The 288,358-nt window shown below is 44.1% G+C and overlaps 1 protein-coding gene across 2 annotated transcripts; it reads right to left on the reverse strand.

The window, feature by feature from the left end:
* Positions 1 to 22,953: 22,953 nt before the first annotated feature.
* On the reverse strand, positions 22,954 to 218,869 carry NIPAL2 (NIPA like domain containing 2). Of its 2 annotated transcripts, none has more exons than XM_069731639.1 (11): positions 218,595 to 218,825; positions 151,025 to 151,093; positions 137,070 to 137,241; positions 127,041 to 127,100; positions 92,761 to 92,882; positions 70,764 to 70,860; positions 64,427 to 64,562; positions 61,919 to 62,007; positions 59,181 to 59,244; positions 44,847 to 44,941; positions 22,954 to 23,052 (listed from the first exon to the last, which is right to left on the reverse strand). In XM_069731639.1, the coding sequence occupies exons 1-11, from the start codon at positions 218,691 to 218,693 to the stop codon at positions 23,027 to 23,029; spliced, it is 1,029 nt and encodes a 342-aa protein (XP_069587740.1). In that variant the 5' UTR covers positions 218,694 to 218,825; the 3' UTR covers positions 22,954 to 23,026. The 2 variants fall into 2 exon arrangements, with proteins under 2 accessions (XP_069587740.1, XP_069587738.1); XM_069731637.1 differs by lacking the exon at positions 22,954 to 23,052 and adding an exon at positions 23,412 to 26,517 and having other exon boundaries at positions 218,595 to 218,869.
* Between the last annotated feature and the right edge of the window lie 69,489 nt (positions 218,870 to 288,358).

Raw genomic sequence — 288,358 nt, forward strand, 5'->3', positions numbered from 1 at the left:
AACTATCCCACCACCCTTGTCCGCTGGGCGGATTACTAGATCTTTATTCTCCTGCAATTGTTTTATATATTTAAAGTTATTCTAAATACATCTCATCAGTATCCCATCATGTGTCATAGTATATGAGCCGTGTATCTAATCCAATCATGTGTGATAGTCCGCTGAGCCATGTATGTATTGCCATCATGTTTGATAGTCCACTGAATCATGTATCTAAGATCTTCATTTGTAACACAGTCCACTGAGACGTGTATCTAATCTATTATGTGCAATAGTCCGCTAAACCATGTATCTAATGCTAGAATGTGTGATAGTCTGTTGAGCTGTGTACCTAATCCCATCATGCATGACACAGTCTAATCCTATCATTTATGACAAACTGTGTATCTAATCCTATCATATGCGTATGATGGTGGTGGGTGTGGAGCCACTGCACCACGAGCCAAACTTACCCTGGAGAATAAGTAAGTGACTACCTGGGTTTCGCTGGAGCCTCTGGTGGTGAGGAAAGGCTTGGCCACAGTGAGTAACCAGGTGTCACAGATCCCAGGGAGGATATCTTTATCATCCCCATCGCTCTCACTAATATGTCATGAACTGGGGTTGTTTGGTTGCCCAGTTCTTTTCTGAAGGGGATTTATCTATAGCCCACTTTCCAGGTCCGGTTTGGAACTTGCAGCTCTCTGGCGCCCCCTTACCCTCAGGTCAGACAGGGTACTGCACCTAGGATAATTAGTTGCCAGAAAGGCTGCCTTACTTTGTACTGGCTAATGGGCACACTGCAGCGAGGGTGATATAGCTACTCCCACTCAGGCGGGAACCATAATTATCAATGCCGTCAGTCATTTTCAGGTTTCCCAAATGTGCAGGACAAATCCGATGACACCAGCTCTGATTTCTTAATTAATAACGGGTCTGGAGCCAACCAAAATTAGTAGCGTAATTTCACTTCAGAGGGTGTGACAGTATGTTATAGAGCAAGGAAGCTAGTAATTTTATATATTTTGCTCCAAAAAGGTAGGCAGTGTTTACAAAAATATAAAAAGATATTATAAAAGAAGACAAGTATCGTATGTACAAACAATTACATATAAAAAGGATTAACAGAAGAAAATCGACTTAAGGTTCTTTCATATCATTCAATGGTACGCCATGAGGTGGCAGGGGAGGGGACCTTCCCAAAAGTCGTAGCTGAATCTCCCAGCAAAAGACACCCCCTTGTCTGTGCCTCAGAGTTTTATCCCTTTGTCCAAAACTAAGGGTGTCCCCCTGGATGACCTCATGAGTGGGGTTGAGCAAAACGGGTCGGTCATTTACATAAGTCGCTGACTTTTGGCAAAGTCGGGTTTCATGAAACCCGACCCGATCCCTGTGTGGGGTCAGCCATGCGGTACGCGACTTTCGTGCCAAAGTCGCGTTTCAATGATGCGAAAAGCGCCATTTCTCAGCCAATGAAGGTGGACGCAGAGTGTGGGCAGCGTGATGACATAGGTCTCAGTCCCCACCATCTTAGAGAAGGGCATTGCAGTGATTGGCTTGCTTTCTGCGGCATCACAGGGGCTATAAAGGGGCGTTTCCGCCGACCGCCATCTTACTGCTGCTGATCTGAGCATAGGGAGAGGTTGCTGCCGCTTCGTCAGAAGCAGGGATAGCGTTAGGCAGGGTACATTAATCCCCAAACCGCTTGTGCTGTAGTGATTTCCACTGTCCAACACCACCTTTTGTTTGCAGGGACAGTGGAGGCTACATTTTTTTTCCCTCAGCGTTGTAGCTCATTGGGCTGCCCTAGAAGGCTCCCTGATAGCTGCATTGCTGTTTGTACACCGCTGTGCAAACCAACTGCTTTTTTCAAAGCACAAATTCTGTTGCTCCTTCCTTTCTGCACAGCTATCTTGTTTGTTTGTCCACACTTGACTTTTTTGTGCAGCAGTCCACTCCTTGTTATTGCTGCCTGCCATACTTTGCTGAGATTACTGCAGGGAGATAGTAATTGCAGGACAGTCCTTTTTTTTTTGTTTCGTTATATCTCTTCAAGCCACTTTCTGCCATAGAAAATATACTCTAATACAGTGGCCCAGATTTATTCATTAGTCTCCCTGAAGAAAAAAAAAAAAAGGGTGCAGATTAAAATTGGCAAATCTGTATCAGTGGCAGTCCTGTGTGTGGCATCTGTGTCTCATTTTCTGGCACAGAAAACATACAGTCTAACAGTGGGCCTGATTTCTTGCCAATTCTCCCATAAATAAAAAAATAATAGTGGGAGATTAAGATTGGCATTTCTGCTTCAGTGCCAGTCGTGTGTGCCATCTCTCTCAAATTGTGGGCCACAGAAAGCCTAGTGTCTGTTTTTTTTTTATTTTGGTTTTTAAATTCTCCCTGAAAAAAAAAATAGTGGGAGATTAAGATTGGCATTTCTGCTTCAGTGCCACTCCTGTGTGTGCCACCTGTCTCAAATTTTGTGCCACATTAAACCTAGTGTGTAATACTGGGCCATATTTCTTTTAAATTCTCCCTGAAAAAAAAAATAGTGGGAGATTAAGATTGGCATTTCTGCTTCAGTGCCACTCCTGTGTGTGCCACCTGTCTCAAATTTTGTGCCACATTAAACCTAGTGTATAATACTGGGCCAGATTTCTTTTCAATTCTCCCTGAAAAAAAAAAATTGTGGGAGATTAAGATTGGCAATTCTGCCTCATTGCCAGTGCTGTGTGTGGCATCTGTCTCTAATTTTGTGCCACAGAACATATACTGTATAAGAGTGGGCAACATTTCTTCAATATTCTCCCAGAAAAAATAAAAAGGGGGAGATTTTTATTGGTAGTGTCTGTATCAGCGTCAGTCCTGTTAGTGGCATATCTGTCTGCCACTGAAGCTGTGTACTGTTATACATTGGGCCTGATTTTCCCTGCAGTCTCACCCACCTATAAAGGGATATATAAATCCAACAGAAGTTTGAGTTCACCTTGTAACTGGTTTTACAGTAACAAATACCATTGGTTTGGTTACGTTTTTCAAACAATGAGGAAGTCTGGTGGAAGAGGTCATGGCCGTGGGCGGTCATTGCCAGCTGGTAATGATGGTAGTGGTGGTGGAGCATCAGGTGGTCGTGTGAAAAGCAATATAGCACCTAAGTCTCGAGTTGTTGAGCCAGGTTCGTCGTCTGGCTACACAAGGCCTCGAATGCTCCCTTTTCTGGGAGTAGGAAAACCGCTTTTAAAGCTGGAGCAGCAAGAACAAGTTTTGGCTTTCCTTGCTGACTCAGCCTCTAGCTCTTTCGCCTCCTCTTCTGAAACTGCTAAATGTAAAAGCAGCGCGTCGTTAGTGGATGTTCACGGTCAGGGACAAGTCGCTTCCTTGTCTTCTTCACCAAGAACAACAGAGAAGGATGCGTCAGGCGACACAACGGGTTACTCCATGGAGCTCTTTACACATACCGTTCCTGGGTTAGAAAGTGAAACAGTTAACAGGCCATGCCCATTACAAGTTGAATCAGACATAGAGTGCACAGATGCACAGCCACAGCCAGATTACTATGCTGTTCCTTTGACTCAGACCAGAACATTGCCCTCGCAGTGTACTGATCCAGAATCAGACCCTGATGAGACTATCGTGCCCCGTCACGAACGCGCACACGAGATAGAAGAGGAGGTCATAGATGACCCAGTTGTTGACCCCGATTGGCAGCCATTGGGGGAACAGGGTGCAGGCGGCAGAAGCTCTGAAGCGGAGGAGGAGGAGCCGCAGCAGGCATCAACATCGCAACAGGTTCCATCTGCCAGGCCCGTATCTGGCCAAAAACGCGTGGCAAAACCAAAACCAGTTGTAGGACAGCGTGGACATCCGGTTAAAGAAGCTCAGTCTGCAATGCCTGAAAAGGTATCAGATAGTAGAAAGAGTGCAGTCTGGCATTTTTTTAAACAACATCCAAATGATCAGCGCAAAGTCATCTGTCAAAAATGTTCAACTACCTTAAGCAGAGGTCAGAATCTTAAAAGTCTAAATACAAGTTGCATGCATAGACATTTAACCACCATGCATTTGCAAGCCTGGACTAACTACCAAACGTCCCTTAAGGTTGTAGCACCCTCGACCAATGAAGCTAGTCAGCAACGCTACATCCCTTCCCTCACTGTAAGCAAACCATTTCCCGCACCACCTGCAGTAAATGTGCAGGTTTCGTCGCCAGGCCAAAGCAGTCAGGGAATCACCAGTTTCGTAGTAGGAAACACTGCATGTAGGGCACCAGCAAGAATGCCATCTCCAACCCTCTCTGTCTGCCATGTCCACCGGCACCCCCGCTAGTTCCACGATCTGCAGCTCTCCAGTCCAGCTCACCCTACATGAGACTCTCGTTAGGAAAAGGAAGTACTCATCCTCGCATCCGCGTACACAGGGTTTGAACGCCCACATTGCTAGACTAATCTCATTAGAGATGATGCCCTACCGGTTAGTTGAAAGCGAAGCTTTCAAAGCCCTGATGGACTACGCTGAACCACACTACGAGCTACCCAGTCAAGACTTCTTTTCGAGAAAAGCCATCCCAGCCCTCCACCAGCATGTAAAAGACCGCATCGTCCATGCACTCAGGCAATCTGTGAGTACAAAGGTGCACCTGACAACAGATGCATGGACCAGTAGGCATGGCCAGGGACGTTACGTGTCCATCACGGCACACTGGGTTAATGTGGTGGATGCAGGGTCCACAGGGGACAGCAATATTGGGACAGTTCTGCCTAGCCCACAGTCTAGGAAACAGTTGGCTGTAGGCGTTCGCCCCCCCTCCTCCTCGTCCTCCTGCAGAAGCGAGAGCTCGTCCACAGACCGCAGTCGCACAACCACTCCATCCGCAGCTGCCACTGTTGCACATGAGGTGTCCCATTATGGGACAGCTAGTGGCAAGCGTCAGCAGGCTGTATTGGCAATGAAGTGTTTGGGCGACAACAGACACACCGTGGAAGTTCTGTCCAAGTTCTTGCAGAAAGAAACTCAGTCATGGCTGGGCACTGTACATCTTGAGGCAGGCAAGGTAGTGAGTGATAACAGAAGGAATTTTATGGCTGCCATAGCCCTTTCCCAACTGAAACACATTCCTTGCCTGGCTCACACCTTAAACCTGGTGGTGCAGTGCTTCCTGAAAAGTTATCCGGGGTTTCCCGACCTGCTCCTCAAAGTGCGCAGACTTTGCACGCATATCCGCCGTTCGCCCATACACTCCAGCCGTATGCAGAACCATCAGCGGTCTTTGAACCTTCCCCAGCATTGCCTAATCATCGACGTTGCAACAAGGTGGAACGCCACACTGCACAGAGACTGTGCGAACAGAGGCGTGCTGTTATGTATTTGTGGGTGGATACACATACACGGGCAGGCAGTTGGATGGCAGACATGGAGTTGTCAGGTGTGCAGTGGTCGAAGGTACAAGACCTGTGTGAAGTCCTTCAGTGTTTTGAGGAATGCATATGGCTGGTTAGTGCAGACAACGCCATAATAAGCATGAGCATCCCCCTAATGCGTCTGCTGATGCAAAGTTTGAAGCAACATAAAGGAGCAGGCGTCTGCAGCCGAGGAAGAGGAAAGCCTTGATGACAGTCAGCCATTGTCTGGTCAGAGCAATCTACAGGACGAGGTAGTGGGCGAAGAGGAGGAGGACGAGGAGGATGATGGGGATGAGTATTTTTTGAATGAGAAAGCTTCACCGGGGCCAATAGAAACTGGTGGTGTTGCAAAGCCGGGTTCAGGTTTTTTGAGGGAGACAAGTGACATAGATTTGCCAGAAACTGCCCTCAACCAAGCACAACCGCAGATTTGACAACTGGAACTTTGGCCCACATGGCGGATTATGCCTTACGTATCCTCAAAAGGGACTCACGCATTATTAAAATGATGACCAATGACGATTACTGGTTGGCCTGCCTCCTTGATCCTCGCTACAAAGGCAAATTGCAAAATATCATGCCACATGAGAACCTCGAACAAATATTAGCAACCAAACAAGCAACTCTTGTAGTCCGTTTGATTCAGGCATTCCCAGCACACAGCGCCGATGATGGTTCTCACACGAGCTGCAGGGGGTAACAGGGCAGAGGTGTTAGAGTTGCACAAAACAGAAGTGGTGTTGGACAGAGGGGTTTTCTGACCAGGTTGTGGAGTGATTTCGCAATGACCGCAGACAGGACAGGTACTGCAGCATCAATTCAAAGTGACAGGAGACAACATTTGTCCAGTATGGTTACTAACTATTTTTCATCCCTTATCGATGTTCTCCCTCAACCGTCATTCCCATTTGATTACTGGGCATCCAAAATAGACACCTGGCCTAAATTGGCAGAATATGCATTGCAGGAGCTTGCTTGCCCAGCAGCTAGTGTGCTATCAGAAAGAGTATTCAGTGCTGCTGGTTCAATATTGACCGAAAAAAGGACTCGTCTGGCTACCCAAAATGTTGATGATCTAACCTTCATTAAAATGAACCACTCATGGATTTCGAATTATTTTGCCCCACCTTTCCCGGCTGACACCTAGCTTTCCAATAAAAAGGTCTCGCTTGTGGACTGGTCTTACTGACTGTTCCAATCTCTTAATTCGCAGCAGCTGTTTGTCCAGCATACGACATGTTTACACCTCCCTAAATGGGCTAACTCCACCCATGGGGCCGTGGTCTCGCCACTTGGTGCAAGCACCCGTGAGAGTGCCGTTTGTCTGAAGAGGTGGGTGTGCCCGTTTTTGGTCGACGGCACTGCCACTGGGTCCCTCATAGTACAATAAAGTGTCTCTGGCGGTGGTGGCGCGCAACCAACGTCAGACACACCGTTGTAACATGAGGGGCCCTGGGCCTGTACCACCAGCCACAAGAGAGTTTCCCCCCCCAGCTCAAACACTGTTCTACCACTTGCAAAATTATCTCTCACAGCTCCACCAATGTTTAGTCTATGCGCTGACATCCTTCAATGCCTGGCACTGACAATACCAATTTGTTGACATGTATGATGCTAGTTAAAATAGTCAGGGTCAGTGTCCTATATTGACACCAGTAAATACTTAGCGCCAAATTACTATGTCTGAAACTCAGCAGAGGAGCCTGCCCCTGTACCTAAGTATGCCACCCTTTTGTTTTTTGGTTTTGTTGTTTTGCGAGACAAAGATAAAGATATCTATTTATTTTTTGGGAGTACTAACTGTGTCAGACACTCCTTCCAATCATCCTCTGCTGACCACACCAATGCTGCCTGTGTACCACTGCAAGATAATTCAAACTGCATTGAGCCTAATTTTTTTTATTTTAGGCCTACTAAGTCTGTCTGCGGTCCCTCCTTCCAATTGTCCTCCGCTGACCACACCAATGCTGCCTGTGTACCCCTGCAAGATAATTCAAACTGCTTTGAGCCTATTTTTTTAAATGTTAGGCCTACTAAGTCTGTCTGCGGTCCCTCCTTCCACTTGTCCTCCGCTGAGCACACCAATGCTGACCGTATACCCATGTAACTTTTTTTCATCCTGCAGTGAGCCTACTTTGTGGTGTAAGGCCTACTAGCAGTGTCTGTCTGTGCCGCTTAATACAGCTGTCCTCTAAAAAAAAAAAAAAAAAAAGGCTGATTTTCAGCTTGTCAGAATAATAAAACTGCATTGGGGCCACAAGTTTCGTTGTGGTCTACAAACTGAGTCTTCCGCTCCAAGGTGTTCTCTCTGTTGCCTCTCCCTCGCTTCTATCTTGAAGCTCTTGTTAAGTAGTTGTTGAAACAACACTGCATTAGGCCTACAAGTTGGGTCTGGGTTGTAGAGACTGTGTCTGCCGCTCCAAGGTGTTCTCCTGGTTGCCTTTCCTGAGCTTCAATCTTCAGGCTCTTGTTAAATAGTTTTTTAATCAAACAACTGCAGTGGGGCTACTAGTTTGGTTGGGGCCTACTAACAGTGTCTGCCGCTCCAAGGTGTTCTCCTGGTTGCCTTTCCTGAGCTTCAATCTTCAGGCTCTTGTTAAATAGTTATTTAATTGAACAACTGCAGTGAGGCTACTAGTTTGGTTGGGGCCTACTAACGGTGTATGCCGCTCCGTGCTGTTCTCCAGGTTTCCTGTCCTGAAATTCCATTTTCAGGCTCTCGTTAACTAGTTGTTGAAACAACACTGCATTAGGCCTACAAGTTGGGTCTGGGTTGTAGATACGGTGTCTGCCGCTCCAAGGTGTTCTCCAGGTTGCCTCTCCCTAGCTTCTATCTTGAAGCTCTCGTTAAGTAGTTGTTGAAACAACACTGCATTAGGCCTACAAGTTGGGTCTGGGTTCTAGAGACGGTGTCTGCCGCTCCAAGGTGTTCTCCAGGGTGCCTCTCCCTAGCTTCTATCTTATTATTATTATTTATTGTTATAGCGCCATTTATTCCATGGCGCTTTACATGTGAGGACGGGTATACATAATAATAACAAGTACAATAATCTTAAACAATACAAGTCATAACTGGTACAGGAGGAATGAGGACCCTGCCCGCGAAGGCTCACAATCTACAAGGGATGGGTGAGAATACAGTAGGTGAGGGTAGAGATGGTCGTGCAGCGGTTTGGTCGATCGGTGGTTACTGCAGGTTGTAGGCTTGTCTGAAGAGGTGGGTCTTCAGGTTCTTTTTGAAGGTTTCGATGGTAGGCGAGAGTCTGATGTGTTGTGGTAGAGGGTTCCAGAGTAGGGGTTATACGCGAGAGAAATCTTGTATACGATTGTGGGAAGAGGAAATAAGAGGGGAGTAGAGTAGGAGATCTTGTGAGGATCGGAGGTTGCGGGTAGGTAAATACCGGGAGACGAGGTCACAGATGTATGGAGGAGACAGGTTGTGGATGGCTTTGTACGTCATGGTTAGGGTTTTGTAGTGGAGTCTCTGGGCAATGGGGAGCCAGTGAAGGGATTGACAGAGGGGAGAGGCCGGGGAATAGCGGGGGGACAGGTGGATTAGTCGGGCAGCAGAGTTTAGAATAGCTTGGAGGGGTGTGAGAGTGTTAGAGGGGAGGCCACAGAGCAGGAGGTTGCAGTAGTCAAGGCGAGAGATGATGAGGGCATGGACTAGGGTTTTTGCAGATTCATGGTTGAGGAATGAACGGATTCGTGAAATATTTTTGAGTTGAAGTCGGCAGGAAGTGGAAAGGGCTTGGATATGTGGTTTGAAGGAGAGATCAGCGTCAAGGATTACCCCGAGGCAGCGAGCTTGTGGGACTGGGGAGAGTGGGCAGCCATTTACTGTAATGGATAGGTTCGTTGGGGGGGTCACGTGAGATGAGGGAAAGATGATGAATTTTGTTTTGTCCATGTTAAGTTTCAGAAATCTAGCGGAGAAGAAGGATGAAATAGTGGACAGACATTGAGGGATTCTGGGTAGAAGGGAGGTGATATCTGGTCCAGAGATGTAGATCTGTGTGTCGTCAGCATAGAGGTGATACTGAAAACCATGAGATTCTATGAGCTGTCCCAGGCCAAAGGTATAAATGGAGAAGAGCAGGGGCCCAAGGACTGAACCTTGTGGGACTCCGACAGATAGAGGGCGAGGTGAGGAGGTGGTGTGTGAGTGGGAGACGCTGAATGTCCGGTCTGTTAGGTATGATGAGATCTAGGATAGGGCCAAGTCTGCGATGCCAAGGGATGAGAGGGTTTGTAATAATAGGGAATGGTCCACTGTGTCAAAGGCAGCCGACAGGTCGAGGAGGAGGAGGACAGAGTAGTGTCGCTTGCTCTTGGTGGTTAAGAGGTCATTGGTGACTTTAGTTAGGGCAGTTTCGGTGGAATGGTGTGACCGGAAGCCAGATTGTAGGCGGTCAAAGAGGGAGCAAGAAGAGAGATGGGAGGACAGTTCAAGGTAAACGTGTTGTTCCAGTAGTTTGGAGGCATAGGGGAGAAGTGATATAGGGCGATAGCTAGATACAGAGGATGGGTCAAGAGAGGGTTTTTTGAGGATAGGTGTGATGGAGGCATGTTTAAAGCTTGAGGGGAAAACACCAGTTGTTAGTGATAGGTTGAAGAGATGGGTTAGGGTTGGGATGAAGATTGTGGTGAGGTTTGGGATGAGGTGGGATGGGAGCGAATCAAGTGCACAGGTGGTGAGATGCGATCTTGTGAGTAGAGTGGAGAGTTGATCTTCTGTAATGGTGGAGAAGTTGGTTTTGGAGGTGGAAGGCTGGGAAATCGGGAGGAAGGGCTCTGGGGGTTGTTGACCAAAACTGTCTCTAATGCTATCAATCTTCTGCTTGAAAAATGAGGCAAAGTCTTCAGCGGAGATAAGTGGGGAGGGAGGAGGTGCTGGGGGACGGAGGAGAGAATTGAAGGTGTTGAATAACTGTTTAGGGTTGTGAGAGAGAGAGGATATGAGAGATGAGAAGTAGGTTTGTTTAGCTGTGGCGAGTGTGGTCTTGAAAGTAGTGAGGGACTGTTTGAATGCGATGAAGTGCTCGTTAGAGTGGGATCTTTTCCATCTGCGCTCAGCAGCCCTGGAAACTCGCCTCAGTTCTTTGGTCAGGCTCGTGTGCCAGGGCTGTCTGTTGATTTTGCGAGCTTTGGTATGTGTAAGTGGGGCAGCAGATTCCAAAGCTACAGCTATTGTGGCGTTATATAGAGCAGCAGTGTCATCCGCATTGTGTATGGAACTTATGCCTGTGAGGGGGAGGAGGGATTCAGAGAATGAATGTAGGTCAAGATGTTTAAGATTTCTGCGAGGGTGTGAAAGTTTGTGGGGTGGGGATTGTAGACATGGAGTGGAGAGAGATGAGAATGTGAGAAAGTTGTAGTCAGAGAGTGGATGAGGTGAGTTAGAGAAGTTAGATAGAGAGCAGAGGCGGGTGAAGATGAGGTCCAGTGTGTGACCGTCTTTGTGAGTGGCTGCAGAAGACCATTGAGTGAGGCCGAAGGAGAAAGTGAGAGTTAGAAGTTTAGTGGCAGCTGAGAGGGAAGTGTCAATGGGTATGTTGAAGTCGCCCATGATGATAGTGGGGATGTCCGCAAAAAGGAAATGAAGTAGCCAGGTGGTGAAGTGGTCAAAGAAGGCGGTGGCTGGCCCTGGGGGGCGGTAAATGACAGCCAGTTGGAGGTTGGTGGGGGAGTAGATGCGCATAGAGTGCACCTCAAAGGAAGGGAAGGTAACAGAGGGTGGCAGTGGGATTGGGGTGAAGGAGCAGTTATCTGACAGGAGAAAACCAACTCCTCCGCCATGTTTGCTGCTGGGGCGGGGTGTGTGGGAAAGGTGGAAGCCACCGTAAGAGAGTGCAGCAGGGGAGACTGTGTCAGAAGGGGTGAGCCAGGTTTCGGTGATGGCGAGGAAGGAAAGTTTTGTAGTAACAAAGAGATCATGGATGTAGGAGAGCTTGTTGCAGACAGAGCGAGCGTTCCACAGAGCTCCTGTTAGTGGGACTGGGGAGGCGGGGGCTGGGCGAATGGGTATAAGGTTAGAGAGGTTACGGAAGTTTGTGCTAGAGCGTGGATGGGAGGTAGAAATGATTGTGGGAATATGGTGAGGAGGACCAGGATTTGTAGAGATATCACCAGCAGTGAGAAGGAGCAGAGAAAGTGTTAGGTGGGAGCAGGAGAGGGCATGAGGGGGCTGTCTGTGCTTGGAGACAGAAGATTGTATGTTAAGGATCAGTTCTGAGGAGGAGGTGAGGTGGATGGGGAGGATTGAAGAGGAGATGAACAGTTCCTTACTTAGTGTGGGGATTGGGGGAGGTAGCAGAAAGTGAAGGATTATAGGGGTGATAGTGAAAACAAACAGAAACATTGTTTACAATGACTGTGGCCAGTTACCTTCAGTTTCCTTCAGTTCCAATTCAGAATTTAATTCTACTGTAATCCACACTTTTAAGGACACACTTCTAAGGGATCACACTGCAGACTGAAGTCATTGCAGACTTTTGCTATGCAATATATGGCAGACTAAGTGCGTTCAGGTGTGAAGCAGAGAGGAGTGGTCTCTGCTCATCTTGGTCAGAGAATTAAGAGTGGACCAGATGCATACAATCAGGCCTGAGTAAACAAGGTCAGAAATATCACAGGGTATGCTGGGGTTAGCTGAAAAGCATACCATGAGAATGCTAGGAGCAGAGGAAAGTCTGTGTGGAAAGCTGGGTGATGTATTATGTGCCCTTCATAGACAGACAAAGCAGGGGAGCAGGCTGGATAAACATACCATGAGAATGCTAGGAGCAGAGGAAAGTCTGTGTGGAAAGCTGGGTGATGTATTATGTGCACTTCATAGACAGACATAGCAGGGGAGCAGGCTGGATAAACATACCATGAGAATGCTAGGAGCAGAGGAAAGTCTGTGTGGAAAGCTGGGTGATGTATTATGTGCATCTTCAAGTTCTTGTTAAGTAGTTGTTGAAACAACACTGCATTTGGCCTACAAGTTGGGTCTGGGTTGTAGGGACGGTGTCTGCCGCTCCAAGGTGTTCTCCAGGTTGCCTCTCCCTAGCTTCTATCTTCAAGCTCTTGTTAAGTTGTTGTTGAAACAACACTGCATTTGGCCTACAAGTTAGGTCTGGGTTGTAGGGACGGTGTCTGCCGCTCCAAGGTGTTCTCCAGGTTGCCTCTCCCTAGCTTCTATCTTTGAAGCTCTCGTTAAGTAGTTGTTGAAACAACACTGCATTTGGCCTACAAGTTGGGTCTGAATTGTAGGGACGGTGTCTGCCGCTCCAAGGTGTTCTCCAGGTTGCCTCTCCCTAGCTTCTATCTTCAAGCTCTTGTTAAGTAGTTGTTGAAACAACACTGCATTTGGCCTACAAGTTGGGTCTGGGTTGTAGGGACAGTGTCTGCCGCTCCAAGGTGTTCTCCAGGTTGCCTCTCCCTAGCTTCTATCTTTGAAGCTCTCGTTAAGTAGTTGTTGAAACAACACTGCATTTGGCCTACAAGTTGGGTCTGGGTTGTAGGGACGGTGTCTGCTGCTCCAAGGTGTTCTCCAGGTTGCCTCTCCCTAGCTTCTATCTTTGAAGCTCTTGTTAAGTAGTTGTTGAAACAACACTGCATTAGGCCTACAAGTTGGGTCTGGGTTCTACAAACGGTGTCTTCCGCTCCAAGGTATTCTCCAGGTTGCCTTTCCCTAGCTTCTATCTTCAGGCTCTCGTTAAATTGTTTTTAATATAACACTGCATTTGGCCTACTTGTTTTGTTGGCCCTACTAACGGTGTCTGCCGCTCCTTGATGTTCTCCTACACTGAACAAACCAGTGCTGCCTGTTTACTTCTGTTACCAATTTTGAACTGCATTTAGCCTACTTACTGATTTGGGCCTACTCACTGTGTCAGCCTCTCATTACAGTTGTACTACACTGAACAAAGCAATGCCGCCTGGTTAGTCCTGTTACCAATTTTGAACTGCATTTAGCCCCAATTTTGAACTGCATTTATTATTTGGGCCTATATCTGTGTTTCCTCCTCATCCTGCCCATTGCCCAGCCAGTGATAGATGAGTCTGCTGGTACATTGACCCAGAACGCTACATTCCCCGTGCACGCTACACAGCCAGAATGTTACCCTGCTGAAAGTCAGGTTCCCCTTCGCGCATACCATACCACCTTACACGGGTACAAAGAGGAAGGTGCAGATGAAGGTGCAGGTTCCTTCATCAGGTGGGGGGGAATACTCATTGGCGACGTCACTGGCACAGGGCCCCTCATAGTATGCAAAAGTGTCGCTGCCGGTGGGAGGCGCCCCCGCCGTGCAAACACACCACCGTACTTTGAGGGGCCCTGTGCCAGTGCCAATGCCAACAAGTGGGCCCCCCTGCTTGCTCAGGATCACAGCACTTGCAAAGTTTAAATACTTACCTCTCCCTGCTCCACTGCCGTGACGTGGTCCAGATTTCCTGGGCCCACTAAATACTTGAACCAGCCCTACCCCCCACAACTTTAGCCAAATGACCCCCAATTTCCAATGCCTTACTATTATTATAAGGTAAATTAAGATTGACAAGCTTCAGTAACAAGAATGGATGTTTTTGCCATTAAAATGGGCACTGTAGGTGTTTTCCTGGCCTCCACTCACTGCCGACTATGCTCCCCCATTGACTTGCATTGGGTTTCGTGTTTCGGTCGAACCCCGACTTTTCGCGATAATCGGCAGATTCCACTCGACTCGACTTTTGAGATAGTCGGGTTTCGCGAAACCCTACTCGACCCTAAAAAGCTAAAAGTCGCTCAACCCTATTCATGAGGTAGGCAGAGCTATGGAGTGCACTCATCTTTCTCGATTATATGAAAAACCATCATGCCGCATATTTCGGCGTATGAACCTTGCAGAAAGACAACACCCATGTCATTATGCTCAGCGTGGAAAAGTGTGAAACTCGGTCAAAGGAGCACCAAAAGGAAACTCTGACACCAGAATGGGGTTTAAGCCACTAGGGCTACCTATCCAGTGCTCCTAAAGAATCCGCCTTTTACTGACTTTATTATGCTTCCTTGTGACATAGGGATTAGTTTAAGTATAGACATGGGGTAGCTGGGTGACCCAGTTACATAGTAATCCGTTTCAATTGTGCTGGTTCTGGAACCTAGAAAACTCACTGGCTGAGAGTTCTACTGAAGCACATGTAAAAAATGTATTTGTCCCACTTCTCTCATTAATTGGTGCTATGATATTTACATTGGCAAGGACAAAGGAACCTTGTTTTTTTTCCATGTGCTTCTACTTGTACTTTCAGTTAAAAGCCATAAAACTCCTCAGTGAACGTTGCTGGCACGCTGGTCTCACATTACAGCTGTTTTGGTCTCACATTACAGCTGTCTAGTAGGGGGAGGAAGGTGAAATCGCACACAGGCACATGCAGGCAGAGGAAACTGCAGCTGAGAGCTCTGTATGTGTAACTGAAATAATAAGAAATTCTTCCTATTTCCTGACCCCAGGTGTCACTCCAGGAAAGTTCCCAGACCTACAGCACCTGACCCACAGGTTCAAGCAGGAAAGCGGAGCAGAGAGGAGAAGACAGAAGCGTAGTCAGATAGTCCGAGGACACAACACGGATTCACAAAACAAAGCCGATGTCAGGCGTGGAAAGGTCTGACAGAACTGGCCAGGTCAGTAACAGGAAAAACGAGACAAAAACACTAGACTGAACATTGGAGACACACAGGAACAGGAACCAAAGTTCAGGCATGGAACAGCCTAATATATCACCTACTGGCAGGGGATAGGCTGGGGAATACAAACCATGCAGGACACAGCAGGGTTAAATTCATGCAAAATCTGGCGTGCCTCCCTATGGCCAGAAGGAAACAGCAGGAATATGCAGTGGAGTTGGAAGTGCTGCAAGAAGTAACAGCACAGTGGTCTTACATGGAAAGGAGCAGAGCAGCGAACGCAGTGAGTAGCACGGCCCTGGGGATGTGTGCAAATTACTGCCATGACAGTACCCCACTTACGCCACTCCCTTACTTGGCTAAACTAATGGAGAAGGCTTTCCAAGATTACAGAATCACAAGTGTGCTCTGCAGGCTCCCAGGATCTCTCCTCAGGACCAAAGCCCTTCCAGTCCTCCCCGAACCTTTTTAGAATCCAGGATTTCCCGAGGGACCCATAGAATCAGAGCACTGGCTTCAGTAGTGAGACTTGAAATGAGTTTGGGATCCGTTGATAAGCCTGGAGATGAAGACAGCAGGTTACTGGATAAAGTTGCCTGAGGAGCTTGTACGAGCTGAGGTACAGGTAAGGGGGGGTGCGACTTGTATGAAGGCACCATCAGACAATTTTTCCGGGAGGACAGGCAGACTTTATCAAAAGAGTGATACTGAGGCAGTGATCTGCTGTTCTTGTCCATATGAGTCTGATTCTGAGACACGGCCTTAAGGAGGGAGGCCTGTGCTTGTTGCCAGAACTGAAGGAAGTTGCCATAAGAGGAATATGTTGCTGGTACCCTGGAGGAAGCAGATATGGAAGAGGGCGCATGAGATTGCTGAGAGTATACAATGAAGAATGAAAGCGGTTGTTGTAGGAAAACTCCACCCAGGGGAGTAGTTCAACCTAGTCATCCTGATGGGCAGAGATAAAGTGGCAAAGGTATTTCTCGAGAATCTGACTAACCTGTTCCACTTGCCCATTGGTCTGTGAATGGTACGTAGAGGAAAAATCCAGCAGCTTGCGAAGAGCTCTCCAAAATTTTGAAGTGAACTGAACTTCACAGTCCGAGACTATGGGGGATCCGTTTCTGGCACACTGTGAACGTGCAGTCACAAAGTTCTGAACATCCTTAGCCAGAGAGGGCTACCAAAAGTCATGAGCAATGAGCTCAGTAGATTTGCCTAAACCCACATAGCCATGTCCCCAGGACAAAATTCTCCTCCTCCTGGCAGCAGGATTAAAGTTCTTAGCTGGAGGAATATCTTTAAGGAGGACAGAGGCTGTTTCATCAATCCTGGCCGAATTCATGATGCGCTGTGACTCCTTCATGGGAAAAAGTCACTTTGAAGGATCAAAACAGGGCATCTGCTTTGATATTCTTTTCCTCAGAACAGATGAGCAACTCAAAGTCAAAATGAGTGAAGAAGAGTGTACACCTGGCTTGACTAGAATTTAAACATTGGGTGGATTGTAGAAAGGTCAAATTCTTACGGTCCGTGTATGTTATTACTAGACAGCTGGTACCTTCTAGTAGATTTTGCCATTCCTCAAGCGCCATCTTAATGGCCAGAAGCTCACGATCTCCAATAGTATAGTTTTGCTCAGCTGGCGAAAACAGTTTAGAAAATAATTAACACAGAACTGACTTTCCTGAAGAAGTTCTTTGCAGTAGAACTGCCCCAGCACAGATAAAAGAGGCATCTACTACCTCCAAGAGAAACTGTTTGTTATAATCTGGGTGATGCAACACCAGCGCTGTCGTGAAGGCCTCTTACGAATGCTGGAAGGCCGACTCAGGCCAGATCCTGGCATTAGCCCCCTTATAAAACAAGAGGGGATTATAGGGAGAGAAATGGGAAGCGCAGACTTCTGAGTGTAGTAGTTAGTTTCCCATGGTGTGTACTCAGTGTGAATCCACTCACCTTTTTGGTGTCTTGATATACTGTGTATAGATCCAATCCATAAATCACTCCATTCCTCTTTCCACTCAGTTTGCTGCAAAAGATCTGGGAACTGATGAGCGCACTGAACAGTGCTTTCATAGGCGATAACACTTTGTGAATGTTTTTCCCAGCAATATGCGCTCCTGAAGGATGATGATGGAACTCGATATTCTGATTCAAGGATGATTTTTATTTCAAACTAAAATACAACCGGTTTCGACTTCTTAGAGTGATATATGTCATTACCTGTGCCTGTGGCCTGCAGTACGTGGGTCGGACCATTCAGTCCTTACGATCCCGTATGAATGGCCACAGACACAATACAAAAAATGGCTTTTTAAAACAGAGCTTGTCCCGGCATTTATGTTTGAAGCATAATAAAACATTCAATATTTCTGTAACCCCGTTGGAGCAAATACCTGTGAATTGTACTAATAGGGTACAAAAGTTAAACTGGAAAGAATCATATTGGATCTTCCGTCTGGGTACATTATACCCAGATGGATTAAATGATGTTATATAGAAGGTATATGATGTACAAAGCAAATAAATTGACAGGTACAAGATTGCATATTAGTTTTCTTAGTTTTGATATGAATGAAATTTCGAAAATTTGTATTTGGCATTTGGAAATAGTCCCAATATGAAAAATGGAAGTTTTTTTTTTGGTTATAATGTATATATTTGTAGGACTTTATATTTTAGCATGAAATCACACTTCAGTATGTTTAATAACATTTTAAAAGAAGAAATGTTATATATAGTATAATTATATTTATAGTGCTCTTAGAAAATAAAAAATCATTTTAGTGAAGAATTTGTGTAAAAAATTTTTTTTAGTGTGGACTTTTTTTAACACTTTTTTTCTTCCTTGTGTGGGGAAAAAAGAAAAGTATAAAATTTATTTTTTATATGAATTTTGTTAGCTTCCTCAGAGTGCAAATTCCTGCATATCTGAGTACCTGGGTGTGTCTGACGAATAGATCTGCTATAAAATGTGTTCAGATAGATCTGTCTATATGCATGACATTATACCTGAGGAATACTCTAAGAAGTCGAAACCGGTTGTATTTTAGTTAGAAATAAATTCATCCTTGAATCAGAATATCGAGTTCCATCATCATCCTTCAGGAGCTCATATTGCTGGGAAATACATTCACAAAGTGTTATTAGTCTCCTTCTTGGTCAAGATGGAGATAAGTGCCATGAGGGACGCGAAGTGTTCGGAATAAATTGTTTGTGGAAATTTACAAAACCAATGAACCACTGGAAGGCCCACATTCCTTGGGGACGAGGCCAGGAGAGAAAAGCAGTAACCTTTTTAGCATCCATTTTGAGATCCTGACTGGAAACCATATAGCCAAGGAAAGGCAAGGAGGGTTTTTCAAAGACACATTTGGAAAACTTGGGAAACAAATTATTTTCTCGAAGACGCTGCAGAACCTGACAGACATGCCTCCAATGGGTATGGGTATGTAATGTAGAGGAGATTCGGGAAGATGTCATTAAATTCCAGAAACATGGCAGGCCCATTGCACAGACCGTCTTTCATTCGTCGCCCTTAGAGATATGAATCAAGTTGTAACTGCATTGCAGATCAAATTTGGTGAAGATCATTGCTCCAAGGTTTCTATCAAATAGTAGTTCACAGGGACAAAGACAGGGAATACTTCTTTAAAGTGATTTTGTTAAGACCTCAATAATCAATACAGGGATGTAGGAAACCATCCTTCTTAGTCATGAAGAGGAAGCCGACACCATCAGAAGAAGAGGACTTACATATTAATCCATTGGCTAACCTCTCTTGGATGTACTCACACGTGGCCCAAGTCTCAGGTAGAGATAGAGGATACACCCAGGCCCAGGGCGCAGAGGTACCAGACTGAAGATCGATGGAAGTGTCGTAGGGTCTTGGAGGTAGCAAGACTGTCTTCTTCTCACAAAAGATGTCTGCAAAGGTGATCAGAGAAGAAAGGTTCAAAGGCACTGAAGGATGGGACTCGACAAAACAGAGTTGTTTGCACCATTTGGTACCCATTGACCAGTGGACCAGGCATCATCCCATGTAGGCGCAGCCATGAAAGACTCAGGAGAACAGAGGTCATTGATATAGGTAGTATGTAGAGCAAAATCTTTTTGGAATTCAGGATTCCAATATGCAACATGACTGGGAGGGTGATACATTAGATAAGTTCTGCCAAGAGTTGTCCATCCACAGTGGCAATAGAGAGAGGATATTCGAGCTGTTGTGTAGGTAGTGAAAGAACCAGATACTGATGGATGAAGTTGGCAGCAGAACTGGAGTCTGCATGGTCTGCTACCAAAAAAGAGACCAATCTCCCCAGACCAGTGTTACCTCAGTCACTAGATTTGGAGACGAGATGTTAACCCCCAGGGGGTGGAGGTGAACCTGTTGAGACTCAAGATACTTGTGGTGCATGCAGACTGTACTGTGGTGTCAGGGCAGGATGAGGGTTACTCTCAAGATGAGGAGTGGAAGAACAGAGAGGATGACGATAAGGTTGTAGATCCCACTTGAAGTTAACCCAGAGGCACGCAGCTGAGTAGCTCAGCAGAGGTGGTGGTGGAGGAAGACTAGGGGGTTAAGTTGTGGCTTGCCATACAAACATGGAGTGGTGCATCCACGACAAACACTGCATCCTCAGCCACAACTGTGGCCAGCATTCTGCTGTTTGTTAGGCAATCCCCACATGTATTCAAGCTGTCTAGCAGCCACAAATCATACAGCTGTGTCGACAAACTAAATCCCTGAGCATGCCGAAGTACTCGGAGATCACCCGAGCAACGAGTATATTCGCTCATCACTAGTTAGAAACTGTGCTGACTACTGGGTTGCCACTCTGCTAGATCCACGGTACAAGAGAAAATTTGGCCAGATGCCTCCCCACCTGGAAAGGGGCACACAAATGCTGGAGTATCGAAACACACTTGTAGACAATCTTAAGAGTGGTTTTCCCCAAGACAGAAGTGAGGCACACACTTCAGTGAGGTTATAGACTTCCAATCCCAGGACCGTCAATGTGTCACCACAAAAACATTAGCAGCAGTGTAAGTGGTATAAGCAATTTCTGTGAGTCATTTCACACATTTTTTTTTAGACCGACCAGCCCGTGCACCAGCAGAACAGAGTACAAGTCTGACACATTGTGAACGTCTGGACATGATGGTGCAGGAGTATCCAGAGATCAATATCAATGCCATCAGTGGGAATTTGGACCCTTTTGCATTTTGGTCTTCAAAAATGGAAGAGTGGCCGGAGCTCGCCTGTCACGTCTTGGAGGTTTTGTCATGCCCGGCAGCCAGCATTCTCTCAGGACGTGCCTTAATAGCTGCTGGTGGTGTCCTGATGGATAAGCACATCTGACTGTACCCTGAAAGTGTAGACTACCTAACTTTCATTAAAAGGAATAAGTCATGGATCTCCAATGACATTTGCACCCCAGGCGCGGACTGGGCAGACTAGGCAATGGTGTCACGTTTAGTGTCACGCATTGATCTTGCATTATTACGGTCTGTGACACCTTTGTCGTGGCTTCTGTGCCTGCTGTTGCTACTGCTGCTGATGTTACAAACTATTTTTTAAATTGTGGAGACTCCAAATTGGGTCTGGTGAGTTAACTGTAGTGAAAGGTGTATCAGAGGCCTATTATACGGTTTCTACTCTGTGGAAATTGATGCCACTTTAGTGGTATGTGACAATTTGTAGAAATGTGGAGACTACAAGTTGGGTCTCCCTCTGGTGGGATGACTGTAGTGGAAGATGGGTCTCCATGTGTGTTGTCTATAGCAGTAGGACTCTCAGACTGGCAGGCCTGCACTTACTTTCACTCAACTACCTGCGCAACTATCCTTACATTTTTCGACCAATAGTACTCTATGGAACTGATGTTTGTGCCATCTGAGTGTGGCTGGGGAAAAAAAATTGAGCTCTTGCATGAGGTATGAGGGCTGCCAGCATAGAAGGCTTACACCGCTCCCTTACCCACGTCTTAATTGAAACTTCAATGGCCCAGACCCCGATACCTTATGCATTGACCAAGGCTGACTGCTGCTGTGCCATTAGCAAATTTCTACTGTGGGTCAATTGATGCCACTTTTCATGGTGTTTGCCCCTTATTTCAGCTGTTTGGGAAGCTTTTTGTCACCCCTTAGGGTATGTGCACACGATGCGGAAAACCCTGCGGATCCACAGCGTTTCCGCAGCAGTGTCCCATGAGTTTACATTACAACGTAAACCTATGGGAAACAAAAAAACGCTGTGCACATGCTACGGAAAAAAATGCGTGGAAACGCAGCGGTTTACATTCCGCAGCATGTCACTTCTTTCTGCGGATTCCGCAGCGGTTTTACAGCTGCTCCTATAGAAAACCGCAGTGAAATCTGCAAAAAAAAAACGCGGAAAATCTGCGGTAAATCCGCGATAAATCTGCAGCAAAAATGCAGCGTTTTTGCCCTGCAGATTTATCAAATCCGCTGTGGAAAATTCCGCAGTGGACCATTATACGTGTGCACATAGCCTTAAGGTGGTTTGTGCATGTTTGGTTTTGCCTCCCATTGAATTTACTGGGGTTTGGGTACGTTCAACGAACTGTTTGACGAACATTGTGACGTTCGCCGAACCGAACCTTGAAAGGTTTGCTCATCTCTACTGACTATAGCAAACAGCTGTGGTTTGCCATGAGAAAAGTGTACTTTTTTCCCATACTTCCAACAAATCATATAAAACAGCAGACTGTATAACTTTTTGCTGACAGATAAGTTCACCCTATTTGACCAGGAATTTCATGGTCAATTACTACTACCCATCTGTGGTTCAATACACACTACAAATTGTTCGATTTAATATAAAAAATCTTTTCCTCAAATTGTTTTCTCTTGTGGGGATTGCAAGACATTTAACATCCCATAACCTTCCGTGAGTGTTTTAAGAGGCGTCCAGCTAATAGGTTTCCTCTGAATCAATATCTGTTTGATTTCCCAAAAGGTAATAGTGCAGTGTTGATGAATAAAAGAACAAACCACAAAATAAATTCTTCCGCTGCTTTGATAGATTGTATCCGCATACAGAGGAGAAGAAAAAGCAAGATTGTCCCAATGGACTAGATGAAAATCCAATTTGACAGGGTAGGATTACTCTAATACTTCAGAATTAGAGGAAAATCTCACAATAAAATTAAAAAAAGTTACTTGAAACAAGGCATGACAAGAGAAATCAGTCAGAAAGATGAATTATACTGACTTTTCAGAATACTATGCGGTGTCTGGCTTATTCCTACGGTCACGTATCAAGCTGGTACATTTCTATGGGCTTTGTTCTTTCGGGAACTACTCTTTGGCCATGGCTATGTAATTGCCAATATTACTGTGGCACAACAGGGGAGAGCTTTAAGCTGTCAGAACTGTGTGGGTATTATGTGGCTATAGTGTTGGGTACTGAGCACTGTTATGTAGGGGTGCCAATTACATTGCAAAATCTGAGGAGTACGAAAAATCAAGATTGTCTTGAGCTTTGGGTTATGGAAACCAGGTAACCACTTCAGCAAATGCTCCTTTCATTTCCAGAAGCATTTTTGGAGGGTTTTGGTTTTATTTTCTAATTCTTTTTGTGCAACCTTCTGATGATTGGACAATGCTTAGTTTGGACCTTCTCCATCAGTTGAGGTTTCAAAGAAGTAACATTCATTTTGTTTTCTCCCACCAGAAACTTTTTAACCTCTAAAGCAGAAGAAAAATGCTCAAGTGACTGAACATATGTCTAGAATTGAATGATGATTCTTTAAGGCTTTTTTTCTTTTTTGAGTATAGCAGACACTAAAAAAAAATGCTGTGAAGTAAATGGAAGCTTGTCACGGGGGTTCAGAAAAACAGCAAGACTTGACATAAGCTTTCGATTGCACTTGGCCAAAGGAGCATTGGAACAATTTTTCCTTGATGACCCCTTTCTTCTTGATCTAAGTTCATGTGTCCTCCATAGGAAGAAAAGAGTAAGGAGCTGCTAGACACCACCGATGGTCTTATGTCCTTTAAGAAGGAAAAGAACAAATTAATATTGAACAACCTGACCCTTAATTCCCCAACATCTGTCAAGAGAAAGTCAAGACACCATCATTCAAAAGTCGGGCATTGGTGGTGTGCTTGGCTAATAGTATATGTATGGCCAGACTATAATATGTATTTACAAATCAGTAAGTTTAGTCTTTGACTAGTGGTGAGAACCCAAATGCACAAATATGAAGTCAGTAAGTAGAGGTTTCCATTGGTTCATAGAAAAGGGTATTTTTTTGAAGGCCAGTTTAATATACCGCATAATATGTATATTATGTATATTAAAATAGAAAATGGCTTTTTGTTTAGTGAAAGAAACATTAAACACAAATTAATCAGATCTACCTCCAGTTTATTGCTCTCCAAACATACAGTGGCTCTGTGCATATTACATATTTACAACGTATGCAGATACATCAGAGATGATCGTTTCAGCACCTTTTTATAGACAGGAGAATAAAGCAACAAAATACACAACATCAACAAACAAAACGGAATTAGGGGTGAGAAACGAACAAGGAACGGATAATTCTGAAAGGTCCTTCACTTGGTTACATAGCAGCTTTTAACAAAAAATACTATATATGCAGAATTTCCAATACAATGAACCATAACTGATGTGAATATAGTGATTATATGGAGGAAATTACTGTCATATACCATCGCCCATCAAAACTTCCAGGCAACACAAACTTTGGTTTAGCATTCAGCACTGCATGGCTTCCTTCTAGTATTATCTCAGTTGGGTGTCTCCATTTTGAAGAAATGCCCGCCTGGCTGCCCTTCCTATACAGCGCTGATGGGGAGAGTGATCAACCAGTTATATATACCTGGACAGTCCATGGGAGACTTTTTTCCATGTTCTGTCAAAATGAAAATTGACACATCAGCAATTTTTTTGAGGAGCTAGAGAAGCTGTGGACATTTTACAGATTATTGCGATGGGAAATATTCCATGTAAAAATGGAGAAACCCTGAAGATAACCGGATCCAGTCAGCTTCAGGGTGGCACTATCAGGCTCTCAAGCATAGAGCAAGCGGCATGTGCACCTTACCCAGGTAACCTGCTGCTCAGATATGGCAGGGTGGCCGGTGACCTAAGTATCGAGCTGTAAACTATAGAATTAAAAATTCCTCAGATTTTGTGAACAAGAGTGGGATTTTAACCTAAGACAACCTCTTTAACACTTCGAATGGGTTTTAGCATGTCAATAGACTTACTGAGCTGAGGTCATTAAACAACCCCACAACCATGCACAAAGAATGATCGTTAGCATGATTGGCACTCCACGCGCACAGAACAGAACCACTTCTGTATTTTCCAACCACTTCCGGTTTTGGTTTATAAATACGAATTTTAAATACTGACCGAATACTGATCATGTGGACGTGGCCATAGATGGGATATGACTAAGTGTACAAACTGCCACCTGCTCTCAGGGACATTTACAACTATATATTCACTAACCCAGCCAACCAGAAAAATCAATGGGTTATTTAGATTTAGGAATATATATATATTTTTTTTCATGAAAGATTTTGCTGTATTACAGCCAAGACAATGCAAGTGAATGGGATAATTTTTTCTACTGTAGGTGAAATCCATTTAGGGTATGGGCACATCGCCTTTGAGGCACCAACACACTTTTCCTAGGAGAAGCCAATTCAGGTCTAAGATGGCGGTCTTTTTCCTGAAGCGGCTTTGCTGGTGGTTTTATCGTCTTTTTTTTCTATAGTTTATATTGTAACTAGAAAGCGGAAGCCGCCCAAATAATGAACATGATACTTTTAACCGCTTCACAGTTTCCAAACCCTGAAGGGGTTAAAAGATGTAACTAAGGACTCAACAAGTGCACAGCATTGTTGTGCATTATGTTCAGTTTTTTGGGGGGCGGTTTAGAGTTGCTTCTTCAGGTGGTTTCCAGTTGGACTCCTCCTGAAAAAGAAGTCATTTGCACATACCCTTAGAGTGGTCTTACACGCAGTACTTTTTGGGAAAAGTTTTTTAAGCCAGAAGTTGATTCAAGAGAAAATCTAAAAAAAGGACTTAAACTTCTGACCACAGGGCTCTCTTACACCCTGCACCCTCATGGATGTCCCAATGATTTGAAAAGTAAAGGACGGTCCATTTTAAAGGATTGCCGAGTGCTGCTCTTTCTGCTTCTATTAATGACCGTTTCGTTATACTTTTAAGCATTAGCATCACAATCTTTCCAACTGTTGCACAACCTCGAAAAAAGGGATAAGGCTATACAAGTGGTGTTGTCGTTGGCTGGTGCCTCAGTCCTCATCCTTGCAAGGACTTATACTTCTCCTTCCTGCTGGATCCACTTCTGGCTTTGGCTGCAAAACTGCAGTGGTTTTTTTCTCAAAACACTTAATTTGAAACCACCCTTAAAGTGCATCTCCAGATATGAATGCACTTACATCCCATGTAAAAAATTTTGGTGTGACAAAGTCAAGAGAGACGGCAGTCTAGTTGTGTAGAACAGTGTTCTCCAACTCCAGTCTTCGCGGCCCACCAACAGATCATGTTTTCCTTTGTATTGTACAGGTGATGGAATTATCTCCTCATGAAATACTAAGGAAGTCATAGAAACATGATCTGTTGGTTGGTATTGAGATGGAGAACACTGGTATAGACTTCTACTAGAAACCCTTCTTGTATATCTCCTTAGTAGAAGAAGTTTCCAGAATCACGAGTGCCTAGGGGACAGAGCTACCTGCACCTACTCTCCTTTGCAGAGGAGGTACATTTTTCCGTTGGGGCAATCCACACATACACTCTAGTCATGCAACAGTTCCAATCTCCGATGTAGTCCGGCATATAATCTACACCTTCATTAGCAACAGTCATGCGACTTTCATGCGATTTGTGTGCAACGTTGTAATATTAATTTTGGAGTCAAGTTAATGGGCTCGAAATTGGGAAAAACAAAACGTCAACTAACCAGCAAATTAAAGCAAAATTTGCACCTTACTGCCAACCCTCTCTTGAGGTATCTAGAAACATGAACACATGTCTTTTACAGAACTTCCACCTCCCTGAGATGTTGTGACAAAAAAAAAACAAAAACAAAAACAAGTATGGTAACTTGTTAGCGACTGCTAAGAGCTTATCATTAGCACATGAAGACCAGTCCAAACTCTTGAGATTGTGCAGCATTCGAGTTTCGAAACTGTAAAGACATCAAAGGTTCTAGAGAAAACTTAACAAGTTTTCTTGCATTAAACACATAAAAACCGAACACAAAATGATCTGAGACACAGACACGACGCAGCGCTGAAAATCTTAGGCAATAAATAAACGCTGCTACTCCGTGACCCCTTTTCTTTGACTTTCATCTTTCCGCTTTGGCTGCTGTGTAAGTAACTAATTAAGCAAAGTCCCATATGTAATGCTGTTTGATTTTGGCTGAATTTTGTCCACGGATTCCTTTCCTGCAGAGGGAAAAAAAAAATGAAATTAATAAAAAAAAAATCTTTCTATTCTATTTTCCCAATAGGACATTAGTGGTGTTACTTTGACAAGTTGTTCTCAGGAAATGTTAAGACGCCTTTTTAACCTACACACAAGACACCAGAGAACACAAACTGTTACCAGAAATAATCCAGTCACTTGTTGGGTGAAAAGTCTTAAAATGCTCAGAGGATTTAAGGTTGTGAAATAATGAATAAAAAGTGTTATATGGGGTTACCAGCGTTAATCCAGTGTGGGGAGGATTAGCTAGTTTGATTGGACAGATTCCCATGTTACCTGTAAAAGTAAGGGCTCATTCACATGTCAGTTTTTCATGTACAAGTGCTATCCGTTTATTTTTTCATGGATAGCACTCATACCGGTGATTATTTATGGGATGAGTTGTTCACGCAAAATCACGGAGAAGTGTCAAGTATTGATCCATGTGTCGAATCAAAATCGGCAATGCAAGTCTATGGGTCAATGAACAAAAATTTCACACAACACTTAAACTTATTTTTTCCTTCATCACGGAAACTGATGAAACTCTGATGAAAATCATTGACGAAACTCGGTTTTTCTCGTACATGAAAATTTTGAAGTGTGAATAAGCCCTAAGGCTTCATACACATGGGTATACTGAGCCTAAACACAACCTCAAATCTTAAAAATATTGGGCACACTATCTTCATAGGCCTTTAATTTCACATAGGGGCATACCGAGGGTTTCACATCAAATTACAGGAAGGAAATTGTGGCTTGCCCCATTGGATGCCACAGTTTGGAGGAACTCTTCTCTAGAATACTATGTCATACTGTGCTGTATGATAGACACCATGTGGCGGCAAATGAGTTTATTTTGCCCTTTTAGGATATATTCCCGCGATGAGTATTTGGAGAGTTTTTGATGTTGCAGATTTTCTCCACCTATTATGTAAATTATTTTACGTTTATATTCCAGAAGCGGTCACGGACTGCTCCTGGCACTTTAACCACTGAAACACTGTGATCAAACAAGATCGCAGCTTTCCGGTGGCATAGGGAAGCATCGCGCAGGGAGGGGGATCCCTGCATGCTTCCCTGAGACCCTCAGAACAATGCGATGTGATTATGTTGTTTTGAGGGTCTCCTCCTTGCAGGCCCCCAGATCAGAGATGGCCGCGGGGTCCTTCCGGGTCCTGCAGGGAGGTGGTTTCTCAGTGCCTACTGAGAGCAGGCACCGGCAAGCCTCCTTCAATGCCTGTCAGATCGCTGATCTGACACAGTGCCGTGCAAAGGGACTGATCAGCGATCTGACTTTATATAGTGATGTCCCACCCTGGGACAATGTAAAAAAGTAAAAAAAAGATATATTATACTGTGTAAAAATATTTTTTTTAAGAATTCCTAAATAAAGAAAAATAAATATTGTTCCAATAAATACATTTCTTTATGTAAATAAAAAAACAAACAATAAAAGTACACATATTTAGAATAGCCGCGTCTGTAACAACCCGACCTATAACTGTCCCACTATTTAACCCCTTCAGTGAACACCGTTAAAAAATAAAAAGGCAAAAAAACAACGCTTTATTATCATACCGCCGAACAAAAAGTGGAATGACACGCGATCAAAAAGACGGATATAAATAACCATGGTACCGCTGAAAACGTCATCTTGTCCTGCAAAAATGAGCCACCATAGAGCATCATCAGCGAAAAAAAAGTTATAGCTCTCAGAATAAAGCGATGCAAAAACAATTATTTTTTTATACAAAATACTCTTTATTGTATAAAATCGACAAAACATAAAAAAATGATATAAATGAGGTATCGATGTAATTGTACTGACCTGAAGAATAAAACTGCCTTATTTTTCCACAAACAGAACGGTATAAACGCCCCACCCAAAAGAAATTCATGAATTGCTGATTTGTTCATTCTGCCTCACAAAACTTGTAATAAAAAGCGATCAAAAAATGTCATGTGCCCGAAAATGGTACTAATAAAAATGTCAACTCATCCCGCAAAAAACAAGACCTCACATTATGGAAAAATTATAGCTCTCAAAATGTGGTGATGCAAAAACAATTTTTTGCAATAAAAGCAGTCTTTTAGCGTGTGACAGCTGCCAAACATTAAAACCCAATATAAAAACCCGCTATAAACAGTAAATCAAACCCCCCTTTATCACGTCCTTAGTTAGGGAAAAAAAAAAATACAAAAATGTATTTATTTCCATTTTCCTATTAGGGTTGGGGCTAAAGTTAAGGTTTGGAATAGGGTTGGGATTAGGGTTAGGGGTGTGTCAGAGTTAGGTTTGTGGTTAGGGTTATGGTTAGGGCTAAGATTAGGGTTATGGTTGGAGTTAAAATTGGGGGGCTTCCACTGTTTAGGCACATCAGGGGCTCTCCAAACGTCACATGGCGTCTGATCTCAATTTCAGTCAATTTTGCATTGAAAAAGTCAAAACGGTGCTCCTTCCCTTCTGAGCTCTGCTGTGCACCCAAACAGTGATTTACCCCACATATAGGGTATCATCGTACTCGGGACAAAAAGGACAACAACTTTTGGGGTTCACTTTCTCCTGTTACCCTTGTGAAAATAAAAAATTGGGGGCGAGAAGATAATTTTTGTGAAAAAAATATGATTTTTTATTTTTACAGCTCTACGTTATAAACTTCTGTGAACACTTGGGTGTTCAAAATGCTCACCACACATCTAGATAAGTTCCTTAGGGGTTCTAGTTTCCAAAATGGTGTCACTTGTGGGGTGTTTCCACTGTTTAGGTACATCAGGGGCTCTCCAAACGCCACATGGCGCCCGATCTGAATTCCAGCCAATTTTAGTTTGAAAAAGTCAAACAGCGCTCCTTCCCTTCCAAGCTCTGCCATGCGCCCAAACAGTGGTTCCCCTTCACATATGGGGTGCCAGTGTACTTTTGGGGTCGGGGACAACTTTTGGGTCCAATTTCTCCTGTTACCCTTGGGAAAATAAAAAAAAAAATTGGATACTTGGATCTGAAGTACATTTTATGTAAAAAAAAGTTAAATGTTAATTTTTTTTAAACATTCCAAAAATTCCTGTGAAGCACCTGAAGAGTTAATAAACTTCTTGAATGTGGTTTTGAGCACCTTGAGGGGTACAATTTTTAGAATGGTGTCACTTTTGGGTATTTTCTATCATATAGACCCCTCAAAGTAACTTCAAATGTGAGGTGGTCCCTAAAAAAATGGTGTTGTAAAAAGGAAAAAAAAATCGCTGGTCAACTTTTAACCCTTCTAACATAGTAACATAGTAACAGTTAGTAAGGCCGAAAAAAGACATTTGTCCATCCAGTTCAGCCTATATTCCATCATAATAAATCCCCAGATTTACCTCCTTCTACAGAACCTAATAATTGTATGATACAATATTGTTCTGCTCCAGGAAGACATCCAGGCCTCTCTTGAACCCTTCGACTGAGTTCGCCATCACCACCTCCTCAGGCAAGCAATTCCAGATTCTCACTGCCCTAACAGTAAAGAATCCTCTTCTATGTTGGTGGAAAAACCTTCTCTCCTCCAGACGCAAAGAATGCCCCCTTGTGCCCGTCACCTTCCTTGGTATAAATAAATCCTCAGCGAGATATTTGTATTGTCCCCTTATATACTTATACATGGTTATTAGATCGCCCCTCAGTCGTCTTTTTTCTAGACTAAATAATCCTAATTTCGCTAATCTATCTAGGTATTGTAGTTCTCCCATCCCCTTTATTAATTTTGTTGCCCTCCTTTGTACTCTCTCTAGTTCCATTATATCCTTCCTGACACCGGTGCCCAAAACTGGACACAGTACTCCATGTGCGGTCTAACTAGGGATTTGTACAGAGGCAGTATAATGCTCTCATCATGTGTATCCAGACCTCTTTTAATGCACCCCATGATCCTGTTTGCCTTGGCAACTGCTGCCTGGCACTGGCTGCTCCAGGTAAGTTTATCATTAACTAGGATCCCCAAGTCCTTCTCCCTGTCAGATTTACCCTTCTCCCTGTCAGATTTACAGATTTTCTAACTCCCTAACAAAAAAATGTTGTTTCCAAAATTGTGCTGATGTAAAGTGGACATGTGGGAAATGTTACTTAAGCATTTTGTGTGACATCTCTCTGTGATTTAAGGGCATGAAAATGCAAAGTTGGAAAATTGCTAAATTTTCAAAATTTTCACCAAATTTCCGTTTTTGTCACAGATAAATGCAAGTCATATCAAAGAAATTTGACCACTAACATGAAGTAAAATATGTCACGAGAAAATGTCAGAATCATCAGGATCCGATGAAGCGAGCGATTCAGAGTTATAACCTCATAAAAGGACAGTGGTCAGAATTGTAAAAATTGGCCCGGTCATTAACATGCAAACCACCCTTGGGGGTAAAGGGGTTAAAAGGAGCTTTCGTGTTTCACTCAACTCCTCACAGTACTTGTTTTCAGCACTGACGGCGTTCAAGTCAATCGATGGGGTTGTGTGTCCCTCAACGGCTCATAACGTCAACTCGAGTAAAGCCGCCGAGCTCAGTGATTGGCTGCAGCACTGTCGACATGATATCAGCGCTGCAGACAATAGCATATGGGGAGCTGCAGCAGAGACTCAGCTTTAGAGCCGGGGAATTTAAACACAGCACTTAAAAAAATAATTAAAAAAACCTTTCTGGGGAAGATTGTTTTTCCGAAACTGGAAAACCTGTTTACACTGCTGTTTTGATGTTTAGTTGAAAAATGTTTTTCCTTCCATGTAGAAAACCTACTTTGTCGCCAAGACACTGCCATTGTTTCTGGTACATTCATCTGAAGTTCACAGAACTGCATTTTTGGTCTGAGTACTGAAACAACTGACAACACTAGGACCAATATTATTCAATTGGGATGTTCAGACGAACGTTTCTTTTTTTTCTTTCACACGAATCAAATCTGCACGTGAATTAAAAAAAAAAAAATCACAGGATCCACTAATGTCTTCCATGTCTTGGATGAGGCCTATTCACGTCTATGGGTGAGAAAATGCAAACTTGGATCCCCTACGGATCAACTATATAGCATGAGATTTTTATGGATGCATTGCAATTTTTAACCAACTTTATATGGTCTTGTAAATTGTATTAGTTGCTTATGTATAAAAATGAATGTGTAAGGGTGACAATTGACATTAAAGTCATCCGTTTTTTTCTGGATGATACTCTGATTACTTTTTTATATGCTCGTCCTAGCTTGGCTAAAGGAAGAGCTGTAATTAAAGTTGAGTGAATATGTTCGGAATCGGTCGCCGAATCCGAATTTGCCATATTCGTGCCATATTGGTGGTGAATTTATGTTTGACGATTGTTGCCCAACATATTTGCTCTTTACTTCTCCCATTGACTCCAATGGCGTTCGGCGAATATTGCAAACACAATATTTGCCGGTGATCGTAATCAAATATTGAAAAAAATCGCTCAACTCTAGCTGTAATAACAAATATTACCCAGGGACATAAGAAACCCTTTAAGTAAAATGACACTTCGGGAATTCCAAGATTTAGGTCCCGAATAATCTTTACTTTTGCGCCTCTTTTTGGAGTTACAAATGTGATTTTTCAGTTTTTCGTTTTGCAACGTGGCCATGGTTTTCATTATCCGGCTATTTTGCCTAATTTCAGACTTTTTAAAATGTTGCAAAATGTTTCCACAATTATTCTCCAATTCCACAGCGCAGTACAAAATATTTCTAGGTTGTTTTTTTTTTTGAGCTGATGAACACTAACGTGAGACATTTTAAAGCTTATTAAGGGGTAAAGCGACTTTTCACTACCAGAAAAGTGCAATAGAGCAAAAAGAATCTTTGCGTTTGCACCAAATTCCTCAAACATCATGTTCCACTGTGATGAATTTAATGCAAAATGAAAGAGAAGACAGAAAAAAAATAACTTAAAACCCCAACAAATGAGGAATTGGGGAGATGATGTTCTGTAGTGAACATTTAAAGGAGTATTCTTGTCATCAGGAGCGCAGCGCTTTCGCCTCCCAACCTCCTGTTGGCTAGGGGTGTGGTGCGCTCCTGAAGATTGACAGGTCATGCCAGTAACATGGCGGAACCACAAACCTAATCTGCCCGATCTGTGAAAGTCAGGTAAAGGCAGAATTTCCTCCGCAGCATTGCAGTAGTGTGTGGGTGAAGCGGAATCCTGTGATCCAACCAGGAAGCACGCGCACCTTGCCTAGGAGACCGGCCACTCGGGTTAATTAGTTGAGACCACCTCTTTAAACCTAGAATCGACGTGCCAAAAAAACCCCCAAATCTGAAAATTCTTAAGTCTATATTTTTGGTGACAAAAATGTCAGTGTGCTATTTCTTAATGGACACACTTGTGTGTTTAAGAATATTTTCTTGGACTTTCGCGGCCCATACTCCGCTCATCCTGCGTCCGGCACCATTCACTGTTGCTCACAAGACTGGATGAGATAATCCGTCACCTATGGGACCTATTCTGACTCAGGACTAATTGGGATTCCTATAGTATGCCGCATTCAAGAGGAACGCTCCCATTCCCTGCCTGCGGAAATCTCTAAATGTGGAAAATATGAGAGTCCACATTTGGGAAGTTCAAACATCTGTCAACGTGGAAATCATCACAACATACTTGTGGAGTGCTGTGGAGCAATATGTCGGAACATGCAACGATCAAAATCTACATCTCTAGCCTTTTTTTAACAAGATCGATACTTGCCAGCCATCTGGACAATTATCACTTCAGCACTGATCTTTGATACAAACCATGGCCTCCTGAATGTAATATTTTTCCTGCTGAAGCAGCAGTTTATGCCCCAGAGCTGATGTCCTGACTGGGACAAGAAGTTTATTGCTCTTGACAGATAATTGAATTTTGTAACAAAACCTGCATCGTTATTTATACATTTTTATTTTTTGGCTTCTTATTTTAATCCTCGTTTGTGTCCTCCAGACTCACCCCGTCCCATCTGTGGTTTCTTATGTGAGCAATTCTTCATACACCTTGGGGGGCTAGTCATTTAAACTTCTGTGATTTCTTTTTATTTCAACGTAGGCAAATGTCAGGCAGAAAATAATTATAAACCATTAATACAAAATTAGTAAGATGTCCTTATTAAAAGAGGCTATTAATAGTAAATCTGTCACCAGATTTTTGCTAGTCCATCAGCATCATTTAGGGACAGAGACCCTGATTCCAGCAATGTATCACTTCCCGGGCTGCTTGCTGTTGTTTTGACCCAATCAATGTATTTGCTGCTGCAGATCTACTGATTACATAGGCAGAAAGCTGCCAATGAATGATGGGGTCAGGGTTATACAGAGTTCATGAATATGCAGGACTAGAGGTCAACAGGTTTACTAGTCTTCTAGTGACTGAAACAACACTGATTTTATCAAAACTACAACAAGCAGCGCAGCGAGTGATACATCAGGAATCAAGGTCTCTGCCCCTACATCAGGGGTGTCAAACTGCATTCCTCGAGGGCTGCAAACAGGTCATGTTTTCAGGATTTCCTTGTAGTGCACAGGTGATAATTTAATCACCAACTCATTATTTGTGTAGGTGATTATCACCTGTGCAGTACAAGGAGATCCTGAAAGCATGACCTGTTTGCAGCCCTCGAGGAATGCAGTTTGACACCCCTGCCCTACATCATGCTGTGCTCAAATTAGGTGGCAAAAACATGGGGACAGATTCCCTTAAATAAGAGATCCTATTAGTTCCAGTATTAGTATCGTACCCAAGAGTAAGGCTTTGAAAGCCGAAATGCGTAGGTAGTTATGCTACTGGAGGAGCTGCCATTGTTTTTAATTACCTAATAAACCATGGATTTTACTAATCACATGCCTGCTACCTCGCTGGAATTTCCTTTTCTCTCATCTTATTAGTATATTCTTTTGCAGAACAACTACATTCAAGCTTAAAAAGGAAACCTGTTGGGGGCGTGGCCTAACTGCCGATGGAGTAGGTCGCACAGAGCGGGAGCTCCGCAGCCAGGAACCCTAAAGCGGCCCATATCTACCTCCTCAGCGTCCCCGTTCACCTCCGCGATATCGGTACTGGCTCCCGCTGCGGTGGTGAGTGTATGGGGAAATCTAAAGCGGGTGCCCGTGATCCCTCCAGGAGAATTCCTGATTTCTTTGCGGCCCCCCCACAGCCACCGCCGAAATCCAAGATGGCGCCGTCCTCCCCCAGGCCTTCCCGCTCTTCGCAACGCAACGCTCAAGCGTCGCAATCAAGTGGTGCTGCGGTGCATTCAGGCGGAGCAGCGTTGCATTCAGGCGGAGCGGCGTCGAATTCAGGCGCTGCGGCATCGGACTCAGCTGACGGTCCGGTAACTGCTGCTCTCCTCAAGGACCTACTTGGAGACCTCAGAACCTCCATTCAAGAGGATATGCGCTCTATGCTGGCTGAACTAAGAGGGGAAGTGGTGGAGTTGGGTAATCGCACGGACCGCCTGGAACGCAAGATGGCGGAGCTGGTCTCTTCCCATAACGAGCTCTGGGACGCTCATGAGACCCTGCAAACCCTGGCCACTAAAACCCACTCTAAAGCCCTGGACCTGGAAGATAGGTCCAGGAGAAACAACGTCAAACTCAGAGGCATTGAGGAATCTGTCCTTGCAGGAGATTTGAAACTATTTTTGCAGGATTTTATAGCTGCAGCTCTCCCTCAGTTTGCTCCAAAGGATATCATAATTGACCGTGTGCACAGGATCCCTAAACCGTCTGGCCTGGGTCCCTCCGTCCCAAGAGACGTACTGGCACGCATACACTTCTACGAAATGAAGGAAGATTTTCTCCAGGCTCTAAGGAAGAATCCAACCCTCCCTGAAAGATTTGCACACATCTCTGTTTTCCCAGATCTCTCTCCGGGTACTCTGGCCCTTCGGAGGGCCTTTGCCCCCTATACTACTATCCTCAGAGAGAAAGGCATTCAGTACCGCTGGGGGTTTCCTACTAAGCTCCTCATCCGCAAAGATGGATCGATCACCACCTGCCTGATGCCGTCTCACGCAGCTTCCGCTCTCTCCAAATGGGGACTCTCAACTCCTGACTCTCCGGTTTCTGTGAACCTGTCTAGGCCTGGAGGTGGCGGAGGCTCCAGGGCCCGCATTACACCGGACTGGGAGGTGGCCTGAGCCCACTGCATCTATGGTTCCTGGCCATTTTCCCGCACGGATTTATTTTGTTTTCTCTTTTCTCGTTTTTAAGCTGCGCTGGTCCCTCTTTCGAGTGCATCCGCAGCATTTGCTTGCCCCATAGGTGAACTGTTTTCGGATTCTCACCTTTTGGACTCAGGGTTTCCCTGAATGGACCTTGGTCCACTGGTTTACTTGTTATTTGTCGTATGTCTTGTTTGTGTCCCCCCTTCTCTTTCTTCCCTCCCTCCAGTTTTCCCACATGTATGCTCTAGGTTATTGGCCACATGTCTTATGCTCTCATACACAGGTTATCGGTGTCCAGATGACTGCAAAACTGTTTATATGACATCATTATGAGTATCTCGTTGTATTCAATTAATGTTAATGGTCTCAACTCTCCGGGCAAGAGGTCTGTTGTGTGGCGTCAGTTGAGCAAATCCCGCCATGATATTTTGTGTCTTCAGGAAACACACTTGCTGGAATGTGATAATCCCAGAATGCATTCAGGTTTATACCCACACCAATTTTTTGCTAATGGCCCGTCAAAAAAGGCGGGAGTAGCCATTTTCTTTAGCAGGGCCAACTCCTTCCAGCTGGTTCGCTCTATTGCGGATCCGCTGGGTAGGTTTATTGTGGTTCTCTGCCTTATTAACAACGCACCTTACACCATTGCCTCGATCTATGCCCCTAATGTAGGGCAGCTCAAGCTTCTGGAGGGGATTTTGAAAAATTCTACACGACATCCAACATGGTCATAAACTGATTGCTGGTGATTTCAATGCTCCAATGTTTAGGGATTTGGACTGCTCTGCCTCTTCCCTGTCAAGATGCAAAGCAGGTCCTCTGACATTCTTTCAACCTACATGATATCTGGAGATATCTGCATTGCGGCGAGAGAGACTACACGTTCTTGTCTCCCAGGCACGGCTCCTACAGCAGGATTGATTTTGTGCTGGTGAAGGACGTGGCTCTTCCTCATTGCATCTCAGCAGATATAGGAAGTATTACCTGGTCGGATCATGCCCCGGTGTCCCTTACTCTAAAAGATCCCTTGGCCATCAGGCCTCCCGCACACTGGCGTCTCAACGCCCATCTCCTTACTGACCAATCTAACTCCCAGGGTATTGAGGAGGCCTTGCGGGAATTTTTCGCTTCCAACAATACCCCTGACATACGTGACGACACCCTTTGGTTTGCCCCCAAGGCGGTAATCAGGGGTTGCCTCATCAAGATGGCGGCAACGGCCAAAAGAAAGTATAATGCAGCTCTCCAATCTGCCCTGGATGAATTAACCCATCTCGAGACGGCTCACAAACTATCCCCTACTCCAGCGCTTTTCTCTGATCTCTCTACAGCCCGCATGCATGTCCGCAACCTGCTCCTCCATAAAGCTGAGAAGACTCTGAGGAAAACTAGAGCTAAATTTTATGCAATGGGGGACCGAGCGGGCGCTGTTCTGGCTAGACGTGTTAGGAGGAGAGAGGCTCAATCCAAGATCCCATTCTTGCTCAGGACTGACGGCTCCCAGGTGTGCAACCCTATTCATATTGCTGAGGAATTTGCATCTTATTACTCCTCTCTCTATGACCTCGGGTCTGACCCAGGGATTCCCCAGCCTTCGCGGGAGTCAATTTTGGCATTCTTGGAGAAGGCTAACCTCCCCTCGGTCACTCAGGAGCAGCTCTCTTTCCTAAACTCCCCCATTGTCGAGTCTGAACTCGCGCAGATTGTCAGAGAAGCCAATAAGGGTTCCTCCTCTGGGCCAGATGGCTTTTCTTTTCTTTACTATGCCCAGTTCTTCTCTGTCCTCTCCCCTTATCTTTTGCGCCTTTTTAATAATTGGTTGTCGACAGGCAGTATTAGAGCTGAGGGGTTGGAGGCCTCCATAGCGACTCTCCCCAAGCAAGGGAAACCCCCAACATCTCCGGGGAACTTCCGCCCGATAGCACTCAAACTGCGACGTGAAGATTTACGCAAAAATCTGGGCCAACAGATTGTTCTCGGTGCTCCCTGGCCTCATTCACCCGGACCAGGTTGGGTTTGTTCCGGGCAGACAGACCAGGGATGGCACCGGGCGCCTGATAGATCTTTTGGATGTGGTGGAGAGGGGTGGCCTCCCCAGTGTATTTCTGTCGCTAGATGCCGAAAAAGCGTTCGACAGGGTGCACTGGGGATATATTGAACTCATACTGGAAAAGTTTGGGCTTATTGGGCAAATTGGTAGAGCGGTTATGGCATTGTATTCCAACCCCTGTGCGTCGGTTCGATCGGCGGGTTTTGGGTCTCGAACATTTCCCATTCGGAATGGTAAGCGTCAGGGCTACCCCCTCTCCCCTATCATCTTTGCTCTGGTCATGGAGCGCTTGGCTGCAATGGTCAGGCAAAGTGCGGACATAAAGGGAATTGTGGTGGGGGGAACTGAACATAAAATTGGTCTCTATGCCAATGATGTGGTATTAACCTGCACCTCACCTTTAACCTCGTTGAACGCGATTACCTCCATTTTAACGGAGTTCTCGGCGGTCTCATACTACAAACTTAATTTGACCAAATCCACAATCTTTCCCCTTTCCCTCCCGGTTCCCCTCCAGATCCAAATTCAATCACAATACGCGTTTATTTGGGCTCCCCTGGGCTTCACGTACCTAGGTATTAAGATAACGAGGTTAGATAATATAGTTCGCGCTAATTGTGAGGAAACCCTTGCGGAGGTCAGGAAGGTCATAGATCATTTATCGAATGCGTCGCTCTCATGGATGGCCCGTATACAAACTGCTAAAATGCTATTCCTACCTAAAATTATGTATCTCTTCCGTTGCCTCCCCCTCTCTATCCCCGCAAAGTTTATTTCAGCTTTTCAATCGCTTATAGATCGGTTTATTTGGAACAAGAAGCCACACAGGGTCAGGCGTCGGATTATGTCCCTACCGTACTCTATGGGTGGGCTGGGCGCTCCTGCGGTACAGTCTTACTATAGGGCGGCGATCCTTGAGCCCCTTAAAATATGGTGGGAGGGGAACTCATGCTTGCCCTGGTTCCTTATTGAGTCCCACTTTGCCCCCCAGAACTCGCTTAAACTACTCCTAGAACTTCAGCTGCTTCGGGTCCCTCTTGTGGGCCCTTGTCTCCGCTCTATCAGGAATGCTGCTAAACTCTGGGCGCTGCTTAGCCCCTCCCATTTGGGGTTCATGTATGATTATGTCTCTTTGCGGGCTTTGGAGTATGCTATCGGGCACATTTCTCTTTCCTCCTGGAGAAGTCGTGGGGTGCTCCGGGTGGCGGACCTATTTGGCTCAGATGGTCTTCTGTCATTTGAGGACCTCTCAGGGAGATTCCCCCTAAACATCACTGACTTTTTCCAATATCTTCAGCTCCGTAGCTTTCTCAGATCACGTCGGTCGTTCGGAGCGTCCCCGCCTTTAACAGAGGACCCGGCTCATAGGTTCTTCAGACCAGCCACTATATTGCCCCATGGCATATCCATTATCTACAAGGCCCTCATATCCTATGGTTCCACTGACAAATTTCAATTTATGACTTCCTGGGAGTCTTCGCTGGGCTTTGAGGCCTCCCTGGAGGATTGGCAGTTTGCAATGATACATCCCTCTAAATTCTCCTCATGTATTAGTCACTTGGAGCAGGTGAAAAAGATACAACTACATTGGTACATTACCCCCGTCCGCTTGGCGAGGTTTTCCCCGTCCTCCTCCCCTCTCTGTTGGAAGGGGTGTGGCGCCTTGGGGTCCTCATCCCATGTTTGGTGGTCGTGCCCGCGGATTCAGGCTTTCTGGCGTGAGGTGGAGGCACTGATTACCGACCTGACTCGTCTCCCCCTGGCGCTGAGTGGGCAACTTGCTGTCCTGGGCATTTCCCTCATCGATCTTCCCTCCCCTCTCCGGCCTATTGTCTCTAATGTCCTAGTTGCTGCCAGACAATGCATTGCGAAACATTGGAAGTCCTCGGATCTCCCTTCCAGAGCCAAACTGATCGCCAAGATCGACTTACACTTTTGTTATGAGGTTATTATGGCTCAGGGTTTGTCGAGGAGAACTAGGGTCCTCTCATGGTGGGACCCCTGGGTGTCCTCCGTACACATCTCCCAGTCTGCTCTTACCCTCATTTAAATCGTATATTTCATCAATCTCCTTTTTTTTTTTTGCTGTACTTGACACTGTAACTGTGTATTTTGTATTGATTATGCTGTGGTCCTCATGCTTTTTGTACTGGATTTGTCCCCCCATCCCCCTTCCCTCTCCGATTGCCCTCCCCTCCCTTCCTTCCCCTCCTCTTCCCGAAGTTCACTGATGTATGGTTAATATGCAATTTCTCAATAAAAACTTATTGGTTAAAAAAAAAAAAAAAGGAAACCTGTTTACCTGCAGATATGGGGTTAATCTGCATGGTAATAGCAATCCAAGCTTGCCTGGCTGCTGCACTGAAAGCCCAGCTGCTGGGAAGAAATTAACTTTATTCCTCCCAGCAGCCTCCGACTTTCAGTCACCTCTCATGTACACAGTGAGCGGTGCCTGTAACCACGTCCCCGACACTGACTGACAGCTGACTCCGCAGCACATCGCTACAGAGCTAGCTGTCGTGGTTACAGCGCCACTCACTATGTACTGAGCAGTCACGAATGCCGCGCCTGCATGACTGAAAGCCAGAGGCTGCCGGGAGGAATAAAGTTAATTTTCTCCCAGCAGCCGGACTTTCACCTCAGTGAATGGGCAGCTTTGGAATGTTATTAACCTGCAGATTAACCCCATATCTGCAGGTTAATAGTGTTTTGGGATGTGACAGGTTGACTTTAATATATTAAAGGTAACGTCCACATGGGTCAGATATACGGAGTTTCACAGTGGATGTTTTTTGTCAAAACCTCACTTCAAATCATGTGGATTTGGTTGGAGAAATTGTCCAGATTTACAGGAGATTTCACTCTTTGCATTGCAAGTGGTAAAATCTATGGTGAAAATCTGTATTTTTAATCCACAGCGCAGATCCATTTTGTTTTGCATACAAAACCCAAAACCTCGTGCACAATGCTAGTATTGATTTTCCATTTTAAAATCCACAGCATATCTGACCAATGTGCACACACCCCAATGTGGACAACTACTCCTAAAAATGGTAACTGCTGGTAGTCACGGACCACGTGGATCTATTAGTTGAAATTAGCAAAAATGTATTTATTTATTTTTTTAAAGGGGCAGATTAGTCGGCAGCTATGGAATCACGTTCATTGGTTAGGCTTGTGGGGTTTTTTACCTTCCTTCTGACAGCTTTCACTCCCTGGTGCAGGAAGCCCAACCCTTGCGCCAATGACAGGCTAAGCAAATGAGGAGACAGATTCAACTTTCCAGTGATCATAAATTAGTTTACAAGATTTCAGAAGAAGATTGATAAAGAGTCAGAGAAGCTCACTGATGGATTCAAAGTTAACTCATTCTGCAATGTCTTTTGATACTTAGAAGCCAAACATCCTATATATTTGATAACACCCTATTGCACTTAATTCGCTACATCGCTGCTTTATGAAATAATGGTGCCTTACCTGATGGTATTTTATAAAAAAAAAAAAACTATACAGGAATGTGAACTCATCCGATTTCTGCATTGTTACTGGTCATCAATCATGACGTGCTTTCTGTGATTTTAACCCCTTAAACTCCAAGCCATTTTCCGTTTTTGTTTTTTCATCACCTTCTTCCAAAAGTCATAACTTTTTATTTATTTTTTTTTTCCCTCCCCATAGCCATCTGAGTAGGGATGGGCGAACCCGAACTGTAAAGTTCAGGACCGTACCGAACACAGTGTTTGGTCACATGATCCCGAACACTGGTTTGCTTGAAAAACCCGTGTTACAGTTCGGGCTGTAAAAAAAAAAGCAGAAAATGAATAATAAACATTATAATTATACATACCTGTCCAGCGATGCATCCTACCATCCCGCTGTCTCCCGGCCGCAACTGCTTCCGGGGCCGCACCCCATCAGTGAAAGCTGTCAGAAGGAAGGTAAAAACCCACAAGCCTAACCAATTAATGTGATTCCATGTTTATTATTCATTTTCTGCTTTTTTTTTTTTACAGCCCGAATCGGACCTGAACTTTAACACTGTGACTGATGACATGAACTTGCGTTCGAGTTCGGGGTTCGGACGTAAGTTTGTGCCACCTCCGGCCCCGAACTTGAAATTTACAAAAAACTCGGGCAAACCCGCCGATCCCGAACATTGGGGGGTTCGCCCATCACTACCTATGAAGGCTTGTTTTTTGCAGGACAAGTTGTACTTTTGAATGACGCCATTCATTTTATAATATGATATCAAGTGTGTTGAAATTGTAAAAAAAAAAAAAGAAGCAACTCTACAACTCTTTTTTGGGGGGTGGTGCTATTCATCATGTTCACTATACGGTAAAACTGACCTGGCAACGTGTATAGTTTTACTTCAAATGGTGAAAAAAAGATTCAGTAATTGGTAAAAGAAAACATTTTTTTTTACTTGTGTTGCCATTTTCTGAGACCCATAAAGTTGTCAGTTTTTAGAATCTGGGGCTGTGCGAAGGACTATTGTTTGTGCCTGAGCTGACGTTTTTACCGATATCATATGAGGTAGATACAATGTTTTGATCTCCACTTATTGCATACTATCGCAATGTTGCGGCAGCCAAAAATAAAGTAATTCTGGAGTTTCCATTCATTTTCCTTTAACGAAGCAACTGGTTTCATTTATTATAAATTTTGATAGATCGAACTTTTACGAAAGCAGCGATACCAAATATGTGTATTTTTATGGTTTTATTTTAATGGGGCAAAAGGGGGGTGATTTGTACTTTTTAAAATTGTTTTTCTAAACTTTTTTTTATTTGTTACTGTATTTGTTAGTCCCCTAAGGGGACTTGAAGCTGTTATTATCTGATCTCCTGTGTTATACATATCTCCTATGAACGTCAGCTACAGGCTGGCTTTCACAAAAGAATCATAACAAGCAAGGGGGTCTTCTGTAGACCTCCAGCTGTCAAAGCAACTCTCCGACGTCCCGTGATCACGTCCCAGACGCGCCGATGGGCACGTGAAAAGATGCCATTGCCAGAGAATGATGGCGTCATTTAGAAGCTTCGCCTGTGGCTGTTAAAGACACATGATGGCTGATTAAATCAGCTATCATGTGCCAGAAAAGATACGGGGATCGGTGTGCCCACATCAAAGTCAGGGACATGTCAGATGACAGAAATGTACGTCATATGATGTGAAGGAGTTAAGCAGTGCTGCAAATAAGATACGTTTACGCTTTAAGTGTATGATAATTCATTATCAAAGCTTGAATAATTCAAAAATGTTAATTGAAAAGTGTATGTATTCTATATATGTACTAGAATTGTATATCTGTGGTTTAAAGGGACGGGTCATCAAAATATGACATAGAAAAATCAGGTTTTCGTGTTCAATGTATTTTTTTTTTCTGTATCACAAGGTTTATTAAAAATAAAAATTTTCAATTTTCAAAACGGCCACTAGGGCTATTTTAGACTAACTTCCTGTTGTTTCAGGAAATCCACACATTTAAAGGGGTTATCCACTACTAGGATAACCCCTTCTTAAACTAAATGTAGGTAGTGGACTAGTACCTACTGGAAGTAGCAATCCTAAAAGTCAATATCAACCTTTTAACATATGCCATATGATTTTCGGATAAATAGCCAAACCAGAATCTCAATTTGAAGACATGGTGTTTTGGTGTGTTGCCCCTCATCAGTGCAAAGTGTGCATGTAACACACATATGTGAGCTAAACAATAGCTCATCTTCGGACAATACATTCCCTTTAACCAATTAATGTATTATCACATACATGTAAGTGATTGTGGGGCTAACCTCCACACATGGTAGATGCCAGCTATGTTACATAGCTGCCATCTGTATCTAAAAACAGCAACTGGAGCTGAGCTTCAATTGCTGCTGTTAACCATTTGAATGCTGCTGGAAATCTCTGGCAGTGGCATTTAAATAGATCGGATGCTAGTGCTTGTGAACACAAGCTCATATCGGCCCTCCATGACGTGATCGCAGGGCTCTCATGGTTACCATGGTAGCCAGGGACCTTCTAGAGACCTTGTCACTGCCATCTTGGTACTCCAGTAAGGCTGAGCTTCATAGGAGTCTGTGATTTTAACTATATACTACAATACCGTGATATTACAGTATGTAGTTTGTGTAGTGATGAGCGAGTATACTCGGTACTCGAGATTTCCCGAGCACGCTCCGGTGTCCTCCGAGTATTTGTAAGTACTCGGAGATTTAGTTTTCATCACCTCAGCTGAATGATTTATATCTGTTAGCCAGCTTGATCACACGTGGGGATTCCCTAACAACCAGGCAACCCCCACATGTACTTATGCTGGCTAACAGATGTAAATCATTCAGCTGCGGCGATGAAAACTAAATCTCCGAGCACTAAAAAATACTCGGCGGACACCCGAGCGTGCTCAGGAAATCTCGAGTACCAAGTATATTGGCTCATCACTAAGTTTGTGCGGTCAGATGATCGCAGGTTCAAGTTCACTAAGGTGGTATTAAAAAAAATAAAATAAAAATGCAATTTCTTCTTTTTAGAATATAAATTATTTGGTGGCTTCCCCTTGTGAAAAAATGCAATAAAAAGCGATACAAATATTTCATGTACCTCAAATTAGTATCAATAAAATTGTCAGCTCACCACGCAAACAAAACCCCCCAAACAAACAAGAAAACCATCTGTCGCACAGCTCAAATCAACAGAAAAATGTTAAAAAATTTCAGGATTTTTTTTTTATTTTTTAATTAAATGTTAGAATTTTTTTTCACCACTTATTTTCATCATCAAATGCAACTATTTTATACCCTACTCCGATCCCTTACTATCTATATACCAATACAGCCATATCCATCTTTTTGGCGCAAAAAATCGAGATGTCGGCTCATGTTTCATTTTACTACAGCCACATAATGAGGCAGGAATAGGATGGCGCATGCAGAATGGCGCTCTGCTCCTGGCGGTCATCTATCCGCTGACACAAGTGACCGTGAGAAGCTCATTAGTAGGAAAACACAGTAATTACCAGCCATTAATAAAAAGCTTTCTACTAAAACATACTGATTTATACTCAATCAATAATATTTTATTACTTACCAGGAATTTCCCCGAAGTTGATATAAGGTTCATGGAAAGTATTTTTTTCTTGGTTTCTAGCAATTAGAAAGACCCCAAGGAAAGACAAGAAGCACCTGCAGAACACAATGAATTATACACACAGGCAATGTCATATAGGAGGCCGCAGCTTCCAAGCTAAATATCCCGAATCACAGATATAAATGATTACATCATATCACTTTATAGACGAAGACGCAGGAAAACATCTTAAAATTGGAGACACGGCAAGAGAAGCTTAATCGGGTGGTGGAAAGCCAAGCAAAGCAAAAGGCGCCATAAATAAGGCGAACACGGTGTGATAGATGACGAGAACACACATTATTCAGAGGAATTCTTATCTCTGCACTGTTTTAATCTGTTTAATGCAAAAAAGAAAAAAACGTTTTAAAGCCAGAGTTATAAATATATCAGGCATTCATCACCCGAAGAACAAAATCTGACATGATGGTGAATGCCTATATTAGAAAAAAAAACAAAAACTCCATAAAGTAGACACCGCGAGCCCAACCTGACATCCCTTCTTTATTACATGCGTCAACAGTGCAGTACAACTAAAGAATATTTTTAGGAAGGTGAAGAAGGCATGCGCTCCATTATTGCGATCTGCATTTTATTAACCCCTTCACAACATGGCCATTTTCTTTTTTTGTGTTTTTTTCTTTTCATTTTTGTTTTTTTTCCCTCCCCTTTCTTCCAAGAGCCATAACTTTTTCAATATATATATACGTCAATAAACCACGAGGGCTTATTTGTTTTTACTTTTGAATGACGTCATTCATTTTATTATATGATGGAAAAATAAAATTCAAGTCCAAAAAAAGTGTAATTTCACAATTTTTTTTTTTTTTTTAACTTATTCACCATGTTCACTATATGGTAAAACTGACTTGGTAATATGATTCCCCATATCAGTACAAGTATGAGGATACCAAACATGCATAGTTTTTTTTTCTGTTTTTTTTTTTTTTTTTTTTTAAAGTGTTGAAAAAAATTCAGAAATTCTTAAAAAAAAAAAAAAAAAAAGCTAAACTTTTTTTGTGTTGCTATTTTCCAATACCCGTAACACTTTCATTTCTCAGGATATGGGTTTGTGTAAGGGGTTACTTTTTGTGCCCTGAGCTGATGTTTTTACGGATACCATTTTGGGGCAGATACGATGTTTTGGTTGTCACTTATTGCATTTTATTCCAATGTTGCGGGGGCCAAAAAAAACATAATTCTGGCATTTTGATAGCTTTCTCCCTACATTGTTTGCAGATCAGATTAATTTATTTTATATTTTGACAGCAGCGCTCTGATCTACGTATAGCTAAAATCATGATCTCCTATGAACGCTAACTAAAAAAACGCTAGCTTTCACAGGAGGTTGGGGGGACTTCAGCAGATCACGACTGTAATGACAACCCATCGGCACCCCAAGATCACATCCCAGGCGCACCTAAGGGTGGGTGGAATGACACGCCCCCCTGTCGACACGCGTAAGTGTCGCGGTTAGAGATTGACAGTGGGATTTAATACACTACTCAAAAAATTAAAGAGAACACTTAAAAATCAGAATATAACTCCAAGTAAATCCAACTTTCCACTTAGGAAGCAACACTCTTTGACAATCAATTTCACATGCTGTTGTGCAAATGGAATAGACAACAGATGGATATTATTGCCAATTATCAAGACGCCCTCAATAAAGGAGTGGTCCCGCAGGAGGGGACCACAGACCATATCTCAGTAGCAATGCTTTCTGGCTGATGTTTTGGTCACTTTTGAATGTTGGTTGTGCTTTCACACTTGTGGCAGCATGAGACAGACAACCCACACAAGTGGCTGAGGTAGTGCAGCTCATCAAGGATGGCACATCAATGCGAGCTGTGTCAAGAAGGTTTGCTGTGTCTGTCAGCGTAGTGTCCAGAGGCTGGAGGCACTACCAGGAGAGAGGCCAATACACCAGGAGACATGGAGGGGGCCGTAGGAGGGCAACAACACAGCAGCAGGACCGCTAACTCCGTCTTTGTGCAAAGAGGAACAGGGGGAGCACTGCCAGAGCCCTGCAAAATGACCTCCAGCAGGCCACAAATGTGTATTGTCTGCACAAACGGTTAGAAACCGACTCCATGAGGATGGTCTGAGTGCCCGACGTCCACAGATGGGGGCTGTGCTTACAGCCCAAAACCGTGCAGGACATTTGGCATTTGCCACAGAAGACTGGCAAATTTACCACTGGCGCCCTGTGCTCTTCACAGATGAAAGCAGGTTCACACTGAGCACATGTGACAGACGTGACAGCGTCTGGAGATGCCGTGGAGAGCGATCTGCTGCCTGCAACATCCTTCAGCATGACCGGTTTGGCATTGGGTCAGTAATGGTGTGGGGTGGCATTTCTTTGGATGGTCACACAGCCCTCCATGTGCTCGTCAGAGGTAGCCTGACTGCCATTAGGTACCGAGATGAGATGCTCAGACCCCCTGTGAGACCATATGCTGGTGCAGTTGGCCCTGGGTTCCTCCTAATGCAGGACAATGCCAGACCTCATGTTGCTGGAGTGTGTCAGCAGTTCCTGCAAGATGAAAGCATTGAAGCTATTGATTGGCCCGCCCATTCCCCAGACCTGAATCCGATTGAGCACATCTGGGACATCATGTCTCGGCTCCTTCCACCTACGTCACATTGCACCATAGACTGTCCAGTAGTTGGCGGATGCTTTAATCCAGGTCTGGGAGGAGATCCCTCAGGAGACCATTCGCCGCCTCATCAGGAGCATACCCAGGTGTTGTACAGTAGGGAGGTCATACAGGCACGTGGAGGCCACACACAATACTGAGCATCTTTTCCTTGTCATGAGGCATTTCCACTGAAGGTGGATCAGCTTGTAATTTGATTTTCCACTTTGATTTTGAGTATAATTCCAAATCCAGACCTCCATGGGAAACTCATTTTGATTTACATTGATAATTGTTATGTTTTATTGTTCTGAGCACATTCCACTATGCAATGAATAAAAATTTGCAACTGGAATATTTCATTCAGAGATATCTAGGATGTGGCATTTTAGTGTTCCCTTTATTTTTTTGAGCAGTGTAGATTAACACCTATGGGCGGAGCTCTGCTCCATTCAAAGCTGTTAGAGGGCATCAAACTGTGTGAGAACGCATCAAACTCAGGGAGCTGGCACACGACGTGTCAGTACGTCATGTCAGTAAGGGGTTAAACAAGATGTCCAGTTTAGATAACCCTTTTTTGTACCCCAATTCTGAGTTAAGGGAGAGTGGGGGGTATCCATGTTCAGGATCCTCATCTTTTTGCCAAAACACACAGGGATTCGGACATAGTGGAGGGCTTTATTATCAGCTCATTGCCAAGAGAACTTTCAAAGGGCCCAGTCACACTTCGATTTCTCCTACATTCAGTGGACCTGTTGGGGCTCACGTGTGAACTAACCCGCAAAACAGGAATCGGGCGTATTCTCCGATGAGGCCATTGACTATAATGGTGCAAATGGAGTCACCATGTGTTCTGCTGTGCATCATTTTCACCCGTCTATGTGTATTGGAGGTGGACAGCAAGACAGTCTATTGCGATGGGGCCACTGAACGTAGGAGAAAACGCTCAAAGGGCCCTAAAAAGTTGGGGTTGTCCAAAGAAGATCCTTTAGATGAATTTTATTTTGGATAATTTTTTTCGATGGTAAGTTCTTGTGAGGAGGGCCCTTGATCTTATTGTTGCATTTTGCACTAGTTTGTTACTGTTCGATGCCCAATATTGTTTGTACATAAATTCTCTAAGACGCGCTGCATCAATAAAGAAAGATTATTAGAGTTTTGTTCCATATATTTTTCAAAGTGTAACTGTTGTTTCAGGAGAATATCTGTCTCCCACTAGCGCCTCCCTCCTGCTCCCCTCTCCATAGACATTTATGAGCAGCAACAGTCATCCCCTATCGGAAAATCTGTAGTCCCTGAAGACAGATTTTTTCGGTGAATTCTGAGCGATTAATCAGTCCAAGAGGAGAAAGATGCCAAACTCTCCGTGAAGATACATTGCAATGTTTTGGTGCGTACTCAAAATTAAGAAATAAAAGAACAGTTACTTTTATAGTTTACTACTGACTCCTATCAGAAAACATTTATGGATTCAACAAGTTTTCTAGCAGAATTCTCTTTTGGAAAAAAAAAACAATACAAAAAAAACCCACAACAAAATACTGCAACAGCGAGTACAAGTGTGACAGGATGAATCACTGTCTCCATTCCCAGAAGACAGGTCTGTCAAGACGATTTGTTCTCCTTTAGAAATGTCACAATGTATTTAGGATAAACTGGGGAAGAAACCTCAGGTTGTAACACTGTCTGATTGTGGCCGCTACAGATCAGCCGTTAAGAGCAAATGATTTTAAAGCAGCAAGATGTTCAATTCTGATCTTTAAAGTATCTAGTAAAAAATGTATACACATACATCAGTACACTCGTACCTATTGCCACTGTTAACCGTATCGGTGTGTGCAGCACGCTGATACCGTTAAGCCCTGTGGTAGAGCAAGGAGACATGAGACATGAAGTCCTTGCACTACCGCTCTCCAATATGTAGACTGCAGGTTGCTTTAAGCTGGCAGTCTACATATCGGCATGGTGATGCACTGGCCAAGATGCCGGCGCACGCACAGGATGCCTGAGTCCCGGCATAGTGACGCTATTGCGCCGTACCGGGAGTCTCATGCTCTGTGTGTGCGATGACAGCACATTAGTCCGCCAACTCTATACTTCAGCTGAATCCTGGATTAGGTTAGTATATGATGTTTTTTTATTTCAATTAAAATGTGTGGTGTGACGGAGGGAGCAACATAAATTATGGGGGACATCCACACAGTGAGGGAGCTACTGTGAGGCTGCCCCTCATACATTTTAGAGACTACTGTGAGGAGTCCTTATACACTGTCGGGCCTCCATAATGTGTGGGGGCCATTATACAGCGTGAGAACTAATATGGGGGCCATTATACAGAGAAGCAGCTGATGTCGGGGCCATTATACAGAATTACAGCTAATCTGGAGGCCATTATAAAATGCAGAGCCTACCTAGAGGGCCATCATACAGTGTGGGGACTACTGTGGGGGCCATTATACAGTTTGGGAGCTAATGCGGGGGACATTATACAGTTTGGGGGCTACTGTGTAGGGCTATCAAACTGTGGAGACTACTGTGAGAGCCATTATACAGTTTGGAGGTTACTGTGGGGGCCATTATACAGTGTGTGTATTATTATACACTGGGGGATCATGATACTGTGTTTTGGGGGAGCTGTGGATCTATTATACTGTGTATAGGGGAGCTGTGGACCCCTCATACTGTGTATAAGTGAGCTGTGGGCCCATCATTCTGTGTATGGAGGAGCTGTGGGGCCATCATACTGTGTATAGGGGAGCTTTGGGCCCATCCTACTGTGTATAAGGGAGCTGTGGGCCCATCATGCTGTGTGTAGAGGAGCTGTGGCCCCATCATACTGTGTATTTTGCAGCTGTGGGCCCATTGTACTGTGTATAGGGGAGCTGTGAACTCATCATACTGCATATAGGGGAGCTGTGGGCCCATCATACTGTGTATAGGAGAGCGGAGGGCCCAGTATAGGATGTATAGGGGAGCTGTGGGCCCAGTATAGCATGTATAGAGGAGCTGTGGGCACATCATACTGTGTCTAGGGGAGCTGTGGGCCCATCATATGGTGTATAAAGGAGCTGTAGGTCCATCATGCTGAGTATGGAGGAGCTGTGGCCCCATCATACTGTGTACACATAAGGCAGCAGCGGCTCAGTATTGGAGTATCAGCAGGATTATTTGTGCAGGCTGTGTATAGATGGGGACGGGGCTGGTAATGCGAGAAGTCAAATGTGTCTATATTGTAATCTCTGCAGACAAGATGCGGCCGGAGAACCTGTCATGGCTGTCTGAACAAGATGGAAAAGACAGGAAAAGTGAATGACTCCATCAAAAAGAACATCAGCTGTAACCCACCATCTATAACTATACTGTAATCTCTTGTCTGGGCTGCAGCACTGGTATCTACCACTATATGGTTACTATATGGCAGTAATATAGATCTTGGTTATTGTTGTAGACATTTATTTCCAGCAACAGCTTAGTCAACTGCTGAGGTTCCCCTGTACCCACGATAATGGTGCCCTACCATAGTTGTAATAAGGGTTATCTGATAAGGGCCCAACTCCGATGTCAGAAAATTACCTATTGTTGAAAGTGAGTTTGTGTGTTACATGTTTCACAAAACCCTAAATTAGAGGTCTAAATTGGCCACTGGGGCTTGCTTTGACTCACACTTTCAGTATATTCAGGAATAGTTTGCACTAGTTTCCTTATCATTAGAGACAGGATGACAATGACAGGTAACAAACCTTTATACACATGATCCACCAGTCACAATAGGAGATATTACATCTCCCTTCAATATTACAAAAAAAAAGATTGCCAAAATGTTGTTAGAATATACAATTTCCACAAAAACCTGATATATACAATCTGTTATATTGTGAGGACACATTCCCCTTAACAAGGGCAGGTGAAGGAAATGATATTGATGGACTTAGGGGTAAGATCACAGTGGATCTCAGCTTGTCATGCCTGGGGACGTATAGCGCCAGACAATGTAATATAGGCACGAGAGACCTTCATAAGCTGAAATTGATTTTGCTTTAATCATCCGGCCCACGTCAAGCCATGAGGTTTAATGTTTTATTTATTGGAACAAGACAGGAACCCGATACCATGCAGCAATTACTACAGTTATCCAATCCTTCTGCCCAGTGATTTCACAATTGTGTACAACAGAGAGCACACTAATACACCAAAATCTACTTTTGCAAATGGTCCCACGTTAATATTAATGTAATTTTTTTTCTGTTATACAGTATTTAAAAAAAATTAAGAGAACACAAATTACACATCAGATCTCGATGAAAGACTCAAGTTAATGATCTTTACAGATATAAATTGTACAATTCATTGAGAACGTAAAGTCAGAACAACAGTCAATGGGAATCAAAATCATGAACTAATTGAGACCTGGATTGCAAATCACTTGAAAAATTAAATTCAAAAACTTGAAATCCAATTTGAGTGAATGTCATCATGGCAACGCATAATGTGACTCAGTGGTATATATGGCTCCCACCTATCTGTATGCACACATGACAACATCTGGGCATGCTCCTGATCAGATGGCAGATGGTAGACTGAGGGATCTGCTTCCAGACCTGAATCGGGGCGTCCATGAAATCATGAATATTTAGAATAGAGAGTCCTCAGTAGTTGATACCTTTTAATGGCTAACTGAAAAGATGGTAACAAATTGCAAGCTTTCGAGACTACACGTCTCTTCATTAGGCCTGATGAAGAGACCTGTGTAGTCTCGAAAGCTTGCAATTTGTTACCATCTTTTCAGTTAGCCATTAAAAGGTATCAACTACTGAGGACTCTCTATTCTAAATATTTTTCTATCCACTGGCTAACACGGTACCAAGATATATATTTTTCCTGCAAGATATATATCTTTCCTGCATGAAATCATGGACAACTTGTGGAGCTACGTGGTGGCAGCGGATACACGGATACATAATGTCCCAGAGATTGTCATTTGGATTTAGGCTTGGGGAACGTGAAGGACAGTTAATGGCATTGATGCCTTACTCATCTAGGAACTGAAACTGGGCATTGCCATGCATCAGAAGGAACCAAGGGCCCATTGCACCATTGTAAATTCTGACAATGGCTCTGAGGATTTCGACTTAGCATCCAACAGCATGCCGGGAACTATTGGCTATAACAATCAGTGCTAGGGAGTTGGAGTCATGGTCGGTGTCCATTTTGGTAGAGTTGGATCAAGTATAAAATGGACCGACTCCTAAAATATATAATAAATTGGGTTCCAATAATTTGGGAAAGCTATGAAATGTCCTATAAATGTCTGTTCTGGTCCTGATCTAAGAATCTCGACTTTAAGTTAAGATGAATCTGTGCTGCACTTTATGTACATGCTCTCTAGTGAGGCAGTGGTGTGGAGTCAGGTCAGGGAAATTAAGGAGTCGGAGGTTTGGTTTACTGACTCCGCAGCTCTGATAAGTATGCAGGTGGTTGCAGCATCCCTTTAAGAATATGCCTCCCAGATCACTGATCCGCTGCTAAATCAATCATGCGGCAAACACTGCTTCTGATCGTCGATAAAGTCATTACCACCGGTCAGATAGCCGCGGATCCTAAGCTGTCAAATAACAGCTTGAGCCCGCAGCTCTGATCAGAGGTATAAAGTTTACCTCCAGTCACTGACGTCAGCTCATGGGACTACTTCTCATCAGCCTATACCTGCTGCCGCTATTAACAGTGAGAGGAAGAGCGACTGATGGGAGTAATTTGACAGCCAGTGCCTGCGCTCCAAATAAATAATAAAAAAAAAAAAATCCGGCATGGGTTCCCTTGTATCTTTGATAACCAGCCATGCAAAACTGACAGCTGGGGGGTGCAATCCTCAGCTATCAGTGTTAGCAAGACTGGTTATCAAGAATAGAGGGGTCCCCGTGCTGTTTTTTTAATTATTAAATTTAAAAAACGGCATGGGGTCCTCCCCATTTGTGACAACCAGCCTTGCTAAAGAAGACAGCTGGGGGCTGGTGAGGGGTGATGGATATTGGCACCCCCCAGCCTAAAAATAGCAGCCCGCAGCCACCTAGAAAAGGCACATCTATTAGATGGGCAAATTTTTTTTTTTTGTTTTATTATAGGAGACAAGGGATTCAATGAAATGGGCGTTAGGTGATTATAACTGTGTTTGTTATTTTTAAATAACAAAAAAAGAAAAAGTGTGTTCTGTTTTTATTTTGAATAAAATACTTTATTCTGGCGGTGTGCTTATTTACAATACAACTATAGGATTAGTAATGGATAGGTGTCTTATACACACCTCTCCATTACTAACCCGTGGGCTTACAAAGGTGCCAACAACCCCACAAATAGGAACCGTACTTGCCAACTCAACAAGGCAAATGGATAGAGCCGGGCAAAGTGCCAGAATTGGCGCATCTAATAGATGTGCCTTTTCTAGGAGTCTGCGGGCTGCTATTTTTAGGCTGGGGGGGCCAATATCCATGGCCCCTTACTAGCCTGAGAATACCAACCCCCAGCTGTCTGCTTTAGCAAGGCTGGTTGTCAAAGATGGGGAAAATCTCATGCCCTTTTTTTAAATTATTTACTTAGACAATAAAAAAAACAGCATGGAGACCCCTCTATTCTTGATAACTAGCCTTGCCAACGCTGACCGCTGAGGGTTGCAGCCCCCAGCTTTCAGTTTTGCCTGGCTGGTTATCAAAAACACAGGGGAATCCAAGCCATTTTTTAATTTATTTATTTAGAGCGCAGGCTGATGAATACTCCCATCAGCCGCTGCCTGCTCTCACTGTTATTAGAGGCAGCAGGCGCAGGCTGATGAGAGCAGTAGTTCAATCAGCTGACGCCAGTGACCGGAGGTAAACTTTTTACTGTTGATCACAGCTGCGGGCTCACGCTGCCATTTGACACCGGTGGTAATGTTTTCACCGCTGATCAGCAGCAGTGTTTTCCGTGCTGTCAGGCACAGACATGACAGTGTGTCAAACACTAGATGTTCGGGTCCCCCTTTCAAGTGAATGGGGGTTCGGGCACTGTTCTGATACCCGAACATTCATTAATTCTTCGGTCAAACCCGCCGGACCTGAACATCCAGGAATCCGCCCATCTCTACTGATAACGCTTAGGCTGCTGCAGACCCACAAAAAAGGATGAAAGTGCAGGTAATGGAGAACTGAATGGGTTAAATCTGTGCTGCTCTGTGGAAAAGATGAAGGATGTATATATACATCCAAACATGTTGACAAATAAACCACCTACTGTACCCTTGGAATGGCATCCTTCATGTTTTCCACATGGCAGCACAGATTTAACTCATTCGCTCCTCCATTATCTGTACTTAGGGATTTACACACAGAATTCCAGTATGTTGTAGAAGGTTGTTTACAATGCTTCTGTACTTGATATGGGGGGGGGAAACCTGGCGACAGGTACCCTTTAATATGACATCACATTTTAATTATCCCTATGAGGATATATGAATGTCAGACGCGGTACCCACTCAAGAATCCATTATTTTAGCCAAAGATGGGTTTCGGTAGACCGAGTCTCTCATGTATTGCACTGAATGGCTAGCAAATAATACTATGTTTAAAGGGCAAAAATACAACCAGCCCAGTATGGCCGTCGGCACCCCAAGTTCATAAGCAGCCGCAGTCTGGAATTGGGACTGAATTCATAATATAACCCCTTTTACGAATGATAGCATATATCCCATCGCCTATACGATATGCATATTGTACAGGGTTACCAAAGGTGAAGCTATGTTTTTATTAGGTGTTTTAGTTGCATTTATAACAGATTTCTAAAGCCTTGTCAGTTTTTATACAAAAAACCTAATATTATGGAGATACAGATGATTAATAGGACTAAACCAGAGATTAAAACATAAGATTATAATGATTGATTGAACACAAACCCTATTAGATCATTCACTTGGAAAAATATAATTTCATATGAAAACCACTTTCCATAAAGCGTAGATTAACACATTACAAAAGTCGTTTTATTTCCTTTGACTTTTTATGTCTTTCATAATATCAGCCATTAATATGCAAGAAGCTCCTCTTCCCACACACCAGGACGCTTTCTGCAGCAATTATCTCCGATAATTATGATACTCATTGTCTGCTGAAGCACTTCACTGTCTGAGAGGCCTAAATGGACGAAAATGAAACCTCGTTTTCGATGTAAGTGACTCTAAAACAAGCCAGACCTCATCACCGCCGAGCATTAGACTAATTAATGGATTGTCCATTTACAAAGTGCCTTTTTATTGCCTGGAATTAGATAGACTTGTAAAGAACATAAACTTATTTTTATTGCTTCTGGTTTAATGAAAACAAGGCGAGTCCTCCGTGTGTGCGGCCCAATAGAGGATTGCAGAGATCTGGATTTCATATAGAGACGAAGTCAAACAACACATTTACAAGACCATTCTTTTGTAACTTCTCCATGACCGGGCAATTTTTCATTTTTTGCTCCATTTTTTATTTTTTTCCCCATCAACATAGTCTAATAAGAGCTTGTTTTTGTGAGATGAGCTGTAGATTTTAGACACCATTAAACGGGATAACTGTGACTTTGTAAAAATAATAATAAAAAAAAATTTTGCCTAAGTACTAACAGGCAGGTAGTTGTTAACTACCTGCCTGTTGTGGTCGGCGCCATTTTTCGCCTAACACAGTTTTGCCTGATATTTTCCTTTAAACAGCAATCCAAAGATGTTCAAATCACAAAATTCACAGCCGAGAGATGACAACAAGTACCTTCATACTCCTCACATTTAGGCTATGTGCACACGATGCGGATTTTGCTGCGGATTTTTCCGCAGCGGATTTGGAAAATCCTGCGGTTTTCACTGCGGATTTTCACGCGGTTTCTTCTGCGGATTTTCAACTGCACTTTCCTATTGGCGCAGGTTGAAAACCGCTGCGGAATCCGCAGAAAGAAGTGACATGCTACTTATTTTTTTCCACAGCATTTCCACGCGGTTTTTTCCGCATTATATGCACTGGGGTTTTTGTTTTCCATAGGTTAACATTGTACAGTACACCGCATGGAAAACTGCTGCAGATCCGCAGCGTAAAATCCGCTGCGGATCCGCAGCAAAAACCGCAACGTGTGCACAAGCCCTAAGGGGTTGAACACAAGACCAATTATATCAGAGGACTGCCATCAGTGGTTCCCCCGGATAGCACTTGTACCCATGATATTCTATGGGGTTGTGCACATGTCTGATTTTTTTCCTTGGACCAAGTGGTCTGAGGAATAGAAAACCAGTGGCATGTCTGGTTTTGATCTGAGAAGCATAGAATGGTAGAGAATCGGATCACACTCGACCATTCAGGTCCAGGGGTCCATGGAACACATCGGTCCGCACTCAGTTGACATCCAAGTGCAGTCCAATTTTCTTCGACTGACAGAATGAAGAACGTGGAGAAACTTTTTTTCTCTTCGCCTCTTGAGAAAAACTGATATCACTCCGATCAGAAAAATCGGAATGTTTTTCTCGGATGGAGAGAAAACAGTGGTGTGCACCAACCCTAAAGGGGTTGTCACCCCTTTATCCACTGAAGAGACAACCACTTTAAGGTGTTGTATACCCATTAGGCTAGGTTCACACTGCGTTAACAGCAGCCCTGTTTCCAGAGATTCAGCGCACGCGCGGCTGCCCCGCTCTCTGATGCTTGGATGAGTGGCCACTTGGAGACTCGCGCATGCGCCGTCCTCCCGACGGACCATGTTAGCTTGCGCTCCACGGCCGCGGATTCATGCGTCTCAGTGACGAGCGGTGTCGGCGGCGCGTGCGCAATGGCAATCCCGGAAACCCATTCACTGACAGCCTTACACCAGCTGTGTTGTCGCATTAGAGTTGCGCGGCACGGACAGATGATTGGCCGGCTTCACCTTAAAACCGGGTCCACTCCTCCCCAACGCACGCCTCCTGACGAAGAAGCGAAACGTGCGTTGGGGCGGCAGGGACGCCACACATACTAAGATACGATCGCATGTAAGTGCTGTTTTTTGTTACTATCTATGCCAATGCTATTAGTAATTCTTCAGGGCGTTGTATGGTGCCCCTACACTGGGTAGTTGATAGCATTGTGGACACTAGTCTTTGGCAATTGATTAGCAGTGCAAGCACTTTACTAGATCGTTTGTCACACATACATTCAGATTGGCTTTATCCCTGCTTTCTTAGCAGTCACCTTGTTCTGTGATTTTAACTATATTAATGTTTAATAAAAGTTTTTTCTTTGATACTGGCATTGTATACTGGTTTCTCTCGATGTTGTTCTGTTAACAGCAGCCCGTTCAACACATACGTTAACGGGCTGCTGTTAACGCAAGTGCCGACTTGTCACATCGCTAGCGCAGATAGAGCATCTGCTAGCTCTACCTGCGCTAGTAGTGACGGACCCGGAAACGCTGCAGCCCGCGTTTCGGGGTCCGTCACTCAATGACGGCACATGGCTAGCGCACGCTCATTGTGGGCGTGCGCTAGCGATGCGTCCGACATAGAACTTAATGGCGGCGCTAATGGACTACGTTACACTGCGTTATGCCGCGGGGTAACGTAGTCCATCTAACGGACTGCAAAAAAAGAAATGTGAACCCAGCCTAAGGACTACCGTCACTTGTGGTCCCAGGAGCTAAAGAAGATGTCTGGTAGGAGCCAAACACTAGAGAAAACAATGTTGGAGAATCCCTTACTAATTGACCCTTGAACAAGAGGACATGGCAAACTGGAAGCTGCCAATTTGAGTGACATGGCTTATATGAAATACATTTCTCTATATTAATATAGACTCCAAATCAGATCGTCTAAATATAGTTATATCCCCTATAATAAAATAACATTCAATATAAAACCCCTAAGTGGAATTCAGACCCCAAACCACAGTCTATATTCACACCCTCAGCCTAGTGATTTGCTGCGAGGTCACATGCAAAGTAGCACCACTCCTGCGGCCTGTCAACAAAGACCAGAGCAGAGGTAGAGAGGCACTACAGGACCTGGGGATGGGGAGTACTGGCATGTTTGTACATTTTTTTTTATGTCTGCTCTGCAATGCTACAGTAAAAAAAATTATATTATATATTTATGTTCCTGGACAACTTCTATAATTTCAGACCTCTGACAAAATTCAGAACAAACAAAAAAAATACATATACATAACCCATCCCAGACTATATACTGTATCTCCCAGCTTTTGTTCACTCTGCTGGGTTCTATCTGTTGGACTAGACCTAGGCCACTAAACATATTGGAAAAATCCAATAGACAACGAACATGACATTTTTTCAAAAATAAGAATAGGGCCTACAAGTCTACGATACGCCCTCTCCAAATTCTGCAAAATCTGATGCTAGTACATGTGGTGAGTTGACGTGTCTTCTGTTTTACAATGTCAGACACTTTAGTGGACACCACAAACTCGCTCCCTCGCCCATTTCCCCCAGGTTATTATTTTAGAAAGTTATCTAAATACCATATCCAGCTTAGAAGAGGTACCGTATATAGAAATATTAGAGATCACATGAGATGAACAGAATGAGAGCGTTTAAAAGATTATTGCAAGTTCTGCCAAGATTTTTCTGAGGATCTATAGAGTTTAGAAGACCAACAAACAAATCCGATCAAATTACCTACCCAAAAATAAACATGAATATATTCAATGAGGCCGCACCTCGAAACTCCTGGTAAAAAATGATTCCTGTGAAGAGGAAAATGGAATTTTCATTAAAACAATATATATGTAAAACTCTGTATAGACTTTTGTTTTGTAGGACTCTGAATTTTGTAAACCTCCCCATTTCTATATGTGTGCCATCACTTCTGATATGTTGTCAGAGTCATTTATTGGACAAATTTAGTTTCTAAAATGGGCTATCCAGGACTATTTTTTTTTTCATTTTTACAATGTGCCCAAGAACGTAAAAAATGGTAGTTGCTACCTACTTGCCTGTTGTGTCCAGAGCTCATCTCTGCCGACACAGAATGGCAACAGACCACTCCTGCTGACGATCCAGTGGCCTCCACTGATGTCAGTTTGACAGAGCAGTGACTTCTCCTCCTGCCTTCCTTTGTTGGCGGGGCGTGATTGCCAATGTCATGCTGATTGACAGCCAGCTCCCTGCTGCCTAACTGCAGTGAGATGGTGGTCATTCAGAATGGTGTCAGCACTGATGCCCCTTTTACAAAGCAGCCCAGAAGAACAAGAGTTGCTCTGTTGACGTGGAGCAGCTGAATCACTGGCAGAAGCAGTAGGTGACCGGTCTCGGGCAGCGTGACGCAGAACAGGCAGGTAGTTCGAAACCACCTGCCTGTTAGTTTTTAGGCTCATAGTAAAAAAAAATTCCTGGAATGAATCCACTTAATTCTTAGTCTTTAACATTAATGGGGTCGTCTGGAATAATATTAAAACTATCACTGAGCTGGCTGTCCATCTTACTTTGAATGAGAAACAGCCTTTGAATGAGAAACCCCCCCAAAAAATTGCCGAACCTTGGTTCAGCGGTAAAAACATTCCACGGCTGCTGGACAGGAACTCAATGAACCAATTCCTACCTGCCGACAGCCCCAGCTCCTCTTTGATTAGCCAGCTGAGAACTGGGGCAGGGAACGCCGGCAAGTAGGAAGATGTTCAAAGGGCTCCCGTCCAATTCACTCATCTGTAGTGGCGAGATTTTCAAGAAGAAGCAGCTTACAAATGGAAAAAGAAACAAATTTCACTACTACGATATATTGCACTTTTTTTGCTTATATTATTGCTTTATGTAAAGTTTGTTGAAGGCGTTACATTAATTACTATGATAAGTTGTACAAAGTGGTAATATGGCACTTCTAAAAAACTTTCAAACCCCTACATTCTGAATAAGGCCCCCTTTACACTTCTGTCTTTCTAGTACATGTGGTGTCATTTTTCACATGTACTGGAGACAAGTACACCCATTATGATCTATGGGGCTGCACACATGTCTGTGTTTTCACCATGTTTTTCAGGTTTCCATTTTTGGACTATGTAGGATTCCCTGGCCTATGTTGTACCTCTATGGGATTTTTTTGTTTTGTTATAAATTGCTGAATCAGGGAAAGTTTGCGAGAGTGTTTATTTTAATAAAGTATTTTTTGCCTTTTTTTACTGGGTTAGTAATAGGGGTGTCTGATAGACACATCTCCATTACTAACCCCAGGGTTTGATGTCAGTTGTGTTTTTTTGACAATTCACAGCCGACATCAACCCCAAAGCTCCATTACCCCGACTGTCAGTGCATCACGCCAATCGGGGAGAGCGAAGGTGAAGCACCAGAATTGGCACATCTAATGCAGTGTGCCACTTCTGGGGCGGCTGCGGGCTGGAATTTTTAGGCTGGGAAGGGCCCAATAACTATGGACCCTCCCAGCCTGATAATATCAGCTCACAGCTGTCTGCTTTACCTTTGCTGGTTTTCAAAGATGGGGGGACCTCATGTCATTTTTTTTCATGTATTTATTTATTAGGTTAATACATGTACAGTAAGCTACACAGGTAAGAGACTTGTCTATCCACCAACCCCATATCTATCTACCCCATATCTATCTGTACATCTTTAATAGCTAAAAAAAGTAATTTTTATTCTGCATTCTATTCCAGATCATGTCACACAGACGGCACATGGATGGCGCACACGTACACACGGATGACACAAGAATGTCCCATGAATGACGCACACAAGTATGTCACACGGACATGCGACACTCATAACACCAGTAATGATTTTCCAGTACAGTACAAGTAAAATCAGGACGTGTGATGGAGGCCTAACATGGTGTCCGGCAGAAGCACTACATGGAGATACACAATGTAAAGTTCTCAATGACCTACAGGCTCCGTGCACATGTCTCTGCGATTATAACTCAAGCATAGCTGCTGTTCTAATTTATTTTAGTAATATATAAAAGATTAATGTTTCAAATTGAAATATTGATGTGGCAAATTTAATCTCAATTTGTCATTCAAGCTAATTTTATTTAATTCACAGAAGTAAAGTTTAAAACCATTTTTTTTAATAAACTTAATATGAACCACATTACTAAAAATAAAAATAAAAAACTTTAGCCATTGAAAGCCTCAGGCCAAACACTTACACAGAGAAAAACAAAAAACGCAATAATAAAGTATTGATTTGGATAGAGAACAAACATGGAAATGAGACTTTTATTGAAGCTGGCACTGCCTCTGACTAATAATCCAATAAAACATTGCGGAGATAAAAGTTGTCAGGATTTAGTCTAAACTATTACAAATGGCTATAAATTAGCAGCCGCCGACTGATTTCATGAAATCATATTATACGGCAACGTAAAAATGAGATGTTTTTATAAACTATGACATAATAGCACAGTACCTGCGAGTATCGCGCTGGTCGTGAAAAATACATAGTTAATTGGCACCACTTCAGTTGCATTGTAAAGCTGCATTGCCTGATTTAAAAACCTAAAAGCAGAAAAAGAAAAAAAAAACATACAAGAAAAACAAGTGAGAATAATGCAGTAGACGTTTTAATAAAGATTTACCAGCATCATAAATATTTATATAGAGAATGGTGTTCAGCAGGACCTAGAATTACTTCGTAATGCGCTCAGGAAGCCAAATTAAATAAATAACTACCCCTCCGAGATCAAAAAACGAGAGGAAAAGGCAGACACAATGCAAAATTAATCCCTGAAAAATGCACTTGCAATGTACGAGACAAACGGTCGTAATTAAATTTCATTTTCCGCACTTATTTTCAGTTATGGTTCAGTTGTTGTTCAGGAAAAGAGACAATAACCCAAGCAGAAAAATAAGCAATGTGCCGCGCTCTTATCTCTGGGAACAGGAGTCCAAGACCCTGACACTTCCTTAAAGGAAAGGTTAAGCAAAACAATATAGAAAAGACCCTTTACCGAACATTTAAAGCACCGGAATTATTATATATTTCACTGCCGGACTGTTATCACTAATGTCTGTTCCCTGCCTCTGGGCAACATACGGTACTTAATCACCGCCGTCTTCTCTTCTTTCCGACACCTGTCCTGTTCCGCCACCTCTTGACTGAAGCTCCTGACGGAAAGGAAGCCTCATGGTGGCGCTCGTAGACTTAGGGCCCATTTACATGTTCGTTTTTCACCTATGAGAGCCATCTGTGGTTTTCACAGACAGCACTCGTACCAATGATATTCTATTGGGCTGTACATACCTGATTCTTTCCTCTGACTGAGAGGTCTACTGAAAATATAGGCGACATGTCCAATTTTGATCCAAGGTTCAGATCAAAACCAGCAATGCAAGTTAATGGGTCCACGAAACAAATCAGACCTGACTCTGGTGACATCTGATGCGGACCAACTTTCAAAATGGAGAAGGTGGAATAACTTTTTTATTTTTAATTTTTATTTTTTTAAAGTCCATGCAATGCTTCTCTGGGAAATTATATATGCAAATTGTCTCTTCAGAGAGGAAGAGGAGTTGAACTCCATGTAGGATAAAAGCCAATCCAGAATCTGATGTAAATCTTGCATGCAGCTGCTTGGCCATGAAGTTGCTCATAGGGGCACAGTTTTTGTGCCGAGGTCAATGTTGGAGGAGGTTTGGACTCTGCAGTTATGGAGTCAGCAGAGAATTGGTGACATTTCTGCCCTCTGCTCCTCAGCATTCGTTGACCCCGCTCTGTAACTTTACGGGGTCCCCACTTCGAGGCCGAGTCTCTGCATTTATTTCTACTTTCCAGTGATATCACTTACAGGTGATGAGGGAATATTTAGGAGGAAAGAAAATGTCATGAACGGACTTGTTACACTAGTGGCTCCTATTACAGGACCGCACTGATATCAGTGAGCTCTTTACCATGGCAAGAGGCCGGACGTTATACACCAGTGACAAAGGGACTGAACAAGAAACCTGAACTTAAATGGGTATTCCCATCTCCAACATCCTACCAGAATATGTAGGAAGCAATATTAATATTATAAAATACCTCCAATCAGAAATGTAGTATAGTTCTTCAGATTCGCTATGTCACTTACCTCATGACCACTCATTTAGTGACTTAGTTAGACAGCTCTAAGTGGTTGTAACCATGGATACCTAAGCTACTGCAATGCCCTACATGAGGCAAGTGACATAGCGAATCTGAAGAACTATACTACGTTTCTGATTAGAGGTATTTTATAATATTTTAATTATGCCTACCACATATGGGGATAGGATCTTGGAGACGGGAATACCCTTTTAATGATTAAAAAGCGTGTCCGATACTTTAGTCCATATAGTAGGGAATGGATGAGTATCTTGGCACAAGAGAAAATCCTGATTGGTGTTAGTAATTACTGCCTCTTTTCTTTACAGTTTCCACACACTTTTGCCTTACTCACCAGCTTTACATATACACAGCTGCCATTTTTTTTGCATTTGTTCCCCACAACTATTCTATTTGGGTCGATCTCCCATCTCCCGTATGAACAGTTGATATGAAACGTTCATTATGGACAGATGTTCAGCCCTTTGAAGTGGAGCTACTTTTTTTTTTTTTTTTAATCAGCGCATTTATTTTACTTGGTGTCCAGTAAATAATCTTATTTTTACTTGTAAAGCACAAATAATAGAAGATGACATTTCTAAGTGCAATTAAGGATGAAACCGCCTTGACGTCCACTAATGAAGAATAATTATACCGGTTCTCAGTCCAGGTTTTAACTATTATTTCTCAGGAAGACAGCGGTGAGCACAGATCCCGCCACATCGCGCTGTGTTGTGCACAGACAGACGGTTCAGTCATTAAGATTCTCTAAGAGAAGGACCTGTCTGGTCAAACAGACAAATGAGGGTTGTCATGCAGAAGAATACCTTTGGAGCTAAATGCGGCATTACTTACTTGACCTGAAAGATACATGATGCGACCATTGTAACTACCATGGCATAAAAGATGGCGTAAGTGAGCTGCATATCCCCCTTCAAGGTCATCGCAATCATACCCGCTACGGCTTTCACTGAAATCACTGCTACCGAAGCTGCGAAGAGACAGAAGGCGTGTGAGGAAGCCAGACATTATTTATAGGGAGATGTTAATACTTTCACCATACAGATGAAACACAGCTAGATTTGCCATAGAACTGAATTCTTTGTGTATCTGGTCACCAAACACGTCTATATTCTCACCACATCGAGCCTGGTGGGATGTACATATTGTTGGACATGGTGATCAGAACCCACACCTGAAAAACTCTTTGGGGGTTTTGGGCGGTAAAATCTATTGTGAATAATGAATGTAATAAATATTAAGGAACGTTTTTCCATATAAAATAAAAGCCATTTTTTAACATTTTATTCTTGTTGGATTCCTTTATCCACTTCAGGTCCAGGCGATTTTTCCGTTGTGTTTTTTTTTTTGTCATTGCATTTTAGTTTTCTTCCTCCTCTTCTTCCGAGAGCCACAATTAATTTTGTTTTCTGTCAACCTAGCCATGTGGGGGCTTGTTGCTTTTTTTTTTTTTTAAGCAGGATGAAACGTAGTTCTGAATTTACCATAGGTAGGCTGTCTGCAGGGTACAATCTAGATGCATTCCCAGGAAATAGGGATGTGGGGGGAAAAATTAAAATACTCACCTGACCACTCCGGCTGCCCTGCTGATCGCAATCTGGTCCCCTTCTTTCCACTATTGCTGGCAACATCTCCAGGCTCAGGATGCATCTAGGCCCTAGGATGTTACTGCGCATCATGGTGGAAAGAAGAGGACAAGATAAACAGCAGTGGAGAGGTGAATATTAGTTATTTATTACCGTATTTTTTTTAACCAAGACTCACCTTGCCATCTTATCCTCTTCTTTCTGTAGTTGGCTACGCAGCATCACTGGCTTTTCACCTTAGATGAGAACTTCTGGTCGCAACCAGGCTGGAGATTACTGCGCGTCATAAGGCTGCGATGACAACTCAGCCTTATGACTTCCAGTGAGCTGCAGCCTGGACATGGACGGAAGTCCTCATCTATAGCGGGAATATACGGCATACGATGGCGGAAAGAAGAGGATTAGACGGCAGTGAGAAAAGTCAGCGGTGAAGGTTATTATTTTTTTTTTTTTACATTCGACATTTGCAACTGGGGGTCGTATCTAAGTCGAATGATGCTTGCAAGTCAGGGACTGCCTATAATGTACTGAAAAAAAATTAAAATGGAATCAAATGATGAAAAACATGAAATTTTGCCATTGTTCTTTAGGGATTTGCTTGTATGGTGTTGTGTTTTAAAAATGACCTGGCAACAGGATTCTTCAGGTCCATACGATTTTGGCGATACCAAACTTGTATAGTACCGTATGTTTTAATATTGTAGTGCTTAAAAAAAACACTATTCGGAAATTGGTAAAAAAACATTTTTGGTTTGTGAATTAAAGTGACCCTATCAGTGAACCTATTATGTCCCAAAACACTATTAACTTGCAGATAAAGTGATAATCTGCAGGATTATTGGGTTCTACAGCCAATGCGGCTGCCACACTAAAAGCCTGGCTGCTGAAAGGAAATTAACCTTATTCCTCCCAGCAACCTCCAGCTTTCAGTCATGGAGGTGCGTCTGGCTTTCAGTCAGTACACTGACTGACAGCCAACTTAGCAGTACAGTATCTGTGCTAAAACGGATGTTAGTCAGTACTGTGGGCGCGGTTACAGTCGCCACTCTGTGCTGAACGGTGACGGGTCCGGTTGAGCCTCTCTAACTGACAGCTGAAGGCTGCCGGGAGGAATAAAAGGTCATCCTCCCGGTAGTCAGGCTTTCAGTGCAAGGCAGCCTGTCTTCAGAACACCATTAACCTGCAGATTAATCCTATACCTGCAGATTATTAGCATTTTGTGACTTTACAGGTTTCCTTTAAACAACAATTTATAAATGTTAGGAGTCGAGTTTCCTCTGCTGCACAGGGGGAATCTCGATCCGTGTCTGCTGCGGTCTCCCATTCAGCATCGGCCGCAGTGGGGTCTGCTCAGCGGAGACGTCGCTCCCAGAGTCTCGCTGAGGCTGATTCGGTGCATAGGGTCACTACTGCCTTTTCTGGCTTTCCTATGGTACCCTGCACTGATCTGCGGCGAAGCAGGCCTCTCTGGGACTAAGTCCTTATTTATACACACTGAGCATGCCCAGGGCAAGGTCTCCCATTGGAGGTCGAGGGTCACATGTTCGGTCACATGTTCAGGTACTGCAGCGCATCCCATTGGTCCTCCAGGAAGGTCCTGAAAGGGCAAAACTTTGGTAGCAGCTTCCTGTGCTGTAACTATATAAACTGCGCATGACCGCACGGCCATGCGCTAGTATCGTCTTTTGTCATATGCTTTGCGCCAATGTGGTCATGCGTTTGTATGTGTTCAGGGACCCGGCTGAAATAAGCCCCTAGAATGCTGGCACCTCCGGCGAGGAGATTGTGTATAAGTGTGTTCAGGGACCCGGCTGAAATAAGCCCCTAGAATGCTGGCTCCTCCGGCGAGGAGATTGTGTATGCATGCATGACCACTCACTGCTCACATCTGGGTAGTTGGCCTGTGCCTCTGTGAAAGTCTAACAGGGCACAGAGCCTGCCTCTCGCGGTTACTCTGTGAAGCTAACAGAGTTGGTATATACCGCCATATAGAGCCGCCATTATTTAGCAGCAGGTACTTTCCTGCACGGTGGATCCCGGGTTGCGAACGCACCAATTCCATTTAATAAACAATATATTTGGTGCGTTCCGCCAACCCTCCATGCATAGACTACAGGGGTCTTAACGCCATCACCGTTAAGAACAAGTACCCATTACCCCTGATATCTGAGCTGTTTGATAGGCTACGGGGAGCGAGGGTATTTACGAAGTTAGATCTGCGGGGTGCTTACACCCTGATTCGCATCCGTGAGGGGGACGAATGGAAGACGGCTTTTAACACCAGGGATGGGCACTATGAATATCTGGTGATGCCCTTTGGGCTCTGTAATGCCCCAGCCGTTTTCCAAGACTTTGTGAACGACATCTTCCGGGATATGCTCACCACCTCGGTCGTAGTCTATCTGGATGATATTCTCATCTTCTCTCCAGATATTGACTCCCATCGGAGAGATGTTCGCAAAGTCTTCGACCTCTTACGGGCAAACTCCCTCTACGCCAAGTTGGAGAAGTGTGTGTTTGAGCAGGAGTCCTTGCCTTTCCTTGGTTACATCATCTCTGCCCAGGGTTTGGCTATGGATCCTGCCAAGCTACAGGCTGTAATGGACTGGCAGGAACCCCATTCTCTTAAAGCGGTGCAGCGCTTTATGGGGTTCATTAATTACTATCGCCAGTTCATTCCACACTTCTCAACTTTGGTAGCTCCCTTGGTTGCCCTCACCAAAAAGGGAGCAAATCCCAAGTTGTGGTCAGAGGAGGTCTCCAAAGCCTTTCTCTCGATCAAGTCACACTTCACTAGCGCTCCCATCCTACATCGCCCCGATGTTGATAAACCATTTATCTTGGAGGTGGATGTCTCATCCGTTGGTGCTGGAGCAGTCCTTTTCCAAAAGGATGCTCAAGGTCGGAAGCATCCTTGCTTCTTCTTCTCCAAGACCTTCACACCAGCGGAGAGGAATTATTCCATCGGGAACAGGGAGTTGCTAGCCATGAAATTGGCTTTTTCAGAGTGGAGACATCTCTTGGAGGGAGCTCGCTTTCCCTTCCAAGTCTTCACTGACCACAAGAACTTGGTATATCTACAAACGGCCCAGTGGCTGAATTCTCGCCAGGCTAGATGGTCCCTGTTCTTCTCCCGGTTCCATTTTACTCTCCATTTCCTTTCCGGGGAGAAGAACGTTCGTGCTGACGCTCTCTCCCGCTCCGTAGTGTCATCGGAGGAGGAGGAGCCTCGGCTTATTGTCCCTTCTGAGAGCCTGAGAACTGTAGCTCCGGTTTCACTTGAGTCTGTGCCCCCGGGCAAGACTTTCGTACCAGCTAACTTGCGACCGGAGGTTCTCTCTTGGGCTCACTCCTCCAGAGTGGGTGGGCATTTTGGGACCAAGAGGACATCTGAGCTTTTGGCGAGAACATACTGGTGGCCGCATATGGCCCGAGATGTCAGGGACTATATTCAGGCATGCGTTTCTTGCGCCCAGAATTGGTCTCCTCGGCAACGGCCTGCTGGGTTGCTTTACCCTCTACCGGTGGCAGACAGGCCCTGGGAGATGGTCGGGATGGACTTTGTGGTGGGCCTACCCAAGTCGCGTGGCTGCTCCATTATTTGGGTTGTCACCGACCATTTCTCTAAGATGGTGCATTTGGTGCCGCTTCCTCGGTTACCCTCAGCACGGGCCTTGGCGGTGTTGTTCATTAAGCACGTTTTCCGATTGCATGGTATGCCTGATAAGATTGTCAGCGATCGGGGTCCCCAGTTCGCGTCTCGGTTTTGGAGAGAGCTCTGCCGTTTACTCAGCATAGAGTTAAACCTCTCCTCTGCATACCATCCCGAGACGAATGGGTTGGTGGAGAGAACCAACCAGACTCTGGTGACATATTTGCGACATTTCGTCTCTGCTAGGCAGGATGACTGGGCATCTTTGCTACCTTGAGCGGAATTTGCCTTGAACAACGCCGTAGCCGATTCCACTGGTCAAACTCCTTTTCTCCTTAATTTCGGCCAGCATCCGCGTGTCCCTGTGCCCATGCCTGTGTCATCCACCGATTCTAGGGTGGCAGACTGGGCGGTGGAGGCACGTGACATCTGGGACCGCACACAGGATGCCATCCGGGCCTCCAAGGAGAGAATGAGGGTTTCGGCTGATACACACCGGCGCCCCGCTCCGGTTTTTGCTCCTGGCGACTTAGTGTGGCTCTCCGCCCGTAACATCAGGCTGCGAGTTGAGTCCACTAAGTTTGCTCCTCGCTACATTGGCCCCTTTAAGGTTCTGGAACCGGTCAACCCTGTGGTCTACCGTTTGGCTATTCCTCCACGCCTTGGTATCACCGATACTTTTCACGTTTCCCTCTTAAAGCCCGTTCATTTGTCCCGGTTTTCTGAGTCATCTGCTGGGACATCGGGTTCATCCACGGATGAGTTTGAGGTGAATGCTATTGTGGGGTGCAAGGTGGTACGTGGCAAGAAATTTTATCTGGTGGACTGGAAGGGTCACGGCCCAGAGGATAGAACCTGGGAGCCTGTGGAGCACATTCGGGCTCCGCTGCTTATTGCAGCTTTTGAGCGTAGTGAGGCTCAAGGAGAAGGGGGCCCTAGGAGGGGGGGTAATGTTAGGAGTCGAGTTTCCTCTGCTGCACAGGGGGAATCTCGATCCGTATCTGCTGCGGTCTCCCATTCAGCATCGGCCGCAGTGGGGTCTGCTCAGCGGAGACGTCGCTCCCAGCGTCTCGCTGAGGCTGATTCGGTGCATAGGGTCACTACTGCCTTTTCTGGCTTTCCTATGGTACCCTGCACTGATCTGCGGCGAAGCAGGCCTCTCTGGGACTAAGTCCTTATTTACACACACTGAGCATGCCCAGGGCAAGGTCTCCCATTGGAGGTCGAGGGTCACATGTTCAGGTACTGCAGCGCATCCCATTGGTCCTCCAGGAAGGTCCTGAAAGGGCAAAACTTTGGTAGCAGCTTCCTGTGCTGTAACTATATAAACTGCGCATGACCGCACGGCCATGCGCTAGTATCGTCTTTTGTCATATGCTTTGCGCCAATGTGGTCATGCGTTTGTATGTGTTCAGGGACCCGGCTGAAATAAGCCCCTAGAATGCTGGCACCTCCGGCGAGGAGATTGTGTATAAGTGTGTTCAGGGACCCGGCTGAAATAAGCCCCTAGAATGCTGGCTCCTCCGGCGAGGAGATTGTGTATGCATGCATGACCACTCACTGCTCACATCTGGGTAGTTGGCCTGTGCCTCTGTGAAAGTCTAACAGGGCACAGAGCCTGCCTCTCGCGGTTACTCTGTGAAGCTAACAGAGTTGGTATATACCGCCATATAGAGCCGCCATTATTTAGCAGCAGGTACTTTCCTGCACGGTGGATCCCGAGTTGCGAACGCACCAATTCCATTTAATAAACAATATATTTGGTGCGTTCCGCCAACCCTAACAATAAAACCCAGCTTTTTCATATGTTAATGATAAACATAAAACCACCAGAATAGATTTTCTAAGTGTTTGATCTAAGCAGACAGTAATGAAAAGCGAGAAGATGATGATGCACAGGTCTTGATGTCAGCAAAAAACGATGAACACTCACCCAACAGAGCTACCAGAAGTAGCAAAACCACAATATGATTCACCCCCTTCACCTTGTACGCGTAGAGCAGGACACAAAATGTTACCACTTCAAGGAGCTGGAAAAGAGATCATAAATAATACCCAATGTTATAACCAGATGAAGCAATTTATAGTATGTAGAAATCTCTCCTAAATTAGATGACCCTACATCAAGTCTCGCCTAAACCCCACTCCTTTACCACTTATGATACACAGTATATGATGGACATCTTCCATCTTTTAGCTCCTGCTGAACAGAGGGATTACCAAATGGGGATCAGAAAACAATTAGGTGGTGTGCAGACGATGCATTTTGCCGCGTTTTTCCCTAGTGGATTTGTCACAAAACCTGAAGTGTTTCCCTATTCCAGTAAATGAGATTCCTGAAATCTCAGGCATACGTTCCTTATTTGTGCCTTGCAGATTTGGTGCAGATTGGAATCTGCAGCATGTCAATTTTCTGTGTTTTGTAGTATTTTTGCATCCACTGCAATATGACGTAGGTATAAAATGATTGCGGATTTGCTAAGTATTTTGATATGTTTTTCTAGCGTTTTTAGACAGCAGGGAATGCTATAGAGAAAGATAATAAATATCTATGGAGGTATATAACAGATATAACTAGATATACAGACAGAACGACAGACATATAGATATATAATTGCACATCCCCCGACATATTATAAAATTGCACCCTGTGGCGCTTATTGGGCAGCTTTTCATGAAGAAATAAATAAGAAAAAATTACATGGGGTCACCACTATTTTTTTTTGCAACCAGCAAGGGTAAAACAGACAGCTAATTGCTGATATTATCAGGCTGGGAAGGTCCCTGGTTATTGAGCCCTTCCAAGCCTAAAAATACCAGCTCACAGCCATCCCAGAAGTGGTGCATCACATTAGATGCACCAATTCTGATTCTTCACCTTCACTCTTCCCGATTGCCCTGGTGTAGTGGCAATTGGGGTAATGGCGCATGGGGTTGATGTGAGCTGTGAATTGTCCAAAAAAAACAGCTGACATTAAGCCATAATATGTGGGGGAGTGTGTATTTCAATAAAGATTTTTTTTGTGTGTGCTTTTTTCTTTCATTATTGCGTTAGTAATGGGTGTGTCTGATAGACACCTCTCCATTACTAACATCAGGGCTTGATGTCAGCTGTGTTTTTGGACACTACGCAGCTGACATCAACTCTAAACCCCATTACCCTCATTGTCAACGCACAAATGCAATCAGAAAGAGCTAAGGCAAAGTGCCAGAATTGGCGCATCTAATGTGATGCGTTCCTTTTTGAGCGGCTGCAGGCTGGAAGTTTTAGGTTGTGAACAGCCCAATAACCAGGGACCGTCCCAGCCTGATAATGTCAGCCCTCAGCTGTCTGCTTTATGTTGGCTGGTTACAAAAAATGGAGAAGACTTCACATCATTTTTTGAATTTATTTAATCATAAATATCTCCACGGGGTGCAATTTTACAATACGTTGTGGGGTTTTGCAATTACCGTATATGTCTACATCTCTGTCTGTCTCTATCTATATTTATCATCTATATATTTCTATATTATCTATCTCTATAGCATTGATTACTGTCCAAAAACTCTAGCAAAACGCAGAAGAAAAAAAATGCATGCATCTTAAATGCATCAAAATGCTCGTTTTTGAAGCTCCCGTTTTCCTGCCAAGAGATGAAGAAATGGTGCAGAAATTTCGTCATCCAAATACTTAACGTGTGCACATACCCTAATGAGGTTTTATGAGAATAATTACCATTTTGTGTCCATTTACAGGAAAGTGTCCAAATATGTATGTACAAAGGAAGATGTATATTAAGCAACTGTGTCAGATGACAAAGGCAATTTTCCTTATGTTTCTACAACATGTGGTCAATAAAATCTTTACGCTTTTCAATCCTCTATACACATGGCCGCCTTTATCCAGATATGGCGCATGATGTAAAATAATAATTGATGTTCTTTTACTTTGGATATGGAGACACAATGACTTACATGGGATCAATTTTCCATGTTTTTGTAAATCGTTACTTTTGTACATGGAACATTTTCCGATAATGAACCCTGTACATTGGCATGCAGTAGTCGGAGCATATGAAATGATAAGTGCAAAACCAATTTCTTAACTTGTTTTTGCTGCGTTAGAGATTTTTTCCCCTATTTCTGAGCTGTACAGATATTCTAACACCTCACTAATGATGTCCCCAGATAGCTAGTCAGCCCTTCCTACAGCATATTCTCTGCCTATCATTGATTCCAGTAAATCCCAATCATTACGCAACAACTGTTCTGACGAATGACCTCATACAACTATCAATTCAACATTTCTTTTTCTGGGGAATGGTGCAAAACATGGAAAAACAAAAACCATTGGTCTATGAAATGAGATTTTATTATCATTATCGCTAAATTGAAATGTTCCCAACATTGCAAAGAAGAAGAAATTAAATCTGTTTATTATTTACTAGATGGCAGCCCGATTCTAAAGAATCGGGAGTCTAGAATCCATATATACTTTATTTATTCAAATGTAAGAATAATACAATTAATAAATAATAGTAATACATACATGCTAGCCACCTTAGGGAGAGACCCAAGTTGGGCTAAATGTAGCGGGACGAAAGAGACCGAAAAGCCCTCTACTTAAAGGAAATACATAGTGGATGCTTTCCTGAAACGGAAAGTACTTGCAAGCAGCATAATACAAAGAATAGCAGGTTTACCCAGAATCCTTTGCAGTAGGCGGAGCTATGCAAATCATCTCTTTCCACCCCTGTCTAATCCACAGCGCTTGGAATCGCCAAGCGTGCAATGCTGCGGATTAGTTTCTAAATTTACACAGCCAACCAATTCCTACCTGTGGACACGTGTTTCGGGCTTTAGGCCCTCATCAGCACAGGGCTGGAATTGGTTGGCTGTATGGAGTGGGGCTCGGTGAGCAAGCGATACATACATGCTAGCCACCCTAGGGAGAGACCCAAGTTGGGCTAAATGTAGCGGGACGAAAGAGACCGAAAAGCCCTCTACTTAAAGGAAATACATAGTGGATGCTTTCCTGAAACGGAAAGTACTTGCAAGCAGCATAATACAAAGAATAGCAGGTTTACCCAGAATCCTTTGCAGTAGGCGGAGCTATGCAAATCATCTCTTTCCACCCCTGTCTAATCCACAGCGCTTGGAATCGCCAAGCGTGCAATGCTGCGGATTAGTTTCTAAATTTACACAGCCAACCAATTCCTACCTGTGGACACGTGTTTCGGGCTTTAGGCCCTCATCAGCACAGGGCTGGAATTGGTTGGCTGTATGGAGTGGGGCTCGGTGAGCAAGCGATACATACATGCTAGCCACCTTAGGGAGAGACCCAAGTTGGGCTAAATGTAGCGGGACGAAAGAGACCGAAAAGCCCTCTACTTAAAGGAAATACATAGTGGATGCTTTCCTGAAGCGGAAAGTACTTGCAAGCAGCATAATACAAAGAATAAATAAATAATAGTAAGAAAGAACAAAAATAATAGGCAGTATATGGAGAAAACACCAAACAAAAGTTCAAAATTGGTTTGAAAATGTCACTGAACCACGAGCTGGCAAGAGAGTGCACTGTCAGGGTGCATTGTAAGGAGAGAATGCAGTGAGCAAAAACCAGCACCACTCCCGAAAGGGACGACTGTCCCCTGATGATTCCTAAATGAAAAGGAAGTAGTTAAAAAAGAAGAGGAAACGGTAGGGACTTTTTAATTGTATTAGAAAAATGATTAGATTAGTACAATCAAGGGTAAGTTTACACAGGGCTTTTTTTGCTGCTTTTTTAATGCTAATTTTCAGCTGCTTTTTACAGTACCAGCAAAGCCTATGAGATTTCAGAAATCTCATGCACACACATTGGGTTTTTGTGTCATCAGGATTTTGTGCTTTGCTTCGTTTTTTGAACATAGGCATGTCACTGCTTTCAGCGTTTTTCCAGCGTTTTTCACCCATTGACTTGAATGGGTGGTGAAAAAATGCTGCAAATACGCAAGGTTGACTTTTCTTGAAGTGTATTTGCTGCAGAAAAGTCAAGAAGAGCCATCACATTTGGCTCGGCTACATCTAGATGGCGGGCTTATTGATGCGTTGATGCAGCATGTCATCCAGCAGCGGACCCCCCATTCACTTGAATGGGGGGTCCAACATTAGTGTTTGACACGCTGTCATATGCATGACAACGCAGCAAACACCACTTCGGATCGGCGGGGAAATCCTCCCTGCTGGTCAGAAAGCCACGCTTCCCACGCTGTCAGAAGACAGCAGGAACGCTCAGCTGTGATCGGAGGTGTAAACTTCACCTCCGATCACTGGTGTCCGCTGATGGGACTACTGCTCCCGTCATCTGACAACTACAGCCACTAATTACAGTGAGAGCAGGAGCAGAAGATGGGAGTATTCATCTGCCGCTCCTGCGCTATAAATAATAAAAAATAAAAAAAAACGGCGCGAGTTCTCCTCTAATTTTGATAACCAGCCAGACAAAACTCACAGCTGGGGGCTGCAATCCCCAGCTGTCAGCTTCAGCAAGGCTGGTTATCAAGAATAGAGGGGTCCTCAAGCTTTTTTTAAAAAAAAAAAATATTTAAATAATTTTTAAAAATATCATGGGGTCCCCCCATTTTTGACAACCAGCCTTGCTAAAGCTCACAGCTGGGGGCTGGTATTCTCAGGCTGGTAAGGGGCCATGGATATTGGCCTTCCCAGCCTAAAAATAGCAGCCTGCAGCTGCCCATAAAAGGCGCATCTATTAGATGCGCCAATTCTGGCGCTTTGTCCGGCTTTTCCTACTTGCCCTGTAGAGGTGGCAAGCGGGGTAATAAGGGGTTAATGTCACCTTGCTATTGTAAGGTGATACTAAGCCGGCTTAGTAATGGAGAGGTGTCAATAAGAAACCTACCATTACTAATCCTATAGTAGTTGAAGGGTTAAATAAAACACACACATGCAGAAAAAAGTCTTAATTAAATAAAACACACAGTTTTGACCATATTTTTATTATTCTGCCATTCCAAAGCGAAGCCCTGGATCTTCTGTAATAAAAATAAAATAAAAAAGCAAAAGTATACTCCCTGATCTGTCGTCTTATATAATGAGTTTCCCACGCAGTATCTGGGGGAGATAAAGCTGACAATCGGGAGCGCTGCTAATGTGACCGCTCCCGGCAGTAAGTACTGGGGAATGAATGAGACGGAGCGGGCGCAGGCTCAGTAACTAGCGGTGACGTCACCGAGCCTGCGCTCCCTCACTGCCTGACCTGAGGTAATCTCTGCACCGTGGGAAAATGCCGGGGAAGAGACTACTGCAGGTAATGTATCGATCTATTCTATCTATTCATTCATTCTATCCATCTATTCTATCAATCTATCTATTCATTCTATCTACAGGAAGTTGTTTTTTTTTTCTCTGTGTGCACTCAACTTTATTGGCATGCACAAAGACAAAAAAAAAAGCATGAAAAAAAACGCACCAAAAACGCACCTAAACCTGCGTTTTTGGTACAGCTTTTCTCCTGCTAAGATGATCAGGTTTTGCTGCAGAAAAAAAGCAGCAAAATCGCCCTGTGTGAACTTACCCTAACAGATAGCCATTTAGGATTAAAATCAGTGTTCGTTTCAAACCATCCCTTCAATGGCGCGGTCTTAAAAGGTAATAAGCCACCGAATCTGAGTGCAGTCACCGGTAGGTGAAGAGACATCGATTCCTGGGATGAGTCACTTACTGGGCTTCTTCCCGTAGTTTTGATAAAATCACTGTTTTATCAGTAGGAGATTATCACTAGAAGACTAGTAAACCTGCTGCCATTTAGACCTCTATATTCATGAGCTCTGTGTAACCCCAGCACCGAACACTGATTACACTGTGCATAGGCAGAAAGCTGTTAGAAAAAAACATAACAATCAGTCATGTGGGCGGGGTTATACAGACCTCAATATTGAGAAAACTGGTTGTTCTGCAGCAGATAAAAGTTCGATTTTCTAAAAAAAAAAAAATGCAGCAAGAAGCCTATTAAGTCATACATCACTGGAATCAGAGTCTCAGTCCCTACATTATGCTGCTCTCAGATAGGTAAAGGAAGCAAAAGCATGGAAGCAAAAACTACTGGGCAAAACGATGCAAAAAAAAGAAAAAAAAGAAAAAAGTCCAGCTCAAAGACCAAGTAGAGAGTCACTGATGAAGATTGCTACTCACTTTGCCTGATTTGGTATGTTAAAGATTTAGGGTATGTGTACATGGAATTTTATTGAGTGGGTCTGCTACAAAAAGAAAACACTTGAAAAATGGCTTAAAAAAAATAAGTGAAACAAGAAAACATGAAATATTCTTCCTATTTATTTCTAAATGTAAAATAATTTTGCTTTTCAATTGTTCAGTGTTTTTTTTTTTCCTGCTTCAGGTTTTCAAAAAACTCCTGTTGGGTAATAAAAAAAAGCAGCTCCTGATGTAAACCGCTCCAAACTAGCCACGGTCATATCAAAACACGGCCAACAAAAAAAAGGTAAAACTTCTCCTCCAAAAACTCCCTACAGAAGGAGAGCGTTTCCTGAACGTGATTCTTATTAGGAAAAGTCACTTTTTGAGAAAGCCTCAAAAAAGCTCTGTCTGTACTTGGCCTTATATGTTCAGTCACTTAGAAATGGCGGCACGCAACGCTAAAATTTCCCTGCAGACGCCAGCATCATCCGGTAGTCACAGATTATGACCCACCCAGGGTTTCTGATGTCAGTCCTGTGCTGATCAGGAATTTCTTCTTGTGACATCCACTATATTTTCTATAATTGTACATGTATAATTCATTAAAAATAAATATTTAGTTATGGCTCAATATGTTCTTATGTAGAGACCAGGACGGTCAAGTTTAAAAAAAGTTTTGTTGTGTGTGTACTTCTCAGTCTAGCAATTGTATGTCACAGGAATAAAACCGCCAAAACTCTAAAGGCCCCATTAGACTAAAGTCGTCATAACCCAAAGATTTTGTAGGGACCAGCCAACCATCTATTCTGGCCCTCCAACTGAATAGAAAAATACTCAGCTAAGCCCGAGCGCACACAAAGAAAAACGTTTCAGAATGTGAGAGTCAAAGTATATGGCAATGTGGCAAAACAACTAACGAGATACTTGTCAAAAGCAGAACGTCCGTTATGTTCACACTTTCTTCAGTACTTTACATGTCATCAGATTTTGCATCAAACTTTGTAGGCCAAACTAGGAGTAAGTCCAAAATACAAATAAGTACTAATCTTTCCATGATACTTTTTAATTTTCCACTGTTGGGTGATGGATTATAAACACTTATGCAAAATGTTGATCAAAATATACAAGTGTGTAAACGTTCTTTAGGCCAGAGGTGACACCACCAACATTCTCCATCCGAGAAAAAGGGTCAGATTATGCTGATCAGACTCTCATCAGAGCGGGATCAGAGAGCTGAACAGAGGTGGGATCACAAGGGGATCAGTGTGGGTTCCAATAAAAAAAATTCACCACCTGTAACGGTTCCACCCCTCAGTGTGCAGTTACTGACAGCTTGGCCGTCCAATCTGGTACAGGGGCGTGCTGAGCTGTGAGTATGTTGATTGACAGCTCGACCATCCTATCTGAGACTTGTAGGTGTCGGCTGTCTCATGTGTTCATTATTTCAGGTGATTACCATGCTACTTAACTGAGCTCTCCCAGACCTTTGCCAGATGTACATTCATCTAGTAGGTTGGTGCTCTTTTTGCCTTGAGTTCTGTATGCTTGATCTTTTGTTGCCTGACCTTGGACTTCGTTCTGACCATCTGTCCGTTTAACCCCTTCTGCTTAGATCCATTATCCTCCCAGTATTCTGACCTCAGAACCTTACCTGACCACGCTTTTGACTCTTCCTTCTGTCTATGACGTACTCTCCTGGCTTCTGACCTTGGTCTCCTTGACCACTCTGAATCACAGCGTCACTGTGAGAAGCGACTAGCATCACACCATTTCCTCCATTCTGTCAGTCTGTGAAAATTGGATTCACACTCTGACCAAGTGCGATCTGATTTTTGGAGGCAAATAGTACATGCTGCAATTTTTTTCCCTCGGATCACTCGGGCCAAGGAAAAAAAAATTGGACGTGCACAGCCCCATAGCATAACAATGGTCCGAGTGTGATACGGAGTTTTGATGGCTCGCACTTGGGCAGAAACTGCAGTGGTCTGCACAAGGCCTTTGGTTGAGAATTTAGTCAGAAGGATATTCTGATTTTCCAGCAGACTGAATTCCTCAACAGTGGTGTTTGGTATGCAAGTATTTTTTTTTTTTAATAATCTAATTGTTATTGACATTTTCCAAGAATCAAATCCAAAATTCAGGTTAAGGTCCAGTGTTCTAGACTTTCAATAATATGTACAATATAATGTTTAATAAGAGAAAAAGAAAAGGGGGAAGGAGAGGGGTACATGTCAAAAGACGAGGAGTAAGAAACAAGGGGAGGATTCGGACAAAAGGGATCAAGGAGAGAAGTGTTATGGTCATAAATCAATCAGGCTTCTTAAAAGGTGGATGTGTCACCAGACAGCCTAGTGGTCCCAGAGCTTCGCCAATATGTCTAGCGTGTTGTTGAGGAAAATTGATAAGTTGTTTGCCTATCTTGATGAGGTGAGCGCAAGAATAAGATCTACGCATCTCAATGAATTTGGTGCATGTTTTAGTTGCCAGGGACCACTGCAAAAAATGTACTCCATTAAGGGACTGGCAACTATTTGTGTTTTCATTTATTCCACCTTTGTGGGGTAAATTCTGATGAATTTGTAGGGCGAGAATAGGCATCCTCCCTCCCAGACAAGTTTTGCCCACTTTTCAACACGTATAAAGGGAAAGATGAGCAAAAAAATGTGACATTTCAAGCAGCTTCATGCTAGAAAAAGGGAATCCATCTCCAGGTTTTGCTATGTAATCCGAGAGCAGCACGATGTAGTGGTTGAGAGCTTGGGCCGCTTGGTGTAGTTTTGACGGAATCCCTAGTAAGAAAGCAGCTGGACAGTACATGTGTCACCGAGGTGCCTAACTACAGCCTAGGCTACAGCATGTATAGTGCTGAGAAGTGTTTTAATGGATCCGGATTTTGGGTCAGCATTTTAGGAAAGACTGGAAGAGCTGGGCGGGACTGGTGGCGCCCATCTTCCAATCTAGGAGGTGCAGCTGGTGTAAAGGGGAAGCTGAACTGCTATACAGTTAGGGCCAGAAATATTTGGACAGTGACACAAGTTTTGTTATTTTAGCTGTTTACAAAAACATGTTCAGAAATACAATTATATATATATAACATGGGCTGAAAGTGCACACTCCCAGCTGCAATATGATAGTTTCCACATCCAAATCGGAGAAAGGGTTTAGGAATCATAGCTCTGTAATGCATAGCGTCCTCTTTTTCAAGGGACCAAAAGTAATTGGACAATGGACTCTAAGGGCTGCAATTAACTCTGAAGGCGTCTCCCTCGTTAACCTGTAATCAATGAAGTAGTTAAAAGGTCAGGGGTGGATTCCAGGTGTGTGGTTTTGCATTTGGAAGCTGTTGCTGTGAGCAGACAACATGCGGTCAAAGGAACTCTCAATTGAGGTTAAGCAGAACATCCTGAGGCTGAAAAAAAAGAAAAAATCCATCAGAGAGATAGCAGACATGCTTGGAGTAGCAAAATCAACAGTTGGGTACATTCTGAGAAAAAAGGAATTGACTGGTGAGCTTGGGAACTCAAAAAGGCCTGGGCGTCCACGGATGACAACAGTGGTGGATGATCGCCGCATACTTAATTTGGTGAAGAAGAACCCGTTCACAACATCAACTGAAGTCCAGAACACTCTCAGTGAAGTAGGTGTATCTGTCTCTAAGTCAACAGTAAAGAGAAGACTCCATGACAGTAAATACAAAGGGTTCACATCTAGATGCAAACCATTCATCAATACCAAAAATAGACAGGCCAGAGTTAAATTTGCAGAAAAACACCTCAAGAAGCCAGCTCAGTTCTGGAAAAGTATTCTATGGACAGATGAGACAAAGATCAACCTGTACCAGAATGATGGGAAGAAAAAAGTTTGGAGAAGAAAGGGAACGGCACATGATCCAAGGCACACCACATCCTCTGTAAAACATGGTGGAGGCAACGTGATGGCATGGGCATGCATGGCTTTCAATGGCACTGGGTCACTTGTGTTTATTGATGACATAAGAGCAGACAAGAGTAGCCGGATGAATTCTGAAGTGTACCGGGATATACTTTCAGCCCAGATTCAGCCAAATGCTGCAAAGTTGATTGGACGGCGCTTCATAGTACAGATGGACAATGACCCCAAGCATACAGCCAAAGCTACCCAGGAGTTCATGAGTGCCAAAAAGTGGAATATTCTGCAATGGCCAAGTCAATCTCCAGATCTAAACCCAATTGAGCATGCATTTCACTTGCTCAAATCCAGACTTAAGACGGAAAGACCCACAAACAAGCAAGACCTGAAGGCTGCGGCTGCAAAGGCCTGGCAAAGCATTAAGAAGGAGGAAACCCAGCATTTGGTGATGTCCATGGGTTCCAGACTTAAGGCAGTGATTGCCTCCAAAGGATTTGCAACAAAATATTGAAAATAAAAATATTTTGTTTGGGTTATGTTTATTTGTCCAATTACTTTTGACCTCCTAAAATGTGGAGTGTTTGTAAAGAAATGTGTACAATTCCTACATTTTCTATCAGATATTTTTGGTCAACCCTTCAAATTAAACGTTACAATCTGCACTTGAATTCTGTTGTAGAGGTTTCATTTCAAATCCAATGTGGTGGCATGCAGAGCCCAACTCGCGAAAATTGTGTCACTGTCCAAATATTTCTGGCCCTAACTGTAGGATGGTCTGTATGGACAGGTGGAAAGTCCTGTTTTGCTAGTCAGTCCTGATCAGAGTCGGACTAAGCCCTGTGATATCTGAACATCTGGGCCATATTGCTGTATGGGCCATTTTTGTTTTGTTTCTGATTTATGCTGGAATGCAGCACATTTGTTTATGGTGCAGACTTATGACCTTTAATAAATCTGCCAGTTTAAACAATGATACCTCGAGCCTGTGTGAGCACTACCATATGCCAAAAAAAAGCCGACACCCTACAATCTGCTTTCTCTGTTGTAGATGTAGCAGTGGTCAGTATTTTAAGCCCTGTGTAAACCTCTGACTGGCAGCTTCTTGTGTACACTGTGCAAGCTGCCAATCAGTGGTGGGGGCGGGGTTACAGAGATTAACCCGACTTGCCTGCACGTGAGACCTAGTCAGGCAGTGCTCATCTCCTGCTGATAAAACAGTGATTGTGTTGAAACTAAAGCACACAGCCTAATAAGTGGCACATCCCTAGAATCACAATCTCTTGCTCTATATTTTGCTGCTCTGAGATTAAATAGCAAAATCCTGCTGACAGATTCCCTTTAATGATAAAGCCCCATAGCATCTAGATGAACTAAGCCTGTGCAAGTTATTTCTCCATGAGCTTTGTACAAAATAGTAGAAATATAATCTACTATTTGGGAAATACAGTAATCCTTCACAAATTTGAAGTATATAATATAATTAATATATAATTGTACATAATATAATTAATATGGCATAGGCTGATGCATTACTAGCCGTCTGACAGAAGAGCAAAGCACTCCCTGGGTAAATGAGGTTACTGGCATCCATTTCTGCCCATTTTACATAAGCAATTATACAGCTTGCAATAAAGCATAATAAGAGAAACGTCTGGTAACAGATGGCTATAGATGATCACGCCATTTGTCACAAAGTCCTGGTTGAAGAATATTCATGGATATAAAATATAACCAGTCGGGGCTGCATCTTTTGGACTACACATCCAGGCATAATTTCCACAGTACTTCTAATCTAGAACGCAGAATGGTAACCAGATTTGTAGCTTTTACTAAAAAGTTCCACCCAGGCATAAAAGTACTAATAAAGAAATCCAACCCCATCATTGGTTCAAGACGCCTCATTTCAATTCTTAGCAGCCTGGCATGCGTCAAAGCGGTTGTAATCCATTCCATGAACTTTCCATGCCGCAAAAGGTCAGAATGTTCTTGCTTTATAGATACACAATCAAAGTCATAATCTAATGAATTTCTAATGGTGTGGTAGAATCCAAAATAGGATTTTGTATGGTATAATCCTTTCAGTGGAGGGAACAGAACTGCAAACATATGCTGAACAGTGTTGACTACACATGTTGACATTTAACCATGTCTTGGTCTTCAAGGATTAAGAACTCTACACTATATTCTGCCATCTCAGACTGCAGTTATACAACTAGTTGTAGGTTATAGACCTCTCAGGCCATTTTTTTAAATTTTGGCCTTAAAGGGAACCTGTCACCTGAATTTGGCGGGCTCTGTTTACTGTCCGATGGGCGGTGTTTTCTCTCCTTTCATGCACCCCTTCCTTTCCCGCTGGCCGCAATATGGTCTTGAATTTGATTCGGTTTCCTCTGTAGTACACGCGTGCGCAATGCAATTTTGCCTTGCACACACGCAGTATGCTTTGCCCAACTGCGGGCAAAACCGAAAAGCATTAGTGCGCATGCGCCGGCGCACTATGTCCCAGAACACAGCGAAATACTTCCGGGACATAGTGCGCCGGCGCATGCGCACTAATGCTTTTCGGCTTTGCCCGCAGTTGGGCAAAGCATACTGCGCGTGTGCATTGACAAGATCCTAGTGCATACAGGTCAGAATTATTTATTATTTTATTTATTATGCTAACTTATATAGTGCCATCATTTTCCACAACACTTATATTGTCACTGATCCAATTATGCAGGCGGGTTTTGTTCCCGGAGAGAGTGCGGGTAGTAAGCGCTGCCCCGGCCAGTGGCAGAACTCACCAAAAGCCGTCACTCCTGATCAGCAATGTGGAGTAGATGCGCGCTGTATTGAATAGCCGCTCGGTCTCCTGACAGTGCAGGACCTTGCGTGACGTCACGGTCACGTGATAGCACATATGACTGGCTATGGATAGCGCAATGGACCAATTCCAACGCGTTTCGGAATAGACGTATTCCTTCCTCAGGGAACAAAACCCGCCTGCATAATTGGATCCACTGCACGGATAATCATCACAAGTTACGAGGAGTGGAGGAGCTAACTGTGTCATACGAGGTATACTCTTCCTAGCAATACCTCAGGACTTCCTCTAAAAAACTCCTATGAGTGTTTTATTCTTTTTTTTAACACTTTTTAACATTAGTTCATGCGCGCTCATATTATTGAATAATATTTTATACTTTCACTTCTTAGTATCGATTTCGGTTATTGGATTTACATCGCTGAAAGATTAGTGGGTACAGGAAAAGTTGAGCGCCCTCTTCTTTCTATTAAGCGAAGACATATATACGTCTTGTACATATACAGAGACTTCAATAAAAAGAGTTTAGAGGGAATGTAAGGAATTAGGAAAACATGACTGCTTCTGTCCAAAAACAGCGCCACCCCTGCACATAGGTTGGATGTGGTATTGCAGTACAACTCTATTCAACTGAATGAGGTTAATGCAATATCACACACGGCCCACGGACAAGGTGCGACAATTTTTTTTTTTAAAGACTTATGGCTTTATCTCCGAGAATTATAATTTGAAGGACTCAAGAGAAGTATAATTTTATTACTCAAATTCATGTGTTCATTTAATATTTTGGCAATACAATACAATCGTTATCGTGTGAGCTGCAGGAAAAGAAATGTTAATCCTCTGAAGAACATCATAATCTCCATGTTACATTCAATGCCCGAGGCGTTCTCACCACCCTTATCTAGAACACAATGCTTGCTTCTTCTCTTAGATAGAATATGAAATTGTAATGTGATATTGATGAGGATGGAATTCCACCCGATAATAGGACAAGAACATTAAAGTGTGGTCTCAAACACAGCCCCCGACCAAAAGCCCCAATATGGCGTATAGACATCAAAGCAAAGGTCTCCAGCCGTAGGCACCGCTGGTAAAAAGTAACTAAACTTTATTTAAATTAGTGATAAACTTTTGTAAAGTTATGAATCTGAATAATACATTACACCACATTATTTTGCTTTCTTCTATGTTTCATGCTAAGTTAACATTAGGCGTTTTTTAATGCAAATTTTCAGCTGCGTTTTACAGTACCAGCAAAGTCTATAAGATTTCAGATTCCATACACCTTTTTTTTTTGTCATCGGGATTTTGTGCTTTCCGGGTTTTTTTTGGCACAATGGAGCATGTCACTTTTTTCAGCGTTTTTCACCCATTGAAATGAATGAGTGGTAATGAAAAACACTTTTATGGGGGGCCAAAACCTGATTCTATAGAATAGGACTATTTTTCATCAGCATGCACAAGAGACAAATCTAGCATGCAAAACCGGCAGCAAAAACACACAAAAAATGCTTTTTTTCCCCTGCAGATTCTTTCCAGACAGGAGATCAGGTTTTGCTGCAGAAAAAAAAAAACACCTAGCATGAACTTACCCTAAGACTATGCTGAAAGTGCTAGTTTATCTGCTTAGTTCATGCTATCTTTGTAGCTGATTTGAACTGAAGATCTAGCAAAATCCGTACTCCTGTGTTTCTCCGCTCTCGCTCTCCTCCAATATGATCAGACGGCCACTATTTACGGTACATCCTGTGCGAACATGAGGGAAGTGAGCAGAGAAGATCGGACAGGAGAATGGATCTTTTCTAGACACCTGCAGTTTAAATCAGAACTTTCAGCATGGTGTTAACGAAGGATGCCGAATAAAGTAATGGGAATAGATTACATAGATTTATGAATCTTTGAAATTTACCAAGGATGAATAATAAACATGTTTAAAAATAAATAAAACCAAAAAAAGTTTAGTTACTCTTTCAATATACATGGAATTACTCTGGCTGCATCTCTGTATGACCATTTGGGAGGCGTTTTAAAGGGGTTGTCCATTGTTGCTTAACAAAATAAAAACAAAAACACATACCTCCAGTGCCAGTGTGTCTCCACTGTTGTCATCACCCTGTCTCCAGAAAATCACGTGACTGCTGCAGCCAATCAGCGACTGCCGATCAGCTGCAGCCAATCAGCGACTGCCGATCAGCTGCAGCTTTCACTATTCTGCTCATCAGCTACAGCCTTTTAAAGGAAACCTGCAGATATTGGGTTAATTTGCAGGTTAACAGCCTTCTGAATCTTCCTGGCACCTGCACTTAGACCCATGCGGTCAGGAGGATATTAACTTTATTCCTCCTGGCAGTGTTCGGGTTTCAGTCAAGGGGGTTGCTCTGGTGGGGGTTTAGTCATCAGTCTGTGTATAGAGAGCGGCGGCTGTAACCATGACCCCAGCACTGACTTACAGCTGACTCTACTACTGATCTGCTGTCAGTCAGTGCTGGGGACACGGTGACAGCCACCACTCACCATACACAGATCGGTGAATGACATCGCGCTGGTGCCACCCCTGTGACTGAAACTGGAACGCTATCTGGAGGAAGTTAATTTCTTCCCATCAGCAGGTGTCTAAGTGCAGGCGCCGGGCAGGTTCAGAACACTATTAACCTGCAAATTAACCCCATAGTTACAGTTTAATATAATTTTTTCACGTGACTGGTTCCCGTTAAGATTCAATCAGAGCAGATGTCCACTATTGAAAGGCTACAGATGATGAGTGGCTGCTGATTAAGACACATGGCCACTGAAGCCAATGTCATGTGACCTCCAGGAGAGACAGCTCTGACATCAAATGAGTAATGCCAGTTTGGGAATTAAAAAAAAAAATTAATAATTCCCCTCATTTTATTACGGCTAATTTGCTGTTAGTAAGGGATTATCCAACCTCATAAGTTGCTGGAACTTCTGCCTTTATTTATCCCATGGCTTGATTTTAGTACATCTTATCAAACTTTCAAAATAATTTCAAAAGGTATGTTTAGTGCAAAGCCAACAATAAGCATCATCAAAAAAACACCACACCCACAGTGAACCATGGTGGAAGCAGCATTATGCTTTTCAGCAGCTGGGACTCAGGCTTTAGACAAGGTGGAGTGAATTACAAACAGTTCGAAATATCAGTCAATTTTCCAACAAGCATACTGATAGACTCCTACCCCGAAAGACTAAATGCTGTAATAAATTGCAAGGGTACTTCATTAAAGTATTAGTTTAAGGGTGAGCGTATTTAATGCAACCACACTATTTTTGTTCTTTATTTTTCACCAAAAAGATTTCAGTAGATTTTTTAATAGAGTTGTACAGCTTATGGGTGACAATAAAAATTGAAAGATTCTTCTTAATTCCACTGTACACTAACCCTCCAATCCAACATTCCTCCTCTATATCGGTGCACAATTCTCGAAGCTTCCTGTTCCACTAGAACCAGACATTCGACCTCTGCAGCCAATCACTGGCCGCAGGGGCGACCAATTTGTCACTACTGTAGCCAGTGATTGTCTCTGTACATCTTGTTCTTGTTCAAATGTGTTTTTGCAGCCAGTCTTGGCACATCGTATTCAAATCATATGTGACCACTGCAGCTAATCACCACTCATGCTGGGTCAGCACTGCAGCCAATGATTGGCCACATCAGTCATACGTCCATTCCCACAAGGAGAGGAAGCTCAGAGACCTGCTAAGGACCCAGACAGTGGTACAGAAGGGCAACAAGGAAAAGTGAGAAAGAAAACAAGTTTCTCCATAAAGTTTTAGAAAGGCTGGATAACCCCTTTAATTGAATTTTTACTTTTCCAGGAGGAATAACAGAAGAACATAACTATATATCACAGGTTTCATAATGAGCTCATACATATCTGGGAAACTTTATTTTAAATTGCGCTGTTTATTTTCACTGTTGGAGTAAACAGAGCGAGCAGATGGTTCTAGAATATCGCACATCATTAAGTTACGGATGGCATTAATTGTCGCTCTAAAAATGAATTTATAAAGCATGCAGAGCGGTGGCATGCTCGAAATCCTCCACTTACTCCATTAATTGGATGTCTGTGACACTGTAGTGCCAGGGGTGTACCTCAGTTATAGTTTCCTTCTGAATATGCAGTAATATTTGAATAGGATAGATGGGAAAAGCGAGCGACTGCCGATCCGAAGATAAATCACTATGAGCAGTGCCGGGAATTACCCGAGATGAGCTGACGCAGCCACTAATTGACGTCAATCAGCTGTCGGTGCACGGAACAGTAATGAAACTTACTTAGCGATGCAAAATGTGGTAATATTCTCGGGATGCAATTCTAAACCTGTACGGGGAAAATATAATAAACTGCGAAAACTTTTATACAGTAGAACTTACTATGAGAAACCATTCTGGATTCCTGCAGTTGCCGGATTAGTAGCAATCTGTCCAAAGTAGTGGCACTTTTGGGGCGTGGGTGTAGGCTATGTTCACATGTTGCATTTTTGCAGCAAGGTTTTTTTGCTGATTTTTTTTTATGTAAATTTTAAGCTGAGTTTTACGATACCAACAAAGTCTACGAGATTTCAGAAATCTCATACACACATTGTTTTTTTTTCCCCCTGATGGATGTGGAAAACTGCTGCGTTTTTGAAAACTGAAGCATGTCACTTTTTTCAGCGTTTTTCCAGTGTTTTTTTTCACCCAATGGGTAATTGCAAAACGCAGTAAAAAAAAAAAAAAATCGTCAGTTTTTTTATGCGTTTTTGGTGCAAAAGCCTAAGGAAGTTAAATCATGCTTTTTTTGGGGCCACTAATCTTTATCAGCATGTACAAGAGACAACAAAAACGGAGCAATAAAAAGAGCAGCAAAACCTACTTTTTGGAATCAGCTTCTTTACTGCCAAGAGAGCAGGTTTTGTCTGCGGAACAAAACACAACGTGTGAACATAGCCTAAGGGTGTCCACCTTCAAATACCATTTATATAAAAGGTATAGACTACATGAAAAATAAAAGGGGCTTTCCAGACTCATGATAGTAACGACCTCTCTTTAGTGTAGGTATTCAATATCAGAAATTTTGAGAGGAAATTAAATTTCCACCACTGGCACATTATTTTGTGCTTTTTTTTATTCCAAGGTCATATGGGAATACAGACTGGGCTACAGCTGTTTCACATCTGATTATGCTTCATCTGGTACTATGAGCTTTTTTGCAATCTACTGATATACAGGTGCTTCTCACAAAATTGGAATATCATCAAAAAGTTAATTTATTTCAGTTCTTCAATATAAAAAGTGAAACTCATATTATATAGCGTCATTACAAACAGAGTGATCTATGTTTATTTCTGTTTATGTTGATGATTATGGCTTACAGCCAATGACAACCCAAAAGTCATTATCTCAGTAAATTAGAATACTTTATAACACCAGCTTGAAAAATGATTTTAAAATCTGAAATGTTGGCCTCCTGAAATGTATGTTCAGTAAATGCACTCAATATTTGGTCGGGGCTCCTTTGGCATCAATTACTGCATCAATGCGGGGTGGCATGGAGGCGATCAGCCTGTGGCACTGCTGAGGGGTTATGGAAGCCCAGGTTGCTTTGATAGCAGCCTTCAGCTCGTCTGCATTGTTGGTCTGGTGTCTCTCATCTTCCTCTTGACAATACCCCAAAGATTCTTTATGGTGTTAAGGTCAGGTGAGTTTGCTGGCCAATCAATCACAGAGATACTGTGCTGAGGTATCGGTACTTTTGGCAGTGTGGACAGGTGCCAAGTCCTGCTGGAGAATGAAATTTCCATCTCCAAAGAGCTTGCCGGCAGAGGGAAGTGCTCTAAAATTTACTGGTAGATGGCTGTGCTGACATTGGTCTTGATAAAACACAGTGGACCTACACCAGCAGATGACATGGCTCCCCAAACCATCACGATTGTGGAGACTTCACACTAGACCTCGAGCAGCTTGGATTGTGGCCTCTCCACTCTTCCTCCAGACTCTGGGACCTTGATTTCCAAATCAAATGCAAAATTTACTTTAATCTGAAAACACCTTGGACCACTGAGCAACAGTCCAGTCCATTTTCTCCTTGGCCCAGGTAAGACGCTTCTGGCGTTGTCTATCGGTCATGAGTGGCTTGACACGAGGAATTCGACACTTGTAGCCCATGTCCTGGATACGTCTGTGTGGTGGCTCTTGAAGCAATGACTCCAGCAGCAGTCCACTCCTTCTGAATCTCCCCCACATTTTTGAATGGCCTTTTCTTAACAATACTTTCAAGGCCGTTTCCTTCCACTCAACTTTCCATTAATATGCTTGGATACAGCACTCTGTGAACAGCCAACTTCTTTAGCAATTACCTTTTGTGGATTACGCTCCTTGTGGAGTGTGTCAATGACTGATTTCTGGACATCTGTCAGGTCAGCAGTTTTCCCCATGATTGTGGAGCCTACTGAAACAGACTAAGGGGCCTTTTTAAATGCTTAGGAAGCCTTTGCAGATGCTTTTTGTTAATTATTCTAATTTACTGAGATAATGACTTTTGGGTTTTCATTGGCTGTAAGCCATAATTATCAACATTAACATAAATTAACACTTGAAATAGATCACTCTGTTTGTAATGACTATATAATATTGGAGTTTCACTTTTTGTATTGAAGAATTGAAACAAATTAACTTTTTGATGATATTCTAATTTTGTGAGACACACCTGTATAATGACTAGTCAGAAGTCAAAAGTACACTGCTTTGGCTTCCATCAGACAATGGAGTCCTGTGAACATGATAAGCGTGTAGACTGGGGGGCTTTCATAATGTACAGTCCTCAACTGAGATCCTAGAAAGGAGTATGTCTCCTGTCAATACTAAACCTCAAAAGGATGCAAATCAGTGGAGCAAAATCTAGGCATACACTGAGACAGCGGGGAATGTTGGGACCAGGGCTGTATATAATGTAGAGACAGAGACCTTGATTCCAGCGATGTGTCACTTACTGGGCTGTTTTAATTTTGATAAAATCTGTTTTCTCAGCAGGAGATTATCGACACATGAAGAGTAAATCTGCAGCCGTGGAGTCCTCCATATTCATGAGCTCTGTACAGTGTGGGCCATCTATATGGATACACCTAAATAAAATTGGTATGGTTGGTGATATCAACTTCCTGTTTGTGGCACATTAGTATATGGGAGGGGGAAAACTTTTCAAGATGGGTGGTGACCATGGCAGCCATTTTGAAGTCGGCCATTTTGGATCCAACTTTATTTTTGTCAATGGGAAGAGGGCCATGTGACACCTCAAACTTATTAAGAATTTCACAAGAAAAACAATGGTGTGCTTGGTTTTAATGTAACTTAATTCTTTCACGAGTTATTTACAAGTTTGAAAAACATTAAGTTGGACTTCAAAACGGCAGCCATGGTCACCACCCATCTTGAAAAGTTTTCCCCCTCCCATATACTAATATGCCACAAACAGGAAGTTGATATCACCAACCATTCCCATTTTATTTAGGTGTATCCATATAAATGGCCCACCCTGTATAATCAAAATCCCACCACTGATTAGCAGATTTCTCTGTTCACTTTGCATAGGCAAAAAGCTGCCAATCAGTGGTTTGGGCAGGTTATAAAGAGTGCAAGATCCAGAGCACTGGTAGGTCTGCAGCAGAGAAAACAGTGATTTTATATAAATCACAGCACGCAGACCAGTAAGTGATGAAGTAACAAAAACCTGGTGACAGATTCCCTTTAAATACTTAGAGTTAAAATTATGTGTAGAAAAGCAGTGGACTTGTGCATATAAACCAGAGCGGTGCACATAGCCCCTTTACACGGGCCGATCCAAGACGTTAAATGACTGCCAATCGGCTACATGCCAGTCAATCGGTGCTCAGTTACTGATCCATTTAGAGACGCCAACAAACGTTCTACGCACAGAGCATTATGTTATCAGCAGCACATCATCTCTTTACACTGGATGAACTGTGGGTGAGAACAATTTTAAGACATTTTATAAATCATCATGAAGAACAGTGCTTTGCCTGTACATTGGGCAATTGCTGGCATGATTGGACAGACCAGATATCACCAGTGAGCGTTCCTACTAATACGCATTACCCAATGTGATGACACAGGATTTTATCTTACTGACCATCACTGAATCATGGATACGTTTGGGGAAGTCAGGATTGTGACCAGCCGGTCGCCTGGCTCCATGGAGATGTTTGGAGAAGCCAGGTTGTGACCCTCTGGTCACCTGGCTTTGTACCTGAAAGGAAGCTAACAGTCCAAAGATTGTTGTTACCTCCTCTCTGTGTATGTGCCACAGGTGGGAGTAGTCGACCCTGGAAGCTCTCAAGTCACAGCTGTTCTTATCCCGGCGAGTCAGCGGAAGGGTGAGACTGTCATTTTGCACTACCTTGGGTATTTTGCTGGGACTGTTCTATGTGTTATTTGCCAGTTTTATGGTTTAATAAAGTATTGCCACGCTATATTTACCCTCACCCTGTTTTTTCTCAGTAGTATTATGCCCACGGTAAAAGGAGAAGCGGGCGTAAGGTGAGACGATCCCTGGTCCATGCGGTTTAGGCTAGCAGATCCCCCGTGTCTCCACACCTGATTATTGGATAATTTAAATGGGCTAAAAGTTTTAAAAAGTACATTGGTTTGACCATAGTAGGTGTAGAGTTCATTCTTTCCTTTGCCATTGGCTACATGATTTCTGGAAGAAAACTGGATCATCATGTGTGACCTATAGGCCACATGGTTTTAACAAAAAGTTCACTAAATTTCTAAAATTTCTCCCGACAAGACAGTATTGAAATTGGAAATGTATCACATAATTTGCTATAAACTCAGGATTTTCAATATTTTGTTGTGTACGCCTCTCCAATAGTTATTATGAGCTACAGTAAAAATGTGCAGTCCGAGTCTCTATACACTCCTCACGTCACTACATCAATGATGGCAGATATTCGGAATCTAGCAAACAAAAGTGAAATAAAATCCTATTCAGCTGACACGACCCCATTTGTGTCCAAATCCAACACTTACCAAATACAACAAGAACTGCCAGCTCATAAAATACCGTTCTACTTTCGGTCCTGTAATATCTTGAGATGCATTCGGAGAAAAGGTTACCAGAAGATACGTGCCCGTCACTGCCAAGGTGCCACCTGTAAGGCAAACAACACACTAATAACTACAGGAACGCTGGGAAAAAAAAAATAGTATGGTGACATAAATGGCGCTTTATCTGATGAGCATTAAGCAAGCATTAGAATTTGAAGTCTCCTGGGCTGAGACTAATAATAAAGAATGATCAAGTGATTATATCATAATAAAACACAAAGCCAAACTAGACACAAGACAGTTATAAAACACACGTATAATAAAAAAAGAGGAGCATTTACAGCTGCATACATAAATCACAGAGTGTTTCAACATGAAATCCTATCACACTAATCACCAGAATAGCCGACAAGGCCAGGACGTACACCACCAGAGGAAAATATAAAAACATGGACTGGAGAAATGCTACACATTTATATAAAACACAAGTTCAATATAAAAATGGCTAAAGGCTATGTATTATCTTATTTGGGCGGCACGGTGGCACAGTGGTTAGCACTGCAGCCTTGCAGCGCTGGAGTCCTGGGTTCAAACCCCACCAAGGACAAGATCTGCACAGAGTTTGTATGTTTTCATGGGTTTCCTCCGGGTACTCCAGTTTCCTCCCACATTCCAAAGACATACTGATAGGGAATTTAGGTTGTGAGCCCCATCGGGGACAGCGACGATAACGTGTGCAAGCTGTAAAGTGCTGCGGAATATGTTAGCGCTATATAAAAATAAAGATTATTATTATGCTCTGCTTATATAGCGCCGTTAATTCCACATCACTCTCCCCATTGGGGCTCACAATCTAAATTCCCTATCAGTTTGTCTTTGGAGTCTGGAGTAAATCAGAGAACCTGCAGGAAACCCACACAAGCACGGGGAGAACATACAAACTCCTTGCAGATGTTGTCCTTGGTGAGATTTGAACCCAAAGACCACAGTGCTGCAAAGCAACAGTGCTAACCACTGAGCCACCGTGCTGCCCATGTCAGACCTAATCGGAAAAATACCTATTGTTTAATCAGGTTGGGGTAAAAAAAAATTTTCCCCCGCAGTGTTTTTTTCAATATCAAAATCTTAACTAAACAAAATACAATAAATATATTTTGCAACTTCCACACAAACTTGGAGCTACGTTAGACTGAAGTTTCGTGTTCTTTGCAGAAGACTTTTCAGAAGTCTCATTATCAATCACAATGATCGGTAACAACTCTATAAACAGATAACATGAGATCCACCAATCAGAATGGGCGATGTCACTGTTTTTTTTTGCTTTTTTTTAGCCTCATACTTACTATCCTTTTAGAAACAGTTTACATCAGTTTCCTTATCAGCAGAGGCAGGATTACAATTACAGGTAACACCTCTATATACAGCTGATAACACAGCATCCACCTATCACAATATTTGATTTAACAGCTGACCCTGGACCCCCTCCATTCACAGTGACCTTGGCACACGCTCATTAGATGCTTCAATATAAAATAGGTTCAGAGTTAGTCTATTGCTGCTATTGTACATGTTGATTTATTGAAAGAAGTGGGAGGAAGAGAATAGAATAGCCTCAGTGGTCACTATAAAAAATTGTAAGGTTTTTTTTTTTTATACAGCCCGTGATGTGAAAAAAACAACAAAAAAGCAAAAATGTGACAGTGTAAACAGTTAGTGTCATCCCAGGTGAGAAGGCGTTACATGGACATTTCATGAAGCTAGTTGCTGGTTAGTTAGGGAGTTATTGAAGAGGTAAGAAGTACTGCTTGTTGATCAGTAAGCCACAAGTGGGGGGGGGGGGGGAGTGTAGTGACTGAGGAATTGAAGGATTAAAGTTTAGAACAATGTTGTGGAAGCCTGTAGTGAAATATGTATGAATGTATGACTAGCAGAATTATCATCTGTTCTGAGACTGCTGTTCTCACAGGGGGTCAAGCATATGTTATCCTGAGAAGGCAGTCTCCTGCCTCCAATCTCACCAAGGGGTCTTGCTAAGAACCAGGAAGGGGAAATGTTTCACACCTTCTGGCTCTTTTGAAGAGAGATGCCAATTACAGCCTGACACTATCTATCTATGAGAAACTTTACACAAAGAGTTTCAGAGAAAATAATATATTCATTGGTGGAGTGGCCATAGTCTAGTCACAAACCAGTAATTATAATATTAACTTGAGAGACTAGTCTAGAAATTCGACCTCCAGGTTGACTCTATAAATTAGGCCTACACACAAAGAAAGATGTTCGCATGTGGGGACAGCCTGGAAGCTGATGTGATCCATTCAATATTTCTCCCTCCCCCAGGGACAGAGAATCAGAATGCAAAGTTTGATATAACTAAGTTTTCTCCATTTTATTTTGTAATTGTTTTTGCAAGCACTGTACATTTTCTATTAAAGCTTAAAACTTTAATAAGTCTGAACGTTGTATGCTCTAAAGAATCCATAGCCTTAAAGTGTGTGATCCTTATGATTTGCAGACAGTAGTAGTAATATTTCCGGGACTCATCGCCCGCGTGTTTGGTGAGTGGTGGCAGCGTGTATGAGCAGGGTGTGTGGACTGTGTCAGGGTGTGATATATGCTCCCATTACAGCATAGGACAGAGGTTGAATGCTGGACTGAATGAGATGAGATAGGTTAACCCTTTCAGCTGCAACCCCAAGTCACGTGCTGAGAAAAGGGTACCTGACAAAGCCTATTACCATCTAAGGGGCTGCAGTGCAGAGAAGGAAAGGAAGTCACAGTGACTAACATTGACCTGTGTCACTCTTATACTAATAAGAAAGGTCATTCACCAACAGTGAGTACCTGCTGTAGCATAAACAGAGCGGAGGGAGGTGTAATAGGCAGCAAGAAGGAGTGGGCTACAAGGCAATGTGTCAATCCAGTCCTGGAGGTCTAAAAAGAATCCTATTCTGACTAGGAAGGAGCACGGGGTGCTGCACCGCAGTGGATGATATGGTCAGCGGGAGGTCAGAGATACGGAGCTCTTGGAATAAATACTCTGTCAATCTGGAACTGCACCTGAACATTGTTATGCCATTTTCTATGAAACTAAAGTATGAGCCTCTGCCTTATGCAGAAGAAAAGTACAAAGAAATGCATGTCATTTATCAAATGTTGAAGATCTGGTTCAAGAATTCAAGAAAAGACGTTTTTAACTTTTTAAAATTGTTGTTGGCATCCCTGATTAGTAGCATGAAATTAAGGTTCCTGTACCATCATACCACTTGTGGCCCGAAAAGGGGGTAAGCAGCAAACCCCCTCAAAACAAACACTCAGGGGTGTAGAATAGGGTGTTTAGGGACAGAGTATGAAACCTCACTACCATGGAAGTAACCATCAGCCAGTCTCCCTTACATCAGGGCAGTCAGCGTGGGGAGAAGAGTGCTACAACTGTTCTGACAGCAATGTGAGAAGTGCTGATGGAACGGTTTATAATGAGACAACGCTCCACTCTGCTGTACTGTCCCCTCCAGCCAAATTGGCTGCCATGAAATAAAAACTGAAAGGTGTTTAATTACATTAAGTCTCACACAGAAGAAAGCCTGCTCTAACCCATTGTGGGGGGGTGTCCTTCTTTCCCCTGTATGTTGCTGCTTGCAAATGATTAGTTAACCTTATACAGGGGAAGAAGTACACGCCCCCAGAGAAGAATCTTTGGCAACACCCATTTGGGCCCGTCATAAATTATCACCTAAACTTTTCAAGCTAATATCTCTCTGAATGAGAGGAGGAATTAGAAGAAAAAATAATAATAATAATGAAACAGACTATTCACTCAGCTCTGCAACCACTATTCCATGATGTGTCCAGTTTACATGCTGAAACTGGTAAAAGGTCTTCTTTAAATAAAAGTCTATCTAATCATGGAATTAGCAAAAAAACGAACTACTCAAGGACTTCTATTTACTAGAGAATTTGCTTTAGTTTAGAATCAATCATTACTCTCACGTACACACATGGACCCTGGTGTAATGAGGAGCACACACGTCGTAAATAAATAAAACATTTATTTTAAAGCCCTTATAATGCCAGGATTTTAGTTACAATGTTGATACGAACCCGCAAGGCTGAGTTACAGATTTCACTGTCTTTAGTACAATGATATACTTGTTCACATGTAGCCAAACAAATATTTATAAGATGATACATCTGGAATGCGGACTCTCTCGGCTTACACCCTTCCCAGAGGAGAACTCTGAATTATACAAACTGACAAAGTTCTTTCAACATGAAATAATTACTTCCATATATGACAGTATCTGTCTGATAAGAAGATTTCATGCAGTGCTCCAATGCCACTGGCCTGGATCAGCATTGTAAATAAGAACAGGTTCTGAGCACTGAATGCCAGTTGTGGGACAGCAAGCTGCCAGTTCCTCCCCGGACAGCATGAACACATTTCACAAGTCAGTTTAGCCCAATGGAGTAGTGCCAGTGTGGGCACCGCAGGCCAGATTTTAATGAAAAGAGCAATGCTACATCACCTCTTAATATGGAACATTATATTAGAAAAAGACTTCCTTTAAAACTAACATATGTTTTATGGATTTACTTCTTAGTGCAAAAAACTGAAATCAAATATTTCATTGATTTTTGTTTTTTATTCTTTCAGGATTATTTCCTTTGTGGGTCACAACAGTTTATTAAATGTTATTAACGATTTCTAATATCAAGAAGTTATTGATTAATCTCAATCAGAAAAGGGGAAAATGAAGTATAATTATAATCCTTAGTATCCTAATTGGTCATTTCAGATTACTATTCATTATTTTTGGCCATTATATGACATATATCTCACATTTCACTAATTTACCCTGGATGCACTCATTTTCAGTTGGTTCTGCGCTATTTGGTGTAGATTAGCTGCTATAATGTCTACTATACATGGAACACAGAGACATGGGGGATTCCTGCACTCTGGTTTCTATGAAGTACAGCCTCAGGTGCAGCATACTGGAGGACATTATATAAGATACTAAGCAGTGTAGCTGTGAAGTCAGATAAAACACTTAAAGGGAACCTGTCACCCCGTTTTTTCAGTAGGAGATAAAAATACCGTTAAATAGGGCCTGAGCTGTGCTTTACAATAGGGTATCTTTTGTCCCCTGATTCCCTACCTATGCTGCCGAAATACCTTACAAAAGTGTCCTTTTTCGCCTGTCAATCAGGCTGGTCAGGTCAGATGGGCGTGGTCACAGCGCTGTTTTTCCCCCACATCTTGCTTAAGTTCCCATTGGTGGCGTAGTGCTTCTCGCATGCGCAAGTGCCGAACGCACTGCGCAGCTGTCGAAAAAGAGCGCGCTCGCCGCTATTCAGCGGTTTCTCGGTGGGCGCGGCCATCTTCCTGAGGCCGCACGTGCACAGATGGAGTCTCCTGCTTCCCGGGGGTTCAGGAAAATGGCCGCGGGATGCCGCGCGTGCGCAGATGGACATCGCGGTGGCCATTTTCCTGAAGCCGAGATTCGAACTCGGCTTCAGGAAAATGGCCGCCGCGATGTCCATCTGCGCACGCGCGGCATCCCGCGGCCATTTTCCTGAAGCCCCGGGAAGCAGGAGACTCCATCTGTGCACGTGCGGCCTCAGGAAGATGGCCGCGCCCACCGAGAAACCGCTGAATAGCGGCGAGCACGCTCTTTTTCTACAGCTGCGTAGTGCAATCGGCACTTGCGCATGCGAGAAGCACTACGCCACCAACGTGAACTTAAGCAAGATGTGGGGGAAAAAACAGCGCTGTGACCACGCCCATCTGACCTGACCAGCCTGATTGACAGGCGAGAAAGGACACTTTTGTAAGGTATTTCGGCAGCATAGGTGGGGAATCAGGGGACAAAAAATACCCTATTGTAAAGCACAGCTCAGGCCCTATTAAACGGTATTTTTATCTCCTACTAAAAAAACGGGGTGACAGGTTCCCTTTAAAATCCTGCAGCACCTCTATGCCTATCACACACCGCCTCCCTCCTTCTCTCTTTCTGTCCCCTCTTCTTATATTTCAAGAGGCAGTTGTATTCTGAAACCTCGGAGAGCTGGCAGTCCATCCTGCAAGATGGATTTTAGCACTATTTTATAATGAGTGATGAGGAAAAGAAAGGAAAAGTGGTTTAAAAATAGAGGAAACATGAGCATACAGTTGGGAAAATAAGTATTTGATGTTTTAATTTTTTTTATAATATATATTATCAAAAATACAGTGGGGAAAATAAATATTTGCTACACTGCTGATTTTCCCACCTACAAAGAATCGAGAGGTTTGTAATTTTTATTGTAGGTACACTTCAACTATGAGACACGATCTTAAAAATAAAAACAAAATCCAGAAAAATCACATTGTATGATTTTTACCTAATGAGTTTGAATTTTATTGCATGAAATAAGTATTTGATACATGAGAAAATCAGAACGTAATATTTGGTACAGAAACCTTTCTTTGCAATTACAGAGGTCAGGCGTTTCCCTGTAGTTCTTGACCAGGTTTGCACACGCTGCACCAGGGGTTTTAGCCCACTCCTCCATAGAGATCTTCTCCAGATCTTTCAGGCTCTGGAATGGTCACTGGGAAACATTGAGTTTCAGATCCCTTCAAACATTGTCTTTTGGGTTCAGGTCTGGAGATGGGTTGACCATTCCGGGGCCTTGCAATGCTTCTTACGGAGCCACTTCTCAGTTATTCTGGCTGTGTGTTATTATTATGCTGCGCAGCAGGGTGGCTCAGTGGTTACCATTGTAGCCTTGCAGCTTTGGAATCCTGGGTTCAAATCCCGCCTTGGACAACATCTGCAAGGAGTTTGTATGTTCTCCCCGTGCTTGTGTGGGTTTCCTCCGGGTACTCCGGTTTCCTCCCACATTCCAAAGACATACTGATAGGGAATTAAGATTGTGAGCCCCATCAGGGACAACAATGACAATGTGTGTAAAGCGCTGCGGAATAGGTTAGCGCTATATAAAAATAAAAATTAAGGCTATGTGGACACGTTGCGGATTTCTGTGCAAATTTTTCCACTAATACCTGTGGATTACCCATGGATTTCTAGCGTTTTTTGTGTGGATTTCACCTGCGTTTTTCCACCTGCGGATTCCTATAATGGAACAGGTGTAAAACATCTGCACAAAGAATTGACATGCTGCAGAAAATACAACACAGGGTTTCCGCGTGGTATTTTCCACACCATGGGGACTGCGGATTTTGTTTTCCATAGGTTTACATGATACGGTAAACCAGATGGAAAACTGCTGCAAATCTGCAGCGTCCAATCCGCTGCGGATCCGTAGGCAAATCTGCAACGTGTGAACATACCCTAAAGATTATTATTATGCTGGGAGACCCAGCCACAACCCATCTTCAATGTTGTTACTGAAGGAAGGAGGTTGTTGGCCAAAGTTTTGCGATACATGAGCCCTTCCATCCTCTATTCAATACAGGGCACTTGCCCTGTCCCCTTGGCAGAAGAGAACCACCAAAGTAAGACGTTTCCCCCACCATGCTTCATGGTTGGGACGGTGTTCTTGGGTTGTACTCCTCTTTCTTCTTCCTCCAAACACGGTGAGTGGTGTTGATACCAAAAATGTCTATTTTGGTCTCATCTGACCACATGACCTTTACCCATTTCTGTTCTGGATCATCCAGATGGTCACTGGAGAACTTCAAACGGGCCTGTACTTTTGCTGGTGTGAGCAGGGGGACCTTGAGCGCCCTGTAGGATTTTAATCCATGACGGAGTAGTGTGTTACTAACCGTAATGTTTGAGACCATGGTCCCAGCTCTCTTCAGGTCATTGATCAGGTCCTCCTGTGTAGTTCTGGGCTGATTTTTGATCTTTCTCTGAATCATCCTTACTCAATGATGTGAGATCTTGCGTGGAGCCCCAGACCAAGGCATATTGTCAGTCATCTTGTTTTTCTTCCGTTTTCTAACAGTTGACTTCTCACCAAGCTGCTTGCCTATTGTCCTGTAGCCCATCCCAGCATTGTGCAGGTCTACAATTTTGTCCCTGATGTCTTTAGACAGCTCTTTGGTCTTGGCCATGGTGGAGAGGCTGGAGTGTGATCGATTGTGTGGACAGGTGCCTTTTATACCAGTAATGAGTTCAAACAGGTGTTATTAATACAGGTAATGAGTGCAGAGTAGGAGGGTTTCTTAAATAAAATCTAACAGGTCTGTGAGAGGCAGAATTCTTCCTGGTTGGTAGGTGATCAAAAGCTTATCTCATGCAATAAAATGCAATTTAATTATATAAAAATCATACAATGTGAATTTCTGGTTTTTATTTTTTAAGATTCTGTCTCTCACAGTTGAAGTGTACCTACAATAAAAATTACAGACCTCTCCATTCTTTGTAGGTGGGAAAACTTGCAAAATTGGCAGTGCATCAAATACTTATTTTCCCCACTGTATCTTTGCATATCATTTAACATAAGTTGAAAGAAATCTGTGGATACTATCCACATGTATAAATGTGGTAATTTCATGATGAAGCAACTTACACTTTGAAATGAGTAGAATAAACCACCATCTTTTATTTCAACACATCTGGACCTTCATCTTATTCAGCAGCGCGGATAATATCCACAGATTTCTTTCAACTTTGGTTCTAATATGGTCACCTGCTGTCCCATGGATCTGCTGCAGCTGATATTTCTACAATATATTTCGCACTTTATCAAAGTTTGTATCAGGTTAGTATAATCTGAGTGCATATTATAAATGTCAATCGGATAAGACCCTATTTGCACTGATTTCTCCTACAGCTTTACCGTTGGTTGTATATCATTTATCATAACATCTCAGGGAAAAATACCAAATATAAAATTTAGAAATGTGATTTTAATTTAAAAAAAAAATTATACACACTAAAATTTGAACTCCAAGAAGAAAAAGGTCGTGGAATTATAAAAATTGCTAGACATGTTAATGATATCCAAATTATTAAAAATGGAAACAAAATTTTAAAAACATCTCTACTTATTTAGTGTTGCGTATAAGCACCATGCTCAGAAATGCCTGCATTTACACCTTGGCTGCTATCAACAAGGTTATTAATGGTTACTACCATGACCTGTAGTATTTGTAGACTTGTCTCCCATCTAGCCCATCTGGGACATCACCGATCAGCAATTGCAAAGGAGCTGCCAGCAGCGGATCTTGATGATTTGCTCAAGTGTCAGAAAGTGTCAGAAAGTGTCAGAAAATTCTTCAGACAACCATTAATAACCTCATTGATAGCAGCCGAGTCGTAAGTGCGGGGATTTCGGCATGTGTCACTCTTACTCAATACTGCATAAATCGAGATGTTTTGAAAATGTTGTTGGCATTTTTTCATCACTTGCAGATCATTAACATGTCTATTCATCCTGTGATTGCCACAAAATAAAAATGCAATAAAAGCTCATTGTGTGCACACAGCCTTATATATATTTAATGTTTTTGTTTTTGGTTTATTTTTGTTTTGGGTTTTTTAAGCGCAATCAAGATACTTTTGCTCAGACTTCATATACATTCCGTGTACGCACATCTAAGTATATCCAAAGTCTACTAACTACAGGAGCTGCTGCCAGGTAATTCTTCAAAACCAAAACTGAGTCACATATTAAAGGATAAATATAAGAAACGCGGAGCACCATATTACTCGTAGAGCCAACACAGAATGATAGACGATATTGACATGCATATGGCAAACATCTCATTCATTTTCCTTAGTTTGGTTTCAAAAGAAGAATAAAAAACATACAACCTTTTTTTGCTTCCAAGTAAATGCTAAGTCATTTCTGGACCAAGATATGGAAAAAAGAAGGCAAAAAAAATAAAGCGGGGGCCTGCATTCTTCCAACATGTGTATGCCATCTGAATTCTGCTCAAAGATGACTGCACTCATTTACATCGGTGTGGGAATCCTGCAAATAAATAATCCAATAGTGGAAAAAAAATTTAAAAATCACAAGCCGACTGCATACTCAGACATTTCATTTGTACTTCACGAACTATTACGATGAGTTAGTTGCAGGGCTGACCCTACAGATTGGTCGGAGATTAAAGGGAAAATTTGCTGTATTCGAGGTTCACCACTGACAGATGGAGATCGGAGGAGGGCGGTAATTTAGAAGGTGACATTTCAGATCTTATGATACATGTTCAGTTTAATACATATATTACATGTGGCCCAGTGGCTCCTTTCTTACCGTAGCTAAAGACCCCATCCATACAAGAGTGACATAAGTGGTATACAGAGATATCATAAGGCCCATAGAAAAACTTGGCATGGCCCCTATTCCCACTGGCAGATCTGACACATGCACAACTCCTGTCCTAGAAGTTCATGTCAACTATTCTGCTTCAGCTTCAACATTTTGTGCGGATGCTTCTCATTAACATATATATCTGTATAGAAAAGATATACCACTAGGGGGCGCTAACGGCACAAGGATATATAGAATGACCTCCTCCTTGGGTCCAGAGTGTGGTACAAACTCAATAGCTAATTAAAATGAAAGCCCACTACTTAGACATTGATTGCATACAGGGTCGGTGTTAGAGAGGCAGTAGGGCCTACTTGCCGTCGGGACACCAATGTGCTATGGGAACCCTGTGACAGCGCCCGTGAGTGGGTCCCCCTGCTTGCTCAGGGCACCGATACTTGCAATACTTACCTCTCCCCGTTCCTGCGCTGTGTGTGGCGTCTTCTGACTCAGACGTTTCAGGTCAGAGGGCGGGATGACGTCACTACAGTTCCCCCTCTGCCGGAACAGTCCGTGACGAGAGCCGGAAGACAGCAACGCTGAGGAGTCCGGAGCAGAGCAGCTAGCGAGGAGAGGTACCATTTCATTTTTTTGTTTTAATGTTTGAAGCATTATATGGGGCCCATTATATATGGAGCAACATATGGGGCCGTTATATACTGGAGAATCATATGGGACTATCATATACTAGAGCATCATATGGGGCCCATCATATACTTGAGAATTATATGGATTCATTATGTATGGAGCAATATATGGGGCTCGTTACATGGAGAAATATATACTGTATGGGGCATTATATGGGGCCCATTATGGAAGTAGCCTTATATGGGGCTCAATATGTATGGAGCAAAATATGGGCCCATTATTCTGTATGGAGTATTATATGGGGTTCATTATAGTGTATGGAGCACTATATCGGGCTCATTATACTGTTTGGAGCATTATATAGGGTCCATTATTGTGTATGGAGTATTATATGGGGAACATTCCGTATGGAGCAATATATGAGGCTCATTCTGTATGGAGCATTATATGGGGTCCATTATACTGTATGGAGCACTATATGGGGTGCATACTGTTTCGAGCAATATATGGGGCACATTATACTGTATGGAGCATTATATGAAGTCCATTATTCTGCATGGAGCATTGTATGGGGCTCATTCTGTATGGAGCAATATATGGGACGTATTATTCTGTATGGAGCAGTATGTGGTGCTCATAATACTGTCCGGTTTCTGAGCTATAGATATCACTCATGTATCACTCAGGTGGCGCCAGAAGAGCCGCGAAATCTAGACGACGTTGGTCAAGGCTCAAAGACCAAACCTGCCGCAGGCAATTTTCGGATTACAGACTATGCCGGACAAGGCCTGAAGACCAGACTTGCGCCGATCAAGACCCAGAACCCAGATGGCGACAGTCAAGAGCCGAGGTCCATCCCCCATGCCACTACGCACGAGAGACATGCGCAGTCGGTCAAGCACTGAAGATCTGAGAGGAAACTACTCTCTGGAGTTGAGGCCTGCGATGGTAAACGGGAAGCACGAGTGAGCCGGATTGTTGCTTCCAGCATTGACGTACAGTACAGGGGTCTGTTTGGGTTAGTACAATAGACAGGGCAGAGGCCGGTTGAAGGGAAGGAGGCCCAGGAAGCCTTGGTAGACTTTGTCAGAGGACCTGCGGTCTGGAGGGAAGAACTGGAGACCCCCGGGCTAGGGCCTGTGATAGAGAAAGAAAGAGTACAGTGACTCATGTTACCGGGATCACCAACCCTGCTGGAAAGTTCTAAGAATATACAACAAGAGACTGTTAAAATAGTTCGAGTGAACCTGAGGATTCATGGTATATCTGAGATATTTTATGCTGTAATTGCCCCGTTTGTGCCATTTATCCTTGCTATGGTTACCGCAATTTCCTGCCACATTAGGGAAATAAACAGTTTCATTGGTTACTTCAGCCTTGTCTCTGTCTGCGTGTTGCATCCGGTCCCCTACTTACACAACTGTGGGGTACATAGGATTTGTAAATATGAGATATTGGCAGATGTATGCAAGGTATTTGTATATTTGTATATATTGGGGACCTGTCCTATTCAGTATACAGCAGTATGCACTTAGCAAAAACTGATGTATGAATGGGAGGAAAAAAAGAACAGATTAAAATCTGTATCTAACTTCTATACATTTTACAATTATATAAATTATTTTTTTGTATTATTGCATTCCAGCAATATTATGCCATTCTAAAAACCAATATGAGTTCATTGTTTTCTCAGTTATTTCCTTTGCATGTTTATTGCACGAATCAGAGTACACAGTTTATCTTTCTTGGCAAAAAGTATGTAGACCTCACGTACAAGACAGGAAAGCAGAAAACACACGTAATGGCTGGGATTACACACATTTACAGTAAAACAGGTAAATAATAATACCTTAAAAACCAAAGCAACTCTGCAAATATCAGTGTCCAAACGATGGCTTACACAAATGTAAGTCTGTACTGCTGGTGATTTCTCAAGTCAACAACCACAATTTGTCATTGATATGTACTTTTAATTTGAGTACTTGGTTCTATACGTAAAGCTATGGTCACACTTCCTTTTAAAAAAAAATAATTTTTTTTTAGGAGGAATCAGATATATTAGTTTACTGTGAAACTTCACACTTGCTTTATCTCTGTTAAAATGATTGACACCAAAGAGGAAACTAAAACAGAGGCCATTAGCATCAATGGGGTTTGTCTGGTATTGATTGTGTCAATCATAGACTGGATCTTGTGCAAGTTCAATTATTTGTTTTCTAACCATAGAGAAAAAAAAATGGAGCTCTAGAGTGAACCCAACTGTTATGATCCGGTGACCTAGGAGCTGCATGAGAACGTTCACTGGAGAAGGTGTCCACTATACTGACCGCAATCCTGAACTAAACACCGCAACTAGAAGTAGCCGTGGAGTGTACCTAACACACCTAGACACCTCGTCACAGCCGGAGGACTAAATACCCCTAAAGATGGAAATTGGAATACTATCTTGCCTCAGAGAAAATCCCCAAAGGATAGACAGCCCCCCACAAATATTGGTGGTGAGTCGGAGAGGAAAAAACATATACAGGCAGAAAAACAGGATTTAGCACAGGAGGCCACTCTAGCTAGATAGGACCGGATAGGACAGAGTTCTGTGCGGTCAGTATTAAAACCCTTCAAAACATACACAGCAGAATATACAAAAAACTTCCTACATCTACTAAAAGATGTAGGAGCAACTCCAGTGAATCCTACAATCAGAGCAGGAATAAAACTGAAACAAGCACACAGCAGTGTGCCACAGATACATAAACCAAACACTTATCTTTGCTGAATTTGGCAGCAACAGGAGAAGCCAGAAAGTGAACCAACACTTCACAAGAAACTTTGACAACTGGCAAGGGCTAAAGGATCCTGCACACCTAAATATCCCAGTCAGAATTGTAATCATCCGATACACCTGACCAGGACTGCGAGTCAGAGACAAATGCATTCCCACTAACAACCACTGGAGGGAACCCAAGAGCAGAATTCACAACAGTACCCCCCCCCTTGAGGAGGGGTCACCGAACCCTCACCAGGGCCCCCAGGACGATCAGGACGAGCCAGATGAAAGGCACGGACCAAATCAGCAGCATGGACATCAGAGGCAAAAACCCAAGAATTATCCTCCTGGCCATAACCCTTCCATTTGACCAGGTACTGAAGCTTCCACCTCGAAAAACGGGAATCCAAAATCTTCTCAACAACATATTCCAACTCTCCATCAACCAACACAGGGGCCGGAGGATCAACAGAGGGAACAACGGGCTCCACATATTTCCGCAACAAAGATCTATGGAAGACATTATGGATAACAAAAGAGGCCGGAAGCGCCAGTCGAAAAGACACTGGATTAATAATTTCAGAAATCCTATAAGGACCAATAAACCGAGGCTTAAACTTAGGAGAAGAAACCTTCATAGGAACATGACGGGAAGACAACCAGACCAGATTCCCAACCTGAAGCCGGGAACCAATACACCGACGACGATTAGCAAAACGTTGAGCCTCCTCTTGAGACAACACTAACTTGTCCACCACATGAGCCCAAATCTGCTGCAACCTGTCCACCACAGAATCCACACCAGGACAGTCAGAAGGCTCAACCTGCCCAGAAGAAAAACGAGGATGAAAACCAAAATTACAAAAGAAAGGCGAAACCAAGGTAGCAGAACTAGCCCGATTATTTAGGGCAAAATCGGCCAATGGCAAGAAGGCCACCCAATCATCCTGATCAGCAGACACAAAGCATCTCAAATAAGTCTCCAAGGTCTGATTAGTTCGCTTGGTCTGGCCATTTGTCTGAGGATGAAATGCAGAAGAAAAAGACAAATCAATGCCCAGCCTAGCACAAAAGGCCCGCCAAAACCTAGAAACAAACTGGGAACCTCTGTCGGACACAATATTCTCCGGAATACCATGCAAACGAACCACATGCTGAAAGAACAACGGAACCAAATCAGAAGAGGAAGGCAATTTAGGTAAGGGCACCAAATGAACCATCTTAGAGAACCGGTCACAAACAACCCAGATAACAGACATCTTCTGTGAGACCGGAAGATCAGAAATAAAATCCATCGAAATATGCGTCCAGGGCCTCTCAGGGACTGGCAATGGCAAAAGCAACCCACTAGCACGGGAACAACAAGGCTTGGCCCGCGCACAAGTCCCACAGGACCAAGTCTCTGGTACCAAAAATGCCAGGATGACCGGCCAACACGGAACAGTGAACCTCAGAAATCACTCTACTAGTCCATCTGTCAGGAACAAACAATTTCCCCACAGGACAGCGGTCAGGTTTGTCAGCCTGAAATTCCTGAAGAACCCGTCGTAAATCAGGGGAAATGGCAGAAAGGACCACCCCTTCTTTCAGAATACCGACCGGTTCTAAGACCTCAGGAGAATCAGGCAAAAAACTCCTAGAGAGAGCCTTAATATTCTTAGAACCCGGAAGGTACGAGACCATGAAATCAAAACGGGAAAAAAAAACAAGGACCATCGAGCCTGTCTAGGATTCAGCCGTTTAGCAGACTCGAGGTAAATCAAATTCTTATGATCGGTCAAGACCACAATACGGTGCTTAGCTCCCTCAAGCCAATGTCGCCACTCCTCAAACACCCACTTCATAGCCAACAACTCCCGATTGCCGACATCATAATTGCGTTCAGCAGGCGAAAACTTACGGGAAAAGAAGGCACGCGGTTTCATTAAGGAACCAACAGGATCCCTCTGAGACAAAACGGCCCCTGCCCCAATCTCAGAAGCGTCAACCTCAACCTGAAACGGAAGAGAAACATCCGGTTGGCGCAACACTGGAGCAGAAGTAAATTGACGTTTAAGCTCCTGAAAGGCAGAGACAGCCGCAGAGGACCAATTCGCCACATCAGCGCCCTTCTTCGTCAAATCGGTCAAGGGTTTAACCACGCTGGAAAAATTAGCAATTAAACGGTGATAAAAATTTGCAAAACCCCAAAATTTCTGAAGGCTCTTCACGGATGTGGGCTGAATCCAATCATGAATGGCCTGAACCTTAACCAGATCCATCTCTATAGACGAAGGAGAAAAAATGAAGCCCAAAAAAGAGACTTTCTGCACCCCAAAGAGACACTTAGACCCTTTCACAAAGAGGGCATTGTCACGAAGGATCTGAAATACCATCCTGACCTGTTGCACATGAGACTCCCAATCATCGGAAAAAAATCAAAATATCGTCCAAATATACAATCAAGAATTTATCAAGATAAGTCCGGAAGATATCATGCATGAAGGACTGAAAAACAGATGGAGCATTAGAGAGTCCGAATGGCATCACAAGGTAATCAAAATGGCCTTCGGGCGTGTTAAACGCAGTTTTCCATTCATCACCCTGCTTAATACGAACAAGATTATATGGCCCTCGAAGGTCAATCTTGGTAAACCAACTAGCTCCCTTAATCCTAGCAAACAAATCGGAAAGCAAAGGTAAAGGGTTTGAAACTTGACCATGATTTTATTCAAGAGGCGATAATCTATACAGGGTCTCAAGGAACCATCTTTTTTAGCATCAAAAAAGAACCCCGTTCCCAACGGTGAAGAAGATGGCCGAATATGCCCTTTCTCCAAAGACTCCTTAATATAGCTCCGCATGGCGGTATGTTCAGGCACAGACAGGTTGAAAAGTCGATCCTTAGGAAACTTACAGCCTGGAATCAAGTCAATAGCATAATCGCAGTCCCTGTGCGGTGGAAGGAAACTGGACTTGGGCTTATCGAATACATCCTGAAAATCAGACAAAAACTCTGGAATTTCAGAAGGTGAAGAAGAGGAGATTGACATCAAAGGAACATCATTATGAACCCCCTGACAACCCCAACTAGTCACAGACATGGACTTCCAGTCCAACACAGGATTATGTACCTGCAACCATGGAAAACCCAGCACGATAACATCATGCAAGTTATGCAACACCAGAAATCGACAATCTTCCTGATGAGCTGGCGCCATGCGCATGGTCACCTGTGTCCAAAACTGGGGCTTATTTTTAGACAAGGTGTAGCATCAATGCCCCTTAAAGGAATAGGGTTCTGCAAAGGCTGCAAGGGAAAACCACAACGCTTGGCAAACTCAAAGTCCATTAAATTCAAGGCAGCGCCTGAATCCACAAACGCCATGACAGAAAATGATGACAATGAGCAGATCAAGGACACAGATAACAGAAATTTAGGTTGTACAGTACTGATGGTAATTGAACTGGCGATCCTCTTTGTCCGCTTAGGGCAGACAGAAATGACATGAGAAGCGTCGCCACAATAATAACACAACCTATTTTGACGTCTGAAACCTTGACTTTCCGTTCTAGACAGAATTCTATCACATTGCATAGGCTCAGAAATTTGCTCTGAGGATAAAGCCACAGCGCGCACAGTTCTGCGCTCCCGCAGGCGTTGGTCAATCTGAATGGCCAGAGACATAGAATCACTCAGACCGGAAGGCGTGGGAAACCCCACCATAACATCTTTAACGGATTCAGAAAGCCGCCTTTTGAAAATTGCCGCCAAAGCATCATTATTCCATTTAGTCAACACAGACCATTTTCTGAATTTCTGACAATACAATTCTGCCGCCTCTTGACCCTGAGACAGGGCCAACAAGGTCTTCTCAGCTTGATCCACAGAATTAGGTTCATCATATAATAGTCCTAAAGCCTGAAAAAAGGAATCAATATTAAGCAAAGCCGGATTCCCAGATTCCAGGGAAAACGCCCAATCCTGCTGGTCGCCATGCAGCAGGGAGATTACGATCTTTATCTGCTGAATGGAATCACCAGAGGATCGAGGTCTCATGTCAAAAAACAGTTTACAGTTGTTTTTAAAACTCAAAAATTTAGACCTGTCACCAGAAAACAAATCAGGAGTAGGAATCTTCGGTTCTAAAGCAGGAGTCTGAACAATATAATCAGAAATACCTTGCACCCTAGCAGCAAGCTGGTCTACACGAGAAGCTAATTCCTGAACATTCATGCTTGCACCAGGCTCCTCAGCCACCCAGATATTAAGAGGGAAGAGAACACAAAACAGACTGGAGAAAAAAAAATGGCTCAAGAGCTTCCTTCCCTTCTTCTGAGATGCATTTAACTCATTGCTGGCCAGTTGTACTGTTATGATCTGGTGACCTAGGAGCTGCATGAGAACTTTCACTGGAGAAGGTGTCCACTATACTGACCGCAATCCTGAACTAAACATCGCAACTAGAAGTAGCCGTGGAGTGTACCTAACACACCTAGACACCTCGTCACAGCCGGAGGACTAAATACCCCTAAAGATGGAAATTGGAATACTATCTTGCCTCAGAGAAAATCCCCAAAGGATAGACAGCCCCCCACAAATATTGGCAGTGAGTCGGAGAGGAAAAAACATACACAGGCAGAAAAACAGGATTTAGCACAGGAGGCCACTCTAGCTAGAGAGGACCGGATAGGACAGAGTTCTGTGCGGTTAGTATTAAAACCCTTCAAAACATACACAGCAGAATATACAAAAAACTTCCTACATCTACTAAAAGATGTAGGAGCGTAAATCTGCAACTCCAGTGAATCCTACAATCAGAGCAGGAATAAAACTGAAACAAGCACACAGCAGTGTGCCACAGATACAAAAACCAAACACTTATCTTTGCTGAATTTGGCAGCAACAGGAGAAGCCAGAAAGTGAGCCAAATAAGCGCTGCAGTGTGCTGCCTTATTTACTTAACTATATACGAGTTGGCGACTCTAGGTTCAGCACCTGTTCACACTGAGTCTATGTTTGGATGTGCAGGTCAGGTTTTTGAAATGTATTCTCTAGCCTTCTGATCGTGCACTCCGCCTCCTAGCTTCAGGTGTTTTAATTACAGCAGGTCCAATACCCCTCCACAGAGAGAGAGAATTTTAGTCTAAGAAGAGGTTTCACATGTACCCATTCAGATGGAGACGTTTATTCTCAGCGAGGTAAGGCAAGCGTAGGACCTGGTATAAGAGAGATGCCGTAAAGGGGCAGGGATGGGGGAGTGGCAGGGATGGGGCAAAGAAAAGGGCGCTCTACAACTCTCCGGCCATCCTCGGACAGTAAGGCTTTTTCCTGTGCCATCAGATTTTGTTCTGGGGTATAAGAATTTAGAAATTAATGCTGTAAGAGGGAAATTAGGGGTCTCAATTTGCTTAGCTGATTATGGTTAGGGTCAGTTTTTGGGGGGGCTTGGGAATTATCACTAAAATGGAGGAAACTCATTAGGGCTTCATAACGGGCTCGGGACATGACAGCTGCAAATACATCGGAACTGTTGACAGATTTTGTTGCCCAGCAGGAGCGGAGTGTGATTTATTTATTTATTTTTACCAATCCAATTTTCAGGGTAAGGCCCCCAAAAAAGTTTTATTTTGGGGACATTTGTGAGGATCCAGGAACGGGAATGAATGGCAGAGGATTTTTGGTAGATACATTTTCGGGCATATAAATTGGTTTGGTGGGCAATCAAATTCGGATAAAATCAAAGGGGATAAAATTGGTGACATTAATTTTATTCCAGGGGCTGCTAAAAAGGGGGGAATTTGAAGGGAAAATGATCTGTTGTGACACCACATCGGTGGGGAAGGGAGGGGACTGCGGTGCTTAGTCCTGCCTCTGAAGCTTCAGCAGTCACGACTGACTACGCTACCATGTGGGATCTTGTGGAGGAAGAGTCATCATCACTCTCTGAAAATTGCTCTATTTCAAAGGCAGATTCAATTTCACTGCGGGAGCAAAGCAGACTATATGCTTGTATTGCGCTGAATGTTCTCTGGGCCAAAGCTTTATCTGCCTGCCTAACAAAAAACTAACCCTAATCTAACACTAGCATTTTTTTTACTTTTGAAAAAACTGCCTAACCCTAACTGCCCAAAAAAAAAAAAAAAGAAATGTAATTTGACAAGTGGGAAGACACAGAAGGGGAAGGTGATCAATTCCGTTTAGGGGATTTACAGAAACGGAGGTAGAAATGTGATTTTTTTTCCACTTTCTCTTCTCGGACAGGGCAGCACTTGGACGTAATGTATATCATTTCTCTCCCAAAACAATTACAAGGAGAGAAGAGAGAGGCACAGCCCAAGTGCTGCCATATTTACTAATATTAAGAGCTTTTGATCACTGTCATAGAGTCTATCACAGTAATCAAAGCCAGCAGCCAAACAGAAAATTACCAGCGGTTGCTGGGTGCAAGCAGATCTTGGCGGGCAGAAGAATGAGGGGGCAGGGGATCATGGATACGGTACCTAAGGTAGTGTGGGGGGCTCAGAGACCCAATTCCGCTCTTCTCTGATATACTAGATTATATCAGAGGAGATTAAAAAAAATTCTGATTTAAAATCCATTTCTATGTGATCGCCGTTATTCGGTGAATAACGGTGATCACATGACAGGGGACCATAAAAACCACCCCTGATCATGTTCTGATGCTGGGGGGGCTATTTCCTTATTTCTCAGTGCCATTTTAAAGAGGAGCTGAGGAATAAGTACACTTAACTGCCACCGTTAAGAGACATATCTTCGGTCGTTAAGGGTTTAACTGTTCACAATAACAGTAATTTTGACCCGGGGTACCCAAACATTTACATGCCACTGTAGAACAAGCAGACTATCACCTCTAAGGAATCTTAAAAAAAAAAAATACTAAAGTAATATATTTGGTATTGTACCCTCCTTTAAAATCAGTTCCATGAAGATTATAAGTTAATTACTGCATATACTTGAGTATAAGCCGAGATTTTCAGCCCAGTTTTTTAGGCTGAAAGTGCCCCTCTCGGCTTCTACTCAAGTCATTGTCCCAGTGTGTCGGTGGGGAGGGAGAGCGGCAGGAGTGGCGGCTGTTATATCATACTCACCCCCTCCTGATGTGGTCTCTGCACTTCCCTGCTTCTCCGATGATCTCCTGTGCCAGCAGCTCTTCCTGTGTTCAGTGGTCATGTGGTACCGCTCATTAAAGTAAATGAATATGGACGCGCCTCCACTCCCATAGGCATGGAGCGCATATTCATTACTTTAATGAGCGGTACCACGTGACCGCTGAACACAGGTACAAGCTGCCGGCGCCAGAGAGACCATCAGAGAGGCAGGGACTTGCAGAGACCGCACCAGGAGGAGATGAGTATGACGGGGAGGGTGAGCCATGCGACATTCACCTGTCCCCGTTCCACCGCCGCACTGTGTCTTCCGCGTCCTCTGGCTGTGATGTTCAGGTCAGAGGGCGCGATGACGTGTATAGTGCGTGCCCTCTGCCTGAACAGTCACTGCAGAGACCCGGAAGACACAGTGGCGTGCGGCGGTGGAACAGGGACAGGTGAATATCGCAAGTGAGCCAGCAGCAACACCGTCACCTGGCCCCCATAGCGCGCCGGTGTCCCCGCCTGCTCAGGACACCAGCACCTTGCTCCCAGCGACAAGAGGTGAGTATGTCATTTTTTTTTTTTTAATCGCAGCAACAGCATATGGGGCATATTATTCTATGGAGCATCTTATGTGGACATCATTAACCTTTTATGCAGCATTATATGGGCATATTTTAATATGAAGCATCTTATGGGGCTCATCATGAACTTTATGGAGCATTATATGGGGCTCCTGATTCAATATGGATATTAAAAAAAACATTTAACCTACTGATGTCTCAATTAATTTTATTTTTATTGGTATCTATTTTTATTTTTGAAATTTACCAGTAGCTGCTGCATTTCTCACCCTAGGCTTATAATCGAGTCAATAAGTTTTCCCAGTTTTTTGTGGCAAAATTAGGGGTCTCACGCTCAGCTTATACTCGGGTAGGCTTATACTCGAGAATATACTGGTAATTTTTAAATGCTGTCAAGCAACAGTTGCAGTTTTTTCAGTCAATGCACATCCCCTAAAAAAAATGTAATAAACAGCAATCAAAACATCTTATGTACCTCAAGTTAGTATCAATGTGGAATGCAAAAAAACAAGCACTCCACTGATGAAAAAAATAAGTTATTTTTCTTACAAATTTATAAAAAAAAGTGTCATCACTGAAATAAAAAATGGGGGGAAAAAATCTACAAGTTTGATGTCACCAAAACCATACTGACCTGATTAATCATGTCAACAGGTCATTTTTACTTCAAAATGAATGCCGTGAAAATAAAGTCTCATAAAAACAAATGGCGGAATAGAATTAATTTTTTTTGGCCAATTGCACACACTTCCTTTTTTCTTTGCACTAAATGGTGAAATGAAAAGAAGTCATGTAACACTACTAATTGCCACACAAAGAAAAGCCCTTTTATGGATATGTCGATGGAAAAAATAATAGAAAAAAAAATTATTTTGAAATAAAGGGAGAAAGAAAAAGCAAAAGCACGAAAACTAAAATTGGCCTTGGTGGTAAGGGGTAAAAAATATACCCTTGATATGTTTTGTGTGTCTTATTAGGTTTTGCTATTTTCTTTCACATATAATGGAAAACTGCAATAGCCGTTCTTATTCGATCATCATCTTTTAGGTCATATGGAATAGGATTGTCGAATAGACAACTGGTTACCGTATATATATATTTTTTGTTGTCTAAATATCGATCACCTGGAGCAGTAAACAGCCTTAATCCTTAATATACTATTAATGATCAGAAACAAATCACTTTATGCAATCAATTATGTGAATGTATATGTTCATTTGTTTGTAAAAATAAATTATATTTAGAATACCGGTCACGCTGTATCCTGTAGGTGTCATTATTGTTACAGGCATCCACAGGAATTTTCGTACAGATTAAGCCAGAAATCTCGACGGGCAGCGATGTTCTCAACATCACAAGATGCTCTGTGTAAATATTGAAATATTTGGAATAATATTTGTTTCTATTAAATGTCATTTTAGATTAAATCCAGCTCCGAGCTGAGTCACCTTCTGACTACGTTCGCCATGTAATCTGCTCTGTAAGGGAATTTCTTGCATATTCTACATGAACTGTAAAATAATAAACGGGCAATTACGTGGACAGTTTCTTATTCATTTTAACCCCATAAGAACCTACTTTTGCTTTTAGCTTTCTATTTACAAACTTTACCAGGACATGTGCTTTTGAGGGATGAGCAGTAATTTTTATTAGCGTCATTTTAGGATACATTATTTATTCATTACTTCAGTACTTTTAAGATCTTTTTATTTTATACAGTATAGACCACGCAATACAAATAACAGATTATGGGTAAGTGCACACAGCGTCTTTTAGACGCCGGAGTACCAAATTGTATTTGAAACAGAAGACACTTCAGGAAAATGCCAGTGGCATTTTTTCTGAAGTGCCAGTTTGTCTTTTTGAATCATTCTTTATGCTTTTTATCATAGTAAATATTAAGATCCATAAAGCTAGCTACACCTAGTGAGGAGGCATTCACCCACCCCCACTTCCTCTCTTGCGCCAAATTTCAAGGAGACAAGAGCAAGCAATGTAAGCTGCCTTGAAATAGAATTGCCCAGCTGACAGAGGAATTACCCATAGTTGGGAAGTAAATCTAATTAAAATTCCTTTTGAAGCCAAGACTACTTAAAAAGAGTACAGGTAATTAGACAGGACATGTATTTTCAGAGTCGGATAACAAACGGGACATGTGTTTACGTATAGATAGAGAAGTGGAAGAGTCTCGTTTGTCCCCAGGATATACATCCTGAGGTGAATGGAAACTGTTGTCTCCTTGAAGGGAAATGTTATTCATTTACACGAGACGGTAAGACACCTGTGAAAAGTTATGAATATTGGGGTTTGTATAATCAGATATTGATGAGACATACATCTTTAATTTCAGGACTAATTCGAGAAGAATATGTATATTTTTACATAACTGTGACACCTGCCTATAAACCCCAAATCAATAGTGGCCATATCGATGACACCAGCCATGTCATGTTTACTATCTATGGAACAATAAAATCCCGATCAAAAAATATGCAATCTCGAACTTTTGCTATCGTATGGAGTGAAATATTGTTAATGTTGGGAATTTCAGAAAATCCTGAAAGGCTAAGAACATCCCACAACCCGGCCCATGTGAGGTCATCAAGGGGGTGTAACTTAGGTGCTGCTAAAAGGTCAAGGCGAACTATGATCTCTGTTCAATGCTGAGGAAGATACGTATCAGTGTAGGCTTGATCCCATTAACCAGACGTTTTCAATCAGAGGGCTTCTATCCGCTAATTGAGCCATGTTTCTGTGTCTAATACATAGTAAGTTCTCTGTTAATCCATTTTTATTTTATGTAACTGTATATGCTGCATTGCTTTGTCCCCTTTACAAAATTTTTACATTATATATATATATATTGTAGCGTTTCACCCGCTACGGGTCTTGGGGATACTCGCTTGGCAGCAGGATAAACACTTCAGGCACGATATCTCACACATATCAGTCCATATGGTTTATTTAAACTCCGCATAAATCAGACAGGGTACAGTCCATTTCATTACAGCCATGAAACATTAGACAGTTCACGTAGCAGATAGGCTTCTCTGCTGTATATTTTAATCCCGTTGTCCGGGGTTACCTCTCAGAAGTTCCACTCCTTACACTGACTCCAGGTCAGTCCCAGGTCCTCAACACCGACCGTCCAGGTCTATGGTCTCCAGGTGCTTCCAGGACAACTAAACTCCCAGGAGCCTCCAACACCGACTGTCCATGCTATGTCCAGCACGCAGGCTCTCCAGCCTGGAATGGTCTCTGTGTGCTTCCAGGACGTCCCCACTTGGAACCGTCCAACACACAGGCCATTCTGCAGTGTCCTGCCAGGACACACGGAAGTGTGTCCACCCTGACAGACACTCACTCAATCTCAATCAATCTCTCTCTCATGTGCTACACACACCTCCTTTACATAGGTGTAACCACACCCAGGTACCTGTCACATGGCTAGTCAAGTGAGCGTGACATCACCACAGGTCCTTACACACAAAACCATCTTACGTGTTCAGACACGCCTCTTTGGCTGGGTTTGTAGGTGACTGAACCCACCCATCTCTCCAATCACCTGGAAGCCTTCCCAATGTAAACAAACCCCTAAGCAGTAGATCTGCTTGAGCAAAACATACCCAGGCTTCCATCACAGGGCCATCCACCCCTGCGATACATACCATCCATCATTCACATGACCAGTCGCTATGCTACATGTTGTGAGTTCTGTTTTTGGGCTCCCTCTGGTGGTTACTGATGGTACTGGGTGACTTGTGTTCTCTGCGGTCTCTGGTGTCCACCTGTTCCATCAGGTTTTGGGAGTTTCCTATTTAACCTGGCTTTTTTTGTCATTTCCTCGCCGGCTATCAATGTAATCAGTGTGTCTTTTTACCTCTGTTCCCTGCGTCTGTTATCTTCAGGACAAGCTAAGTTTTGATTTTCCTGTTCCACGTTTTGTTTTATTTTTGTCTTAGTCCAGCTTGCAGATATGTGATTCCTTGCTGCTGGTTGCTCTAGTGGGCTGAAATTACTCCTCATGTTCCATGAGTTGGCACATGAGTTCAAGTAATTTCAGGATGGTTTTTTGAAGGGTTTTTCGCTGACCGCGCAGTTCACTTTTGTATCCTCTGCTATCTAGCTTTAGCGGGCCTCATTTTTGCTGATTCTATTTTCATAACTACGTATGTGCTTTCCTCTCATTTCACCGTTATTACATGTGGGGGGCTGCTATTTCTGTGGGGTGTTTCTCTGGAGGCAAGTGAGGTCTGTGTTTCTTCTGATAGGGGAAGTTAATCCTTTGGCTGGCGCGAGACGTCTAGGAATCATCGTAGGCACGTTCCCCGGCTACTGCTAGTTGTGTGTTTAGGTTCAGGATCGCGGTCAGCTCAGGTTCCATCACTCTAGAGCTTGTTTTGTTTTTGTGCTTGTCCTTTTGTGATCCCCTGCCATTGGGATCATGACAGCTCCAATATATATATATATATATATATATATATATATATATATATATATATATATATATATATATATATATATATATATATGTGGATAGGACAGAGTTCTGTGCGGTCAGTATTAAAACCCTTAAAAAATATCCACAGCAGAATATACAAAAACTTCCTACATCTAACTAAAGATGTAGGAGCGTATATCTGCAACTCCAGCGAATCCTACAATCAGAGCAGGAATACAAACAAAAACAAGCACACAGCAGTGTGCCACAGACACAAAAAACCAAACACTTATCTTTGCTAAAATTGGCAGCTAGCAGGAGAAGCCAGAAAGTGATACAACACTTCACAAGGAACATTGACAACTGGCAAGGGCTAATGAATCCTGCACACCTAAATATCCCAGTCAGAATTGTAATCAGGAGATACACCTGGCCAGGACTGCGACTCAGAGACAACTGCATTCCCACCTACAACCACTGGAGGGAACCCAAGAGCAGAATTCACAACAGTAATGGTGTCGGGTGGCATTTCTTTGGGGGGCCACACAGTCCTCCATGTGCTCACCAGAGGTAGCCATTAGGTGCCGAGATGAGATCCTCAGACCCCTTGTGAGACCATATGCTGGAGCGGTTGGCCCTGGGTTCCTCCTAATGCAGGACAATACCAGACCTCATGTGGCTGGAGTGTCAGCATATCCTGCAAGATGAAGGCATTGAAGCTAAAGACTGGTACGCCCGTTCCCCAGACCTGAATCTGATTGAACACATCTGGGACATCATGTCTCGCTCCATCCACCAATGTCACATTGCACCACAGACTGTGCAGGAGTTGGCGGATGCTTTAGTCCAGGTCTGGGAGGAGATCCCTCAGGAGACCATCCGCCGCCTCATCAGGAGCATGCCCAGATGTTGTACAGTAGGGAGGTCATACAGACACGTGGAGGCCACACACAATACTGAGCATCTTTTCCTTATCATGAGGCATTTCCACTGAAGTTGGATCAGCCTGTAATTTGATTTTCCACTTTGATTTTGAGTATCATTCCAAATCCAGACCTCCATGGGATATTCACTTTCATTTACACTGATAATTGTTATGTTTTATTGTTCTGAACACATTCCACTATGCAATGAATAAACATTTGCAACTAGAATATTTCATGCAGAGATATCTAGGATGTGGTATTTTAGTGTTCCCTGTATTTTTTTCAGTAGTATATAGTATACTTATATATATATATATATATATATATATATATATATATATATATATATATATATATATATATATATATATACATACATACATACACATACATACATTATATATATACATTATATATATATATATATATATATATATATATATATACACACACACACACACACACACACACACACACATATATATATATATTATCGTTCTGGATTATATATATTTATTTATTTTACTCATTTATATAGCGCCATTAATTCTACAGCGGATTATAAACATTATTGACAGACCTTATTGGGGCTCACAATCTAGAATCCCTATCAGTATGTCTTTGGAATGTGGGAGGAAACCGGAGAATCCGGAGGAAACACATGCCAACACGGGGAGAACAGATGCAGATGTTGTCTTTGGTGGGATATGAACCCAGGACCCCAGCGCTCCAAGGTTGCAGTGCTAACTACTGAGCCACTTTGCTGCCCTATACCAAAGTTTACCGGACTGTGTAATCTTGTGTATAGTCAACCTGTGCTCATTTTACGACCTAAAGTCTGGCCAGGTCGACGCACTATTGAAGTCCCCATTTACTTACATCTAAATGATTATTAACAAAGGGAGAAGAATTGGCTTTCCCATACAGGAGATCTAGAAGTAGTGGGAACCAGGTGAATGTATTTATGCATATTTTCCTTTTTGTGAATGGGTTATATGTACTCCATGACCTATATACAGGAGAGCTCATGAAAAGCAGGTTGGTGAGTGTCCGATGCCCGGCACACCCACCAAGCAGCTAGCTTTGCTCTGGCAGAGGCCGGATGTAAACAGAATGAATGAAGCTACTAGGCTTATAACACCATATAAAGTGTAGCAGCCGCTGCTGGATCCTGCAGCACAGCTCCGACTCCTCTATAGATGAGGTGCAGCAGCAGCCAGCAATGGCCCCTACACTTGGCATGGAGAGGTGCTCAGTGCCTCTATTCAAGGCGACTGCAACATCCAGCCGCCAGTAAAACAAAACACAGAGGATCGGTGGAGGTAGTGGGTATTAACCACCAATGATCTGCTATTGAGCTATTCTGTACATAGGTAATCCAGTACAACCACTTTATATTGCCTGGCACTACTCATGGAGCTCTTTCTAGCCTGCATCGTGTATGGTGGCACTACGAACGTGACTGCTGAAAACATCACTGGAAACCTATTTTGACTTTGTGTAAAAGGTCGTTGCTCTGTAGGCAAACACGGCTCAGGAGGAACCCTGGCCGGAACTATGAGGCCCATTCCTTGCTGCGGTTTTGGATAAGAAACATTAGGGTGGGGGCAAACATGCAAAATAAGTCAACTCCATTGCTGTTTATATGAAGCCAATGTGAAATGTGGCCAAATACAATGTACCCGACCATAGTCAATAAAAGCAGAAGTAATGGCTACTAATATAATGAAAAAATAAATAATAAAATTGAACAAAATGCTTACAAGTGAACTCCAAACATGGGAAAAGCATGGCAGGAAGGAAAATCACACATTGAAGACCTATGTACACAAGCAAGCTCCATGATTTCCATAGGTACAAACCTGTCCAGCTTTTTTGATCTTACTTTCAGCAGAACTGGGTATGTCAGCCTCTTCCTGACTACCTCCACAACGCACGGCATTACCAACACAAACATAATGACTACTCCTGGATCTCTCTGCAGCATTTGACATGGTGGATCACTGGCTCCTTCTTACTATGCTCTGCTCTATCGGGCACATGCACACTTTTCTCTCTTGGTCCTCCTCCTACCTTTCTGATTGATGTTTCACTGTATCTTTTGCTGCTCTTCTTCCTCTCCCCTTCCCATTACTGTCGGGCAGTGTCAGACTTGGGTGACAAGGGCCCACCAATAACATTGACTTGGGGGGGGGTCCACTTTTCACCTGCATGCAAATATTATGCTACCTTCGTTCACAAATTTACCTATATCTCTATATATTAATAAACTGGATAACATGGTTAATGACTGATGAGAAGCTGCTTTTTTCTGTACTGTACAGAGTGAATCAAGTGAATTATGCCAAGTACTGCCCATACAGTGGAGTTGGGGCCCAGATCTACACAGGGGCCCGCCGGCGGATTCCCGTTACCCTGTGGGCCAGTCCTAGCCTGCTGTCGGGGTTCCTCAAGGTTTCGTCCTAAGCCTCCTCCTTTTCTACATGTACACCACCCCTATTGGACAAACAATCAGTAGATTCGGTTTTCAGTATCATGTCTATGCTGATGATACCCAATTATACACAGTCTCCTGACATCGACCTTGCATTAGTACAAAATACTAGCGATTGTCATTTCGCTGTCTATAACATTATGTCCTTCCTCTATCTAAAAATGAATGTGTGAAAAACTGAACTCTGTGTTTTCTTCCTCCACTAACTTACCTATGCCCAATATTGCCATTTCCTTGTGTGGTTCCACCATTACTCCCCAGCAACGTGCCTGCTTTCTTGGTGTCATATTTGATTCAGATCTTTCCTTCATTTCCCTCATCCAATCACTCGCCCGCTCAAGTCACTAACACTTCAAAAACATCTCTAGAATTCAACCTTTTCTTACCTTTGACTTGACAAAAACGCTTACCGTAGTGCTTATCCATTCTCGTCTGGACTAATCTGTTTCCCAAAGTCTCCTGAAGCAGCAGCTGGATCATATTCCTTTACAACTGCTACCCCGATAGCTCTACCTTGTGCCAGTTGTTGCACTGGTTGCCCAACTGATACAGAGTACCATATAAACTTATCAGTCTCATCCACAAAGTGCTCCACAGTTCAGCATCGCCCTACATCTCCCCCCTCATCTCAGTCTACCCTCCACCCATACCCTCTATTCTGCTAATGACAAACTAAAATCCTTAATAATCCAAACCTCCCATTCACATCTCCAAGACTTCTCAGGGGGTGCACCAATTCTTTTGAATGCACTACCCAAGACAATTCAATTAATTCACAATACCCACAGTTTTAAGCGTGGTCTAAAAACCCATTTCTTTAGAGTAGCCTATCGCCCCAACTCACTTATCTAATTATCCCTGTTTAGCCCATACAACATTTTTTTCAAAATCATGACCCTCGTAGCATTTGTTCACACGCCCTCCATGCACTTAATAGCCCTTTGTTTCTAGTGTACACATACTGGCTGATGACCGGTTCATGCAGCATTAAGCGCATACCCGATTTAGTATATTATGGCTGTATCGTACAATATAAGCACATTTTATAATGTACCTTTTGTGTCTCCCCATTTCCTCATAGATTGTAAGCTTGCGAGCAGGGCCCTTACTCCTTTTGGTCTCCAAGTTATGTTTATTCTGTAAGGCCGGTTTCACACTTGCGTTTGGCTGGTCTGCGTATGGCTGCATACTTCCTCCCTTAAGCTCCGCCTACACTCCGCCTACTTCCGCAGGCGTCCTGCGTACCTATCTTTATCATTGGGTACGCCGGGACATGCGTTGTATCCGTATGAGTCCGCATGCGGCGTTTTGATGTGGCCACGTACCGCAAGAAAATGCAACATGTTGCACGGGCATGTCAATATGAAACATGCGGACGCATTCGCATACAACGCATGTCCCTGCGTACCCAATGTTAAAGGTAGGTACACAGGACGACGCAGGACGCATGCGGAAGTAGGCGGTGCCTAAAGGAGGAAGTACGCAGCCATATGCAGACCAGCCAAACGCAAGTATGAACCCGGCCTAATGTCTTTATTGTCTGTACATATCCCCTCTAAAATTGTATTGTGCTGCGAAATATGTTGGCGCTATAAAAATATATAATCTAATAATATACGAGTATATATATCTACATCTACACACACATACACAGATAGAATATACACACATTTCTTCATAGGGCATTTTTTCAGGCAGAAGCCGCCTGGGAGAGATGTGTGAATTAAAACTTACCGTATATACTCGAGTATAAGCCGAGATTTTCAGCCCATTTATTTATGCTGAAAGAGCCCCTCTTGGCTTATACTCTGGTCATTGTCCCAGGGGGGTAGGGGCAGCGGCGGCTGTGACATACTCACCTGCTCCTGGCGAGGTCCCTGCATCTCCGGTCGCTGACAGCTTCTTCCAGCGTTGAGCGGTCAAATGGTACCTCTCCTTACAGTAATGAATATGGACCCGACACCACTCCCATAGGGGTGGAGCTGCATATTCATTACTGTAATGAGTGGTAACTGACCACTCAACGCTGAAAGAAGCTGTCAGCGCTCGGAGACCGAAGATGCAGGGTCCGCTCCAGGAGCAGGTGAGTATAATGGGGGGGCGGGGGAGCACGGAGATATTCACCTTTCCTCGTTCCGGGCGCCGCTCCGTCTTCCGCGTCCTCTGCGGTGAGGCTCAGGTCAGAGGGTGCGATGACATGGTTAGTCCGCGCCCTCTGCCTGAACGTTAGTGCAGAGGACGCGGAAGACACAGTGGCACCATAACGAGGACCGCTGAGTATTGCAAGTGCCGGGGGCCTGAGCGACAAGAGGTGAGTATGTAATTTTATTTATTTTTTTAATCGCAGCAACAGCATATGGGGCAAATATCTCTATGGAGCATCTTATGGGGCCATAATCAACATTTGTGCAGCATTATATTGGGCAAATGTCTCTATGGAGCATCTTATGGGGCCATTATTAACCTTTGTGCAGCATTATATGGGGCATCTAGATATATAATTGTCTAAGGGTCACTTCCGTCTTTCTGTCCTTCTGTCTGTCCTTCTGTCTGTCACGGATATTCATTGGTCGCGGCCTCTGTCTGTCATGGAATCCAAGTTGCTGATTGGTCTCGCCAGCTGCCTGTCATGGCTGCCGCGACTAATCAGCGATGGCCACAGTCCGATTAGTCCCTCCCTACTCCCCGCAGTCAGCGCCCGCTCTATAATCCCCACAGTCACCGCTCACACAGGGTTAATGCCAGCGGTAATAGACCGCGTTATGCCGTGGGTAAGTCACTCCGTTACCGCCGCTATTAAACCTGTGTGACCAAGTTTTTACTATTGATGCTGCCTATGCAGCGTCAATAGTAAAAACATCTAATGTTAAAAATAATGAAAAAAATAAAAAATCATTATATACTCACCTTCCGCCGCCTTTCCCGCTCCTGGCTACATTCCGGTGACTGCTCCATGCAAGCCGCAGGTTCCGGTGGTATGGGAGAAGGACCTGCCATGACATCACGGTCATGTGACCGTGACGTAATCACAGGCCCTGCGCGAGAAGGACCTGCCATGACGTCACGGTCATGTGACCGTGAGGTCATCACAAGCCCTGCACAAAAAGGACCTGCCATGACGTCATGTGCCTGTGCTGTATACTACGTGGCGCTGTGCTGTATACTACGTGGCTGGGCAATATACTACGTGGCTGGGCAATATACCACGTGGCTGGGCAATATACTACGTGGCTGGGCAATATACTACATGGCTGGGCAATATACTACGTGACTGGGCAATATACTACGTGACTGGGCAATATACTACGTGGCTGGGCAATATACTACGTGGCTGGGCAATATACTACGTGACTGGGCAATATACTGCGTGGGCTGTGCTATATACTACGTGGGCTGCGCAATATACTGCGTGGGCTGTGCTATATACTACGTGGGCTGCGCAATATACAACGTGGGCTGCGCAATATACTACGTGGGCTGTGCAATATACTACGTGGGCTGGGCAATATATTACGTGGCTGGGCAATATACTACGTGGGCTGTGCAATATACTACGTGCACATGCATATTCTAGAATACCCGATGCGTTAGAATCGGGCCACCATCTAGTATTTTAATATGGAGCATCTTATGGGGCCATTTTTAACCTTTATGCAGGATTATATGGGGCATATTTTAATATGGAGCATCTTATGGGGCCCATCATGAACTGTATGGAGCATTATATGGGGCTCCTGATTCAATATGGATATTCAAAAACACTTAACCTACTGATATCTCAATTAATTTTAGTTTTATTGGTACCTTTTTTATTTTTTAAATTTACCGGTAGCTGCTGCATTTTCCACCCTAGGCTTATACTTGAGTCATTAAGTTTTCCCAGTTTTTTGTGGCATAATTAGGGGGGTCGGCTTATACTCGAGTATATACGGTACTTGGTTTTAGAATTAAATATTTTCTTTTTTTGTTTTGTCCACACATTCTTAGATTTATAACATTTCTATTAAAAGTTGCCATATAGCACACTATTTTAAAGGGAGCTATAATTTCTTGCTTGACATTTTTGGAAATGGAAAAACTACAATGCAGCTCAAGTAATGTGTTCTCTTCTGCCTTCTGTTAAGACTGAGGCAGCAGCAAACGTTTCACTATTTTTTTTAAGGTTTATTTTTGCTAAGGTTTATTGTATTATATTTTAATGCACTTAATGTAACTTTTTGTTGTTCCCTTAAGGCAGGTACTGTCTTAGACAAAGAGGGGCCCCAAATGACCACATATGCATCATCACAAAGAAACTGCATATTTTATATGTGCTCAGTTCAAGTATACACACACACAAATACCTACCAGTTCCCTTTTCTTCCTTTCTAAACTCCCACAGGATCTGTGGTGACATCACGGACACGTGGCAGGTCACATGATCATGATGTCAACAAAGATCCTAAAGTACCCCAGAGTACAAGACCTGTGGTGACATCAAGGTCACATGCCTGTGATGTAATGGAAGGTCCTTAAGCTGTCTCGGCATCGGAAACCAGATTGATATGATCAATCTCATTTTTTTGCTGTAGACGCTGCAAACACCCGGGGAGTGGGAGCCCTAGGCAAATGCCTAGTTTGCCTGCCCCTAATGACGACCTTGCCTTAGGGGACATAGTAAGGCTACTGCAGTTGGGACACAATGGCATTTGAATTACACCATTTTGAAGTACAGCTGGATGATTTTTGAAAACCCTATTTACAAAATTCAGAATCTAACTGCAGTATGTACCGTATATTGTGAGTAAAAGTTACGCCACAGATTTTCACCGTGTCAATGTGAGAAAAACACAGGAAAATCCAGATGAGAGTTCACATGTAGCACATGAAAGTTTTGCAGCACATTTGCAGAAGCGGACAATATATGCCACCTGTGATCTCCAGACAAGGTGGAATTCTCATGAAAACTTGCAATACAAACACAGAGTTTTGTAATTTTCTAAGTAAAAATTGTACTTCATTCACTTTATTCATGCAACCTCCCCCCCCCCTTCAATCAGTTTTCAATACATATTTCATTAAATTATACAAATATACATTATTTTGACATTTAAATTCTTACCTATGACATCAGATGCCTTCAAAGATTCCTTCAAGTACAAAACTGATATTGCTGCACTTCCTGCAATAAAGGGATTTTTTAGTATAAGCGCATTTCCTAAAATATTCTCAATTCCAAGCTCCAACACAGTATATCCGATCTGATGCAGACAGTTAAACACATCTGTACTGTAGAAGAAAAGCGAGACATGTACATCCCTCTACTGTGCTCTTTCATCAAAACAAAATATAACACTGTAGAAAAACTCCTGAAAAAGACATTTTTAAATTGTTCTTCCATTTATATAAACTTCTTATGCCAACATAAAAAAATGATTGATGATTATAGTTTGTTTTTTAATGTCTCCGTTTAACTTTAAAAGGGTGTAAAAGCTCTTCTGCTGGCCTCTGTGTTTCCATGGTTACAGACTACAAAATTCTCTCTGTAGTCTGATCCTGCAGACATATGTTCATTCATTTTTATTAAGAAATAAGAGGCAGATGGAAGAAATAATGCAGAGACCTTCGTAGAAGTTGTAGACACAAACAATGTTGTTTTTTTTTACACGCATTATTACAATTTATTTATACAGTGCCAACATATTCAGCAGCACTTTACAGACATCATCACTGTCCCCATTGGGGGTCACAATCTACATTCCTTATCAGTATGTCTAAAGGTACCGTCACATTAAGCAACGCTGAAGCAATATAGACAACGATGCCGATCGCTGCAGCGTCGCTGTTTAGTTGTTGTGTGGTCGCTGGAGAGATGTCACACAGACAGCTCTCCAGCGACCAACGATGCCGAAGTCCCCGGGTAACCAGGGTAAACATCGGGTTACTAAGCGCAGGGCCCTACACTACATACTTACATTCCGGTGTCTGTCGCGTCCCCCGGCGTCAGCTTCCCTGCACTGTGTAAGCGCCGGCCGTAAAGCAGAGCGGTGATGTCACCTCTGTGCTCTGCTTTACGGCCGGCCGGCGCTGACAGTGCAGGGAAGCTGACACCAGGGGACGCGACATACACCGGAATGTAAGTATGTAGTGTTTTTTTTTTTTTTACATTTACAATGGTAAACAGGGTAAATATCGGGTTACTAAGCGCAGCACTGTGCTTAGTAGCCCGATGTTTACCCTGGTTACAAGTGAAGACATCGCTGGATCGGCGTCACACACGCCGATTCAGCGATGTCAGCGGGTGATCCAGCGACGAAATAAAGTTCTGGCCTTTCTGCTCCGACCAGCGATGTCACAGCAGGATCCTGATCACTGCTGCATGTCAAACACAACGATATCGCTAGCCAGGACACTGCAACGTCACGGATCGCTATCGTTATCGTTCTAAAGTTGCTCAGTGTGAAGGTTCCTTTAGGAGTGGAAACCGGAGAAACCAGAGGAAAACCACTTAAACGCGGGGAGAACATACAAACTCCTTACAGATTTCATCCTTGGTGTGATTTGAACCCAGGACCCCAGCGCTGCAAACTACAGTGCTAACCACTAAACCACCATGCTCTATTTTGTACCAAAACTCCGTATCACACTACAGGACAATGCAATTTATGGGGTCTTACAAGACTCCATTTACATGTTGCAGATACAAATGGTGCAGTTTTCACTATTCTGCAATGAATATGATCTGCGTCTTAGCCTTGGCACTGCAAGAAGAATTTCACGGCCATTTCCAGGACTTTTATCATAGCTGGAATATTCTGCTCATCGGCTCTATGACCTGCATCTGATGAGACAGGCTAAAACAGGCCGAGGTTTTTTGGGAAGAAAATACGAAAATATTAAATGTCGGGATTTGTGGCCATGATACAGACACTATATAATCAAGCGGAACAAGCCTTACAGTCAATCACATGGGGGTTTCCTGAACAGGACGTCAATGCTTCTGAATAGCGCTGTCTCTGTATGGAAAAATAAATGGTATGTAATTATAATGTTATGGTTCTCTTCATTTTATATCTCCATCTTTTTTTTTTTGCACGTGCACGGCTGTTAGGCTTGGAGCCTGAATCTAGTTTGTAAAGACCCTCAGGGGGAAACAAAAATGACATTAACTTTCTAAACTGATCTGTTATCTCAGTGCAAGCCTAATCTCTGACAGCAGTGTGCATTAAACAGATAAGGCCAAAAGGCCAGAGGAATACTCTTCTGTATCTAGAAGTCACATCCCTGAGCTATTTGTTTTGGTAATTGTATCTGTGAAGCAGCTTAAAGGACATTTATACACATTTATTCCTTTTAAAAGCAATCAGACATCAATCTCCCCAATTACTGCGTCATTTATCATTGACGACAACTAGTCATTTATACATGAACTTATCATCATGGGTCTAATTGTTTCTTGCAAATGGTTGTCCTCTGACCTGTTCCCTCTCCTCTGTAATTATGTATTAGGCTACGTTCACATTAGCGTTGCGCCGCCGTGCGTCGGCGACGCAACGCGCGACGCACGCTAAAATGCACGCAAACGCGCGCAAAAACGCGCGCGTTTTGCGATGCGTGCGTCGTTTTCCGACGAAAATCGGACGCACAGAAAATGCTACATGTAGCGTTTCCTTGCGTCCGACGCTAGCGTCGGAAACGACGCACGTGGCGAAAAACGCCACCAAAACGACGCACGCGTCCCCTATGTTAAACATAGGGGCGCGTCGCCGCTGCGTCGCCGCTGCGTCGCCGGCGCAACAGCGACGCACATTGGCGGAACGCCAATGTGAACGTAGCCTTACATGATCATTGACTTGCACTATAGCCTGGCAGTGCTGGGGTCCAGGGTTCAAATCCCACCAAGGACAAACATGGGAAAGGAATTTGTATGTTCTCCCTGTGTTTGCTTGCGTTTATTCTGGGTTCTCCGGTTTCGTTCCACACTCCAAAGAAATACTGATAGGGCTCCCAATCTACATTCCCTAAGGATGATGATGTATATAAGGCGCTGCGGAATATGATGGCGCTATATAAGCGAGTATACTTCACAAATCTGGCCTTTATTTAAAGGTGGCAAGAAAGCAGTTTTTGAAAGCAAGCCTTAAGAAGTCTCATTTACAGTTTGCAAAAAGTCATGCAGGGCCGAGACAGAGCTATGGAAGAAGGTGCTCTGGTCAGATGAGACTAAAGTAGAACTTTTTAGACTAAATGCAAAACACTTGTGTGATGGAAAACCAACACTGCACATCAGCCTGAAAACACCATCCCCACCGTCAAACACTGTGGTGGCAGTATCATGCTGTGGGGATACTTTTCTTCAGCAGGGACAGGAAAGTTGATCACAATTGATGAAAAAAATGGTTGGAGCTAAATACAGGACAATACTGGAGGAAAACTTGTTAGAAGCTGCAAAAGGCTTGAGACTGGGGCATTGGTTCTGCTTCCAGCAGAACAACGACCCTAAACATTGTGCCAGAGCTAAGATGGGACGATTGTGTATAAATAGTTCAGACACAGTGCAGACCTAAATCCCATTGAGAATCTGCAGGAAGACTTGAAAATTGCTGTTCACAGATGACTCTATCCAATCTCATTGAGCTAGAGCTAGTTTTAAAAAAAAGCAGTGGGCAAAAATGTTGGCCTCTAGATGTGCAAAGCTGGTAGAGACATACCCCAAAAGACTTGCAGCAGTAATTGCAATGTACGCTGGTCCTACAAAAGTATTGACTCAGGGGGTCAGAATTTTGAGATTTATATATTTTTTAAATATTCAGAAAACCATGTATCATTTCCTTTACACTTAAACAATTGCTACTTAGCATTGGTATAATCACATAAAATCCGGATGAAAAAACATTTACACTGGTGGGTGTAACGTGAAAAATTAAAGTTCATAGGGTTTTAAATACTTTCCCAAGGCACTGTATACATGGATATAAGTTCCAAATAACCCCACCAAGTGTATGTAAACATAACATCATTGTCAGCCAGGTACGCTCTACAACTGCTAAAAAGAATGAACATATGAACTGTAATGTAAAAACAACCGGCTGTTCACATGTTCACTATTATGAGCTTCTTTTAACCGTTTTAGGTTTCTACAGCTGTGAAGCAGTTAAAAAGAAGTGACCTGACCATTCTTCATGTGCTTCACTACTTTGTACACACAGTAACAAAAAATAAAAATTTAAGCAAATAAAAAAAGCTGGAAAAATTAACTTTTTTCTAAATGAAATTTTGCTATATTTTAAAGAGGACCTGTCAGTAGGATAGGATAGGTAAACCCTCCTAAGTCGTCTATATTTGCATGTAGGTAATAGAAAGTTGAATAAAATGATACTTTGATATATGCAATTCCATGTCTTAGTCCTAAGAAAAATATGGTTTTCTGAATATGTAAATTTGCTGTTAAGAACTGTGGGCCGGACATGGATCTCCCTGATAATCTGTCTCCAGAACTTATTTTATAATGGAAGGAAGTGTTACCAGTGTGAGCCATGTAATAACTGATAGTCTGCTCTCCTGAGCTACATGTCTCACACTGGTAACACACCATTTAAAATAAGCTCTAGAGGCAGATACTCCGGGAGATCCATGTCCGGCCCATAAATGTTAAGAACTCATTTACATATTAAAAATAAAATATGTGGATTACTCTAGAATGAGACATAGGATTGCAGATATCAAAGTATAATTTTATTCAACTTTCTATGACCTATATGAAAATATATAGACGGTTTAGGAGTGTTGAGCCTATTGACAGATTCCCTTTAATGGTTTACTGTGTATATTATTGAAGGGATAAACTTTCTTTTGTGGGGTTGCGTTTGTATTTCTGAGTACTAGTTGAACATCTCAACATTGTTACCCACAAGAACAGTAATTTTTCTCAAATACACTATTACAAACACGAACTGTCAGGACTCTGGATGGGCTGGTTCTGGCTCCTTCCTGGTCAGATCTGGGTTAAATTAGTTCGCCTCTCTTTGGTTCTGGGGCAGCTATTTAATGCTGGTAGTTCCTGGGTTCTGAGTCGGGTATACTTCCGTCTACTCGGTTTGAGATGGCTGATCCAAGTTATTCGTCTGTAATCGCTGTGCTTCTGTGTGTGTGTGTCTTGCTGTGCATCACCTGGTTTGCCCCAGACTACTGCTCGTTTCCTGCTTGCTACTTCTCTGTCTGTCCTGGCTCCCGACCCTCGGCTTGTCCTTTGACTAAGTCTCTGTCTTAGTACTCTGTGTCCTGTGTTTTTTGTAGACCCTCCGTTTTCGCGCGGTAGCTCCGCCCCATTGTCCCTGCAGTGATCACGTGACCTGCCTAGTTCAGGTCCTGTATGTGCACTGCGTGTCTCATTCCTTCCTCTCCCTGCGCTCCCACTAGTGCCCCCTTAGGCTGCCTCTCTACTACCCCAGGCAGCGTCATTACATTATAACCGACCTAAAGCATTAAAGGAGATTCTGCACCTTTTTTTTCCCTTTTCCCTCTGATATGGATCTGCTCCAAGCTCTGTCAGATCAGATAGCTAACCTGACCAAAATGATGCAGAATCTGTCGGTGGAGCAAAGAGCTTTGGTTGCTCCTCACCGACAGGTGCAAAGGGAGTTGACGAATACGGGTGCCTCCTCTCCATCTGGCAGTATAGATGGGGCTGTCTCAGATGTTTCCCTTTCTTCTCCTGAACACTCTGTAAAATTACTGGATACCTTTTATGGGGATAAAGTAAATTCCGAGTCCTTAGGGAGAGTTATTATTATTATTTTATTATTATTATTTATTTATATAGCACCATTGATTCCATGGTGCTGTACATGAGAAGGGGTTACATACAAGTTACAAATATCACATACAGTAAACAAACTAACAATGACGGACTGATACAGAGGGGCGAGGACCCTGCCCTTGCGGGCTTACATTCTACAGGATTATGGGGAAGGAGACAGTAGGTTGAGGGTTGCAGGAGCTCCGGTGTTGGTGAGGCGGTAGCTCCGGTGTTGGTGAGGCGGTAGCTCCGGTGTTGGTGAGGCGGTAGCTTCGTTGGTGATGAGGCAGCAGCGGTGTCAGTGCAGGCTGTAGGCTTTCCTGAAGAGATGAGTTTTCAGGTTCCGTCTGAAGGATCCGACTGTGGTTGATAGTCGGACGTGTTGGGGCAGAGAGTTCCAGAGGATGGGGGATATTCGGGAGAAGTCTTGGAGGCGATTGGATGAGGAGCGAATAAGTGTGGAGGAGAGAAGGAGGTCTTGGGAGGACCGGAGGTCACGTGAGGGAAGATATCAAGAGATTAGTTCAGAGATATATGGAGGAAACAGGTTGTGGATGGCTTTGTAGGTCAGTATTAGCAATTTGAACTGGATATGCTGAGGGAATGGGAGCCAGTGAAGAGATTTGCAGAGGGGGGAAGCAGAGGAGTAGCGAGGAGAGAGATGGATTAGTCAGGCAGCAGAGTTAAGGATGGACTGGAGAGGTGCAAGGGTGTTAGCAGGGAGGCCACAGAAAAGGATGTTGCAGTAGTCAAGGCAGGAAATGATGAGGGCGAGTTATTTGCAAGTTATTGTTTTCCCTGCGTCCTAGGTCTTCAGCCCTGGGCTTTCTCCCTGCCCCCTACGTCCCCTGAGAGATTGTCTGTGGATCAGTTCTTCGAGGCCTTGGGTCTCATTTACGATGAACCCGATCGAGTGAGGTTGGCTGAGGACACGATTATGAGTCTCACTCAGGGGAAGCTCTCTGCCGGGTGGTACTGTTCTGAGTATAGATGGTGGGCACCAGAAGTGTTTCGGAATGACTCGGGGCTCAGAGGGCTATTCTGAAGGGGACTGTCCGAGCATTTAAAGGATGCGCTAGCCCTGCATCCACCACCTGATTCTCTGGAAGAAGCTATGACACAGGCCATCCGTATGGACCGTAGGCTGCGAGAGAGGGGAGTGGTGCATCGTGAGGCTCCGTTGTTACCTATTAAGCCTGAATCCTTATCATCGTTTTCAGCCCATGGAGGTGGGGGCTGTCTCCATTAAGGAAAGGGAGAGGAGATGCCGAAGGGAGAAAAATCTCTGTTTTTATTGTAGAGTTCCAGGCCATTGGAGAAGAGACTGCCCCTCCTGTCAGCCGGTTTCCAAGGTCTCAGGAAACGCCTAGGTCTGGGGAGCTGCCGAGGAGGCTCCCCAGACCCTCAGGTACTGTCTTCCTCAATCTTCAAATTATTATTGAAAGTGGAACTTGGTGTGAACAATTTTTTTCCCTCTCTTCTGCTTTTGTGGATTGCAGTTCTACTGTGAATCTGATTGACTAAGTTGGTGGCCCATTGTGAGATAGGGACAGTCAGGTTGGGGAAACCCATGAAGGTCGTGGCTATTGACTCTACACCTTTCACCAAGAACGGGTTCCTCTCCATTACTAAGGAGTTCGTCCTTAAGGTTGGCCCTGTTCATATGGAGCATATAGCCTGTTTTGTTCTGATCAACCTTCCTGCCGCGTTGGTCTTGGGGTTCCCCTGGTTGCAATATCATAATCCGGTCATTGACTGGGAGGCCCGGGATATTGTTAAATGGGGGCCTACCTAAATGTAAAAATAACTGTCTAATTTCTGTATCTGTTGTTCGTCAGTCTAGAGGGTATTCTGGAGTACCTGAACGACTTCGAGGATGTGTTCTCTGATAGTCAGGCTGAGGGGTTACTACCGTACCACCCTTTTGATTGTGCCATCGATCTTATTCCTGGGGCTAAGTTGCCTAAGGCTCGGTTGTTCAACCTTTCTGGTCCTGAGTGGACCTCCATGAAGGAATACATATCGGAAAGTCTCCGCAAGGGACATTTTCACTCTTCTGTATCTCATGTTGCAGCAGGATTCTTTTTTGTTAAAAAAAAAAAAAAGACAGTGGCTTCCACTCATGCCTTGACTTTCGGGAACTTAAGATTACTGTGAGAAACACGTATCCCCTTCCACTCATTCCCTATATGTGTAATCAATTGTCTGGAGCCAAATGGTTTTCTAAGCTTGATTTGCGGGGGGGCATATAACCTGATTTGGGTACGGGAGGGGGATGTCTGGATGACTGCGTTCCTCACTTCTGAAGGTTTATTTGAAAATTTAGTTATGTCGTTTGGTTTGACCAATGCTCCTGCGGTCTTCCAATACGTCATCAATTTTGTGTTCTCTGATTTTATTGGGCGGTTTGTGGTTATCTACTTAGGTGACATTCTGGTTTATTCATCGGATAAGCAGGCCCATGTTGGTCATCTTCGGGCAGTTCTCCTGAGACTCAGGGAGAACCTGCTTTTCGCTAAACTGGAAAAATGCAAATTTTTGGTCCAGGAACTGACTTTCTTGGGGTTCATTGTCTCCAGGGATGGGTCCCTGCTGAAACCATTGGGGGCCGTGGATGAGGGGTAACTGGATCCCGCAGCACCCGTGTTGGTCAATGGTCAGGAGGAGTATGAGGTGGAGCTCATCGTGGATTCTCGGATGGTCCGTTGTATTCTCCAGTATCTGGCGCATTGGAAAGGTTATGGACCTGAGGATCGTTCTTGGGTTCCTGCCCGATCGGTTCATTCCGACCGTCTGGTTCGGTCTTTTCATGCTCACTTTCCTGAGAAAACGGGGGGCCGGTGGCCCCCCATTGAGAGGGGGGTACTGTTATGACTCTGGATGGGCTGGTTCTGGCTCCTTCCTGGTCAGATCTGGGTTAAATTAGTCCGCCTCTCTTTGGTTCTGGGCTGGCTATTTAATGCTGGTAGTTCCTGGGTTCTGAGTCGGTTATACTTCCGTCTACTCGGTTTGAAATAGCTGACCCAGGTTATTCATCTGTAATCGCTGTGCTTCTGTGTGTGTGTGTGTCTTGCTGTGTATCACCCGGTTTGCCCCGGACCACTGCTCCTGTTTCCTGCTTGCTACTTCTCTGTCTGTCCTGGCTCCCGACCCTCGGCTTGTCCTTTGACTACGTCTCTGTCTTCGTACTCTGTGTCCTGCGTTTTTCGTAGACCCTCCGTTCTCGCGCTGTAGCTCTGCCCCATCATTCAAGCAGTGATCATGTGACCTGCCTAGTTCAGGTCCTGTGTGCACTGCGTGCCTCATTCCTTCCTCTCCCAGCGCTTCCGCTAGTGCCCCCTTAGGCTGCTTCTCTACTACACCAGGCAGCGTCATTACATGAACCTAACATTAAGTAATTCATTGTTCAGTAGTTTTATATACAAGTGGTAGGTTTTTGGGATTTGGCAGTTTTTGATAATCACTATGGGCCATTTATTAGAACGGTCTTGAGGAAAATATTGGCCCATATTTGCCACTGACCGTTTATGGCAGTCAAATAGAGAGGGAGGCTGGTAAAATTTTCAGGAATTTCCCAAGTAGGTCTACATGTTGACCTCTCAGATTATCGAAAGCTAATCAACTATATAGCTAGTCAATAGGCACTGGTTTGTTTCCATTTTCCATAAGGTGGATGAAGGATTGTTTGTACTATTGTGAGTCCAAAGACTGATTCATCAGTGTCAGCAGCATATCCTCTGCTTATACACTGCCAACTACAATTTTTATTTTCGCATAAAATAGAAGAACAAGTTTGTTTGTTTTATCGGTAGACATCATTACATGGGGTAATGATCAGGAATAAAGCTGATACCGAAGGTCATTTGGCTAATCATTGGTCGGTGCAAATGAGCCTTTACGCCAGTTCAGAAATATTGCCAAAAAAAGCCTCCTAACAAACAAAATTCCAATCTTCTAAAGAATCACAAAAAAAGGAAAATCGTATAGCACCAAAGTACATTGATAAATGTGACCCAGTGTGCCCACGACCAATTATAGCTTAGTACTCATTGTAAGGGCGCAATCAAAAAACCCTATAAATAAGACTAAGATCGTAACTCAATGCTAGGACTAACTGGCGGCTCTCCTGACCCGAGCGTGACAACTGCATAGAAATATATGAAGCTGTCAGGCTTGGGTCGGGAGAGCCGCTGGCCAGTCCGACCATTGCGTTACTATTTCGGTCTGACTGCGCTTTTAGTCCCATACCTTATACTACATGGAGAACCCCATAAAATAAATCCAAGTATATTGCAGTAGAAATCACTTTACGAATCAACATGAGAACCAGTGACAAAAGACATTTGTACTCACCTATAACTGCAACACAACCTAGAGGAGCGATTAAAGTTGCTGGGGCAAAACCATAAGCAGCGAAGTTCCCCAGTTCACCGACGCCCATTAGCAGAACTCCAAACCACCAGAGCTTGCTTTTATAATAAGGTAATGGATCTTGTCTCTGAGCTAGCCGAACATGCGTGTATTTCTGAAACAGAAAAATAATTATTCTGTAAAGTTATATTATTGTAAAGTCATAGACTGCAAAAAAATAATTGCTTCATGCAAGGTTGGATATATAAAGAAACATTTTGGGTTAAATGGGTGGATGCAGTCAATATTGCTATATAAATACAGAATTGACAGTAAATCAAAAGAAAAATCCTATATCATTTTTACAAGTATTTGGCTCTAAAACAGAACCATGACCCAAATAGTTCCCAACATCAGAATGGTAGTATTTCCCATGGATAGGTTTTCTTTCCATACTGTTTCCACCTTTAAATATTTGTATTTTGGGCTAAAAATGTTGCATCTTATATATTTTAATGCTTTGAACAAGGAGAAACAGTCAATTAAAGCCATTAAAACTACAGTACAGAATTTTATTAACATCAACATTACAAAAATATCAAAAATATATGGAAGGATACAGTGGATACATTTAGGTCTCAACGGTGATGACCCAAGGTTCAAAACACAAGGGGGAACAAAAGACAAAGGAGGACACAAGGTCAAATGTCCAACCACAATGTAAGAGGACTTGTGAAAATATAGATTATCATAATGAAATTGCCATTAGTTGTCATGTAGCACCATGTTATCCCTACGTGAAAATAATGTATCATGCAAACAGGCAAATAAGGTGCAAGTCCATAGGATAAAATCAATCACAATTCCAATCTATATACATAATTGTCTAAGGGTCACTTCCATCTGTCTGTCTGTCCTTCTGTCACGGTTATTCGTTCACTGATTGGTCTCGGCAGCTGCCTGTCATGGCTGCCGCGACCAATCAGCGACGGGCACAGTCCAATTAGTCCCTCCCCTACTCCCCTGCACTCACTGCCCGGCACCCGCTCCGTAATCCCCTCCACTCACCGCTCACACAGGGTTAATGGCAGCGGTAACGGCCCGTGGTGTTACGCACTCCGTTACCGCTGCTATTAACCCTGTGTGTCCCCAACTATTTACTATTGATGCTGCCTATGCAGCATCAATAGTAAAAATATGTCATGTTAAAAATAAAAAAACAAACAAAAAACCTGCTATACTCACCCTCCGTCGCCTTTGCCGCTCCTCGCCACGCTCCCGGAACCGCTCCATTGCAAGCGGCAGCTTTCGGTCCCAGGGCTGGTGTATGACAAGGACCTGCCGTGACGTCACGGTCATGTGACCGCAACGTCATCATAGGTCCTGCTCACACCAGCCCTGGGACCGGAAGCTGCCGCTTGCAATGGAGCGGTCCCGGGAGCATGGCGAGGAGCGGCAAAGGCGGCAGATGGTGAGTATAGCAGGACTTCAACAGGCCTTCGGAAGGTGAGTATATGTTTATTTTTATTTTTTTAAGTCTCTATACTAAGTGGCTCTGTGCTGGCCAATATACTATGTGCCTGGGCAATATACTACGTGGCTCTGCCATATACTATGTGGCTGGGCAATATACTATGTGACTGGGCACTATACCATACTACGTGGCTCTGCTATATACTACGTGGCTGGGCAATATACTACGTGGCTGGGCAATATACTACGTGGCTGGGCAATATACTACGTCGCTGGGCAATATACTACGTGACTGGGCAATATACTACATGACTGGGCAATATACTACATGACTGGGCAATATACTACGTCGCTGGGCAATATACTACGTCGCTGGGCAATATACTACGTGGACATGCATATTCTAGAATACCCGATGCGTTAGAATCGGGCCACCATCTAGTTAAGACATATTGCTCAAAGTCAGGATATGAATGGTAAGCATTAATGGTGGTATTTACCCGTACTGAGTGTCCTACCTATGCGTCGGTCCCGTTCCCCAACGTACGTTTTGCGTACGTCACTTCTTCAGGTGACCCCTGAAAAAGTGCCCCCTGAAGAAGCGACGTACATTGAGGAACAAGACCAACGCGTAGGCAGGACGCTCAGTATGGGTAAATATGGGTACATGTAGCAAGTCCAAAGGCGACACACCACCGAAGCGTTTCTGGTGCATGTGTAAGGAGGAAGACCGGGTTGCTGGTACCTGTATTGAGCCGGATCCGGAACTGTCGAGGTTGCGTCCCATGTTGCCCAAGGGAAGGAATAGGGGACCGGACAGGCACCATGACACTGGAAGAGGGGTGGGTCTAGACAGAATACAGAGCAGAAAGCACGCAGAGGTGCGAACAGTTTCCTGCCATCAGGGAGAGTGCAGGAGGGTTAGCAGCACGCTCCGCACCCACAGCATCAGTGCCGCGACGCATTGTGGCCGAGACCTACTGGACACTCCAGTGGGGTATTGAGAGTGGGAAGCGCCGTGCGCCTGGACGAGGGTAAGACCGTGCTTGTGCAGGAGAATGTGAGCAGGTTACAGGACATTAGTTTTGGGACCCCATCTGAGGACATTACGCCAGTCGTTGCCAGTACTACAACCACCATAAGTGTCACCTTTTCCATAAGCAGATTGAGTACCTGGGACACATTGTATCCGCCGAAGGGGTGACACCTGCACGCGAGACGATAGCAGCGGTACAGGACTGGCCCACCCCGAAGACCGTGAAGGACATTTGGGCCTTTCTGGGGTTTACTGGGTACTACCGAAGGTTCGTGAAGAATTTCACTCGCATCGCTAATCCGCTGTTGGAACTGTTAAAAGGAGTTAGCCAGGAAGAAGCCTTCTGAGCCCAGAAGATGGCCTTGACCGAGGCCCCAATACTTGCGTATGCCGACTTCTCCCAGCCCTTCATTCTACACACCGACATGGTCTGGGGGCCGTGCTATCACAAATGCAGGGAAGGAAGGAACGAGTGATTGCCTATGCGAGTCGTTCCCTCCACGACTCGGAACGGAACCCGGATAACTACAGTACCTTCAAGTTGAGGGTGCTGGCATTAGTGTGGGCGATGACCGAAAAGTTCACCGAATACTTGTCCGATCCAAAGTCTTTGTGCACACCGATAATCCCCTGGCCCACCTGGAAAATGCGAAACTGCGGGCCTTGGAACAAAGATGGGTGGCCCGCATGGCAAAGTATAGGTACAAGATCGCATATCGGGCAGGAGCCGAGAACACGCACGCTGATGCTCTGTCAAGAGTGACCCATGAGCGACCTGGACGCGACCAAGATGAAGAGTTGGAGGCAGAAGAGATTCCTGTTTTTTGGGACCTCACCAGGTCATTGGCGGCGACGCAGGGATAGATCAGAGAGGCGTCTGAAGAACAGGTGCTGGGATGACCTCGGGATGACTGGGTGCAACTCCAACAGGAAGATAGGGAACTCACCCAAGTGAGACAGTGGGTGGCCCTGAAGCGACTCCCCAGCTGTCCCCGGGGACTCTGCAGATTCTCAGATAGTGGGAGTGGCTCCAATTAGAGGACGGGTTTCTGTATAGAAAAGTGCAGTTGGTATGAGAGTTGGGGATCACCTGGCAAGTGGTGCTCCCAGAGAAGTTGATCCGTGCAGTGGCTACAGAGGCCCAAGAGAGAGGAGCTCACTTTGGCCTGGAGAAGACGTTCCAGTGGTTACAGAAGTTGGTATATCACTCCCGATTGAAGACTGCAGTCGAAGAGCCTGTCAGCTATGTTGGAGATGTGAGCTGGCTAAACCCCCGTAGTCGAGAGCCCCCACACAGAGCATCATAACTTCTGCTCCCCTGGAGATATTGATGATCGACTACTTGACCATGAGTCCAGCTCATCTCGGGTATGAACATTGTCTGACTACTTTACCATGTTCGCTGCCGTGACTCCAACTCGGGATCAGACTGCTGAGTCAGCCACACAGTCTAACTCCTGAGACATCATCCGAGTGTACAGTTGCCCGAAGAGAATTCACTCTGACCAAGGCGCTTGTTTTCAAGGTCGAGGGATGGAGGAGTTACATCGTCTGTACCAGATTGAGAAGTCCAGGACTACGCCCTAACGCTTCAACCGGATGCTAATTCAGATGTTCAGAACATTGGAAGAGGATTGGAAAGTACGATGGCCTGAGTATGTGGCTGAATTGGTCTGAGTGTACTACAACCATGGCACAGTACAAACGGATACACTCCGTACACCCTACTGTTTAGGCGAAAAGAACGGGAGATTGCAGAGCTGGAATTGGATCCAGAAGAAGACTACACACGGACGGGGGTGTCTTCTCGGGTCCGTGAACATCGACACAGGCTGCAGACTCTCCACTGGCTGGTGTAGACAGTTCCGGGAACTCGAACATCATGAAGCGGCACCCATTAGAGGGACAGCTCTAAAAGGCCGGAGACTGAGTGTTAGTTCGAGACAAGTGACCTCGGGGCAAGTTAGATCATCAATGGGAAAAGACTCCATATCGAGTGAAACGCAGAGTTGGATCCAATGGGCAAGTGTATGAAGTTCAAACCGAGGGAGAAGAGGGGGCGCCCACCCGAGTAGTTCACTATAGCATGATGCGTCCTTGCCTGTCACGGGATCCACTGAAACGCTCACTCCAACGATTCTTGACTGTGATGTGGAAGAAGCACTGGCCTCGCTCTCAGACTTGGATAGTCCAACGCCCGCCACTCCAAGGGAAGTATGTCGGTCCGAAACTCCAGAGATGGCTGCTCCATTTGAACCGGACATGCTCCCATCTTCTACCATTCAACCCGACTCTACCACTTAACCTGAACTACTCCGTACAGAGTGGACAACCACTGGAATACCTCCCACTCGTTATGAACAAAACCAGTTTATTTGACAAAGAATTGTTCGAGAAAAGGAAGAGTGTCAACGTCAACTGAAGGAACTCTCGCCCGTGGAATGGCGAGCTAAAGGAGAGGGGAAGTGCAAGGAGGAAGACAGGGCTGTGGGTACCTGTATTCAGCCGGGTCCAGGACTGTCGAGGCTGCATCTCATGCTGCCCGGAGGAAGGAATAGGGGACCGGACAGGCCCCATGACCGAGAAAGAAAAGGCGTGTCTAGACAGAATACAGCACAAAAAGTGCACAAAGGTGCGGACAGTTTCCCGCCATCAGGGAGAGTACAGGAGGGTAAGCAGCGCGCTCCACACCCAGAGCAGCAGCGCCACAACGCATTGCGGCCGAAGCCTCCTGGACACTCCAGTGGGGTATTGAGAATGGGAAGCGCTGTGCGCCCGGACAAGGGTAAGACCGTGCTTGTGCATTAGAATGTGAGCCGGTTACAGGAGATTAAGGTGCGGTCCCCCCTGCTGGACAGCGCGCATAAGCCCACGTTTGATACCGGGATCCCTGCGGCCTTCCTTACTTTAGCTGCACAGGCTTATGGACTAAGGGCTCAAAGGGTAAAACCGGAGACCACCCATTGTTGCCAGAAGTTGGAGACGTTAATTTTGGGACCCCATCTAAGGACATTACGACGGTCGTTGCATGTACTACAACCTCCAACAGATCATCTGCAGCTGAGGAACCTAAGGACACGATAAGTTTTATAACTGGACTGTTGTTACAGTATAACTTTCTCTTTCAATTTAACTATTATCTTCTGCTAGGAGCCTCTTCATTGTACCAAATTAAATTGTTAATCTATTAACCCTTGCTCTGCCTCCATTGCATCACTGCATCCCTAAACCTGCTTACACATGTAGCAAGTCCAAAGGTAAAACACCACCAAAGCGTTTCTGGTGCATGTAGCAAGTCCAAAGGCAAAAGACCACAAGCACATTTCTGGTGCATGTAGCAAGTCCAAAGGTGAAGCACCACCAAAGCGTTTCTGGTGCATGTAGCAACAGAAATGTGTCGATATTTTGCTTTTGGTCTTTTACAGATGTTTTGTGGATTTCTTTTCTCTCTCTCTCTACTTCATTTACTACCCTGGTGCCTTGAGCTTTATTTACAGCTATTCCATAAATTAGCCATGGATGGTTAAGGCGACATTTCTGAAACAAAGCAGAAATGTTTTTTCTAATGTTGAACGTCACTTTTGAAGAAGTCTTCAGATCTGACACATTTATGGCAGATCCACAGGTGATAGATGCTTGATACAGAATTGCCAATATTTACAATGACATTGCCAAAAATCAGGACATTTACAGGGATAAACTATTTATGTTTATTTAAAAGAAGGGGAAAAAAGTGAAATCTTTAACATTCAACATTAGAGTACAGTCATGACTTAATGCACAGATCATCTCAGCTTCGCCGAGGAGGTCACACATGAATTGATAAATTACGGCTTCAAACAACTTTGGCTAGGATATGACCTAAACACATTAGCTAATATGTGAAAATACGTAACAGGTGTTAAATTTACATTTTTCAAATTAGATGGTTATGCATTAGCTAATGCAATCGCCAGGACCGAGCATAGAGAACAGGTCAAGAGCATCCACCAAGGACATAGCGCAGTCATCTGCCAGCCAGATTTTTATACAAAGCAGAAAATGATCCTACTGATTATGATCAAATAAGTCTTGGCCATCAATATAGTCTAAATGAAGGCTTTTTTTATATGCATATAAATGTCCGGCACAAATAAAAATATCTAGTATTCGAGTCCTATTTTCCATGAAGAGATTAAATGTTTCTTTATCTGCCTTGGGGCTAAAACTAATAAAGAACAAATTTTCATAGAAGTAAAAATAGACAAAACAGGAATAACTAGTCAGAGCAAGGAGAATGGTTTAAAAGAGTTCAACTGTAGAAATAGGAAAGATTAAGGCCATGTTCACATGTTCAGTATTTTACATCAGTATTTGTAGCCAAAACCAGGAGTGGGTGATAAATACAGAAGTGGTGCATATGTTTCTATTAAACTTTTCCTCTGATTGTTCCACTCCTGGTTTTGGTTTACAAATACTGATATAAAATACGAACCAAATACTGAACGTGACCTAAGGGTTTGGTCACAAGTGGCTTTTTTTCTTGCATTTTTTCATGTAGTGTATTTGTTTGTAAAAATATGCAGCAGTTCCAGCATAATCAATGAGATTTCTGAAATCTTAAGCACGTGCCGCAATTATTTTTTTCAGATTAGGAGTCCTGCTTCATTTGTGCAGCACATTTCACCCAGTCAAATAAACGTAAAAAAACTGCAAGTAAAAATGTCATAAAAACTCCCATATTGTATGATGCGCTTTACCTGCCCCCCATTTGTTTTTGGTGCAGATAAAAAAAACACTGCAAAAGGGCAACGTGTGAACATACGCTAAGTATATAGCCACACGCAGCTTTTTCAGTGCATTTTTTTCTGCATGAAAAATGCAGGCTATTGCCAGAAATCCAAAGAAGAAATTGTGTGTGTTTTTAATGCATTTTGATGTTTTGTTGTTAAATCTCATTAATCTCAATGGGGAAAAACTGCAGTAAAACATTGAAAGAATTGACGATGGTTTAAAAAAATAAATAAAACAAAAGCACAAAAAAAAGTAAAGGAAAAAAAAGAACAGTCTGAATGAGATTTTAGAAATCTCCTGTTGTACTATAAAATGCTAGATGAAAAAAATTGCATGAAATATGCTGTGCCCTAACAGTCAAATTCTGCTTGTGGAAAGGGTTAATTACAACCAAATATAATGCCTAAAAAGTAGTAGAAAAGATTGTAAATCCAGAAACTACAGACAATGGAGACCTACATTTTCTACATAACCATTTTCCAGATTGAAGACAATTGTTGATTTATTAGTGAAAAAAAAGTAATTTCAAGACTTGAAAACATTACAATAAAATTTATGGCCCAAAAAAAAAAATGACGTAATTTGCAGTAAATCTTTAGTTCATTCACTTCAATTCCACCACTTCATATTTAACAAATGTGACCTCTTAATAATAAATATAGCATAAATTACGCAAGAGCAACTTTTCAAGCATGGTAGTACACTTTACAATATTAGAGTATGTGACTGATGTGTTAAAAATGTTGAATTTGAAGACAAAATATTTTGCGCAAATTGTGCCTTATTATGTACAGTGATTGATAAGACTTTCTAATGCTAAAAAAAGAGCAGAAGACCAATGTGTCACGTGTCACATAATGAAAAATTTTATGCAAATTTTTAAGCATTTTAAAAATAGTTACAACATAAATGCATTTGTTCCACATCTTTTTAAGACTTTGGAGATGTCTAGAATATGCAAGCTACTTTTTAAAACTTTTAAGTGGAAATGCAATCAGAAATATGTTGTATTTCATGCCAAAAGGTTAACCACCCCCCTTTTCTCATCATTTTTAAAGTTTTGGAATAGGTACTGTTGTAGCAAAGCCAGGTAGGCTTCCTAGCACTACAGGCAGCGTCGGACTGGAGCACCTTGGGCTCATCAGAGAAAATCATTCTTGGGGCCCACTATGTAGCTACATGTATTTTTTTTCTGTGTAGCTGCATAGAAAAAAATACAAGACCACCAATTGTGTGGTAAAATACCCTGATATTAATCAGGGTATAATATAAGGTAGTACACGTCTTAATTATGTAGCAGGGTTAGGGTAGCCCCCTCATTGAATATAATGTAGCCCCTCACAGAATATAATGTAGCCTCCCTCATAAAATAATGTAGCCCCTCTTATAGAATATAATGCAGCCCATCTAATAGTATATAATGCAGCACCCCACAAAATATAATGCAACCCCCTCATAAGGTATAATGCAATCCCCACCATAGAATATAATGTAGCACCATCATAGGGTGTAATGCAGCCCCCCTCATATAGTTTAATGCAGCCCCACCATAGAATATAATGCAGCCCCCTTAGAGTATACTGTAGCCCCCTCATAGGGCATAATTCTGCCCCCCTCATATAATAGGATGTTGCCCCCCGGAATATAATGTAGTCCTCTGAGAAAATAATGCAGCCCCACCACAGACTATAATGCAGCCCCCCAGAGTATACTGTAGCCCCCTCATATAGTATGATGCAGCCCCCAGAATATAATGTAGTCCCCTGAGAGAATAATGAAGCCCCTCTCCACCTCCATCATTGTTCTCCCTCTCCACCCCCATCATTGTCCTCATCACCACCTCCATCATTGCTTTCTCCCCCACAACCCCCATCTTTGCCCATTCCACCTCAATCATTACCTCCTCCCCAAAACCACTACTGTCCTTTCCACCACTACCATCATTGTCCTTTACACCACAACCATCATTGCCTTCTCCCAAACCACCCCATCATGGCCTTTTTCACCACCTCCATCACTGCCTCCTTCCCCACCACCCCCATTATTGCCAATCTCCAACACACACAGCACCGCACCACTCTCTCTCACACACAAAGCACCGCACCACATACATACGCATGCAGGGAGACAGACACACAGCACCACTCACCTCTCTGCAAGTTCCCCGCAGCACATCCCAGCAGCCTCTTCCTCACCGGCAGCTTTCTGTCTGAAACTGCGTGCCGAAATACGACGTCATCCAGCTGCGCCGTGTCAGACAGGAAGTGCCGCAAAGGAAGCCGCATCTGATCCCTGCAGCTCCGTTCCGCCCAGGGTAAGCCGTCCTGCAGGGGCCCACCTCTGGCTTTACATGTCATGAGGGCAGTGCTAGCCTCAGCTTGCGGCTAACACTGCCCGCTATTAAAGTGAAATGATATTCACTCCTCTCCACGCCCATGGGGGCATGGGGAAGCGTAAATTTTCATTTCTCTTTAGCAGAGGGGACAGGCTCCTGTCTCCAGCTGCTGCTCCGCTGACTCCATGGCCCCATAACTGCCCAGTGTGCTGCTATTAGCGACATGCCACTGACTGGGGGCTCCTGGAGCAGTGGGGGCCCTAGGCAGCTGCTGGCCAGCATGCCAGCAGGTGTCAGTGCCTGAGCCCACCGGAGGATCCTCCGGTTCTCTGGTGGGCCAGTACGACCCTGACTACAGGTCCTGATTAGGTGCAACTGGATGGCTATGACTAGAACCAGGCCATATGTTCATGTGAGTCTCTGTCACCTGGGGGAAGTGGAGCCGAGTGGATTTGTGTTGGAGCTGAAGAGAGACAAGCAAGAATCTCTCTGAAAAGAGACTGAACAGGCTGTGTGCACCAAACTGCAAGTATCAGTGGTTGCTATGGATGATAGCGGTTTTGTGTGACCAAACTGGGACTAGCTCAGCCATATCCGAGTAGCTAGGGTCTGTATTGCTTAGTTAGTGCCTGGACAGTGTTAGGGACTTTATGTTTATGGGGTTTCTTTGGTGCTGTGCAACCAGTGGAAATGAACACTATTCCATGTGTGATATAAAACAACTCTGTGGCTTTGTGTTCCAAGCGGCTACCCGAGAGAGTGAACCCCCTACAGTACTAAAAAGTGTGGTAATAAATGGCTGATTCATACTACTCAAACCACAGGTAGCATGAATTGGAGCCTATCTGCATGATTGCAGCCAAGTATTTTTTTCTATGGCATTTCAAGATCCAGTCTAGAACCTTAGGAAACAGATGAGATAAGTCAGATGCTGTCCCTGACCAGCTTCTCTTTGCACTGCTTCAGTCGATTGACAGGTCTCTCCTGATGCACACACAGTCAATCACCTAGAATGATGCGTAGTGAAGATGGCTGTGGATGTCATCGGACTAATCTCATCTCTGCCTGAAGTCCTGGACTACATTTTCTCCATTACGCCATAGTAGAACATGATTGCAATCGTACAGACAGCCTCCGATGTATGATAGCTAATTCATACTGCCCAAAAGGTCAGGTTCAGCTTAAAAATGGACTCTGGCAGTTACGACAATTAAATATCACAATTTGTGCAAAGATTTGGGCCAAACAAAATTGATAAATGTCCCTTTAAAATTTCTTTGTTACATCACATTCTTTCAATTTGAATTTTTTTTTTGGCTTAACTTTTGCTTTTTAAACTGTGTATTCAATGTAAAATTCTGTTGGCGATGAGAAAGGGGTGAACATGCGCAATAAGAATATGTGCACAAGGGATGTACTGCTATTGATTAAAGGGATGACCCGTCACCTAAAATGTATTTTCTAAATATCTATCCTTACAGCCGAACTGCTTTTGTCATTTGCTTTATTACACAATTTCCTACATTTCTCCCTATTTAGCAAATCTTTAAATGTATATTTTTTTTAACTGTACTTCCGGTGATGCTTTGTTTGAGAGGAGCCCGAAAAGTGAAGTCACAGGAGACTGGGGCTGCACTCACTTCCCTACAGCGTCCATTGTCACTCCCGAAACACAGCATCATGGGGGGACAGGGGTGCACTTACTCAGTAGTTTGTTGCATTGCCGCCCGCTCTGAAGACATCCTGGAAGATGGGTGCTGTGGGAGAGGCGAGGGCAGTGGTGGCACTATGCTTTTATCTCTGCCACTGCCTTGGCTTCTATCTGAAAAAAGACATCACCGGTGGGAGTGGAAATAAAAAAAAGTAAGTGATGCCAACGCTGCCCCCGATCATACAGGATCCAGGATGTCTTCATAGGGGGAAAGCAATGTAAAAAACTAGTACATAACAGCAGCGCTGCCTCCTGTCACATCCTGTTCCAGGAGGGGGTGATAGATGCTTCGAGGAGCGAGTGCAGCTCCAGCCTCCTCTGTCACACTTCCCTCAGACAAAACGTCACAGGAAGTACAGTAAAAAAAAACCTTCACATTTAGAGAATAGGTAGAAATGTAGGGCGTTGTGTAATAAAGAAATTTTCAAAAGTGGTTTGGCAAAACCTAAGCCAGAAACAAAATTAACATATACCCTGCTGTAAGTAAATAAGGAACAGCAATAGTACATATAAATAACATAGGGTACATAGTAAGCACAGTTTTTGATCAAAGTGTAAAAGCCATCACATCAGCATCAAGGTGTACCCTAATCAGGACAGTCCTAACCGCTAGTACTAAAACCTTACCATGTGTCAAAGTGATGTCAATTTGAATAAGGATCGAGCAGGACCGAAGGTCACACCCTAACCTGCACTAACTGCAGAAACCTGAAACTTAACTGAAAAAAAAGGAACTGGAATACAAGTTGGTATGCATGCAAAATAGAGGAGCATGGTCACTCTGGTCATTAAAGGGAATATCCAGGACTTAAAAAAAAAATGGCATGTAATTGGTAACAGAAGCAACTACCTTGCTGTTGTATCTGGTGCTAGTTATTGACCACTCCTGCCAGAGATTCAGATGGTGTCTGTTATGACCTGGTGGTTAGGAGCACCCGGAATGACCTGATAGTTAAACCTCATAAAGGACGAGCTCTGGGATGTGGGAGCTCTGCTGACCGCAAGCCCTAATCCTATCACACACACTAGAAATAGCCGTGGAGCGCTCCTGACCAGACCTAGGCGCCTCGTCACAGCCTAAGAACTATCTAGCCCTAGAGATAGAAAATAAAGCCTACCTTGCCTCAGAGAAATTCCCCAAAGGTAAAGGAAGCCCCCCACATAAATTGACTGTGAGTAAAGATGAAAGTCACAAACGCAGAAATGAAACAGGTTTCAGCAAAGGGAGGCCAGACTTACTAAATAGACAGAGGATAGGAAAGGTAACTTTGCGATCAGCACAAAAACCTACAAAAGACCACACAGAGTGTGCAAAAAAGACCTCCGCACTGACTCACGGTGCGGAGGGGCCACTCTGCATCCCAGAGCTTCCAGCTAGCAAGACAAAATCATGAAAACCAGCTGGACAAGAAGACAGTGAACAAATAATGACTATCAGGAACTTAGCTTCTGCAGGAGAAGGCAGGTCACCAGAGAGATCCAGGAGCGAACTGAACCAATGCAAAAACATTGACAGCTGGCATGGAGTAACGATCTGAGAGGAGTTAAATAGAGCAGTCAACCAAAGGATAAACCACGTCACCTGTGTAAGGAACCTCAGAAGCAGCAGCTTCACTCACAGCCACCAGAGGGAGCCCATAGACAGAACTCGCCGAAGTACCATTCACGACCACAGGAGGGAGTTCGACAACAGAATTCACAACAGGTGTCATGCTGATTGACTGCCGGCTTCCCCCAATTAGCAGAAGAGAGCGGGCTGTCAATCAGCATGACCCCGGAAGTCCAGGGCTGTCAACAGGAAGAGAAACTGCTGCTCTGTTGATGTGACATCAGCAGAAGTCTGTGACACCTCTGTGCCGGTGGAGAACGGCACCAGGCACAACAGGCACGTAACTATCAACTACCTGCCTGTTAGTACGTAGACAAATTTGTTTGTTTTTTGTTTTTTTTTAAGCTCCAGATATCTCCTTTAAACACACAAAACCTAAGATAGAAACAAAATATCCTGCTGTACGTTAATAAATAAAAGCAATAGTGCAAATAAATAACATAGGGTACTTAGTAAACACAGTTAGATATCTATATAGTATGTTTTAGATGTCGGACCACCCCTTTAAATGAACTATTGCAGGTTTTTCTTCGTTATTCAAAATCTGCACAAAATTTTGTGTGAATTTCCCTACTGCTTTCTGCAGGTTTTCCTGATGACATTTTCCATAAGCAAATCCATCCCACATAAACATATCTCTAAACAATCAAAATTTAGGGACTAACAAAATATGTTGAAATGCTTAAGTCATATACACAGAAGCATAATGAAACACAGGCTCTAATTTTCCATACAATAATGTCATGCAACAAAACAACTGTCAAGTCAGTCTCTGAAATGGACAGAAGCCTCACAAGTGACCCAGCCCTACTGTATTAGGCCATTTAATGCAAATTTTATGAGCTAACATTAAAATATATTCAGCGTGAGTGGGTCAAGGCATTTTTCCTCACCCACTCACTCTGAATATATTTTAATTTTTAAGTAATTAATTCCATTTGGTATCAATTCTCTTTACCGGTCATTTGCTTCATTCTATTAATTGACAGTTTATGTATATTCTGTAGGCATAATCTCTTACCTGCAGATTAAGGGATATGCTGATCAAGAAGCTTCCAGCAATTGACAAAATTATGCCAAAAATTAGGTTCTAGGGGAGAAGAGAGATGCAATTATGAAAATACAGAAATGAAAATAGTACATTACATATTATAGAAAATGATGAGCTTGGGCACAGTCACTAGTTTTGTAGAGCATTTTCCTTACCTGGAAATGGCCAACAAGGTAGCTTCTGGCAGATCATTGCTGAAGGGAAGCCATCATCAGAAAATGACCATAGACAAGATATTTTTTTTTACATTTTACAATCTATATTAAATGTAAAAAACATAAATCTTGCAATGTTCACACCGGCCTCTGGATCTTTTTATTTTTTTTTAACTAACTACCTGTTTCAGTTAACAACATGGGTACATAGCTAAAATGGTCAGAACCAGACCCTATCTTATGAAGTGAAGCATATAATGATAATGAACCTGTGCATAGATCATAGTTAATCAGTGGATCATCTGTGAAATTGGGCTATTGTGATTAATGGATCCCGTGTCACCAGCTGTGTTACCCGTCATTGTAGTCCTTTCTCTGCTGGTAAGGACCAAAGAATGGCGTATGTAACCACAAGAAAAAGAGGTATAATAAAAAAATACGTTTCAAAATCAATTATGACACATAATAAATATAAATCACAGAGTAATCCTTTAGAAACAGAGCAATTGACTACGGTTAAAGGTGCACCAAAAAACAAAGTGTTACCCCAGGAACAAAGGGCAGTGGAGTACTCGATACCGGGTCCTTCAGTTCTCAAGGGGGATGTCACGGTGGCTGACCCGGTCCGTGGCCCTCGGGAGGTCCGTTGTGAAGGGGGAAAGTTCTTTAAAGGGGAAATGTTTGTGACGCCACCTGTGGTATTCGGTCAGGGTGACCGACACTGCTTTAAGGGGTCCGCTGGGGTGATGTTACGGCAGCTAGATGGTATATCTTCCAACAGGTGAAGTATGTCCCCAGGGCTTCCCAGTGTGTAGATGGTGGATGGTTTGAGGTGCAGTGAAGGACAAGGACACAAGGTTGCAGTCTCTTTACCATTTTACTGAAGGCTTCTGCATCCACAGTCCAGAGCACCAGATCACAGGGCAGGAAGAGTCCGGCCGGTTTGGAGGCAAATCCAGAGTCCCCTTATCCAGGTGGAAATCAGTAGCCTTCCTCTAGCGCCTGGGTGTTGTAGTACCTTATTGCTGAGCTTCTCATAAGGTCTTCACAACTGTTGTAGATGTTCTAGATGTTATGTCTCTCTCTTTCCTCCAGATGAATAGGAACAAAGCCATATGGCTGGTGGCCTGAGGCTTTTTACGGGGACTCTAGCACGCCCCAGCCCCCACAAGTTACCACCGTGCACCCTGGGTATAGGTCGGGCAGGTAACGTGGAATTAGCTGTCCTGCCGGTCTCTGGAGCAAGGTATAGAGACTGTTGCTCCCTCGGTGTTCCGGCTACCGGATCCTGCGCCTCAGAAGGAGGCAGCCTGTGTAGGGCAGAACCCCTTCTGGTTTCCTCTCCTTTTGCTATGACTTCGTTTCTCACCCTCTACAATACAATTCTCTGTTCGTGTCTCTTTCTTAGGATGCTGCCGCACGTGGGGCAGGCGCAGCTCCGTGTCCTTCTGTCTAGGCCTCTGACAGGATCCCACCCCTGTCAGGGACCAACCCTGTCGGCAACTGCTCGATGTTCCTCCTTCCTGTCTGCCTGACAGGAACTGACTGACTTCCTATGCAGACCACCAGTTTTACCTAATTGTGAAGACTGCCCTAATAAATAGGAGCGTAGCTCTCCCTGGTGGACTGGTGTGAAGTGTGTTGCATGTTTGTGATACCTGGTAAAGAGATCTCCTTTATTGCCTTCAAACGTAACATCACTTCCCCCTAGAGGAGAACAATATTACTGCAACGACCAGGACCCTGGGGCGCTGCAAAGACCTGGAAAGAAAATGGTCTCACAGGACCAAAAAAGCCCATGCTTAAAAATACAATATAAAAAGTGACAGTACACTAAGTTCCATCCATGCTATACAGTCCTAAATAAGGAGGGCCACATTATTATTAAGCTAAAATATCATCATAAAAATTATTATCACTAGTCAGTGATCATTTGGCTATTACAGCCTAAATAATGAGGAAAACATGGTCCCACCCATTAATTTTTACCCATATCAGTGTCCATGGGGATGAAGACTCGCCCCTACGCGCGTTTCGCAATAGCTTTCTCGGGAAGGGGCAGAAGCTTTTTTCGTCCTGTGAGACAATGTTCTTTCCATGTCTTTGTTCCTGGGGTAACACGTTGTTTCTTGGTGCACCCTTTACCGTAGTCAATTGCTCTGTTTCTAAAGGATTACTCTGTGATTTATATTTATTATGTGTCATAATCGATTTTGAAATAAAAACATATTTTTTATGATACCTCATTTTCTTGTGGTTAAATACTCTATTCTTTGGTAGGTACATGTTGTTTGGGAGCTCCATTGGATACTATCCATTTTAGTCTTGGCTGATCACCTCGGGACTGTCTCTTCTAATATAATATGGTATCTGTATTTGAGATTTTGTGTTTGACTCTGCTGGTAAGGAGTCTGTTGAAAGCTCTTCCTGAAGGAACAGAAAGTCCAAAAACAGCCACAGTGGCCGATGTGAAAATTGCAAGCTTACTAATGTTATTTTTTCTTAATATGAAAAATAATAAAAACCCTAAATCAAGCAATAGTTTTCTGATTATATATATTACTGAAAGAGAAAGTACAGTAATACATGCAGGGCCATTAATTAAGTAATTGATACTTTAGCATAAAAGTTCATATTAGAATCAATCCACAACAATACAGTAAAAAGTCAGTATACATATTGTACGATTTCTGGTTTTAGATAATAGATGTGATAACTACTAGTGTACATCAGTCGTATACATAAAAACTGCTTTAAAAGTATCTCGATTTCATAATAAATCAAGAATGTGCTGTGAAATTAAAAACAATATGGTAAGACGCTCACCATAGAATGTAAAGCCAGAGGCATGGCATCTGGTGTAACACAGGATGACGCCGTTAGACGAGGCAAAAAATGTAAGTATGGATGATCCCTAGACTCACCAAGAAATCTGGTACGCATAACCGGAATGAGGAACCAATAGGAGAAAGCCACGTCAAAGGACATGTGACCTGGGTAAGTGTATATTGTGCACATGCTCAGTAGGCAAAACATTGAAACGTAACACCCCAGGTTCCTGGTTGTTACAGTGGTATTGCCTTCCTCTCGAGGAGGGTAATGCCATGCTTGGAAGCGAGAAAGGATCCGGTTAACAGGTATTCACATACATACATACATACATACATGTTCTGACTCCAGGCCAGAAAGGGGAGCTCTGAACCCAGTTTTCGGCGGAGTTTCCCTAGAGAATATATATTCTGGCTTGGAGGAGGAGTCAGGCAGTCTGTCAGAGGGACAGAGGAGAGAGGAAGCAGACCGAGAGAGTCTGAGAAAGGAAAGCTGGGGCTGTGCATACAAGTGGATCTGCAGCTCCTGGAAAGAAGAACGAGAAACAGAGCAGTCTGTAGGAGACTGAAAGGGGAAGAGAAGCAAAGGATTGAAGAGTTGGAGGGGAGCTGCAACTGAGCTTCCTCCACGCTGAAGTGCAAGGAACCGGTGGCCGGAAGACCAAGGCTGTGTGGGACTGTATGCCCCACAGCAGAAACCGGCGGACAGCAGATTGCAAATCTCCTGTCCACCATTAACACCCAAAGGCACAGTAACACAGAGCCCGGCATCATCTGAGAGACCCTGTAAAAAGGCTCAAGTTACCTGTCATGTGGGTAGTGTCCTACCAACAAGGGAGACAGAGAGAACGTGAGGACCTTGTGTGAGGCCTAAGGCAGCAAGGGACTACAATACAGCGTGTAGTGGAAGTCTTCCAACCCCACCTGGCTAGGGGGATTCCTGAATTGCTTCCAAGCCAGCTGGACCATACCAGTACCTGAGATCCGTACCCTGGACTGCGAGTGCCTTACACCAGCAACGAAGTAAAGAGACTGCAACCCTGTGTCCTCCGTTTCTTTCTACAACATCCTTAGCTAATACACCGGGAGCCCTGAGGACCCAGCTTCACCTGTGGGAAGCCATACCATCCTTACTGCAGTGCCATCACTCCCCAGAGGACCTCTTTAAGCAGTGTCGGTCATCCCTGACCGAATACCACAAGTGACGTCATGAACAAACTTTATCCTTTATTCAACAACCCCTTTAAAGACCTTTCTCTTTTACTTGGATGCCCAGTGCCACGGACTGGGTCACTGCCACCGTGACATATCCCTTTAAGTACCGGCCCGGTACCAAGCACCCCACAGCCCTGGCGGGCACTCCACACGCACCATATTAAGAAAGGGCAGAACCACAGCTCAGAGCATGCACATTACCTAAGGGCTCGTTCACACGATCTGTTTTTTTTCACGGACAGCACTCTGACCGAAAAAACGATCACACTGGGACTAATTTTATTCAGTAGGACAGTGCAGACGAGGGAGGGATGATTTTTTCACTAACCGAATCTGCCTGTGGGGGAAAAAAAAAATTGGATGGCATATGGAGCCTCATGGGTGGAAATACCGCCTGTTCAACCAGTGCGACTGCACTGGGCCCGGAGGATCCGAGGGGCCCATGCAGGGTGGCTAATAATGAGGGCAATCTGACCAGTTTATCCAGAGCTGAGACTCCGGGGGGCCCCTGGCCAGATTGCTCTCATGTGCGGCGGGCATGGAGCAATCGCTGTAGCTCCGCTGCCTGGAAGAGAAAATGGCAGTGTAGCGGAGCTACAGGGAGTGGATCTGTCCTGCTTCCTGCCCACGCTTCCTGTCTCACACAGCAGTGGCTGAATGAGATCATCATTGAGCGCCATGGCTGTGCGAGACAGGAAGCTGCCGGCGATGGTGCGACTTCAGGATACCGTGCACAGAGGTGAGGTGTGTATGTATGTGTATGCAGAGAGGTGAATGGTGCTGTGTGTGTAGGTGGAGGAGAGGGCAATGATGGGGTGATGGGGCAGAAGGCAATAATTGGGTTGACGGAGAGGGCAATGATAGGGGTGGTGGGAGAGAAAATGATGGGGTGGTGGAAAGGGCAATAATGGGGGTGATGGGGAGGAAGAAATGATGGAGGCGGTGTAATGAGCAATGATGGGGTGGTGGGGGAAAAGACAATGATGGGAATGGTGGGGGAGGAGGAAATGATGGAGGTCGTGGAATGGGTAATGATGGGGGTGGTGGGGGAGAAGACGATGATGGCAGTGGAAAGGACAATGATGGGGTGGTGGGGAGGAGGCAATGATGGATATCGTGGAATGGGTAATAATGGGGTAAAGACATTGATGATGGCATGGAAAGGACAATGATGGGGCTGGTGGGGGAGGAGGAAATTACGGAGGTGGTGGAATGGGTAATGATGGGGTGGTGGGGGAGAAGGCAATGATGGTGGCAGTGGAAAGGACAATGATGTGGGTGGTGGGGAGAAAGCAATGATGGAGGTGGTGAAGAGAGCAATCATGAGGGTGGGGGAGAGGGCAATAATGGGATGCGGGGGGAGGACAATGAGGGGTGTGGGGGATTGGGATGGGAGGAAGGGGGCTTTATAATGGGTTTAGGAACAGGGGGAGGTGGAGGAAGACATTATTGATTATTATATCTAAAACAGTCCCTTAAGGTACCGTCACACTAAGCGACGCTGCAGCGATACCGACAACGATGTCGATCGCTGCAGCGTCACTGTTTGGTCGCTGGAGAGCTGTCACACAGACAGCTCTCCAGCGACCAACGATCCCGAAGTCCCTGGGTAACCAGGGAAAACATCGGGTTACTAAGCGCAGGGCCGCGCTTAGTAACCCGATGTTTACCCTGGTTACCGTTGTAAATGTAAAAAAACAAACACTACATACTTACATTCCCGGTGTCTGGTCATGTCCCTCGCCTTCAGCTTCCCGCACTGAGCGCCGGCCGTAAAGTACAGCGGTGACGTCACCGCTGTGCTGTGCTTTACGGCTGGCCGGCGCTCACCAGTCAGTGCGGGAAGCTGACGGCGCGGGACATGACCAGACACCGGGAATGTAAGTATGTAGTGTTTGTTTTTTTACATTTACAACGGTAACCAGGGTAAACATCGGGTTACTAAGCGCGGCCCTGTACTTAGTAACCCGATATTTACCCTGGTTACCAGTGAATACTTCGCTGAATCGGCGTCACACACGCCGATTCAGCGATGTCAGCGGGAGATCCAGCGACAAAATAAAGTGCTGGACTTTCCCCAGTGACCAACGATCTCCCAGCAAGGGCCTGATCGTTGGTCGCTGTCACACATAACGATTTTGTTAACGATATCGTTGCTACGTCACAAAAAGCAACGATATCGTTAACGATATCGTTATGTGTGACGGTACCTTTAGTATAAAGTGTACTCATTTATTATGTATGTAAGACAATAAGCATGTAAGAGCGCAGCATGAGAAGCACCAGGTGGTTTGATTGGGATGTTTCAATGAAAGGTGGAGAGAGATTAGCCTCTCACCTGGAAGGGTTGTGCACCCCTGCACAACTCCGGTAGCGGACGTCTCTGTGCACTCCTGCTCTGTTGCTCTGGGATTGCTCCTGTGCTTCCTGGTCTGGTCACGTGGGCTCAAGATCTAGTCACGTGATGTCACTTCACAGAATGTGACGTCACTTCAGGTCCTGTTGCCTGGAGATGAACTCTATGGCCTCAAGCTGCTCCAGCCATAATCCCTCAGAGGGAATGTAAACATTTTTTGGAGAAAATTTAATCAATTTAACCCCTTCATGACTCGGGTTATTTTCGTTTTTTCAATTTCGTTTGCTCCCCTCCTTCCCAGACACATAACCTTTTTTTATTTTTCCATCAATATGGCCATGTGAGGGCTTATTTTTTGCTGGACGAGCAGTACTTTTGAACGACATCATTGGTTTTAGCGTGTCATGTACTAGAAAACGGGAAAAAAAATTCCAAGTGCGGTGAAATTGCAAAAAAAAGTGCAATCCCACACTGGTTTTTTGAAACACTACGCTTTTCAGCAGCAGACTGCCACCTTCTTCAGGTCCAAAATTCACCTGAAGAAGATAGCAGTCCACTGCCAAAACGCGTAGTGGTTCAATAAAAAGTTTGTTTACCACTAATCTATTGCAGTGTGCTCTACAGCCATAGCGCTCCTTAAATTGACCACACTTATTATGTATAGCACAGTCCCTTAGTATATACAGTAGTGTACTCACTTATGTATAGGACAGTCCCTTAGAGTATAGTGTACTCGCTTATTATGTATAACACCATCCTTAGTTACATAGTTTCCTCTTTTCTCATGTATAACACCGTCCCTTATTACTTACCATCCTCTCTAGTTATATATGATGCCCTCCCTTATTATATAGCTTCCTCTACTGTTATGTACAGTGCTGTCTCTTACATAGTGTATTCTTGTTATTTTTGTTATTCACAGCCCTCTTTTATTACATAGTCCCTTCTCTTGTTAGATATAAAATGACTACTGATGGAGGATCCAGTGACCAGACTACCAGTCCATCAGCTCCTCCTTTAGAAAAGAAGCTTTCCCATGCTCCATCATTGTATTATACAGCTAAAAAGACATGACGGTATGTAATAAAAAATAGGACCCTATAAAATCCAATATGTAAGGCTACTTTCACACTTGCGTTGTTAGGCGTACGTCGCAATGCGTCGTTTTGGAGAAAAAACACATCCTGCAAAGGATACGTTTTTCTCCATTGACTTGCATTAGCGATGCATTGCGACGTATGGGCACAAGTCGCATCCGTCGTGCGACGGATGCGTCGTGTTTTTGGCAGACGCGACGCACAAAAAACATTCAATGTAACTTTTTTTGTGCGTCGTGACCGCCATTTTCGACCACGCATGCCCGGCCGAAAGTCCGCCCCCTCCTCCCAGCTCATCGCAATGGGCAGCGGATGCGTTGTAAAACTGCATCCGCTGCCCACGTTGTGCTTCATTTAACACACTGTCCGTCGGTACATCGGGCCGACGCATGGCGACAGCCCCGTACCGACGCAAGTGTGAAAGGAGCCTAAGGAATGGTGCTGTAAATAACAAGAGAGGGCACTGTATGATAAGGGATGGAAATATACATAATAAAGGAGACTTTGCAATATATATGTATGTATGTGTGTGGAGATACAGAATTCCAATGTATCTGTAAAAATGCTGTAACAAAAGAAACCATAAATGGTCTCGTAAATGATTCATAACTGCCGAGAACAAAAAGGTGATTGTATATGGATGACAAGTGAGAAAAAAAATTGCCCAAGTTTTCTGGATGAAGCGCTGGATGATATTTTTATACTCTCATGGAAACCTGCCCTAAAAGTAAGTAAATTGGGTGCTATATTTTAAAGGGGCAAAACTATAATGCTTAAACGTACATGAAGTATATTGTAACAGAGGTTAGAAATTAGGAATATGGTAATACAAGGAGTCAAAGTGAAGAATTACGGTATATAGCGCAAAAAATACAAATCATTAAAAAGGGGATTATAAATTAGGCAGATGTTTATTATGAAACACATCTAAGCGTAGCATCTACACAGACTATGGCCATACTAAAGCAGAAAGGATAAAAGAAACCCCAAATCTTAAAATGAGAAAAGTAGTTATAGCAGCATCATAAGTTCTTAATAGGGCTGTAGGCAACTTAACAACTGATGGCCTATGTGTAGGCTTGGACATTAATAAGAGTTCGTTGGCAGTGTCGGACTGGGGTGCCAAGGGCCCTTTAGTAGCGTTGACTTTTGGGGGTGGGGCAACTTTTCACCTGCATGCAAATATTACGCTTTCCTCATTCACAAACTTACCTATGCTTCTATATAATAGTAAACTTGGTAGTTTGGTTAATGAGTGATGAGATGCTGCTTTTTCTGTAGAGTAAATCAAGTTATTTATGCAAAGTATTGCTCATACAGTGTGATTGAGGGCCTAGGTCTACACAAGGGCCCACCGGGGGTTTCCCCTATGGGCCAGTCCGAGCCTGTTCATTGTTTATCCAAGACCTGAGATCCCTATAGATCAGCTGGTCTGTTCAGGCAGCGGTCGGATATAAGAGGTGAGCGGACAGGACAGTAGCCTTGTGAATCATTCAGTGGCCATTGCCAGATATTGCAGCGCTTTAGCTCCCAGTCAAGTGAGATCAGTGATGAGTGGGGTGCCAGGTGTCATCTCATATTGATGATCTATACTATGGATAGGAAATCAACTGTTAAAGCCCCCGTCACACATAGCGAGATCGCTGCTGAGTCACAAGTTTTGTGACGCAACAGCGACCTCAGTAGCGATCTCGCTATGTGTGACACGTAGCAGCGACCAGGCCCCTGCTGTGAGATCGCTGGTCGTGTCGGAATGGCCTGGACCGTTTTTTGATCGTTGAGGTCCCGCTGGGTAGCACACATCGCTGTGTTTGACACCTTACCAATGACCTCGTTGACAGGACGTCCCATTGAATCGTCATGAAATAGCATCGTTGTACAGGTCGCTACATCGCTGCTGCGTCGTTGGGGAGATCTCACTGTGTGACATCTCACCAGCGACCACATAGCGACGCAGCAACGATCCCGGACAGGTCGTATCGTTGTCGGGATCGCTTAAGCGTCGCTATGTGTGACGGGGCCTTAAGTCCCAGACAATCCCTTTAATCTTATGAAACATCTCTGCGACAAGATCGAATGGGCTGTTCTGCAAGACCACCATCTATTTTGTGGCAATTGCTAGAAGATATCCAGCCCACATCAACCAATTACTGTAGAACTATTTCAACACTTTGTGGAATCTACGCCATAACTCATTCCTGAAGATTAGAGGAGGAGGTCCGAAGTGTGACTAGCGGGTTGTCACCAAATGGCCATTGCACGTATGCAATGAGCGCCCCCAATGGCTACTATAGGTGGCACAACAGTGGGAAGGCAAACAGAGGATGTAATTCCGTGCCGCGCCCCATCCAATCCTGTCATTTGATTGGTTGCTATAGGAAATGTTTCCACATATGTTTAGACAGATGAGGCTCACCGGGTATTATTAATATATAATAAATATAATATCCTAATTATGTACTAAAATGTATTTAGACAGTTATTTTCTTCTCATGAACATAATGGACGATGGGGATGAACCATGCAGCCGGCTGTAACCACTATACAGTTGACGGAGCCGCAACTGAGCAGTTCCGGTCGCCGCCAACACCGAGACCAGCTGATCGATGGAGGTGCCGGTGGTTGCAGCCCCAACGATCAGACATTGATGACCTATGCTAAGGATAGGACATCAAATGCTAAAGTAGTGAACAACATCTTTAATAAATTATTCTTTACATTTGATGCAATTCTTTTTTTGCTTTGTTCTTTAAAAAGATATTTTACATCCAGCGATGACAACATGTCTGACATGTACACACACACCTGAGCACACAGTGCATATTCTCCCAGCAGAGGATCTCGCCTATGCAGCTTCCTGATTTACCTCCATTACAAGCTTCTCAGATGTGTTTATATAGCAATGCAAACAGCAGGGTGGTGCCTGCACAGGGCATATGTTGTACTAAGGAGAATCAAGTTACATTATTACACTGGCATTACTCATGTTAGTCATGTGTCTAAGGTAGCTTAGTCAAAAAGCAAAAAAAAAACCTGAAAGTTAAATATCAATGTAATTACTTCACAAAATAAATTTTCATTTTATAATAAACAATTTTTTAAGTGGATAAAACACAAATCTCTCCTGTGTCAGCACACTGTTGTTACATACGTGTTATTACGCCCTGCTGTTCTTTTGATTTCCCTTTAGAATGTCCTTATTTTGTGACCCGTAAAGCTCCATTCAGATGTACGTGAGACATGGACGGTATACAAACCATGATGTACAAACTAGCCACGTGTTTCTTGACTGGAACTCAACAGCCTCATCACTACTCAACATTGAGATTGTATCATCACGGAAAGAAAAGTCGTAGAATTACGGAAATCACACGATGGATAGACATGTTAATGACACGCCAATGATGACAGAACAGAAAAAAGGTTTTTAAAACATTTACAGTAAACTTATTCAGTGTCGAGTATGTGAGCCCTGTGCAGAAATCTCTGCACTTACATGCCTTGGTGGATATCAATGAAGTTATTAATAGTTGCCTGAGAAATGTTCTGCCACACTGAATATTTGCCCTTTGGAATTAAATCATCAAGATCTGCTGCTGGCAGCTTCCTTTGCAATTTGCAACCAATGAAATCCCAGATGTGCTAGATGGAAGACGACAAGTCCAGAAATGCTGCACACATGGTAGTATGCATAGGCAACTCGGAGTTCTCACAGTGGCACAAACAACATGGGGCCTGATGTTGCAGTGTTGTAACACGGTTCCTTTGGAGAAGTGGCCATACCACTGGTTTCACGACCAAAGCAATGTAACGCCGAGTTGTTAGTGTTCCTGGAATGAAAACTAGAGGGGATAGGCTACCGTACATTACGCCACCCCACACCATATTCCTGGGAGTAGGGCCAGTGTGGTGTTCCCTCTTGAAGGCTTCTTCATGGTGTTGCCTACATGATCTCCAGACCAATCTCTGCGATGCTACGTGACTGAGTAAAAACGGTGACGTATCCTGCAACTACTTTTAAACTCCTGGCACAAGTTGCTTTCTACACAACACACCAAAAATTAAAATACAAAACTGTTGGCAATTTTTACAATTTTTTATAAATATACAAGATAGTTAACCTTCAGCTGTGATACAACAGAATTAATTATCCACAATAACATTTTGAAATGTATCTGTATGCAAAGCTTATTTTGTAGGAAACAAACCTTGTGCCTCCTGGCAGTACATATTAAATTACAGGAATTTCTAGTTCTTGTAAAGCAAGACATCGGTGCCTAAATTTAAACAAAGGAGCCGTGCCTTTTTGTTCTGCACTTACAGAACACTGATGTAATTTAAGAGACACTTCCTGGCCCGTTAACAAGTGCCACTAGACTATGTACAAGTGAAGTTGAGCAAATAGATTCATAGCACCCTGGTCCAGCACCCATGACCACCAGATCAGAACCCTACAAACCTCCTCCTACCTGTATCCTCCCCTGCACCTGTTCTGATTAATAGGCTTAGCAACACTATCGCATTGCGGCATAACACATGCATCACATTGCGTCAGGTCTACTAATCAGAAGAGGCACCAAGTAATGCTGGCAGGTACGAGGAAGCTCGCAGGGCTCTGTTCGAGTGGCCATGGACTGTCAACATGACCGGTGGACCAGGGTCTTACAAATCATTTGTCAACTCATCATTAATAAGATTGTATTGTCCCAAAGAGCATGATATAGGCAGCACATTCCCTGTTACCTGAAGAATTGTACTGTAAATAACTTTTTATCGTGACTAACGATTCAATCACTTGACGAAATATACAAATATAGATTAATACCACAACTATGTATGTATATACAGTGGCATGTAAAAGTTTGGGGACCCCTGGTCAAAATTACGGATATTGTGAAAAAAATAAATAAATTATGCATGCACACACACGTATGTACAGTATGTATATTATATACAGGTGCATCTCACAAAATAGAATATCATCAAAAAGTTAATTTCTTTCAGTTCTTCAATACAAAAAATGAAACTCATTCTATAGAGTCATTACAAACCGAGTGATCTATTTCAAGTGTTTATTTCTGTTAATGTTGATGATTATGGCTTACAGCCAATGAAAACCCAAAAGTCATTATCTCAGTAAATTAGAATACTTTATAACACCAGCTTGAAAAAATTATTTTAAAATCCAAAATGTTGGCCTACTGAAATATATGTTCAGTAAATGTACTCAATACTTGGTCGGGGCTCCTTTTGCATCAGTTACTGCATCAATGCAGCGTGGCATGGAGGCGATCAGCCTGTGGCACTGCTGAGGTGTTATGGAAGCCCAGGTTGCTTTGATAGCAGCCTTCAGCTCGTCTAAATTGTTGGGTCTCATATCTCTCCTCTTCCTCTTGACAATACACCATACACTGTTGTCTTTAAACCAGGTATTGGTACTTTTGGCAGTATGGACAGGTGCCAAGTCCTGCTGGAGAATTACATTTCCATCTCCAATAAGCTTGTCAGCAGAGGGAAGCATGAAGTGCTCTACAATTTCCTGGTAGACGGCTGCACTGACTTTGGTCTTGATAAAACACAGTGGACCTACATCAGCAGATGACATGACTCCCCAAACCATCACTGATTGTGAATATTTCACACTAGTTAACCAAAAGCACAACGAAACACAGCATGATATAACCAGATGTATATGCCAATGTACTAGAACTACCAATATACATATCTCACATGCTGAACATAAAAAAGGACTAGGTAAAGGGACTAGTCGCTAATAAACCCAGAACAAAGCATGGGTCACAAGGACCCAAAAGAAATGACCTCAAAGTCCGTATAGAAATTAATATAAAAAAAACTTTATTAACATTAAAACAGTATTATGAGACAATACAAAACAGGTGAAGTAGGATGGCACATGGTGTACACTAACACCGCACAGATCCAAAACGTACCAAAGGCGCATGGAGCCGAGGAAAGAAAACACATGCATACATAATCAGCTTATGAGAAAGACTAAAGCTTACCCAAACCAAATGTCTAAATAGCAAATCATCCGTACAGATAATTAAATGAAGATAATAATACCAAAGAATTTGCGTTCGCAATCATTTTCAGGAAGAAACTGAGTATTATCTGACAGAATTGCAGGGGTGTCAATACTTTTGGCCACAACTGTATGTTAGAATCGGGCCAGTATATATATATATATATATATATATATACACACACACACACTATATATATATATATATATATATATATATATATATATATATATATATATATATATATATATATATATATATATATATATATATATATATATATATATATATATACAGTGGGGCATAAAAGTATTTAGTCAGTCAGCAATAGTGCAAGTTCCACCACTTAAAAAGATGAGAGGCGTCTGTAATTTACATCATAGGTAGACCTCAACTATGGGAGACAAACTGAGAGAAAAAAATCCAGAAAATCACATTGTCTGTTTTTTTTAACATTTTATTTGCATATTATGGTGGAAAATAAGTATTTGGTCAGAAACAAACAATCAAGATTTCTGGCTCTCACAGACCTGTAACTTCTTCTTTAAGAGTCTCCTCTTTCCTCCACTCATTACCTGTAGTAATGGCACCTGTTTAAACTTGTTATCAAGTATAAAAAGACACCTGTGCACACCCTCAAACATTCTGACTCCAAACTCCACTATGGTGAAGACCAAAGAGCTGTCAAAGGACACCAGAAACAAAATTGTAGCCCTGCACCAGGCTGGGAAGACTGAATCTGCAATAGCCAACCAGCTTGGAGTGAAGAAATCAACAGTGGGAGCAATAATTAGAAAATGGAAGACATACAAGACCACTGATAATCTCCCTCGATCTGGGGCTCCACGCAAAATCCCACCCCGTGGGGTCAGAATGATTACAAGAACGGTGAGCAAAAATCCCAGAACCACGCGGGGGGACCAAGTGAATGAACTGCAGAGAGCTGGGACCAATGTAACAAGGCCTACCATAAGTAACACACTATGCCACCATGGACTCAGATCCTGCAGTACCAGACGTGTCCCACTGCTTAAGCCAGTACATGTCCGGGCCCGTCTGAAGTTTGCTAGAGAGCATTTGTATGATTCAGAGGAGTTTTGGGAGAATGTTCTATGGTCTGATGAAACCAAACTGGAACTGTTTGGTAGAAACACAACTTGTCGTGTTTGGAGGAAAAAGAATACTGAGTTGCATCCATCAAACACCATACCTACTGTAAAGCATGGTGGTGGAAACATCATGCTTTGGGGCTGTTTCTCTGCAAAGGGGCCAGGACGACTGATCCGGGTACATGAAAGAATGAATGGGGCCATGTATTGTGAGATTTTGAGTGCAAACCTCCTTCCATCAGCAAGGGCATTGAAGATGAAACGTGGCTGGGTCTTTCAACATGACAATGATCCAAAGCACACCGCCAGGGCAACAAAGGAGTGGCTTCATAAGAAGCATTTCAAGGTCCTGGAGTGGCCTAGCCAGTCTCCAGATCTCAACCCTATAGAAAACCTTTGGAGGGAGTTGAAAGTCCGTGTTGCCAAGCGAAAAGCCAAAAACATCACTGCTCTAGAGGAGATCTGCATGGAGGAATGGGCCAACATACCAACAACAGTGTGTGGCAACCTTGTGAAGACTTACAGAAAACGTTTGACCTCTGTCATTGCCAACAAAGGATATATTACAAAGTACTGAGATTAAATTTTGTTTCTGACCAAATACTTATTTTCCACCATAATATGCAAATAAAATGTTAAAAAAACAGACAATGTGATTTTCTGGATTTTTTTTTCTCAGTTTGTCTCCCATAGTTGAGGTCTACCTATGATGTAAATTACAGACGCCTCTCATCTTTTTAAGTGGTGGAACTTGCACTATTGCTGACTGACTAAATACTTTTTTGCCCCACTGTATATATATATGCAATATAAATGAATATATATATATATATATATGTATACACATGCAATATAAATGAATATATATATATATATATGTATACACATGCAATATAAATGAATATATATATATATATATATATATATATATATATATATATATATATATGCCCGATCCGAACGTATCGGGTATTCTGGAATATGTAGGTAGTATATAGCACAAGCTAGATACTATATTGCACAGTGACGTAGCATATAACACAACCAACGTAGTATATAACAGAGCTACGTAGTATGTAACACAGCGTACGCAGTATATAGCAGAGCTACGTAGTATATAACAGTAGTATATAACATAGCCACGTAGTGTATTGCACAGCTACGTAGTGTATTTCCCAAGCACTTAGTATATTGGTCAGCCACGTAGTATATAACATAGCCACGTCGTATATCGTAGTATATTGCACTGCCACATAGTATATAACAGAGCCATGTAGTATATTGCACAGTCGACGTAGTATATAACAGAACGGACACAGCCACATAGTATATTGCACAGCTACGTAGTATATAGCACAGAGCACGTAGTATATTGGACAGTCACGTTGTATATTCCACAGTCACGTTGTATATTGCCCAGCGACACAGTATATAGCATAGAGATGTAGTATATAACAGAGCCCACGCAGTATGTAACACAGCCCACGTAGTATATAGCAATGTGGGCACTATATGCGTGGTTAAAAATGACTTAAAATAAAAAATAAACAGATACTCACCTTCCGAGGGCCCCTTGAAGTCCTGGCGCCTGTGTGCGGTGCACGCAGCAGCTTCTGGTCCCAGGGTTGGTATGAGCGCAGGACCTGTGATGACTTCGCGGTCACATGACCGTGACGTCATGGCAGGTCCTTCTCGCATAGCATCCTTGGCACCGGAACCTGCCGCTTGCACCGCCGAGTACAGCGCACCACGTAGGAGGGTGAGAATAATTTTTTTTCCATTAATTATTATTTTTAATATTAGATCGTTTTACGGATTGATGCTGCATACGCAGCATCAATAGTAAAAATGTGGTCACACAGGGTTAATAGCAGCGTTAACGGAGTGCATTACACCATGGTCCGTTAACTCTGGCATTAACCATGTGTGACCGCTCAGCGCTGACTGCAGGGCAGTAAAGCAGCGGCCATTTCGCTGCCAGAGTCAGGCCGTCACTGATTGGTCGCGGCAATGGTCGTGCATTATATATTCAATAATGACAAAGGATGCAGCTCCCCAAAGTGCAAGGCTCTAATGAAGGGGTTGAGTGACTTCTGCTGGGCTTCATCTCAGTCATTTGGTATAAAGTGACAGCCTGGTTCACTGCTTGCTGTCTACAGTGTGTTTGCTACCCATCTACCAGACATAAGGCATAAGCATGATTAGGCGCCCTTAGGGGCAAGTTGGCCATTGGGTTCACACTTATTGTGGCACTTCATGTACCATGGCAACTCTAAAACACACTTAAAAAGGCTGTCCACTACTTAGCATTGATGCCTTAAGGATAGGTCATCAATGTCTGATCAGCCATGGTCTGGGCAACCCTGTCAATCAGTGGAAAACCTCTTAGGCCAGGTTCACATTATGTTTTGGCATCCGTTCGACTACGTTACACCACGGCATAACGTAGTCCGTTAGCGCCGCCAGTTAGTCCAATGTCGGAAGCGTCGCTAGCGCACGCCCACAATGGGCGTGCGCTAGCGATGTGCCATCATTGAGTGACAGACCCTGGGACGCGGGCTGCAGCGTTTCCGGGTCCGTCAAAGCTAGTGCAGATAAGAGCATCTGCTAGATCGGCACTTGCGACAACAGCAGCCCGTTAACGCATGTGTGGAACGGGCTGCTGTTAACGCAATGTGATCCTGGCCTTATATGTTATTTGGAAAACCTCTTAATGTTATTTGGCCACGCTTCACTTTATATAATGTACAATTCTATATTTTAGCAGTAAGAAACATTATCCTTAATATCAGCAGGACCATTCGATACTAACTACATCGCAAGTAGTCCATTTGGGTTTCCTGCCATGGCATCTGCACATTAGTATTCACCATTTGCAATGTTTGCTATCTGCTTACAGAGTAGCCTAAACACAGGTCCTGTTATGACCTGGTGGTCAGGACAATAATGCACCTGGTGGTTAAGAGCACACGGAATGACCTGATAGTTACTGATAATAAGGACGAGCTCTGGGACGTGGGAACTCTGCTGACCGCAATCCCTAAACCTATCAAACACACTAGAAATAGCCGTGGATTGCGCCTAACGCCCCCTATGCAACTCGGCACAGCCTAAGAAACTAGCTAGCCCTGAAGATAGAAAAATAAAGCCTACCTTGCCTCAGAGAAATTCCCCAAAGGAAAAGGCAGCCCCCCACATAGAATGACTGTGAGTAAAGATGAAAATACAAACACAGAGATGAAATAGATTTAGCAAAGTGAGGCCCGACTTACTGAACAGACCGAGGATAGGAAAGGTTACTTTGCGGTCAGCACAAAAACCTACAAAAAGACCACGCAGAGGGCGCAAAAAGACCCTCCGCACCGACTCACGGTGCGGAGGCGCTCCCTCTGCGTCCCAGAGCTTCCAGCAAGCAAGACAACAAATTAAATAGCAAGCTGGACAGAAAAATAGCAAACCAAAGAAATACAAGCTGGAACTTAGCTTCTGATGGGAAGACAGGTCACAAGAACGATCCAGGAGTGAACAAGACCAATACTGGAACATTGACAGATGGCATAGAGCAAAGATCTAAGTAGAGTTAAATAGAGCAGCAGCTAACGAATTAATCTAGTCACCTGTGAAACTCAGAAACACCCACCAGAGGAAGTCCATGGACAGAACCAGCCGAAGTACCATTCATGACCACAGGAGGGAGCCCGACAACAGAATTCACAACAAGGTCCCTCAGATTGCCATGAACACCCCTTTGGTTAAAGACCATGAAAATTAGCACTAAGTGTCCAAATATCTGTAACATTAAGGTGGATTTAAGAAAATAAAACTCAGGAGAGCGGTGGGAATAATGCACCTGGTGACAAGAATATGACTGAACTGTAATCCAAGGTATTCTGGACTTTTCCATTGGAATCTGCACTGTTGTGATGCCCCAATAAAGAAGCAGCATTTCCTGAAACGAAACCTCACAACTGACTTTGCAAAAGACAAATACTCTGTGGCTCAGGGTCATGTAACATGCAAACCATATGTTTAAACTCATACGAAAAGCTCTTACCATTTTATCTCTCAAGTTCAGGTGTGGAAAACTTGTTGCATCAATCCCAAGAAGACTCATGTCTGTAATAGCTCAAAAGGGCGCATCTACTCAGTACTGAGCAAAGGGTTTGAATACTTATGACCATGTGAGATTTCGTTTTTTGTATTTAAAAAAAAAAAATTTCTAACGTGAAAAAAATTGAACTTTTTTGAATTTACCAACTGGCTGCAATGAAACAAAAAATTTAAAGGGGTCTGAATATTTTCGGTACCCACCGTGTGTATATATATATATATATATATATATATATATATATATATATATATATATATATATATATATATATATATATATATATATATATATATATATATATATATATATATATATATACACATACATATACACACACACATACATACAAAGTGAACGTAGGTTTAATGTCCCAAAAACTTAAAAGCAAAAGAAATGGTATCCTCCGGATTGCAGCCGGGAAACAAAACAGTCCATAAATGCATCCGGTTGCCGAGGACAACCATACCACTGTATTACGCTGAGGGGTGCCACATTTGTAACCATAAATTTCCCTGTGACTTCCCCGCCCAATGTTCCACTGAGAAACTAAAGTTTTGCAGGGACAGGAACCATCTGGTGACTCGAGCATTCCTCTCTTTTGCATCGATCATCCAGACGAGGGTTGAATGGTCTGTTATCAAACGAAACTGCCACCCGAGCAAATCGTAGCGTAGGGACTCCAAGGCCCACTTAATAGCCAAACACTGCTTCTCCACTATGCTATAATTCTTCTCGGCCGGGGTCAGTTTTCTGCTCAAGTAGGTGACTACATGCTCATTCCCGTTCACCTCTTGCGACAGCACCACTCCTAGACATACCTCTGAGGCATCTGTCTGCATGATACAGGTTTCCTTGAAGTTGGGGCTGATGAGGACTGGCTGTCCACACAACGTCAACTTCATGGATTGGAATGCTTCCTCCACTTGATGATTCCACCGTACCGTTACCAACTTTTTACCTTTTAACAGGTCAGTTAGGGGTGCCAACCTTCAAGCAAAATTGGGTTTGAATCCGCGTTAGTACCCAATTATACTTCACGCTCTCACCTGTTTGGTACTTAGCGGCTTGGGCCAGTTTTGGATGGCATCAATCTTGTTTACTTGGGGTTTGATAACCCCGTGGCCGATCACGTAACTGAAGTACCGGGCTTCCATGAGTCCTATCACGCATTTCTTTGGGTTCGCTGTTAACTCTGAGAGACTCCAGTGCTTGTACCTGGGAGAGATGGGTATCTCAGTTGGTACCAAAGATGGCTGTCATCCAAATAAGCCAACGCATATTTCCGATGAGGCTCTGACATTATGTCCATCAGCCTCTGGAACGTGGCCGGAGCACCATGTAAACCAAAAGGTAAGATGACATAGTGAAAGAGACCCTCTGGTGTTATAAAGGCTGTCTTCTCTTTTGCCGATTCTGTTAATGGGACCTGCCAGAAACCTTTGGTCAGCATTCTATAATGCTGTATATAAACCCACAATCCGACCTGCAAGAGAATAAAAATAACTTATTATACTCACCTGCGAGGCGGTCCGATGGGTGTCTCAGGTCCTGGTCAGACACCTCCCATCTTCTGTCCCAGATAAGTACGCCTGCGCAGGAGTGTGATGCTGGGGAGCCTGTGAGGATGATGCAGGGACCAGTCATCCACATGAAGCAAGAAGGAGGCAAAAGAAGAAGGGAGTCGCCTAACCACAGAGGCGTAGCTAGAGCTTTTGCCGCCCGGGGCTGTTCCCGAGTTTGGCGCCCCCCCCCCCCCCCCAGCAGGAATAAGACCTCAGATGGACAAGTTAAATTGTTTCGCCGGTGAATGTTACCATCACATGATCGGGACTGCAAAAAAAAAACAAGTTCTGCTTACCTGACCGCGCTCCTGCTCTCTCCACGCAGCTGAAGCGTGCACTCGCCGGCAACTGACAATGATGTCAGACGCCGGCGACATGCACACTGGGACTGACGTCAGCTGCCAGCCTCAGATTGGCTGGCGGCTGTTAACTATTGACGTGCAGGCGCGGGCCCGCACTTCAATAGCGTTAAACAGCTGCAGCGCCGGCCGCGGCCCGGTGACCCACCCCCAGGGCCGGCTCCAGGTTTTTGAGGGCCCCGGGCAAAAGAGTCTCAGTGGGTCCCCCCTTTAACACATACCACGATTCATGATGCCCAGATACAGCAGAGAAATCTAGGTATAGTACAATGCCAGATTTCACTTCTAACATGAGTGACAGCTATTGCAAATTCTACAGTGTATATATACAGGACAGGGGGAGTGGTACTGTGCAGTGTATATATACAGGACAGGAGGAGTGGTACAGTGTAGTGTATATATACAGGACAGGAGGAGTGGTACTGTGCAGTGTATATATACAGGACAGGAGGAGTGGTACTGTGCAGTGTATATATACAGGAAAGGAGGAGTGGTACTGTGCAGTGTATATATACAGGACAGGGGGAGTGGTACTGTGCAGTGTATATATACAGGACAGGGGGAGTAGTACTGTGCAGTGTATATATACAGGACAGGGGGAGTGGTACTGTGCAGTGTATATATACAGGACAGGGGGAGTGGTACTGTGCAGTGTATACATACAGGACAGGAGGAGTGGTACTGTGCAGTGTATATATACAGGACAGGGGGAGTGGTACTGTGCAGTGTATATATACAGGACAGGGGGAGTGGTACTGTGCAGTGTATATATACAGGACAGGAGGAGTGGTACAGTACAGTGTGTATATACAGGACTGGAGGAGTGGTACTGTGCAGTGTATATACACAGGACAGGAGGAGTGGTACTGTGCAGTGTATATATACAGGACAGGAGGAGTGGTACTGTGCAGTGTATATATACAGGACAGGAGGAGTGGTACTGTGCAGTGTGTATATACAGGACTGGAGGAGTGGTACTGTGCAGTGTATATATACAGGACAGGAGGAGTGGTGCTGTGCAGTGTGTATATACAGGAGGAGTGGTGCTGTGCAGTGTATATATACAGGACAGGAGGAGTGGTGCTGTGCAGTGTGTATATACAGGACAGGAGGAGTGGTACTGTGCAGTGTATATATACAGGACAGGAGGAGTGGTACTGTGCAGTGTATATATACAGGACAGGAGGAGTGGTACTGTGCAGTGTATATATACAGGACAGGAGGAGTGGTACTGTGCAGTGTATATACAGGACAGGAGGAGTGGTACTGTGCAGTGTGTATATACAGGACTGGAGGAGTGGTGCTGTGCAGTGTGTATATACAGGACAGGAGGAGTGGTGCTGTACAGTGTATATATACAGGACAGGAGGAGTGGTACTGTGCAGTGTATATATACAGGACAGGAGGAGTGGTACTGTGCAGTGTATATACAGGACAGGAGGAGTGGTACTGTGCAGTGCATATATACAGGAGGAGTGGTGCTGTGCAGTGTATATATACAGGAGGAGCAGTACTGTGCAGTGTATATATTCAGGGCAGTGGTACTGTGCAGTGTATATATACAGTGGAGTGATGGTACTGTGCAGTGTATATATACAGGAGGAGCGGTACTGTGCAGTGTATATATACAGGGCAGTGGTACTGTGCAGTGTATATATACAGGGCAGTGGTACTGTGCAGTGTACATATACAGGAGGAGCAGTACTGTGCAGTGTATATATTCAGGGCAGTGGTACTGTGCAGTGTATATATACAGGGGAGTGATGGTACTGTGCAGTGTATATATACACAGGACAGTGGTCCTGTGCAGTGTATATATACAGGAGGAGCGGTACTGTGCAGTGTATATATACAGGGCAGTGGTACTGTGCAGTGTATATATACAGGAGGAGCGGTACTGTGCAGTGTATATATACAGGAGGAGCGGTACTGTGCAGTGTATATATACAGGGCAGTGGTCCTGTGCAGTGTATATATACAGGGGAGTGATGGTACTGTGCAGTGTATATATTTCAACAGCCACCCAGCCCAGGCCCCCAGCACCTGTCCTGTATATATATTATATATACTGTCATACAGGCTGTACAGATACAGTATATACATATACAGGACAGGTGCTGGGGGCCTGGGCGGCTGCTGAAGTATATAATATACAGTATATCAGCTGTGGCCGCCCCAGGTCACCCAGACTGTCAGAATACAGTGACACATCGCACTCACTCAGGGCGGTAAGGAGCTCCTCCGGAATGTGCCTGAATCTGATAAGTTCAGCAGCCAGCGAGGGGCGGGCGGAGAGCAGAGCAGGAGAACGTGCTCTCTCCGCCCACAAACAATGTCACGCTGGCTGTGTTCTTAACCCCTATGTGCCTGCACTGCCTGGCCCTGCACTGACTGAGAAGATGCTTGTGCCAGCACAAATTGAATGGCTAGATGCCCGCCCCCTGCATTGTGCCGCCCGGGGGGGCCCGCCCCCCCCCGCACTCCCCTTCCTACGCCACTGCCTAACCAGGACCTGTGACGCCCATTGGACCAGACCGCCTCTAGGGGAGTATAATAAAAGTTATTTTTTTTCTCTTGCAGGTCTGATCGGGGGCTTATCTACTGCATTATAGAATGCTGTAAATCAGCCCTGAAAGGCAGGGGCCGTGACTCGCATTGGGCAAACCTGGTGACAGGTTCCCTTTAAACCACTGCATGTCATGTATCATTATTTGTACCTTTACTGTAGCTGTATTTTTCACCATTACTATATGTATGGTATTTATATATATTTTCATATTCCATCTCTTTTATTTTGCAGCAGTTTGTTGGAAGATAATAGTGTTATAGAAATAATAAGAAAGCTGCGAGTGATTATTCCAATGAGACTCTATATGCAAAATACATCAATACCATCAAAGCTAAAAACATCTAGTCAGTGACATACAAAACCTTCTAGACCAGTACATCATTATGTGCTCTCCCAAATAAAAGAAATACATTTCCTGTAATTAGGTGAACTGGAAAGTAGTTCTTTCAATTTACATCAAAGGAAGAAATAAATTTACATTTCAATGAAGATTCTTAAGTGTGAAACCTTTTTCTGGTGATATGGAGACGGCATTTGCTTTTTTCACCTCTAATAGCACAAAAACGGAGCTGAAGTCCGAAATTCATCAGAGGATAAGGAGAAGTGACCCACTTTAATTTCCTTATGTTCATATTTGTTTATTAAACGATGACACCTCCGTGTAAGTTCACATGTCCAATAGTCATTCATTAGAATGGAGCCAGCAGTAATCCATTGACAAAAGAGCTTTACAGACAAAATATTGTAACATTGAAATCTATGGAAATCAGATCCGTTAAATAGTCATCAGTTCTCTTCTATTGGAAAATGAATCAGTAAGCAAAAAACGGATTCTTTTAAAATGGAAGAAAAACAGATTGCCGTTTAACAGATCTGTTTTCCATAGACATCAAAAAAAAAAAAAAAAAAAAAGGATCAATTTGAAACCATTTTTTTTAATCGGACAAAAGAGTTGTGTCTGCACAAATCTTGTCAACGTTCTAACGTATTCACAGTATCAAAATAGGATAGATGGTAAGAGTAGGAATAAACTAGCTCACCGCAGAACTCTAAACTTTTTGGAGTTAAAATATAACTTAATTCACATCAATAAAATATCAAATATATACATAATGTGAAACCAAGACACCTTTACCAAGAGACTAATAAATGTAGATAGCACAGGAAGGTGCCTGCCCCTGTAAAATACGGAGCCTCCCTGAGAATAAAATAATAAGGGAACGGATAGAAAGGACTAAAGTGCTTAGTGCTGTGCTGTCAATATCCTCATAGTGGCTCAGTTCAATAGAGAAATACCGTATATAACATATGTATAGCGACTCCAAATTTTGAGATAAAGCGTCAGGTGGTTACAGAGAAAGATAGATGAAAAATAAATGCATATGTACCAAGTATGGTGATTAATGACCTTACTTAATGTGATATGGTCTGTGAAAGAGCATATGACTTAATTATAAAGAAAGTCTGACTTCTCAGCCTTAGCATTAATAGTCGCACTCCCAGACTGAAAATACAAACAACAAACACCTTAAAGCAATTATGAAACGGGATCCTAGACAAGAAGAACACACCAAAAACACAAGGACCCCTAAAATATAACTTAATAAATAAAGCTAAAAACTCTGTTCCAAATTTGAAGACATTAATAAATATATATAAATAACCACAGGGATATACATATAATGAACTAACCCTGTAGGATACCCTGATGCTGTTCCCTACCTGTCTGCGGAGGTTGGCGCCCCCGCTCCGCGTCGGCTGGCCTTAATAGCCCTATACACTCCCTGTGGTCCCTAACAGGTAAATAATTCAATTACCCAGAACAAATGAAAAGAATATAAAAAAAAAAAAAAAAAATCAACAAAATTGTGAAAAAATAGAAAAAAGAAAAAAAAAAAAAAACACAAAAAAAACAGAACTAAGCAAAAAAACCTCAAAAATAGTTTTTAGCCAAGAGGCTAGAAAACCCCAAATTGGGTAATACTTCCACAATCAGTTATTTTAAACCTCCGCAGACAGGTAGGGAACAGCATCAGGGTATCCTACAGGGTCAGTTAGTTCCTTATATGTATATCCCTGTGGTTATTTATATTTATTTATTAATGTCTTCAAATTTGGAACAGAGTTTTTAGCTTTATTTATTCAAAGTTATATTTTAGGAGTCCTTGTATTTTTGGTTTGTTCAGACTGAAAATACATAAGATGGAACAAATACTTACCGTAATATGTCCTGAGGGTAATAAAGATTAATGTAATTGTGCCAAAAAATATAGGAATATAGGTCCTAAACGGTAGGCTATATGTCCTATTGAATCCTATAAATAAGCAAGGTTAATGTAGCAAACAGCCCCGGAGTCTGTATATCCTGGGCTCACAACAGATCCTGTGATAGTGCTATTATGCAATGAGGCTGCCAATGCCAACCCTGTGCATGCTAAACCTCTCCAATATAACAGACCATAGAGGAGAGCTATTAGCTCCTACAGGTCCTTCTCAAAAAATTAGCATATAGTGTTAAATTTCATTATTTACCATAATGTAATGATTACAATTAAACTTTCATATATTATAGATTCATTATCCACCAACTGAAATTTGTCAGGTCTTTTATTGTTTTAATACTGATGATTTTGGCATACAACTCCTGATAACCCAAAAAACCTGTCTCAATAAATTAGCATATCAAGAAAAGGTTCTCTAAACGACCTATTACCCTAATCTTCTGAATCAACTAATTAACTCTAAACACATGCAAAAGATACCTGAGGCTTTTATAAACTCCCTGCCTGGTTCATTACTCAAAACCCCCATCATGGGTAAGACTAGCGACCTGACAGATGTCAAGAAGGCCATCATTGACACCCTCAAGCAAGAGGGTAAGACCCAGAAAGAAATTTCTCAACAAATAGGCTGTTCCCAGAGTGCTGTATCAAGGCACCTCAATGGTAAGTCTGTTGGAAGGAAACAATGTGGCAGAAAACGCTGTACAACGAGAAGAGGAGACCGGACCCTGAGGAAGATTGTGGAGAAGGACCGATTCCAGACCTTGGGGAACCTGAGGAAGCAGTGGACTGAGTCTGGTGTGGAAACATCCAGAGCCACCGTGCACAGGCGTGTGCAGGAAATGGGCTACAGGTGCCGCATTCCCCAGGTAAAGCCACTTTTGAACCATAAACAGCGGCAGAGGCGCCTGACCTGGGCTACAGAGAAGCAGCACTGGACTGTTGCTAAGTGGTCCCAAGTACTTTTTTCTGATGAAAGCAAATTTTGCATGTCATTCGGAAATCAAGGTGCCAGAGTCTGGAGGAAGACTGGGGAGAAGGAAATGCCAAAATGCCTGAAGTCCAGTGTCAAGTACCCACAGTCAGTGATGGTGTGGGGTGCCATGTCAGCTGCTGGTGTTGGTCCACTGTGTTTCATCAAGGGCAGGGTCAATGCAGCTAGCTATCAGGAGATTTTGGAGCACTTCATGCTTCCATCGGCTGAAATGCTTTATGGAGATGAAGATTTCATTTTTCAGCACGACCTGGCACCTGCTCACAGTGCCAAAACCACTGGTAAATGGTTTACTGACCATGGTATTACTGTGCTCAATTGGCCTGCCAACTCTCCTGACCTGAACCCCATAGAGAATCTGTGGGATATTGTGAAGAGAAAGTTGAGAGACGCAAGACCCAACACTCTGGATGAGCTTAAGGCCGCTATTGAAGCATCCTGGGCCTCCATAACATCTCAGCAGTGTCACAGGCTGATTGCCTCCATGCCACGCCGCATTGAAGCAGTCATTTCTGCCAAAGGATTCCCGACCAAGTATTGAGTGCATAACTGAACATTATTATTTGATGGTTTTTTTGTTTGTTATTAAAAAACACTTTTATTTGATTGGATGGGTGAAATATGCTAATTTATTGAGACAGGTTTTTTGAGTTATCAGGAGTTGTATGCCAAAATCATCAGTATTAAAACAATAAAAGACCTGACAAATTTCAGTTGGTGGATAATGAATCTATAATATATGAAAGTTTAATTGTAATCATTACATTATGGTAAATAATGAAATTTAACACTATATGCTAATTTTTTGAGAAGGACCTGTATATCATAGCTATGCAATGCGGATACACATAACCACCATACAGAATGTTTTATATTCTCACAATGCTCAAAAATAAATGCCCTTTAGCTATATCAAATAAACAATCGGTACCAACCAGTATAAATAACCCACATCATTATGTCATACAATGTTCATACAATGTTGGTTGATTGACACTCAATACAAGCCAGTATGACTAACCCATATCATGATTTCATATAACAGCGACTCATATGCAAAGCCTTGCAAAACAATATTCTATGACCTCCTGCATGCGTTTCCCCTCTTCCGAGGTTCATCAGGAGCCTACCTCAGCCTTTTGTGCAAGGAGGAACAGGAGGAGCACTGCCAGAGCCCTGCAAAATGACCTCCAGCAGGCCACAAATGTGCATGTGTCTGCACACACGGTTAGAAACCGACTCCATGAGGATGGTCTGAGTGCCCGACGCCCACAGATGGGAGTTGTGCTCACAGCCCAACACCGTGAAGGACGCTTGGTGTGCTGCTCAGTTTATTATGATAGACTTTCAGCCATACATGGACATTATGTAGTGCTAATAAGCCTGGTTCTATCATTTGTTATACTTTGCTGCCATCTACTGGCCGTTTGCTATATCACTGTAATATTTGTTATGGAATTCTCCCACAACACCTTTCTGTCTTTAGCTCCTCCTATCCTTTTCCTTCTCTTCCTGTTTTGTACTCCGTGCCATCTTGGATCCCACATGTGCTGCAGAGCTGGAGAAAGGATTCTCTTGTTACCTCTAACCTGAAGCTTCTATTATCTCTATCTGGTGATTCTGTAACAGCTCTAACCTACAGTCCTCACTCTCACCAAGGTACTGTAAATAAACCTGTTGAATGTATCACTGCATCATCCTTCCGGATCACCACGCGCGGCTGATAGAGACTGGTGGCACAGGTTGGCGAGTAACGCTACCTGCCATTGTTTATATAGCGATTTGTGATCACATCCCTCAGACACATTTCATCCACATATATCGGTGGCAGAATAGTAACAAGAGACCTAAGTCTACAGTGTCTGTGTGCATATGCATTGTCTGCTAGCAAGTCTTAACCGTCCGCCATCTTAGCTAAAACATGTCCACAAAGGGCACCGTGGACCCATCTGCAAGTGAAGCACATCAGGTTCCCGACACCATAGATGCTGCAGGAGCAGAGTCCACACTTACTGCAGAGCAGGACGTACGACCCAAACGTGTAACCAAGCCGACACAAAAGGCCAGAGAGAACTTTGAGACTACTAGAGACGAGTTCCATGATAACCTAGAACATTTATGGGGCAGAGTTGATCACTATTTAGCAGCTCTTCCACGCTATCACAGTGACGCCGCAGGTTTAACCGCCACATTGAAGAGTTTATCTGCCGCCTATGATCGCTACCAGAGACTGTCTGCAAAGTACATCACATTCCTGAGTAACTGTGACATAGAAGATGCCCCAGCAGAAGTAACTGAAAGGGAAACTCTTCTCCAAGAAAAGACCTCATTAGTGCGAGATGCCCAGGATAAAGCAGAACTCCGCATTGCTCACCTCCAAGAGGTTAGGTCACATCGCACAACATCGACCAAAATCACAGCTCGGTCTTCCAGATCATCTCACTCCAGGAAGTCAACATTGTCCGACAAGCTACTGGAGATCCGTGCAGCTGCAGAGGAAGCTAGAGTAAAAAGCTCCTTTGCTAAAAGGGAGGCTGAAGTGGAAGTGGAAGCTCAAAGAAATGAGATGGAAGCTCAAAGGAAATTAAAAATACTCCAAGCAGAAAGGGAAGAAGCAACAGCCCTTGCTAAACTAAGGTCCTTGAACAAGCACTGGGACAAGATGATAATCCGGACTGTCTTATTCCAGAAGAAATGGAAGACGCAGCTGATCGAACTTCAGACTACGTGCTAAGACATGTAACATCTGCACCAGCACCACCTCCATTTTCTAACACGGATGCGCCCACAAGTCAAGAAATGTCGCCACCTACTGCCGACAAGGTAACTTCCAGCACTAACTCACAATTTAGGCCACAGCCAGCAGAACCTATAGAGACTAAACCGCAGTTTAACCCTTATGCCGCATCATTTCGTCCTGATTTGTCGCAGTCATATAAGCCAGAGAACTTACATTCCCTACGGATACCACAAGTTCATCCTGCAACAATGACCGGGAGATCGGATATGTCTGACTTCGCCAGATACATGATTCGCCGGGAGTTAATAAACATTAGTCTCTCAAAGTTTGATGATCGTGCTGAGAATTATAGAGCCTGGAAATCCACCTTTCAAGCAGTGATCCAAGACCTTAATCTCACCGGCAAGGAACAACTGGATTTGCTTGTTAACTGGTTAGGCCCTGAATCAGCAGAGCGCATAAAGACAATAAGGGCAGTTCATGTGGACTATTCAGATGCAGGTCTTATTGCAGCCTGGGAGAGACTAGAACAAACCTATGGCAGCTCAGAAGCTATAGAATGTGCCTTATTTAAAAGACTGCAAACCTTCCCAAAGATAACTAACAAGGACAATAGAAAACTTCAAGATCTGAGCGACCTGCTAAAGGAAATAGAATTGGCAAAATTAGACCCACGTCTCTCAGGACTGAGCTACCTAGACACTGCTCATGGCCTTAATCCAATAGTGTCCAAGTTGCCACACGGCATGCAGGATAAATGGGCAGACCACGGCTCACGGTATAAAAGGCAGCATAATGTGTCCTTTCCCCCCTTTTCATATTTTTCCAGGTTCATCAGTGACCAAGCTCGGAAGAAGAATGATCCCAGCTTCGACTTCACTGAGCCTACTCCACCAGCATCATCATCATCTACAAGGTATGATAACATTGCCAAACGTAGAGATTCAAGGAACACAGTATCTGTGAGAAAGACTGACGTTCCACTTACTACACCTGCCTTCACTAAGACAAATAATGTTGCTCCTAAAGTCATGGACAATAACCGTATGTGCCCTATCCACAAAAGGCCTCACCCACTTAAAGAATGCCGTGGATTCAGAGCAAGGACTTTGCAGGAGCGTAAAGATACCCTCAAGGAGCTTGGGATATGTTATAAGTGTTGCACCTCCTCAGACCACCTCGCTAAGGACTGTAAGGCCGCCATTAAGTGCACTGAATGCAGCAGTGATAAACACGTCACAGCCATGCATCCCACGCCAGCTCCATACAACTCACAACCTTCTGTAGCATCTAACCCTGCTCAAAAGCATGGCGGGGAGCCACAGGTCCCTGACCCAACTGCAACCGCTGTTTCCTCCTCATGTACTGAGGTATGTGGAGAAGGGACTGATCCTAAATGCTGTGCCAAGGTATGTCTGATTAAGGTCTATCCAGAAGGACAACCCGACAAGGCCTCCAAAATGTATGCCATAATAGATGAGCAAAGTAACCGATCTCTAGCAAGGCCCAAATTCTTTGAGATCTTCAACATAAAGGGACAAATGACTCCATACACCCTCAACACCTGCTCTGGTCGTATTGAGACTTCTGGCAGGAGAGCCTCTGGGTACATAGTCTCTTCAATCAAGGGAAACGTGCATATACCTTTGCCAACCCTAATTGAATGTGACCAGATACCTGATAACAGGGAGGAGATTCCCACTCCGGAAGCCGCACTTTATCATCGCCACTTGAGGCACCTGACTAATGAAATTCCTCCTCTGGACATGAATGCTGATATTCTAATCCTACTCGGAAGGGACATTCTGAAGGTCCACAAGGTACGCCAACAATGCAACGGCCCAGATGATGCTCCATACGCCCAAAGACTCGACCTAGGCTGGGTAATCGTGGGCGATGTATGTCTGGATAGGAGTCACAAGGCATCCGAAGTCAATGCCTGTAAAACGTATGTGCTCCAAAATGGTCGCGCAACTCACTTTAAGCCATGCCTTCATCACTACGAAGTGAAAGAGAGGTTCTCTGATTCCATCCAGGAGCCTGACATCATTCCCACTCCCTACGGTGATGACTTAGGGAGAACAGTGTTTCACACAACAAAAGATGACAACAAAGTTGCCTTATCCATAGAAGACAAGGAGTTTCTTAAAATCATGGACAGTGGATTCTTCAAAAATGAATCTGACCGCTGGGTTGCTCCCTTACCCTTCAAGGCTTCAAGGACCAGGCTTCCTAACAACAGAGAACAGGCCTTATCTAGATTCATCTCACTGCAGAGAACATTAAGGAACAAGCCTGAAATGAAGGAACATTTCATAGCTTTTATGGACAAGATATTTCACAATGATCACGCAGAGCCAGCTCCACAATTGCAAGCTGATGAAGAATGCTGGTATCTACCTTCCTTTGGAGTATATCATCCAAGAAAGCCGAAACAAATCAGGGTGGTGTTCGATTCAAGCACCAAACATGACGGCGTATCTCTGAATGACGTTCTCCTCACTGGTCCGAACCTGACTAATAACCTGGTGGGAGTGCTCATGAGATTCAGAAAGGAACCGGTCGCCATTACCGCCGACATCGAACAAATGTTCCATTGTTTCATCGTGCAACAAGATCACAGAAATTATCTCCGTTTTCTATGGCACCGAGACAACGACACCAACAAGGAAATGATCGAATACCGCATGAAGGTGCACGTTTTCGGAAACAGTCCTTCTCCTGCAGTCGCCACCTACGGCCTACGTAGGACCGCCTCCGATGGTGCAGCAGAGTTCGGGAAGGATGCCCAACAGTTCATTGAAAAGGACTTCTACGTGGACGACGGTCTTAAATCCCTGCCCACGGCGGAAGAAGCCACAGATCTGCTCAAACGGACACAAGGTATGCTTTCTAAAGCTCATTTAAGATTGCATAAAATTGCCTCCAATAGTGCTGTTGTCATGAAGGCCTTTCACCCTAATGATCATGCCGCAGAATTTAGGGACTTGAACCTAGGCTCAGACAATCCACCAGTACAGAGAAGTCTAGGCCTGAGGTGGAACTTGCTAAATGACTCCTTCAGCTTTCAGGTTAGTGGTGCAGAAAAACCATTTACTAAGCGTGGGGTTCTGTCAGTGGTGAACAGTCTATATGATCCACTTGGGTTTGTCGCACCCCTGACTATACAAGGCAAGCTCCTGCTGAGACAACTCTCAGAGTACATTAAGGACTGGGATATACCACTCCCTGCAGACAAACAACTAAAGTGGAAGTCATGGAGAGAATCTCTTTGCGCCTTGGATAAGATCCACATACCACGTTGTTACACTCCAGCATCCCTAACTACAAGTCAAAGGAAGGAGATTCATGTATTCGCTGATGCCTCCACTGAAGCTATTGCCGCTGTCGCTTACTTGAAGGTTGTAGACTCTAATAATGAAGCCCATGTTGGATTTCTGTTTGGAAAGGCTAAACTGGCTCCTAAACCCGAGCACACCATACCCAGACTCGAGCTCTGTGGGGCTGTACTAGCCATAGAGATTGCAGACTTCATACAGAGCGAACTAGCTATTCACGTGGATGACACAAAATTCTACACAGACAGTAAGGTAGTTCTGGGCTACATATACAACCAGACGAAACGCTTCTACGTCTATGTCAGTAACCGAGTGGAAAGGATCAGGAAATCCTCCAAACCCCAGCAATGGCAGCACGTCCCATCCCATCTTAACCCTGCGGACCTTGCTACTAGACCAGTGTCTATTGGTGCCTTCGCAAGCTCTTCTTGGTTGACAGGACCGGAGTTCCTTCACGAACAGTGCAAAGAGACTGCCGTTGAAGACAGCTTCAGCCTTGAGGATCCAGATGTCGACCCAGAGATCCGTCCTGATGTCAGCACCTTCATCACCAAACTCAAGGAGGAGGTTGGCTTGGACTGTCGGCGTTTTGATCGCTTCTCAAGATGGACGAGGCTGGTTCGTGCCATTGCAAGGTTAGTACACATTGTACAATGCTATCGCAATAAGGACAGTAACACCGATTGTCATGGTTGGCATATCTGCCATAAGCCTCTCTCTGCAGAATACATTGCTCTGAGTGAACTCATTGTGATACGCAATGTGCAGCAGAATGTTTTTCACAAGGAACTGGAATCTATGCTGATGGACTCAAATCTTTCAAGACTCACTCAGGAGACCTTGACCACTTTCTTAGCAGAAATCTCTGCTATAGTAAACTCAAGACCTCTTGTACCCATATCTACGGATCCAGAATCTCCTACAATTCTCACTCCGGCAACTCTCCTCACCCAGAAACTTGGAACTGTTCCTAACCCGCCTGAAGACTCTGTGTCTGGTAACAAATATCAGAGACGGTGGAAATATGTGCAACATCTGGCTAATTGTTTCTGGAATAGATGGAAGAGGGAGTACCTGACACTTCTCCAAAAACGAAGAAAATGGCAACAAGTAAAGCCAAATTTACAAGTAGGAGATATTATCCTCATGAAAGACCAGAAGGAGGAAAGAAACAAATGGCCTATGGGACTTATATCTAAAACCTTTCCAAGTGACGATGGCAAGGTACGCAAGGTAGAAGTGACAGTTACTAAGCAAGGTGACCCCAAAACTTTCATTAGGCCTATATCAGAGATTATCTTACTCATACCGGTTGAGGATTGATAATCCATCCAATCAGTAGGAACTCTTCCAAGGAACTTCAACCTTTGGATTACAAATGGGTTGGAGACAGTTTTGCCTAGCGCGGCTTCTCCAATCCGAAGATGGGTTATCCTTTGGATTACTTCAAGAAATCGTTCTAGACTTGTTATTCAATATGTTATTGTTGCATTGCATGCGTTGTTTTTATCTTACAGGTTGAGGTATCCCTCCATGCACTTCTGGTGAACACTCCCAATTCGAGACTTATGGTATAGTGAAATCCAAGGATTTCAGACGGGGAGTGTGCTGCTCAGTTTATTATGATAGACTTTCAGCCATACATGGACATTATGTAGTGCTAATAAGCCTGGTTCTATCATTTGTTATACTTTGCTGCCATCTACTGGCCGTTTGCTATATCACTGTAATATTTGTTATGGAATTCTCCCACAACACCTTTCTGTCTTTAGCTCCTCCTATCTTTTTCCTTCTCTTCCTGTTTTGTACTCCGTGCCATCTTGGATCCCACATGTGCTGCAGAGCTGGAGAAAGGATTCTCTTGTTACCTCTAACCTGAAGCTTCTATTATCTCTATCTGGTGATTCTGTAACAGCTCTAACCTACAGTCCTCACTCTCACCAAGGTACTGTAAATAAACCTGTTGAATGTATCACTGCATCATCCTTCCGGATCACCACGCGCGGCTGATAGAGACTGGTGGCACAGGTTGGCGAGTAACGCTACCTGCCATTGTTTATATAGCGATTTGTGATCACATCCCTCAGACACATTTCATCCACATATATCGGTGGCAGAATACTTGGCATTTGTCACAAAACACCAGGATAGGCAAATTCGCTACTGGCGCCCTGCGCTCTTCACAGATGAAAGCAGGTTCACACTGAGCACATGTGACAGACGTGACAGAGTCTGGAGATACCGTGGAGAGCGATCTGCTGCCTGCAACATCCTTTAGCATGACCGGTTTGGCAATGGGTCAGTAATGGTGTGGGGTGGCATTTCTTTGAAGGGCCACGCAGCCCTCCATGTAATCGCCAGAGGTAGCCTGACTGCCATTAGGTACCGAGATGAGATCCGCAGACCCCTTGTGAGACCATATGCTGGTGCGATTGGCCCTGGGTTCCTCCTAATGCAAGACAATGCCAGACCTCATGTGGCTGGAGTGTGTCCGCAGTTCTTGCAAAATGAAGGCACTGAAGCTATGGACTGGCCCGCCCGTTTCCCAGACCTGAATCCGATTGAACACATATGGGACATCATGTCTCGCACCATCCACCAACATCATGTTGCACCACAGACTGTCCAGGAGTTGACGGATGCTTTAGTTCAGGTCTGGGAGGAGATCCCTTAGGAGACCATCCGCCGCCTCATCAGGAGCATGCCCAGGTAGTGAGATCATACAGGCACGTGGAGGCAACACGCACTACTGAGCATCATTTCCTTGTCTTGAGGCATTTCCACTGAAGTTGGATCAGCCTGTAACTTCATTTTCCACTTTGATTTTGAGCATCATTCCAACTCCAGACCTCTGTGGGATATTAGTTGTGATTTACGTTGATCATTTTTAGGTTTTATTGTTCTCAACACATTTCACTATGCAATGAATAAAGGTTTACAACTGGAATATTTCATTCAGTGATATCTAGGATGCGGGATTTTAGTGTTCCCTTTATTTTTTGAGCAGTGTATATATTCGATATTTTATTAATGTGAATTAAAAGCTATGTTTTAACTCCAAAAAGTTTAGAGTTCTGCGGTGAGCTGGATCTGTTCTAACAAAGGATCACAGGACATGTGAATATAACCTAAGGCGGATGTCATGCTCCTGGATTCGATCCCTTGAGTTTGTGTTTATGGTCAGCCTGCCAAGCTACAGGAGACATACCTTTTCTCTTGGTATTTAGGTTCTGCTTTTCTGGCTGCAGTCTGCTTAGCTTAACATAGGTGTTTTCATTTGTGTGCCCATCATCTTGTGTGCAGATTTATATTCTGTCCCCGTGCTGGCATTTCCTGCTAGTGAGATTAATTTGGATGTTCGGACACTCTGTTGATCTTTGGACTTGGTCTATGAGATTCTATCTAAGGATTTTTGCTTTGCAGTTTCTTTGCACCCATCTTCTGTTTAACTATAGGAAGTAGGCAGTATATTTGTTAACGTTGTATTTGCCTTCTTTGTTTTGTATTTTGTGTTTTACTTTACTCACTCTAGGATCTTTCCTTTGTTCAGCACACTTCTCTTCTTGTAGGTAATTCACAATCTGCTCTACCCTCCGATTCTTTAGGAGGAACGTGAAGCAACCTGTTAGGCCGTTTATGCCAGAGTTGCCATCTCCTAGTCTGTGGTAAGGTCCACCTCTGCACCCGCAGGCGCCACTAAGGACTGTGGAGTCAGGATATCTGTCTGTCTGTTCAGGAACTGAGATTCAGTTGCAGTTTTTGGTCTAAGAGTATAACCTATTTTCCATAGTAAGTTGCTACACAGGCATAGATATTTTAGGAGCTGTTAGGGGTACTCAGAGTGAGCCATTGTTGTGTGGGGCACCATTGTGTTATCTTAGGGATAGACCAGGGCTCTTACCAGTCCGAATCTGTCAGGTTCAGGCTTTTTGTCCACCTGGTTTGTACATGTCTGGTGTGCTTGTGCAGTGATAACGGTAGAGTTCACGGGACAGGTAATCATCCAGTAGAAATGGGTCGAGTAAGCAAAAAAAAATGGATGGCTATTTAACAGTCTTTCATAAACTTCAAACTGGTAAAAAAAAAAAATCCAGTTACAATCCGTTTTTCCAGTCTTATCCCCGGTTGACAAGCGTATGTGTAAATATATATATATATATATATATATATATATATATATATATATATATATATATATATACACATACATATATATATACACACCCCCACACATACATACACACACACAGTACAGACCAAAAGTTTGGACACACCTCATTTAAAGATTTTTCTGTATTTTCATGACTATGAAAATTGTACATTCACACTGAAGGCATCAAAACTATGAATCAACACATGTGGAATTATATACTTAACAAAAAAGCGTGAAATATGTCTTATATTCTAGGTTCTTCAAAGTAGCCACCTTTTGCTTTGATGACTGCTTTGCACACTCTTGGCATTCTCATGATGAGCTTCAAGAGGTAGTCACCGGAAATGGTCTTCCAACAATCTTGAAGGACTTCCCAGAGATGCTTAGTACTTGTTGGCCCTTTTTCCTTCACTCTGTGGTCCAGCTCACCCCAGCCCATCTCGATTGGGTTCAGGTCTGGCGTAGCACCCCATCACACTCCTTCTTGGTCAAATAGCCCTTGCACAGCCTGAAGATGTGTTTGGGGTCATTGTCCTGTTGAAAAATAAATGATGGTCCAGCTAAACGCAAACCGGATGGAATAGCATGCCGCTGGAAGATGCCTTGGTAACCATGCTGGTTCAGTATGCCTTCAATTTTGAATAAATACCCAACAGTGTCACCAGCAAAGCACCATCACACCTTCTCCTCCATGCTTCACGGTGGGAACCAGGCATGTAGACTCCATCTGTTCACCTTTTCTGCGTCGCACAAAGACACGGTGGTTGGAACCAAAGATCTCAAATTTGGACTCATCAGACCAAAGCACAGATTTCCACTGATCTAATGTCCATTTCTTGTATTCTTTAACCCAAAGAAGTCTCTTCTGCTTGTTGCCTGTCCTTAGCAGTGGTTTCCTAGCAGCTATTTTACCATGAAGGCCTGCTGCACAAAGTCTCCTCTTAACAGTTGCTGTAGAGATGTGTCTGCAGCTAAAACTCTGTGTGGCACTGACCTGAGCTGCTGTTAACCTGCGATTTCTGAGGCTGGTGACTCGGATACACTTATCCTCAGAAGCAGAGGTGACTCTTGGTCTTCCTTTCCTGGGGCGGTCCTCATGTGAGCCAGTTTCTTTGTAGCGCTTGATGGTTTTTGCAACTGCACTTGGAGACACTTTCAAAGTTTTACCAATTTTTCGGACTGACTGACCTTCATTTCTTAAAGTAATGATGGCCACTCACCATGCCTTCATGGTAAAATAGCTGCTAAGAAACCACTGCTAAAGACAGGCAACAAGCAGAAGAGACTTGTTTGGGATAAAGGACACAAGGAATGGAAATATGTGCTTTGGTCTGATGAGTCCAAATTTGAGATCTTTGGTTCCAACCACCGTGTCTTTGTGCGACGCAGAAAAGGTGAATGGATGGACTCTACATGCCTGGTTCCCACCGTGAAGCATGGAGGAGATGTGATGGTGTGGGGGTGCTTTTCTGGTGACACTGTTGGGGATTTATTCAAAATTGAAGGCATACTGAACCAGCATGGCTACCACAGCATCTTGTAGCGGCATGCTATTCCATCCGGTTTGCGTTTAGTTGGACCATCATTTATTTTTCAACAGGACAATGACCCCAAACTGACCTCCAGGCTGTGTAAAGGCAATTTGACCAAAAAGGAAAGTGATGGGGTGCTACGCCAGATGACCTGGCCTCCACAGTCACCAGACCTGAACCCAATCGAGATGGTTTGGGGTGAGCTGGACCGCAGAGTGAAGGCAAAAGGGCCAACAAGTGCTAAGCATCTCTGGGAACTCCTTCAAGATTGTTGGAAGACCATTTCCGGTGACTACCTCTTGAAGCTCATCAAGAGAATGCCAAGAGTGTGCAAAAGCAGTCATCAAAGCAAAAGGTGGCTACTTTGAAGAACCTAGAATATAAGACATATTTTCAGTTGTATCACACTTTTTTGTTAAGTATATAATTCCACATATATTAATTCATAGTTTTGATGCCTTCAGTGTGAATTTACAATTTTCATAGTCATGAAAATACAGAAAAAATGAGAAGGTGTGTCCAAACTTTTGGTCTGTACTGTACATATTCTAGAATACCCGATGTGTTAGAATCGGTCCACCATCTAGTATATATATGTATTCACGCTCAAAATAACGAAAAGTCTGATATCACGGTTTCCTATGGGGTTAGTTCACTGTCCATTGGTATTATGTCACGCTGAGCCGGATAGAGAAATGCTACATGAAAGTTCTCTGTCTGCTGATTGATGCTGGACAAACAGTTTGGCTATACAGGCTTAGGCAAAAAATAAAAAAAAAATCCTGTTTAGCCACAACAACATGTGGAACTGATGTGGAACAAGAGTTTGTGCACATGATCATATTATCGGCCCGAGTGCGTTCTGACATAACATCGGATTGCACCTGGATCAATGTAACGCACATGTTTAATTTGTTGTTAATTAGGTGTGAGGGAGACAAAATCCCCCCCCCCCCCAAAAAAAAAATCACAGAATGCCGAAGTTTGATCCGATATTTGGAGCGTTCTCAGCCATGCAAGTCAATGAGTCCGTGGAAACCATCGTCCTGCGCTCGGATGAGTGCAGTCCAATTTTCACAGGCTGACAAAATAGAGAAGATGGAGAAAATGTTTTTCTCCATCTTCTCCGCATCTGAGAGAATCGGATCTCACTGTGATCACACTCTGGTTAGAATATGATCTTAGTGAGATTTGCAGAATTGATCCAATCCTCTCAGATGAGAGAACAAACACCGGTGTGACCAGAGCCCAAAAGCCGCCTTATACATTACACTGATGCTTTGGATGTCAGCCCACTCCCCTATACACCGAGGCGCTTGGCCGCCGAGCATTACGGCGCGCTCTATGAAACAGCTGCAAGGAGTCTTTATCCCGGGAAACACAACCATTGAGTTTAAACCTCTCTCAGCTAACATGTCAGGGGAAAGGCGGGAGGCCCCCATACACTTTGTAGAACCTTATCACACAAAACGATCACTTTATAATTCCTTTAAAATTACTCAGGGAGATGCACCTTCACCTTTGTGCATGGCCTTTTTTATTTTCACACTTTAGGCTGCCGTCACACTAGCAGTATGTGGTCAGTATTTTACATCAGTATTTGTAGCCAAAACCAGGAGTGGAACAAATAGAGGACAAGTATAACAGAAACATATGCATCACTTCTGCATTTATCACCCACTCCTGGTTTTGGCTTACAGATACTGAGGTAAAATACTGACCAAATACTGCTAGTGTGAAGGCAGCCTTATTCTGCATTCTCCTACTCTTGCCTTCTGGACACTTAGGCTATGTGCACGTTGAGTGTTTTGTGTGGAGAAATTTCTGCATCTATTGGCAAGAAAAAGCTGCCTCAAAAACATGAGTTTTTCAAGTGATTTTAGACAGAATTTTAAGCTAGTTAAAAGCAACAATGCTTTTAACATTCGTTGAAAGCAAGCAGGAATGGCGGATGGTGAATGTAACGTTTATTATTAGTTTGTATAGTTTTTCTTTTTAAACTGTTTAACCAATGACCCATGTGTCAGTCTGGTCACGGGCAGGGGGACGTTTGAAGTTTCCTCCATAAAAAGATAAACACCCCATCTTCGGGTTCTGGTACATGGCTCAGTGGTTAGAACTGCAGCCTTGCAGCACTGGGGTCCTGGGTTCAAATCCCACCAAGGACAACATCTGCAAGGAGTCTATGTTCTCTCCATGTTTGCATGGGTTTCCTCCCATATTCCAAAGACATGCTGATAGGGAATTTACACTGCGAGCCCCACTGGGGACAGCGGTAATAATGTATGTAAAGTGCTGCAGAATAAGATAGCGCTATATAAGCAATGCAAAATAAATACAATAAATAAGAGAGTCTCTCCGTTTATTGGTCAAAAAGCATTAAGCTACTTACTGGTAGCGGCATTTTTCGGAGGCCCATGACAGCACTACGAGAGAGGGGATCCGCCCTTCAGGAACAGGAAACCTACAGATACAAAAGGGCGGTACCTCTCCCCATGCATCAGTTGTATATTAGAGCCTGAGAGGACTACCGCGGTAAGTAGCACACAAATATACATTATATACAGTTACTGTACAAAAATAACCAATCATAATGAACTATATACCACACGAGAGACGTGTCTATCTCATTATATACATTATAGGAAGTGCAACCCCCACGTGAATAGGGAGGGAACTAAGGGTGCTGTCATGGGCCTCCGAAAAATGCCGCTACCAGTAAGTAGCTTAATGCTTTATTCGGACTCCCATGACAGCACTACGAGAGAATTACAGAGATGTAAACTACCTTAGGGAGGGACTATAGCCTGCAGCACCCTTAACCCGAAGGTGAGATCAGAAGAGAACCCCAAGTCCAACCTATAGTGTTTGAAAAAGGTGGAAGGGGATGACCACGTAGCCGCCTTACATATCTGGTCGATGGAGACTCCAGATCTCTCAGCCCAGGATGCAGCCATGGCCCGGGTGGAATGTGCCCTCAGATTCTGCGGAGCTGGACCTCCACCTGCAGTATAAGCCAGAGAGATAGCCTCCCTAATCCACTTTGCTAACGTGCACTTTGACACTCTAAGACCTTTCCTGGGACCTTGGAAGGAGAGAAACAACGCATCCTCTCTCTTCCAAGCATCAGTGACTGATATATATTCTAATAGACATCTCCTAACATCTAATGTATGGAGTAACTCCTCTTTGGAATTAGAAGGATTAGGGAGAAATGATGGTAGAACTATCTCCTGAGATCTATGAAAATCTGAGGCCACTTTAGGTAAATAAGCTGGATCTGGTCTGAGGACTACTCTGTCCTGTAGAAACTCTGCATAGGGGGAGAGCCTAGAAAGAGCCTGTATGTCTCCTACCCTACGAGCAGATGTAATTGCCACCAAAAATGCTGTTTTGAGGGATAGTAATTTAAGTGAGGCTGAATGTAAAGGCTCAAACGGTTCTTTAGTCAAGGCTGAGAGGACTAGGTTGAGATCCCAAGGCATTGACCTATTCCTGTGTATAGGTCTGGATCTACTAGCTGCTTTGATGAACCTTGATACCCAATAATTACCAGCAATGTTACAAGAAAATAGGGCCCCTAGGGCTGAGACTTGTACTTTTAGCGTACTCGTGGATAGATTTAGCTCTAGCCCCCTCTGCAGGAATTCCAGAATCTGGTTAATTGGTAAACCCTCTTCGATATTAAAATTTGAAGAGGCCAGAAACTTCCTCCAAGTTCTAGAGTAGATCTTAGTTGTTATGGGTTTTCTACTCTTCATAAGGGTATCAATGAGATTTGGAGAAAATCCTCTGTTTTTTAACAGTGACCTCTCAAAGACCATGCCGTCAAATGGAGACCCTTCACTTGTGGATGGTTGATCGGACCTTGATGAAGTAGGTCCGGGATGTCCGGCAGTACCCAGGGGTCTTCCACCGACATGGTCCTGAGCCAAAAGAACCAAGCCCTTCGGGGCCAGAACGGAGCGATCAGTATGATTCTCGCTTGATCCTCCCTTATTTTCCTGACCACCAGAGGCAACAGGTTTAGCGGGAGAAACGCATAAGCCAACCGGAAATCCCATCTGATCAGGAAGGCATCCACTGCCAGCGGATATTCCCTGGGATTCAAGGAACAGAATCTTTTTGCTTTTCTGTTGTCCTTGTTGGCAAATAAGTCCACCTCTGGATGACCCCACCTGCGAACAATCTGGTTGAAGATTTTTGTGTTCAGAGACCATTCTCCTTGTCTTAAGGTGTTTCGACTTAGAAAGTCCGCCCTTATATTTTCCTTCCCTTTTATATGTACTGCTGTTAAAGATAGAAAATGGTTTTCCGCTATCTGGAGCAGGCGGTCCGCTATTTCCATCAGGGACTCGGAGCGTGTTCCACCTTGGTGATTCACGTAGGCCACTGCCACCTGATTGTCGGAGAGGATTTTGACATGGTGACCCTGTAGATACACGAGGAGTTCCTTAATTGAGAATTCAATTGCCATCAACTCCTTCTGATTGGAAGAGGCTGATGTTTGGGGGTCCCATAGACCCTGGACTACAACGTCACCCATGTGTGCCCCCCACCCCGTGGGGCTGGCGTCTGTTGTGATTACCCGAGTCACCTGAGTCACCCAGGGAACTCCAGCTGACAGATTGTCTTCCTCTAGCCACCATCTAAGAGATGCAAGAACCCCTGAACTCAATGTCATCTGACCCTGCAAGGAACCCTGTAAGACTCTATCATAATGTAGTACGTCAAACTGTAAAGGCCTGGAGTGGAATTGGGCCCAACGGACGGCGGGGATACAGGAAGTTAGGGAACCTAACTAAGGGTCATAGATGGTTTATTAATTGCTTTTAACACCTGTTGTTGGATATGAAGTAATTTATCAGGCGGAAGACAGCATTGTTGGGACTCGGAATTTAACAGCAGCCCTAGGAACCTCTGGGTCTTTAGGGGTTGCAAACGGGATTTATCGTAATTTATGATCCAGCCCAGATTTTCCAGTTTAAATATAGCTGTTTTAACCTGAGCTAGGCAATGGTCTACTGAGTTCCCCACTATTAGGAAATCATCCAGATACGGAACAATGAGGATATCGGATTCACGTAAGTGCGCCATAACCTCCGCAACTACTTTAGTAAATACCCGGGGAGACGCTGAGAGGCCGAAGGGAAGGGCTCTAAATTGAAAATGGCGAACAAAACCTCCCATAGACACCGCCACACGTAGAAACCTCTGGAAGTTTCCGTGGATAGGAACATGATAAAGGATGCATACTAAGTCCACAACTACCATGAAGCAGTGTTTAAACAACATCTTTATTGCAGAACTGATTGACTCCATTTTAAACGTGGTATTAACCAGGTATTCATTAAGGGATTTAAGATTGATAATAGTCCTGAACGACTTGTCTGGTTTTTGAATCAGAAAAAGAGGAGAGTAGAATCCTCTTCCTCTCTCTGACTCCGGAACCTCAATCAGTACATTTTTACGGCATAAAGTCATGACCTCTGACTCTAGGGCCATCTGCTCAATAGTGGAGGAACGCAAGGGGGTTAACATAAACTTATCCCGAGGCCAGTGAACAAATTCCAATTTTAGACCTTCTGAAATAATACCTCGGACCCAGTCACTATTCGTGATGTTAGTCCATGCGGAAGAGAAGGTTGACAATCTCCCTCCCACAGGGATCGCTAGTCATTGGTCTGGTTTCTTACGTTCTTTTGAGGAACGGCGAAACATGTAACCCGTACCTTTCCTGCGTCTATCCTCCCATCTAAAATTCTCTCTAGAGGGTGAGGACGTGCGCTTCCTTCCACGACCAAATCTCCTCCTGTTGAATGGACGCCGGTAAGAAGCTGATGACAAATTAGGGAATTTTTTCTTATCCCCAGCCTTTTCGAGCAGCTCATCCAAAGTTGGCCCAAAGAGATATTCCCCTTTACATGGGATAGCGCATAACTTGGATCTTGACTGGATATCCCCCGACCAACACTTCAACCATAAGGCTCTACGAGCCGCGTTGGAGAGTCCTGCTGCTCTGGCTGCCATTCTGACCGAGTCCACCGACGCATCCGACAGGAAAGCCGCAGCATCCTGAATCACTGGAAGCGCACCTAGAATAGAATTCCTGGAAGCGCCTTCTTTAAGTTGGGATTCCAACTGTTCCAGCCAGACCATTAGGGATCTGGCTGTACAAGTCGCAGCCACTGCTGGCCTCAAGGATCCGGCTGCCATCTCCCAGGTACCTTTAAGGAAGGTATCCGCCTTCCTGTCAAGGGGGTCTTTAAGGGAACCCATGTCCTCGAAAGGTAATGCTGCTTTCTTAGATGCTTTCGCCACCGCAGCATCTAATTTAGGGGCCTTGTCCCAGGTATCCACAGCCGCATCTTCAAAGTGATACCTGCGCTTTAAAGCCGGTGGCAAAGAACCTTTCTTCTCCGGTTTTTTCCATTCCCGGAGAATCAGGTCTTGAATTTTATCATTCACCGGGAAAGATCTGCGTTTCTTGTGTTCCAAGCCGCTGAACATTAGCTCCTGACGGGAAGGCTGAGTCTTAGGCTCTTCTAGGCCCATCGTGCCTCTGACCAACTTGACTAGTTTATCCACCCGGTCTAGAGGCAGACAGAATCGGCCAGAGTCCTCTTCTGATGACGAGGAAGAGAGAATTGAGCCATAAGAACCCTCCTCTTTATCTTCCTCCGAAGAATCTGAGATCCCCGAAGCTCTTTGTTTTGAACTTCCCGCCTGGGACAAAGACCGCAGGGATTCCTTAACTTCCATACGGATCATCTCCTTTAGACTAGCCGTAGAAGCAGATTCTTCCGCTACCTAGGTGAGGACAATAAGGGAGATACCATCTATCTAGCCTGATGTCACTCAACCCCTCCACTCCTGTAGACCTCACCGTCTGTTGTATACAGGAGGCACACAATTTTTTAGGGTAGGAATCTGGTAAAGAGACTTCACATAGGGCACACTCCTTATGTTTCGACTTTGCACTTCTCTTCCCCTAGAATGACAAAGTATAAGGGGCCCGCGTCACTGAGTGAACATTCACGTAGATCACTTACCAGTGTACGCCAAAGAAAAAGGTACCGGAACACGAGGGGGCTCCTTGCCAGTCGAAGCTCTAGATCCTTGCCTGGACGAGCTTTTACGGCTGGACTGGTCACTTCTGATATGCTCCTTTCCCACGGCTTCCTGCCGCACTTTATCCAGAAGCTGAGGCTGCTGCTCACCATCATCTGCCATGATGAGACTGTGGCCAAAAGCAGGGTTCTATCGCCAACACCTGCTTATATCCCCTGTATTCCGGTCAGCAGGCCACCTGGCGTGTTCCCCATTGGTTCCTGATGATCAGGCTGCAGCTGGGATGTTAGCGGTGGTAATACAGAAGAACCGGCGACCGGACCATGGGCGCCGCCATTTTGGAAAAGACCGCGCATGCGCAGCCCACCCGCAAACCGGAAGCGCCTGCCGGCTCCACCCCCCCGGCGCCCCAGCGTTCCGGAAACACTCAGTGAGCGATGCAGGACGCCGGGAATGCCCAGCAGTGCTCCGGACGGCGCTCCACTTCCGACACCGCAACCGCACCACCGCACCTCACCGCCGCCGCCTGACCTAGGGGGGGGAAATGAAACATACCAACGCCGGCTTCCGGAGACAAGGAATCCTCCGGACCCTGCTCCCTGCTGCCAATGCCACTGACGTGCAGTCCAGCCTGGACCACCGTGGCGTCTCCAGGACTTTCCGCACCGGTCGAGGTAGGAGACCCCCCCGCTACCAGATTCGACCGGCCGACCTGGGTTCCTTACGAGATGAAATCTGTAGGATCCTGTCCCTCCAGGAACAGGAAACCAACTGATGCATGGGGAGAGGTACCGCCCTTTTGTATCTGTAGGTTTCCTGTTCCTGAAGGGCGGATCCCCTCTCTCGTAGTGCTGTCATGGGAGTCCGAATAAACACAAGCATCAAAGCAGCAAATCTGCAATAATGTTTTTACACCTGCGTTTTTCTAACATTTTTGACTGACTATATTGAAGTAAATGGGTGAAAACCACTAGCAAAGCCGCACAGAGAATTGACATGCTGCACATTATTATCCACACCAACTCTGCAAGTAAAAAAAAAAAAAAAAAAAAAGCATTGTATGCAGGATACTTCAGATTTCTCTTTCACTTTGCTGGCATTAAAGGTACCGTCACACTAAGCGACGCTGCAGCGATACCGACAACGATCCGGATCGCTGCAGCGTCACTGTTTGGTCGCTGGAGAGCTGTCACACAGACAGCTCTCCAGCGACCAACGATCCCGAGGTCCCCGGTAACCAGGGTAAACATCGGGTAACTAAGCGCAGGGCCGCGCTTAGTAACCCGATGTTTACCCTGGTTACCATCGTTAAAGTAAAAAAAAAAAAACACTACATACTTACCTACCGCTGTCTGTCCTCGGCGCTCTGCTTCTCTGGTCTGGCTGTGAGCACAGCGGCCAGAAAGCAGAGCGGTGATGTCACCGCTCTGCTTTCCGGCTGCCCGGCGCTCACAGCCAGACCAGAGAAGCAGAGCGCCGAGGACAGACAGCGGCCCTGCGCTTAGTTACCCGATGTTTACCCTGGTTACCAGCGAAGACATCGCTGAATCGGTGTCACACACGCCGATTCAGCGATGTCTACGGGGAGTCCAGCGACGAAATAAAGTTCTGGACTTTCTTCCCCGACCAGCGACAGCACAGCAGGGGCCTGATCGCTGCTGCCTGTCACACTGGACGATATCGCTAGCGAGGACGCTGCAACGTCACGGATCGCTAGCGATATCGTCTAGTGTGACGGTACCTTAAGGTTTGTTGTTTACCAATCTGGCGGAAAACGCATCAAAATCACAACATGTGCACATGGCCTTAAGGTACCGTCACACTCAGCGACGCTGCAGTGATATAGACAACGAGCCGATCGTTGCAGCGTTGCTGTTTAGGTCGCTGTAGAGACGTCAAACACAGCAACTCCAGAACGATGCAGGAGCGATCCAGTGACGTAACGGCGACTCACTCATCGTTCTCGCTGGTTGTTAGCTCCATGTAAAACATTGCTGACATCGTTGCTTTTGATGTCAAACATGACGATACACGCCGACCTGACGGCTAAATAAAGTTCTGGACTTCTAGCTCCGACCAGCGATGGCACAGCGGGATCCAGATCGCTGCTGCGTGTCAAACACAACGAGATCGCTATTCAGGACGCTGCAACGTCACGGATCGTTGTCGTTCTCGTTGCAAAGTTGTTGAGTGTGACGGTACCTTAACCCTCTCTGGACTTTTTGAATCGCATACAACAGGCGATCCAACCAGAAATGCTCTGTCTGTGTTCTCCGTGACTCCACTCACAGGGTCTTATCTCTCGGAGAACAAAATCAGGGCCGGACTGGGACTGAAATTCAGCCCTGGCATTTTTAAGAACACAGGCCCACATCTTGTAACTTCTGTAATCTTGCTCTCTTGATAGTTTAAAAGGAATCTGTCACCCCATTTTTGGCCTGTAAGCTGCAGCCACCACCATTAGAGGCTTATCTACAGCATTCTATAATGTTGTAGATAAGCCCACATGTAACCCCCCCCCCCCCACGTAACCTGAAAGATAAGAAAAACAAGTTAGATTGTACTCACCCAGGTGCGGTCCCGATGCAGTCCGGTCCAATGGGTGTCGCGGTTCGGTCCAGGGCCTCCAATGTTCATGCAATGATGTCCTCTTCTTGTCTTCCTGTCGTGGCTTCGGCGCAGGCGTACTTTATCTCCCTGTTGAGGGCAGAGCAAAGTACTGCAGTGCGCAGGCGCTGGGCCTTTCTGACCTTTCCCTGCGCCTGCACACCGCAGTACTTTGCTCTGCCCTCAATAGGGCAGGTTTATCGCTATCCGGCTCTGATTGGTGTGGATGACTCGTCCTGCGTCATCTACATAGTGCAACGAAATCTTGCGCCTGTGCAGTAGTATCGCCGGCCCGTCCACTTTACTCTGCGGGTGGAGAAAGACACCTTATTGGATATGTGGCAAAAGATGTAATTCCAGCACCGATGAAAGTGCGCCTGTGCGGGACGGTGATGCTACTGTGGAGGCGTAAGATTTTGTTGTGCTATGTGGATGATAAGTCATCCATATTTATCAGAGCTGAAGGACGACACTTAGGAGCAGAAAGGAGGCGCACAGACCAGAGAGATGACGCCCGACCAGCCTCACATAAATAAAGGGTGGGAGCAACTCAAATGTTTTGTTTAGGGGTAAACAGGGGGTCAGGAGTCAATATATGTCGGTGTAAGGCAGCACAGAGGTGATAAAGGTGGCGGCATTTGTTGAAAGACGCAAACACTGGTGACAAGTTCCCTTTAGGGCAGTCTCAAATGTCCAGATAATTCCGGTACCGGAAAAATCGGTACCGGAATTATCCGTGTCCGTGCGTTTCTGTGGCACATCAGTGTGGCACATGTGTGCCGCCCATGTGCCCACTGGGTACCACACGCACCGTGCAGGAGACAGCGCTAAAGTTTAGCTCTGTCCCCTGCATCTGGTGCTGAAGCCGCGATTCATATCTTCCCTGCAGCAGCGTTTGCTGTAGAGAAGATATGAATAATCGTGTTTAAAATAAAGATCTATGTGCCCACCCCCCTCCCACCCCCTGTGCTCCCGCCCGCTGTTCTTAAAATACTCACCCGGCTCCCTCGCTGGCTGGCGCTGCTTCCTGTCCTGGCCGCACCTTCTACTGTATGAGCGGTCACGTGGGGCCGCTCATTTACAGTAATGAATATGCGGCTCTGCCCCTATGGGAGGTGGAGCCGCATATTCATGACTGTAATCGGCGGCCCCACGTGACCGCTCATACAGTAGAAGATGCGGCCAGGACAGGAAGCAGCGCCAGCGAGCGAGGGAGCCGGGTGAGTATTTTAATAACAGTGGGCGGGTGCACAGGGGGTGGGCACATAGATCTTTATTTTAAACACTATTATTTATATCTTCTCTACAGCAAACGCTGCTGCAGTGACGATATGAATGGCGGCTTCAGCACCAGTGGGGGGGGGGGAAGGGGACAGCGCTTACTGTAGCGTTGTCTCCTGCACGGCACACGGACAACGTCTGTGTGCGGTACGTGTTTTACACGGACCCATTGACTTTAATGGGTCCGTGTAATCCGTGCGCTCCCACGAACACTGACATGTCTCCGTGTTTGGCACACGGAGACACGGTCCGCAAAAAATCAATGACATCTGTACAGATGCATTGATTTTAATGTGTCTACGTGTGTTAGTGGCTCCGGTACGTGAGGAAACTGTCACCTCACGTATCGGAGCCACTGACGTGTGAAACCGGCCTTAAAAATAGACTTTTGTTTCCACAAAACTGCAACACAGGGCAGTAAAACGCAAGTTACAGAAATTAAGGGTGGGCAGCCTAAGGGGGGGGGAGGGTCGTAATTCTGCAGCATTACAGTACATACACACATATACAGTGCGTGTGTGTATAATATAATATATATATATATATATATATATATATATATATATATATATATATATATATATATATATATATATATATATATATATATATATATATATATATATATATACACACACATACACACACTAGCTGTTTCCAGCCAGCTAACGCTCGGCACGCTCACTGATATCTAATTAACGCTGCTGGTGATTATGCAATTAAATGTACATTTACCTTGGCTGAAGTGGTTGAATTACATAGAAAGGAAGTGCTGCGTGTGGTAATGTGTGGGGACGGAGTCTCGTGTGGTAATGTGTGGGGACGGAGTCTCGTGTGGTAATGTGTGGGGACGGGGCATCGTGTGGTAATGTGTGGGGACGGGGCATCGTGTGGTAATGTGTGGGGACGGGGCATCGTGTGGTAATGTGTGGGGACGGAGCATCGTGTGGTAATGTGTGGGGACGGAACATCGTGTGGTAATGTGTGGGGACGGAACATCGTGTGGTAATGTGTGGGGACGGAGCATCGTGTGGTAATGTGTGGGGACGGAGCATCGTGTGGTAATGTGTGGGGACGGAGCATCGTGTGGTAATGTGTGGGGACGGAGCATCGTGTGGTAATGTGTGGGGACGGAGCATCGTGTGGTAATGTGTGGGGACGGAGCATCGTGTGGTAATGTGTGGGGACGGAGCATCGTGTGGTAATGTGTGGGGACGGAACATCGTGTGGTAATGTGTGGGGACGGAGCATCGTGTGGTAATGTGTGGGGACGGAGCATCGTGTGGTAATGTGTGGGGACGGAGCATCGTGTGGTAATGTGTGGGGACGGAGCATCGTGTGGTAATGTGTGGGGACGGAGCATCGTGTGGTAATGTGTGGGGACGGAGCATCGTGTGGTAATGTGTGGGGACGGAGCATCGTGTGGTAATGTGTGGGGACGGAGCCTCGTGTGGTAATGTGTGGGGACGGAGCATCGTGTGGTAATGTGTGGGGACGGAGCATCGTGTGGTAATGTGTGGGGACGGAGCATCGTGTGGTAATGTGTGGGGACTATTAAGTTTGCTAATGACAGGTGCTATGAAGGCAATCCAGAAACACAGTGTGCTTAGCGATCAGAGCGCACACAGTGATCTGACAAATACCCAAAAATACAAGAACGAGCTCTGAGACGTGGAAACTCTGTAGACTGCACACCTGATCCTATCCTAAACACAACTAAAAGCGGCTGTGGATTGCGCCTAACAACTACATAGGCAACTCGGCACAGCCTAAGAAACTAGCTAGCCTGAAGATAGAAAAATAGGCCTGACTTGCCCCAGAGAAATTCCCCAAAGGAAAAGGCAGCCCCCCACATATAATGACTGTGATTAAGATGAAAAGACAAAACGTAGGGATGAAATAGATTCAGCAAAGTGGGGCCCGATATTCTAGGACAGAGCGAGGACAGTAAAGCGAACTTTGCAGTCTACAAAAAACCCTAAAGCAAAACCACGCAAAGGGGGCAAAAAAAAACCACAGTGCCGAACTAACGGCACGGCGGTACACCCTTTGCGTCTCAGAGCTTCCAGCAAAACAAAAGACAAGCTGGACAGAAAAAAAGCAACAAAAAAGCAAAAGGCACTTAGCTATACAGAGCAGCAGGTCACAGGAACAATCAGGAGAAGCTCAGATCCAACACTGAAACATTGACAAGGAGCAAGGATAGCAGCATCAGGCGGAGTTAAGTAATGAAGCAGTTAACGAGCTCACCAGAACACCTGAGGGAGGAAGCTCAGAAGCTGCAGTACCACTTGTGACCACAGGAGTGAATTCAGCCACAGAATTCACAACAGTACCCCCCCCCTTGAGGAGGGGTCACCGAACCCTCACCAGAGCCCCAGGCCGACCAGGATGAGCCGCATGAAAGGCACGAACAAGATCGGAAGCATGAACATCAGAGGCAAAAACCCAGGAATTATCTTCCGGAGCATAACCCTTCCATTTAACCAGATACTGGAGTTTCCGTCTAGAAACACGAGAATCCAAAATCTTCTCCACAATATACTCCAATTCCCCCTCCACCAAAACCGGGGCAGGAGGCTCAACAGATGGAACCATAGGTGCCACGTATCTCCGCAACAACGACCTATGGAATACATTATGTATGGAAAAGGAGTCTGGGAGGGTCAAACGAAAAGACACAGGATTGAGAACCTCAGAAATCCTATACGGACCAATAAAACGAGGTTTAAATTTAGGAGAGGAAACCTTCATAGGAATATGACGAGAAGATAACCAAACCAGATTCCCAACATGAAGTCGGGGACCCACACGGCGTCTGCGATTAGCGAAAAGTTGAGCTTTCTCCTGGGACAAGATCAAATTGTCCACTACCTGAGTCCAGATCTGCTGCAACCTATCCACCACAGAATCCACACCAGGACAGTCCGAAGACTCAACCTGTCCTGAAGAGAAACGAGGATGGAACCCAGAATTGCAAAAAAATGGAGAAACCAAGGTAGCCGAGCTGGCCCGATTATTAAGGGCGAACTCAGCCAACGGCAAAAAGGACACCCAATCATCCTGGTCTGCAGAAACAAAACATCTCAGATATGTTTCCAAGGTCTGATTGGTTCGTTCGGTCTGGCCATTAGTCTGAGGATGGAAAGCCGAGGAAAAGGATAGGTCAATGCCCATCCTACCACAAAAGGCTCGCCAAAACCTTGAAACAAACTGGGAACCTCTGTCAGAAACAATATTCTCAGGAATGCCATGCAACCGAACCACATGCTGAAAGAACAAAGGTACCAAATCAGAGGAGGAAGGCAATTTAGCCAAGGGCACCAGATGGACCATTTTAGAAAAGCGATCACAGACCACCCAAATGACTGACATCTTTTGAGAAACGGGAAGGTCAGAAATGAAATCCATCGAAATATGTGTCCAAGGCCTCTTTGGGACCGGCAAGGGCAAAAGCAACCCACTGGCACGAGAACAGCAGGGCTTAGCCCTAGCACAAATCCCACAGGACTGCACAAAAGTACGTACATCCCGTGACAGAGAGGGCCACCAGAAGGATCTAGCCACTAACTCTCTGGTACCAAAGATTCCAGGATGACCAGCCAACACCGAACAATGAAGTTCAGAGATAAGTTTATTAGTCCACCTATCAGGGACGAACAGTTTCTCTGCTGGACAACGATCAGGTTTATTCGCCTGAAATTTTTGCAGCACCCGCCGCAAATCAGGGGAGATGGCAGACACAATGACTCCTTCCTTGAGGATACCCGCTGGCTCAGATAAACCCGGAGAGTCGGGCACAAAACTCCTAGACAGAGCATCCGCCTTCACATTTTTAGAGCCCGGAAGGTACGAAATCACAAAGTCGAAGCGGGCAAAAAATAACGACCAACGGGCCTGTCTAGGATTCAAGCGCTTGGCAGACTCGAGATAAGTCAAGTTCTTATGATCAGTCAATACCACCACGCGATGCTTAGCTCCTTCAAGCCAATGACGCCACTCCTCGAATGCCCACTTCATGGCCAGCAACTCTCGATTGCCCACATCATAATTACGCTCAGCGGGCGAAAACTTCCTGGAAAAGAAAGCACATGGTTTCATCACTGAGCAATCAGAACCTCTCTGTGACAAAACCGCCCCTGCTCCAATCTCAGAAGCATCAACCTCGACCTGGAACGGAAGAGAAACATCTGGCTGACACAACACAGGGGCAGAACAAAAACGACGCTTCAACTCCTGAAAAGCTTCCACAGCAGCAGAAGACCAATTAACCAAATCAGCACCCTTCTTGGTCAAATCGGTCAATGGTTTGGCAATGCTAGAAAAATTACAGATGAAGCGACGATAAAAATTAGCAAAGCCCAGGAACTTTTGCAGACTTTTCAGAGATGTCGGCTGAATCCAATCCTGGATGGCTTGGACCTTAACTGGATCCATCTCGATAGTAGAAGGGGTAAAGATGAACCCTAAAAATGAAACTTTCTGCACACCGAAGAGACACTTTGATCCCTTCACAAACAAAGAGTTAGCACGCAGGACCTGAAAAACCATTCTGACCTGCTTCACACGAGACTCCCAATCATCTGAGAAGATCAAAATGTCATCCAAGTAAACAATCAGGAATTTATCCAGATACTCACGGAAGATGTCATGCATAAAAGACTGAAACACAGATGGAGCATTAGCAAGTCCGAACGGCATCACTAGATACTCAAAATGACCCTCGGGCGTATTGAATGCAGTTTTCCATTCATCTCCTTGCCTGATTCTCACCAGATTATACGCACCACGAAGATCTATCTTAGTGAACCAACTAGCCCCCTTAATCCGAGCAAACAAGTCAGATAACAATGGCAAGGGATACTGAAATTTAACAGTGATCTTATTAAGAAGGCGGTAATCAATACACGGTCTCAGCGAACCATCCTTCTTGGCTACAAAGAAGAACCCTGCTCCCAGTGGTGATGACGATGGGCGAATATGTCCCTTCTCCAGGGATTCCTTCACATAACTGCGCATAGCGACGTGTTCGGGCACGGATAAATTAAATAATCGACCTTTAGGGAATTTACTACCAGGAATCAAATTGATAGCACAATCACAATCCCTATGCGGAGGTAGAGCATCGGACTTGGGCTCTTCAAATACATCCTGATAATCAGACAAGAACTCTGGGACCTCAGAAGGGGTGGATGACGAAATCGACAAAAATGGAACATCACCATGTACCCCCTGACAACCCCAGCTGGATACCGACATGGAATTCCAATCCAATACTGGATTATGGGTTTGTAGCCATGGCAACCCCAACACGACCACATCATGCAGATTATGCAACACCAGAAAGCGAATAACTTCCTGATGTGCAGGAGCCATGCACATGGTCAGCTGGGCCCAGTATTGAGGTTTATTCTTGGCCAAAGGTGTAGCATCAATTCCTCTCAATGGAATAGGACACCGCAAAGGCTCCAAGAAAAACCCACAACGTTTAGCATAATCCAAATCCATCAGATTCAGGGCAGCGCCCGAATCCACAAACGCCATGACAGAAAACGACGACAAAGAGCATATCAAGGTAATGGACAGAAGGAATTTGGACTGTACAGTACCAATGACGGCAGACCTAGCGGACCGCTTAGTGCGCTTAGGACAATCAGAAATAGCATGAGTGGAATCACCACAGTAGAAACACAGACCATTCAGACGTCTGTATTCCTGCCGTTCAACTCTAGTCATAGTCCTATCGCACTGCATAGGCTCAGGTTTAACCTCAGGCAGTACCGCCAAATGGTGCACAGATTTACGCTCGCGCAAGCGTCGACCGATCTGAATGGCCAAAGACAAAGACTCATTCAAACCAGCAGGCATAGGAAATCCCACCATGACATCATTAAGAGCCTCAGAGAGACCCTTTCTGAACAAAGCTGCCAGCGCAGATTCATTCCACTGAGTGAGTACTGACCATTTCCTAAATTTCTGACAATATACTTCTATATCATCCTGACCCTGGCACAAAGCCAGCAAATTTTCCTCAGCCTGATCCACTGAATTAGGCTCATCGTACAGCAATCCGAGCGCCAGGAAAAACGCATCGACACTACTCAATGCAGGGTCTCCTGGCGCAAGAGAAAATGCCCAGTCTTGAGGGTCGCCGCGCAAAAAAGAAATAATAATCAAAACCTGTTGAATAGGATTACCAGAAGAATGAGGTTTCAAGGCCAGAAATAGCTTACAATTATTTTTGAAACTTAGAAACTTAGTTCTATCTCCAAAAAACAAATCAGGAATAGGAATTCTTGGTTCTAACATAGATTTCTGATCAATAGTATCTTGAATTTTTTGTACATTTATAACGAGATTATCCATTGAAGAGCACAGACCCTGAATATCCATGTCCACACCTGTGTCCAGAATCACCCAAATGTCTAGGGGAAAAAAAAAAAGTGAACACAGAGCAGAAAAAAAAAAAAAAAAATGATGTCAGAACTTTTTCTTTCCCTCTATTGAGAATCATTAGTTGTGGCTCCTTGTACTGTTATGTATGCTAATGACAGGTGTTATGAAGGCAATCCAGAAACACAGTGTGCTTAGCGATCAGAGCGCACACAGTGATCTGACAAATACCCAAAAATACAAGAACGAGCTCTGAGACGTGGAAACTCTGTAGACTGCACACCTGATCCTATCCTAAACACAACTAAAAGCGGCTGTGGATTGCGCCTAACAACTACCTAGGCAACTCGGCACAGCCTAAGAAACTAGCTAGCCTGAAGATAGAAAAATAGGCCTGACTTGCCCCAGAGAAATTGCCCAAAGGAAAAGGCAGCCCCCCACATATAATGACTGTGAGTAAGATGAAAAGACAAAACGTAGGTATGAAATAGATTCAGCAAAGTGGGGCCCGATATTCTAGGACAGAGCGAGGACAGTAAAGCGAACTTTGCAGTCTACAAAAAACCCTAAAGCAAAACCACGCAAAGGGGGCAAAAAAAACCCACCGTGCCGAACTAACGGCACGGCGGTACACCCTTTGCGTCTCAGAGCTTCCAGCAAAACAAAAGACAAGCTGGACAGAAAAAAAGCAACAAAAAAGCAAAAGGCACTTAGCTATACAGAGCAGCAGGTCACAGGAACAATCAGGAGAAGCTCAGATCCAACACTGAAACATTGACAAGGAGCAAGGATAGCAGCATCAGGCGGAGTTAAGTAATGAAGCAGTTAACGAGCTCACCAGAACACCTGAGGGAGGAAGCTCAGAAGCTGCAGTACCACTTGTGACCACAGGAGTGAATTCAGCCACAGAATTCACAACAGGGGACGGAGCATCGTGTGGTAATGTGTGGGGACGGAGCATCGTGTGGTAATGTGTGGGGACGGAGCCTCGTGTGGTAATGTGTGGGGACGGAGCCTCGTGTGGTAATGTGTGGGGACGGAGCCTCGTGTGGTAATGTGTGGGGACGGAGCCTCGTGTGGTAATGTGTGGGGACGGAGCCTCGTGTGGTAATGTGTGGGGACGGAGCCTCGTGTGGTAATGTGTGGGGACGGAGCCTCGTGTGGTAATGTGTGGGGACGGAGCATCGTGTGGTAATGTGTGGGGACGGAGCATCGTGTGGTAATGTGTGGGGACGGAGCATCGTGTGGTAATGTGTGGGGACGGAGCATCGTGTGGTAATGTGTGGGGATGGAGCATCGTGTGGTAATGTGTGGGGACGGAGCATCGTGTGGCAATGTGTGGGGACGGAGTCTCATGTGGTAATGTGTGGGGACGGAGCCTCGTGTGGTAATGTGTGGGGATGGAGCCTCGAGTGGTAATGTGGGGGGGACGGGATTATGTGTGGTAATGAGGTGGGGGGCGGGATTATGTGTGGCGATGTGGTGGTGGGCGGAGCTACTGTGTAGGGGGCAGGATTAGCGAGTAATCACGATGCATCTTATAGAGATTATATATATATACATACACACACATACACACTACATATACAGACACATAAGGTGCATATATATACATATATAGATATATACACAGTACGTATGTATACATATTCTCAAAGTACAGACACATGACTTGCACATATACACACTTTACATATTGAGCATACACCTATATAACTCACCCCTTTCTGCAGACTGCTGGATTTTTTCATCTGACGATACTTCCTAGGAGCAGGGGATTTCAGGTCCATTACTAGGTCAGTGGCTGCACACATGGGCCTGAGCCCTCCTCTCTAAGCACTGCATGCTCCAGCACTGATCCTCTCTAAGCCCTGCATCCTCCAGCACAGACCCTCTCTAAGCCCTGCATCCTCCAGCACAGACCCTCTCTAAGCCCTGCATCCTTCAGCACTGACCCTTTCTAAGCCCTGCATCCTCCAGCACTGACCCTTTCTAAGCCCTGCATCCTCCAACACTGACCCTCTCTAAGCCCTGCATCCTCCAGCACTGATCCTCTCTAAGCCCTGCATCCTCCAGCACTGATCCTCTCTAAGCCCTGCATCCTCCAGCACTGATCCTCTCTAAGCCCTGCATCCTCCAGCACTAAGACAGCAGAGGAGGGAACGCTGCAGCTGCTATTGGAGGAGCTCAGTGCTGAAATCTTCCATAGTCTTATTCTCCTCACAGCACTGGCCCCGCCCACCTCCTCATTGGTTTCTGAAGCTCCCCTGCTTGATTTAATTGACTGGGTGCTACAGACAGCAGCTGTGGTGAAGATGTGGATCTTGCGTGGCCTCCAGGAGAGGTATGTATGTAAATCATCCCAGCGTGAGCACTGCTCCTACTCACATGAAAAGACCATTTGAGGCCACGCCTCCTTCTCCTGCTCCTGTCACATCAAAGGGGCTCCTGCAGAGGGAGCGGCCCATGGTAGGAGGTGGTCCCTCTGGCAAATACCAGAACTCCCTGATGGCCAGTCCGGCACTGAACAAAAGGATGGGTTGTTGAGAATTGAGCAGGCCGGACCCTTCTTTCCTCTCACATCATCTTCCAGGAAAAAGTTTAAGGCCCCCCATACACATTGGACTATCGGGTGGTTGTGCCTACTTTAATATGATGTCTATGGGGGCCTCTAAGTTTCACTGATGCAGAGGATTAATAAATAAGGAATTTGGCAAAAATGGTATATCAAGGTATTTTACACCACACGGTATTTACATCACAAACCAGCATAATTTAATTAATCTATCTAAAGAACAAACTTGGGACACTTCTGTCTTTCTCCTACAATGTTGAACCACGCTGTGTTGCTGTTCCCTACATAGAGAGCGGCCATGACTGCCACTTGGTAAGAAAACCAGTAAGGTCATAATGCAGCGCCCCAGAGTCCTGGTCGTTGCAGTAATGTTATTCTTCCACCAGGGGGAGTGATGTTACATCTGAAGGCAATGAAGGAGATCTTCTGTCCAGGTATCACAACCACAAATCAAACTTCACACTCCAGTCCACCAGGGGGAGCCATGCTTCTATCTATTAGGGCACTCCTCACACTTAGGTAAAACTGGTGGGTTGGTTAGAAAGTTAGACAGAAGCTGACTGGAGGGAGTATCCCGACCGAGTTTGGAAAAGGCTGGTTGGAGTGGGTTCCAGCCAGCTCTAGACTGCGGCCTGCGGAAGGCGAGGGTACACGGAGCTGCGCCTGAATCCCATGCGACAGCATCCCAAGAAAGACATTGAAAGGAATTGTGTTGCAGTGAATGAGAAACGAAGTAATAGCAACAGGAGAGAAACATCAGCGGGAGACCAGCTAGAAGCAGGCTGCCTCCTTCTGAAGCGCAGTACCTGTAGCCAGAACACCGAGGGAGTAAGGATCTCTATGCCGTTACTTCAGACACTGGCAGGACAGTTGATTCCACGTTGGCTGCCCGACCATATACCCAGGAGGCAGGGTGGCAACTTGGGGGGACCAGGGCGTCTCTAGGGTACCTATAAGAAGCCTCAGGCCACCAGTCATACGAGTTTGTCCTATCCGTCAGGGGGACAGAGAGGAAGACACTTAACATCTACAATAGTTGTGAGGACCTTACAGAGTTGCTCAGCAGGGAGGTACTACAATGCCCAGGCGCTAGAGGAAGGCTATTGAATTCCACCTGGATAAGGGGACTCTGAATTTGCCTTCAGACCGGCCGGACTCTGCGTACCCTGTGGTCCCTACTCTGGACTGTGGATGCTGAAGCCTTCAGTAAAGTTAAAGAGACTGCAACCTTGTGTCCTCGTTATTCACTGCGCCTTACATCATCCACCATCTACACTCTGGGAAGCCCTGGGGACATACTTCACCTGTGGGAAGATATACCATCTAGCTGCCATAACATCACCCCAGCGGACCCCTAAGCAGCGTCGGTCACCCTGACCGAATACCACAGGTGGCGTCACAAACATTATCCCTTTAAAGACCTTTCCCCCACAATTTATCAACGGATGTTCCTCAAGCGCCACGGACCGGGTCAGTCACCGTGACATCCCCACCGAGTACAGAAGAAGGGCCTGGATCCGAGTAACCCACAGCCCTTGGGGGCGCCGCAATAACAATTGGTAAGTGGTGGCCCATTATTGTGCTATGTCGTCACTTACTATGGTAGGAAAACTACATTTAAACGAATAAACAAAAAAGAATAGTAAAACCAAAAACACTCAGTTTGAAAAAATGTTGCAGTAATCCGCAAGTGCTAGTAAAAGATGTAAAAAACAGGGTATTTGGTTGATACGTTTTTTGCAAAAAATGTATACTAAGCTGCTCTACCAATCTTCACGGTATACCCTTATCAGAGCAGTTTTATGTATGCAATCCCTATCTGATGTATTTAAAAACCTGATCATCTGTATATAACCTGTGTGAACAGGGTTCAGAGAGGAAAAATCCATGTGTGCATACAGGGTAGAACAGCTTTTGTGCAGATAGCCCAAGAGGAGTGGTGGAACTCCCCAGTCTTGTAGACACAAGAGAACAATTATGGAAACAGGAACACATGGGCTACTTGCACAGTGAACAAGTCTGTATGATCATGTTCACACACCACCAAGAAACCTGAAGACACAAAAGAGAATAGTAAAACCAAAAACACTCAGTTTGAAAAAATGTTGCAGTAATCCGCAAGTGCTAGTAAAAGATGTAAAAAACAGGGTATTTGGTTGATACGTTTTTTGCAAAAAATGTATACTAAGCTGCTCTACCAATCTTCACGGTATACCCTTATCAGAGCAGCACTGCTCTGATAAGGGTATACCGTGAAGATTGGTAGAGCAGCTTAGTATACATTTTTTGCAAAAAACGTATCAACCAAATACCCTGTTTTTTACATCTTTTACTAGCACTTGCGGATTACTGCAACATTTTTTCAAACTGAGTGTTTTTGGTTTTACTATTCTCTTTTGTGTCTTCAGGTTTCTTGGTGGTGTGTGAACATGATCATACAGACTTGTTCACTGTGCAAGTAGCCCATGTGTTCCTGATTTAAACGAATAAATATGATCTATAAGAAGGCAACAAATGCAGTTATTACATTTTGTACTATTGTATGATGCCGGTGTAAGGAAGGAGACCAGGCTGTGGGTATGTCTGAGACACCAGGTCCGGAACTACTGAGGCTGCGTCCAGTGTTGCAGGGGCAAGAAAATGGGAACCGGACAGGACCCATGAACTGGAGAGAGGAGGCGTGGTAAGCAAGGGGAAGAGAGAGAGTCTAGCGCGTGAAAAGTCAGAGAGTTCCCGCCGTAGGAGAGAGAAGGCAGGGATCGGCTGCAATCTGCAAGGGAAGCTGAGGTGTGCAGCAGGGACCTGGGAAGTGTTCAGTAAGGCTACGTTCACATTTGCGTTGTGCGCCGGCGACGCAACGCACAATGCAAATAAAAACGCACCAAAACGCACGCAAAAACGCTGCGTTTTGCGACGCATGCGTCCTTTTTTGCCAAAATTTGGACGCAAGAAAAATGCAACTTGTTGCGTTTTCTGTGCCCGACGCTTGCGGCAAAAAAAATTCATGCGTCGCACAATGCAGCACAACGCATGTCCATGCGTCCCCCATGTTAAATATAGGGGCGCATGACGCATGCGTCGCCGCAGCGTTTCCCAACGCTGCGTCAGGAAACGCTAATGTGAACGTAGCCTTAAGGGCTCCTGAGTTTTTGTCTGTTGACAAAAAAGTGAGGCATTGTTTTGTTTTGTTTTTAGCCGGACAAAAAAAGTTAACCTAATTTCAATTTTAGCCATTTTTTTAACAAAAAACATTGAAGTCTATGGAAAAGAGATCCGTTAATCAGCCATCCGTTCTCTTCTATTTGAAACAGTTTTTTTGCATACTGGATCAGTTTCTAACAGATGACTACTGGAAAAGTGAACTGTCAAGTAATCATCCATTTAAAATTGAACCAATAAGCAAAAAGAGAGCCTTATAAAATGGAACAAAAACAAATGGCTATTTAACCCTCCGTTAGGGGCAACTGATCTGACAGGCGCAGCTCACTTAGTTTCATTTCTCTATTTTCAGTGGTTTGTCTGGGAAACACCATACTTTTATGGTTATTAAACATTTTTTTTTTTTACACCTGATTATGTGTATTCTCATTTATTACATTCCTATTAGGCCAGCTTCACACTCAGCGTATGAAAATACGGTCCGTATATTACGGCCGTAATACGCTGAAAAGTCCCGAAAATAGTGGTCCGTAGCTCCTCCGTAGGCAGGGTGTGTCAGCGTTTTTTGCGCATGGCATCCTCCGTATGTAATCCGTATGGCATCCGTACTGCGTGGTTTTCTCGCAGGCTTGCAAAACCAACATACTGCTATAGAAGTGATCCATGTGTCCCAAAAAGAAATAAATAAATAAATAAATAAATAAAATATATATATGTCAGTGAGACACATATATGTATATATATTAATATTTTTTCCAGCGCTATACAACTTGAAAGCCGGTAATTCAATTACCGGCTTTTTCTTTCTCCTTCCTAAAACCCGACATGATTTGAGACATGGTTTACATACAGTAAACCATGTCTTCTCTCCTTTTTTTTTGCAGATTCCACACTACTAATGTCAGTAGTGTGAATCTGCAAAATTTGGCCGTTCTAGCTAGTAAATTAAAGGGTTAAATGGCGGAATAAATTGGCGTGGGCTCCCGCACAATTTTCTCCGCCAGAGTAGTAAAGCCAGTGACTGAGGGCAGATATTAATAGCTTGGAGAGGGTCCACGGTTATTGGCCCCCCCCCTGGCTAAAAACACCTGCCCCCAGCCACCCCAGAAAAGGCACATCTGGAAGATGCGCCTATTCTGGCACTTGGCCACTCTCTTCCCATTCCCGTGTAGCGGTGGGATATGGGGTAATGAAGGGTTAATGCCACCTTGCTATTGTAAGGTGACATTAAGCCAAATTAATAATGGAGAGGTGTCAATTATGACACCTATCCCTTATTAATCCAATTGTAGTAAAGGGTTGAATAAAACACAAACACATTATTTAAAATTATTTTAATGAAATAAAAACAATGGTTGTTGGAGTATTTTATTCTACGCCCAATCCAGTCACTGAAGACCCTCGTTCTGTAAGTAAAAAAACATAATAAACCAACAATATCCTTACCCTCCGCAGATCTGTAACGTCCAACGATGTAAATCCTTCTGAAGGGGTTAAAACATTTTGCAGCAAGGAGTTCCGCTAATGCAGGCTGCTCCTTGCTGCAAAACCCCGGGGAATGAGGCTAAATATAGATCAATGATCTACAGGTCCTTCTCAAAAAATTAGCATATAGTGTTAAATTTCATTATTTACCATAATGTAATGATTACAATTAAACTTTCATATATTATAGATTCATTATCCACCAACTGAAATTTGTCAGGTCTTTTATTGTTTTAATACTGATGATTTTGGCATACAACTCCTGATAACCCAAAAAACCTGTCTCAATAAATTAGCATATCAAGAAAAGGTTCTCTAAACGACCTATTACCCTAATCTTCTGAATCAACTAATTAACTCTAAACACATGCAAAAGATACCTGAGGCTTTTATAAACTCCCTGCCTGGTTCATTACTCAAAACCCCCATCATGGGTAAGACTAGCGACCTGACAGATGTCAAGAAGGCCATCATTGACACCCTCAAGCAAGAGGGTAAGACCCAGAAAGAAATTTCTCAACAAATAGGCTGTTCCCAGAGTGCTGTATCAAGGCACCTCAATGGTAAGTCTGTTGGAAGGAAACAATGTGGCAGAAAACGCTGTACAACGAGAAGAGGAGACCGGACCCTGAGGAAGATTGTGGAGAAGGACCGATTCCAGACCTTGGGGAACCTGAGGAAGCAGTGGACTGAGTCTGGTGTGGAAACATCCAGAGCCACCGTGCACAGGCGTGTGCAGGAAATGGGCTACAGGTGCCGCATTCCCCAGGTAAAGCCACTTTTGAACCATAAACAGCGGCAGAGGCGCCTGACCTGGGCTACAGAGAAGCAGCACTGGACTGTTGCTAAGTGGTACCAAGTACTTTTTTCTGATGAAAGCAAATTTTGCATGTCATTCGGAAATCAAGGTGCCAGAGTCTGGAGGAAGACTGGAGAGAAGGAAATGCCAAAATGCCTGAAGTCCAGTGTCAAGTACCCACAGTCTGTGATGGTGTGGGGTGCCATGTCAGCTGCTGGTGTTGGTCCACTGTGTTTCATCAAGGGCAGGGTCAATGCAGCTAGCTATCAGGAGATTTTGGAGCACTTCATGCTTCCATCGGCTGAAATGCTTTATGGAGATGAAGATTTCATTTTTCAGCACGACCTGGCACCTGCTCACAGTGCCAAAACCACTGGTAAATGGTTTACTGACCATGGTATTACTGTGCTCAATTGGCCTGCCAACTCTCCTGACCTGAACCCCATAGAGAATCTGTGGGATATTGTGAAGAGAAAGTTGAGACGCAAGACCCAACACTCTAGATGAGCTTAAGGCCGCTATTGAAGCATCCTGGGCCTCCATAACATCTCAGCAGTGTCACAGGCTGATTGCCTCCATGCCACGCCGCATTGAAGCAGTCATTTCTGCCAAAGGATTCCCGACCAAGTATTGAGTGCATAACTGAACATTATTATTTGTTGGTTTTTTTGTTTGATATTAAAAAACACTTTTATTTGATTGGATGGGTGAAATATGCTAATTTATTGAGACAGGTTTTTTGGGTTATCAGGAGTTGTATGCCAAAATCATCAGTATTAAAACAATAAAAGACCTGACAAATTTCAGTTGGTGGATAATGAATCTATAATATATGAAAGTTTAATTGTAATCATTACATTATGGTAAATAATGAAATTTAACACTATATGCTAATTTTTTGAGAAGGACCTGTAGATCATTGATCTATATTTAGCCTCATTCCCCGGGGTTTTGCAGCAAGGAGCAGCCTGCATTAGCGGAACTCCTTGCTGCAAAATGTTTTAACCCCTTCAGAAGGATTTACATCGTTGGACGTTACAGATCTGCGGAGGGTAAGGATATTGTTGGTTTATTATGTTTTTTTACTTACAGAACGAGGGTCTTCAGTGACTGGATTGGGCGTAGAATAAAATACTCCAACAACCATTGTTTTTATTTCATTAAAATAATTTTAAATAATGTGTTTGTGTTTTATTCAACCCTTTACTACAATTGGATTAATAATGGATAGGTGTCATAATTGACACCTCTCCATTATTAATTTGGCTTAATGTCACCTTACAATAGCAAGGTGGCATTAACCCTTCATTACCCCATATCCCACCGCTACACGGGAATGGGAAGAGAGTGGCCAAGTGCCAGAATAGGCGCATCTTCCAGATGTGCCTTTTCTGGGGTGGCTGGGGGCAGATATTTTTAGCCAGGGGGGGGGGCCAATAACCGTGGACCCTCTCCAGGCTATTAATATCTGCCCTCAGTCACTGGCTTTACTACTCTGGTGGAGAAAATTGCGCGGGAGCCCACGCCAATTTTTTCCGCCATTTAACCCTTTATTTTAAGAGCTAGAACGGCCAAATTTTGCAGATACACACTACTGACATTAGTAGTGTGGAATCTGCAAAAAAATGGAGAGAAGACATGGTATACTGTATGTAAACCATGTCTCAAATCATGTCGGGTTTTAGGAAGGAGAAAGAAAAAGCCGGTAATTGAATTACCGGCTTTCAAGCTGTATAGCGCTGGAATAAATATTAATATATATACACATATATGTGTCTCACTGACTATATATATATATATATATATACCTATTCTATGTGTACACATTTATTCTACCTATTGGACTGTAAGCTGTCAGTGTGATTTTACTGTACACCGCACTGAATTACCGGCTTTTCTCTCTAACAGCGCTGCGTATTTCTTGCAAGTCACACTGCTTGTCCGTGTGTAATCCGTATTTTTCACACTTCCATAGACTTTCATTGGCGTATTTCTTGCGCAGTACGGTGACAAACGCAGCATGCTGCGATTTTGTACGGCCGTAGAAAGCCGTATAATACTGATCAGTAAAATACGGCAGATAGGAGCAGGGGCATAGAGAATAATTGTGCCGTATTTTTTGCGAGTTTTACGGACGTAGTTTCTGCGCTCTTACGTCCATAAAACTCGCAAGTGTGAAGCCGGCCTTAAGGTAACTGATCCCTTTTTAGAGCATTGAAATTTTTAAAAAAGGAAAATATAGCCAATTTTCTAGCCTGTGCCGGACATGCGCAATACCCCTAAACTCGTTATGAAACATATTGCCCCTGACGGAGAGTTAACGGATCGTTTTTCTATAGAATTCAATGTTAAAGGGAAAGTGTCAATCCCCCCCCCCCCCCCCCCGCAGGCGTTTGTAACTAAAAGAGCCATCTTAGGCAGTACTAATGCTGCATTCTGACAAGGTGGCTCTTTTAGTTATTGTTCGTTGCACTGCAGAAATAATCACTTTTGAATTTGGTCCCTCATACTAGTGAAATCGCCAGGGAGGCGGGTCTTTCCTCCCTCATCCAAACTCCTCACAGCCGTCACTCTGCGAGAAGGGCACCGCCTCCTCGGCGTTATTCAGTTGTCCAAGCGCCTGCGCGGTCATATTCTGCCTTGGGCATGCGCAGTTTGCGCTGCCTGACAACTGACTTCACTTGATGTCTTGTTTACTACGCCTGCGTGCACACGCGGCCCGAGATCACGTGGGTTTGATCAACAGACAACTAATCTTCAGGGAATATTTCCATTAGGCTTGGATTGCCAATAGTTTTTGCCCCCCGAGATAAGCTGTAGCGAGACATGAAGGTGCCTTTTTTATAGGGAACACAGGAGCGCTTGGCGGAATAAGTGCATGGGAGAGATGGCCGAAGCATCGTTCAACTGACAGCCATCTAACGTGCATGGCTGATTTTAGGTAGAAACTTCTGACTTGTTATCTTCTTCACAGACTTTGGTAAATCTGAGTTCTCTCTTTCATAAAAAATGTGATTAAACACAAAATGGCTTCAAAAGCTCAGACCAATGTGAAGGGCAGGCCCCTATCTGTAATACAATGGGCTTCTGTGCGCCTCCAGATAACATGGAAATGAAATTAGTCCCAAGCCCTGGTAATAAAAAAAAAGGCCATCCACAAATGCCTTTTGTCTTCTCCTTAACCCTATCAGTGCTGACCCCGAGCACAATGTATAGGAAACAGGATTTAAAATAATAATGAATGGAACGACAGGAGCAAGCACCACTTTAACAATGACATCTTGTGTGCTATGAACAGAGCATCTCATAAAGGCCAAAGTGACCTGTAGCTGTCCAGATGCTAAGAGGCTACAAATTCGTCCACATCAGGGGTACAAAAATGCAAAATGACCTTACCTGATATTTCCTGAGGGACCGATCTAAAATTAAGAATATTTCTGGTAGATATAGCAGTGTCTCATTGCCCCATTATAGTTCACATTTACGAGGCCTTCCTATTACCCTGATCATATTTCATTTTTTCATTGCTAGTGATTTAAGCTGCCTACTATAAAATACTAAGTTATACCGCTACAGAAAAAAGTTAATAAAGTTCTCTCAAAATTTATAAACATAGTGTCTAATAATCTATATAATAACAAAGAGAAATACATATAGCAAAATTAGATTTTATTATATAAATATACTATGACGGCCGCAAAGTACGCACCCCTGGGTGTCACTTACCTTGTGTGAATCACTCCATGCACCGGATATGTCTGTGCTATTTTCAGGAGGGTCTGCCAATGTAAGGTTTGCAGGTAGGGAAGCCATTGATTCCATCATTAGCCACTTTCCCTTAGAGAGGGATGAAGGGGCAGATTGATTAACAGTTCATAGAAAGTTGGCATCAGTTTGTGTAGGGCTGGCACCAGACCCTGGCAGGGTGTGGATGATCACAGCTGGTGCACAGTGCCACTGGCTTTGTTGGCAAGCTGATATTCCCAGAGTGCAGTCACTTCCTACTCCAGGAGGGTGTGTGAGCAATCTCTCAGTCCACACCCCTTGTTCATAGCAGCTTTGCAAACAGTCAGTGTCACAATCCACATGTGAGTGTGTACCAGGTGGAAAGCTTCCATAGCTGTGCTACAAGCTCTAGAAGAGACAATGCCACGAGCAGCTGCAGCACTCCCTAGTTCTCCTCCATATCCCTCTGTACACTTCAATTTGCTGCATTCTTTAAATGAAGTTTTTACTGTTGTTTTTTTTTTTTTTTTACCTCAAAGCATTACAGATAACAGATACATCTTACTTTAGAGTCTGAGGTTATATATATATATATATATATATATATATATATATATATACACACTTTGGAGGTTTATTTACTTATTTTTTGCGTATTTTTAAAGCGTTTTTAATGCTGCCTTTTTTTATCTCTTGGTGTAATGTTATAAACCAAGTTGCTTTGTTCTCCATACTTCCTAGTATATGCCTCTGATAAAACTTGATTGATACAGTCATGTGCTGATTACATGTGATTTAGGCCGGCTTCACACTCAGCGTATGAAAATACGGTCCGTTTTTTTTACAGCCGTAATGCGCACAAATGTCCCCAAAATAGTGATCCGTATGTCATCCGTAGGCAGGGTGTGTCAGCGTATTTTGCACATGGCATCCTCTGTATGTAATCCGTATGGCATCTGTACTGCAAGATTTTCTCACAGGCTTGCAAAACGGACATACAATGGATCCATGGGCTCAAATATTCATTAAAACATATATACTGTCTATATATATATATATATATATATATATATATATATATATATATATTAACCCCTTTACCCCCAAGGGTGGTTTGCACGTTAATGACCGGGCCAATTTTTACAATTCTGACCACTGTCCTTTTATGAGGTTATAACTCTGGAACGCTTCAACGGATCCCAGTGATTCTGACATTGTTTTCTCGTGACATATTGTACTTCATGATAGTGGTAAAATTTCTTTGATATTACCTGCGTTTATTTGCGAAAAAAACGGAAATTTGGCGAAAATTTTGAAAATGTCACAATTTTCCAACTTTGAATTTTTATGCAATTAAATCACAGAGATATGACACACAAAATACTTAATAAGTAACATTTCCCACATGTCTACTTCAGCACAATTTTGGAACCAAAATTTTTTTTGTTAGGGAGCTATAAGGGTTAAAAGTTGACCAGCAATTTCTCATTTTTACAACACCATTTTTTTTTTAGGGACCACATCTCATTTGAAGTCATTTTTAGGGGGTCTATATGATAGAAAATACCCAAGTGTGACACCATTCTAAAAACTGCACCCCTCAAGGTGCTCAAAACCACATTCAAAACATTTATTAACCCTTCAGGTGTTTAAATAAAAATGAACATTTAACTTTTTTTCACAAAAAATTTAATTCAGCTCCAATTTGTTTTATTTTACCAAGGGTATCAGGAGAAAATAGACCCCAAAAGTTGTTGTACAATTTGTCCTGAGTACGCCGATACCCAATATGTGGGGGTAAACCACTGTTTGGGCGCATGACAGAGCTCGGAAGCGAAGGAGCGCCATTTGACTTTTCAATGCAAAATTAACTGGAATTGAGATGGGACGCCATGTTGCGTTTGGAGAGCCCCTGATGTGCCTAAACATTGAAACCCCCACAAGTGACACTATTTTGGAAAGTAGACCCCCTAAGAAACTTATCTAGATGTGTGGTGAGCACTTCGACCCATTAAGTGATTCACAGAAGTTTATAATGCAGAGCCGTAAAAATAAAAAATCATATTTTTTCACAAAAATTATCTTTTCGCCCCTATTTTTTTATTTTCTCAAGGGTAAGAGAAGAAATTGGACGCCAAAAGTTGCTGTACAATTTGTCCTGAGTACGCTGATACCCCATATGTGGGGGTAAACCACTGTTTGGGTGCATGGGAGAGCTCGGAAGGGAAGGAGCGCCGTTTGACTTTTCAATGCAAAATTGACAGGAATTGAGATGGGACGCCATGTTGCGTTTGGAGAGCCACTGATGTGCCTAAACTTTGAAACACCCCACAAGTGACACCATTTTGGAAAGTAGACCCCCTAAGGAACTTATCTAGTTGTGTGGTGAGCACTTTGACCCACCTAGGGCTTCACAGAAGTTTATAATACAGAGCCGTAAAAATAAAAAAATAAAAAATTTCCACCAAAATTATTTTTTAGCCCCCAGTTTTGTATCTTTCCAAGGGTAACAGTTGAAATTGGACCCTAAAAGTTGTTGTCCAATTTGTCCTGAGTACGCTGATACCCGATATGTGGGGGGGGACCACTGTTTGAGCGCATGGCAGAGCTTGGAAGGGAAGGAGCATCATTTGGAATGCAGACTTAAATGGATTGGTCTGCAGGCGTCACATTGCGCTTGCAGAGCCCCTAATGTACCTAAACAGTAGAAATCCCCCACAAGTGACCCCATATTGGAAACTAGACCCCCAACGAACTTATCTAGATGTGTTGTGAGAACTTTGAACCCCCTAAGGCTAGGTTCAGATTGCGTTAGTGCAATCCGTTTAGCGCCTAGCGCTAGCGGATTGCGCTAACGCAATGTGTTGTAAAGGGGTCACGTTAAACATCCCCGCTCTCGTAGATCTGCAAGCAGCATCTGCGGCGCGCCACAAAACACCGGCACATCGCTAGCGCCTGCCGAAAATGGCACGCGCTAGTGATGCGCATCCCCATTGCTGTTAATGGGCGCGCTAACGGACGCGTTGCACGGCGTTAATTACTTGAATATATACGAGTTGGCGACTCTAGGTTCAGCACCTGTTCACACTTATTCTATGTTTGGATGTGACAGTCAGTTTTTTGAAATGCATTCTTTAGCCTTCTGATCGAGCACTCCGCCTCCTAGCCACAGGTGTTTTAATTACAGCAGGTCCAATACCCCTCCACAGAGAGAGAATTTTAGTCTAAGAGGAGGTTTTACAGGTACCCATTCAGATGGAGACGTTTATTCTCAGCGAGGAAAGGCAAGTGTAGGACCTGGTATAAGGGAGATGCCGTAAAGTGGCTACCAGGTACAGATAAAATTGGCCATTTTTATGCGCTAAACGCTCTCATTTTTCATATTTCTAGTGCAGTAATGCAGTTCAATTTTCGTGTTTCATGTTTGCATGTTTTAGCGCTGCAGTGTGCTGCATTATTTACTTGAATATATACGAGTTGGCGACTCTAGGTTCAGCACCTGTTCACACTTAGTCTGTGTTTGGATGTGACGGTCAGTTTTTTTAAATGTATTCTTTAGCCTTCTGATCGAGCACTCCGCCTCCTAGCCACAGGTGTTTTAATTACAGCAGGTCCAATACCCCTGCACAGAGAGAGAATTTTAGTCTAAGAGGAGGTTTCGCAGGTACCCATTCAGATGGAGACGTTTATTCTCAGCGAGGAAAGGCAAGTGTAGGACCTGGTATAAGAGAGATGCCGTAAAGTGGCTACCAGGTACACATAAAATTGGCCATTTTTATGCGTTAAACGCTCTCATTTTTCATATTTCTAGTGCAGTAATGCAGTTCAATTTTCGTGTTTCATGTTTGCATGTTTTAGCGCTGCAGTGTGCTGCCTTATTTACTTGAATATATACGAGTTGGCGGCTCTAGGTTCAGCACCTGTTCACAGTCTATGTTTGGATGTGACTGTCAGTTTTTTTAAATGAAACCCTAATCCGAACACACTCCTAACCCTAATTCCAACAGTAACCCTAACCACACCTCTAGCCCAGACACACCCCTAACCCTAATCCCAACCTCTATTCCCAACCGTAAATGTAATCCAAACCCTAACCCTAACTTTAGCCCCAACCCTAACCCTAACTTTAGCCCCAACCCTAACTGTAGCCTTAACCCTAGCCCTAACCCTAGCCCTAACCCTAACCCTAGCCCTAGCCCTAGCCCTAACCCTAACCCTAGCCCTAGCCCTAACCCTAGCCCTAACCCTAGCCCTAACCCTAACCCTAATGAGAAAATGGAAATAAATACATTTTTTTAATTTTTAAATTTTTCCCTAACTAAGGGGGTGATGAAGGGGGGTTTGATTTACTTTTATAGCGGGTTTTTTAGCGGATTTTTATGATTGGCAGCGGTCACACACTGAAAGACGCTTTTTATTGCAAAAAATATTTTTTGCATTACCACATTTTGCATATTTGAGTCCACAGAGTCATGTGAGGTCTTGTTTTTTACGGGACGAATTGACATTTTTATTGGTAACATTTTCGGGCATGTGACATTTTTTGATCGCTTTTTATTCCGATTTTTGTGAGGCAGAATGACCAAAAAACAGCTATTCATGAATTTCTTTTGGGGGAGGTGTTTATACCGTTCCGCGTTTGGTAAAATTGATAAAGCAGTTTTATTCTTCAGGTCAGTACGATTACAGCGATACCTCATTTATATCTTTTTTTTATGTTTTGGCGCTTTTATACGATAAAAACTATTTTATAAAAAAATAATGATTTTTGCATCGCTTTATTCTGAGGACTATAACGTTTTTATTTTTTTTGCTGATGATGCTGTATGGTGGCTTTTTTTTGCGGGACAAGATGACATTTTCTTCGGTACCATGGTTATTTATATTCGTCTTTTTGATTGCGTGTTATTCCACTTTTTGTTTGGCGGTATGAGAATAAAGCGTTGTTTTTTGCCTCATTTTTTTTTTTCACGGTGTTCACTGAAGGGGTTAACTAGGGATATAGTTTTATAGGTGTGGTCATTACGGACGTGGCGATACTAAATATGTGTACTTTTATTGTTTTTTATTATTTAGATAAAGAAATGTATTTATAGGAACAATATATATATATATTTTTTAATTTTTTACACATTGGAATATTTTTTTCTTACACTATAACATTGCCCCAGGGGGGCATCATGTTATAGTGTAAGATCACTGATCTGACACTTTGCTGTGCACTGTGTCAGATCAGCGATCTGACGTGCACTTTTCTTATGCTTCCCGGCGCCTGCTCTGCTCTGAGCAGGCGCAGTGAAGCCACCTCCCTTCAGGACCCGGATAACGCGGCCATCTTGGATCCGGGCCTGCAAGGAGGAGGAAGAGGTAAGAGACCCTCACAGCAACACGATCACATCGCCTTGCTGCGGGGTTCTCAGGGAAGCTCGCAGGGAGCCCCCTCCCTGCGCGATGCTTCCCTATACCGCCGGCACACCACGATCATGTTTGATCGCAGTGTGCCGGGGGTTAATGTGCCGGGGGCGGTCCGTGACCGCTCCTGGCACATAGTGCCGGTTGTCAGCTGCGATAGGCAGCTGACACCCGGCCGCAATCTGCCACGCTCCCCTGAGAGCGCGGCCGATCGCGCTGGACGTACTATTCCATCCTTGGGAATTAGGGTCCACCCCACATGGACGGAATAGTACGTCCAATGTCAGAAAGGGGTTAATATTCCATACAGCGCTAGATAGCGGAAAAGACGGTAATTTAATTATCGGCTTTTGCTATCTCTTTCTCAAACCCGACATGATATGAGACATGGTTTAGGCTAAGTTCACACTAGCGTTGTGCGCCGCTGCGTCGGCGACGCAACGCACAACGCACGCAAAAACGCGGCAAAACGCACGCAAAAACGCTGCGTTTTGCGACGCATGCGTCGCTTTTTGCCGAAAATCGGACGCAAGAAAAATGCAACTTGTTGCGTTTTCTTGGTCCGACGCCAGCGGCAAAAAAGACGCATGCGTCGCACAACGCAACAAACAAAAACGCATGCGTCCCCCATGTTAAACATAGGGGCGCATGACGCGTGCGTCGCCGCTGCGTCGCCCGACGCTAACCCGACGCACACTAGCATAACGCTAGTGTGAACGTTACCTTACATACAGTAAACCATCTCATATCCCTTCTTTTATTACATATTCCTCTTTAGTAATGTAAGAAGTGTCTTGATGTAAAATTTGGTGGCTCTAGCTATTAAATTAAAGGGTTATATTGCTGAAAAAATTGGCGTGGGCTCCCATGCAATTTTCTCCGCCAGAGTGGGAAAGCCAGTGACTGGGGGAAGATATTAATAGCCTGGAGAGGGTCCATGTCTCATATCATGTTGGGTTTGAGAAGGAGATAGGAAAAGCCGGCAATTGAATTACCGGCTTTTCTGCTATCTAGCCCTGAATTAAATATAAATATATACGGTATATATATGTGTCTCACTGACATATATATATATATATATATATATATATATATGTACCCCTGTACTATGTGTAGACATTTATCTTAGCTATTCTATTCTAACCTGTCAGTGTGATTTTACTGTACACCGCGCCGAATTGCCGGCTTTTCTATAGAACACCGCTGCATATTTCTCGCAAGTCACACTGATGGTCCATGTGTAATCCGTATTTTTCTCGCCCCCAAAAACTTTCATTGACGATTTTTTGCTCAATACGCTGAGAAACGCAACATGCTGCGATTTTCTACGGCCGTAGAAGACGTATAATACGGATCAGTAAAATACGGCAGATAGGAGCTGGGCCATAGAGAATCATTGTACCGTGTGCAATCCGTATTTTCTGCACCTCTCATACGTCCGTAAAACTCGCTAGTGTGACGCCGGCCTTACTTGTGTTTTTTTATCCGTCTTTGCCACAGATATGCACTAAAAACACTGTGCATGTTTTACCTGCAGATGTAGCATGTTTTATGCACTTTAATTGCCAGCAAATTGGTGCAAGTCTGGAAACCTCAGGCTACGTGCACACGTTGTGGAAAGTCCTGCGGATTTTTCCGGACTGATTTTGGTAAATCTGCAGGTAAACCGCACTGCGGATTACCTGCGGAATTACTGCAGATTTACCGTGTTTTTTTGCGGATTTTGTGCGGGTTCCACATGCGGTTTTACACCTGTGGATTCTTATTATGGAGCAGGTGTAAACCGCTGCAGAATCCGCACAAAGAATTGACATGCTGCGGAATAAACAACGCTACGTTTCCGCACGTTTTTTTCCGCAGCATGTGCACTGCGGATTCTGTTTTCCATAGGTTTACATGGTACTGTAAACTCAGGGAAAACAGCTGCGAATCCGCAGCAAAATCCACAATGTGTGCACATACCCTAAATCAATTTCACAGCAGGAGCGCTCATCTCCCACAAAAATGCTCATCTCCCATAACGTGCAGTATGGATTCAATAGAAAGTTTATGACTTACTATTAACCGAAACCTTTTCTGTGTATGCACAGGGCAGGAGTTAAGGGCAGGCAAACTAGGCATTTGCCTAGGGACCAGGGCCGGCTCCAGGTTTTCATGGGCCCTTGGCGAAAGAGTCCAAGTGGGCCCCTTTAACACATACCACAATTCATAATGCACCGATACGGCAGAGCAGGGCCGGCGTCAGCACCCGGCGTACATGGGCAAGTGCCGGGGCCCTGGCGAGACGGGGGGGGCACATTGACGGTATGACACTGAGGCTTCTGGGGCGCCCCCGCAGCCGGACTACATCCCCTGTCCCCTGTAACACACAGTACAACTCCCAGGATTCGGAGCACATCCCCAGCAGCAGGCGGCACAGAGCTCTGGGAGCTTCGCAGCTGCTGGAGAGCCATGACGCGTCGCCATTGATTAGCAGTCTCATCATGGATACGCAAAGTGACTTCCGGTCTGTGTCTTCACTTCCGGGTGAGAGTGAGGACGAGCTCGTTACAGAGCTGTCCGTCCTGCCCTGGGAATTCTCATCGTCCAGCGGTGCGTGGGATCCAATGTCCAGTGCCCAGAGCATGAGCCGCGCAAGCAGAAAGACTAGCAGAAGTGCAGCACCTGTGGGTGTCCGTGACGGTGAAAGTGAAGCAGTCTTCCTGGAGCAAAGGCAGACCTACAGTATGTAATCTGAGTGAGTGATGCTGGGACTTGTAGACTACTGTCTGTATATACTACACTACATGGCTGTGTTATATACTAGGTGGACTGTGCTATATAGTATGTGGGCTATGCTATATAGTACATGGGCTGTGCTATATACTACGTGGTGTGCTATATACTACGTGGCTGTGCTATATACTACGTGGGCTGTTATATACTACGTGGGCTGTGCTATATACTACGTGGGCTGTGCTATATACTATGTGGGTTGCTATATACTGCGTGGGCTGTTATATACTACATGGCAGGCTGTGCTATATAGTACGTGGACTGTGCTATATAGTAAGTGGGCTGTGCTATATACTACGTGTCTGCTGTATACTATGTGGCTGTGCTATATACTATGTGGGCTGTTATATACTACGTGGCAGGCTGTGCTATATAGTATGTGGGCTGTGCTATATACTACGTGGCTGTGCTGTATACTACGTGGCTGTGCTATACACTACGTGGCTGTGCTATATACTACTTGGGCTGCTATATACTACGTGGCAGGCTGTGCTATATACTGCGTGGCTGTGCTATATACTACGTGGGCTGTTATATACTATGTGTGCTGTGCTATATACTACGTGGGCTGTTATATACTACGTGGGCTATTAATCTGGCATTGTACTACACCTATATTTCTCTGCTGTATCTATGTATCTGCATCATGAATCGTGGTTTGTGTTAAAGGGGGGGCCCACTGAGACTTTTTCGCCCGGGGCCCTCAAAGACCTGGAGCCGGCCCTGCGGCAGAGAAATAAAGCTATAGTACAATGCCAAAGATTTCACTTACTTCTTACATTACATGAGTGATATCTATTGTACATTGTAGATTAGCACAGAAACCGGACAGTATAGTCCTCTGTACAGAATAATGAGGCCCATATATTGCCCCATACAGTATAATGGCCCCATATAGTTCTCCATACAGTATAACTGGCACCATATAGTCCTCTATACAGAATAATGAGCCCCATATAGTGCTCCAAACAGAGTAATGAGCCTCATATGATGCTCCATACAGTATAATGGGCACCACAGTGTGACCCAAACAGAATGAGCCGCATATATTGCTCCATACGGAATTGACCCCATATAATGCTCCATACAGTATAGTGAGCCACATATAATTCTCCATACAGTATATGATGGGCTCCATCTATTGCTCCATATATAATGGGCCTCATATAATGCTCCATACATTATATGATCGGTCCCATACAGTATATGATCGGCCCCATACAGTATACTGAGTCCCATATATTGCTCCATACAGAATGGGCCCCATATGATGCTCCATACAGAATGGGCCCACATAATACTCCTTACAGAATGGGTCTCATATAATGCTCCAAAAATAATTGGCCCCATAGGATGCTCCATGTTTATTGGGCCCCATATAATGCTCCATATATAATTGGCCATATAAAATGCTCCATATATAATTAGTCCCATAAGATGCTTCATATATTATTATTATTATTATTTATTTATATAGCACCATTGATTCCATGGTGCTGTACATGAGAAGGGGTTACATACAAGTTACAAATATCACATACAGTAAACAAACTAACAATGACGGACTGATACAGAGGGGCGAGGACCCTGCCCTTGCGGGCTTACATTCTACAGGATTATGGGGAAGGAGACAGTAGGTTGAGGGTTGCAGGAGCTCCGGTGTTGGTGAGGCGGTAGCTCCGGTGTTGGTGAGGCGGTAGCTCCGGTGTTGGTGAGGCGGTAGCTTCGATAGTGATGAGGCAGCAGCGGGGTCAGTGCAGGCTGTAGGCTTTCCTGAAGAGATGAGTTTTCAGGTTCCGTCTGAAGGATCCGACTGTGGTTGGTAGTCGGACGTGTTGGGGCAGAGAGTTCCAGAGGATAGGGGATATTCGGGAGAAGTCTTGGAGGCGATTGGATGAGGAGCGGATAAGTGTGGAGGAGAGAAGGAGGTCTTGGGAGGACCGGAGATCGCGTGAGGGAAGGTATCGAGAGATTAGTTCAGAGATATATGGAGGAGACAGGTTGTGGATGGCTTTGTAGGTCAGTATTAGCAATTTGAACTGGATAGGCTGAGGGAATGGGAGCCAGTGAAGAGATTTGCAGAGGGGGGAAGCGGAGGAGTAGCGAGGAGAGAGATGGATTAGTCGGGCAGCAGAGTTAAGGATGGACTGGAGAGGTGCAAGGGTGTTAGCAGGGAGGCCACAGAAAAGGATGTTGCAGTAGTCAAGGCGGGAAATGATGAGGGCGTGCACAAGCATTTTAGTAGATTGGGGGTTGAGGAAAGGACGGATCCTGGAGATATTTTTGAGCTGGAGGCAACAGGAGGTGGAAAGAGCTTGGATGTGTGGTTTGAAGGACAGGGCAATATATTATTGGCCCCATATACTGCTCCATATGTAATTGGCCCCATATACTGCTCCATATTGAATTGGCCCCATAAGAGGCTCCATATTAAATTGGCCCCATATAATGATCCCTATAGAATTGGCTCCATAAGATGCTCCCTATATTATTGGCCCCATAAGATACTCCATATATAATTAGCCCCATATAATGCTCCATATATGGGCCCTTTCTGATGGTCCCCATATATTGCTACAAATATAAAAAAAAATTAAATACTCACCTCTCGTTGCTTGACGCTGCTCTGCTCTGGACTCCTCACCATCGGCGTCTTCCTGCTCTCTGTGCTGCGACTGCTCAGGCAGAGGCCGTGCACTGGTGACGTCATCGTGCCCTCTGACCTGAACGTCACAGTCAGAGGATGGAAGACTGTTGTGAATTCCGTTCTGGAGCTCCCTCCTGTGGTTGCTAATGGTGTTTTTGTGAGTTCTGCCCTTGGGCTCCCTCTGGTGGTTTCGAGTGGAACTGCTGCTCCTTTAGGTAGCTGTAGCAGCTGCCTTCACTAATCGCCTTGCCTGGGTTTGTTATTTAAACCTGCTCTGGGCTTTAGTCCATGCCTGCTGTCAATGTTCTTGGTTGGATTTGGTTCTCTCCTTGGAATTCTCATATGGCCAGTCCTTGTCTGCAAAAGATAAGTTTTTGCTAGTTTTTGTTTGTACATTTGTTTGGACTCTATTGCTTTGCAAATATGTCTCTTTTTGTCCAGCTTGTCACTATGTCTTATTCAGGCTAGCTGGAAGCTCTGGGAAAGCAGATTTGCCCCTCCACACCGTGAGTCGGTGTGGAGTTCATTTTTGTAAACTCTGCGTGGATTTTGTAGTTAATAATAATGACCGCACAGTCTCCTTTTCTCTCTGTCTATCTAGTTTAGTATTGGCCTCCTTTGCTGAATTCTGATTTCATTTCTGTGTACGTCATTTCCCTCTCCATTCAGTCAATATTTGTGGGGGGCTATCTTTCCTTTTGGGGGTTTTCTCTGAGGCAAGATAGCTTTCTATTTCCTTCTTTAGGGGTAGTTATTTCTTAGGCTGTGAAGAGGTGTCTAGGGAGAGTCAGGAACATCCCACGGCTATTTCTAGTGTTGTTGTTAGGATTAGGGACTGCGGTCAGTAGAGATACCACATTCTCAGAGCTCGCTCCATGTTGCGTTTTAGCCACCAGGTCATATCAGTGTGGCCTCTTAACCACCAGGTCATAACAGTACAGCAGGCCAGAAATGAATTAAATGCATCTCAAAAGAAGGAAAAGAAAGTTCTGAACCATTTTTTTTTCTGTGCTCTGTTCTGTCTTTTTTTTCCTCTTGATATCTGGGTGGTGCTGGATATATGCTCTGGTATGGAGGTTCAGAGTTTGTTTTCTCGTGTGGATCAACTTGCTGCAAGAGTCCAGAGTATCCAAGATTATATTGTCCAGACTCCGGCTCTAGAGCCTAGAATTCCTACTCCTGATTTGTTTTTTGGGGACAGATCCAAGTTTTTGAACTTTAAAAATAGCTGCAAATTGTTTTTTTGCTTTGAAACCCCGTTCTTCTGGTGATCCCATTCAGCAAGTAAAATCATCATATCCTTACTGCGTGGTGATCCTCAAGACTGGGCTTTTGCTCTTGAAACAGGGGATCCGGCATTGTTGAGTGTGGATGCATTTTTTCAAGCGCTCGGATTGTTGTATGACGAACCTAACTCTGTAGAGCATGCTGAGAAAACACTGTTGGCCCTGTGTCAGGGTCAAGAAGCGGCAGAGTTATACCGCCAGAAATTTAGAAAATGGTCTGTGCTCACTAAGTGGAATGAAGAGGCTCTGGCTGCTATTTTCAGAAAAGGTCTTTCTGATACCCCTTAAAGATGTTATGGTGGGCTTTCCTACGCCTACCGGTTTGAGCGAATCTATGTCTCTAGCCATTTAGATTGATCGGCGCTTACGTGAGCGCAAGGTGGTGCACCATATGGCAGTGTCCTCGGAGCAAAGTCCTGACTCTATGCAATGTGATAGGATTTTGACTAGAGCAGAAAGACAGAAATTCAGACGTCAGAATGGCCTGTGTTTTTACTGTGGTGATTCTGCTCATGCTATTTCTGATTGCCCTAAGCGTACTAGGAGGGTTCCTGGGTCTGTTACCATTAGTACTGTACAGCCTAAATTTCTCTTGTCTGTTACCCTGATTTGCTCATTGTCATCCTTTTCTGTTATGGCATTTGTGGATTCTGGCGCTGCCCTGAACTTAATGGACTTAGAATTTGCCAAGCGCTGTGGTTTTTCCTTGGAGCCTTTGCAGAGTCCTATTCCCTTAAGGGGGATTGATGCTACGCCATTGGCCAAGAATAAACCTCAGTATTGGACTCAGTTAACCATGTACATGGCTCCAGCACATCAGGAAAATATTTGCTTTTTGGTGTTGCATAATTTGCATGATGTTGTTGTGCTGGGTTTTCCATGGTTACAGGTACATAACCCAGTGCTGGATTGGAGATCTATGTCTGTAACTGGTTGGGGTTGTCAGGGGATACATAGTGATATTCCTTTGATGTCCATTTCCTCGTCCCCTTCTTCTGAAGTTCCTGAGTTTTTGTCGGATTTCCAGGATGTATTTGATGAGCCCAAGTCCAGTTCCCTGCCTCCTCATAGGGACTGCGATTGTGCCATTGATTTGATTCCTGGCTGTAAATTCCCTAAGGGCCGACTTTTCAATCTGTCTGTGCCAGAGCATGCCGCTATGCGGAGTTATGTGAAGGGTCCTTGGAGAAGGGGCATATTCGCCCGTCTTCGTCACCGTTGGGAGCGGGATTTTTTTTTGTTGCCAAGATGGATGGCTCCTTGAGACCCTGTATAGATTATCGCCTTCTCAATAAGATCACTGTCAAATTCCAGTACCCTTTACCTTTACTTTCTGATTTGTTTGCTCGGATTAAGGGTGCCAGTTGGTTTACTAAAATCGACCTTCGAGGGGCGTATAATCTCGTGCGTATTAAACAAGGTGATGAATGGAAAACAGCATTTAATACGCCCGAAGGCCATTTTGAATATCTTGTGATGCCATTCGGGCTCTCTAATGCTCCATCGGTATTTCAGTCCTTTATGCATGATATCTTCCGGAATTATCTGGATAAATTCATGATTGTGTATTTGGATGATATTTTGGTTTTCTCCGATGATTGGGAGTCTCATGTAAAGCAGGTTAGGATGGTATTTCAGGTCCTTCGTGCTAATGCGTTGTTTGTGAAGGGGTCTAAGTGCCTCTTTGGAGTTCAGAAGGTTTCTTTTTTGGGTTTCATTTTTTCCCCCTCGGCTATTGAAATGGACCCTGTTAAAGTCCAGGCCATTCATGATTGGACTCAACCTACATCTGTAAAGAGCCTTCAGAAATTTTTGGGCTTTGCCAATTTTTATCGCCGCTTTATTGCTAATTTTTCTAGTGTGGTGAAGCCTCTGACCGATTTGACGAGGAAGGGCGCTGATGTGGTGAATTGGTCCTCTGCGGCTGTTGAGGCCTTTCAGGAGCTTAAACGTCGTTTTACTTCTGCCCCTGTGTTGCGTCAGCCAGATGTTTCTCTCCCTTTTCAGGTTGAGGTTGATGCTTCTGAGATTGGGGCAGGGGCCGTTTTGTCTCAGAGAAATTCTGATGGCTCTTTGATGAAACCGTGTGCTTTCTTCTCCAGAAAGTTTTCGCCTGCTGAGCGTAATTATGATGTCGGCAATCGGGAGTTGTTGGCTATGAAGTGGGCATTTGAGGAGTGGCGACATTGGCTTGAGGGAGCCAAGCATCGCGTGGTGGTCTTGACTGATCCCAAGAATCTGATTTGAATCCTAGACAGGCTCGGTGGTCTCTGTTTTTCTCACGTTTTGATTTTATGGTCTCGTATATTCCGGGTTCTAAGAATGTGAAGGCTGATGCCCTTTCTAGGAGTTTTTTGCCTGATTCTCCGGGAGTTCTTGAGCCGCCTGGGATCCTCAAGGAGGGGGTGATTCTTTCTGCCATCTCCCCTGATTTGCGGCGGGTACTTCAGGAGTTTCAGGCTGATAAACCTGACCGCTGTCCTGTGGAGAAATTGTTTGTTCCTGATAGATGGACTAGTAGGGTAATTTCTGAGGTTCGGTGTTGGCTGGTCACCCTGGGATTTTCAGTACCAGAAATTTGGTGGCTAGGTCCTTTTGGTGGCCTTCCTTGTCGCGGGATGTGCGTTCGTTTGTGCAGTCCTGTGGGACCTGTGCTCAGGCTAAGCCTTGCTGTTCCCGTGCCAGCGGGTTGCTTTTGCCTTTGCCTATTCCTGAGAGGCCCTGGACGCATATTTCCATGGATTTTATTTCTGATCTTCCTGTCTCTCAGAAGATGTCTGTCATCTGGGTGGTTTGTGACCGGTTTTCTAAGATGGTCCATTTGGTGCCGTTGCCTAAGTTGCCTTCCTTCTCTGATTTGGTTCCATTATTTTTTCAGCATGTGGTTCGTTTGCATGGTATTTCGGAGAATATTGTGTCTGACAGAGGTTCCCAGTTCGTTTCTAGGTTTTGGTGGTCCTTTTGTGCTAGAATGGGCATTGATTTGTCTTTTTCTTCAGCATTCCATCCTCCGACAAATGGCCAAACGGAGCGAACCAATCAGACCTTGGAAACCTATTTGAGATGCTTCGTGTCTGCTGATCAAGATGATTGGGTGACCTTTTTGCTGTTGGCTGAGTTTGCCCTTAATAATCGGGCTAGTTCTGCTACCTTGATTTCGCCTTTCTTTTGTAACTTTGGTTTTCATCCTCGTTTTTCTTCAGGGCAGCTTGAGCCTTCTGACTGTCCTGGTGTGGATTCCGTGGTGGACAGGTTGCAGCAAATTTGGACTCATGTGGTGGACAATTTGACGTTGTCTCAGGAAAAGGCTCAACGTTTTGCTAACCGTCGTCGGTGTGTTGGTCCCCGGCTTCGTGTTGGTGATTTGGTCTGGTTGTCTTCTCGTCATGTTCCTATGAAGGTTTCTTCTCCTAAGTTCAAGCCTCGCTTTATTGGGCCCTATAAGATTTCTGAAATTATCAATCCAGTGTCTTTTCGTTTTGCCCTTCCAGCTTCCTTTTCCATTCATAATGTGTTCCATAGATCCTTGTTGCGGAGATATGTGGTACCTATGGTTCCCTCCGTTGATCCTCCTGCTCCGGTGTTGGTTGAGGGGGAATTGGAATATGTGGTGGAGAAGATTTTGGATTCTCGTTTTTCGAGGCGGAAGCTTCAGTATCTGGTCAAGTGGAAGGGTTATGGCCAGGAGGATAATTCTTGGGTTGTTGCCTCCGATATTCATGCTGCCGATTTGGTTCGTGCTTTCCATTTGGCTCATCCTGATCGGCCTGGGAGCTCTGGTGAGGGTTCGGTGACCCCTCCTCAAGGGGGGGGGTACTGTTGTGAATTCCGTTCTGGAGCTCCCTCCTGTGGTTGCTAATGGTGTTTTTGTGAGTTCTGCCCTTGGGCTCCCTCTGGTGGTTTCTAGTGGAACTGCTGCTCCTTTAGGTAGCTGTAGCAGCTGCCTTCACTAATCGCCTTGCCTGGGTTTGTTATTTAAACCTGCTCTGGGCTTTAGTCCATGCCTGCTGTCAATTTTCTTGGTTGGATTTGGTTCTCTCCTTGGAATTCTCATATGGCCAGTCCTTGTCTGCAAAAGATAAGTTTTTGCTAGTTTTTGTTTGTCCATTTGTTTGGACTCTATTGCTTTGCAAATATGTCTCTTTTTGTCCAGCTTGTCACTATGTCTTATTCAGGCTAGCTGGAAGCTCTGGGAAAGCAGATTTGCCCCTCCACACCATGAGTCGGTGTGGAGTTCATTTTTGTAAACTCTGCATGGATTTTGTAGTTTTTATACTGACCGCACAGTATCCTTTTCTCTCTGTCTATCTAGTTTAGTATTGGCCTCCTTTGCTGAATTCTGATTTCATTTCTGTGTACGTCATTTCCCTCTCCATTCACAGTCAATATTTGTGGGGGGCTATCTTTCCTTTTGGGGGTTTTCTCTGAGGCAAGATAGCTTTCTATTTCCTTCTTTAGGGGTAGTTATTTCTTAGTCTGTGAAGAGGTGTCTAGGGAGAGTCAGGAACATCCCACGGCTATTTCTAGTGTTGTTAGGATTAGGGAATGCAGTCAGTAGAGATACCACCTTCTCAGAGCTCGCTCCATGTTGCGTTTTAGCCACCAGGTCATATCAGTGTGGCCTCTTAACCACCAGGTCATAACAGAAGACGCTGCAGTGCTGGAACTGGGAGAGGTAAGTATCGCAAGTGCCGGGGTCTGGAGCAGGCGGGGGGTCCACTCGCGGGGGCCGGCACTATAGCGCGCCAGCCAGTGTCCCTGACGGTGAGTGGGCCCCTTGCCTGTTCAGGGCCCTGGCACTTGCCCGGGTGTGCTGGGTGCTGACGCCGGCCCTGCTACACTACCCCAGCGGCCTCCAGCCAGTGGCATGCCACTAATAACTGCAGACCAAGCTATGGGGCCTGTGAGTTAGTGGTGCCTGGTGCCAATGCCCTTCTCCCCGCATTCAACTGTATCAGCAACATAGATGCTGATACAGTTGAAAGCAATGATAGAGGAGAGAATGTCAGCTGATGCTTCCAGTCCCATCATCCCCACCTCGGCCTCTAATGCAGCAGGTGCAATTGCAGCGCCCCAGAGATCTGGTCGTTGCAGTAGTGTCGCTCTGCCACTTAGGGGAGTGATGGTACGTCTGATGGCAATAAAGGAATTCTCCTGACCAGGTATCACTAAGCACACATTACACTTCACACTCCGGCCACTAGGGGGAGCAAAAGGCTTATTTATTGGGCCACTTCTCACATTGGTAAAACTAGGGGTCGGACAGGAAGTTAGGCAGAACGAAGCCTGGGAGAGTTCCAGGGAGGACCTGTCAGACCTGGGAAATCTGGCAGGTACCTAGCGAAAGGACAGATTGTTACGGGACTGCGCCTGCACTACCTTGCGGCGGTATCCTAAGAAAGAGACAAGAAAGGAAGGATATTGTGGAACAGTGAGAAAAGAGATCAGCACAAAGGAGATCCAGTAGGAGTCGTGCCCCGAGAACGGCAACATCTTACTGAGGCGCATAGTCGGTGGCCGGAGCACCGAAGAAGTAACAGTCTCCACGCATTACTTCAAACAGCGGCAGGACAGTTAATTACAGGTTGGCTGTCTACCATACAACACCTAAGAAGGACATAGGAGGCAACGTGGGAGAGGGGCGACACTAGGGTTCCAGAATACCTCCAGGCCTACCTGTCCAAAAGGTGCGTCCTAGCCATAACATACCTGAGGGGACGGAGAAGAGAAAGATCTAAAACGGATGAGAACAGCAGTTGTGAGGACTATCCTGAATGCTCAGCAGGGAAGCACTACAACACACAGGCGCTAGTGGGTAGACACTGATATCCACCTGCAAAGGGAACTCTGGATGTGCCTTCGGACCGGCCGGTCTCAGACAGCCCTGGTGAAAGTGCCCCGGATTGAGGATCCTGAAAACCTTCAGTAAAAGGTAAAGAAACTGAACCCTGTGTCCTTGTTATTCCTCGCACTATGCACCACCACCTTTATTGGACGCCCCTCAGCAGGGTCACGACCGGGTCCAGCCACCGTGACAACCGCAGAACCGAGCAGAAAGGACTGGTTCCGAGTGACTTATGGCCCTGTGCCTGGGGGCGCTCCAACTTGGCGTCACGAACAGGATCGTACTTAAGCCCGAGGAATCGGGTCATGTGTGCCTTGGAACTGTGATCGAACTGTGACTTATTGCAAAGACTGTGTACCGCTATTTGCCGCCAAAAATCCGCCATTGACGCGCCGCGTGGAGCACGAAGGGAGGAGTCATAGCTTCGTGGGTGGAGCCGGCTGGAAAAGCGCGCGGAGCGGAAGACGCGGTGAGGCGCCGACCCCGGAAGGAGAACCCCGACCGATTAGCAAGGGGGAGGAACGGCCATGTCGGACCCCAGAGGAGCGGAGGCGGCGGCCACAGCTGCAGACTCGGGAGCACTTCTGGATTCCACGGTAAGTGCAGCCAGAAACCCAGTATCACCGCTAGAGGCCGCGGGGATTACCGCTTCCACCAACCAGCCGGATAATGCTGCCGCTACAGCAGCCATAATGCCCTTCTCTATGCCGTACCTACCAGGGGCCGCCTGGCTCCCGCGATACTTTGGAGAAGCTCATACGTTAACTGACTGTAAAGAAGGGATTTGTAGCCTGCTTGAGTTTTATCCCTTGACGGAGCCTCAGAAGGTTCATATGATAATCGACCAACTCTTTGGAGCGGCATTGAGGGAAGTAAAGTCCTGGCCCGCTGCGGACAAGAAAACTGCGCAACAATTATTTGCCAAGCTTAAAGCCACCTTTGACACCCGCACCGCTACGGAAATTAAATTGATGTTCTATGGGTGCAAGCAGCGGCCGCAGGATAGCTTACGGGACTATGCCCTTAATCTGCAGGAGGCGCTGCGGGCCATCAAGCAAAGTGACCCAAGCAGCATGCAAGATGAAGATAAACTCCTGAAAGAGCGGTTCATCGAAGGGCTCCTGTGCAGTAATCAAAGGGCCCAGCTACACTTCCTGGCCATGCAAAATCCAGACCTGACCTTCGCGCAATTCAAAGATAAAGCTATCCAGGCGCTACCGGAGCGGCAGCCCAGCCGTGCCACACTTCCCAGGCTCACATACCACCAGGAGGTGGCGCCGGATGCACCTGTCTCCGCCCAGATCCTGGACGACGACTCACCTGCAGGACTGCGTCTCCAAGTACAGGAACTGACCAGGAGCGTTGCTGCCCTAACCCGGACCGTCCAATCCCTACAGGAGGCCCCCAAGGCAAAGATCCAGCTGGCTTCCAGACCGGAGGATGTCCCCTGGCAACGACCAAGGAGGGTTCCATCGACCAGAGGCAGACACGACGATCGTTTTCATCAGGATGGACGACCTATCTGCCACCGTTGCCACCAGGTGGGCCATCTTGCAAGGTACTGTCAGTTAAACGAGCAACCCCTGGGGCCAAGGGCCAACCCCCAGGAGTAGAACGCCCAGGCCCGCAAAATTGGAGAGCCAAATACATTGGGGGGCATCCTGTTCTCCCTATCGTGATCGACGGCATCCCCATGAACGCTTTGCTGGACACTGGCTCCCAGGTGACAACTATGCCCTACATCGTTTATAAATGTTATTGGGAGGACACTGACATCACCCGTGCCCCTGATGATGATTTCACCATAATAGCTAGCAATGGTCAGCCACTGCCGCAAGTGGGATACAAAGAGGTCACTATTAAGGCGGGGCGGGTAGAATTGGAGGCCCAAGGAATTGTCATGGTTGATATTGACTGGCGTGAACGTAACCCCATGATGACCGTCGGTACTAATGTCATAGAAAATTGTCTTGCAGAAGTTATTGTTTTGTTGCAGCAAGTAGCAGAGACAGCTGGTCACAGTGAACAACGTGCCTTACAGAAAGAAATCAGAGCCCTAATGCGGAGACAGCAAGTGGAGTTGACTGGCGATGAAATTGGCTGGGTCACAGTGAGTGATTCGAACCCCATTGCAATACCCCCCAGGAGTGAAATGTTAATATGGTGTCGGGCAGCCATAGGTCTCGGGGGTTAAGACTATCAGGCCCTGGTAGAACCCGTGTATTCAAAGAATAGGCCTACCATCCTGACAGCCAGAGGGGTGGTTGATGTCCGCAAGGGGAGGGTGCCGGTACGTGTTCTTAACTGCGGGGAGGAGGAAGTCCACCTCACTAAATATGTCACACTTGCCAAGCTGTTTACTGTTAATAATAGCGTGATACAGGCACCTGGGCCCTTGGCTCCATCCAGGTCGGCGGAGGACAACGGCTCTGCAGAACAATCAAAAGATTGGTGCCAAGAATTACATGTGGGCACTGATGCTACTCCATCTCACCAGATACAGGGGGCCTACAGGGTGGTTCACGAGTATGAGTGGGTATTCAGCAAACACCCCCTTGATTTCGGGCGGGTAAAAGGGATTCAACATCACATCCCCACAGGAGACCACCCGCCCGTAAAAGAAAGATACCGTCCTGTACCCCCAGCTCATTATCAGTGTGCCAAGGACATGTTGCGAGAGATGAAGGAGGCTGGGGTAGTGAGAGACAGCTGTAGCCCCTGGGCAGCTCCATTAGTCCTCGTTAGAAAGAAGGATGGCACCATGAGGATGTGTGTGGATTATAGGCAATTAAACCGCATTGCACATAAGGACGCATACCCCCTACCTAGGATAGAGGAGTCCTTGGCTGCGTTAAAGTCTGCTAATTACTTTTCTACTTTAGATCTCACCAGTGGGTATTGGCAGGTTCCCGTGGCAGAGGCGGACAAAGAAAAGACAGCCTTCACGACGCCGATGGGTCTCTGCGAGTTCAACTACATGCCCTTCGGATTGTGCAACGCCCCGGGGACGTTCCAGAGGATGATGGAGTGCTGTTTGGGACACAAGAACTTTGAGACCGTGCTGCTGTATCTGGACGATGTCATTGTCTTCTCTAAGACCTATGAAGACCATCTGAAGCACCTGGCCGAGGTCTTTGAAGTGCTGTCCAACTTTGGCTTAAAGGTGAAACCGTCCAAGTGCCATCTGCTCAAACCCAAAGTACAGTACCTGGGCCATGTGGTGAGTGCCGAAGGAGTGGCCCCAGACCCCGACATGGTCACGGTGATCAGGGACTGGCCGCAGCCCAGTAACATTCATGAGGTCCGGCAGTTCCTCGGGTTGGTGGGTTACTACCGGAGGTTTATCAAGGACTTCACCAAGAAGGCCGCGCCGTTGCAAGACCTGTTGGTGGGCCAGCCCAAGAAACCCAAGGGTAAGAATACCCCGCTGGATTGGAACGACGGACTGGAAGGGTCGTTCACTTGCTTAAAATTGGCATTAACGGGAGAGAAAGTACTAGCCTACCCGGAATATGACCAACCATTCATATTGTACACGGACGCCAGCAACGTGAGGCTGGGAGCAGTGCTGTCCCAGGTCCAGAAGTGCAAGGAACGAGTAATCGCCTATGCCAGCAGGAAGCTTTGCCCCACTGAAAGGAACCCCGACAACTACAGTTCCTTTAAGCTGGAGTTCCTCGCAGTCATTTGGGCCGTGATGGAGAGGTTCAAGCACTATCTGGCCTCAGCGAAATTCACCGTCTTCACGGATAATAATCCACTTACGCACTTGGATACAGCGAAACTCGGCGCCTTGGAGCAGCGGTGGATGGCCCGGTTGTCTAATTACGATTTTACCATCAAGTACCGGGCGGGGCACAAGAATGCGAATGCCGATGCATTGTCCCGAATGCCTCACCTACCCGAAACGGAGGAAGACCCAGAAGCATTTGAAGAAGTGGAACTGCCCGCTTTCCATCGTCCCAAGGCAACTCAGTGTTCCCATCAGGTGGAGAACAGGCACAGAAACAAACAGGGCGCCCCGTTGAATCCCCTGCCCCACCACGGGTGGACAGAGAACCAGGATGGTGACCCTGCGGTCCGTCGGGTGAAGGAGCTCCTGACGCAGGCAGGTTTGCATCCTGGCCCGGATGATCCACCGGAGACATTACAGTTATGGAAGGAGAGGGGCAGGCTGTTTCTTCACGATGGCAAGCTGTGCCAAAGGAACATCGACCCTTGCACTCACGAATTAGTGTGGCAGATTGTGGTCCCCAGACAAGATGTGCCCATGGTCCTGGGAGCATACCACGATGGGGCAGGACACTTCAGATGGAGAAAGCTAGAGAGGCTACTCCGTGGGAGGTTCTACTGGGTCGGCATGAAGAAGGCTTTCGAGAAGTGGTGTCGAGAGTGTGGCCTCTGTGGCCTACGCCGGAAGGATCGTGACAGCCAACGGGCTCCCCTGCAGCCCATCATCACCAAACGACCGCTCGAGTTGGTCACGCTGGATCACGTAAAGCTAACACCTAGCCGGTCAGGGTATATCTATGCTCTCACCATGGTGGACCACTATTCCAGGTTCCTGGTAGTCGTACCAGTCAAAGATCTGACGGCTAGGACGGCTGCCAAAACCTTCCAGCAGTACTTCTGTCGACCCCATGGGTTCCCAGAGAAAGTGTTGACCGATCAGGGGCCGGCATTGAAGCGGAGGTGTTCCAGGAGTTCTGCAATTTGTACGGGTGTAAGAAGATCAGAACCACGCCGTACCATCCGCAGACCAATGGGATGTGTGAAAAGATGAATCAAGTGGTGATCGACTTACTGAAAACCTTACCTGTAGAGGAGCTGAACTTGTGGCCTACAAAGTTACCAGACCTGGTGGACATGTACAACCACATTCCGGTGAATTCCACCAACTGCACCCCAGCGTACCTGATGCGAGGAAGGTCTAGCAAGTTACCCGTCGATCTGGACATGGGGGTTCTGACCCCCGAAGAGATATCACCAGATGCGGATTGGGATACCGAGAGACAGCAGAGGTACCGCAAAATACAGGAATCTGTGGAAAAGAGTCTCGCTCAGGCCAGACAGAAGCAAGAGAGGGACTACAACCAGCGTGCTCCCACGGCTCCATTGGCACCTGGTGAGCAAGTACTCAAAAGAAAGAGGAGACTACACGAGCTGGATGATCAATGGGAAGCGGAACCGTATACCGTTCTCCCCTCCGACTTCGACAATGCAAAGGACTGTCTCATCAGTAAAGACGGAGGAGAGACCTCAGCGGCCATATCCAGAGACCACCTGAAAATATGCCCGGATAAGCTGAAAGATGGGGAAACAGATCCCAGGATTTCTCCGCCTGTGGAAGAAGAGAAGATGATACACACTGTTCTTGGCAATTTTCCCCAGTCCTGGACTCAAATAAATCAGGCCATTGTGGTACCAGTCCTAACGTTCCGTCAACCGAGACCGCCAGAACTAAATGTGGTGCCAGGGCAGCTGGACCCGCCAGCGCAGCCGACCCCACCAGAAGATGCGAGGCCAACGGTCGAAACAGCGGGTCCTCCCTCTGTCATCGGTGAATCTGCCATGCCCACCACTAATAGTGGTAGCACTGAGGACGCAAGTATGCCAGTGCTGCCCAGAATCACTAGAAGTGTAGCTAGAAGACAGTGCACTACACTAGCGATAGCAAGCGTAGCGGGTCCTGTCAGGCCAGTAGCAACCCCTGCGCTGCGGAGGTCCACGCGTAGCACCAAGAACCAGACTCCACTTCATTATAGACCTTGGCGATATTAGCGATAGTTGTTATTTGGTTGAAAATGCTTGTGTAAATATTTGTGTTATAGGTTAAAAATGGACAATGGTGTGATGGACAGTGAATCACTCCAAAACTTTCACAGGGGCCCCTTTGTTTACCCGGGTCCCTGCTATTCTATGGTTACACCTACAGAACTGGGAGTCATGGACTATGCATGACCAATCCTTTGCAACGTTCAAGCGTCCTTACCTTCCATAACGGAAAGCACTGTTATGTTTATTTGTTCATAGTATATATATAAGAATATTTGTGTGTTTTCTATTAACATGCATTGTTCTTCTTCTTTTCCCAGTCTGGGAGTACTGGATTTAACCGGGGGGAGTGCAGCGCCCCAGAGATCTGGTCGTTGCAGTAGTGTCGCTCTGCCACTAAGGGGAGTGATGGTACGTCTGATGGCACTAAAGGGATTCTCCTGACCAGGTATCACAAAGCACACATTACACTTCACACTCCGGCCACTAGGGGGAGCAAAAGGCTTATTTATTGGGCCACTTCTCACATTGGTAAAACTAGGGGTCGGACAGGAAGTTAGGCAGAACGAAGCCTGGGAGAGTTCCAGGGAGGACCTGTCAGACCTGGGAAATCTGGCAGGTACCTAGCGAAAGGACAGATTGTTACGGGACCGCGCCTGCACTACCTTGCGGCGGTATCCTAAGAAAGAGACAAGAAAGGAAGGATATTGTGGAACAGTGAGAAAAGAGATCAACACCAAGGAGATCCAGTAGGAGTCGTGCCCCGAGAACGGCAACATCTTACTGAGGCGCATAGTCGGTGGCCGGAGCACCGAAGAAGTAACAGTCTCCACGCATTACTTCAAACAGCGGCAGGACAGTTAATTACAGGTTGGCTGTCTACCATACAACACCTAAGAAGGACATAGGAGGCAACGTGGGAGAGGGGCGACACTAGGGTTCCAGAATACCTTCAGGCCTACCTGTCCAAAAGGTGCGTCCTAGCCATAACATACCTGGGGGGACGGAGAAGAGAAAGATCTAAAACGGACGAGAACAGCAGTTGTGAGGACTATCCTGAATGCTCAGCAGGGAAGCACTACAACACACAGGTGCTAGTGGGTAGACACTGATATCCACCTGCAAAGGGAACTCTGGATGTGCCTTCGGACCGGCCGGTCTCAGACAGCCCTGGTGAAAGTGCCCCGGATTGAGGATCCTGAAAACCTTCAGTAAAAGGTAAAGAAACTGAACCCTGTGTCCTCGTTATTCCTCGCACTATGCACCACCACCTTTATTGGACGCCCCTTAGCAGGGTCACGACCGGGTCCAGCCACCGTGACAACCGCAGAACCGAGCAGAAAGGACCGGTTCTGAGTGACTTGTGGCCCTGTGCCTGGGGGCGCTCCACAATTATGTCACTTCATCGCAAACCACGCTATGCCAGCCAGTGGAGCTGCTGAGGTGGGGAGACACGTTGCAGAGACTGGAGCAGTGGGGGAACAAGGAGAGGTAAGTATTATAGTTATTTACTTTTTTAATAAGAGAGTACATAGTGGCCATAATACTGGAGGACTATGGGAATGCATTATACTCCTGTGGGGGCTGCATTATACTCCTATGGGGCCCCATTATACCCCTGTGGGGGCTGTATTATACCTCTGAGGAGGCTGCATTATACTTCGGTGAGGGCTGCCTTATGCTCTTGTGAGGGCTGTATTATACCTCTGAGGAGGCTACATTATACTTCGGTGAGGGCTGCCTTATGCTCCTGTGGGGGCTGCACTATACCCCTGTGGAGGCTGCATTATACATTTGTGTGGGCTGCATTATACCCCTGTGGGGGCTGCATTATACCCCTGTGGGGACCACATTATACCTCTGTGGGGGGCTGCATTATATGTCTGTGTAGGCTGCATTATACCTCTGTCGGGGCTGCATTATACCCCTGTGGGGGCTGCATTATACCCCTGTGGGGGCCGCATTATACTTCTGTGGGGGGCTGCATTATACCTCTGTGGGGGGCTGAATTATAGCCCTGTGGGGGGGCTGAATTATAGCCTTGTGGGGGCTGCATTATACCCTTGTAGGGGGCTGCATTATACTCCTGTGGGGGCTGCATTATACCCCTGTGGGGGGCTGCATTATAGCTCTGTAGGGGGCTGCATTATACATCTGTGAAGGGCTGCATTATTCTCCTATGGGGGCTATATTATACCTCTGTAAGGGGCTGCATTATACCTCTGTAGGGGGCTGCATAGAACATAGCAAGTCTATATAGTATGAACAGGTGCCTACTGCAATGAATACATAACTTGCAAGAAGGAGGAACGCAGCAGCACTCCGTAGAAACCAATTTATATGCGCACACAAAATCTATCATAATTGCTGAGTAAACTGTAATTGTTACCGACTCCTTTCTGACTCTGCACCTCACCCCACCCATCACCCCATGGTTGTTCATAATCATCTCTGGGTCCTACCAGCTTACTTTAATGTGCAAGTTTGTAACCCAGGAGAGGCATGTTTGCCCATTCACACTGTAGACTTTTATAGCACAAGAGCGGCATAGTCCCATAGTGGGATTTCTTGAAATCCCATCCACTATGCTGCAACATCTGTACAAGTACACAGCATCAAACCTGCAGCGTTTACTGATCGTGTGCACATACCCTCAAAGGTCCTATGTACATTTATACACAATTTTGTAGAAACATATTTTCTTTTTTTTTTCTTTTTTTAAACACTCAAAACAGAATAACAAACACGTTTATAAGAAACAATCAATTCATTCATTTTACAAGATCACAAAGCACATGCACTTACCAGATTTTATCTGATGGTCTATTGGATTAATTACAGGTTGTTTGGCCTTTAAATGCTTCAATTAACACAAATGTGGAATCTCTCATCAAACAAAGATGGAATAGATGACACAAATCATTTTGGATAATTACAGTCTACTTCTTATGATGTAGACTGTAATTATACTCATCTACTCATTTAATTATCTGAAGTGGGCACTGCAGATGATTATTGAAGGTCCAGGTTTTGAAACCATTCCCCCAGAGTAATGATTTATTAAGAATGGATGACTCTCTAAGTAACATGGATCTCCGGTATATCTAAAAGCAGGAAGAAGGAAGCCACAACACTTGATAGGTTATGTAGAAGTCACTTTTCATTGGGAAAACAGCATTTGATAATGTATAACCCTTGTGAATGCAATGTTTCAGTTCTCTTGGACCTTTATCTGAACACGGGGGAGGAAAACTGGACAAGGTTAATGAGAAGAACGAGTATTTCAATAGATTTATCAGTACATGTGTACTGCCAACTGGAAGTGGAGGGGAATTGGGTGCAAATTCTGCAACATCGATATTGGAGGAGGAGCAGACTAATTTTAGAGTATCCGAAAATGATGTGAGGAGGCAGTTTAAGTCACTTAACATTGGTAAAGCTGCAGGACCAGATGGACTCACGTGTCCTTAAAGTTTGTGCAGACCAGCTGTGTACGATCTTTACACTCCTATTTAATGGAAGTCTATAAACACAGAGGGTACCAGTGTTATGGAAAACTTCCTGTCTGGTGCCGGTACCCAAGACTTCTTCTCCTGCAACCCTTAATGACTATCGTCCTGTAGCCTTAACATCTCATGCTATGAAGGCCTTGGAAAGATTAGTTCTTTGCTCACTTAAGACCGAGGGTTAACGCTTTTATCGATCCCCTTCAGTTTGCTTACCGACATAGATTGGGGGTGGACGATGCTATTCTTTCTCTGTTACATAGTGTACATTCATTTCTGGAGATTGACGGAACCACGGTGCGAGCGATGCTCTTTGATTTCTCAAGTGCATTTAATTCCCTGCAGCCACCTTTACTACACAAAAAGATGACTGACATGAAGGTGGAGGTGGGGATGAGAAATTGGATAACTGACTACCTATCAGATCGGCCACAGTTTGTACAGATGGGAGCAGTGGTGTCAAGCAGATTATTGAGCAGTGTAGGTGCCCCCCAGGGAACGGTGCTTACGCCCTTTCTATTCACACTGTATACATCAGACTTTCAGTATAAATCTGATCTTTGCCACCTTCAGAAATTTTCGGATAACTCCGTGGTTGTGGGATGTATTAGGGGAGATCGGGGGGGATGAGGAATATAGAAGGGTGGTGTTGAATTTCGTGGATTGGTGCAATGGTAACTATCTACAACTAAATGTTAAGAAAACCAAGGAGTTGGTGGCCAACTTTAGCAGGATAAAGATGGAATGCTTACCGATCACTATTGCTGGTCAGGAGGTAGAGCAGGTGAAGAGTTACAAATTTTTGGGGGTCCATTTGGATAGCAAACTGGACTGGAGATGCCACTCAGAGACTGTCTACAAGAAGGGGATGAGAAGATTGTATTTCCTAAGGAAACTGAGGTCTTTTAATGTGTACAGCAAAATGTTAGAAATGTTCTACCAGTCGGTGGTGGCAAGTGCCATCTTTTTTGCAATCATATGCTAGGGTAATAGTGTGCGGGCCTCTGATGCTAATAAGCTGAATAAGATTATTAAGAAGGCAAGATCTGCTGTCGGCTGCAATCTGGACTCTCTTGAGGAGGTAGTGGAGAGAAGAACTCTGAGAAAGTGTATGGCGATTATGAACAATAATGCACATCCACTATATGACTCAGGACACCAAGGAGAGCAGACGTGTCTGTCTGCTCTCTGCTGGATGAGGACAATAAGGCGCCGTGCTAGTGGCAGCCCATTGCAGCAGCAATAGTTTTTGTTTTGTTTTATTTTGTTTTGTTTTATTTTACTTTATTTTATTTTGGAATTATTTTTGTTATGTGTGAACCTTTTTCTTTCTGAACCTCAGATTTTGGTACTCCTAAGGAATTTCTTTTCCCCAGTACCTTCTCCTTCTGAACTTGGATCCGCTGGAATGCTTCCCTTGGATTTATGCTGAACCCTTGGATTTATGCTGAACCCTTGGATTTCCCCTTGGCTGGTTGCTTCTGGGATCCTCTGATTTGTTTCCCCTGGATGCATACTGCTACCCACAGCTTTCTGGATGTATGCTTCTGATCCTTGGCTCCCCTGGAAGGTTTCCCTTGGATGTTTGCTGCTACCCGCAGCTATCTGGATTTACAGTGCATTTGTGATCACCTTGCAACCTAGGACTGGTATTATACGCACCTACTGCCAGGCGGCCACTACCTGTCTGGGAATTGGTACAGCTATGTCTGGAGGAGTGCACTGTATGCCTCCCTACATGGACAGGCTTAGTGCGACTAACATGGGCAAGGTTTTGATTGATGTCCCTAAGTCTGTTCATAAACGCGTTGCTTACTCAAGGGGCCGACTTCTGGAGCTGCGCAGGCTAATGTCTTCTCCTGCAGTGGGCAGACCACATGTCCCGTGTGAGGTAAGGCGACCCTACAGAGGCTGCAGAGCGGGCAAAAAACTTAAGGCAAGGCGAAGACGGTTTAAACCTGTAGTTCCGTCCATCATCATGGGGAATGTTCAATCACTGGGTAATAAGTCGGATGAACTGCTGGCATTAATACGGACCCAGAGGGAATACAAGGAATGCAGTTTGATGTGTTTTACTGAAACATGGTTATGTGGCGAGATCCCAGACTCAAGTGTCTCAGTACCAGGATTTCACATGGTCCGGGCGGATAGAGACACTATGAACAGCGGCAAAAAAAAGGGCGGTGGAATTATACTCTACATAAACAATGGTTGGTGCAATCAGGGGCATGTGACAGTAAGGGAGCGCCATTGTTGTCCGAACATTGAATTGCTAGCTGTTGGCCTCAGACCTTACTATATTCCTAGAGAATTCTCGCTTGTTACTGCAATAGTGTTGTACATACCACCAACTGCAAACCATGAGGCTGCAGGTGAAGTGCTGTCAGGAGTCATTGCCCGGCTCCAGATGAAACACCCCAACTCGCTTACTGTAATCTCTGGGGATTTTAACCGGGCTAAAATTTCTACTGCCTTACCTAAATTCTATCAATTTGTGAAATGTACAACACGTGACAATATTACTTTAGACTTACTCTATGCGAATGTCAAGAATGCTTATTCATCGTCTACCCTGCCGCCCTTGGGGAAGTCTGATCACAATCTTGTACTATTGTCACCAGTCTACCAACCTGTTGTTAGAAAACAGCCGGCTACCTTTAAATCAGTTAGAATGTGGTGTCCAATGAATGAGCAGGCTCTGCAGGATTGCTTTCATCTTACAGACTGGGATGTGCTGCTTGGGACAATGGACGAGTATACAAATGTTAATGAAGTGGTTGGTAGAGTGACTGACTACATTAACTTCTGCACTGATATGCTGGTGCCGACTAAAAAGATTAGGTGTTTTGCAAACAACAAGCCATGGATAACAAAGGAATTGAAGCATTTGCTCAACAGGAAAAAAAAGGCATTTAAAGTAGGTGACAAAGAGAAAATTAAAATGATACAGCATGAATTGAAGCATAAAATAAAGGAGGCCCAGGAAGCCTTCAGAATTAAACTTGAAAATAAACTGTCCCACAATAATACCAGAGAGGTTTGGTCAGGAATGAAATTACTAACTGGGCTTAAGGTGAGGCCTGAAAATCATGGTGGAAATCTAGACAAGGCTAATGAGATGAACGAGTATTTCAACAGGTTCAGCAGTACATGTGTACATGTGCCAACTGATAGTGGAGGGGACCTGGGTGCAAATTCTGCAACATCGGTATTGGAGGATGAGCAGACTAATTTTAGAGTATCCGAAAATGATGTGAGGAGGCAGTTTAAGTCACTTAACATTGGTAAAGCAGCAGGACCAGATGGACTCAGATCACATGTCCTTAAAGTTTGTACAGACCAGCTGTGTACTGTCTTTACGCGCCTATTTAATGGAAGTATACAAACACAGAGGGTCCCGGTGTTATGGAAAACTTCCTGTCTGGTGCCGGTACCCAAGACGACTTCTCCTGCAACCCTAAATGACTATCGTCCTGTAGCCTTAACATCTCACGCTATGAAGGCCTTGGAAAGATTAGTGCTTGCTCACTTAAGACCGAGGGTTAACGCTTTTACCGATCCCCTTCAGTTTGCTTACCGACATAGATTGGGGGTGGATGATGCTATCCTTTCTCTGTTACATAGGGTACATTCATTTCTGGAGATTGACGGAACCACGGTGCGAGCGATGTTCTTCGATTTCTCGAGTGCATTTAACTCCCTGCAGCCACTTTTACTACACAAAAAGATGACTGATATGAAGGTTGAGGAGGGGATGAGAAATTGGATAACTGACTACCTATCAGTTCGGCCACAGTTTGTACAGATGGGAGCAGTGGTGTCAGGCAGATTATTGAGCAGTGTAGGTGCCCCCAAGGGAACGGTGCTTGCGCCCTTTCTATTCACACTGTATACTTCAGACTTTCAGTATAAATCTGAACTTTGCCACCTTCAAAAATTTTCGGATGACTCTGTGGTTGTGGGATGCATTAGGGGAGATCAGGGGGATGAGGAATATAGAAGGGTGGTGTCGAATTTCGTGGATTGGTGCAATGGTAACTATCTACAACTAAATGTTAAGAAAACTAAGGAGTTGGTGGCCAACTATAGCAGGATTAAGTTGGAATGCTTACTGATCACTATTGCTGGTCAGGAGGTCGAGCAGGTGGAGAGTTACAAATATTTGGGGGTCCATTTGGATAGCAAACTGGACTGGAGATGCCACTCAGAGTTTGTCTACAAGAAGGGGATGAGCAGATTGTATTTCCTAAGGAAACTGAGGTCTTTTAATGTGTACAGCAAAATGTTAGAAATGTTCTACCAATCTGTAGTGGCAAGTGCCATCTTTTTTGCAATCACATGCTGGGGTAGTAGTGTGCGGGCCTCTGATGCTAATAAGCTGAATAAGATTATCAAGAAGGCAAGTTCTGCTGTGGGCTGTAATCTGGACTCTTTTGGGGAGGTAGTGGAGAGAAGAACTCTGAAAAAGTGTATGACAATTATGAACAATAATGCACATCCATTATATGAGCTATTCATGAGACAGAAGAGCACCTTCAGTAACCGGCTAATACTTCTGAGGTGTAAGAAGGAAAAATATAGGAAATCGTTTGTGCCAACTGCCATGGGAATGTACAACAATAACATTAGGGTTAAACCACCAAGGTGAATGTCTACTTATTTCTCTACATTTCAGTTCACTCGTTGTGTATGTCCTATTCTAATGTATAATGTATAATGTTCTTCTGTCAACAAACTGTCATGTCAACTATGTAATTCCTTTATGATTTTTATGACTTAAGTTGTGCTGCTGTGATACTATAATTTCCCACGGGATCAATAAAGTGTATCGTATCGTATCGTATCGTATGAGCTATTCATGAGACAGAAGAGCTCCTTCAGTAACCGGCTAATACTTCTGAGGTGTAAGAAGGAAATATTTAGGAAATCGTTTGTGCCAACTGCTATGGGGATGTACAACAATAACATTAGGGTTAAATCATAAAGGTGATTGTCTACTTATTTCTTCTACTTTTCAGTTCACCCGCTGTGTATGTCCTATTCTAATGTATAATGTTCTTCTGTCAACAAAATGTCATGTCAACTAAGTAATTCATTTTATGATTTTTATGATGTAAGTTGTGCTGCTGTGATACCATAATTTCCCACGGGATCAATAAAGTGTATCGTATCGTATCGTATCAAGCCCAATTTCATGATCCCCTTAGAAGCACAGCTCATATTACTTGGATAGCTGCTCTTGTAGAGCCATCATAACACAGGTCCAGGAAGCTCAAATCATGACACAGGCCTTGATAAAGGTCCAGGAGGAGCAAATCATGACATAGGCCTTGATAAAGGTCCAGGAGGAGCAAATCATGACACAGGCCTTAATAAAGGTCCAGGAAGAGCAAATCATTGACACAGGCCTTGATAAAGGTCCAGAAAGAGCGAATTCTTAATATCATGTTCAGTGCCATAGTTTACTACTTCTACTTGTATGGATTGTCCAATTTGGATGATAGCAGGTTGTGCTGCTGTAATAAAGAATCCTTAGGACCAAGATGAGTTGAATGACTTTTACTTCTACAACGCGTTTCAGCCCTGGACTAGCGTCTTTTTCAAGTGAAAAAAACAATTACTTGTATGGATTGATTTCATACCAGTAAGCACTGGAACAACTACACGAGTGCCAAAATTTTAAATTTTTTACTATCCTATTGCAACGGCCTGGCTTGATGTGGTGCCGTAACAACAGGGCTTGAGTGTCATGAGACCCAAAAACCTCTACTATTATTATAGCTAGTTAGAGAGCTTTTTATATAGAAGGGTTGATTTAGTGAGCAATGTCATTTAGTCATTTAGCAATTTAGTGACAATAAGTAATACAGGTCCTTCTCAAAAAATTAGCATATAGTGTTAAATTTCATTATTTACCATAATGTAATGATTACAATTAAACTTTCATATATTATAGATTCATTATCCACCAACTGAAATTTGTCAGGTCTTTTATTGTTTTAATACTGATGATTTTGGCATACAACTCCTGATAACCCAAAAAACCTGTCTCAATAAATTAGCATATTTCACCCATCCAATCAAATAAAAGTGTTTTTTAATAACAAACAAAAAAACCAACAAATAATAATGTTCAGTTATGCACTCAATACTTGGTCGGGAATCCTTTGGCAGAAATGACTGCTTCAATGCGGCGTGGCATGGAGGCAATCAGCCTGTGACACTGCTGAGATGTTATGGAGGCCCAGGATGCTTCAATAGCGGCCTTAAGCTCATCCAGAGTGTTGGGTCTTGCGTCTCTCAACTTTCTCTTCACAATATCCCACAGATTCTCTATGGGGTTCAGGTCAGGAGAGTTGGCAGGCCAATTGAGCACAGTAATACCATGGTCAGTAAACCATTTACCAGTGGTTTTGGCACTGTGAGCAGGTGCCATGTCGTGCTGAAAAATGAAATCTTCATCTCCATAAAGCATTTCAGCCGATGGAAGCATGAAGTGCTCCAAAATCTCCTGATAGCTAGCTGCATTGACCCTGCCCTTGATGAAACACAGTGGACCAACACCAGCAGCTGACATGGCACCCCACACCATCACTGACTGTGGGTACTTGACACTGGACTTCAGGCATTTTGGCATTTCCTTCTCCCCAGTCTTCCTCCAGACTCTGGCACCTTGATTTCCGAATGACATGCAAAATTTGCTTTCATCAGAAAAAAGTACTTGGGACCACTTAGCAACAGTCCAGTGCTGCTTCTCTGTAGCCCAGGTCAGGCGCCTCTGCCGCTGTTTATGGTTCAAAAGTGGCTTTACCTGGGGAATGCGGCACCTGTAGCCCATTTCCTGCACATGCCTGTGCACGGTGGCTCTGGATGTTTCCACACCAGACTCAGTCCACTGCTTCCTCAGGTTCCCCAAGGTCTGGAATCGGTCCTTCTCCACAATCTTCCTCAGGGTCCGGTCTCCTCTTCTCGTTGTACAGCGTTTTCTGCCACATTGTTTCCTTCCAACAGACTTACCATTGAGGTGCCTTGATACAGCACTCTGGGAACAGCCTATTTGTTGAGAAATTTCTTTCTGGGTCTTACCCTCTTGCTTGAGGGTGTCAATGATGGCCTTCTTGACATCTGTCAGGTCGCTAGTCTTACCCATGATGGGGGTTTTGAGTAATGAACCAGGCAGGGAGTTTATAAAAGCCTCAGGTATCTTTTGCATGTGTTTAGAGTTAATTAGTTGATTCAGAAGATTAGGGTAATAGGTCGTTTAGAGAACCTTTTCTTGATATGCTAATTTATTGAGACAGGTTTTTTGGGTTATCAGGAGTTGTATGCCAAAATTATCAGTATTAAAACAATAAAAGACCTGACAAATTTCAGTTGGTGGATAATGAATCTATAATATATGAAAGTTTAATTGTAATCATTACATTATGGTAAATAATGAAATTTAACACTATATGCTAATTTTTTGAGAAGGACCTGTAGATGTTCAGTTCTAGTAATGTCCGAACCCACCTATTTTGGTGTGACCATCTGGATTCAACATACCTTATACTTTGTTCCCATGGGAGATAGGCAGCTGCCAGAGGTGCCTGACGGCAGCTTATTCTCATCTCTCTATGGAGAACATATGTACACTTTATTAAGCCAAGGATGCAAATGGATGAGAGGAAAAGAGGACACTGTTTTGGCTTGTATCGGGACTTAGACCCTCAGTGTTTATGGACACACTCAGTATATGTTGTCCTTAAATATACTAGAAATGACATTCAGTTTACTATTCCTACAATTCATGTAATCCCCATAGATATCCGTCAGTTATCATTGTGTATGTCCTTACTGTGAGATCAGGAATATTGCTGAATCTGTTCTGATCACGGTAAGCTAAGGGGAATAGAAGTCAGATTCTTTCACCTAAACATCAGCATCTGGGATGAGAATAGCAAAAGAGCACATGTTACACTGCTAAATGAAAAACACAACCACATGTCATCTCAGATGTCCACATATGACCCCATGGAGAAGATCATTCAAGAAGTAATCAAAGTCTTGTAAATCATGATGACGGAAGATGGACACATTAAACAATATCATCTTCAAACCTTCAATCCTTGAGGTTTAGAAGCAGCCAAACCTCAGACTGCATCCTGCAAATGGAAAACTTTCCAGTGATCCCAAGGATGAAATCTGCTTGTGCTTTACTGTTCTTCATTTAGTGAGGTTTAGGCCTTATTCAGACCTGGATCTCCAGACTAGAACACTCTATAGGATATTCTTGACCAAAAGGGGGACATGTAGCCGCATAGATAAAAGTACTTTGACTCTGTCACATTCCATTATTTTCAGTAAGTCAGAAGAAAGCATCCCTTCCCCTTTGTTGTATCCCCCCTCCTTTGTCATAAATTATAGCATATGATTTGATATTTAATTCATGATCATGTTATATATAAACACATAAAGGGAAAAAAGAACAAAATCATGAGTTTTGGAATCTTTTCGTCTATAGTTCACTTGTGGCTTTTAAAACATTTTAGTGGGAATTTAGTTGATTGCTTGTATTCTAAGGGCTTGACAAAACAATTCCATTTTTTAATCAATGTTTAACCCTGCCTTTACCATTATTACTTAATGGCAATGGGGGCCATCTTGTTTATCTGAAAAGATGAAAACCCCTGGACTTGTACGACCATACCACCATAATATGTTCTTAGTTTCTTGGGTTTGGTGGTGGTGTTATCATACAGAGTTAAGGACACTCTCTATTTTTCAATATTTTGATCCTTTTTATACTCTGTATATAACACATTTACCAGCGCAGGTTCTACTACAGGGGTTTGGAACCTTTTTTGTGGAGGATTTTATGAAAAAAATGGAAATTAAAACTTAACTTTGAATAAACGATTAAAAGGTACCAAGACACAAAAAATATATAATTAGAACCTTAAAAAGAGATGTCCAAACAAATGATCAGGTTCTGATAAGGCACCAACTGTTTTTCAATTGCCTACCTGCTATGCCAGTACCATTGGTGTGTAATGGAAGGACCTGAAAGGGTGCTATAAACCAATAGTTTGAAACAATCTCACCCAATTCCGGTCCACATTAGGATCTCTGGCAAGGCTCTTCCGACGATCATGTGGATCTGTGAGCATCTAGCCACTATACAGATTTCCATATCACGGGTAGAAGGTATAGGTGTCAGTTAAAAGAAAATAACCTCCTCCCATTTTTAGTTGAGAGAAATTAACTGCCTCAATTAACCGCGGTTAATTTTTTCTAAAAGTGGGAAATTCATCACTGCTCATGTAACGTTTATAAAACGCATGCAGTAGGAGGTCTTCAGTATACATCACATAGGAGACCCCAAGACTGCTGTATATGCATCACATAGGATACACTGGAGCTGTAGGAGCTGGAGAATATACACTGCATGTGAGATGTGGCGACTGCGGCATATACAACACTCAGGAGATGCTGGGGCAGGAGCATATACAACACATAGGACATTTTGGGGCCGAAGCATATACGCATATACATCACATAGGAGATATTGGGGCTAGAGTATATGCATCACATAGGAGACACTCAAGTTGGACTATAAACAATAGGAGATATTGGGGCTGGTGCACACATCACAGGAGATATTGGGGCTAATGCATAATCACAGGATACACTTCATGGCTGGTGCATACATCATAGGACACTGTGGCTGCCGCTGTTGACACAGTCTTCATGCCGTGCTAACTCCACCCACAAAGTACGTCCAGATGCTGGAACTAGCCAGCATCATCAAGATGTAATCCTTCAATGCTTTTGCGCGCTCGCAGTGCAAGAAGAAATTAAAAGGCCAGCGGTTGGAAAAACAGGGCTGACAGCCCGACCACTGCAGTCCCCGGTAAAATGTCATACACCACCTTTATTCTAGTGCAATGAATTTAACCCCTTAAGGACCGAGCCATTTTGTAGGTTAATAACCAGGCCCCATTTTTTAAATCTCACCAGTGTAATTTTATGAAGTAATATCTCTGGAACACTACAACGGATCCAAGTGATTCTGAGACTTTTTTTTTCATGACTTACTGTACTTCATGATAGTGGTAAAATTTAATTACTATAACTTGCATTAATTTATGAAAATATCGTACATTTGGCAAAAATTTGGAAAATTTCACAATTTTCAAACTCTTATTTCTTATGCCCTTAAACAAGGGAGTCATGTCACACAAGAGTTAATAAATAACATTTCCCACATGTATACTTTACATCAGCACAATTTTTGAAACATACATTTTTTTTGTTAGGAAATTAGAAAGGTTTAAAGTTAATAAGCAACTTTTCATTTTTCCAACAAAAATTATAAAACCATTTTTTTAGGGAACTGTCATAATTCAGGTTTGGATTTGTGGCTGCGCTGGTTCCGCTATAATTTAAATGTAGTTTTTTTTCCTTTCAGGCCAGCAAGGGTTAATGTCTGTTTCCTTGCTGGCAGTTGCTGCGTTGCTGCATTGCTGGTCAGCTGATGTCGGTGGTGACCACTCCCACCATCCTTTAAACAGTCACTTGAAGCATCAGCTGACTGTTGATAATAGAGTTTTCCATGTAGACCAGCCATGTAGTTGGAGCTCTGTGGTTTCAGCGCTGAATCTGCTACTTCTGTGGAGTTCGGGGTCCTGTTTATATATCCTCTGCGGTGTGGAGCTTGGCAGTGGAGTCTGGAGCTTAGTTTTGTGTGTGCTTTGTGCCGTCTGCTGGAACTCTGTTGGGTTGTGACTAGTGTTGAGCATTCCGATACTGCAAATATCGGTATCGGCTGATATTCGCTGTATCGGACTTCCGATACTGAGTTCCGGTATTTTTACAATATCGAATACCGGAATCAGAAGTTCCCATAATGCAAAGAGCCAGATGAGGATCCTAAGAAGTGTGGGCACATCCTTTTAGGCATCTTAGCCATGTTAACTAATGGCATGGCTGTGATTGGCTGCTGAAATGATGTCATAATGCGCTGCAATGGAGTGTGGGCGGTGTGTGGGCGGGGTCTGTGTGTTTGTGTGCAGAGTCTGTGTGTGACCGTGGGGGGTCTGTGCGGGCCTACCGGGGGTCTGTGTGGCCTGCCGGGGGTCTGTGCGGGCCTGCTGGGGGTCTGTGCGGGCCTGCCGGGGGTCTGTGCCGGCTGCCGGGGGTCTGTGCGGGCTTCTCGGGGGGTTGTGTGTGTGTGCAAGCATCGTCCGATGGGACTACAAGTCCCATCGGGCTATGCCTGCTACAATGACAGTGATTGACACATTAGCCAATGATGGGACAGCAGTAGTCCCATCATCCGGCTAATGTGTTGAATGTAAAAAAAAAAACCACAAACATACATATTACATACAACATACTACATACATACTACATACATACATACAACATACATACTACATACATACAACATACATACAGTACAGACCAAATGTTTGGACACACCTTCTCATTTAAAGATTTTTGTTTATTTTCATGACTATGAAACTTGTACAGTCACACTGAAGGCATCAAACCTGTGAATTAACACATGTGGATTTATATACTTAACAAAAAAGTGTGAAACAACTGAAATTATGTCTTATATTCTAGGCTCTTCAAAGCAGCCACCTTTTGCTTTGATGACTGCTTTACACACTCTTGGCATTCTCTTGATTAGCTTCAAGAGGTAGTCACCGGGAATGGTTTTCACTTCACAGGTGTGCCCTGTCAGGTTTAATAAGTGGGATTTCTTGCCTTATAAGTGTTGTTGGGACCATCAGTTGTGTTGTGCAGAAGTCTGGTGGATACACAGCTGATAGTCCTACTGAATAGACTGTTAGAATTTGTATTATGGCAAGAACAAAGCAGCTAAGTAAAGAAAAACGAGTGGCCATCATTACTTTAAGAAATGAACATCAGTCAGTCCGAAAAATTGGGAAAACTTTGAAAGTGTCCCCAAGTGCAGTGGTAAAAACCATCAAGCGCTACAAAGAAACTGGCTCATATGAGGACCGTCCCAGGAAAGGAAGACCAAGAGTCACCTCTGCTTCTGAGGATAAGTGTATCTGAGTCACCAGCCTCAGAAATCGCAGGTTAAAAGCAGCTCAGATTAGAGACCAGGTCAATGCCTGATCTAGCAACAGACACATCTCTACAACAACTTTTAAGAGGAGACCTTGTGAAGCAGGCCTTCATGGTAAAATAGCTGCTAGGAAACCACTGCTAAGAACAGGCAACAAGCAGAAGAGACTTGTTTGGGCTAAAGAACACAACGATTGGACATTAGACCAGTGGAAATCTGTGCTTTGGTCTCATGAGTCCAAATTTGAGATCTTTGGTTCCAACCACCGTGTCTTTGTGTAACGCAGAAAAGGTGAACGGATGGACTCTACATGCCTGGTTCCCACCGTGAAGCATGGAGGAGGAGGTGTGATGGTGTGGGGGTGCTTTGCTGGTGACACTGTTGGGGATTTATTCAAAATTTAAGGCATAGTGAGCTAGCATGGCTGCCACAGCATCTCAGATGCCAACCCCTGGGTGTGACTCGAGTATAAGCCGAGAGGGGGACTTTCAGCCCCCAAAAATGGGCTGAAAATCTCAGCTTATACTCGAGTATATACAGTATGTATGTAGTATATAGTATGTTGTATGTATGTAGTATGTATGTATGTAGTATGTATGTTGTATGTATGTACAGTACAGACCAAAAGTTTGGACACACCTTCTCATTTAAAGATTTTTCTGTATTTTCATGACTATGAAAATTGTACATTCACACTGAAGGCATCAAAACTATGAATTCATATAATATAGAGATAAGGCGCACAACCATAATAGAAATACTAACAGGGAGGTGCAAAAAGGGCCGGCAGTAAACAGCAATATAACAAGGAAAGAAGAAAGCACTACCGTAATGCCCGCACACTACACCACACAAATATAAGAAAATATAAATATATATAAAACTATGAATTAACACATGTGGAATTATATACTTAACAAAAAAGTGTAAAACAGCTGAAATTATGTGTTATATTCTAGGTTCTTCAAAGTAGCCACCTTTTGCTTTGATGACTGCTTTGCACACTCTTGGCATTCTCTTGATGAGCTTTAAGAGGTAGTCACCGGGAATGGTCTTCCAACAATCTTGAAGGAGTTCCCAGAGATGCTTAGCATTTATTGGCCCTTTTGCCTTCATTCTGCGGTCCAGCTCACCCCAAACCATCTCGATTGGGTTCAGGTCTGGTGACTGTGGAGGCCAGGTCATCTGGCGTAGCACCCCATCACTCTCTCCAGTCATCAAAGCAAAAGGTGGCTACTTTGAAGAACCTAGAATATAAGACATATTTTCAGTTGCTTCACACTTTTTTGTTAAGTATATAATTCCACATGTGTTAATTCATAGTTTTGATGCCTTCAGTGTGAATCTACAATTTTCATAGTCATGAAAATACAGAAAAATCTTTAAATGAGAAGGTGTGTCCAAACTTTTGGTCTGTACTGTATGTAGTATGTATGCAGTATGTTGTATGTATGTTGTATGTATGTATGTATGTATGTATGTAGTATGTATGTAGTATGTTGTATGTATGTTGTATGTATGTATGTAGTATGTTGTATGTATGTTGTATGTATGTAGTATGTATGTAGTATGTTGTATGTATGTTGTATGTATGTTGTATGTATGTTGTATGTATGTAGTATGTAGTATCTATGTTTGTGTTTTGTTTTTTTTACATTCAACACATTAGCCGGATGATGGGACTACTACTGTCCCATCATTGGCTAATGTGTTAATCACTGTCATTGTAGCAGGCATAGCCCGATGGGACTTGTAGTCCCATCGGACGATGCCTGCACACAGATACAAAGACCCCCGAGAAGCCCGCACAGACCCCTGAGAGGCCCGTACAGACCCCCGGCAGGCCCGCACAGACCCCCAAGAGGCCCGTACAGACCACCGGCAGGCCCGAACAGACCTCCGAGAAGCCCATACAGGCCCTGGCAGGCCCGCACAGACCCCCGAGAGGTCCGGCAGGCCCGCACAGACCGCCAAGAGGCCTGTACAGGCCCCGGTAGGCCCGCACAGACACCGCCCGCAAACACAGACACGCACAGGCTCCGCCCACGCACCGCCCACCCTCTTCCCCCCTCCCGAACTGGATGTGCAAGGAAAGAAAGGTTTTATTTTCATTCCGATATTTGTGTCCCATTGACTTGCATTGGTGTCCGGTATCGGAATCGGTGATACCCGATATTTTTGGGGTATTGGTCCGATCCAATCCAATCCGATATTTCCCAATATCGGAAGGTATCGCTCAACACTAGTTGTGACATTATTACCAACCAGTAATATTTTTCTGGGAACCCACAATTAGTACAAATGATTTCTATGCTGAAATGTCTACTTGTGGCTGCACCACAGAATTAGCAGTCCAGATTTATATGCTGGAAGGTCAATTTGACATAGGATCCTATCTATCCACAACACAACAGAGTCTCGCCTACCATCGAAAACTTCAAAAAGAACCTGAAGACCTACCTCTTCCAACAAGCCTACAACCTGCAGTAACCACCGATCGACCAAACCGCTGCATGACCAGCTCTACCCTCGCCTACTGTATTCTCACCCATCCCCTGTAGATTGTGAGCGGGCAGGGTCCTCTCTCCTCCTGTACCAGTTATGACTTGTATTGTTTAAGATTATTGTACTTGTTTTTATTATGTATACCCCTCCTTACATGTAAAGCGCCATGGAATAAATGGCGCTATAACAATAAATAATAATAATAATAATAATCTGAACTAGCTGTGAACAAACACGATAGCTAACTATCTGACTACTTGCAGGAGCAGCCTCACTTCGCTGTTACACTCACGAAATGTCACTAAAGCCAAATGTCCGCTTATTATATGGAGAGGGACAGTGGCGTAACTACCGCGGTCGCAGCGGTCGCCATTGCGACGGGGCCCGGCTGGTCAAGGGCCCTCCGCCCGGCAGGTCAGAGGCACCGGCCGACACCATGTTGCAGTGCAGGAGGAGATCCCTCCAGCACGGCAACAGTCCCAGGCGTATCTAGGGGGAGGGGGCAGCCGGGGTATGGGAGAGGAACTTGGAAGCAGCTCCAGTCAGCACTGTGAGACTGACAGCGTCTCCTGCTCTGAGCCCCGGGACTGAAGGGGGGAGGGGCGGGACATGACAGCGGTGTGCAAGCAGGAGACGCTGAGGAGCTGCAGGTTAAAATCAGCCTCCCCTTTACCAGAGAGGAGTGTGAGATGTGTGTATGAGCTGGTGTGTTTGTGTGTGATATCTATAGTGTGTGTGTGTGTGTTATATATGTAGTGTGTGTGTGTGTGTGTGTGTGTGTGATATCTGTAGTGCGTGTGTTATATATGTAGTGTGTGTGTGTGTGTGATATCTGTAGTGCGTGTGTTATATATGTAGTGTGTGTATGACATCTGTAGTGTGTGTGTGTGTGTGTGTGTGTGTGATATCTGTAGTGTGTCTGTGATATCTGTAGTGTGTGTGATATCTGTAGTGTGTGTGTGTGTGATATCTGTAGTGTGTGTGTGTGTGTCATCTGTAGTGTGTGTGTGTGTCATCTGTAGTGTGTGTGTGTGTGATATCTGTAGTGCGTGTTATATATGTAGTGTGTGTATGACATCTGTAGTGTGTGTGATATCTGTAGTGTGTGTGTGATATCTGTAGTGTGTGTGTGTGTGTGTGCGTGTGTGTGATATCTGTAGTGTGTGTGTGTGTGTGATATCTGAAGTGTGTGTGTGATATCTGTAGTGTGTGTGAGGCAGGGGTGTAACTACGACAGACTGGCAAGTCAGGGGCCTGATAGGTCAGAGGCACCCGACTGCCCCCGTCGCAGCCGCCGCAGTGAACTATACCGGCGTTTATGATGCCGGTACAGTTCAAAGCAATGATGGAGGAGAGAGCGTCAGCTGATGCTCCCTATCCCATCATTCCCCTCTGCCTCTGACACTGCGGGTGCGTGATGACATCACTTCATCGCGCACCCGCTGTGTGTGGGGCCAAGGCAGTGCAGCATCTGCACAGGTGTTGGTGGCCGCCATATTGGCAAAGCCTGTGGCGGCTGCTGGGACCGGGAACAGGCGGTTCCGGAGCTAGTGGGGGGCACGTGGACCAAGCCGCCCAGGAGGGGGATGCCGCAGCGGCTCAGCCATATGGAGGATCCGGGGATGAACATGGAGGTGTACGGGACCGGCGGAAGTGAGGTGTGTCTGCTGCCCGTGTGTCGCCGTCTCGGCCCCCAGCGTCCCTGGCCCCCTGTGACACCAGCCCCGTTTCGTCCCTGCTGTCCCGTGCCCCATGTCCTAGTAGGTCCCCAGGTTCAGGTCATGGTGCTCCTCTGGGCTCCCCGTACACACCTTGTTCCTCCTCCCCTGGTCTCCCAATGCTCCTCATCTCCAATGCCCTGAGTCCTCCTGCACCCACCATGCATTCCCTGCCCCTTGTCCCCGTGTGACTCGTCTGCCCTGCTCTCAAGTCTCCCCTGTCCCCTTTCTCACCGTGTGTTCTCCATCTACCCTGTCCTTGTAATCCCTGTGCCCCCTTCTTCCCTCCTCCCAAGTCTCCCCCCCATCTTCCTCTGTCCCCTTGCGTCCCTATCTACTCTGCCCTCGGAGTCCCCTTGTGTCCTCTTGTGCCTGTCTCCATTGCACCCTAGTCCCCGAGTGTCCCATTGTGCCCTTCTCCCCTTCCTCTTAGTCCCTATGAGTCCCCTTGTGCTTCTATCCCTTGTCCCCGTGTGTAGCCTTGTGTCAGTGTCCCTTGCCCACTAGTCCCTGTGTGTCCCCTTGCGCCTGTCTCCCTTGTCCCCTTATGCTTGTGTCCCTTGTCCCTGTGTGCCAGTCTTCCTTGCCCATTAGTCCCTGTGTGTCCCCTTCTCAGTCTCCCTGGCCAACTAGTCCCTGTGTGTCCCCTTGTGCCAGTCTCCCTTGTCCCCTTGTGTCAGTCTCCCTTGCCCACTAGTCCCCTTGTAACCTTCTCCCCTGCCTCCTAGCCCCCACGTGTCCCCTTGTGCCTGTCTTCCTTGCTCCCTAGCCCCCCTATGTTACCATTGTGCCTGTCTCCCCTACTCCCCTTGTGTCCTTGTCCCCTGCCCCCTAGTCACCATTTGCTCATGTCTTTCTCACTGTCCCTGTATGGAGGGGCTGCATTACACTGTGAGGGGGGCTGCATTATATTCTATGGGGGTTACATTGTATTGTATGGCAGGGCTGCAGTATACTCTGTGGGGTGGCTGTATTATACTATATGTGGGCTGCATTATACTGAATTGAGGACTATGGGGAATATATTATACTATATGAAGAACTATGGTCCATCATACTATGGGAAGTGAATTGTACAACATGGATGACGATGGCAGTGCATTATACTATATGGAGCACTATGAGGAGTGAATTATACTATATGGAGGACTGAGCAGTGTATTTCAATATATGGAGAACTATGTGGAGTGTATAATACTAAATGGAGGACTGAGGAGTGTATTATACTATATGGAGGACTATGAGGGGTGTATTATAATATATGGAGGACTGAGCAGTGTATTATACTATATGGAGCACTACGAAGAGTGTATTATGCTATATGGAGGACTATGAGGAGTGTATTTTAATATACGGAGGAGTGTATTATACTATATGGAGGACTGAGGAGTGTACCATACTATATGGGGGACTATGGGGAGTGTATTATACTATAAGGAGTACTATGGGGGTGCATTATACTTCTCATATGGATCCCCATGACTTCTATGTTAGCCCCTGATGAGTATAATGGTTTATTTTCTTTTATACATTACATAACAATGGCAGTACGGGGGACAAATATATGCCAGGATGGGGCCCTGGATAGTTATGCAACTGAGGTCACACTATACAACTTTGCAATAAAGCTATAGTGTGCAATATTAATAGGGAAAATGTGAATTTGGGTGGAAAATATTTTGGCATGGTGGGGGGCCCCATTTGAAAGTTCGCACCGTGGCCCATAACTTTGTAGTTACGCCACTGGAGAGGGACATGTGACTTCGGCAGCCAGAGACAAATGTTTTGTCTGGACGTTGTGAATGGTTTCTGCACCCTAATTGGCTGCTGGAATCTGCACACATTAAGTTAATAATAAAAAAATAAATAAATAATAACCCGTCCCCCCTGCTTATCATAGAGCACCACTATCCCAGTCAAAGTCCTAACAAAGCATTAGTGGAAACTCGTTCATTTACCAAACTTTGGCCGAATTTTGCCGATTTTGAGGAAAAAAGATTGGGAATCCGAACACGAATCACAGTGCGCAATGTTTGTGCCGAATTTGAGATTAGCGAACATTTTTAGAACAAGTTTGCTCATCTCTAGTGGCAATGTGATGCAGCAACTGGAGAAGATAGAAGTCTGCAGAGACGAGCTGTGGATGAAAAAGTCATCATACAGTGTGGACAAGATGAAGAAGGATATAAAAGAGAACAACTCCAATCAGAGGCAACGTCATCTATGAGGTGCCTGGATGTAAATGTTTTTGTTTGTGATACTGACTAATTCTTATATTTTCTATTTATGTTAGGAGCATGAAAGGGGTTATCCAAATTTGTGATGAGTCTGCAGTCATTCTATGTGACAGCAGACTTCTGAATTCTCACAGTGCGCCCTGCACGCTGTCAGGATTTTCTGGTGCTGACCCAGTACCGAGTTCCCCACGTCCCTAGCGGGCGCTTCACAGTCACATAGCGTGACTACAGACTTTCATCTCAATACTGGACAAGCTCTTCAATTATAAAATGAAGCCCTGTAGTATGCCAATTCTAACAGCGTGTAATATACTCACTGTCAGGATTCAGCTCTGCAGGTTCAAGCCACTTCACTCATATGCGATTTTCATACATACGGTCAAGTGACAATGAGCTTTCTCTTCCTGCTTCTCTCAGTTGTTGGCTGGAGCCACACACAACATATACAAAATTGGTCCGTTTTACACAAACGAAAATTGCAGAAATGTTCCCCAACAGTGATCCGTATGTTATCCGTGTGCAGTGCGAGGATGCAATTTTTTTCTCCAAAAAATGTCCGTGTGGCATCCGTATGACATCCGTATGGTGAGAGTTTCTCGCCGGCTTGCAAAATGGACATATAATGGATTCATAGGCTCAAATATTTGTGATGGTGGAACGTGGAGTAGGTGAATATAGCAAGTGTCGGGGGCCTGAGAGGTGAGTATGTCATTTTTTATTTTTTTAATCACAGCAACAGCATATGGGGCAAATGTCTGTATGGAGCATCTTATGGGGCCATGTGCAGCATTATATGGGGCAATTATCTGTATGGGGCCATGTGCAGCATTATATGGGGCAAATATCTGTATGGAGCATCTTATGGGGCCATGTGCAGCATTATATGGGGCAAATATCTGTATGGGGCCATGCGCAGCGTTATATGGGGCAAATATCTCTATGGAGCATCTTATGGGGCCATAATCAACATTCGTGGAGCATTATAAGGGGCAAATGTCTGTATGGAGCATCTTATGGGGCCATAATCAGCATTTGTGCAACATTATAAGGGGCAAATGTCTGTATGGAGCATCTTATGGGGCCATAATCAGCATTTGTGCAGCATTATATGGGGCAAATATCTGCATGGAGCATCTTATGGGGCCATGTGCAGCATTATATGGGGCAAATATCTGTATGGAGCATCTTATGGGGCCATGTGCAGCATTATATGGGGCAAATATCTCTATGGGGCCATGTGCAGCATTATATGGGGAAGATATCTCTATGGAGCATCTTATGGGACCATAATCCACATTTGTGGAGCATTATAAGGGGCAAATGTGTCTATGGAGCATCTTATGGGGCCATAATCAGCATTTGTGCAGCATTGTATGGGGCAAATGTCTGTATGGAGCATCTTATGTAGCCCATCATAAACTGTATGGAGCATTATATGGGGCGTTTTTTGTATGGAGCATCTTATGGGGCCCATCATGAACTTTATGGAGCATTATATGGGGCTCCTGATTCAATATGGATATTCAAAAACACTTAACCTACTGATTTCTCAATTCATTTTACTTTTATTGGTATCTATTTTTATTTTTGAAATTTACCAGTAGCTGCTGCATTTACCACCCTAGGCTTATACGCGAGTCATTAAGTGTTCCCTTTTTTTTGTGGCAAAATTAGTGGGTGGGCTTATACTCGAGTATATACGGTATATACTGTATATTTGTGTAGACATTTGTTTTATCTATTCTATTTTAACCTGTCAGCGTGATTTTACTGTACACTGCACTGAATTGCTGGCTTTTCTATAGGACAACGGTGCGATTTTTTATTTTTTTTATCGCACCCATAGACTTGCATTGGCATATCTCGGCCGAGATACGAGGACAATCTCAGCATGCTGTGATTTCACTTGCACGTCTAATACGGCCGAGAAAAAAACTTATGATGGGAGCTGCCCCATATACTAACATTGGTCCGAGTGCTATGCGATTTTTTTATCATATAGCACTCGTCCGTATTATACGATAGTGTGACTCCAGCCTTTCACTGAACATTGAGAGATTTACGGAGAGCAGCTCGTCAGCATGTGATTATGAGTGTGCAAATCGCATATGTGCTTGGGTGGGGGCAATTTGAATTCTTGCCCCAGGCGCCGGAAAACCTAGATCCTCTTCTGGTTATATACAGTAGGTGCATGTACAGAAAATAATTTTCAGCAACAGCAAGCAGAATTGTTGTGGCATCTATGATTGTGAAATGTGACTAGTAAAACGGTATGTGCACATGTTAATTATTTACTGCAGACATTTCTGCATCAAAAAGTGTGTCTTGGCAGCAAAAATGCTGCATAAAAAAGTTTGTTTTTGATGTGTTTCTTTATGGGGTTTTTTCCGCCCACTCATACAAATGGGTGAAAAACTTTGTAAAAACGCAGAAAGAATTGACATGCTGCAGATTTGAAACTGCTTCAAATCTTCGAGGAATACAATAAGCAAAATGTGAATGAGATTTTAGAAATCTCATTCACTCTGCTAGGACAGTAAAATGCTGTGTTACCAGCAGCAAAAATGCGATATGCGAACGTTGACAAACAGTTGCAAAACCCTAACTTTTATTTTAATTTTATTATTTTTTTAATATACCCCTTCAACAAAATATGTAACTCAAAAATGCTATGTTATGAAGTAAGTAAAACAGCACTTAAGGGAACCTGTCACCCCAAAATTCGAGAATGAGCGGTGGCCGCCGGCATCAGGGGCTTATCTGTAATTCTGTAGATAAGCCCCCAATGTACCCTGAAAGATAAGAAAAACAAGTTAGATTATACTCACCCTGGGGCGGTCACAGTTCCGTTTGGGTCCGATGGGTGTTGCGGTCCGGTCCGGGGCCTCCCATTTTCTTACGATGATGTCCTCTTCTTGTCTTCACGCTGCGGCTCTGGCGCAGGCGTACTTTATCTGCCCTACTACAGTGCGCAGGCGCTGGGCCTCTCTGACCTTTCCTGGCACCTGCGCACTGCAGTACTTTGCTCTGCCTTCAACAGGGCAGACAAAGTACTCCTGCGCAGGAGCCGCAGCAAGAAGAAAAGAATAGGACGTCATTACATGAAGATGGGAGGCACCGGACCCGGACTGCGACACCCATCGGACCCAAACCGAACCGGGACCGCCCCTGGGTGAGTTAAATATAACCTCTTTTTCTCATCTTTCAGGATACATTGGGGGCTTATCTACAGCATTACAGAATGCTGTAGATAAGCCCCTGATGCCGGTGGTCACAGCTCATACCTGAATTTTTGGGTGACAGGTTCCCTTTAACAAATAAGACAGGACAGGAAAAGATAGGTTGATTCATGTCTCAAAAGCAAATACCTGCAACAACGGCTGCTGTCACACTAGCAGTATTTGGTCAGTATTTTACATCAGTATTTGTAAGCCAAAAGCAGGAGTGGGTGATAAATACAGAAGTGGTGCTTATGTTTCTATTATACTTTTCCCTCTATTTGTTCCACTCCTGGTTTTGGCTTACAAATACTGATGTAAAATACTGACCAAATACTGCTAGTGTGACGGCAGCCAACCTGTGATTTTCATGTGGTGGGTACATGTCTAATATTGGACTATAACAACAATGAAATATGCAGGGGATCGAGCCACCAGCTTTCAGTCATGAGGACTTGCATGAAGTGAATACAATCATTGCTCACTAAAGTGTGAGTGGCGGCTGTCAGCATGTCCTGGCAATTTTATTGACAGCTGGCTCTGCAGAATGTATAACAATCAGTACCAGGGGATGCTTACAGCCGCCACTCACAGTGTAGTTAGCGGTGCAGTGAACGGTGACTGTGTGGCGCGCCAGGGTCCTGGTCATCACAACAATGTCGCTCACGGGGAGAGTGATGCTACGTTTGGAGGCAAGAAAGGATAACTGTAACCAGGTACCACAAACATGCAACACATTCACACTCCAGGCCACCAGGGGGAGCTTTTGATCCTATTTACTAGGTGACTCCCCATATATAAATATAACTGGTAGTCTGTAGGGAAAGTGAGTGAGTCCCAGACAGCAGTCTGAGGAGGACAGAGGGTTCACGGAGCTGTGTAGGCCACAGTGCTACAGCTCCCGGAAAGAGACATTTAGAAAGCAGAATTGATTGCAGTGAGTGTGCAGGAGAGGAAGCACAGGAGAGGATACCAGAGGGAGACCAGCCCCGAGCAGGCTACCTTCTTCTGAGGCAAAGAAATCCGGTAGCCGGAAGACCGAGGTTGCAAGGACCTCCACGTCTTACATCAGAGACCGGCAGGACAGTTGAACTTCAAGTTCCCTGTCTGACACAACACCCAGGAGGCACGGTGACACCCTTCAGAGCCAGGTCATCTAAGAGATCCTATAAACAGGCTTAAGTCACCAGTCATACAGGTTATGTCTTATCCTACCCGGGGGACAGAGAGAGAGATAACATCTGTGAGGACCTTATGTGAATCTTCTAGCAGTAAGGGACTACACCACTACAGCGCAAAGGAAGCCTTCTATTTTCCACCTGGATAAGGGGATTCTGGACTTGCCTCCAAACCGGCCTGACCCTACCTGCATTGTGATCCAGTGCCCTGGACTGTGGCTGCTGAAGTCTTCAGTAAACGAGGTAAAGAGACTGCAAACCTGCATCCTCGTTTCTTACTGCACCTCTCACCATTCTACCATCTTCATACTGGGAAGCCCTGGGGATATACTTCACCTGTGGGAAGGTATATCATCTAGCTGCCATAACATCACCCCAGAGGACCCCTTGAAGCAGCGTCGGTCACCCTGACCGAATACCACAGGTGGCGTCACGAACAATAGACTTTATCCCTTTAAAGACCTTTCCCCCTTTTACATAAGCAACCCCCAGGGTCACGGACCGGGTCGCCACCGTGACATCCCCCTGTGAACACCACCGGACCCGGTACCGAGTACCCCACGGCCCTGGAAGGGCGACTCAACTGTAGCTGCCCCACACAAAAATTTACATAGCAATGCTTAGTAATCAATTAAATAAACATATAAATAGAAAATCCTATGCAATATATATATCTAAGGATGACCCGCAACTTCTTAGGTATAACAAAAACCTCTTAATCAATCCCATTTATCACCATAGTGACACATGGCCACCACCAAAAAAATATAAACAAACAAATGTTGTCAAACCTTAACCAATCCCCACGTCTGTCCCATATACACATAAACCTTCGGCCAATGTTGTATCACATGATTGCGGCAGCGGGTGTGCACGATCCTCTTGCTCTAGCGGCAGTGTCATGTGACTTGTCACATGATGTTGTTCATACGCATGTGGCTGGGGATCGTGTGCACCTGCGTGCTAATGCCGGTGACGCATGGGGGCGGGGTGGGTCCTTCTTACCGGAGAGGCGTCACTGTGGGTCGGCACATGTGATGTGATCTACTTCCGGGGGTGAGTTTATCATGTCAGTAGGCACGCTTATCCTCGGGATACATGAGGTATGATTAGATGACAGCGTCACGTTTAGGGAACGCTGACAGGAGGTTGAACTTGTACGAACTTGATGATTTGCTAAGACGGCCGGATCATTGATTGATGGGAGCCTGACATGTGGGACAATATATGTTATGTTATACAACATTGGCCGAAGGTTTATGTGTATATGGGACAGACGTGGGGATTGGTTAAGGTTTGACAACATTTGTTTGTTTATATTTTTTTGGTGGTGGCCATGTGTCACTATGGGGATAAATGGGATTGATTAAGAGGTTTTTGAACCTCTATCATTGAAGTGTACAGTCTGATTTCGCAGACAGAGACAACGGAGAAGATGGAGAAATTAAGATCTCTATCTTCTCTGCACCTGTAATATGATTTTCTCATGTCAGTGAATCAGATCACAGTAAACTATTACTCTGCTCAAACTCTGATCAGAAATTGATCCGAATGTCATTAACATAATCGATCTGATTCTTTCGAAAGATAGAATCATCGCTCGTGTGAGCGAGCCCTTATATAGAATCCTGGAAGTAATACTGAAATACAGCGGCGTAAAAAATGCTGCAAAATTGCATTAGCAATTGCAGCCCTTTACGTGTCATAATTTTCTCATTTTCTCTGACACAGTAGGATATTCAGTTCTAATCAAGATATCATATTTGTACTGATTGCAGCCAAACGAGTGGCACATCTGCAATATTTAGCACATGATTGAGTCTCGGAGAGCGTCACAGCGGGCGACACACAGAAACAACACTGATGCTTTGTAAATTATAAGCTGCCTTGATGGGAAGTAAAATTATTGAAATCTGCTCACAATGTCATGTCCAACTGCCAGAGACGTACTGGAAAATAAATATTGAATGACAGAACTTACGAAGTTTGCATAAATGGAAATTCAGTCAACCTCATCTAACTCCACAAGACTTACAGTTTTCATGGTCACTATCATTACCTGATGGCAACAGGTGATCTTACAGCATTTGCAGACCACCATGATGAACAATGGAGTTTCTCAGAATTCACTCTTGATTGGTCTATGGGAAGTTGTAAGGTGTGGAGGAGTCTCTCAGGGTTCATGCATTTTCTTAACTATGCCCTCCATGCACTTTAGGCCTCTTTCACACTTCAGTCTTTTGGCGTCAGTTTGAATCCGTCGTTTTCGTCAAATAGCGGATCCGCCATTTTTTTGGGTGAGCTATGAGAGACATGATACAAGCCCGGGGATAGGCAGCTCACGTATACAATGGCCCCCTTGAGCTTCCTGATAGGTTTAGATGTGACAGGCAATGTTGTTTGTTTACGTTTTACTTCCTACATGTGCTCACTACTATGATCATGAACGGCATTATCCACAACGGGGGATTTTAGTAATATTGTAATGTGTTTTTAATCATGTATGTCTCACAGTGTACACATTTTTTATTGTTATCATGATCACCAGATAATATGTATGTAAATTTTGTGGGCCAGACCCGTCAGGTGGTGGTCATCTACTTCCTATTTAAGGCCGTCACGTTGATCATGTTGTATGCTTGATAAAGACCCTCTGGGGTTCAAACATTGCACCTATGGCACAATAAAGTGTTTATTGTCTTCACCTGGATTGGATGCTGTCCTTCACTTCAAAACGTTGGTATGTACTTCTCCACTTGGGTCCTGTGGAGCTAGGACGAGCAACCACTTTATGCTGCAGTAGTGCTGTCGGCCGCCATTGTATTATTTGGACTGTGTTTGGATCCTTGGTTGGCGTGCACCTGTGAATTATGGCTGAATCTAATTTGAATCCAGATATGGGTGAACTAGATGGTGCCAGTAGCATTTTTTCCTATACGGATGATGACGCCGCACGAATCATTAATGCTGCACAGACAGATGTGACTTTCTTGAGTGTACCTTCAGGCGACATGTTTAAAAGGAAATATGAAAATGAGAAACGGAGGTTGATCTCATTGGAATTACATGTTTCAACTTTGACTGAATATTACAAGGTACATAGGATACCACGTGGACTACGTCCACACCTCCGGCCCACACTAATGGCGGAGAATGTGCTGTTTTGCTCGAGATTTGAATCCATAACAAATAAGTACTGCTTTGATTTGATGCTGTTAAATATTGAGTTCTTAAGCAAAGAAATTGAGACTCTTAAAAGAAACATCATTGAATGTGAACAGCTACTTACAGCTCATCTGACAGCGGCAGATATGAGTGCTTATATGACACGGGACAAAAAGGACTAAGTGTTTCCGTGATAATGAGGATTATAAAACAGGATGAGTTTTTCCATGGCACATGGGGAAACAGTCATCCTCATATAGAAACAACAGAACCTTTCAATCACGTCGACGAAGGAGAGCCCCAGAGGGCAAACAACAGTTTGGCTTCACTACTGGTGATTCTGATTCCACTGACGACTCAAATATGGGAGCTTCAACGTCCACACATTTTTTGGAGAAAGAGACTTCGATAGATACCACCCCAGGAGGAAACATCGGAGGGGTGGCAGGAAACACAAAAGGAACAAAGCCAACACAAGGACAGAGAGTGACACGGAACACCGCAGCGAAGCAGAGGAATGGAGAGGAGAAACGGAGGTTCAACAATTGAAAGATAGAACTCTTGTGGTGAATATTTCCTCTATCACTTTGTCTACAATTGAACTGAGTGTTTTGGAAAAGGGCCTTTCATTTTGCCCCACAAATTTACCAGATTGGTTTGAACTTGAATTGGTTTGAACTTGAATTTATTTGCTTTTTTTAGGAGGTGTCATTTTACATCTTTTTTTGCAGATAGAAAACAGAATGCAATGAGTCCGGTTGATGTGGGAGATATTGATGCTTTTTCTCTACAGGGCGTTGGTTTATATAGTAAAAGTGAGTTTCAGCCACCTACTAAAACCCATGTAGTTGAGGCTTTTATCCAGTTGGTTGGAAAAGAATTTGAGACACTAAGAAGGACACATAGAAATCGTGGTCAACATAATCTTACCATAGATGAGAAGAGAGCTCTAGACAACCTCTCTAATAACACATCCATTACAATCAAGACCGCCGATAAAGGTGGGGCGGTGGTTGTGATGGATTCTGATAAGTATAAAGCAGAGATATTACGCCAATTGGCTGATACTGATATCTACTGTAAATTGTCAGGGGACCCTACGTTGAGTTTCCAGAAAGAATTACAGCTTATATTCAATGAGGCCTTGACTGATGGCCTGATTGACTCTAAGCTGTCTGAATATTTGATTACTAGTTGCCCTGTTAGGCCTTTGATATATGTCTTGCCCAAAATCCACAAAGATTATTTTAACCCCCCGGGCTGGCCGATAATGTCGGGCCGTGGTTCCATTTTCAATAAAGTATCAATCTTTCTTGACAAGGTGTTATCTAAGTTTGCCTCAGGGACGAAGTCATATATTCAAGATACGGATGATTTTTTTAATAAAATTGAAAACATAAGTGTTACAGCTGATACGCTATTGCTGTCTTTTGACGTGGTCTAATTGTATACCTCCATAGAACACGACAGGGGTCTAGCAGCCGTTGATGTGGTGCTATCGGGCTCGGACATGGGGCCGGGCCATGCACGTCTGGTCCTTCCTCAGAAGGAACTATTTCCTGTTTGGGGATGATTACTACCTGCAGCTGAGGGGTACCGCAATGGGGTCCAATGTGGCCCCCACTTATTCTAACATCTATATGGCGGTACTCGAGGACCAGCACGTGTATGTCTCCCGGTTTTGGCCCCAGGTCCGGTCCTGGTGGCGCTACATTGATGATGTGTTTGTAGTCTGGGAGGGGCACCTTAGTGAACTCTTGGATTTTCACTATGAGTTAAGCAACATTTTTCCAGAACTCAGCTTCACAATTACACATTCTCAAGAACAGGTTCAATTTTTAGACACACTGGTGTATAAAGTTGGGTCTTCCTTGAAAACTGATTTATATGTGAAGAGTACAGATAGGAACAGCATATTACAATTTAATAGTCGTCACCCGAGGAATTTGGTTGAGTCGTTACCTTGGAGCCAGATGCTTAGAGTAAGAAAAATTGTTGCTGATGACTCACGCCTCGATTCTAGATTAGACGAGATGTGTCTCAGCCGCTGCACTGCCTGGGACACAGTGAGTGCGAGCGCACCCGCAGTATCAAAGGCAGAGCGGGGAATGATGGGAGAGGGAGCATCAAGTGACGCTCTCTCCTCCATCATTGCATTCAACTGTACCGGCGTCATAGACTGGGGGGGGAAAGGGTGAGTCCGCGTGCAGCGGCCCACTACTGGCACCGGCCCTTCTGGCATTTGCCAGAACTGCCCGATGGCCAGTCCGGCCCTGCAAATGGGGTAGCAAAAACATGCAGACAAATTCTCTTTAAATGTGTTTTTTTACATATTGAAACCTCCAGGCCTGCAGAGCATCACCACATCATACCAGCCCAGTGGTTTACAGCAATACTTTGAGAAGAGACACTCTTTATTCAGTCCATACTTCTTGTATTTATAACCACGAGATGTAAAACCGGAGACTGTTTATCGTTTATTCTCTTGGCTTCCCATCAAATCTGTATAGCAGTAAACACAGGTCAAGAGATCAAACAAACAATTTAGCATCAAATTCAAACCTCAGTACACAAGACAGCAGAAATCGAATCAAAAGTCCATCAGCTACTCATAATGAAAATCTAAACCAGGATGAAATTAGAGGAAGTCAGAATGCAGCGCTGATCTAATTTCATATTTTAACATAACCATGCCAATCCAATAAAGAACAGATTTTTCTGTATTTTATACTGCATTAAATCTGATTTATCTCAGAATAAACAAACACTGAAGTCTCCTACTGGCTCCATCTATAAAAAAAAAGAAAAAAAAAAAGATTAAAAACGGCCCAAAAAAGCCAGCAATGTATTTTCGAAGCTCTTGATGCACTTTGCAGAGTGTGAAGTTCTAAGGGTATGTTCAGAGGTGGCATTTTTGCTGCATATTTTACAGAGTGTATTTGAACCAGTACCATAATTCATGAGATTTCTGAAATCTCGAGCACACAATACTATTTTTTTTCACATATTTTAAGTCTTGCTGAGTTTTTGCATATCAATTCTTTAAGCGATTAGCAGCATTTTTCATCCTTTAAAATAAATGGTTGAAAAACAAAAGAAAAATGATGCAAAAAATGCACGTAAAAAGAGCATGTAAAAGAGCCATGTAAATGTGCGTTTTCTACTCAGTTTGTCGTGCCACCACTATTTGGCACAGACAAAAATGTGGAAAATACACAACGTGTGAATATACCCTAAGATAACATAGAAAAAGTAGAATTTTGTCTTTTCCTGCAGCCAACATACAAGAGCTTAGCGGGGAGCAGGGGTTGGGGCTGTAGAATTTGATACGAGGCGTGCTGGATGCTTGATGGTGGAAGGAGGTATAGCGAAAAGCCAAGCTGACATCGACAATGTACTTGGAGACAACTCTTTGCTACAACTCTTTTAAGAAAAATGAAGCTGTAACTCCCCAAAAATCCCCCCAAAGCATATGACCTAGTTGTAAGTTATATACTCATTATTAATATTTGTAAATTATTATTTAATATAATAATTATAGTGTATTTTTAATATCTAAATCCCCCTTGAGAAAGCTAACGTGAAACACTTTTTTGTGCTGTTTTGTTTCATATATTTGATTTATTAACCTTTGCTCGGTTGTATATATCCTTGGATGTGTATTGTATGACATATTTTCATAATTCAGATGTTGTAATTGATTTCCTCCCTTGTGTATTTTCACAGTTTGGCTGGGTGGTAAGCGCCATATAAGGCCGGGGTCACACTAGCGAGTTTTACGGACGTATGAGAGGCGCAAAAACTACGCATTGCACACGGACCAATCATTCTCTATGGGGCAGCTCCTATCTGCCACTCAGATGAACTCGAGCGTGAGAAAATATTCAGAAAAATTCCCACGCTCGAGTTCATCTGAGGTTATACCAGCAGGGGGCACAAAGTCTAGGTAGCTATGTTCCCCTTCTTCCCATTCATTCCCCAGTTTTTACAGGCAGGGGCGGCTGCATTAGCAGGCTCCTGCTTGTAAAATTATTTAACCCCTTCAGATGGATTTACATTGTGGGACATGACTGAGCATCGGAGAGGTATGGGATACTGTTGGTTTTTTATTTTAACTCATTTTAAGGTCCCATTTACCTTGCAGGTGGCGGTAATCAACTCTACCTGCCGATAAATTGTAGGTTTAGCCCAGAGTGACATGTTTTGTCCAGAGTTGAAGGCTGGTGGCCCAAGAGTGGCATGTATGGTAGAGTAGCACCCATCAGAGAGAGATCACCTTGCCGTGGTTGATGAGCACACATGAATTGGCCAATTTATGCGCTAAGAAACTTCATTTCATCTATAACTAAGTTTTATGAAAAAAAAATTTTGAAAACATTTCTGTGAAAAAATATTTTTGAGAAGTATAATTCATATTGAATATTTGTCCGTGTTTTCACATGGCCTAGATTCATGTACCGGTACATGTGCTGCTGTGTTCTTTTTTATCTATATGATACAGCTTGCAGCTTGCACGTGTTCGCATTAGGAGTGCTGGTTGGCTTTTTTTTTCTCTCTCTCTCTCTCTATATATACTAGATGGTGGCCCGATTGTAACGCATCGGGTATTCTAGAATATGTATTTATGTATGTATATAGCAGCCACATAGTATATAGCACAGGCCACGTAGAATATAGGAGCCATGTATTCTATAGCAGACAAATACTACATGGCCTGTTATATACTATGTGGCTGCTATATACATACATATTGTAGAATACGTGCGTTAATACAGGCCACGCAATATATAACAGTGGCCATGCAGTATATAACACAGCCACCTACTATATAACACAGCCCACGCAGTATATAGCAGCCACATAGTATATAACACTGCTCACATAGTATATAGCACAGCCACGTAGTATATAACACTGCCCACATAGTATATAACACTGCCCACATAGTATATAACACTGCCTATTTAGTATATAGCAGCCACGCGGTATCTAACACAGCCCACGTAGTATACAGCAGTGTGGGCACCATATCCCTGTTAAAAAAATTATTAAAATAAAAAATAGTTATATACTCACCCGGCGGGATCCAGCGAAGCTCAGGCGATACGCGCACAGCTGCCGCCATCTTCTGTTCACAGGATGCATTGCGAAATTACCCAGATGACTTAGCGGTCTCGCAAGACCGCTAAGTCTTCTGGGTAATTTCGCAATGCATCGCCGGGAATGGAAAACGGTGGCAGGCGTGTGCGGCTCGGCCGACTACGGAGGGTGAGAATAGCAGGTTTTTTGTTTTTTTATTATTTTTAACATTACATTTTTTTACTATTGGCACTCGCAGCAAGTTGGCATCAGTAACTATAGATGTCTCAAGGACCTCTATGGTTACTATCCTGACGCATCGCTGACCACCGATCATGTGACGGGGTCGGCGATGAGCTTATTTCCAGCCGCGCGACCGGAAGCGGTAGTTAAATGCCGCTGTCAGCGCTTGACAGCGGCATTTAACAGGTTAATAGTGGCAGGTGGATTGCGATTCCACCTGCCGCTATTGCGCGCACATGTCAGCTGTACATAACAGCTGACATGTTGCGACTTTGATGTGGGCTCAGCGCCAGAGCCCACATCAAAGGGGGAGACACAACATGCGCCATACTAGTACGGGGCATGGCGTGAAGGGGTTAAGGACTCGTACCCATCAACGTGGAAAAAAATTATTTTGGTCCAGAAAAGTTTGCCGAGTGTCATTTGTATTGTCAGGAGACATTATGCCCAGAGGTTAGTATTCCATGTGTATATATAGCTATTCTATGCATTCTATTCTGTTGGGTCACGCTGTGATTTTACTGCATGCTGCAGATCAATTACCGGCCTTCCAAAGGACATCAGCACTCGCATGGTCCACGTAACGGGCAATTTTTTTCTCGCACCCATTGACTTGCACAGGTGAGTCTCATCCAAGACAAGAGGACAATCGCAGCATGCTGCAATTTTTTTTTTCTCAATCCAATTTCAGCTATGCACATCACATTGTATTATGATACTTTTTTTTACTTTCTACATAGTGGTTTTTCAACAGTAATGTGTTTCCTGGAGAATCATAAACATTTCTACAAAACTGCAAAGGAAATTATATTATGTGCCTGAGGGACCCATAGAAGCGCATACCGGCTTGAAACGGCCGTCGTCCTGACGTTGTGTCCACATCGTTCTCTCCTGCCTCTGCTGTTTTATATGATTCTGCAATAAAGGATTGTTTTCAAAGAGACGGTGAGTGCCACTATTCTCCTTTCTCAATTAATGAAAATATTATATGCCTCTACAAATGTATTACGCCCCAAAATATGTACATCTGTTACCTGCATGGTGTGAATGTAAAGAACCGGCCCTATACAGTCTAATACCAAACTGTACTTTATGGATCTTGGCTCTGAAGAAAATAAGAGAGAACTAAACGCTTTCGAAACATTTCTACAAACAAGGCCTGAGGGTTAAAATCAAACATCAGTGATAATGTCAGTGCTTGGCAGGCAGCCAGGACCCATGTGTTATAAAGCAAATTGAAATGTTCTTAGTGATGATAGGCAGCTTCTCAAAGATCACAACGTGCTGAAGATAATGATCTGTGGCAGATCTGAAATCTAGCTATTTCATCTGGCATATATTTAGATCATAACTGGCACCAAATAAAATGCATTCTCAGTAACTTTATTCCTTTATTCATAGAGAATTAAAAGAAGTCTCCATACTCGGATCACATGAATGTATTAGGACCTGCTGTACAATAATACACATACAGTGGGGCACAAAAGTATTTAGTCAGTCAGCAATAGTGCAAGTTCCACCACTTAAAAAGATGAGAGGCGTCTGTAATTTACATCATAGGTAGACCTCAACTATGGGAGACAAACTGAGAAAAAAAAATCCAGAAAATCACATTGTCTGTTTTTTTAACATTTTATTTGCATATTATGGTGGAAAATAAGTATTTGGTCAGAAACAAAATTTCATCTCAATACTTTGTAATATATCCTTTGTTGGCAATGACAGAGGTCAAACATTTTCTGTAAGTCTTCACAAGGTTGCCACACACTGTTGTTGGTATGTTGGCCCATTCCTCCATGCAGATCTCCTCTAGAGCAGTGATGTTTTTGGCTTTTCGCTTGGCAACACGGACTTTCAACTCCCTCCAAAGGTTTTCTATAGTTTTGAGATCTGGAGACTGGCTAGGCCACTCCAGGACCTTGAAATGCTTCTTACAAAGCCACTCCTTCGTTGCCCTGGTGGTGTGCTTTGGATCATTGTCATGTTGAAAGACCCAGCCACGTTTCATCTTCAATGCCTTTTCTGATGGAAGGAGGTTTGCACTCAAAATCTCACTACATGGCCCCATTCATTCTTTCATGTACCCAGATCAGTCGTCCTGGCCCCTTTGCAGAGAAACAGCTCCAAAGCATGATGTTTCCACCACCATGCTTTACAGTAGGTATGGTGTTTGATGGATGCAACTCAGTATTCTTTTTCCTCCAAACACGACAAGTTGTGTTTCTACCAAACAGTTCCAGTTTGGTTTCATCAGACCATAGGACATTCTCCCAAAACTCCTCTGGATCATCCAAATGCTCTCTAGCAAACTTCAGACAGGCCCGGACATGTACTGGCTTAAGCAGTGGGACACGTCTGGCACTGCAGGATCTGAGTCCATGGTGGCGTAGTGTGTTACTTATGGTAGGCCTTGTTACATTGGTCCCAGCTCTCTGCAGTTCATTCACTAGGTCCCCCCGCGTGGTTCTGGGATTTTTGCTCACCGTTCTTGTGATCATTCTGACCCCACGGGGTGGGATTTTGCGTGGAGCCCCAGATCGAGGGAGATTATCAGTGGTCTTGTATGGCTTCCATTTTCTAATTATTGCTCCCACTGTTGATTTCTTCACTGCAAGCTGGTTGGCTTGAAACCAGGGATTCAAGCTTTAGGAGGCTAATTTGCATATTCCAGGTGCCTTCTGGGAGAAGCGAAGTCTCCCTAAGCTAGAAGATCGTTGGGTACAGCCGGGACCAGCTGCTTCGAAAGCATCACCAAACCAGGGATTCAAGCTTTAGGAGGCTAATTTGCATATTCCAGGTGCCTTCTGGGAGAAGCGAAGTCTCCCTAAGCTAGAAGATCATTGGGTACAGCCGGGACCGGCTGCTTCGAAAGCATCACCAAACCAGGGATTCAAGCTTTAGGAGGCTAATTTGCATATTCCAGGTGCCTTCTGGGAGAAGCGAAGTCTCCCTAAGCTAGAAGATCATTGGGTACAGCCGGGACCAGCTGCTTCGAAAGCATCACCAAACCAGGGATTCAAGCTTTAGGAGGCTAATTTGCATATTCCAGGTGCCTTCTGGGAGAAGCGAAGTCTCCCTAAGCTAGAAGATCATTGGGTACAGCCGGGACCAGCTGCTTCGAAAGCATCACCAAACCAGGGATTCAAGCTTTAGGAGGCTAATTTGCATATTCCAGGTGCCTTCTGGGAGAAGCGAAGTCTCCCTAAGCTAGAAGATCATTGGGTACAGCCGGGACCAGCTGCTTCGAAAGCATCACCAAACCAGGGATTCAAGCTTTAGGAGGCTAATTTGCATATTCCAGGTGCCTTCTGGGAGAAGCGAAGTCTCCCTAAGCTAGAAGATCATTGGGTACAGCCGGGACCAGCTGCTTCGAAAGCATCACCAAACCAGGGATTCAAGCTTTAGGAGGCTAATTTGCATATTCCAGGTGCCTTCTGGGAGAAGCGAAGTCTCCCTAAGCTAGAAGATCATTGGGTACAGCCGGGACCAGCTGCTTCGAAAGCATCACCAAACCAGGGATTCAAGCTTTAGGAGGCTAATTTGCATATTCCAGGTGCCTTCTGGGAGAAGCGAAGTCTCCCTAAGCTAGAAGATCATTGGGTACAGCCGGGACCAGCTGCTTCGAAAGCATCACCAAACCAGGGATTCAAGCTTTAGGAGGCTAATTTGCATATTCCAGGTGCCTTCTGGGAGAAGCGAAGTCTCCCTAAGCTAGAAGATCATTGGGTACAGCCGGGACCAGCTGCTTCGAAAGCATCACCAAACCAGGGATTCAAGCTTTAGGAGGCTAATTTGCATATTCCAGGTGCCTTCTGGGAGAAGCGAAGTCTCCCTAAGCTAGAAGATCATTGGGTACAGCCGGGACCAGCTGCTTCGAAAGCATCACCAAACCAGGGATTCAAGCTTTAGGAGGCTAATTTGCATATTCCAGGTGCCTTCTGGGAGAAGCGAAGTCTCCCTAAGCTAGAAGATCATTGGGTACAGCCGGGACCAGCTGCTTCGAAAGCATCACCAAACCAGGGAATTTTTGCCTGTAGGACATTATTGCAAGAGAGCTTGGCTGAGTAGATTACACAAGAAGGAAAACACACAGCAAGTCAGCAGGATCTAGGAGCAACATGGCAGATGTGACAACCTACATGGTGAGCTGCAGCATGTGCTACATGTTCACAGATCGACCAGAAGAAGAATCCAATTTCACCTGTCAGAAGTGTAGACTAGTGGCCCTCTTAGAAGAAAAGGTGCGGGGTCTGGAAGAAAGAATAGCAACTTTGAAACTCATCAAAGAGAATGAAGACTTTCTAGACAGAACAGAGGCATCTCTACTGGTCACAGAAGGTGAAAAAAGTGTCAGAGAACCTCCAAAAGCAGATGAGTGGAAGCATGTGACCAAAAGAAGCAAGAAGACCATGGAGAAATCACCAACCACACAACTGAAGAACCGATATCAAATCTTTGTAGAGGATGAAGATGGCACACCTAAGAATGAAGCAATACCAGCAAGCAAAAAAGAAAAGGGCACACAGCAACAAGTGACAGCAAAAAGTACAGCCAAGAAGCAACGAAGAGTGGTGGTGGTGGGAGACTCACTACTGAGAGGCACAGAAGCAGCCATCTGCAGACCGGACATAACTGCAAGAGAAGTATGCTGCCTTCCAGGTGCGATGATCAAGGATGTGACCGATAGGATACCAAAGCTCTTCAGCTCCAAGGACGTCCACCCATTTCTTCTGATACATGTTGGCACCAATGACACGGCAAGGAAGGACCTACCGACAATCTGCAAGGACTTTGAAGAGTTGGGGAAGAAAGTAAAGGAACTGGATGCACAGGTAGTTTTTTCTTCTATCCTTCCAGTAGACGGGCATGGCACCAGGAGATGGAACAGGATCCTTGATGCAAACAACTGGCTAAGACGATGGTGCAGACAACAAGGATTTGGATTCCTGGACCACGGTGTGAATTACTGGTATGATGGACTCCTCGCCAGAGACGGACTACACCTCAACAAACCTGGGAAACACACATTCGCCAGAAGACTCGCTACACTCATCAGGAGGGCGTTAAACTAGAAGAAGAGGGGACGGGAAGAAAAACATTAGACTCGAACAAAGACGACCCAGGAAAACATACTCAGAAGGGAGGTAAGAACATTTCTAAAACAATCCACAGTGAGGAGATTGGAACAAAACAAAATCCTCTAAACTGCATGCTCGCAAACGCCAGAAGCCTGACAAACAAGATGGAAGAACTAGAAGCAGAAATAGCTACAGGTAACTTTGACATAGTGGGAATAACCGAGACATGGTTAGATGAAAGCTATGACTGGGCAGTTAACTTACAGGGTTACAGTCTGTTTAGAAAGGATCGTAAAAATCGGAGAGGAGGAGGGGTTTGTCTCTATGTAAAGTCTTGTCTAAAGTCCACTTTAAGGGAGGATATTAGCGAAGGGAATGAGGATGTCGAGTCCATATGGGTTGAAATTCATGGAGGGAAAAATGGTAACAAAATTCTCATTGGGGTCTGTTACAAACCCCCAAATATAACAGAAACCATGGAAAGTCTACTTCTAAAGCAGATAGATGAAGCTGCAACCCATAATGAGGTCCTGGTTATGGGGGACTTTAACTACCCGGATATTAACTGGGAAACAGAAACCTGTGAAACCCATAAAGGCAACAGGTTTCTGCTAATAACCAAGAAAAATTATCTTTCACAATTGGTGCAGAATCCAACCAGAGGAGCAGCACTTTTAGACCTAATACTATCTAATAGACCTGACAGAATAACAAATCTGCAGGTGGTTGGGCATTTAGGAAATAGCGACCACAATATTGTGCAGTTTCACCTGTCTTTCACTAGGGGGACTTGTCAGGGAGTCACAAAAACATTGAACTTTAGGAAGGCAAAGTTTGACCAGCTTAGAGATGCCCTTAATCTGGTAGACTGGGACAATATCCTCAGAAATAAGAATACAGATAATAAATGGGAAATGTTTAAGAACATCCTAAATAGGCAGTGTAAGCGGTTTATACCTTGTGGGAATAAAAGGACTAGAAATAGGAAAAACCCAATGTGGCTAAACAAAGAAGTAAGACAGGCAATTAACAGTAAAAAGAAAGCATTTGCACTACTAAAGCAGGATGGCACCATTGAAGCTCTAAAAAACTATAGGGAGAAAAATACTTTATCTAAAAAACTAATTAAAGCTGCCAAAAAGGAAACAGAGAAGCACATTGCTAAGGAGAGTAAAACTAATCCCAAACTGTTCTTCAACTATATCAATAGTAAAAGAATAAAAACTGAAAATGTAGGCCCCTTAAAAAATAGTGAGGAAAGAATGGTTGTAGATGACGAGGAAAAAGCTAACATATTAAACACCTTCTTCTCCACGGTATTCACGGTGGAAAATGAAATGCTAGGTGAAATCCCAAGAAACAATGAAAACCCTATATTAAGGGTCACCAACCTAACCCAAGAAGAGGTGCGAAACCGGCTAAATAAGATTAAAATAGATAAATCTCCGGGTCCGGATGGCATACACCCACGAGTACTAAGAGAACTAAGTAATGTAATAGATAAACCATTATTTCTTATTTTTAGTGACTCTATAGCGACAGGGTCTGTTCCGCAGGACTGGCGCATAGCAAATGTGGTGCCAATATTCAAAAAGGGCTCTAAAAGTGAACCTGGAAATTATAGGCCAGTAAGTCTAACCTCTATTGTTGGTAAAATATTTGAAGGGTTTCTGAGGGATGTTATTCTGGATTATCTCAATGAGAATAACTGTTTAACTCCATATCAGCATGGGTTTATGAGAAATCGCTCCTGTCAAACCAATCTAATCAGTTTTTATGAAGAGGTAAGCTATAGGCTGGACCACGGTGAGTCATTGGACGTGGTATATCTCGATTTTTCCAAAGCGTTTGATACCGTGCCGCACAAGAGGTTGGTACACAAAATGAGAATGCTTGGTCTGGGGGAAAATGTGTGTAAATGGGTTAGTAACTGGCTTAGTGATAGAAAGCAGAGGGTGGTTATAAATGGTATAGTCTCTAACTGGGTCGCTGTGACCAGTGGGGTACCGCAGGGGTCGGTATTGGGACCTGTTCTCTTCAACATATTCATTAATGATCTGGTAGAAGGTTTACACAGTAAAATATCGATATTTGCAGATGATACAAAACTATGTAAAGCAGTTAATACAAGAGAAGATAGTATTCTGCTACAGATGGATCTGGATAAGTTGGAAACTTGGGCTGAAAGGTGGCAGATGAGGTTTAACAATGATAAATGTAAGGTTATACACATGGGAAGAGGGAATCAATATCACCATTACACACTGAACGGGAAACCACTGGGTAAATCTGACAGGGAGAAGGACTTGGGGATCCTAGTTAATGATAAACTTACCTGGAGCAGCCAGTGCCAGGCAGCAGCTGCCAAGGCAAACAGGATCATGGGGTGCATTAAAAGAGGTCTGGATACACATGATGAGAGCATTATACTGCCTCTGTACAAATCCCTAGTTAGACCGCACATGGAGTACTGTGTCCAGTTTTGGGCACCGGTGCTCAGGAAGGATATAATGGAACTAGAGAGAGTACAAAGGAGGGCAACAAAATTAATAAAGGGGATGGGAGAACTACAATACCCAGATAGATTAGCGAAATTAGGATTATTTAGTCTAGAAAAAAGACGACTGAGGGGCGATCTAATAACCATGTATAAGTATATAAGGGGACAATACAAATATCTCGCTGAGGATCTGTTTATACCAAGGAAGGTGACGGGCACAAGGGGGCATTCTTTGCGTCTGGAGGAGAGAAGGTTTTTCCACCAACATAGAAGAGGATTCTTTACTGTTAGGGCAGTGAGAATCTGGAATTGCTTGCCTGAGGAGGTGGTGATGGCGAACTCAGTCGAGGGGTTCAAGAGAGGCCTGGATGTCTTCCTGGAGCAGAACAATATTGTATCATACAATTATTAGGTTCTGTAGAAGGACGTAGATCTGGGTATTTATTATGATGGAATTTAGGCTGAACTGGATGGACAAATGTCTTTTTTCGGCCTTACTAACTATGTTACTATGTTACTATTGCACATTCAGTCTTCCCAGCCTGGTGCAGGGCTACAATTTTGTTTCTGGTGTCCTTTGACAGCTCTTTGGTCTTCACCATAGTGGAGTTTGGAGTCAGACTGTTTGAGCGTGTGCACAGGTGTCTTTTATACTGATAACAAGTTTAAACAGGTGCCATTACTACAGGTAATGAGTGGAGGAAAGAGGAGACTCTTAAAGAAGAAGTTACAGGTCTGTGAGAGCCAGAAATCTTGATTGTTTGTTTCTGACCAAATACTTATTTTCCACCATAATATGCAAATAAAATGTTAAAAAAACAGACAATGTGATTTTCTGGATTTTTTTTCTCAGTTTGTCCCATAGTTGAGGTCTACCTATGATGTAAATTACAGACGCCTCTCATCTTTTTAAGTGGTGGAACTTGCACTATTGCTGACTGAGTAAATAATTTTTTGCCCCACTGTATGGATAAATATAAATGGCGGAAAATGCCAAGTAGGTTCATCTAGTCTGGGGATTGTACAGTTAGTGTGAGGGCTGGAAAGTGGATTTAAAGGGAACTTGTCACCAGGTTTTTCCCATATAAAGTAGGGTCAGCACCTGTACGAGCTATATTACAGCATTCTAGAATAGTGTCTATATGTCTCCAATACACTGTGCATAACAAAGAGTGGTCTAGTCTGATGGGCGTCATTGGTCTTGACTCGGCACCTCCTCTCTTTTTGCTTCGTGTGGCTGATGCTTTCTACATCATCCACACAGTGTCCTTGGCATCGCGCTCCTGCGCAGGAGTACTTCTCTGCCCTGCATAGGGAGGAGCAAAGTACTGTGATGCGCTTGCGTAAGGAAAGGCCACAATACCAGTTTGCTCTGGCCATGGCAGGGCAGAGAGGAGTATGACTGTGCGGGAGCGCGATGCCGAGGACACTGTGTGGATGACTTAGAAGTACATATCATCCACATGAAGCAAGAAGAGAGGGGGCACCGGATCAAGATCCAATGACGACCATCGGAACCGGACCGCCCATAGATAAATATAATAAAAGCTATGTCTTGTTCTACGGAGAGCGTGTTGGGGACATATAGACAGTATTCTAGAATGCTGTCACATAGGGTGTACAGATGCTGGCCCTACTTTATATGGGAAAAACCTGGTGACCGGTTCCCTTTAAAGGCAAATTTAGCCAGTTTTATTGTTCATTCTAGGAAGTGTAGAATATATTCATGTGTTACTACATTTCATATGAATAAATATTCTGTGCGTGCATGTCGTAACCAAGATAGACTAGGTGCTTTAAATCTCTGGTACGAAGAATAGACAAATTGTATAAAATTAAAAGGGTTATCCCCTCCAAAATACTGATCACCAACCCACAAAATAGGTGATAAATGTATGATGGAGGACACCCAATGATCTTGAGGACAGGTGTCCTGTGTCCCCCATGTGGGCGGAGTGGCAATGCTCATATGTGACCACCTGCATTCACTGTCCACAGGAGGAGTGGTCAGACGTGCAATATTGCTCCATTTATAAGGAGGATACAGCATCCCTGACCCCCACCTATTATACGTTCAAGTTTAATTTACACTGGCCAATTCTCATAAGAGAGTATTACTAGATAGACATGCTTGTTTCCCAATAAACGGGCAGTGTAAATAGGCTGACAAATGAGCAAACTGGGTTGTTGGGTGAAATGATTTTTAGGCTGGGTTTAATAATTATCATTCTTGACAGCACATAGTCTTGCATAAACGGGAACAATGGCAGTCTATTCAGGTAGTTGACTCTCTGCTTCCATCCAATAACAATGAGTCAATGCCAGCCATTAGTATAGGTATATTGAATATACCTTGGCTTAACCTTGATGAATAATTAACATTTTAGAAAACGTGATCTCCAATTGATCTTACCGATATATTAGTAGCAGCAAAAATTAATATAACCACTCACATTTCTAAAAAAGATGGAACATGAGAACCGTAGAAAGCCATATGCCAGGAGACGTTAATATCAGGGAGAGAAGGAATGAACACATAAATATATTTCCAATGAAGAAAACATGAACTCGAATCAGGAAAAGTTTGCAGCGCTTGATATGATTTCAGTTTAATTGCTCGCAAATGAAAGAAATGAATAAAATGAAAGAGTAACAAATTGGATTAGTTACTCGTTACGAGGCCAAAAATCTTCTAAAACAGACTGTAGTTTACAATTATTCCACTTCTTATGTAATTGTTCCCAGCGCTGAGGTGGCTGTTTTTTTTTAATTCTTAATTTCATTCGGAAGTTCCTTGTGTCTCTCACGTTTTGGAAGACAGCAGAATCTAAATGTTGCATTCAAAAATAAATTTTTATTGAATTGTTTAAAAGTCAATTAATCTGAAACGGGGGTTGCCAATTTTGAGTAAATTTACCTCCTGTCTGTAAAAATAGAGAACATTTTTGGCCAGTGTGGATAATTAAAAACTAGATGCATCTGTGATCCATTTAAAGTAAATCTACTAGTATTTGTTATATAACAAGTCATATATTATGCTGTATCAGCAGTATTGGTCAGCATGTGGTGGACATCAGTGTTATCATGGATTTCTTTACAGGATATTTATTCAAAGGTCAAAGAAGATAATACTTTTTACCATATAGCTATCTCCTAATGAGAATGTATGATCAGAAAATAACCTACTGTTTAATTCAGGCTTTTAGGGTAAATGTACTTTTAGGTTTGCTGTGTCTGTCGGCGTAGTGTCCAGAGGCTGGAGGCACTATCAGGAGACATATAAAGTATGAAGAAAATACGGCAGCACTCACCAATCTTCTGTGCAGGTAACTTTATTAGTGCAACAATGTCATGGCACGGGGGTGTATTCCAAAGGAATGTGAGGGCTGAACGACGGCCGTTTCGCACCTGACCGGTGCTTCCACTGGTTGCACTAATAAAGTTACCTGCACAGAAGATTGGTGAGTGCTGCCGTATTTTCTTCATACTTTATATGCACACGCTTATGCTCTTGC

Source organism: Ranitomeya imitator, chromosome 6 (assembly GCF_032444005.1).
Source record: "Ranitomeya imitator isolate aRanImi1 chromosome 6, aRanImi1.pri, whole genome shotgun sequence".
Classification (NCBI taxonomy): domain Eukaryota; kingdom Metazoa; phylum Chordata; class Amphibia; order Anura; family Dendrobatidae; genus Ranitomeya; species Ranitomeya imitator.

Coding starts and splice junctions, on each gene's coding strand:
- NIPAL2 (XM_069731637.1), bottom strand. CDS start 218,693: ATGATGGAATCAATGGCTTCCCTACCTGCAAACCTTACATTGGCAGAC. Junction 92,883..127,040: donor GAAGGCATCTGATGTCATAG/GTAAGAATTTAA, acceptor TTTGCCTTACAG/GTGGCACCTTGGCAGTGACG. Junction 44,942..59,180: donor ATATTCATGTTTATTTTTGG/GTAGGTAATTTG, acceptor TGTGTTCTGCAG/GTGCTTCTTGTCTTTCCTTG.